The 236,447-nt window shown below is 43.4% G+C and overlaps 1 protein-coding gene across 1 annotated transcript; it reads right to left on the bottom strand.

The window, feature by feature from the left end:
• Nucleotides 1-42,795: 42,795 nt before the first annotated feature.
• TXLNB (taxilin beta) lies at nucleotides 42,796-165,474 on the bottom strand. Its single transcript, XM_066605488.1, has 10 exons — nucleotides 165,388-165,474; nucleotides 149,917-150,353; nucleotides 112,170-112,261; nucleotides 109,554-109,724; nucleotides 98,958-99,152; nucleotides 96,819-96,938; nucleotides 65,333-65,407; nucleotides 63,963-64,055; nucleotides 59,869-59,964; nucleotides 42,796-45,816 (listed from the first exon to the last, which is right to left on the bottom strand). The coding sequence occupies exons 2-10, from the start codon at nucleotides 150,344-150,346 to the stop codon at nucleotides 45,355-45,357; spliced, it is 1,734 nt and encodes a 577-aa protein (XP_066461585.1). The 5' UTR covers nucleotides 150,347-150,353; nucleotides 165,388-165,474; the 3' UTR covers nucleotides 42,796-45,354.
• Between the last annotated feature and the right edge of the window lie 70,973 nt (nucleotides 165,475-236,447).

The raw sequence follows: 236,447 nt of genomic DNA, 5'->3' as shown, positions 1-236,447 counted from the left end.
CCATTTAAAAAGTCGGGTCACTGTTTAAACACATTTGTACTGAAACCATTGTCTCTCAAAAAGTGTGCAGCAATTCTTCAGCACTCAAAGAAAAATTTAGATTCAAAAATAACTTTTACTACATTAAGATAAAAACAATGTGCAGGAATAAAACCTAAAAACAAGGACACTTTTTTTTTTTTTTTTTTACGCGTTTCAAGCCAACTTATCCTGGATCTTACTCATAGCAAAGATCCAAGGTTGTTACTTTCAAAATTAAGGCATCAGCTACTCCTCCAACTGATGCGTTATAGACACAAATCATGTTCAAATGCCTTAACCTTTCCATATCCACATATTATATATTGACTAGAGATGAGCGAGCATACTCGCTAAGGACAATTACTCGATCGAGCATTGTCCTTAGCGAGTACCTGCCTGCTCGGAAGAAAAGATTCGGCTTCCGGCGGCAGGCGGGAAGCGGCGGGGGAGAGCGGGGAGGAATGGAGGGGAGATCGCTCCCCCCTGCTCACTGCCGCAACTCACCTCCCACCCACGCTGACAGCCGAACCTTTTCTTCCGAGCGAGCAGGTACTCGCTAAGGACAATGCTCAATCGAGCAACTGTCCTTAGCGAGTATGCTCGCTCATCTTTAATATTGACACATGCGCACATTGCTTGCTGTAAACTAATGGTGTTTCTGCACATGAAGACAAAAATATCTCAACCCATTCCTATCTGCATGTTACATGTTAACCCATGTTCACACTACTGGCTCTTATTCAAAACAAAAATCCAAGGTGGTAATTTTTAAAAATTCAGGCAACAACCTCTCACACACAGGTCTATAATAGACATGAATCGTATTTAAATGCCTTAACCATTTCATATCCACGTATCATGAACATAATGCAATATAGTTGTTGCCTTTATTTTGAAAGTAGCACTCTTGGTTTTATGATTAGATGAGTAAGAGGCAGGATAACTTGGCTTGAAACATGTAAGAGGGTTATTCTTGTTTTGATATTTTTTGCTCCACATTGTTTTTATCTGTATGTGATTTTTAAAAGTTATTTATTTTTTAATCTAAATTATTTTTCTGAAGAATCGTTACACAATTTCAACAATTTTCGTCATTGTGGACTCAATGTCTGACGGGGCTGGTCATTGTATATCTTTTTTGCGTACGGTTACCATTGTACTTATCCTGGGCTACAGACTGTATTACAGTGTGGAGCTGCATTCACAACTTTTCTGGTTGTCATTGTAGTCAAATGAAGCCTTGTCAGACTTACACTGTATTTAACTGTTTAGCTGAGCTACACCTTATTGGAAGTAGGCCATACCAATATGATTCCATTCAAAAGAATAGAGTTCATATTCACATGAGTTCTATGCATCTCACAACACACGAAACTCGGTTGAGGTTCTTGGCCTTGTGAAACTGGCCTTAAGGCTGGGTTCAGACGGTGTGGATTTGCTGCGGTTTGCCGTTGCATATCCACACTGCGGAAAACTGCTGTGTTTGCAGTACAATACAGTACAAATGTGTTTGGCCAAAAAGCTGTTCTCATAGGGCAGAAGTTTTCTGCATTGCCGCAGCTGCGGCGTGGTTTTAGAATATGCAGCATGTCAATTCTTTTGGGTTTTTCACAGCGCTTTTTTGCTCATAGCCTCCATGGACACAGCAAAATCCGCACTGAAATACGCTGCAAAAGTAAAAAAGCGCTTGTCGATTTTCCGAGCCAAAAAAGCGGCCAAAATATGCTAGGAAATCCACAAGCCAAAAATAACCTTTGAAGCGGTTTTGCCGCAAAAGCGGTCCATCTGCAGCAAAATTGCAACGGAAAAACCGCTGCAAATCCGCCCCGTGTGAACCTAGCCTAAGACTAACTTTTATATTACAGGGAGGTCCAAAGCTATGGAGATGCCTGAATAACTGGAAAATGGTGGTTGGGAACACCATCCTGTGCATGGCATGTTATTAAGAGGAAGGGAGCAAATCCATTAGTAGTGGTGTCCAACATTGCGGCCATTTTGAAAGCGCGATCTTGAAGCCAAGCCAATATTTTCCAATGGGAAACGGTGCTCGTGATATATGTATCTCATCGAGAGTTTGATGAGAAATCAAAATCTGTGCTTAAATGCCATGTACCTTAATTCCTACCAAAGTTATTAACTATTTTTCCGTGACCTGGGGCATAACAAGGATCCACTACAGGATGAGCTCCCAGTCGAATTGCCAAGGCTATCCTGTTCTCCCAGTCACCTCAGCAGAAGTCCTTAAGATTCGCTGTTGCATATGCGCCACACTCTGACTTTTCAATGCATAATCTCACTGACATCACCCCACAGATAAAAGTCCAAGGGGGTGAGATCCAGCAAGATCCACTTCCCCAGAAATCGCTGATCCGAAAACTTGGGGTCATCATGCCCATAATGGGTGGTGGTGTGGGAGAAGGGGGCGGCATACAATGCTGCTGCAACAACATCGGGAATGCGCCATCTTTGTTGCACAGTGATACCTCATCACGTAAAAATTGCAGATACTCGGCAGCAGTAAGGTTTCCTTCGATGAAGAATGGGCCCACTATCTTCGTACCCCACACACCGAACCACACCATGACTTTCTCTGTGCCAACCATCTTGGAGAAAACTGCCCTGTTTGGGTTTGTGTCAGATCAGTAGTGAAGATTTTATTTACCTTTTACCTCTAGTTCATCACTGAACTATACTGTCTCTGTGAAATGTGGGTTCCATTGCAAGTGCTGTGACACCCATTCCGCAAATTCCACACGAGGATCGTCCTCATTGAGATGATGCAACAACTTGTACAGGTGCCATTTGTACTTGCCAGTATCTGCCCGATGATGGCTTGATTCTGCTCTTCTGTGACAGACGTGGAGTACTACACTGTGGGCTCTTGCAGAAGGAGACCACAACGGTGATTGTTGTTGCTTTTTCTGTGGCAGAACCTATTTGGCAACTGTGCCATAGTGGATAGGTAGTCTGCTAGAATGCCAACCATTGAAATCTGCTGCAATGACTCGGTGACTGCACTCCCCGGGAAGCAACAAATCTCTGCCCTCCCCTCATGTGTTAATCTCACAGCCATATCTTTGTCTGTAATAAAGAGAAAATTACTAAAATTTTTGGCAGAATAAAGGTAGGCCACATTTAATCACAGATTTGGATTAATCATCAAATTCTCTATCTGATAAGCTTGTTACATGCACCCCTTCCCATTTAAAAACATCGACTTGGTTTGAAGATCGTGGGTTTCAAAATGGCCACCGTGTTGAACATCTCCCTTCCGCCTTTCTCAAACACAGTTTTCCATTTATTCAGGTGTCTCCACACCTTTGAACCACCCTGTATTCTGCTTATTAGCGCCATAATATTTTGTTGACACAGTCCAATATTAATGCAGTTTTTAATGTATTTTTTTCAAAAAAAGTGAGAAGCTTATACAAAAGGAATACTAAAGGTAAGAGAGGAGAGTTTACTGTTGTATGTCTTCAATTTTTTGGATTCAGTCTCGGCTTTGGCTGGGAAATAATGCACAAAAAATTGCAGCTGTCAAAATAATTTTCCAATATGTCATAGATATATGTGAGAAGATCATTTTTGTTTGATCTCCAGAAAAAAGAATTCTTTAGAACACTTAAACTACTGGGTACTCGGAGATTCCTAGTATTAAAAATTTGACACAACGTTGTGAGTACAGTGATACTGATTTTGCTCAGATTAAGGCTGCCTGCACACGGGCGGAAATCCCGCGGCGGTATTTCCCGCGGGATTTCCGCCGCTGAAAGTCTGCATAGGAGTGCATTACAATACGCACTCCTATGCAGACGGCCGCGGTTTGGCCACGCGAAATCTCGCGCGGCAAACAAGCTGCAGCGTGTCCTATTTTTGTGCGGGGCTCGCACTCACCCGGCCGCCGGCTACGGGCTGCGCATGCTCCGGCTGCGTGGCAGCCGGCACATGAAAGAGCCGGGGCCGCCAGGCGCGGGTGAGTACGCGCTCGTCACTGCAGGCTCTCGGGTCGGGTCCCGCGGCGAGAATTCTCGCCGCCGGATCCGACCCGCTCGTCTGCAGGCGGCCTTAAGCTGGCTTTACATATGCCAAAAATGGTGTGTGATCTCCACAACAGCTTGTGCTGTGAAAATCACACATTTGCAGTACAAGCCATGTGGAAAAGATTTCTAAAATCTCTGAAAACATGGAGTGGAAAATTTCTGCAACGAATCCACAGCCTTTTTGAAAAAAGTTGCATATTCTAAATCTGCAGCATGCCTATTTACATTGCATATTTCAACCTTGCAATAAAAAAGCCAATGCCGCACTGACTACTGCAGTTTTCCAATGTATTTCTATTGAAGCCTATGGAAGCCGTCCAGATCCGCGGGAGACCTAAAATAAGAATAAACGTACCCACAGTGGACCGTGCAGATCTTCTCTTCTTCGCGACCGTATCTTCTTTCTTCGGCCCGGCGGATGTGCCTGGCGCATGCGCGCGGCGTGCCGTGCACATCCGGCGGCCGAAGAAAGAAGATCCGGCCGCGAAGAAGAGAAGATCTGCACGGTCCGCTGCGGGTACGTTTATTCTTATTTTCAGCCCTCATGTCCGCAGGGCAGGAGAATCCGTAGCGGGCCTGATTTTCTCCGTGGACATGAGGCCTTAGACTCTGCCTAGAATGTTACTTCCAGTCAGGTCTCCTACCCACAGCGATATCACTGTGTTTTTTAACGCTATTGTCAATGAGACTTTCTAATGTTAAAAAGGCATTGCAAGTTTGTGCTTTTTGGGGTTTTTTTTCTTGTTTTTTTTTGTGCGATGCGTTTTTAACATTAGAAAGTACAATTGCGTTAAACCACAGCGATATCGCAGCGTTAAAAAACCCGCAAGTGGGTAAGAGCCCTTGCTGAAATTACTAAGCAGTATATAAGGTGTCTTTATAGTCTCATGTATCTACAGTATGACTTAATGATAGAAGATTATTGTCTAGATTTTTCCTTAAAGTGACATTTTCATCTTCAATATTTACATCATATCCATAAAATGTAAAGATGGGAATATCACTTTAAAGGGACTCATAGGGTAAGGGGGGGTTGTTCAGCCCTATGATCTTCATAAGCTTGAAGGGCTTGTCCAGGTACTGGACAACCCCACTTCAAGAGGGCCTTCTGTATTAAAATACACTGAGCTATATACCTACCCCTTATCCAGTGCTGCAGCCCTGCTGTTATCCCGGCATTTGTTGTGACAGGAAATCAGGTGACCTGCACCGTCACCGTTCGCTCTCTTAGCTAGACTCCTCTTCCTGTCCAGCCGTTTTTCAGACATCTCCGCTTTATTTCGGTCGTTGCATTGGCTGCCCATGTATTACAGAACTCTATTTAAGCTCCTCACCCTCACTCATAGAGCTCTCCATGGCGCTACGCCACCATACATCACCTCCCTCCTGTCCATACGTCACCCAGCCCGCACACTGCGCTCTGCCAACATGCTCAGACTAGACGTCCCCCTTATACGAACCTCACATGCTCACCTCCAGGACTTCACCAGAGCAGCACCGACCCTATGGAATGCTTTACCACATAACATCCGAACAAAGACTCACCTCTTCAAAGAACCATACCAATTCCCCTGACTTTAGTCCGCCACGCTCAAACTACACCCATCATGTACACTCCCTATACCCCCACCCCATCCTGATTGAGCCCGCTCCCACCTCCCCCCCAATGCATCAAAAGCACTGCATTATAAGTTGGCGCTATACCAATTAAGATTATTATTCCTAGCATTGGCACTCACATCCTGAGAGCCATCATGCCAGAAGTTTAGAAACCTGACGATGCAGTTTCTAATTGTCTGCAGTAATCACTGGATTTCCTGTGACCTTATCTGTCACAGCAATCAACAGGAACACAACAGGGCTACAGTGCTGAACCCTGGCTTCAGGGGAGAGGTAAATCTAGTTCAATTTATTATTTTAATACATGGGAACATATTGAAGTGTGGTTGTTCAGTAATCGGACAACCCCTTTACTGAGCTATGGATTCCAAGGAGTTGGGGTGCTGAGTTTGGGGATGTCACTTACCTTCTTCACTGTTCCTTACCACTCTTTGTATATAGCTAGCTACTTATGCACACATGTATGATGACAGGACTAGTCTTCTTCATTATGAGTGAACACATAAGTTGTCCACTGTATACAAGGAGCAGTGGCTCAGCAAGCGGACAGCGAAGGAATGGGGAAGAAGAGGAGTATGCGACTGAGATTTCCAACACTCAGCACCCCAACTCCTATGAGTCCTTAACTTTAGTCCTTTTAAGGCTACTTTTAGATGAGCATATTTTTACTCCCGGTTTGGTCTATGTTGTACAGACCGTCATATGGAGCTACTGTAAATCTACGTATCTATTCACATGATCATATTTTTCACGACCATGTTTTAAAACGCAACATGTGCTACTTTTGCCCCTTTTTGCCTCCATATTTGCATTCATAGATATTATTTTCTTTTGGGCAAATATGAATCCGTATTTATCCAGTAGAAAATGTAAGCAAATACAGATGTAGATACAAATCGTACATTGATGAAATACTGCTGATATATGGTTGCAATATCATCCGTAACGCGTCCGTAATACGCTTATCAGAAACTGGCATCCTATCATTGCCTCAACTGCAGTCTTGTATTGCTGAAAGCATTTGCATCATCAAGAACTCTACTTTGGAGCTCAGAATTGGCGCAGTATAAAAGCAGGTCCCGTCTCGGCTTCAAGCACAGCCCAGCACTAGACTACTTATTGATTGTCTGTACACAGGTCTGAAACTGACGCTAAAGTTGACAGATTTCTTAATCTAAATTAATCCATTTGAAGTATCCAGATTTCTGCTTAAACATTTATAAAGCATTTACAGTAGCTTGATCTGATATTTAAAATCTGCATGCAGAGGCTACCAAGTAAGCAAAGTACTGTGCCTGCCATTCTTAGAGGGAGAGCCGAGCTTTTGAGTGTCAAATATAGAAGCTTTATAGAAAACTGCACCCTAGCTGGAAGAGCGCAACTCATCTACCCCTTTCCATGGCACTTGCTGAATAAGGATAGCAATCTGCAGAGCCATGCTCTCTTGCTTCTTCAGAAAATAGCCTGCAGACTTCTCTGTTCCGTTTTATAATGTAAGGGAACTATATTGCTAACATACTTGCTTTTTTGAATGAGAACTGTCAAAAAAAAGTAGTTACATTGATCTCTTAAATATAATGGCAACATACACTCTTGCGGACTGTTATCATAAAGTGGTGCTATACATTAAACTTCAGAAAAATACCTTCCAGTTTCTATTTCATGATAGGCATGCTCCTGTTGCATGAATAAAAGGTTTGGGGCTGCTTTTGGTTACTATACATGGTGCTTCAAAGATCAGTCTACATTGATACGCTGCATGAAAAGCAAAAAATAGACAATAAACGCCTTGAATATGTAACCATGCAAAAGTTGCGTCAGCCTTGACCCATGACTGGTAGTAATATTTAATGTTTTATTTCTACAAGTATATGAAAATGTCCTCTAAATGCTTTATTCATAGTAAAGCACTGATTTGCAACATCTTCTTCCACCAGGAGTCAGAAACTGCCCTTCAGGAGAAGGAGTGCGTCCCTCACTTTCATTGTAGATTGCAAAATAACAACTCTTCTGCACAATACTATGGTCAAATCTGGTTTTCGGGGGTTTGGCTGGGTGTCTCGAAATTAAAAATCATTCAAAAATGCATAGAGGGGATCTGTCCACTCCAATGAGCTCCATAGACTAAAGTGATCGGCTCAAAGTAGTTGAAATGCTAAATTGGGGAATGCGACTCTTATACTTAGCCTCCTTTTGTAGAGTCGCGGCTGCATACATTCCATGGACTACATAGGCGTGTGCATATGACTAGTTCTCATTCTGTGTGTGCCCCTATTTAGTCCATGGGATGCGTGCAGCCATGACTTTGCAAGGGTACAGCAGGGAAACGGTGAGGGAGAGTAAAGTATGAGAGTCACATCCTTATGAGCCCATAACTTTAGTTTATGGGGTTCATAGAAGGGGGCAGCTTCCCTTTAAAAGACTTGGAAAAGTACTCTGGGTGGTGATGTCATGTCCATTGAAATGTCACATGTCATAGCATCCGATTATTGTATTCTCCTGTGATATTGTGTCTACAGGGCCCTGACTTGTTCTCTTTCCAAAGATGTGACAACATTACCTGGAGGATAAATGATGGGGAAAGCAGCCAGTTACAGCAAAGGCTTTGTTCACATTTGCATCTTAGCTTGCATTTATAACAGCCACCCCAATGGATTGCTCAATTGATGGCCCCCGGTGACCTATAAAGGGAACATCAGAGTTTCTGTCATGTTAACCGTAATCTTTGGTGATGCATGTGATACTTATCTATTGATCATATTTGGTAGATTCTGTGATAGAGGCTGATAATGCAACCTCTCACACGGATGTGAACATAGCCTAAGTATATTTCAAAGATTTCTATTGTCCACCATCTAGTGCACCGAAGAGGATTTCCCCAAATCCACACAGATCTTAAAATAAACCCTTTGACCCAAGTGATTCTCGACAGCAATACTTCAGGGTAGATATGGTGGCATTATGTTTCAAGTAGAATTGTCCTTTTAACCTCCTTGAATTTGGTAGTTTGATGGGTGCAAAGAACAAGAGGCTGTAGTTCTGAAGGCTATCTGTCAAAAAACTAGCCTTGTTGCCCACAGCAACGTATAGTAGGGCAGGTTTCATTAAGAAATAAAAGCGGTGTTTTGTTGGTTGCTGCAGGCAACCCGTCTACTTTTCTGTTAGACAGTGTTGATAAATGAGGTAGTATGTTTAGCTGTTTTATTAGAATTTAAGTGCTTTATACAAGAGGTTCTGTATATAGGGCTCCCAAATGGGGATACCCTTTGTAGAGAACTACAGTAGCCTCTAGCTCCACTGAGCACAGAAGTGGACATTCATTAGTAACTCCACACTGTTCTTGTAATGCAATGCCCCCAATTGCAATTCATTGCTGCTTTTTATTTGGGAAAATAATTCAACCTTAGGCTACTTGCATACGGGCAATTAAAAAGTTGCACTCAAGATTTTTGGGCACAATGCGCATCGGACAGCACTCAGGCATCTCATCTATGTGCTTTCCAACGTGCTAAATACAGCTCATTGACGTGTGGTATCCTCATCCACAAATCGTACAGGAATAGGAAATACTGACATTTCTTTTTACTCCGACTATTAGTCTAAGTAAAAAAAAAAAAAGCCCGTATGAATACACCTAAACAAATGGTGCTATTTCTGTCTGATTTTTTTGGACCAGTTCTTTGGACCAAAAAACTACCCATGTGCAAGTACCCATATACTGCTTGAATGTTTATAAGTTGGAAGTAACAACTAGAAATGGTTCCTATAAAAGTAAAAACCTCCATATACAAAGTGAGAGCCACTCTTGCCACAATCCTGATATAGACACAAGCCCTAGTAGTCTCCACACAAATATAAAGTCGCTAAAGGCCCTATTCATGTGTCATATTTGACGCAGAAGTCTGTGCCGAAATCTGATGATGATCTACATCCCATGCATGTGAACTGGGTTGGGTTTTCCTTCACAATGCAACAAAAGTTTTTTTAGGTTTTATTTTTTGTGCCATCAAGGAACAAATCTGCCACAGAAATAAGAAACATTCTAATTATTTCAAGTGGGAATGCCAAAGATTAGCTCGACTGAATGACAATGGGGCTAATCCTTGTGCAGGTCTATTGTGCCCACACAGCAAGAAATCTGCAGCAAATCCACGTCAGAATTCCATGGATAAACCGTGGATTTCAGCCACGGAAATGAACGCCAAATTTTTGACGTGAACATAGCCCAAGGCTGCATTCACATGTTGCAGATTTCACCTCTTCATTTCAAGAGGGGAAGTCGGCACTGAAAATTAACAGTATAAATTGACATGCTGCAGATTTGAGATCTGTACATTCAGCTGCAGATTCCATGTGGATGTTTTTCTGCACCATATGGATGAGATTTGTTAAAATTTCATTCACATGGGTTGTGCTGTAAATGTCGTCAATTTTTCTATGTAGAAAGTCTACAGCATTTGCCCTATGTAGGAACATACCCTAAGCGTATACTCATATGGGACAGAAAGGCTGCAAAGTTTCTTTGTGGAAAGTCTACAGCATTTACAGCTAAAGCCATGTGGATGAGATTTGAAAAATCTCCACATTTGGGCATAAAAAAAAAATCCACATAATATCTGCAGTAGAATTTAACGAATGCGAATTTGAAATCTGTAAAAAGTTTGGCACGGTGTTTGCCAGTAGAGCAAAATGTGATTGTTCTCAGAGAAAGAAACGAAGTCATCTTGTAAATACTTTTACTAAAATCTCAGCGTCACAGAAGAATTTGGGAGTACGAGTTTATAACTATCTTTGACACTCTCAAGAACTGAATGAACTTGGGGGGGGGGGGGGTTTATTTGTATCAGTGGAGAATATGATAATGGTGGAGCAGAGATAGCACGCTGGCTTGGTGACCCCCTAACACCAATTTAGAAACCATAAAACTTTCACATCCCTTATCAGTGGATTAATTGAGTATTTACTCTCTGTTTTATCCTGTTCTGGTATTGTTTTAAGTTCAAATTAATCACACCATGTCAGTGTCTTTTTTTTATATGTATGTGTGTGTATACATATATATGTATGCCTCTTCGGAACTATTTAATTTAGCCTGAAGAAGAAACCCTAAGTAGGATCAAAACCTCTCTAACATCATAGGATACCTTTTAATGGCTAACAAAAATCTATCTCCAAGATTAGTTAGTTTCTCTTACTGAGAACAATCGCATTATAAATCTGTAGCATATGGCACGTTATGCTGTGGATTTTCAGAGTGGAATGCACTCTGAAATCTACGTGTTAGGGCAGCTTCACATGCGTTTAAGTGCAAAAACGCACGCGGTAGCGCGACTTTTTGTGCAGTGAAGGTCACGCTATAGTACGCATATCTAAGCATTTTACTGTTCTTTTTGAGCTATCGGGGACTGTTCACATCGTCCGGAATAGCATTTACAGTACAAGGCATGAGGAAGAGATTTCTAAAATTTCTGCAAGAAATCTGCTGCGTTTTTGAAAAATGCTGCGCAGTTTCTAAACCCGCATCAGGTCTATTTCTGCTGCAGATTTTAAAAAATTTGGCCAAATCTGCATCATTTAGGAGTGGTTTGGTTTCCACAGCAAATAGGTGCCCTAAGGCCGCTGTCACACGTGGCGGAAATGCTACAGAATTTCCACTAGCAGAATCACAGCAGGGATTTACACAGTATTTAGAGTTCAAGCCACCTGGAGGGAACTTTAAAAAATCTCCTCCTCAACGTGGTGTGGAAATTTTCTACAATGAATCTGCAGCATGACTATTTATAATGTGGAATTTAACACTTTCAATACAAATTAAATCCTGCAGCTGATTGCCAATTAAATACATAGTCAAATCTGCGCATTTGTCCACCAGGGACAGCTTTCTAGTGGTATTCCGTTGTGGAATGCCCATAGTATTTTCATAATGTGTGAAGCCGGCCTGCAAGTGCAGCATAAATTTTCTAAAGCTTGTGGTATTCCAACGGCCGGTAGATATCCACGTATTTCTGTAATAGTTACATCACCTATTTAATAGGACAGTAAATATATGAAGTGAAGCTGAATTTGTCACTTAACAGTCTGTTGTGTACAATAACTCTCTCACTTAGTTTACCTGGACCTGAACACATGAAAACAGGATTCCATATAAGGGCGCCTACCCACTTGCGTTGCCGATTTTCGCTCGTGAAAAACGCGGCGTTTTCCGCGCGTTTTTCGCGGCGTTTTTTGCAGCCCTCCATTGACAATCATGGGTGCATTAAGAGAAAAATAAGGAGACATATGCAACTGACAGTTCCTATGTGAAAAAACCCCACGAAACGGAAAAAAAACCCCAGATGGACAAGAACACATTCTATACTAATTGCTCTTGAGAAAAAACGCAAAACATCGCAGGAAAAAAAATCGCAAGTGGGTAGGCACCCTAAATGTGCAAAATGCACAGATTGAAGTCCATATAACTTTGCCGTATTGGTTCTCATGCATTTCGGTTTGCTTTGTGTGTCAGAAAAAAGGAGTCATTTTGCATATTGCAATACATTGCACTTTCAATAAAAACAAAATACAGAATTCACTCAGAAGCCAAACTTTGTGGTCTCCATTTTTATTGATTTTTTAAAAAAATTGTTACGACTGTATGCGGAAATATAAATATACATTGGTGTGAATGAGCCCATAGATTAGAGCTCGATCACATCAGTGTTGGAGGTCTCATTTGGATCTTCCGTCGCTGATTTCCGCTAGAAAACAGGATGACATAGGCCAGCAAGCTGCACTATTTCTTCCTGTAAATTCAAGCAAAATGCTGGACTGCTGACCAGATATCAAACGGAGCCCATTACAGTCATTTGGGGTCCATTCGTAACCATTCAGTTCTATCATTAGACAGATCCATTTGGCCAGGGGGGTGCTGTTTTCCTGCTCCCCAAACGGAAAAGGAAAATGGAACCCCTGAATGCTGAACGAGCCCTTAGCTTGTTAGAGTAGTTTTTAAGGAAAATTAAACACTAATGCCCTCTTAACTTTAGAATTAAGGCGTCTGACATTCCATGAAATCAGTTGAAGTTTATCAGCCATTGGGGAACAAGAGAATATATGAAAGGGTCACACCAGCACAAGGCACTCACATAACTTTATATGGACCGTTGCACTGTGGGTTTATTGCCCCTAATGGTCCTGGAGGGGAAAGGATGGGCCTCTCAACCCGGCGGCAACAACCTGTGTGTGGGCACTATCAAAGACGATGTCCCAATTTGAATGTATTTATGGCGGTATTGCACCATTAGCTAACCAAGAATCGAATTTAGCAGAGGAACGAAAGTTTATCCAAGTCACCCATGTAGGATAATAACTGGAGAATCTAATGCTGTCCCTAGCTCTCAGCTCTTCCATGTACCCAGTGTCATCCATGGCTTTTACCCACATTAAGCATGTAGTAGTCGTCATAGTGTTCCACGACTTTGGTATCACCTGTCTTACTGCCAGAAGAAAGAACCTAAGGAGTCCCCTCTTGATCGAAGCCAAAAGGCCTGGAATGGTAGAGAGGAGGGCGATCCCCGGGGAGAAAAGGACTTCCGCAGTGGTAAGGGCGTCGTATAATGTGTTTACCTTGTTCCAAAGATGAGATACCAGAGGGCAGGACCATCAGATGTGTAGCATCAACCCTAAGCCATTCGGGCATCTCCAGCTGTTGCTACTTACATTGGGGTACATCTTGGCTAAACGTGCCGGGGTGCGGTACCACCTAGAGAAAATTTTGTTGTTCAGTTCATGGTGCCTACCTGATATGGACATTTTATGGGTCATGACAAGGGATCTGGTCCAGTCGCTTTCCTCGAGATGTTGGCTCAAATCTCTCTCCCAGCTTCTCCTAAAACTCACCCCACCGTCTAGCGCCTCCCCGACTACCAATATGCCATAGACCGTGGAGATCTCCCCCCTCCGTTCAGGGGACATAGTGCACATCTCAAAAAGGGTGGACTGTCGCGTAACCTCTGAGGTCTGATCTTGTGAATAGATAAAATGGTTTAATTGTAAGTGTTGGAACCACGCACCGGCTAATGGCCCCCCTCACCTAACAGTGCTTTCAATGGCTTGATTCCACCCGCTGTTGTGACGTCTCTAATTCTAGGGACGGGGATCCCCAATTCTAGGGACGGGGATACCCAATGGGCAGTCTGGGTTACCCACCAGGGATGTCCAGGGACCGGGCACCGAAATCAAGCCTACTTTTACTGCAAAGCCATCCCATTGCTTCAAGACAGACCCTAGAAATGGAGAGAGCACACTCCCTCGGTGCCCAAAGCCCCCCCCTTAGCCAAAACACTCCCTGCACTTTAAAAGGGGCTGAATCTTGTTCAAGCTCAACCCATCATTTTGAAGATCTGAGCATTAAGTCAAGTATGCACTTGCTCAGTGCTGCTCCAGAGATCTCTCTCTCTCCCTCTCTCCCCCTGTGTTCCCCACCGCAACTCACCTGTCACCAGCGCCGGCCCCGAATCTTTAGAGACGAGCGGGGAGATACTTGGCTAAGGCACTACTCGCTCGAGTAGTGTGCCTTAGCGAGTATACTCGCTCATCTCTAATCGCCACCTCTCCCGGTCCCTCTTCAGTGAGGAGCAGAGGGGTCCGTGGTTAAGATTAAACAACCGCGCTGCGGAATAAGTTGGCGCTATACAAATAAAGTTTATTATTATTATTATTAATATATCATCTAGCTTGGCAGAAATATGGATGCCCAGGTATTTGATATGGTCCTCTCTCTCCTTTTCAAAGGGAATCGAGATTTTAGGTGGGCGACTTCCAAGAGGGGAAGGGTTATATTAAGGATTTCCGATTTTTTGATGTTTATTTTAAAATTGCTAAATTGGCTATATCTTTTGAATTCCTGCAGTATAGCTGGGAGACTTATTTGAGGGCTGGTCAAGTAAACGAGAAGGCCATCCGTGAATGACGCCAGCTTGTACTCTGAGTGTGGAGTCTGGAACCTTTTATGTCTGGGTTCCGCCTTATAGTGTTCCGCCTTTTTGGAGGGTGGCTTCTAAGAAGCCCCAATCCACCCTGTCAAATGCCTTTTCAGGGTCCACCAAAAGAAGGCATAGGGGAGTTCCTTCCTGTTGTGCCCGTCCAATCAGGGAAAGGGTCCGTATGGTGTTGTCTCGCACCTCACGGCCCAAGACAAACCCCACCTGATCCCCGTGGATCAGCCCTGGCACGATGGGTTGCAACCGGGAAGCAAAGATTTTAGTGTCCACATTTAAAAGGGAAATTGGCCGATAACTTCCACACTGCAGCGGGTCTTTACTAGGCTTAGAGATCAACATGATGATTGCCTGCAACACCTGGGGCGGAAATGGGCAAGTCCTGGGGATAGCATTGAAAGAACGGCAGAGTAAAGGAGCCAGCAGGTCCCCACAGGTCTTAAAAAAATCTAGGTGTAAAACCATCCGGGCCTGGGCTTTTACCAATTTTAAGCTTCTGAATTCCGCCCAGGATCTCCTGCTCCAAAATATCTACCTTGAGTGCCTCTGACTCCCCACTGGAGACGGGACCCGGACCATGGCCATCCAAGTAGGTCTGGGTCCCCAGACCCCTTATGACCTATTTGTCACCCCGAATATAGTAGAGCTCCCTGTAATATTTATGGAAACATTCCACTATCTCCGCGTTAGCATGTACTTTCTCCCCTTCGGAGGAGTTTAGTGCAAATATGTACGAGTGCGATTCTCGTGGGTTAAGCGACCTAGCTATCCAGGTGCTACATTTGTTTCCATACTCGTAATAACTTCCTCTCATTTTATGTCTTGCACATAGGGTGGCCTGGTCCATAATCGCTAGGATTTGATGACGCAATGGAGAGATTTATGTGCTCAGGATTGGGGTGGCACTTGATTTGTTTGATTTCTCTGCTAGATCTAGTTTTGTCAGTGGGTCCCTTAATTTACCTGCTCTCTCTTTCTTAAGCCTAGCCACATGTGAAATAAAAAATCCTCGCAGAACACATTTCAGGGCCTCCCATTTCATGGGTAGAGCCGTTTCATCTGTCCTATGTGTTTCTACGAAGTTTTCAATAGTCTGGCGTATCTCGTTTAAGCAGGAGGGATCTCCAAAAAGGTTTGCATCGTGGGTTTATCCTGAGAATTAACCTATTGTTGTGTCAGGGCTCGAACCCACAATCTCTTGTGTTCCAGTCAGCAGCTCTCTCCGCTAGGCTATCCAAGATTTGAACAGTTCTCTTGTTATAGAGACTTTCTGTAGACAGAAATGGCTACAATAAAAGCGCGTCTAGTGAAGGTTTTAAAGGCCTCCCAGATCATAGACTCAGATGCTGAAGTAGCATTGACCCCCCCCCCCCCAATAAGTCTCCGCCTCCTGGTCAGTATAGGTACCTCCTGTTGATCAAGCCATAGGGGATTGACTTTCCATTAAGGAAAATTCCCTCTTCCCTCTCAAATGGAGAACTAGCTGAAATGGCGAGTGATTGGAGATAGCCCGAGGCAAGTAAGAGATGTCACACACCAAGGGAAGACATTCCGGGGACCCAAAACAGATATATTCTAGAGAAACACTGCGACATTGAGTGGCAAGAGTATACAGTGGTAGTGGATGTCTTAAGCACCCTATCTCTTCCAACAGGTATGAGGAGGTCCATTTAGGTAATTGGGAACCCATCGAACTTGTCTAATGAAGACAGTCTTACACCAGGTCCATAAGCTGGTTTAAATTGCCATTTAACCCCTTCCCTCCCCATGACAAAAGGGTAATTCCCACAAAATGACCAACCCTTACGTCATAGGGATAGCATGAGATCATAGCAGATCTCACGCTATCCCACAGCGGGAGCCGACTGTCACTAGTAGCCGGCCTCCTGCTGCGACAGTGGGGGGCATCGGAGATGCGCCCCCTGCTGTGAACCCCTTCGCTGCTGCAATCTAAGTAGATCACGGCAGGGAAAGGGTTCACAGAGGGAGCGCGCTCCATCTGTAACCTTAGCCGACTCTCGCGATGTTATGGCAGAGAGCCTGGCTGGTTGCTATGGCAACAGGATGCAGATACCAGCGTCCTGTATTGCCATTGCTACGATCGCTGTAATAAGCGATAAGGCATGGCAGGAGAGAAGTCCTGCCATGCCTTATCGTAGCGATCATCAGTGCTGCAGTGTAAGTCCCTCATAGGGACACAGATGGTGTTTAAAAAAAAAGTCTAAATAATGTACGAAAAATAAAACTGTTTAAAAAAAAAACTTTTTTTATGATTTTTCTCATAGCATAAAAAAAATTAAAAAATCCCACGTATTTGGTATCATTGTGTCCATAAAGACCCGTACAATAAATCAAACACGCTTTTTATCCTGCACGGCAATAAAGCGTTTAAGAAAACGCTAAAAAACTGCATTTTGCCTCCGAAAAAACACAAAAGTGATAAAAAAACCATATGTACCCCAAAATGGGACCAATAAAAACTACAGATCGTCTTGCAAAAAATAAGCCCTCATAGAGCTCCGTCCATGGAAATATAAGAAAGTTATAGGACTTTGAATGCAGTGATTTTAGAAAAAAATAATTTTTTAAAAAAAAGGGTTTTTAGTGGAAAAGTGGGAAAGCCTAAAAAAAAAAAAAAAAAAAAAGGAATTTTGGTATCGTTGTAACCGTGCCGACCCGCAGAAAAAAATTTAGTGTGTCATTTATGCTGCATAACTAACACTTAAAAAAAAAAAAATCTATGGCAGAATTGATGCGTTTTCTCTCCCTATGATCATAAAAAAAATAATAAAAGTTCTACAATATTGTCTATGTACCCAAAAATGGTACAAATAAAAACTACAGTTCACCATGCAAAAAACAGGCCCTTATACAGCCGCTTCGACGGAAAAATAAAAAAGTTATGGCTTTTCAAAAATGGAGATGAAAAAATACCAAAAATCATTTGGTCCTCAACGCCAAAATTGGCCATGTCCTTAAGGGGTTACTGGTACAGGAGTACCACTTTAGCCATAATATCATGCAGTACTTGGATATCAGCTGGAGGTGGTATATAAACATTGACTATAGTAGAAGTTACCCATTAAAAAAAGGGTTGATATGTAATCCTTTAAAAGTGAATGGAATGGATTTAGCTACTAAGATAGCCTCTTGCATAACTAGAATATTGTGCATGGTAGGCCCAAGCCAACAAATGCTCATTTAAGTGCCATCACACTGGAGCCCTGCAAATGCGTTTCCTGACCCCGGCCCTGTTCGTGATTGCACTTCCTATATAAGCCTAGCCCTGCCACTCCTTCAGTGCATGATTATTGCTCCACCACCTTGATCAAGCTCCTCTTCCTACTGCTCATCTGCAATTGTACTGATACCTACTGCTGTTGACCTCTGGCATCCATTTGACTACGCTTCCGTCACATCCCATTGTACTGCATACTGATACCTGCTGCTGCTGACCTCTGGCTTCCATTTGACTACGCTTCTGTCTCATCCCATTGTGCTGAATTCCGTAACGTCCGGCTTCCTTGACAATTCTCCAGTGATCGGCGCAGCTACTACACCTGGACTCCAATACAACGCCAGTAAGACTTTACATACTGTAAACAAACCCCAACTTCCCTTCCCACTCTAGCCATCTAGCCCAAATAAGGATAAGTTTAAATCCTTGAATTTTTACAATCAAAAGGGAGTGCGAGCCCGCCAAGCAGCTCCGAGAAGACAGAAAAAAGACAATGAAAAGGACAGAAGAGAGAAGAAAAAGTGAGAGAACTCCCCTATGTCCAGAGCAGTATAACATATATAGACCCATATAAAGAGCCAAAAATCACGTATTATGCAGCCTGCTTAGTGGCTCAACATAGTACAGAGGCCTGTTTAGACATGATGGGGGGGATTCAGCATATTAAACTTTAGGTCGAAGTTTGACCTTGGGTTGACAGATCAGAAGCCTGGAGAGGAAGGGGAGAATAGGCAATGGGGAACAGTTACGTCAGTACAGTCATTAGATATACATGGGCCAGTCTCGACACTAGCATAGCATATAATCCGTTATATATCCAATGTCAAGGAGGGCCCACCTCCTCTTCACAGAAGAAAGCAAAAGAAAGTGATGGCATCAAAGAGCACCAGAAGTCTCTTCACCTGGCCAGTCCCATTTAGATATTTAGGAACAGTCAGGATTTGCGGGTGCTCCAGCCAAGCGATCACATCCTCCGGCCTATCAAAGAAATGAGCATGATTATCGCTAATCACTTTCAGGGATTATTGGTAGAGTATTTCACATCTTGAATTGAGATTCGTTAGGTGGGTGAGAAGTGCCAGGCCACAGCTCCTTAGTATTAGTGACCTTAATGTGATATTTGGATTTTCTTTTGGCCAACTATCACAGCGCCTAGGTGGTTAGAGCTCTAGGGGATATGGGTATGTGTGTATGGAATTGTTTGTGGCTGGACGTTTGTTTGTTTTTTTAATTAAATTAAAATTTTTAAACATAAATAATATCATTTACCATGGTTCAAGAGGTTAATATAATTTTGCGGAATGTGCGTGGTATGGGGAAAAGACTAAAGATATGCTGTTTTTTTCATTTATTCAACAATTTCAACCAGCTATTGTTTGTCTACTGGAAACACATTCAACAAATGACACTACACTTGCCTTACCGTTCTATTTGACCACATTCTTTTCATTCTGTGCACTCGAGTTATTTGCGTAGAGTAAATGTACGGATTCATAAGAATACCTCTTTTAAGTGTGAGTCATTTTTTATAGATTCTGTGGGGAGATTCGTTTGTCTTAAATGTATTATTGGTGGCAATATATATTTCCCTTCCGTATTCCAGAAAATGTATTAGGAAGGTGATGGAATTTGCAGCTATATCCCCTCCAATTTTAATGATTGTCTGGATCCCCGTTAGGATTGATTTAATAAAGGTCCTATAGTGGCTTCTCCTCCCCCAACTACTTTTGCATGTTTATTAATGGTATTCGCTTTAGACAATTTTTCTATATTGTAAAAAGGTATACACTTCCAAATTAAGTGTGAATTACAAAGAACTTTGTGAATATTTGGCTTGGGTGCACTTGCCAACTTTGGTGATCAGAGAGCGATATTAAAGGGCTCCTTTGACACTGAATGATTTAAGGGATGCAGTAGCAACACTTCCTAATGAAAAGTCGCCTGGGTTGGATGGTCTTCAAAATGAATTTTTTAAGTGCTGCCAGTATACACTTCTGCCATATTTATTGATGGTGTTTAATGATTTATTGCATGAAGGTATATTTCCACAATCAATGAGAGATGCTATGATTGTTTTAATTCCTAAACTGGTAAAGGGTTTGATTCTTCCTGGCTCCTATTGTCAAATATCTCTGTTAACCACTGATGTTAAAATATTGGCGAAGGTACTCGAGAATAGATTAGTTTTAGTAATGACTCATTTAATACATGAGATTAGTCTGGTTTCATGCCAAACAAATCAATTGCTATTAATTTAAGGAGATTATATCTGAATCTTCTGGCGGATCATCGAGTTTGTGGGAGCAGGGCTGTTTTTTTCACTCAATGCTGCCAAAGCTTTTGACAGTGTCAAATGGAACTATTTGTGGACAGCTCTTCATAGAATGGGTTTCGGTGAGAAATTTGTGGCATGGGTTAAACTGCTTTTTTCCATGCCAGGGGCAAAAGTGAGGGTAAATGGTCATATTTCTGGATGGATGATGTTGGAGAGGGGAACAAGGCAGGGATGTCCACTATCCCTCTTCTCTTTGTCTTGACAATCAAGCCCCAAGGAAATCACAAGATGTAGTTGAATTACAGTTTGGAGAAATTGAGGAACGTATCTCACTATATGCAGATGATCTGTTGTATACGAGGGATGTGAGTAGATCAATGAGTACTATTTTATGTCCATCTTTGATATACACTCATTGTCAAAAAATTAAGCACTTTGAAGGATTTGTCGTTTTGCTGCAAAACTCAGAATGCAGTTACATCTCAGGCATATATGCAAATGATTAGAGTTGTGGTATGATTAGATAAATGGTCTTGTCACCGAAAGACCTAAAAGTGCTTCCATCCTCAACCTATAAAAAGGCTCTCAAATGCTAATTGCCTGTCAACTGGGCTGTCTGACCATACTGTTAGGAGGTGTTGTCACCAGTGGATGCGTGAGGGCATGTATACTAAGTGATCTGGGCCCAGGACACCCTAGACAAACCAGTAGAGAGGATTGTTTGATCGTCCGACAAGCATGAGCAGCTCCAACTATTTTGTTGTCTGCCATGCAGAGACAGCTGGCACCATCATTACAAGCCCCTGTTGGAGTTAGAACTATTTCCAGGCACTTAGCTGAAGGATATTTGGTCTCACAGCGCCCATTATGTGAACTGCCTTTGACACCCACCCACCTTCACCTCCGTTTGCTGTAGTGTTGTGAATGACAAAACTGGACTGCTATGGAGTGGAACTGTGTTGTCTTAAGCAACAAATCCAGGTTTAGTTCCGGCACTGACGACAGCTATGTTTGTGGCTGGAGACCTAGGGGTAAGCGCCTCAAATCTGCCCCCACTGCTGGTGTGATGGTCTGGGGAAGGGGGCATTGCATATTGCAGTTGATCAATCCCAGAAGTGATAGAAAGCACAATGACAGCTCAATGATATGTTCAGGATATCTTGCAGCCACATGTATGGACTTTCATGGCAGGGCTTTCAAGAGGCATTTGCCAGCAGAGTTATGCTCAGCCGCAAGGGGGTCACAGGAATGTCTCCACAACACTGCCACACTTCCGTGGCTTGCCCAGTCACCAGATTTATTGCCAGTAAAACATGTATGGTACCATCTGGGATGTGAACTTCAACAGCCTATAAATTAGCACAAACTAGAGGGTACATTACAGTAACAGCAAATGTGGACCGATATACCACAGCATACCATATGGAAACTGTATGACTCCATGCCCACCCATATCAAATCTTGCATCAAAGCTAGAGGAGCCTCCTTTCAAGTGTTCCGTTTTCTGCAAAAATTATCCTTTTTCTCTGATATTATAAGCACTTGTATCAACATTAAAATTGCACATATAAAGTTTTATTCCATTATGACAACCTCTTCTAGGTGTTTTTTTTATAATGACTATATTTGATAAGATATCAGGTCTCACTATTAACTGAGAGAAATCTGTAATTCTTTCTTTAGATCCCTTGCCAGTGGACTATTCATTGGAACATACACAATTACAAATAGTGAAGGATTCAAATATTTGGGAGTTGTGGTATCTTCTAAGCCTCAAAACTTTATTTCTGCCAATCTGCTTCAATTGGTATGAAAGTTTGAGGATAAAGTCAAGGACTGGAATTGTCTCCCATTGGCAGGGAAAATCTTATCAAAATGGTTTTGCTGCCACAGCTCCTTTATATACTTCAACATTATCTGGTATTCCATCACAATATTTTTTTAGACTCCAATATTTAGGAGTTTATTAAGGAATAAGAAATCTACTAGAATTAAATTAGAGACCCTTCAAAGGGTCACTGCCTGGAGGGTTGGCAATTCTAAATGCTTGGATATATTTTCTAGCATTGAATTGCAACCGTTGAAGGGGTGAGGAGAAAGAAATGGGGTGGGGTTGAATGATAAAATGAGAAGTTGTAGCCCTCCCCCCTATAATTGTATGTAATATAGGGATGAAAGGAGGAAAAAAGGGATTATATCTGACTATTATGTTAATAATTAAATTCTGGAATAGATGTAAGCAGATTTTGCAACTAGATGGAATTACTACCCTGTTTCCCAAAAATAAGCCCTACCCTGATTTGGGGGGGGGGAGGAGTTTCGGTGAGGCTTGAAATATATAAACCCTACCCCAAAAATTAGCCATAGCTGCATTATATAAGAGAAACAAAAGTAATACATTACCTAGCAGGCTCATTCCACGGCCCTCCCGCTGAAAAATGGGAAGGAGATATAGGTGCTACTGTCGAGGGTGAATGGGCCGCAATGTTGTGTATGACTCCAATGATATTTCTATCCAAAAGTCAAGTAGTATCGCAGCTGTATTTAGTGCATAGAGTTATCGTACTCCATTAAAGTTGTTTAACATGGGTATTAGATTAAACTCAGACTGTCCATAAATGGTATAGGGATGGCGCAGATTAAATGCATATGGTCTGAGATTGTGTAAAATTGCATGAAATTTGGAATGGGATACTAGATATATTAAAAAAAATATATATCCTGTTAATTTTAGTCTTCATCCCAGGACTTGTATATTGGGTATTTTTAATGGGCATACTCTTTTGGGAATTCAGAGAGGATTGTATCAGACACTGAACCTGATTACTGCTCACCCCCAACAGTAGGAGATTTTGATGCAAAAATACAGCAACTAAAGGCATAATATCACCATCCCCATATAACACAGTCCCTCATGGGGGGGGGGACTATCCAGTTCGTAGTAGATGGAAACCAGCCTCACATATGTGGGAGCTTTGTCTTCATCCCGGCTTGAATCCATGTTGGTGTCGTCTGGGACCAAGTCCAGTGCAGGGAGGGAGACTCTCTCTTTTGCCATGCGCTGTGGGGTAGTTCGCCCTGGTGATCTTTCTGGTTGGTACACATCGATCGGTTCCTCTTCAGCACCAAGCATCAGGCCCTTTATGTCGTCTATACTTTTGCACTACTTCCCAGTATGGGGACAGTGCTACACATAGCAGTCAAACAATGGCACACACTGTTGCGTTCACCCCTCAATGCTGCTTGCAGAGTGCAGTTCCAGTTCACACTCTCAGTCCCTTTGCAGCTGTGTCTCTCTCAATACATTGAGCCACGGCTCTTAGCGCTCACATCGGGAGATCAATGGGGAAGGTAAGTATGCCACTTATATTTCTGGACTCAGCAAGCTACCTACTTTCAGCACATAAGCTTAGTTCATATGGCTAAATGTAGGTGACAAATTCACTTTAAGTAGTACTGCATAAAGAAACTATATAAATTTGGCATTGCCATAATCATACTGAACCACAGAAAAAAGATAAGATGTAATCACTGGCATCATGAACTCCATGAAAACACCCCACATCCAAATGGCACAATTGTGTTTTTTTCCCAGTTTTGAACCTATAAACTATATGCTACTTTAAATGGCACCACTGAAAAATACAACTCGTCCTGCAAAAAGCAAGTTCTCATATCACTATGTCATTTTTTGAAAGTGGGGAGAAAAAAATTAAAATGAAAAAAGCAAAAAGGGCTGCAGTGGGAAGGGGTTAATCTACAGCTTAGTTCTCAATAGCTGCTCCAAACCCAGAGACATACTTGAAACTATGCAATAATAATGCAGAAGAAGTGGCAGCATAAATGGTGAGATTTTGCAATAAAAAAGCTTAATTTATTCCATATTTTAAAAAGCTACGTTTCAGCCTATCATGGCCTTTTTCAAAAAGTTTGAAAAGGGCCATGGTAGGCCAAAACATAGCTTTTTTATGCCACTTCTTCTGCATTATTATTGGACTGTCTCTAAATAGTGGCTTTGCATGCTAACCACTTCGTCTTAACAGGATTTATTTGAGTGCCGTTGGCTTACATTTCTACATATCAGGATATACTTGAAACTATGGTGCCCATGGACTGAATATATTGAAGCGGCGTATGAGGTCAGATTCCATGTTGTATATGACTCCATCTGCTGCACTTTTCTTAACTAAAACATACTTTAAGGGCTTATTCAGACATGCGTATATCGGCCGTGTTTTCACGCCTAGCCGATATACGCTGTCCCTTTCCGCAGAGGGAGGTGGCGGGATGGGCCAGGAGCAGTGCACAGAGCTCCAGGCCCCTCTCTGCCCTCTCTCCGCCCCCTCTCCGCCCCCTCTCCACCCTTCACCACTGTTTGCAATAGGAGGGCCGTAATGGGGGCAGAGCTAAGTTCTGCCCCTCCCATTGCAAATAGTGGTGAAGGGCAGAGAAGGCGTGGGAGCTCTGCACTGCTCCTGGTTCATCCCCCTGCAGAGAGGGACAGCGTATATCAGCCGGGTGTGATGAGAGCATTTGCAAACGTCTGCTTTGGCTTCAAGAGACCAGTTCTTGGGGTTAGCACCCTTACGTGTTGTAGCTAATAGTGGAGCTGTTAAGAAAAATGAGGGAAGAACTGTTGGTAGCAGTTGGCGATTCCAAGAAGTGTTGAATAGCCTTCAGGAAGAGAGGCTTCGGCCAGGTTAAGACAGCAGACAGTTTTTCCGGTTCTAACAAAAATAATGCACCCGAGGAATGGCAGGCTAGTAAATAAACTATTTTTCTAGCTTGGCATGTAAGAAGTTCTGACATAAGTGCTGCAAAACAGTTTTCACATGCTTGTGATGAGACGTGAGGTCAGATGAAAATATCAATATATCCTCAACACACACAATGATGGTGATATATAAAAGGTCACAGAACACATCATTTACGAATTCTCGAAACACAGCAGGAGCATTGCATAGACCGAAAGGCATAACAAGGTATTCATAATGTTCAATTCTGATATTAAATACAGTTTTTTATTTGTCTCCCTCTTGCATTCTGATACGATTGAAGGCCCTGCAGAGATCTAATTTAGTGAAGACAATTACAACTTGAAATCTATTAAAGAATTGGAAGATAAGAGGTAATGGGTATTTTTCCTTTACTTTGACGGCGTTGAGACCTTTGCAATCTATATGCAACGGCCGAGCCAAGCACGCCAAAGTGAAGGAGACCACAAGGTTTGCAGAAGGGTTGTCACGGGTGGCTCTGTGGTCCCTGCCGACAGTGGCGCTAAAAGTGCTCTGCTCAGGGGTTGTGCAGCGACTCAAAGAATGTACCGTGGTATGCTTAACAGGAAGGCCTGTTTTGTCACGCGTGATGCCAGTACTCCAACTGGGACCCTCGCGATGGAATGCCGATGAAATAATTGAGACGAGTTTGGTAGCTTGTGGTAATATTCTGGGAGTATTCAGATTTACTAAGCTTATATTTGCAACAGTTAAAATACAATCTTCAAAAACGGTACTTGTTAATAGTGCAAGTGGATACAGCAGTATGCAGTGAATTGAACACATTGAATAATACAGCAATATTGATTTAAATAAGAACTGACTTCAACTCTCTCTTCTTTCCTTTCTCTGAAACTGATTTGTAAGACAATTTCCCCACTAGTTGCTGTAGCTGAAGGGATGATTAAGGTTTAACAAAGTATAGATGAAGCAAAGTGTAAGGTGGTCACTAGACTAATCCTGGCTTTGAATTCACCAGGTAGTTTTAGACTCACTGTTTTAGTGGAAGACCCACAGCGGAGAGGAGGAAGATCTTTTCCGAGGTCGATCACCAAGGGAGAGTTATGAGTCTTCGCTCAGCCTTGGGAAGCACGTGTTGATACTGCTTTCTCTCTTGTACGAGTACCGACCTCTCTCCTCCAACGACTGACAACAACCCTTCTCTTGCTAATCTTCCCCTAACTGCTCACTGCCTCCTCTTTTTATTTACTCTTCTCCTTCCTGCACCTTTTCTACTCCTCCCACTCTGCATAGGGACTAGTGTTGATACTTTCCCGCCCTTGTACTCTGCACCAGTGAATTTGAAGCTGACTGTCAGCCAGTAGGGCACCAGCTGACATAAGGGCAAAGCTTTAGGCTTAGAGGAGAAACAGGGTCTCTCCTTTGGATGGCACCTTCTATGTCCAAGGACGGCACATAGACAAGTGTAACAGGACAGGTGTTGCTGTGAGTGTTCTGTAGGATCTGCTGGGCCACTACATATACATGTATGAAGAGAAGGGAACCCAGCGCCAGCCAGTGAGGAGGATTTTTGGATAAAACCTGTTTCAGATTCTCCTTGATATACTCAGACAAGTACAAAGTGTATACGTGATCCCTAGAAGGTGATACACCTGTCAGGAAGTTAATAGGCCAGCCATATGTTCTGTGGGGTGGTAGTGTTTCAGCCTCATTTTTACTGAATACCTCAGCATAAATAGCATATTTTGGAAGTAGGCCTGGAAGCTGTAGAGGAACTTGTAGTTTTAGGACTGGAACAACCAAGTGTAAGTAATGAGTATAGTAATGAGTGCTCCAATGAGAAATTTGCCATGTATGCCAGTCATTGATTGATGAGTGCAGACGGAGCCAAGTAAGTCCCAACACTGTGTATATGAACCTGGGCAGAAATCTCTCTAATGTCATCAAGTTTGTCACCATTCCATTGGACCTACAAATTGGAATTCTACACAGACAGGAGCTCCCCATCCACAGAAGTGACAGAGACTGGCTTTGTGGGTAGCATTGGTATCCTGTGCTTGACCAACAGATCTTGACAGATTAAATTCCCGGGGAAGCAGGAACCCAAGTATGCCTCAATAGAGAAGTGCATGTCACAAAAGTTCAGAGAATTCAGTGTCGCCTAAAGCAGCCTAGATGGCAGAGTTTCCCTGGCTTAGATAGTGTCCATTTCCACCACAATACAAACGTAAATTTTGCATTCGCCTTCTCAGATCTTCGTCGGATGAAAGCTTGTTTCTTGCTACCTCCATAGGTTCTTTATCAGATGGAGCAGGAGGAGGCATGAAGTTGTCTGGAGAAACTGGAAGCCCAACCAATTTTCTTTCTCTTGCGGGTTACTTCATATAGAAGTTTGCTAAAGCATATATCAATTCTGGAGGCCAGAGAAATTAGGTCTTCCAGAGACAAAGGTAAGTCTCTGCCAGCTAGCTCATCTTTTATTCAGCCAGAGGGACCCTCACAGAAAGCTGCTTGAAGGTCTTCATCATTCCGCTCCAATTCTGCGTCTAAAGTACAGAATTGGATGACATACTGGCCAACAGTCTTGGAGCCCTGATGCAGATACTGGAATGCAGAGGCAGCTGAAGAAACACGGCCATGTTCCTCAAATACTGTGCGAAATGTTGACGCGAAGGTCAGCAAATCAAAGATCATGGAATACTTGGGCTCTCCTAATGAAGTTGCCCATGATAGTGCTTCACCACATAACAAAGCGATAATAAATGCTAACTTTGTGTGGTCAGATGGGAACTACGCAGGGTTCAGTTGTTCTGTACCAGGCACTGGTTCAGAAAACCTCGGCAGGACTTGGGATCTCCAAAAAAGCATTAAGGTAAAAGTAGCTCACAAGGAGATGTTGAAGAAGTTATCTGGATTACTTGTTTAGCTGCTTGAGTGGCGGCTTGAGTAGCAGACTGGGAATTTCACCGGAGGTCCAAATGTGTAATTTTGAAGAAATTTTGAAGAAGCTGAGTGACTATGCCTTGGAATGCGCAATCACATGCAGGTGGATCCAATGTGGTGGTTGTAGCACCAGTGGGAGCCATAGCCTAAGCAAAACTGTGGACATGCAAATGTGGATACACTTTGCCACACACCAATTTGACTTTGGGCTATTATTGGAAGTGGCACCACGGGAACCCCATTTTTCATCTTTGACCCTTCCAAGCACAATTTGGTCTTTTGCTGTGGGGTCCCCAAACTTTTACTTACAGAGAAAGTCTTGGTTGTGAACAGGGCAAGGGTACATTACCTGATGGTGTGAACAGTCTTGTTTGTATACCTAGCAGTGTTCAGGGCTCGCAGTACAACTTCAATAAAGATATCCAGGCAAAGGTCAGGGCAGGCAGCTGGTAAATAATGAAGTCCAATAACATAGCAAGGTGAGGAGCACAGAAGTCAGGATAGTCAGGAAAACAGGCAGTGGGCAGAACCAGAGAATAATGCAAACTGGGGCTTTGTCACAATGGATAGTAACCAATGGCTTAGGCATTCACCCTAGGGTGTGGATGCCTAATGTAGGAGGTGCAAGAACAGAATTGGAGGCGGCAGGTTTAGGGAATGCTCACAGGTTCTTTAAGAACCTAGCATGGTGGGCAGCACATGGAGGATGACCGTCCCAGTGACAGTTGAGCCGGAGAAACAGCGGCATGCCATGACAGTCCACGTCTGTTCAAGGCTGTTCGAATTGACACAAACAGGCTTTGCATTCAGACAGATTAGTTGCATTTGGCTACAGTTCTTGGCATCCTCTTTTGATAGCTTTCATCAACAAGTTGTTTACATTCACAGGATCTCTCATTGAATGTTTTTTTCTCCATCATATTATTCTTGGTATACTATTGCCACCGTTATATGCCAAATCCCACCAGGTTGGCAGTTTTTGACATCATGGGCCCTGTTAGTCCAGCACAGTTAACAATTCTTTATTCAAAGTTACTCAAATAGCTCATTTTTCACATTCTAATGTTGATTCACACTGAAATTGATCTACAGAAATCTTACTTGCTTGATTTCAAGCAAACATCTAATTTACATACAGGGAAGCTTCAAACATGAGAGTAAAGATGTTTGTAATAATATGTCCTTTCAGTGTATATACTGTACATAAAGCGGCATACATATATATCCATAGTTAGAAGCGGTACAGGCTGCAGTATATAGATTCATATAAACAAAATTAATATAGTAAAACTACAGACCCTTTACAGCAGTCATTGGAGCCCACCCTCTAAAACTCAAAAAAAGTTTTTGCCCGCTTCCCAATTTCTGTTTTGCTTATTTGCCATGCTTTAATGTTTCCTGTGGCCTCTTCCCTGCAACTCAGCCACATTCATAGGGGCACGGGCTGATGCTGCCCAGCTTCTCTTTCCATTGCATCCTGTGTTGAATCTCTTTGGGAGTGGAGGCAGTGTTAGAAATGGGATTACAACAATCAACCTGGGTGATCAGCATGGCCAGGTCACCCTAAGTGCAACCAGCAGCACCTACCTATAGGGCACCAAGGTGAAGAGCAGAGGCTATGAAGGATGAAGAAGTGATTGCCGGGACCAGAGGATAAATGGAGAAGGAGGAGAAGGAGGTAGAACTCATCCACAGCATCAACAAGTGAGGGCACACAGCTCATACACTAGGCAGTCATAGTATATAGGAGTGGGCAGCACAGCAGGTCATAGTATATATGAGGTGGGATACAGGGGGGTAAAATTGTAGTATATAAAAGTGGGATATGGTGGGTCATAATACATAAGTGTAGTACCCCAGAGTTGGAGTTCCACAGAACGTTTATAGCTACCTCGTGCGAAATGTACTTATATGTATTGGTCTTGAATAGTCACTAAGTGTTAACGTCTAGTGTCTTCTCTAACTAACACTGCATGACTATGCAGAATTTGCCCTAACCCACTCTGTTACTTGTCAGACACCCCTATCTAGGACTGGGATTGGGTAGAAGGATTCCCCTCAACTCAGGATTGGTTAGTGGTGAGAGTATAAAAGACAGGGTGTCGGTGGGGTTAGGAGAGAGAGAAAGAGGAGAGGAGTTCCTAGTCTAGTGCCATCCAGGCCCTGGCTGGAGAAGAGGAGCCCAGTCATGGATGAAGCCTAGACGTGGAGTCAGCAGTAGGGGGGTGCAGGAGGCCAGAGAGGAGTCTTTTTCAACTGTGTCAGAAGGAATCAGAGACAGGGCAGACCCCAGGGATGCCGGCAGGAACACAGACAATGCAACAGTGAGTTAACTTGTCTCTGCACAGTCAGTAGTCAGTGTGTCCACAATAGAGGCTGCACCATTCCCTCCATTCCACCACAAATAACCTCCAAGTACAGCGCCCACTCAACTCAGTCTTGTAACTCCATTCGTCAAGAGAGAATCCAGGAGTAAATGCACAACATTGCAAATGCCTAGGAAGTTGTTAGAGAAATTACTGTCTGCTAATTGAAACTGTGAACTTTGTACTCAGTCTGAAAGTTAAAGGGGTTGTCCCGCGCCGAAACGGGTTTTTTTTTTTTTCAATAGCCCCCCCGTTCGGCGCGAGACAAACCCGATGCAGGGGTTAAAAAAGAAAACGGGATAGTGCTTACCTGAATCCCCGCGCTCCGGTGACTTATTACTTACCTGGTGAAGATGGCCGCCGGGATCTTCTCCCTCGGTGGACCGCAGGTCTTCTGTGCGGTCCATTGCCGATTCCAGCCTCCTGATTGGCTGGAATCGGCACGTGACGGGGCGGAGCTACAAGGAGCCGCTCTCCGGCACGAGCGGCCCCATTCAGAAAAGAAGAAGACAGGACTGCGCAAGCGCGTCTAATCCGGCGATTAGACGCTGAAAATTAGACGGCACTATGGAGACGAGGACGCTAGCAACGGAACAGGTAAGTGAATAACTTCTGATAACTTCTGTATGGCTCATAATTAATGCACAATGTACATTACAAAGTGCATTAATATGGCCATACAGAAGTGTATAACCCCACTTGCTTTCGCGGGACAACCCCTTTAAGTAAACTGTGTGCCTTTGGTTTTACTAAAGCTCTTTGGACTTGTCTCTTGATTTCACTGTCGCAACAGATTCAAAGGCACTAGCATCACACTGAACTTACACTTATTACCAAGTGCACTCGTCCAGAGTTCTATTGCAATCCCACCTACTACACGAGCCACCGTTTTAGGCAGAGTAGCAACCACAGTGACAAGATCATAGTTAGCGCATCCACTTGAGTTATGCCTGCCAACTCCTGCTTGCTGCATAAGAGTGGGAGTATGGGAAGCATATTATATAGGAGTGAGGGAGATACGGGGTTCATAGTATATAGGAGGGGGTCATAGTCTCAGTATATTGGTAATATTCACTTACAGTATGGTGGTAATTTCAGAATTCCCATAGTGTTTTTTTTGTTATTGAGTAACAATATGGTGATATGTTTTTACTCAGTCATAGTGTGGTGGTCTTATTTTGTGGTGTTAGTTATGGTATGGTCTTGTTATTCAGTTATGATATAGTGCTTACTGCACAAACTGTATAGTTTGTTGTGCTAATATTTCCTATCGTGCTTTGAATTATTGGTGGGGAGACAAGAAGAAGCATGGGGGTTATGCTGGACTCATTAGGACAGCACACTTGTACTCTTGCTCAGTGGCTGATATACAAACAACACAATATTTTGGTGCATTTTAGTATTATAGCCCATGATAATCTGAAACCTCAGCCAACCACTATAACCTAAAGTAATGAATAGTGGAAGGGAATAGAGTTCAAATCTGTAATATCTATACCTACACCCCCTCTGACCATTAGTTGCGTGCTCATGTATGGCGAAAACTAGTCCTCTGCCTTATGTGTGCATGCTGAGTAGTCCACTTTATGCAGTGGATGGCAGGTTTACAGGATTGGCAGGGAGTGTAAGACTACATGTTCATCAAAGTAATTTAGATTGAAGTACAAAGGAGTTGTCTGGATGTCTCTAATAACACCTGGAAGACAGGTGATATGCAGACACAAGAGTGACAAATCTTAGAGGGTTTTCTCCCAGACCCTTTTATTTATTACTAGAGATGAGCGAGCACCAAAATGCTCGGGTGCTCGTTCCTCGGGACGAAAATTTCACGATGCTCGAGGGTTCGTTTCGAGTAACGAACCCCATTGAAGTCAATGGGCGACCCGAGCATTTTTGTATTCCGCCGATGCTCGCTAAGGTTTCCATTTGTGAAAATCTGGGCAATTCAAGAAAGTGATGGGAACGACACAGCAACGGATAGGGCAGGCGAGGGGCTACATGTTGGGCTGCATCTCAAGTTCCCAGGTCCCACTATTAAGCCACAATAGCGGCAAGAGTGGGCCCCCCCCCAACAATTTTTACTTCTGAAAAGCCCTCATTAGCAATGCATACCTTAGCTAAGCACCACACTACCTCCAACAAAGCACAATCACTGCCTGCATGACACTCCGCTGCCACTTCTCCTGGGTTACATGCTACCCAACCCCCCCCCCTCCGCACGACCCAGTGTCCACAGCGCACACCAAAGTGTCCCTGCGCAGCCTTCAGCTGCCCTCATGCCACACGCTGGCCTCATAGCCACACCACCCTTATGTCTATTTATAAGTGCGTCTGCCATGAGGAGGAACCGCAGGCACACACTGCAGAGGGTTGGCACGGCTAGGCAGTGACCCTCTTTAAAAGGGGCGGGGCGATAGCCCACAATGCTGTACAGAAGCAATGAGAAATCCAATCCTGTGCCACCGCCATCAGGAGCTGCACACGTGGGCATAGCAATGGGGAACCTATGTGCTACACACTATTCATTCTGTCAAGTTGTCTGCATGCCCCAGTCAGACCGGGGTTTTTTATAAATAGTCACAGGCAGGTACAACTCCGCAATGGGAATTCCGTGTGCACCCACAGCATGGGTGGCTCCCCGGAACCCACCAGCTGTACATAAATGTATCCCATTGCAGTGCCCTGGACAGCAGAGCTAATGTCAGATTAAATGCAGGTGGGCTTCGGCCCACACTGCATGCCCCAGTCAGACTGGGGTTCTTTAGAAGTGGACACATGCAGTTACAACTCCGTGTGGACCGACAGCATGGGTGGGTCCCAGGAAGCCACCGGCGGTACATAAATATATCCCATTGCAGTGCCCTGGACAGCAAAGCTAACGTCAGGTTTAATGCAGGTGGCCTTGGGCCCACACTGCATGCCCCAGTCAGACTGGGGTTCTTTAGAAGTGGACACATGCAGTTACAACTCCGTGTGGACCGACAGCATGGGTGGGTCCCAGGAAGCCACCGGCGGTACATAAATATATCCCATTGCAGTGCCCTGGACAGCAAAGCTAACGTCAGGTTTAATGCAGGTGGCCTTGGGCCCACACTGCATGCCCCAGTCAGACTGGGGTTCTTTAGAAGTGGACACATGCAGTTACAACTCCGTGTGGACCGACAGCATGGGTGGGTCCCAGGAAGCCACCGGCGGTACATAAATATATCCCATTGCAGTGCCCAGCACAGCTGAGGTAATGTCAGGTTTATTGCAGGTGGGCTAAAAATTACTAGGATTACACTGTAGGCGAGGGCCCAAAAAAATTGGTGTACCAACAGTACTAATGTACCTCAGAAAAATTGCCCATGCCCAACCAAGAGGGCAGGTGAAACCCATTAATCGCTTTGGTTAATGTGGCTTAATTTGTAACTAGGCCTGTAGGCAGCCCAGTTAAAATAAAAATTGGTTCAGGTGCAAGTTTCAACGCTTTAATGAGCATTGAAACGTATAAACATTGTTTACAAGAGTTATATGACTGAGCCTTGTGGGCCTAAGAAAAATTGCCCATTCGGCATGATTACGTGAGGTTTCAGGAGGAGGAGCAGGAGGAGGAGGATGAATATAACACACAGATTGATGAAGCTAAAAGGTCCTTGTTTTTGATGGTGATAGAGAACGATGCTTTCATCCGCGGGTGCAGCCTACGTATTGTTTAGGTATCGCTGCTGTCCGCTGGTGGAGAAGAGAAGTCTGGGGAAATCCAGGCTTTTTTCATCTTTATGAGTGTAAGCCTGTCGGCACTGTCGGTTGACAGGCGGGTATGCTTATCCGTGATGATTCCCCCAGCCGCACTAAACACCCTCTCTGACAAGACGCTAGCTGCAGGACAAGCAAGCACCTCCAGGGCATACAGCGCGAGTTCAGGCCACGTGTCCAGCTTCGACACCCAGTAGTTGTAGGGGGCAGAGGCGTCACGGAGGACGGTCGTGCGATCGGCTACGTACTCCCTCACCATCCTTTTACAGTGCTCCCGCCGACTCAGCCTTGACTGGGGAGCGGTGACACAGTCTTGCTGGGGAGCCATAAAGCTGGTAAAGGCCTTGGAGAGTGTTCCCCTGCCTGCGCTGTACATGCTGCCTGATCTCCGCGCCTCCCCTGCTACCTGGCCCTCGGAACTGCGCCTTCTGCCACTAGCGCTGTCGGATGGGAATTTTACCATCAGTTTGTCCGCCAGGGTCCTGTGGTATAGCATCACTCTCGAACCCCTTTCCTCTTCGGGTATGAGAGTGGAAAGGTTCTCTTTATACCGTGGGTCGAGCAGTGTGTACACCCAGTAATCCGTAGTGGCCAGAATGCGTGTAACGCGAGGGTCACGAGAAAGGCATCCTAACATGAAGTCAGCCATGTGTGCCAGGGTACCTGTACGCAACACATGGCTGTCCTCACTAGGAAGATCACTTTCAGGATCCTCCTCCTCCTCCTCCTCCTCCTCAGGCCATACACGCTGAAAGGATGACAGGCAAGCAGCATGGGTACCCTCAGCAGTGGGACAAGCTGTCTCTTCCCCCTCCTCATGCTCCTCCCCCTCCTCCTCCTCCTCCTCAACGCGCTGAGATATAGACAGGAGGGTGCTCTGACTATCCAGCGACATACTGTCTTCCCCCGCCTCCGTTTCCGAGCGCAAAGCGTCTGCCTTTATGCTTTGCAGGGAACTTCTCAAGAGGCATAGCAGAGGAATGGTGACGCTAATGATTGCAGCATCGCCGCTCACCATCTGGGTAGACTCCTCAAAGTTTCCAAGGACCTGGCAGATGTCTGCCAACCAGGCCCACTCTTCTGTAAAGAATTGAGGAGGCTGATTCACACTACGCCGCCCATGTTGGAGTTGGTATTCCACTATAGCTTTACGCTGCTCATAGAGCCTGGCCAACATGTGGAGCGTAGAGTTCCACCGTGTGGGCACGTCGCATAGCAGTCGGTGCACTGGCAGATTAAACCGATGTTGCAGGGTGCGCAGGGTGGCAGCGTCCGTGTTGGACTTGCGGAAATGTGCGCTGCGCCAGCGCACCTTTCCGAGCAGGTCTGACAAGTGGGGGTAGCTTTTCAGAAAGTGCTGAACCACCAAATTAAAGACGTGGGCCAGGCATGGCACGTGCGTGAGGCTGCCGAGCTGCAGAGCCGCCACCAGGTTACGGCCGTTGTCACACACGACCATGCCCGGTTGGAGGCTCAGCGGCAAAAGCCAGCGGTCGGTCTGCTCTGTCAGACCCTGCAGCAGTTCGTGGGCCGTGTGCCTCTTCTCTCCTAAGCTGAGTAGTTTCAGCACGGCCTGCTGATGCTTGGCCACCGCTGTGCTGCCACGCCGCGCGACACCAACTGCTGGTGACGTGCTGCTGCTGACACATCTTGATTGCGAGACAGAGGTTGCGTAGGAGGAGGAGGAGGAGGGTGGTTTAGTGGAGGAAGCATACACCGCCGCAGATACCAGCACCGAGCTGGGGCCCGCAATTCTGGGGGTGGGTAGGACGTTAGCGGTCCCAGACTCTGACTCGGTTCCAGCCTCCACTAAATTCACCCAATGTGCCGTCAGGGAGATATAGTGGCCCTGCCCGCCTGTGCTTGTCCACGTGTCCGTTGTTAAGTGGACCTTGGCAGTAACCGCGTTGGTGAGGGCGCGTACAATGTTGCGGGAGACGTGGTCGTGCAGGGCTGGGACGGCACATCGGGAAAAGTAATGGCGACTGGGAAACGAATAGCGCGGGGCCGCCACCGCCATCATGTTTTTGAAAGCCTCCGTTTCCACAAGCCTATACAGCAGCATCTCCAGGCTGATCAATTTGGCTATATGCACTTTTAACGCTTGAGCGTGCGGGTGCATGGCAGCGTACTTGCGCTTGCGCTCAAACACTTGCGCTAGCGACGGGTGGACGGTGCGCTGAGAGACATTGGTGGATGGGGCCGAGGACAGCGGAGGTGAGGGTGTGGGTGCAGGCCGGGAGACGGTCGTGCCTGTGTCCTGAGAGGGGGGTTGGTTCTCAGTGGCAAGTTGGGGCACAGGGGGAGAGGCAGTGGTGCAAATCGGAGGCGGTGAACGGCCTTCGTCCCACCTTGTGGGGTGCTTGGCCATCATATGCCTGCGCATGCTGGTGGTGGTGAGGCTGGTGGTGGCTCCCCGGCTGATCTTGGCGCGACAAAGGTTGCACACCACTGTTCGTCGGTCGTCTGCACTCTCAGTGAAAAACTGCCAGACCTTTGAGCACCTCGGCCTCTGCAGGGTGGCATGGCGCGAGGGGGCGCTTTGGGAAACAGTTGGTGGATTATTCGGTCTGGCCCTGCCTCTACCCCTGGCCACCGCACTGCCTCTTCCAACCTGCTCTGCTGCTGCCCTTGCCTTCCCCCTCTGAAGACCTGTCCTCAGTAGGCTTAGCAAACCATGTGGGGTCAGTCACCTCATCGTCCTGCTGCTCTTCCTCCGAATTCTCTGTGCGCTCCTCTCTCGGACTTACTGCAATTACTACTACCTGAGTGATAGACAACTGTGTCTCATCGTCGTCGTCCTCCTCACCCACTGAAAGCTCTTGAGACAGTTGCCGGAAGTCCCCAGCCTCATCCCTTAGACCCCGGGAACTTTCCAAAGGTTGGGCATCGGTCACGACAAACTCCTCCGGTGGGATAGGAACCATTGCTGCCCATTCTGGGCAGGGGCCCGAGAACAGTTCCTGGGAGTCTGTCTGCTCCTCAGAATGTGTCATTGTAATGGAGTGAGGAGGCTGGGAGGAAGGAGGAGCAGCAGCCAGAGGATTCAGAGTTGCAGCAGTGGACGGCGCAGAACTCTGGGTGGTCGATAGGTTGCTGGATGCACTTTCTGCCATCCACGACAGGACCTGCTCACACTGCTCATTTTCTAATAAAGGTCTACCGCGTGGACCCATTAATTGTGAGATTAATCTTGGGACGCCAGAAACGTGCCTCTCTCCTAATCCCGCAGCAGTCGGCTGCGATACACCTGGATCAGGAGCTCGGCCTGTGCCCACACCCTGACTTGGGCCTCTGCGTCCTCGCCCGCGTCCACGTCCTCTAGGCCTACCCCTACCCCTCAGCATGGTGTATTACCAGTAGTGCAGAAACAGAACGCTGTAATTAAATGTGCCGCTTATTGGCCTGTGGTTGGAGGCTGACTTCGCTTACGGAACGCACAGCAGAGCCAGGAAAGAATTTTGCGCAAGCCTGTAGTGAGACGTAGGTGCGTATGACTGAGATTGTGGAATTCACAGCGCAGAAGCAGTTAAGTGTCCAAAGGCCACTAGTAGGCCTTAAGTGTTTTGCTTCTATTTTTTTAAAGGCTGAGCTGAGACAGCAGACAGATACTGTAGGCAGCGTATATATGTATACTGTTTCCCTCTGGATGGGATGACGGCGGTGATGTAACGGGCAATGCAGAGCCAGGAAAGAATTTTGCGCAAGCCTGCTGTAACACTTAGCTGCGTATTAATTAGGACTACTACCCCCAGCAGAGACGCAGTACACTCAAGACGGTCACAGGCAGCACAAAGATAGTATTTTTCCCAAATTTGTTTAAAAAAGCCCACTGCCTATATAGACAGTATATCTCTTTCACCTTTCCCATTGTCCCTGCCTCACCACTACTGGCCCTATACTATGTAAAATTACTGCAGACTGAGGACGCAATGCTCTGCACGCCCGATATACAAAAAAAAACAAAACGCAACACTGCTCACAGCAGCCTTAACAGTACTGCACACGGTCAGATGTGGCCCTAAGAAGGACCGTTGGGGTTCTTCAAGCCTAAAATAACTCCTAATGCTCTCCCTATAGCAGCAGCAGCATCAGCAGCACTGTCCCTGATCTCTGTCAGAATGCATCTGTGGCGAGCCGCAGGCGGGGCAGATTTAAATACTCGGGTGACACCTGATCTCCCCAGCCACTCACTGCAGGGGGGTGGTATAGGGCTGGAACATCACAGGAGGAAGTTGTAATGCCTTCCATGTCTTTCTATTGGCCAGAAAAGCGCGCTAATGTCTCAGAGATGAAAGTGAAAGTAACCCGAACATCGCGTGGTACTCGTCTCGAGTAACGAGCATCTCGAACACGCTAATACTCGAACGAGTATCAAGCTCGGACGAGTACGTTCGCTCATCTCTATTTATTACATTATTCCAATCACTGAACGACCCTCAGGTGTTGGCCACCAATCAGAATATAAAATAACAAGTACGAGAGAAGTGAAACATGCATACATTATTGTAAGAGAGAAAGGAAGGATGCACACATTTGGTTCTAAATACAGTTCTGCTAGTGTATTCTATTGCACATGCCAGCTATTGATAGTAAACTGGCCCAAGGTCATATTCTGCTTGAACTAAGTATATTGTGCTGGCTAAGCAATGCATAAATAGCACACGATTAATCCTTAGTTATACTGCAAAACCTAACCATTATTTTTAACCCTTTAATTACTATTTCAAATTACACTTTTAAACTTAATGGGGGACATTTATTTAAGACCAGTGTTTTACATGCTGGTCTTAGATAAGTATCGACACAGTAAGATGTGCCAAATGTAATAAGAGGTTCAAGCCTGTTATTAATTTTAACACAGCCTGTGCTTGCCGTGCATCACTTTCGGAAATCTATGGCAGATCAAACCAGCTGTAGATTTGCACTATAATTTACGTCAGTGTTTTGCATAAATTATATTGAGTCTAACAGGTCACGACTGGCCATATACCTTCCCTTCAAGCCTGCTCACTTTTTACCTGCTCATGCTACTGGCCCACAGTGTTACAGTGTGCATAGTATGGCTTGACTCCTCCACCTATCTCCTGCTCACTGGAGCACTGAGAGTACAGTACATGCAGTGGAAAGCAAGAGACGGGAGGGTGGGGTGGAAAAGTTGCGTTATGCTTAGAGCACTGCTGTAAAGTTGGCCATTTGTTGGTCAGAGTTTTGAGTGCATGTTCTGAGGACTGCAGAGGGCACAGAGTGGGCAATATCAGAATATGGGAGTACAGAGGGGGATATGTTAAAATGTGGAGGCACAGAGGGGCCACAAATAGAATGTGGAGGCTCCGTGGAGACACTGTTAGTTTGAGGGGGCATTATATATTTATGGGGGCACAGTGAGGGCCTGGGATGGTGTTGTTAAGGTTATATAATACATCTGGTATATGATACCAGGCTAAAAGAAACTGGAATTTGTTTTCCTTGTCTAAAGAGTACACATAGCTTTTTTGCTGCTCACGACCATATCAATGACCACATTAATAGCAGGATCTTTCTACGCAGCCATGATTTCCATTTAATCATGTGAATTGAATGGTTCTGAAACCGTAGACTCAATAAGCATATAGAGTAAATAAGACTCTTCGGGAAAGGGGGTAGGAGATTAATTTGACATGTAAAGCCCTTTATCCCTAATAATGAATGGGTAGGAAGGAATATTGTGTATGAAGACTCATATCAAAGAGCAAAGGTGAACCAGTGGAGCCGTAATATCTCTATTTCTGTCTATTCATTTATGGTTCATGAGCTATATTGCAGAGATGAGAGGTATAATATTATTGCGTGAAGTCAGGTAAGGCAAGGTCTCCCTGCGGGGCCCTAGATGATAGGTCTGACTTGGGGATCTGGTACCTTTTTCAATTTCAGACTAAGGTTTAGAACTTAGTGGCTCGGAGGAAGGTTTTGGGTAAGTTAATCGGATGTGTTTCAAATTGAAAAAATATGTGGGGAGAATAGGCATTTCAATTGTAGCAATACATCCTAATATGGACAGGACACAGGGAGAGATTTTGGTAAGAGTGACCTAATATGCAAAGGGGGAAAGTTCGCTGAAAATGTGAAGTATAACATGGCATGATTTGAACTCTTTATAGGAAAGTATTCCTATAAGGTAGAAGGGAGGTGATTGAGCATATTTATGTGTAGGGCCTCTGTTTTACAAACATTAATCTTATCGCCTGAGAAATGACTATATAATTATCTAAACAGAAGTGGAGATTTGGGAATGAAATGAGTTGGTTAGTAAGGGGTTAATAGGACATTTGTACATAACAAAAGAGTTATTTTAAATGTTTGGTTGTGTAGAGGAATGCTGGATATACTGGGGCATGCACAGATGTGGGCAGTCAGAGTGCTCAACACTTAAGAAAAAAAGAAGGTGGGAGATTGGGCAGCCCAGTTGAGTTCCATTATGAATGGAGAATGGTTGGGAAAGGGCATGTGGGAGACTCACCAAAGAGCCAGCAGAGAGGCTTGTAAAAGTAAAGTTGAAAGCTAAAGTGTTCCAGGCTCCTAAATATGAAGGACCAGTTGAGGTGGATAAACACCTTTTCATTAGATGATACATCATTTCAGAGCTTGCTCTGTAGCTTAGTTTTACATCACTGTTTGCATTTGTCAACCACTGCCTTTGTGGGCGAAAAATGTCACTTGAGCATTTGATCATTAACCTGTCAAATAAGTGAAATTCTGAATTGGAATGGCAGAAATAAATGTTTCTTCCTGCAGAAACAACACAATACAGATGAATGGAAATGATTTTCAGTTGCACAAATCTTAGCAACAAATCTGCATGTAAATAAACCCTCATAGAGGAATGAAATAGTGTAACAAACTTGCCCTTACACACAGGTAGATGTCTTCATCTCTAGCCTATCACTAGATTACCCACACATTTCTTCTTTTTATTTATGCTAATCTATGTTGATCCAAATGTGCCATGTAGTGCTGCTGTGTATAAGTATGGACCATTTTTAACCCATATATGTAGGAATAGTCCACTTTGCGTTTGGAGCGATGTTTGAACTACACAGCGTACTACTTTAAATAGAATAATTTACACTCTTGAGTCAAAGCTGTCTTGATCTGGATTTTAAACAAGATTAGAATAAGTCCTTGGGTCTTCAGTTGTTGTAAGCATAGGAAGATTATGGTCTATTTTGGTCCTTTCTCCATTGTGCCATCAGTCGTCTTTATCCCGTTCAAGAGAAGGTCAAGACTTGTACATTGGTAGACATTTCATGTTGTACTGTATGTGTTGATAACACCTTTTTTTCTAAACTTAGGCCGCCTGCAGACGAGCGGGTCGGCTCCGGCAGCGAGAATTCTCGCCGCGCGATCCGACCCGAGCGCCTGCAGGGACGAGCGCGTACTCACCCGCGCCTGGCGGCCCCAGCTCTTTCATGTACCGGCTGCCGCGCAGCCGGCGCATGCGCAGACCGGAGCCGGCGGCCGGGTGAGTGCGTGCCCCGCAGAAAATTAGGACATGCCGCGGTTTGTTGAAATCTGTTGAAATCTCGCGCGGCCAAACCGCGGCCGTCTGCATAGGAGTGCGTATTTTAATGCACTCCTATGCAAACTTTCAGCGGCGGAAATCCCGCGGGAAATCCCGCGGCGGGATTTCCGCTCGTGTGCGGGCGGCCTAAGCCATTTGCTCTTTTGTAGATTGGTAAATTGTATTCTAGTAATGTAAAGGTCTCTCAATTCTTGTTAAATATCTATACAATATGTGCTGCCAACTTCTACCATTTTAAAACAGAAGTCGTGATAAAACCGTCTTCTGACATATCCTATAGGTATATTAGAAGGTTCAATTCAGTCATAACTATTTCAGACTCCTTCAACATCCCTTGAAATCTTCCAGAGGTAAAACATACTGCGAGGAAAAGAGAATCTGTGTGCTCTATAAAGTAAACTCATAGTTTTAGGCCTCATGTCCACGGGCAAAAGATGATTTTAAATCCGCAGCGGATCACCCGAACACGGATCCGCATCCCATAGGGATGCATTGACCACCCGCGGGTAGATAAATACCCGCGGATGGTCAATAAAAGTGAATAAAAAAAAATATGGAGCATGAAAAAAAATGGACATGCTCCATTTAGGTGCGGGTCTCCCACAGGGACGGCTCCCGCAGGCTTCTATTGAAGCCTATGGAAGCCGTCCGGATCCGCAGGAGACCTAAAATAAGAATAACTTACCCGCAGCGGACCGGGCAGGTCTTCTCTTCTTCACAGCCGGATCTTCTTTCTTCGGCCCGGCGGATGTGCCCGGTGCATGCGCGCGGCAGGCAGCCGGTGTGCCGAGTACACCCGCCAGCCGAAGAAAGAAGATCCGGCCGTGAAGAAGAGAAGACCTGCCCGGTCCGCTGCGGGTAAGTTTATTCTTATTTTCAGCCTCATGTCCGCGGGCAGGAGGGACCCACTACGGATTCTCCATGGAGAATCCGTAGCGGGCCTGATTTTGCCCGTAGACATGAGGCCTTAGAAAACAAGTAGGATTCAAGGTCACAGAGTCATGAGCACTTCCTTGCGTACAGTATATGCTATGGTGACCATAAGCTATCATTAGCCAAACATATGCCAAATGTATGATACTAGGCAGTGTTTTTTTAATCTGCATTAAAAAGCATAGCTAACTAATATACGGTGTTCCCACACAAAAGTTGTATACCATGTTTTAAAAAAAAAAAAAATCAACAGCATGCTAGTGCAACTATATAGGCTTGTATTTATATATTTTTAGCCCTGTGCATGCAAGACTCCATCTTAAAACAAAATAAAAAGTCTTTTTGTTATAAGGTATTCACGAAAACTTTTATTTTTGTTTTCCAATAAAAATCCACTTTTGGCTTTGTCACTGCAATAAAAGCCAAAACCAAACCATTTTAACAAAACTTGTCAAAAAGTGTGTTGACTTTGTTATTAGTATCAATAAATTACAAAAAGCATTAGTGTATCATGTCCTATTGTGTGAGCTGTGCTTATAGATGCCTGGCTCTTCTGGAATATCTGCAGGTAGTAAAAATTATTTGGATTTTCATCTGCCAATTATAACAACATATGTTAAAGCCTAAAGCAAGCCATATAAATGGGATAGAAGTTGGTCGAACCTATGAACTTTGATGGACTGATGATCTAATATATATAATGGTCTCCCAACTGTTTTCCGGTGGCAGCTGTCAAGGGAACAATGGATCCAGCAAGTTGAATTTCAACATGTCTAATCCTTTGTTTGCAGGGAATATAAACAGCTGCCAGCGGGGTCTCACACCATTGAAATAAACATATACACTTGGCTAAGCTAAGTGGGCATATTTTGGGTGGAGTAGGGAAAATTAGTTGTCAACCGAATAAGCATTGCATGTGTATGACCAGCTTAACTCCAATTTTACAGTGAGTTTTTGCTAAAAGTACTACAGCTCTTGTCCTATGCTAACCTTCTGCATTATTTTTTTCATCTCACCCTTTCTTCTCCCTACTGCCTGTCCTTCCAGCTTAAGGAGTGCTAGGAAACATCCTACTGTACATCTTTGCCTGTATTATGGCTGGTTCTCTGTGTTCATACGCTGTAGTATAACTGCCATTGACCACAGCTACTGATACTATTAAATGCATAGACAATGTTACTGACAGTTAAGAAGAAAGAATGGGAAGAAGCAGACAGAAGGATATGTGGAGGATGTTCAGCAGAATGTAGATATTTCATTATTATTAGAATTATTAAAAGTATAGTGCAATGATGCTTCCACATCTAACATAATTGGGCTATTTTACTATAAACTAGACTGTTAGATACAATCAGTGCAGTATATTCAAACATCTACACAATTTAACCAGACACCATTTAGCTTTCACTCCAATCTATTTCTTTAAACTGTCACTGCCATTAGGCATTATAAACAAGTGCATTTTATAGCCATATATTGTCAAATTAGTGAGTACAAATAGTTTCCACCTGCCTGGCATCCAGCTGAAAAGGACCTTTAAAGTGTTCATATCAATGCTGACTAGCTGAGGGAAACTGACAGCCTCAGTGATTCCTAACCAATGCCTTTCTCAGCTTCATACCAGGTATAGTATACAGCCGTCTTCTAGGTCTGACTCCCCTGTTAAAGTGCCTCTGTCACATGACAATGGCTCTTTAAACAGTATTTTTTATATTCAGGTGACTCCAACTTACTAGCTTGTAGCAGTTCAGTAAACTTTACCATATATAAAAGTTACTGTTGCCTTTAACTTTCGTTACAACTTGCTTTTCACTTGCCTTCTTGTGTGATGCAAAGGCAGCCTTATGTCACTACAAAAAGGGGCAGCACTGTCCCTGATGGCCTGAACGCCTGAAACTTTGGCACTCCTGCTCCCTGTCTTAGTGCCTAACAGAGGCGTAACTTGAAGCTCCCAGGCCCCGATGCAAAACTTGTAACAAGGCCCCCAACTATAATGCTTTACTCATAGTACTGGGTTCCCTATATGGAGAAGAGAGGCCTTATGGGCCCCCTAAGGCTCCTGGGCCCAGGTGCAACCGCATCCCCTGCATCCTCTATAGTTACGCCCCTGGTGCCTAAGCCAATGGGAAATCAGTTGTACGTGCCATAGCTACATTCCTGCATTTATTAAACTGTTTGGCAGTGGTATTTTTGGGCACTTTACAGTAATGCTACTTTGGCATGGTGTGGTCTCTTGTCCACTGTAACAGTATATTTGGGCAATAAATAGTGCACCATAAGGGTGTACCATCAATAAAAGTTGAGAGAATCCGACCTATGGCTTGCCCTGAAGAGAAGCTCAATATATAGATTTATGGGTAACATTCAAGACTGGAATAAATCAATGGAGGTAATGTATATTATAACATAAACAAGCCAATGTCAAGTGAAAATGGATCAACCCATTTAAATTGCCGGCTCTTTTAATATTGGAAATTTGTACAAAGCAGTGTGGAGAAATACTCTATGTATTGTATTATTAGAAACGGAGAGAGAAATCCTCAGGTAACCGACACAATGGCTTTTTAGGGTAGAACGACTCTTTCCATCACCCAATACATGGATCTATATAGTTATGTTACTAGCATAGATTTCTCTACTGTTCTGTATGTTCCAATGTTGTATAAAAGGTGACTCTACGACTTATTTATGCATTTACTCCAAAGGAAAACGTATCTTTGTTCTGTGTTAACATGAAAAATAGAAAAAGTCATCTTGGTATTTTCTCGATTATTCTTTGTTTGCGCCTTGTATTTAAAGGGATTGCTTGACATATATTTAAAGTGCTGATGAAGGTGCCAGCCACATAATGTTTCTAACACATCTAACACAAATTACTATCTTGGCATAGAGTGTAACGTTGAGCTTAGTCTATATCTTCCATATCATCCTTTGGTGTTACATGTGGTAATTTGGTTTTGCTAGGGTTTTGCTCTGTAGAATCGGAGCAGGCTGCATCTTGTAATGATTGTGCAGGATTTTCTCCTGTAGTGGCCAATTTGTCGGCATCTGATTGTAGACATTTTAGACTGCTTTCTTCTGGTTTCTCAACCAAAGTGTGGGTCACCATAAAAGCTGTTTCCAAATCTCTGATGATCTTTTCATCTATTACTGAAGACTCTGTGATCGCCTTTTCATCAGCAGCAGCCGTAGCAGAATCCAGGTCCTCGGTCGCTGTTTCTTCCTCCTGCTCCTCCTCATCTCGTGTCTTGGCATCTCTAATTCTTTTGTAAAGTTCAAGTCTTTCCTCCTGCAGTGCTCTGCAAAGCTTCTCCAGCCTCTCGATTTTTACAACAAAGCATTCATATTCTTTAGCTCTCATGGATTTCTGCAGGAAAATAGGGCAACAAGGAAAGGTAGAATTATTTTGTATGGTAAAATGACACATCCAACGCTAACGAGGACTGGTTACCGATGACTAGGTCTTACATACAAAACCTCACACTGACATGACTTGCCCTCATGTTTAAAGGGAATGTATCATTAAAACACGATGCATTGTTCAAATCAACTTTTTTAATTAATTTTTTTGAATGCTGGTGACTTTTTTTTCAACATAATTTTTCGTGAATTAATTTTTTTAAAGTCTTAATACCACAGGATGAGGCCTTAGTCACACGGGTGTTTTTTCGCGTGATTTGCGGATCGCATGACGGATGCGCATCCGCAAATCGCATGACTGGGGCCAAAGAAATCGCCCGAAAAATCTGCTCCTAGCCGCGTTTCATTAGAAACGGGCCGGAGCTGTCCAGCACATTGAATTCAATGGAGCCGGCAATACAGCCGGCTCCATTGAAAGCAATGGGCTGCCGGCGTGCGCGGGATGAATTGTCGGGAAGGACTTAAATATATAAGCCCTTCCCTGCAATTCATCCAGAAATGTGTAAAAATAAAAAAAATATATATACTCACCTTGTCCCAGCAGAGGGAGTTCAGTGCAGCCAGCCTGCAGTGGGTGTGAAGGGGGTGTGAGTCAGACCTGCCCCTGATTGGCTCAGCGCTGAGCCAATCAGAGGCAGGTCTCACTCACACCCATTCATGAATTCATAAAATGCTAGTATACTGTATAAGCTTTCACACCAGCAGCAATATATCCTCTGTAGAATATTTGGCCCTAACAACAGACTGCTTGTTATATATATACTAGCTGATATACCTGGTTTCGCCCGGGTTAATTTGGTACTGGTGTTAATCTGGTGTTCACACGGAAAATCTTATGAAGTCGTGGTTACTTTAGAGACACGGGGAAAAAATATGTTCACCATTTTGCATGGTTCTTTGCGTTATCCAGGAAACACCATGTGGAGGCAACCATGCAATGTTTCCTTTATATAAAATGACATCAGGAAGTGAGAGAATTAGATTACGTACGTAAAATTTGGACGCTAATTCTTTTGCACATAGAATTGAATAATCGAGTTGGGACCCATTAACTTTTCCTATTTATGACATAATCAATGCTCGTGCCAAATTTCAAGTGAGAGAATTTAGATTCCGTACATAAAATTTGGATGCTAATTCTTTTGTGCTTAGAATTGAATAATCGAGTTGGGACTGCTTTACTTTTCCTATTTTGGACATAATCTATGCTTGTGCCAAATTTCATGTTTTTACGACATCGGAAAGTTGGAGAATTAGTGGCGAGTCAGTCAGTGAGTTGGTCAGTGAGTCAGTGAGGGCTTTCGTCTTTATATATATAGATATAAAAGTGATGCAGCTTCTATGCCCTTTGCTCAACTGTAAAATGTCCGCTGGTTACACTGTGCCTATAAAATTGCCTGTCCCGCAACTTTCACCAAAAGCCGGTTCAGACTAACCTGATTCGATTTTGCAAAATCAGAGTGATATATTGTTTGGCCGATCAAGACGAGCAATACTATATACGATAAGAGCACTCAGCATTCACATGTGAGGTGAAAATGACACCTGATGCTGGAAGTCATATCACAACGTGTTGCCTCTGAAATTATGCCCATTATTTGTATGTTCCTTCGAAAGACCGCATATGTATTTGCTAAAGCAAGCAAATGAAGTGAATGAAAGTTTGAAAAAGCAAACACATGAAAGAAGGAACACCACAGAATCAATACGATCTCATGAAGGAATGCGGACAGGGGAGTAGGCAGTGGGACCCAAACGCAAAGGACACATTAAAAATCATTATACAAACAAAGCATATTAGTAAAAGGTTAGATTACATATATCATAGCTGTTATAACAAAATATTAACATAATTCTAGAAAGAAACAGACTACAAGTAGCAAAACAGTAATAACCACTCTTATTTAAAACATATATTAAAGCAATTAAAAAATGACATATATATATATATATATATATAAATCCTAATCTCATAATCCTAATCTAATAAAAAAACATATTCAGTCATGAGAAGATAGCATTTAGTTTTTCCTGAAAATACATACCTGATGAACAATTTCTACGGATCCTTTTCTTCTGGTTATATGGTGTATAAGACCTCCACTTATGAGAAGGACAACTTTTAAAATTCAAATAACTTTTCGTATCAGTATGTTTAAAATGGGTTTCTGTGTGTATTGCAAGCATATAAAAAAAACTGTAAGTCTAAAAACATAATCTCGGTACAATCAATATGGGAAGTAAAAGCCAGAGCCTAATTATCAGAATTAACCTCAGCAATAAAAATCATCAATTCATCCTGTGAACTCTTCCAAATCAATAATTGATCATCAATAAAATGCTTATAAAATACAATCTCTTTTCTGTTAAAAAAAACAAACATTTCAGACCCATAAACAGGTTTGCATGACTTGGTGATAATTCGGTACCCACGGCTGTACCTTTTAGTTGGAATAAAAAACGGATCCATTTAAAAATAAGTATAAAATCAATAGAATCCAAAATCCGATCCATGCTTAATATTACTGTATAGAGCCGTAAGGGTGGTCATTATTGTTGTTTGCTATTTGTAGACTGTTTCTCTCCACAATCATGTTAATACTTTGTTACTATTATAAAAGCTATGGTATATGTAATTTAACCTTTTTACTCTACTGTGTTTTTTAATGATTTTTCATGTGTTATTTGAATTTGGGTCCCACTGCTCACTGCCTTTTGTGCATTCCTTCGTTAGATCGTATTGATTCTTTGGTGCTCCTTCTTGCATGCGTTCTCTTTTTTAAACTTTCCTTCACTTAGTTTGTGTTTGCTTTAGCGAATAAATATGTGCTCTTTCAAAGGAACGCATGAATATGGCATCATTTCCAGGGCGACACATCATCATGTGACTTTCAGCATCAGTTGCTATTTTCACCTAACATGTGAATGGGGATATACTGTTTGTAAGCACATGTAAATGGTGCTCTATCATTGCCGTTATTGTATATACCCTTGATAGAGGGGGTTCTTATTGCCTGTACTCCCAAAACGCATTGGATGGAATAAATACCCTCCGCTTAGAATCCTGACTTTGGAGGCGACTACTTTTCGAGGATTAAGGGGACTTCTTCCCCCTATCCCTCTTGTGTAAGTAATTACAGGCAGTGTGTACTCCGGGGTGTGGAAACAGGGGTGCCAGCTCCCAGTGCTTCCTGTGACATAGAGTCCATTCAAGAGGAAAAGGACAACGAAGAGGAGGTGGAAGATAATGAGGTGCTTGATCCAACATGGACATGTAGGAAGAGTCATGATAACAGCTTGAAGTGGGAGGAGGAACAGGCGGACTTTGCGGGCAGCACCACACTGACAGGGAGTAGGGCTGTATCATCACCATCAGCTACTACTAGGCACAGCAGCACCAACATGAAGAACATCAAACCCATAGCTAGGTCTGCTCACAGGATTTGTGCAGCCTGGGCATTCTTTGAATGAGCTGGTGATGACAGAAGAGCGGTCATCTGTAAGATCTGTCGTAAGCGTCTAAAATGGGACAAGAACATAAATAACCTCAACACAACATGTATGAACAGCCACATGAACTCCCATCACGTGCTGCCTTGGAGAGTCCACATGGGCAAAGAGTCAGCCTCATCCTGCTCCCTCTTCCGCTGCTGTGGCTGCCATTTCCTCCATCTCCCTACGTGTTCTTGCAGTAACCTCTGAGGACAGAAAGGCAGTTTTGTGTAGGAGCAGCACACCTACTTCAGGCCTCTCCTTCAATTGACGATTGGGCTGCTGGCTTCGGGGCAAGGAGTGGGAAATGAAAAGCAGAACTTGAGCCACCACCATCACCACCACCTTCACTAACATTGACATCTATCCCATATTCCAGCGTTTCCCAGGTTAGCAGCAAACCCTCCATCTCCCAGCTATGGAAACATAAAAAAATATCACCCCAACCATCCATGAGCCCACAGCCTGAATGCAAGAATTGCACAGAGGCTTGCAATGGAAATGTTGTCCTTCAAGCTAGTAAACACGGGCACCTTCCACAATGCGATGCCTTATGCTAAGCCACAGTACCAGATGCCCAGACACCATTTCTTTGCCCTAAAAGCCATCCCTGCCCTGCACCGCCATGTGAGTGATAATGTGTCCCTGGTGCTGAAGAATGCAGGGGGCACCTGACCATGGACACGCAGTCCAGCAAGTATGGCCCAGTACATGACATAACCTTAACAGCACACTGGATCAGTGTCCTACAGCATGAAGCTGAAAGCGGTAGTCACATTTTAAGAGTTGAGGGACATTCATCCTTCTTTGTCCCCTCCTCACCCCCTTCCTCATTTTCTTCATATCACCTTTCAATACCCTCACATCAAAGACATGTATGTCATTTTCGCCTACTTTGAGGAAGCGACCAAAATTATGATTCATTAATCAGTATGACCATCCCTGCTGTCTGCTGCTGACACAGACGCTACAGGGTCTCAGGGACAATGCTGTCGTGTTCTCAGAGGAGAAGGAAGGGATACAAATCTCCCAACTGTCTGTCCAGTTTACCATTACTCAAGACCACAGGGAGGCTGACTTTGGGCAAGAAAGGGGGTGTCTTCTCCAATATGTTTCTCCACCTATGGTAGACATATAGCGAAAGAAGAAGAGGAGGGGGATAATATAGGACCAGTGACGGGAGGAGGCTACACAACATTCCTTCCATCAACCACTAACCTCAGCTACTCTATGTGGATAGCGGGACCAGCCAGGGGACACTCTTAAGCCTGACCCTGAGGAATCTGGGCCATCATACTTAGGCACTTTGAGGTCTATGAGTGCTTTTAAGTTACATAGCTACTAGGGATGAGTGAGTATACTCGCTAAAGCACTACTCGTTCGAGTGACGTGCTTTAGACGAGTATCTCCCTGCTCGTCCCTGAAGATTCGGGAGCCGCCGCAGCTGACAGGTGAGTTGCGGCGGGGGGCAGGGGAGAGCGGGCGAGAGAGAGGGAGAGAGAGATCTCCCCTCCGTTCCTCCCCGCTCTCCCCCGCCGCTCCCCGCTCCGCGGCGGCACCCGAATCTTCAGGGACGAGCAGGGACATACTCGTCTAAAGCACATTACTCGAACGAGTAGTGCTTTAGCGAGTATACTCGCTCATCCCTAATAGCTACTAATCAGATCATTGCATAGCCTAAATCAAAACATCAGATCATTATTGGGTACCCTCCTTGATCCCTGCAACAAGGCCAAAATGACAAATCTCATTCAGGCAGTGGAGAGGGACTTTAAAATGCAGCACTACCAGGACAGACAGTTAAGCAGCTTGAGCAGAGCATTTCCTTATGTCCATAGGCATGCATCCGCAATGAATTGCAGCTCTGTGGCTCATGGTGGTTGGACAGGAAGCTGCCGCCGCAGCAGCGCGACTACCGGTTGCAGGGTAAGTCTAACAGAGGTGTGGCATAGTTTTTTCAGCCCATCACAGCCTGCAGCAAAAGCACAGGATAGGATTCACAGTCACAGACAGCACTTACCTATGATAATCCAAAAGTATGTCAGCTTCTGCGTGGTAGAACTCAGATATGGTGTTGGCGTCTTTGACGTCTGGGTGTCTAAGCTGGATGAGTGGCCAGAGCTAACATAACATGCTTTAGAGGTGCTTGCCTTTCCCACTGCCAGTGTGCTATCAAAAAGGGTGTTCAGCACAGTTGTGGGCGTGATAACGGACAGACGCCTCCGCCTGTCCACAGACAATGTAGATTGCTTGACCTTTATAAAAATTAACAAGGCGTGGATTTCATCTGACTTCTGCACCTCCTTGGCAGATTCCACTAATTAGTTGGCATGCTGGCAATTTTTAGTCACATATGACTGAGAATAGATTTATATCAAAGACCACACTGCTCACTTTTTCCTGCTTTCACCATGTTTCCTCCTCCTATTTACCCACCAAAGTATGTGAATATGGAAATACTGAGCTACAACTCTCATGTGTCCATGAGGAGCACACTCTTTTCTCATGGTGCTGTTGCTGCTGCTGGTGGAGGTGGTGGAACTGCTGCTGCTCTCCTTCGGCTTGCGCCATATTTCCTCCTCCTTCTCTCAAAACAAAAATTTCTAAGGCACAAGAAACAGTTGTAGGTCTACAATTTTTGGGGGAGAAGGCCTGTGTTTGGCTGTTCTGTTTACATGGTAGAATTTGTCCTTTGCAAACTCTGACATTGCTTTTAAAATAAGCAGCACACCTGCTGTCTCCTTTGGTGTCATTTTTGGTAAAGGTGCTTTTACACGGAATGATTGTCATTTGGATTCCTGCGATCCAGCGAGAATCTGAGCTATTATCGTTCAGTGTAAATAGATCTACCGACTGAACAATGAACGTTGTTCACTTTTCGTTCGTTGTTCAGTTTCTGCCTGTCCCGCCTCCATTTAGTCGGCGATGCTCATTCCTCTTTTTTCCTGTACCCCTAAAATATGTTGAGTGGAATAAATACCCTCTGCTTACAAGCCTGACTCTGAAGGCAACTACTTTTTGGGGAATTTAGAGAAATTTACTCCCCTTCACCATTTGTGTAAGTAATCACTACTATTTATACTTATCACTTACACACATTTTACTTTACCATGGCTGATTGAGCACGCCTCTCTACTATATTTATGTTTTTGCCATTGGTCATGCTTCCTTTGCCGTGTTGGAGGTGGCTGCACATTGTCATGGGACTTGAGTGTGGTAGTGAAAAGCCTTAGAGGATTTGGGTGTGGTACCATCAGGAACCACACACCCAATGGATATTAAGTTTGTCTTACCCACCTCCCTATTCTGAAGCAGCATTTTGGGGGATATATTTCTAATTTCTATGTTCCCTATAAGATAAAATTGGGTTAAATAACATAAATATTAGGAAAAATGTGTTACCGTGTGGCGGTTGCTGGTCCTCCTGGGGCGGCGGTGTGCAGGGTCCCGCAATCGGGGTGCATCCCCTAGCTTGTTGTCCGGCTGCCGGGGCGCGGGTGCCTGGCCGGCATGGGCTACGCGGTGCTGGTGGCACGCGGCACCATGCGTGCATGCACCTGTGAGTGCAGCTGCCGTGCACGAGCTCCCTTTTATTATGCTCTGTTGGGAGTTGGCTGTCTCCCTTTCTCCGCCACTGGGCGGAGGCTTTTGTATAAAGGTCGGGCAGAGACTGGAAATCACTGCCTGTTATTGGTTTCTCTCAGTGTGCTAGCTAGTCTGCCTCGGTTGGTCTCCTGCTTCTGTCATCTTGTCTGCTATACTTTGCTCTTATCCGCCAGGTTTTTCCATCTGCCTCAGTTATGCTTAGTATTCTTTGTGTTGGTTATTTACATCTGCCTTTTCAGTCAGTATTCTACCCTTTCCATCCAGGTACACCAGTGTCCCTTTTTCGGTCCCTAGTGAAAGTAGGGATCGCTGCCCAGTTGCCCGCCTGGGGTTAGCCAGGAAAGGAGGCAAGTAGGCAGGGACAGGGGTTGTGGGTGAGATCTAGGGCACCTGGGCTGGCGTATCAAGGGTAGTATACCTTAACATAATAACTGGCCCTTAAAATTGCTCTCCAATGGAGGCGATGAGTACCCTCGCAAGTTAGTTGCAGGATTTAGTGGTCGTGATCCAAGACCTGTCTGGTCGTATGGCAGCCCAGGAGCAGCGGGAGTTAGTGCATGTTTCTACCGCCCCTTCTATTCCTGAGCCCAAGTGTCCGCTTCATGAGGTATTTTCAGGGAAGGGGAGCAAGTTTTTTGTTTTTCAGCAGGCATGTAAATTGTATTTTCAGATGCGGCCCCGCTCCTCCGGCTCAGAATCCCAGAAAGTTGGATTGATTTATGTCCTTACTTCTGGGTCCCCCCCAGACATGGACCTACTTCTTACCCGAGAGTTTGGCTTGTCTGCAGTCAGTTGATTTGTTTTTTCAGGAACTTGGAGGTATTTTTGATGAACCGGACCAGATCTCATGTCTCTACGTCAGGGGCATCAGTGGGTAGAGGACTATTGCTCTAAATTTAGACTGTATGCAGGTGAAACCTTTTGGAACAATAGCGCCCTTAAAGATGTGTTTTTGTTGGGTCTTTCTGACGCGGTCAAGGATCTATTCATTTCTCATCATGCTCCTGTGACACTCAATGATGTGATGGAATTGGCAGTCAAAGCTGACAGAAGGCTGAGATCTAGAAAAGAGGAACGTCAGGCCCATAAGGCTAGGGAATCCGGCAGACCCGCTCCCACTTCTCCCATGCCAACTTCTGGTGCCGAGCCTATGGAAGTGGATCACCTAAGTCCCAAGGAACGGCGACGGTTCCGGATGACTCATCGCCTCTGCCTCTATTGTGGGAAAGCCGGACATCGTGTAGCGACCTGTCCTCAGAAGCGTCTACTACATCAGTCTGAACCGGCGGAAAACTTCAGATCCTAGGCAATTTTTGGGAGGATCGCCTAGGATCACAGGTACTCCCTAAGTTGTTGGTGCCTTGTCAGATTGGCTTCCGGAATTTCACTCTGTCCGGTCAAGCTTTTATTGATTCGGGGGCTGATTAGTTTAAGTTTTGTCAGACCTCTGATGACTGAATTCTCAGCTTTAAAGATTCCCATATGCTTTACTAGTATTGATTCTACCCCTCTGTCTGCACGGGTTGTACAATGTAGGACTCCCATGTTACAGTTCAGTGTGGGTGTTCTCCATTCTGAGAATCTGTCGCTCTTGGTAATGGAAAGGATGTCAGTTGATGTAGTGCTTGGTATGCCCTGGTTGGCACTGCACAATCTCCAATTTGATTGGTCCACTTGGGAATTGACACATTGGGGGTTGTTCTGTCATAGTCACTTAGCTACTATATCCATGTGTTCAGCAGATACCATACTAATTCCTGAGTATTTGTCTGATTTTCATTATGTATTTTCCAAGAAACTGTCTGAGACTTTGCCTCCCCATAGGGAGTGGGACTGTGGTATTGATCCCCAACACTCCCCTCCCTAAGGGAGCCATTTTCAATTTGTCTGGGCGTGAGCATGAAGCCCTTAAGTCCTATATTTCGGAGTCTCTGGCCAAACGACATATCAGGCCATCCAGTTCCCCTACTGGGGCAGGTCTCTTCTTTGTAGAGAAGAAGGATGGGCCATTGAGGCCTTGTGTGGATTATCGGGCTTTGAATAAAATTACAGTGAAGAACCAGTGTTCCTTGCACCTGATTCCTGATTTATTGAATCAGGTGGTAGGGGCCCACTGGTTTTCCAAGTTGGACTTAAGAGGGGCTTACAATTTAATTTGCATCCGAAAAGGAGATGAGTGGAAGACCACGTTCAACACCTCGTTCGGACATTTTGAATGTCTAGTCATGCCCTTCGCACTTTGTAATGCCCCCGCTGTGTTCCAGGGATTTATGAACGCAGTCTTCCATGACTTCCAGGGGGTATTTTTGGTCATATATCTCGATGACATTCTGGTGTTCTCCCCAGACTGGGATTCACATGTGCGGCACCTGAGGCTGGTTCTGCGTGAGTACCAACTTTTTGTCAAGTTGGAGAAATGCATTTTTAGTACTAAACAAGTGTCTTTCCTTAGTTATGTAATTTCACCCACGGACATTCAAATGGAGTCTGATAAAGTGGCAGCAATCTCCCAATGGGTCAGACCAGATAACCTGAAAGCTCTCCAGCGGTTTTTAGGTTTTGCTAAATTTTACCATAGATTCATTAAGAATTATTCTGTTATTGCTCAACCCCTGACCGATCTTACCAAAAAGGGTGCCGACTTGGTAAGATGGTCGCCAGAGGCCCTAGAGGCTTTTAGTCATCTCAAAAGGGCATTTACTGCTGCCCCGGTGCTAGTACAGCCTGACGCGCGGCGACCATTCTTCATTGAGGTCGATGTATCCGAGGGGGGGGCAGGGGCTATATTGTCTCAGGAAGTCAGCGGGAGACCTGGGTATAGTCCATGTGCGCTCTTCTCGCGGAAGTTCAGTTCGGCAGAACGTAACTACGACGTGGGTAATCATGAGTTATTGGCAATTAAGTGGTCTCTAGAAGAGTGGCGTCACCATCTTGAGGGGGTAAGGCATCCCATTACTGTGTATACGGATCATAAAAACGTTGTTGTTTGCCAGGTTTAACCTCGTCATTACATATATTCCAGGGGAGAAGAACGTGAAGGCAGATGCCCTCTCACGGAGTTTCGGTTCGCCGGAAAGTGAGACAGTGGCTCCTGAGAATATCTTGGCACCTGGGGTGGTGATGGCAGCTGTAAAATCTGATCTTGTTCCTCATCTACAAGGTTGTCAGCAGGACGCTCCCTCGGGGGTGCCGGAGGGCAGATGGTTTGCGCCAGAGACCTTGCGTCTGAGAGTCATTGAAGAGTCTCACTCATCTGTTCTTCATCCGAGGGTTCAGGGGACTCTGGATCTTTGCACTACACACTACTGGTGGCAAGGCATGTCTTGGGGAGATCTGCGACTTTGTTAAGGGATGCTCTGTCTGTGCACGCAGTAAAAGTCGTCAGCGTCGTCCCGAGGGTCTCCTGAGACCGTTACCAGTGCCATCTCGTCTGCGGCCGCATTTATCGGTAGATTTTATCCCCAATCTGCCTGAGTCTTAGAAATTCACCACGATCCTGGTAGTTGTGGACCGTTTCTCAAAGATGGCACATTTTATGACATTAAAGAAGCTACCTTCTGCAATAGAATTTTCCAAGATTTTTGTAAAAGAAATAATTTGTCTACAGAGCATTGTGTCTGATCGCTGTGTTCAGTTTGTTGCGCAATTTTGGCAAGCCTTCTGTAGAAACCTGGGAATGCTGCTTTCCTTCTCGTCAGCATTCCACCCGCAAACTAATGGTCAGACAGAGCGGAAGAACCGGGATTTAGTGCAATATTTATGGTTGTTTGCTAGCGAAAAGGCTCATCAGTGGACAGAATTCCTGCAGTTGGCAGAGTTTGCGCTAAACAACCGTACTTGTTTTTCCACTGGGGTATCTCCATTCCTTTGCGTATATGGTAAGCATCCTCGCTTCCTTACAGCTATTTCTACTCCGTCTGCCTGTCCTGCAGCTGATGTCGCCACAGATGTGCTGCAGGGGGTATGGAAAGAAGTACAGAAGAACCTGGAAGCAACGGGGGCTCGTGTGCAGTTGCGTAGTGGGAGGAGTCTGTCAGGATCTGAACCTTACAGGATGGGACAGAAGGTATATTTGTCTTCTAGAAATCTCAAATTGAAGGTTCCGTCTTTGAAACTGGCGCCGCGTTACGTGGGTCCCTTTGTCATCACGCGTGTAGTAAATCCGCTTGCTTATGAACTTGATTTGCCAGCTACATGGAGGGTTCATAGGGTTTTTCATAAGTCATTATTGAAACCCTTTGTCCCTTCGGTGAGCCTCAGGATGGTGCCTGATAAGCATCAGACAGGGGGCTACACTGTAGGGAAATGGCTGTAATACACAGAGGCAACCTCCAGGGTTTGACAGGCAAGCAAGTGAAGGGAGCAGGCCTAGAAAAGTATGTTTTTGCCAGGTAACTGGAGGTATGGTGCCAGTATTTCTGGAACAGTCGCACTTCTTGGTTGTTTCCGAACCATGGTATCAAGATTTTACCATGACTGGTTGAACCTTTAACAGATATTGATAGAAGATCATAGAGTAGCAGGCGACATGTGGTTGATCCTGTAGGTGAGCATTGGGTGGCATGTATAGTATCTCAGCAGCAACATGCCACTCTGGACCAACTATCCAGCAGTACAACATTGGGGAAGTTAGACAATGTTCCACAATGACCAAGTGGTGTACCTTGTGTCTACTGGGGTTCAATATTCAAAGACCAACAAGGGTGCCCCTGGCGGCCCCACATCAGTGCCAACAACATAATATGTCAATGGACCTTGGACACAATGCAGAAGTTTGTTTAAAGTGACAAGTCCCATTTCCTGCTGAACCATGCAGATGGCCAGGTCTACATCTAATGTAAACAGCGTAAAGATGTATTCCATGGGTGCATTGTTGGAGTTTAACAGGCCGGTGGTGGTAATGTCATGGTCTAGGGAGCATTTTAATGGTATGGCTTAGGACAACTGGCCATCATATGACAATCCTTGAACGGTGAAAGCTACAAGGACCTGTTACCTGACCTTTTGCAACCATAACCTCTGGAAGTCTTCCCTGACCATAGTGCTATCATTCAACAGGACAATGTTAAGCTGTCATTGAGTTTTGATGACTAGGGAATGGTTGGAGCAGCATAACAATGAATTCTACACACTGCCTTAGCCCTCAAACTCACTGGACTGTAACCCCATTAACCATGTTTGTCATATGCTAGAAAGGGCTGTAAGATTTGCTCCTACTTATCCAGAAAATGTGCACCAACTGATGGAGCTGGTTCAGCAGGCTTGGGTTCAGTTGAGTATGGAGGATGTGTCCACTTTGTGAAATCTGTTCCCTAATGTCTGAAAGCTGTGATCACCCAAATGGGTGGACCAAGCTGCTATTGAGTAGGTATTCTTAATCCATTGATTGTTCAGTGTATAGAACCACTACCCTTTTATCTAACAGAGCCTTTAAAGCAAATCCTTGAACATCCTTTTTGTTATTTTTAAAGCTCTATACACATTGGTGTCACGGCTTATGCTCATATTGGAGTCTTGCCAACCAAATCTATTTTCAGTCAGATCCTGATGAGTCATGGATCCCATTGACTGAATATTTTGCTACAAGAAAATTGCTGCGGACTGTTTTATTCTTGCTGTCAAGAATATTTGAACCCCTAATGAAAGCCTAGAAATGATCATGTGAACAGAGCCTAAAGTAACTAGGTCCAAACTGAGTGCTAATTATTTTAATACTCTAAAGCCGCCTGCAGACGGCTGGGTCGGATCCGGCAGCAAGAATTCTCTTCGCGGGACCCGACCCGAGCGCATGCAGAGAGTAGTGCGTACTGACCCGTGCCCCGCAGCTCCGGATCTTTCATGTGCCGACTGCCGGGCAGCCGGCGCATGCGCAGACCGGAGCCGGCGGCCGGTGCGAGCCCGGCACAGAAATAGAACATGCTGCGGTTTGTTTGCCGCGCGAGATTTTGCGCGGACAAACTGCAGCTGTCTGCCTAGGATTGCGTTTGTTAACGCAATCCTATGGCAGCTTCCAGGGGCGGAAATTCCGCGGGAAATCTCGCCGCGGAATTTCTGCCCGTCTGCAGGTGGCCTAACACGGCCTTTGATGTGTTACATCTATGTCACAGATTTACAACATGACATTTTAATTAACAGCTGAATTACAAGGTGGAGTCTCAGAGTTCTGCTACGGATTTAGCCAATGTGGCAAATCTGTGTGCACCCCCCAATACTATTTCTGCACAGAAACTGCATAAAAAATTAACGGGTAAATTATTTTTACCCATACGATAGATAACACAGATTTTCATAGCATTCAATAGAACTCTAAAATACCTCGTTGTGCCCTGCTCTATTTAACGCTAATCAGACAAACAGCACTGGCAAATAAGAGTGCAGCTGTAGTGCATCAGTAGCCTAACGCTACCAATGCATCAAGGTTGACTCAGCCTTCCATCCTTCTGAGGTCGGTAAAATGAGAACCCAGCTTGGTGGGGGGTAATAAGTAAAAATTACCTGAAAGCGCTGCGGAATAAGTTGGCGCTATACAAATACCAAGATTTATTTATTTATGCGTTGTGGGAATTAGATAGTCTGAAGATTGTGTCTGCCAATCTTAGATGCTGAAAAACAGGATCTAGAACCAGCGGATAGATCGGAAGGACATTGGCAGAGAAGAATAATTGGTCCTGAGACAAGATTTTGTACAAGAGGTCTGCTTTATAGATAATAATTTTCTTTTAATTTCAGGTTTGCTTTTTTTCCCTAACTTCATTATGAAATGTACGGTACTTGTCAAGGTCAAGTAAAGTTTGCTCTGACAAGAGCTAAATAAATGAAACTGTCAGAACATAAAGGAAAAGCAAAAAGTAGCAATTCCCTGCACTGCCGGCCAGTGATGATTTGATAGAAAATCTCTCACCTCTTCAATCATGTCCAGCAGAGCTTTGTTACAATTTTCGAACCTCGTTTTCCAGGTGTTTGTGTCTTTTTCTAGCTTCCTTATCTTCTTTGTCATCTAGACATTCACAACACAAATTCCAGTTAGCACATCATCATAGAAACAAATACCTGGATGTTACAGAAATAAAATGAACAAGGCGTTGAAGAAAAAAATGTCAGAGTGCCGAAATGATCACTGGATTTTGACAAAGGTAATTACATTTTCTGTCGGCTCTTCATAGACAGAATTTATTACAGCGTTAATATTTTACCAGACTGTCTGCTCTTTGAGAGAAAAGATGATTTATTTTGCACTAAGAACAATATTTTTATAACTTCCAAAAGAAAGCTTTGTATACAACATGTTCCTCCATTCCGAATTTAGATGTGTGCCGCAGCATTTATTTCCAAGCCCTCACTATTAACCCTTTCCAATCCACTGTCTGACCTCTGAAGACATTATGATTTAAGGCTGTACAGCTCCAATATTGGAAGACATCCGTCGGGGTTCTCTTACTGTATATTGCCAGCCTCTCTGCTGTCGGAGCCTATCCAACGTGTCACCTCATGCAGTACTGGCCTTAGCCAGCATATAGCGCCGTTGTATAACGGCAGAAAAAGAGTAAGCCCCCTAGTAAAACCAGGATACAAATTGGATTGGAAAGGGTTAACCATTTTTTTTTATTACAGTATGTGGTTATGTGTGTTATCCCTTGACAGCTTCGACCATCCTTACTGCTTCTAGAATTCCCCCCAAACTATAACATCAAGGACTGTAGTGATCAAATGGGATTTGGAGCTTTCCTCCATTCACACTCTGCCTACAGCTCAGTTATTTATGATGGCTTATGGGAAATTTCCCCATAAATGAAATATCAGCTCTACGGACATGTGTGTTGTAGTAAGTACTTGTATTCCCCAGAAAATAATGTCTGAGCATCTTTTCTGAGAACTTTGCATTATGTGGTTATTTCTCAATAAATTGACAACTCATTCACCTTGTCAATGGGACATGTCCATACACAGTCTGACACTATGAGCACTCGGTGAACACTATCAGACTTTGTAGTCTCACCATAGTGGCAAGTGAAATGGAAACACCCAGTTGTCAATTTGTTTTTAGATTTCCATGAGGAATAACCGAGGAAAAGCACAATGTAGAGGTCTAAGAAAGGATATTACAGAATTGTTATTTCATGGGGAAGACATGTCAGGAGAGCCGACTGGTCCTTTATAAGAAATGAATCAATGTACTTTGGGTTGTTCTCTCCTGTTAAGGAGCAAAACATATTTTTTTATCCATTTTTACTTACACCTGTTTCTTGGTAAACAAATATGGTCCCACAGAAGATGTTTTTCATCTCAAACTCTTGAATTAATCTATTAATATGTAGCAAAAATCCACTTCTTCTGTATAATGGCATATCTGGGCAAAACTCATTCAGGATGCTAGGAGGTTTTGGTGGAAGCTGTAATGGTGGTTATATTGGTTATCACTAAGTGTTTGGATTAACAGATATAACCAAGAAAAAACTGTATGATGATGCTCTTGGCATAACCATTTAGACACTGTGTAGTAGTATCATTATTTGAATTTTGGGTAGTAGTATTATTTGCATAACAACAGATACCAGCAAGTTGGTAGTGGATATTCATGCTAACTCTGTCTTTTTTTTCATCTGTATGGTGTATGTTAATTATAAGTGAGCTATCAGGGAATGAAATATTTGGCATTGCATATGCTCCTCAGATTACTAGTCCTCAAGGAATTTTAAAAGTGAGATCTTTTACTATACAACAATCAGGCCAATCTCTAAAGATACAAATTATCCTATGAAAAATGTTGGGCTGTGGGATAAGCAAAAGATTAGGGAGTCAAAGTTTTTGTCTCTACAGGGTGAAGCAGTGTAATGTTTCCCTGTAATATGTCTATAGCAATTCCTTTTGCTTCACCAAACTGTCTCACTTAGCTAGCCTGTATCTACCATATATTTCCGTGGGGAGTGAATGTGCATGATGAGACTTTTCTGCTAAGAAAGGGGACCTGTCGGCTCCTGGTCCCTCAGCCCCAATCCAGTGATGTATCTATAGAGGTCATAGGAGTCGCATTTGCAACTGGGTCCCTAAGCCAGGGGGGCCCAAAGCTCCCCTTCACCACTGTTCTTGTGCTACTATGACTCCTCTTCACCCCTGTAACTCCTACTTCTGTTCCTCTGTCCAGAACAGCAGAGCAGACAGATCAATCTTCATAAGTAATTGCGCTGTGTTGGTTGGGGTATGTGGCACTGTGCACAGCATAGCTTGACTTCTCCTCTCATTTCCTATTGCATGGCACTTAAGCAGGGGTGGAATGGCCACCAGAAAAAATCCCAGAGGGCCAATTGGGTGCTGGGGCCAATGCAGAGGCAATTTTTTTTTTTTGGCTGTGAAAGTGGAAAAAAAGCTTTATATACTCAACTGTGTCTCTCCTACCACCTCCCAGCCTTTTTAGACTGCGCCACATGGGTCCCATGCTGCTTTCTGCAGGGGTCATTATTACTAAAAGGGGAACAGCAGGAGTATTATTACTAAAAGAGGGCCACAAGGAGCATTATTACTAAAAGGGGCGATGAGGGGCATTATTAATGAGTGAGGGCACTGAAAGTGGCACTTACTGTTTGGGACCTACAGGAAGTACAAGAATGGAATACTATTACTATGTGGGGCACATGGAATTATTACTGTCTGGGGCACCATGGATGGGGAGATTGTATAGAGTTGTAGAAAATGAAGCAGGTGGCTGTAAAATTAAGGAGTTAAAGATGTCTCTGTGTCAAATTCTGTAGAGACAAGTTGACCAGGAAAAAGCCATAATGGTGGTCTGGGATGGATGGAGAAGAAAATGAAAAGTGAACGACCCCAGCCAAAGGGGATATTACCAATGATTACTGGAGGTAACTGTACTGTAATCACTTATATGATCTGCAGAGCGCCTGTGTTCTGGTACTGTGAACTGGTATCTACCACTATATGAGAGTAACATTGGTCTTTGTATACGTTTTTTTTGGTAACAGTATAGAAGTATATTGTGGTCAGAGTCTGTGGGTATTATTTGTCTCTCATATATTGTTATTATTTGTAATAGCAATCTTTGTAGTGGTGTTTATTCAGTAATAGTATGGTGGTGTTAGTTACTATGTCATGGTAATATGTGATCATAATGTGCAGTTTAATTTGACTTTCATATACCGGTAGTGTTATTTTTTGTGTTGATCTTTATTCAGTAACAGTATGGTGGTTTTATAACATAACTATGTGGTGGCAATATGTTATCATGGTGTGGTGGTATTATTTGGCCCTTATGTATAGTGGGTCTTGTACAATTATAATATAGAGGTAATTACACGGGGGCATGATTACTGCAGTAATATCGTGTGTACATGTGTTTTTAACTTTAAAAAAAACTAAACCCTAAAGGTGGTTTTATTTTTTAACTCTGTACATTTTTAATAACCTTTAATTATATTTATTCAATTATTCAGTTCTATTAAGGTTATTACAATGCAATCATTTTGTCTTCTTATAATACTTTGGTGTGCTTAGTATAGCAAGGATTATTTTACTGTGAGTCTAAAACTGCAAAGCGATGTATTAAGCTCTGCTAAAGGCACTGCTTAATAGGCATAAAACAGTGGCATACCTGGAGGCCTTTCCTAGGCCTCTGACTGCAATGGCTACCCATTGGCATCCTGCGATTGCATTTGTGAGGGGTCAGTGGGGACACAGAGAGCACCTTCCATCTGTTTAACCTTCTAGAAGCCGTTGTATAAACGTCCGTTGTATAGGCTTAAAATAAGTCAGTCTATGATGTTCATTTACGGCATGGAGGCTTAATGGGTTAAAAATAGGCGGCATCTTAATGTATGCCTCCACTTCTAACATGTTCTGTGCTTCATAGAAAATCTGCTGCAGCGAGCTATGCATGCAACACAATTTTTTTGCCTTCCTCTGGATACACAAAGTGGGATGGAAACAGGCTGAACTAGATGGACATTGTCTTCTTTCAGCCTAACATACTATAATGAAAATATTCACCTTCTCCATTTCTTTTTTGAATGTTGTAAAAACCTCATTGCTTTTTGTCAGTGAACTCTGGAACTCATCAAATCTCTCAGAGTACAGTGTAATCTGCCAACAGAGAAAATGACAATAATTAGCAGGATTTTGACAAGTGACACTTTTGTATAACTGTGATTTCATTTTGAAACATTAATATGATAAATCAATGCACACAATAAAAATGCTCTAAGAATGTAACATTTTTCACAACATTGTTATGTCAAACATCGGTAAAACGTCTCCTATTTAGCTTTTTTAATAATCCCATACAATCTTTGAAAATGATAATTAACTTATCTGTTTAAGAGTGTTACTAGACATTCCATTTTATTCAGATTTCATGTTTTCCTGCCAACATAGAAAGGGATTTGTTTCCCACTTTGAGGGTAGTTATACTATACCATACTATTCCCTGTGGATGTAGCAATTAGAGCATAGTATAAACACAATCCTTGAAAGTAAAGGTATCACTAGTCATCCTTCTAAAAGTATGATGTGGCAGCTCCCGATGAGCTTGATATTTGTCTTACTAGAGGTCTTGTCTCTTTTGACTCAGCATAAGACTTGTCTTTAATTTTGAAAGCAAGCTGTGATTATCTTATGCTGTGAATGGTGGATCCCAATGACGTAACTATAGAGGATGCAGGAGATGTAGTTGCACCCGGGCCCAGGAGCCTTAGGGACCCATAAGGCCTCTCTTCTCGATATAGGGAGCCCAATACTATGAATAAAGCATTATAGTTGGAGGCCCTTTTACAGGTTTTGCATTGGGGCCCAGGAGCTTTACGTTACGCCTCTGGTGGATCCTATGTTAGGTACAGTACATCTAGGCATTATCTTTCATTGTAATTCTTCCTGTGATGATAATGAGATGACTGATGACTTTTGTCTAAAGGACAGGATGTATCAAGACTATTATAAAAAAGCCTAAAATCCTGCAGTTCTCTCACTGACCACTTAGGGTACTTTTACACAAGACTACTGTTATATGCTGAAGGAGGAAAGAGCATGCTAAAGGACTGCCTAGCTACATTCAGAGTAAACTGGCAATCTGTCATAGATGAAAGATTGCCTTGATTAATGCAATAAGTCATTTTCTGATTACACATTCCATTTAAAAACTCGGGTTAAAAAAGTTGTGCAGAATTGGAAAAACAAGGCTATTTTCTTTGAAAAGGTTGCTGCTCAGCCCTTCAATGGCTTTGCAATATTGGACACAACCCAAGGATTAGTATGGTGCTAGAACAAAGCAGTCATTGTTTTCTAATGCTGTAGAAGCCCTTTGAGTAATAATCAGTTGGTAGACGTAAAAATTGAATGGCATGGATTTTATTTTCCAAGTGTACCTGTGTTTTTAGTACAGTTTCTTGATCTTTCAACATCTTGGTCTGTAACTTCCATTCTGCAGCCTGAGTAAGCAACTGGAAAACATAAATGTGATTAAGGTAACAATTATTTGATACACTTAGCTCATTTAGCAATAGGAGTCAATAGGTGGAGAGAGTGAGTGGTTTTCTTTGCAAATGTTTCCCTTTAAAACTCTGTCCTACCCAATCACATCCATGGGGACCATTAATTCAAGATTCAAATTAGAGAAATGCTCTGTCATAGATTGAAAATAATGAACTGGGAGGAATTACAATAAATCCAGAAAGAAATTCTGACACTTGCTATGCAATACTATATAACTAAAGCTTTAATCACTATATCAATTAAGAGTTCTACAATATTCTTTGTGTTTCAGTTCTTTATAATTTTCGTGATAGTTGTAAGAGAATCAGAACGCTTTTTTCAACACATGCAGAGGCTGCGCGGTATATACAATAGAATCCCTCATAAAAGCATACATTTGCAAATCAAGGGCATCATTACTAGCATCAGGTGTGCTTGAGATAAAACACATCAAATACTTAAATGGCTAGGGTTTTGTTAACTTGCTAACATTTGACTGATAAGAAATATGACTAAGTTAAGAGAGTGTTCCAAAAGGTTTAGAGAAGAGATCATTGACTTACACAAACAAGAAAAAGGATGCAAAAAGTTAGCAAAGGCACTCAATGTTCCTAGAGATACAGTTGGAAGCATAGGTAGCAAATTCGAAGTTAAAGGAACATTGGTTACACTACTATGATGGGGCATAAAGAAGAAGCTATCACCAACTGACACTAGATTCCTGAAGGGATAAGTAGTCAAAAACTCTTGAGTGACTGCAAAAGACTTGCAGCAAAATTTGGTAGCAGCAGGCACTGAGGTTTCTATTTACATAGTAAAAGGTAAAGTCCCCTGGTGGAAGCACCAAGTCATGACTGATTGCTAGGGTGACGTCACAATGTGACATTTTCTAGGCAGACTGTTTTTGTGGGGCGGCTTGCCATTGTCTTCTCCAGTCATCTTTTTACCCCCCCCCCCCAGCAAGCTGGGTACTCATTTTACCGACCTCAGAATTATGGAAGGTTGAGTCAACATTGATCCGGCTACCTGAGCCACACAGGGATTGAACCTGCAACCTATAGGTCACGAACGAGGTGCATACTAAACCCTGAAGGTCTTCATGCTCAAACTCCAAGATGTATACCTCTACTGACCCAAAAACACAGGAAAAGTCAGCTCCAATATTCCCCAAACAATATAAATAAGCAACCAAAGTTTTGAATTTCTGTTACTGTGGACTGATTAAATAAAACTGTCGCTTTTTAGGCCTATGGATCAGCAGTATGTCTGAAAGAGGAAGAGTGAAGCATACGCTGAAAAGAACAACCTGCCTAGAGTGATGGCGGTGACTCGTTGATGCTCTGGGGCTGCTTTGCTTTCTCTGGCACTGGAAACCTGCCGCATGTGGAGGGCAAGATGGATTCAATCAAGTATCAGGACGTCCTAGGAGAAAACATCATATCTTCTAAGAGGATGCTGAAGCTTAGGCATCATTGGACCTTACAAAAAGCCAACGATCCCAAACATATCCTAATGCCCACCAAGGCTCGATTTCAGAAGAAGTACTGGAAATTTCTAGAATGACCATCACATTTACCTTATGAACCCAATAGAAAATCTTTGGTGGGTTTTGAAGAAGATGGTTGCAGCAAACAAACCCAAAAATATCAGTGTGCTGGAGGCCATTGACCTGAGGAATAGGCTAAGCTTCAGCATCCTCTTAGAAGATATGATCCTTCAGGAATGCTGTCAGAAGCTGGTGTTTGGCTATGCATTAAGTTTGCAGCAGTTCATCACAGCAAAAAGATGTCCTATTAAGTACTAAAGATGGTTCTAAAAAAAAGAGGTTGAATAATTCTGAGACTGCAGTAGTCATTAAAAGTGGCATTTTGTTTTGAATTTGGGTAACTTCTTGTTATATTAGTTGTGTTGAGCTATTTAAGCTGTTCTTGTTTCTTTTTTTGCAAACAGTTGAAAGTTTGCAAATTTTGCAAAAAAAAACTAATTTGCAATGGGGGTGAATAATTTTGATGTGTATCTGTAGCTACTCCTGATGAACAGTTGCAAAGTTTGTCTGGTAGTTTTTAACAATGGATGAGTTTATAGTTCAAGATTAGAGATGAGCGAACGCGTTCGTCCGAGCTTGATATTCGTGCGAATATTAGGGTGTTCGGGATGTTCGTTATTCGTGACGAACACCATGCGGTGTTCTGGTTACTTTCACTTCCTTCCCTGAGACGTTAGCGCGCTTTTCTGGCCAATTGAAAGACAGGGAAGGCATTACAACTTCCCCCTGCAACGTTTAAGCCCTATACCACCCCCCTGCTGTGAGTGGCTGGCGAGATCAGGTGTTCGCCTAATATAAAAGTCGGCCCCTCCCGCGGCTCGCCTCAGATGCGGTGTGAGTTAGATGAGGGACAGTGCTGTTTATACCGGAGCTGCTGTAGGGAAAGAATTGGTAGTTAGTGTAGGCTTCAAGACCCCCCAAAGGTCCTTATTAGGGCCACTGATAGCTGTGTGTTGGCTGCTGTTAGCAGTGGGATTTTTTTTTTTTTCTCAAAATCGCCTCTGCAGACCGTTGCACCTGGCATTAGGGACAGAAGTGCTGCATAGGCAGGGAGAGTGTTAGGAGTGAGTGTAGCCTTCAAGAACCTCAACGGTCCTTTCTAGGGCCATATTTATCCGTGTGCAGTACTGTCCAGGCTGCTGTTGGCTGTGCTGCATTTTTTTTGGGCTTCTCAAAATCGCCTCTGCAGAGCATTGCACCCTCCATTGATACTGCAGGGAAAGAATTGTATAGGCAGGGCCACAACACAGTTATTATTCATAGAATATACGCAGTGCTGCCTGTTGGTGGGAAAAAACTGAAAACAAATCTATTTGTCCAGCCTGTGTCCGTCCTTACGCCTGTGTAGACGTGTGAGCTGCGTGAAAAACATTGCTAAATCATACGCAGCCAGCTACGCTTTACTGCTGGGTTCGCCATTTGCTTTCCTTAATTGGGAAAAAAAAATACCTGCTCTCCAAGAGTTATAATAACTCTGCTACCCTCACGTTCTGTGACACATAAGCAGGGACACAGCGCAGTTATTAAACTTCGCAGGTTCATTGAATATACGCAGTGCTGCCTGTTGGTGGGAAAAAACTGAAAACAAATCTATTTGTCCAGCCTGTGTCCGTCCTTACGCCTGTGTAGACGTGTGAGCTGCGTGAAAAACATTGCTAAATCATACGCAGCCAGCTACGCTTTACTGCTGGGTTCGCCATTTGCTTTCCTTAATTGGGAAAAAAAAATACCTGCTCTCCAAGAGTTATAATAACTCTGCTACCCTCACGTTCTGTGACACATAAGCAGGGACACAGCGCAGTTATTAAACTTCGCAGGTTCATTGAATATACGCAGTGCTGCCTGTTGGTGGGAAAAAACTGAAAACAAATCTATTTGTCCAGCCTGTGTCCGTCCTTACGCCTGTGTAGACGTGTGAGCTGCGTGAAAAACATTGCTAAATCATACGCACCCAGCTACGCTTTACTGCTGGGTTCGCCATTTGCTTTCCTTAATTGGGAAAAAAAATACCTGCTCTCCAAGAGTTATAATAACTCTGCTACCCTCACGTTCTGTGACACATAAGCAGGGACACAGCGCAGTTATTAAACTTCGCAGGTTCATTGAATATACGCAGTGCTGCCTGTTGGTGGGAAAAAACTGAAAACAAATCTATTTGTCCAGCCTGTGTCCGTCCTTACGCCTGTGTAGACGTGTGAGCTGCGTGAAAAACATTGCTAAATCATACGCACCCAGCTACGCTTTACTGCTGGGTTCGCCATTTGCTTTCCTTAATTGGGAAAAAAAATACCTGCTCTCCAAGAGTTATAATAACTCTGCTACCCTCACGTTCTGTGACACATAAGCAGGGACACAGCGCAGTTATTAAACTTCGCAGGTTCATTGAATATACGCAGTGCTGCCTGTTGGTGGGAAAAAACTGAAAACAAATCTATTTGTCCAGCCTGTGTCCGTCCTTACGCCTGTGTAGACGTGTGAGCTGCGTGAAAAACATTGCTAAATCATACGCACCCAGCTACGCTTTACTGCTGGGTTCGCCATTTGCTTTCCTTAATTGGGAAAAAAAATACCTGCTCTCCAAGAGTTATAATAACTCTGCTACCCTCACGTTCTGTGACACATAAGCAGGGACACAGCGCAGTTATTAAACTTCGCAGGTTCATTGAATATACGCAGTGCTGCCTGTTGGTGGGAAAAAACTGAAAACAAATCTATTTGTCCAGCCTGTGTCCGTCCTTACGCCTGTGTAGACGTGTGAGCTGCGTGAAAAACATTGCTAAATCATACGCAGCCAGCTACGCTTTACTGCTGGGTTCGCCATTTGCTTTCCTTAATTGGGAAAAAAAAATACCTGCTCTCCAAGAGTTATAATAACTCTGCTACCCTCACGTTCTGTGACACATAAGCAGGGACACAGCGCAGTTATTAAACTTCGCAGGTTCATTGAATATACGCAGTGCTGCCTGTTGGTGGGAAAAAACTGAAAACAAATCTATTTGTCCAGCCTGTGTCCGTCCTTACGCCTGTGTAGACGTGTGAGCTGCGTGAAAAACATTGCTAAATCATACGCACCCAGCTACGCTTTACTGCTGGGTTCGCCATTTGCTTTCCTTAATTGGGAAAAAAAATACCTGCTCTCCAAGAGTTATAATAACTCTGCTACCCTCACGTTCTGTGACACATAAGCAGGGACACAGCACAGTTATTAAACTTAGATAATTCATTCACTAGAGGCAGTGGGGCCTTTCGTTTTCCAAAAAGGGCAAAAATTATATTTGGCCTGCAGTCTTGCGCCAATTTATTTCCTGCCTGGGAAATCTAATCACTGGTAATACAGCATGCTGAGGGGTAGGGGTAAGCCTAGAGGACGTGGACGTGGACGTGGCCGAGGACGCGGAGGGCCAAGTGAGGGTGTGGGCACAGGCCAAGCTCCTGATCCAGGTGTGTCGCAGCTGTCTGCTGCGCGATTAGGAGAGAGGCACGTTTCTGGCGTCCCCACATTCATCGCCCAATTAATGGGTCCACGCGGGAGACGGTTATTAGAAAATGAGCAGTGTGAGCAGGTCCTGTCCTGGATGGCAGAAAGTGCTTCGAGCAACCTATCGTCTACCCGCAGTTCTGCGCCGTCCACTGCTGCCAATCCGAATCCTCTGTCTGCTGCTCCTCCTTCCTCCCAGCCTCCTCAGTCCACTACAATGACACCTGCTCAGGAGCGGGAACACTCCCAGGAACTGTTCTCGGGCCCCTGCTTAGATTGGGCAGCAGCGGTTCCTCTCCCACCAGAGGAGTTTATCGTCACTGATGCCCAACCATTCGAAAGTTCCCGGGGTCCGGGGGAAGAGGCTGGGGACTTCCGCCAACTGTCTCAACAACTTTCTGTGGGTGAGGAGGACGATGACGATCAGACACAGTTGTCTTGCAGTGAGGTAGTAGTAAGGGCAGTAAGTCCCAGGGAGCAGCGCACAGAGGATTCGGAGGAAGAGCAGCAGGACGATGAGGTGACTGACCCCACCTGGTGTGCAACGCTTACTCAGGAGGACAGGTCTTCAGAGGGGGAGTCAAGGGCATCAGCAGGGCAGGTTGCAAGAGGCAGTGCGGTGGCCAGGGGTAGAGGCAGGGCCAGACCGAATAATCCACCAAGTGTTTCCCAAAGCGCCCCCTCGCGCCATGCCACCCTGCGTAGGCCGAGGTGCTCTAAGGTCTGGCAGTTTTTCACAGAGACGCCTGACGACCGACGAACAGTGGTGTGCAACCTTTGTCGCGCAAAGCTCAGCCGGGGAGCCAACACCAACAGCCTCACCACCACCACCATGCGCAGACATATGATGGCCAAGCACCCCGCAAGGTGGGACAAAGGCCGTTCACCGTCTCCGGTTTGCACCCCTGCCTCTCCCCCTGTGCCCCAACCTGCCACTGAGATGCAACCCCCCTCTCAGGACACAGGCACTACCGCCTCATGGCCTGCACCCACACCCTCATCTCCGCTGTCCTCGGCCCCATCCAGCAGTGTAGTTCAGCGCACCGTTCAGCCGTCGCTTGCGCAAGTGTTCGAGCGCAAGCGCAAGTACGCCGCCACGCACCCGCACGCTCAAACGTTAACCGTCCGCATCGCAAAATTCATCAGCCTTGAGATGCTGCCGTATAGGGTTGTGGAAACGGAGTCCTTCAAAAGTATCATGGAGGCGGCGGCCCCGCGCTACTCAGTTCCCAGTCGCCACTACTTTTCCCGATGTGCCGTCCCAGCCCTGCACGACCACGTCTCCCGCAACATTGTGCGCGCCCTCACCAACGCGGTTACTGCCACGGTCCACTTAACTACGGACACGTGGACAAGCACAGGCGGGCAGGGCCACTACATCTCCCTGACGGCACATTGGGTGAATTTAGTGGAGGCTGGGACAGAGTCAGAGCCTGGGACCGCTCACGTCCTACCCACCCCCAGAATTGCGGGCCCCAGCTCGGTGCTGGTATCTGCGGAGGTGTATGCTTCCTCCACTAAAGCACCCTCCTCCTCCTCCTCCTCCTCTGTCTCACAATCAAGATGTGTTAGCAGCAGCATGTCGCCAGCAGTCGGTGTCGCGCGGTGTGGCAGCACAGCGGCGGGCAAGCGTCAGCAGGCCGTGCTGAAACTACTCAGCTTAGGCGATAAGAGGCACACGGCCCACGAACTGCTGCAGGGTCTGACACAGCAGACCGACCGCTGGCTTGCGCCGCTGAGCCTCCAACCGGGCATGGTCGTGTGTGACAACGGCCGTAACCTGGTGGCGGCTCTGCAGCTTGGCAGCCTCACGCACGTGCCATGCCTGGCCCACGTCTTTAATTTGGTGGTTCAGCGGTTTCTGAAAAGCTACCCACGCTTGTCAGACCTGCTCGTAAAGGCGCGCCGGCTCTGCGCACATTTCCGCAAGTCCCACACGGACGCTGCCACCCTGCGCACCCTGCAACATCACTTTAAGCTGCCAGTGCACCGACTGCTGTGCGACGTGCCCACACGGTGGAACTCTACGCTCCACATGTTGGCCAGGCTCTATGAACAACGGAGAGCTATAGTCGAATACCAACTCCAACATGGGCGGCGCAGTGGGAGTCAGCCTCCTCAATTCCTTTCAGAAGAGTGGGCCTGGTTGGCAGACATCTGCCATGTCCTTGGTAATTTTGAGGAGTCTACCCAGGTGGTGAGCGGCGATGCTACAATCATTAGCGTCACCATTCCTCTGCTATGCATCTTGAGAAATTCCCTGCAAACCATAAAGGCAGCTGCTTTGCGCTCGGAAACGGGGGCGGGGGAAGACAGTATGCCGCTGGATAGTCAGGGCACCCTCCTGTCTATTTCTCAGCGCGTACAGGAGGAGGAGGAGGAGCATGAGGAGGATGAGGAGGAGGGGGAAGAGACAGCTTGGCCCGCTGCTGACGGTACACCGGCTGATTGCCTGTCATCCTTTCAGCGTGTATGGCCTGAGGAGGAGGAGGAGGAGGAGGAGGATCCTGAAAGTGATCTTCCTAGTGAAGACAGCCATGTGTTGCGTACAGGTACCCTGGCACACATGGCTGACTTCATGTTAGGATGCCTTTCTCGTGACCCTCGCGTTGCACGCATTCTGGCCACGACGGATTACTGGGTGTACACACTGCTCGATCCACGGTATAAGGAGAACCTGCCCACTCTGATTCCCGAAGAGGAAAGGGGTTCGAGAGTGTTGCTATACCACAGGACCCTTGCGGACAAGCTGATGGTAAAATTCCCAGCCGACAGCGCTAGTGGCAGAAGGCGCAGTTCCGAGGGCCATGTTGCAGGGGATGTGCGTAGATCGAGCAGCATGTACATCCCAGGCAGTGCAACAGTCTTTAAGGGCCTGGCCAGCTTTATGGCTCCCCACCAAGACTGTGTCACCGCTCCCCAGTCACGGCTGAGTCGGCGGGAGCACTGCAAAAGGATGGTGAGGGAGTACGTAGCGGATCGCACGACCATCCTTGGTGACGCCTCTGCCCCCTACAACTACTGGGTGTCGAAGCTGGACACGTGGCCTGAACTAGCCCTGTATGCCCTTGAGGTGCTTGCTTGTCCTGCGGCTAGCGTGTTGTCGGAGAGGGTGTTTAGTGCGGCTGGGGGAATCATCACAGATAAGCGTAGCCGCTTGTCAACCGACAGTGCCGACAGGCTAACACTCATCAAGATGAACAAAGGCTGGATTTCCCCAGACTTCTGTTCTCCACCAGCGGACAGCAGCGATACGTAAGCAATACGTAGGCTGCACCCGCGGATGGAAGCTACGTTCTCTCTCACCATCCAAAACGGGGACATTTCTGCTTCATCAATCTGTGTCTAATATTCCTCCTCCTCCTCCTCCTGCTCCACCTCCTGAAACCTCACGTAATCACGCTGAACGGGCAATTTTTCTTAGGGCCACAAGGCTCACTCAAATAATTTTTCAGAACAATTTTTATAAGTTTCAATGCGCTTAAAAGCATTGGAACTTTAACTTGAACCAATTTTTCGTTACACTGGGCTGCCTCCAGGCCTAGTTACCACTTAAGCCACATTAACCAAAGCGATTAATGGGTTTCACCTGCCCTCTTGGCTGGCCATGGCCAATTTTTGGGATGTACATTAGTACTGTTGATACAGCAATTTGTGTGGGCCCTCGCCTACAGTGTAATCAAATTAATTTTTAGCCCACCTGCATTACAGCTGACGTTACCTCAGCTGTGTTGGGCAATGCAATGGGATATTTTTGTGTACCGCCGGTGGGTTCCAGGGAGCCACCCATGCTGTAGGTGCACACTGAGTTTTTAATACATCTGTACACTTCTAAAGAACCCGTCTGACCGGGGCATGCAGTGTGGGCCGAAGCCCACCTGTATTACGCACGACATTACTACCTCAGCTGTGTTGGGCAATGCAATGGGATATTTCTATGTACCGCCGGTGGCTTCCTGGCACCCACCCAGGCAGTGGGTCCACAGGGAGTTAAACCTACATGTGTCCACTTGTAAAGAATCCCAGTCTGACTGGGGCATGCAGTGTGGGCCGAAGCACACCTGTATTACGCACGACATTACTACCTCAGCTGTGTTGGGCAATGCAATGGGATATTTCTATGTACCGCCGGTGGCTTCCTGGCACCCACCCAGGCAGTGGGTCCACAGGGAGTTAAACCTACATGTGTCCACTTGTAAAGAATCCCAGTCTGACTGGGGCATGCAGTGTGGGCCGAAGCCCACCTGTATTACGCACGACATTACTACCTCAGCTGTGTTGGGCAATGCAATGGGATATTTTTGTGTACCGCCGGTGGGTTCCAGGGAGCCACCCATGCTGTGGGTCGACAGGGACTTCACAATAGGGAGTTGTACCTGCCTGTGTCTATGAATTAAAAAGCCCGGTCTGACTGGGGCATGCAGACACCTTGACAGAATGAATAGTGTGTGGCACATAGGTTCCCCATTGCTATGCCCACGTGTGCAGCTCCAGATGGCGGTGGCACAGGATTCTATTTCTCATTGCTTCTGTACAGCATTGTGGGCTATCGCTCCGCCACTTTTAAAGAGGGTCGCTGCCTAGCCGTGCCAACCTCTGCAGTGTATGCCTGCGGTCCCTCGTCATGGCAGACGCAATTCTAAATAGACATGAGCGTGGTGTGGCATGAGGGCAGCTGAAGGCTGCGCAGGGACACTTTGGTGTGCGCTGTGGGGGGGAGGGGGTGCGGTTGGGCAGCATGTAACTCAGGAGAAGTGGCAGTGGAGTGTCATGCAGGCAGTGATTGTGCTTTGTTGGAGGTAGTGTGGTGCTTAGCAAAGGTATGCCATGCTAATGAGCGCTTTTCAGAAGTAAAAGTTGTTGGGAGGGGGGGGGGGCCCACTCTTGCCGCTATTGTGGCTTAATAGTGGGACCTGTGAACTTAGGATGCAGCCCAACATGTAGCCCCTCGCCTGCCCTATCCGTCACTGTGTCATTCCCATCACTTTCCTGAATTGCCCAGATTTTCACACATGAAAACCTTAGCGAGCATCGGCAAAATACAAAAATGTTCTGGTCGCCCATTGACTTCAATGGGGTTCGTTGTTCGAAACGAACCCTCGAGCATCACGGGAAGTTCGTTACGAATAACGAACACCCGAACATTTTGGTGTTCGCTCATCTCTATTCAAGATGTATAGCATTGTCTAGAATGGATACAATTATATTGACTTCTCAGCTGAGAGCGGGACTAACTACCATATGCACAGTGTCTGAATGTAAACAAAGCTGTTATTATTCCTTGCAGCAAATTATGGTGAGGAATGGAAACAAAGTGGCGATTTACTAAAACTGAAGTGTCCCTACCCCTTAAATCCTCAGTCCTGATTTGTCATCCCTATCCATATTTTCTAATTGCTTTGGCAATACTCATATCTGTTTTGTTCTGCCAATAATGCTTCTTTGAATCTTGACTGGTGGTTATATGCCAGTCTTTAACAGCAGTGCACTGGAGTAAGATGTGCCAAAGTTATTAAGAAGTGCATATGTGCTATTTTTTCATTATTTTTTTCCATTATTCTGTCAGGCTTTCTAGATTGTGTTGATGCAACTGTAATGTCTCCTTCTTCCTCTTTTTGTGCCTAACTTTCCATTTATTTTTGCCCTTTATTGGCATGTTTATTTTTGTATTCAGAAAAATGTTAATACACAAGTGAAAGTTAAAATGAAGTGCAAGCATCTTAATAAGTTTGGCACATTTTTGGCTGTCTGTGCGCCAGAAATTAAACTCTACTCTAGATATGAACTGCTAGAGTTTTAGTATAATTAATACCAATTTCTGGTCTACTTGATTGGCTGTGAAATTCCAATTCATTTTTCCAAGGTAGGTAAAGAAGCTTAAGGGCTCTTTCACATGCCCCAAAAACACGCATCTATTAGAACCAATGGGGTTGTTCAAATTCCTTCATCTAAATGTTCCTATAGGAGACCATTGGTTCCAATAGCCGTACGTTTTTTACGAGCTAGATTTTTGCGCGTGTAGCTCCCCGTGTGAAAGAGCCCTAAAAGTTATAAATCACATGTGGCATGCACCATAATTTGTGACTTTTTTTATGCCACAATTCTGGTGCACAGCCCTTGATAAATTCTATTATAAAGTCTATAAACTTAGAATACTTAGAAACTCATATAACTTTTTTCATTTATTAGGCAATAAATCTTTCCTAGCCTAATGCCTCATGTTCAGGGCCAGGCGGGTTCTGTGGGCGTGAGCCCTGCTGCGGGATCCCACCCTGCCCGCGGCATGAGGACATTCTGGACGTGTGCTGGTCATCCGGCGTTTCCTCCGTGCATGTGGGCAAACGCTTTCCTGCGGGACCTGGAGCAAACTCGGAATGACAGTTCCGGGTATGCCACAGATCGGACAGCTTCCATTGACTTCCCGCGGCAAAACTCATGAATTCATGAATGGGTGAGTGCTGTCTCTGATTGGCTGAGTGCAGGGACCAATCAGAGGCAGCTCTCAGTTGTCATTCAATAGCTGAGAGCTGCCTCTGATTGGTCACAGTGCTCAGCCAATCAAAGGCAGCCCATTCAGCAGCCAGGGATTTTAAATCCCCGCCTGCTAAATACTACTGAGAGCAGTGCAGGGAGAAGAGCCGGCTGGACGTGACTGAGCCTCGGCAGCTGAAAAAAGGTGAGAATTCTCTTTTTTAAATTTTATTTACCATTTCTTCTTGTTTTTCAGTAAAGGACTTATATTTAAAGCCCTTCCCTAAAAAACAATTTCAGGATGCCGGCAGCTGGATCCCCTACTACAGCTGTCATCTGTGACAGCTGTGGTAGGGAATTCTTTATTCCCTGCAGGGATGAAGAATTCATTTGTTGCATCTGTCACAGATGTGGAAGGTGCAGCAAGGAATTCTTTTTCCTCCTGGGGATGAAGGAAACATCTGCCGCATGCGGCAGATGTGTTCTTCCTCCCCGCAGGGACATGGCTGCGGTGGACAGATAAGTTTTTTTTTTACACTAAAATTATTGTTTTTCAGGGAAGGGTTTATGTTTAAAGCCCTTCCCTGAAAAACAATTACCGGGTGCCGGCAGCAGTATCCTCTACTGTAGCTGTCATGTGTGACAACTGCGGTAGGGAATTGAAAAATTCCTTTGCTGCATCTGTCACAGATGTGGCAGGTGCAGCAGGGAATTCTTTTTCCTCGCGGGGATGAAGGAAACATCTGCCGCATGCAGCAGATGTGTTCTTCATCCCTGCGGGGGTCACGGCAGCGGCAGAGAGGTAAGTTTATTTGTTTATTTTTTACACTAAAATGATCATTTTTTCAGGGAAGGGCTTATGTTTAAAGCCCTTCCCTGAAAAACATATCAGGGGTGACGGCAGACCATTGTTTTCAATGGAGCTGCCGGCAGCAGCCGTGGCTCCATTGAAAACATGTGGGGAGGAGAGGGTGAAATTTTTTCAAGCACCCGAGCACCGCATGTTGCTCGGCTCGAGTAACGAGTACATCGAGCAGGCTAATGCTCGAAAGAGCATCCAGCTCGGACGAGCATGCTCGCTCATCTCTAATAAGCACTGTTATGGTGCAGACAGCTTGTTATGGTTGTGTTTATGGGTGCATTGACTATCGTAATAGCTGTGATCAAGAAAGAAGTGTATTTCAAAACGCGTCTAAGTGTAGACATAGTGTTACATGATACCTACCATTTGTAATTTTATGGATTTTTTTGAAAACCTTCAGGCTAAACTGTGGTAAATACCACCTACTAATCAGATGAAGATAACATTGTGTTATGTATTTTGAAATTCATAGGTATATAATTTGATTTCTTTGCAAGCATAAAAGACAATGGCTAATATGTTGGAAACACAAAGCGCTGGAGTTTTTGTAAGAGAAGAATAGCAGAATATGCAACACTACTCATCTGTATTAAATACTGGAATCTAGGAGAAGCTAGGTAATTCTTTTTAATGGACACCCCTGTTGACCATCAGCATGTTTTGAGAATGGAAAGCTTAGCCATGTATGGTATTTTTAATATTAGTGTTAACCATAACCTGAAATTTCTTAACATACATTAGCTTTAGAAACTTACCTGGGGGCACAAAATAAACAGTGAAATGACTATTAGGCTGTTTTCACACAAGCACATTATGAGCACATAAATGTGTTTATAATACAGCCAACTGTCCCGACTAGAGATGAGCAAACTTTTGAAGAGTTTGGCTTGGCCAGTTTGCAGAATTTCGGAAAAAAGTTTGGTTCAGTCCAAATTAGTTCATACCAAATCAATAATAATGATTAGAGATGAGCGAACACCAAAATGTTCGGGTGTTCGTTATTCGGAACGAACTTCCCGTGATGCTCGAGGGTTCGTTTCGAACAACGAACCCCATTGAAGTCAATGGGCGACCAGAACATTTTTGTATTTCGCCGATGCTCGCTAAGGTTTTCATGTGTGAAAATCTGGGCAATTCAGGAAAGTGATGGGAATGACACAGTGACGGATAGGGCAGGCGAGGGGCTACATGGTGGGCTGCATCTCAAGTTCACAGGTCCCACTATTAAGCCACAATAGCGGCAAGAGTGCCCCCCCCCCACTGTCAGCATAAAGATCGTTCTCCTCTGCCACAGCTGTAACAGCTGTAGCAGAGAAGAACGATGTTTGCCCATTGAATTCAATGGAGCCAGCAAAACAACAGGTTCCACTGAATGCAATGGGCTGCCCGCGATCGCAGGATGAATGGTCGGAAAGGGGTTAAATATATAACCCCTTTCCTGCAATTCATCCAGAAATGTGTTACACTAAAAATATATACCGGCGTATAAGGCGACGGGGCGTATAAGACGACCCCCCAACTGTCACCTTATACGCCGGTAATACAGTGGAGCAAAGAATAAAAAGCATTACTCACTTTTTCAGATGATCTGCGGCGCTCCTGCAGGCTGTCGCTCCCTCCTAATCCACGGCAGAGTATTCCTTTCTGCACGAAAGGCTTGAAATCCCCGCCTCCAGAAACACAGCCAATCACAGCCAATGACAATGATGTCATTGAATGGCTGTGATTGGCTTGAAATCCCCGCCTCCAGAAACACAGCCAATCACAGCCATTCAATGACATCATTGTCATTGGCTGTGATTGGCTGAAGGCACATGTGTTTCTGGAGGCAGGGATTTAAAGCCTTTCGTGGAGAAAGGAATAGTCTGCCGGGAACCAGGAAGGAGCGACAGCCTGCAGGAGCGCCGCAGATCATCTGAAAAAGTGAGTAATGATTTTTATTCTTTGCTCCACTGTATTACCGGCGTATAAGGTGACAGTTGGGGGGTCGTCTTATACGCCCCGTCGCCTTATACGCCGGTATATATTTTTAGTGTAACACATTTCTGGATGAATTGCAGGAAAGGGGTTATATATTTAACCCCTTTCCGACCATTCATCCTGCGATCGCCGGCAGCCCATTGCATTCAGTGGAACATGCTGTATTGCTGGCTCCATTGAATTCAATGGGCAAACATCGTTCTTCTCTGCTACAGCTGTTACAGCTGTGCCAGAGAAGAAGGATTTCTCTTCTATATGTTCTCAATGGGGTCAGCGCTGCTGCCGCCGGCCCCATTGAGCGCATATAGAGAAGATTTATGGCCCTAAGAAGGACCGTTGGGGTTCTTGACACCTAAAATACTCCTAACACTCTCCCTATAGCAGCTCCAACACGATAGCGCTTTCCCTAAACTCATGTCAGAATGCATCCATAGCGAGCCGCGGGAGGGGCAGATTTCAATACTCGGGTGACACCTTATCTCCCCAGCCACTCACAGCAGGGGGGTGGTATAGGGCTTAAACGTTGCAGGGGGAAGTTGTAATGCCTTCCCTGTCTTTATATTGGCCAAAAAAAAGCGCTAACGTCTCAGGGAAGAAAGTTAAATTAACCAGAACACCGCATGGTGTTCGTTACGAATAACGAACATCCCGAACACCCTAATATTCGCACGAATATCAAGCTCGGACGAACGCGTTCGCCCATCTCTAATAATGATCCTGACCAGATGACAGCGTTTCCTCTTCTCCTATGGTTCAGCATCTAGTTCTGTTGCCTGGCAGTTTTTGGGACCTTGGTTCCACTCATGCAGTTTGTATGAGCTCCCTGTGTTTTATAATAATCCCATTTAACTCCATGTAAATGTTGTCCTTGGTCAAATTTTAACCTAGGACCCCAGCAAGGCAACAGTGCTAACCCCTGAGCCACCATGCTTTTCCTCCTCCTGAGTTATATAAATAAAGCACCACATGATCTAAAAGAAAACATGACTGTTCAGACCAGTTTGTATGTTCTCTGTGTTTGTGTGGGTTTCTTCTTTATAATAATCACCTTTATATAGTGCACACATTTATTGAAGAGGAAGGAGGAGGTGGATAAAGCATGGTGGCTCGACACTGTGATCCTAGATTGAAATTTGACTAAGGGCAACATCTGCATGGAATACACATGATTATGAAACATAGTAAATGGCAATGTGGACACATGCTGTAGTAACACCATGCAGATGTTGTCAGATTTGAACCTGGGACCCCAACACTGCAAGGCAACATGGCCACAGGAAAGAAGCAGGAGCCATTGCTGGTAAATGTTTAACCAGGATGTACCACCTGAGATTCGGGTTTGCCATGAACAGTACTTTTAATAAAGTTCGACCTGAAACAGGGTTTGACTAGTTAGGTTCGCTCAACACTAGTCCTGACCCAACCACGGGTATCCTGACCTTAACTCGTAGATTCCTATGATGCTCTGAGTTTGGATCAGGAGACCCATGGTTGGGCTGGGACACATGTCCATATTACGGGTCCATAAATCAACCTGTAATGAGCTTGTGTGTAATTGTAAAGCCAAATGTTAGCTGTAGAACACAGAAACTTATTACACACACAACAAATGTTTTTTTTTGTTGCGGTTTTCTTCACAGCAGCATTTTTTGAATCTATGGCATTATTTTTCAAAAGACAAAGTACCCCAAGTTTTTTCCCAGGCATTTCCCTATAGGGAATAAACTTTTGGAAATGTATGTGTGTTTAAAAAAAAAAAAAAAAACAGCCAAGAAATGACTTTAAAAATGCATAACATTTCTGGCTTTTTTAGGAGTTTCAAAAATAATAAAAAACTCCACAAAAAAACTCTCTGCATAAAGGAAGCCTTACAATTGCATGCTTGGAATTACTATGTAATGTCTTAGTTTTTGAAAGAATTGTATTTTTTATGCTTGGTTCAAAATGATATTATATGTAAATGTTGTAAGGTCTTTTAACGCCACGCAACTGTTCTGTTCAGCAAAGTTTAATGATCAGTGAATCCTCTATTCGCAGCAGTTTCAGTTTGACTTTTGATACCCTAGCTGTACGTTTTTGAAAATACTCAGAAGAAATGTCAACCTGTAACTTCTGAGATGTTTCTGACTTGTAGAGCATTTTATTCCAACCTTACAGTGAAGATAGCGGTGCTAGTAGATTCTGGAGATACCTGGTGCCCAGGATGTACTAGTGGAGGGGAAGGATGCAGATACAATTGAATGATATGAAGGGAAGAGCTTGATAAGGTTGAGATGTAGCTTTGGGGCTGGCCCTTAAAGACAATATTCTTGCTCCATCTTTCTTCTAATAATTCTTCTATTACTAGGATATATCCTAATGATAATTGTCTTGCTGCATGATGAAATTTACCCCAACAAAGCAATCAGGAACTCCCCCAGCATCCTTTCATTAGTTCTGTGCCTCCTGTTTTATGTACACCATAGATTGTCCCCTTTCTATGTTCAGGAGAAATTATGCTTAGTGAGATTGGGAAAACACTCTGCCTTGTGTGTTTTTATATAATCATTAGAGAACATAATTGTGACACAGTACCAACCACATAACCCTGACCACCCAGCCACAATGCTAGTACCATATTATACCCATAACAGTGCTAGCTACAATAGTTCTCCTTAAGGGCCCTTTCACATGGCCGTAGGCGTTTTATGTGCGCCTGCCGGTGCCATAAAGATGCATGAACGGGCACACAAATCTAACATCTGTGTGCCCGTTCAGAGAGCACAGCCTCAGCGCATATAAGCCGAGGCTGCAATGCCATTGGGCATAGGGAGACAGCTTAGCTGTCTCCCCCTTCCATCTCCCTCATCGGCTCACCTCCTCTCTCCTCCCCTCCAGCTGTTTTCAATTGGGGGGGGGCAAAGCTAAACGCCCGCCCCCTTCCCGCCCCTTGTCCGCAGCCAGCAGTGGAAAGGGATGGGGCAGAGCTAAGCTCCGTCCCTCCCAGTGCAAACAGCCGGAGGGGAGGAGAGAGGAAGAGATAATAGGGAAGAAATTTAGCAGTCAAGCTGCTAAACTCCCTCCTACCTCCCTTCTCCGGATGTTGTCATTGGCTCCCATAGGAGCCCATGCAGCGTCTGACGTATTCTGGCTGGATAGTTCCAAGACTATCATTTTGGCCTGGCGCTATATTGGCCTGGCTGGGCGCCTTTACGCCACGGGAATATGGCCATGTGATCTGAATTTAATGAATGGCTGAGCACTGCCTGTGATTAGCTGAGCGCTCAGCCAATCAGACCCAGCCCTTTCAGGAGGCGGGGATTTTAAATCCCCACCTGCTAAAAGAACTTCATTTCAGTGCGGGGGACCAAACGGCTAGACACTTCGAGCCCCGACAGCGGCGGAGAGGTGAGCATTTTTTTTTACAATACCTAGGTTTGATTTTTCAGGGAAGGCTTATATTTAAAGCCCTTCCCCCAAAATCATTGCAGGGGTTGCTGGTATCCCATTGCCTTCAATGGGCCGCCAGCAGCAGTCGCGGCCCCATTTAAAGTAATGGGTATGGATCCTTGTTCATGTGTGTTTTGACACGTGTGTATATGTGCAAATCCACACTCGTGTGAATGAGGCCTAAATGTGTTGCCATATTGCCTTCCAAAGTATCCCTATAACACTGCTGGCCACACTTCCCCCACAGTGTCCTATAATAGTTCTAGCTACAGTGTTCATCAAAGTGCCCCTATTATAACAGTGCCAGTCACAATACCTCCCACAGCCTTCCAAGACAGCACCAACCACGATACTCTTATAACAATGCCAGTCACACTGTGCCCTCTGATGCCCCAATAGAAAAGGTAGCCACATTACCCACTGCAATGCCCCATAAAAGTACTAGTCACAGTACCCACCAGAGTAGTCATTTAAAAGTCCCTGTTAAAATACTCCTTTAACAGTGATAATACCAATTCTTACCACAGTGCCCCCATCAAAGTGTCAGCCAATAACAGAGCTCTACCAAAAAATGTCCCACAGCTGTTAATTTTTGCATGGTGGCTGGTGCCTAGTGGTGGATCCTGTGACTGCAGCTTGGTAGATGATGTGCTGGAGAGTAATCAGCTTCGCTATCATTTGCACTGCTTATTCCCTTAAGGACATGGTTTTCAATTTATTGTACAGGTAATTATGGATATGATGATTCCAAATATGTGTTTTTTAAAAACTTTTTTAAAATACAAATAGGGAAAAGTGCACAAAAAAGTTTTCTTTTGTTGTTTTAACGTTTGCTTCCCCCCCCCCCCCCCATTTTTTATTTCTCTGTATGGGACTTGAACTATAACAGCTCTTATCGCTATGATAATGCATTGTAGGAATTCTCTACTGCAATGCCTTATTGCTTACAGTAGCAATCATAGGCAATGGCAAGCCAGGACGCCAATATGTGGCGTCCTGCTTAGCCCTACTCGATGTAATGACATTACAGAGGGATCACGGCATGTGGGGGGTTAACAGCGGGGATCCCTGTTCTTATCTATTCCCACTGTTGCAGTGGGAGGTTGGCTATCAGTATCAGACGGCTTCCACCATGGGATGGTGCCGGCTCAGCTTCTGTACCCGCGCCATCTACATGACATAAGTTTACGTCCTGTTGCGTTAAGTACCCCCAGACAGGATGTAAACTTATGCCCTGTAGCATTAGGGGATTCAATAGCGCTATATGGGACCATTTTAACTGCTGGAAGGAGCCGAAAATGGATGACAGAGCAGAAGTGATTTGAAGGCAAAAGTGCAGGTACTCTTCAAGCACAGGCGCTAAAAAAAAATGTCTTTTTCATATTTCTTATTCTAAACTTTTGCATGCTACTGTGTAGTTATTTTTGTTTCCTGTCTACATTTAACCTACTTAATGATAGAAACTAACATTCTCTCGTGTGAATTAAAAATACATTTATAGGCTATGAATATGTTTTTGAACGAATGGCCTTGGAGCGTTATATAGGAATTGTAATTTAATCTAAATGTGCTTAATCATCTAATAATCTACAGTCTTTTATGATGAAAGTGTGGAGCTGTACATACATCATTGTAACCACCAGGTGGCAGCAATAACTTGACAATCTCATTTTGGTAGTAAGACAATTTCCTATTGCACTGTTTTCTTGGCTGGGTTGCAGTAATAGAATGCTGATTGTAAAGACATGATTCATTTTAATAGTGAAAAATCTTTTGTTGGTAATTTTATTATGAATAACTCGTAAATGTAGCACTAATTGAATGTAGTTACAGCATACTTTTACAACATTTTTTCTGTTATTTTAACTAGGTCTTTGTATATTGGAGTAGTTTTGAAAAGACAAATAGAAGAACGTGCCAAAATAATGGAAGCATTTCTACATAGACTGAATAAACATTAATGGCTATGTACACCATTCTGCAATGCAGTAATTTTGCAATAGGTCTTTAAACATTTGTTGTAATTTTGTTTCTATAGCTCCAATGCTAACCTATGAGTTTCCTAGGTAACATACAGTGATCAAACTCTGTATAGTCTGATCCTTCAGTTATACCTTCTTCCATCATTGCCCTACTTCTTTACAATCTACTGACTGTATGTTAGCATAATGTTTGGAAACAGTTGATAGAAAGTATGTCTGCAAGGTCAGATTATACAGCATGTGCTTGTTATTTGCTACCATGGAGATGCACAGGTCTGCATAGAGCTGAAAACCCAAAATGATAGGACATTTTGAATTAGTTACTTTAAATTTCATTTAAGATGCATTTGGACAATAACAAAAAAATTGCGTAGGTGGATGGAGCTTTTTATACAATTTAATGGTCAATTGTTGGGCTGCAAATCCTACCAGATACAGTGATACACTATTTTCCCCCAAATTATTTTATTTTTGGGTTATTAAGGTATATATACACTAATGTGTAGATTAAAGTGAAAGTTTGTGACCACACTTCATCAACACTGGTGATTGCATGATGCAAGATACAATATATATAGTTGCCAAAAAAAGGAAGTTACCCCTTTGGAATTACCTAGATTTCTGCATTAATTACTAAACTAATAACATGCAAACCATTCTTGTCTTTTACTGATCACATTGGGTAAATATCCGCAGGCAGAGAGAAAAAGTAAGTGAAAATCTGTATTAATAACTTCTGCAAGAGATAATTGGGAAAAGGTGTTTTGGTTAAAGGGGTTTTCCAGAGAAATACTACTGATTGACCTATCCTCAGGATAGGTCATCAATAGTTGATCGGCTGGGGTCCATAGGTCTGGACCCGGAGCGATCAGCTGAGTGGGCGCATACTGTCAGCACTCCAAATACACAGAGGTCAAAGTGAAAGTTTCTGTGCTGACCTCTGTGTAGTGACCAGTGCTTGTAACTGCAGGCACAGCTTGCGTTGATATCAATGAGAGCCGTGCCTGCAGCTACAAGCACCGGCCAGTACACGGGAGGACAGCGCAAAGACTTCCACTCCAAATACACAGAGGTTGGAGCAGAAGCCTCGGCGGCGACCTCTGTATAGTGACTGGCGCTTGTAACTGTAGGCACAGCTCCCATTGATTTGAATCAGAGCCGTGAGTGCAGTTACAAGTGCTGGCCACTACACGGAGACACAGAGCTCAGTGCGGAGGCTTCTGCTCCGACCTCTGTGTATTTGAAGTGCTGACAGCATGCGGTCGGGGTTCCGAGCGACAGACCCCAGCCGATCAACTATTGATGACCTATCCTGATGATAGGTCATCAATAGTATTTTCCATGGAAAACCCCTTTAAGGAAGTGAGATTGGAAGTTTGGGTTTCACAGATGCTTTTTCCATTAAGTAAAAGCTCATAAAGCCTGTTTACTGATAAACCTGTGCTTTGCAAGACAGATTGGTTAGTGTAAACCATGCCTCAATGCAAGCAACTTTGAAAAGACCTCCGAAGTCGTGTTATAGAGACACATGGAGATGGAAAAGGCAAGAAGTATTGCTAAAGAGCTGCATATACATCAGTCCATGCATAGGCAAGTTATCTACAAATGGAGAAAATTCAGGACATCCTGTTAAGATCCTCCAAGAGCACCATGGATGATTCCCTAAGAGCAGGGAGAAAGAACCCAAGGGTAACAGCAAAAGATCTATAGAAAATTCTATAGACTGCAAAAACTTCTGTTCATGTGTCCACTATTAGAAAAACACAGAACAAGAATGGTGAGCATGGAAGGACACTATGATAGAGGCTGCTGCTGACCAAAGAACCATTATGGCCTGTCTCAGGTTTGCACAAAACCACCTGGACATTCTACAGTGCTTCTGAGAAAATGTTCCATGGACAGATGAGACAAAAGTGGAACCTTTTAGTACAAATGTACAACCCCATGCTTGGAGTTAAAGAAACAAAACATTGCACACCAAAACCTCAACTGTAAAGCAAGGTGTAGGGAGCATTGTGATTGGGGGCCGTTTTACTGCCTCAGGGCCTGGATGCTTTGTAATCACCGAGGGAACCATGAATTCTAAGGTTTAGCAAAACATTTTATAAGAGACTCTAAGCTGAAGATATGTGGGATGATACAACAAGACAGTGACCTAAAGCATACAAATAACATATTGGGTGTGTGGAGATAGATTAGATTAGATATTGAGTTGGTGTTGTAGTGTTCATTGTTCACATTAGTTGCCACTCAATTTAATATACAAGGTAGTCCAAAGGTATAGAGACACCCGAATAAATGGAAAACAGTGGTAGGGAACGTCATCCTGTGTGTGGCATGTTGCTAAAAGAGAGGAGGCAAATCTGCGAAGAGAGAGTTCAACATGACGGCCATTTTGAAAGCCACCATCTTGAAACCAAGTTGATATTTCAAATGAGAAGGGGTTCATATGACATGTATCTGAGCTTAAATGTGATATACTTTTATTCCTCCTAAAGTTATTATCAATGTTCTCTTTGTTACAGACACAAATATGTCTGCAAGATTAACATGGAAGGAGAGGACAGAGATTGTGTTGATCTCTGGGGAGTGAAGCATCGAATTTTTTTTTGCAGATTTCAACAGTCGGTACCCTAACATACCATCCATCCATCCTTGCACAGTTTGCAAGTTGCTTGCGAAATTTCAACAAACAGGTTCTGTGTTGGACTTGCCAAAAAGGGGACATAAGAAAACTGCCACAGACAAAGCAACAACAATGGCTGTGTTGGATCCATTTGCTGCATCATCTCAATCAGGACAATCCTCATCGCCACATTGAATTTGCAGAATGGGTGTCATAGCAATTGCAACAGGTCCCACATTTCACAGAGAGAAGTACTGTAGAGTGATGAAGCCAACTTCTACATGAATAGGGAGGTGAAAAAATAAAACCTTCTCAAGTGTTTCAACACTAACCCACACTGAACAGATTCACCAAGCTAGCTAGTGCAAAAAATGACTTAGTGTGGTGCAGTGTGTGGGATACGAAGATAGTGGGCTCATTCTTCATCGGCTGTAACTTTACTGTTTCCAAGTATCTTCAACTTGTGATGAGGTGTTCCCATCTCTGTGCAACAAATATGGCACATTTCCAGTGTTCTTCCGGCAAGATGGTGCCTCCCCACATAATGGATGTAATGTCTGGGGTTTTTTGAAACAGCGTTTTCTGGGCAAGTGGATTGGGCATTGTAGCCTGGTAGAGTGGCCGCAGCGCTCGCTGCATCTCACCAACTTTGGACTAATAGTTGGGGTAATGTCAAGTCCATGGTTTAGGCAGTGTAAATGTAGAGTGTGACGCACATGCAATTGCGGATCTTGGACACCTATGCAAGCATTTCTGCTGAGCAGTTTCTCTCAGTGCATTATGAATTGGAGAAGAGGATAGTCTTGATGATTTGAAACAATAGGGAGCACATCGAGCATATACTGTAGTGGATTGTTGTTGTATTCCTTGTCGCTGAAAAAGTGTTGATAACTTTGGTAGGAATAAAGATACATGAAATCTGAATTCCTTGTCAAATTCTCTATTAGATACATATGTCACATGCACCCTTTTCCATTTGAAAATATCGATTTGGTTCCAAGATGGCAACTTTCGAAATGGCCACCATATTGGACACCACCCCTCTCAGATTTTCTCCCTTCCCCTTAACAACATGCCACATACAAGATAGCATTTCCAAGCAATGTTTTCCATTTATTAAAGTGTCTCCATATCTTTGGACCACCCTGTATAAGGTCTGTTTTCAGGAAGCAAGGGCAAGAAACACATGCCAGGGGGACTTGCTGAACATAGGTTTGAGCTGTAGGCCCCCAAGAGTAGGCTCAAGCATCATCAGTTAGAGTCTGAGGGGAAGGTTTGATGCCAATTGAGAGAGCACGAGTGATCCATGTTAGGTGCTGGACTTGTGTGCCAATGGCTTATGAGTAATATAGACTAGAACCTGGTCAGCTAGAGAGTAATAGTGACCAGAAGTCAGGAGACATATTGTGGGTTTGTGCAAAGCTGAGGAGAGAAGTTGCCTTCCAAGTGGAAATGAGTCTCTGAGAGGGAAGCAAAATGGCTGGTTTGGAAAACAAGGCCCAGAGTACAGTTCATGGGATGGATAGTGAGCTAGAAAATTACTATTAGCAGTCTGAGAGCTGATAGAGTGGTGCCTCTATGTAGGAGGTGAGCATGCTAGTGTTCTATGAGGGTCACAGTATAGACAGAGATGGATGAGGTGAAATGTCAGCTCATGTTATTAACTGTGTAGAGTCTGTTGGAGCTATAGAAATAGTTGGCCCATTTTGGGAACCAGTGTTGGGGGCGAGGGGTGCTGTGCTCAAACCTAGGAGAGGCTGTTGTTAGGTCCTGATTGGTATTCATGGAGGTTCCCTGTCCTTGTGAGATAGCTACAGTATGAACTAGTGACCCTGCAAGGCTGAAAAGTGGTCTGGTAGTACAGTCCTGAACTAGACTAGACTGCGTGGAATACACATAGGAAGGGGAGGCATAGCAGAAGTCTTTGAGAGGGTAAGGGTTCTGGTGAGACAGCTGTCCTACTGTTGGTATGAGAGCGTGGTGAGAACCTGAGGTGTGGTTGGAATTGTTCTGTAGTGGGACGTGCTGATTGGATGTAAGGGTTCTTTTACATAGGACGATCTGTTGGGCAACAGATACTGGAAAATTTGTCCCAGCGATGATTGTTCCATACACAGGAACGAGCATCGCTGACTAAACGGAGGTGGAGAGGCCGGGGATCGTCATTGCAGCCCGCCCAACTCCATTCACAGTAAGTAGGCAGTTGTTCATTAGTGAATGATTGCCTTTTTACATGGAACGATATGTAGTTTAGTTTTCTGCATGCAGAAACTGAATGACCAATGAGAAGTCAGATTTGTATGCCGATCAGTCAGGGCCTGTATTTACACTGAACGATCAGTGGATCAGGGGAATCCGAATGATAATCATTCCGTGTAAAAGCTGCTTAACCTGATAAGGAGATTGAACAAAAAGAACAGCAACCGAAAGACAGAACCCTTGAGATGCAGGAAAATGTGACCAGAAGAGGGCGGCACTGAGAGCAAGCCCTGTAGTGGAGTAAGATTGACACTAAACATGTGGTGGGAGTTTAGAGCTTGGTATGAAATTTTGTGATGTTACATAGTCTGGGTGTGTCTCAGTGAGATGAAAAGAGGCCTTTCAAAGATCTCTGCACAATTGTTCTGGGATTTATTCATCAGTTTGTTTGTAACATTAAAGAAACTAAACTCATTAAATGAACTGAACTGAAACCAGCAAGATTATTGTGCCTCTTAAAAGTTGACCATAACACATTGATTGCCACTTGCAATTGTGCTTAGTAAAGTACACTATCACATTTTTGTTTGGTCTGTGATTGTCTTTATTCTTAAAGGTGTAGTATAGCAAGTTTAAAAAAAATAGCCTACGTGCCTTGCGCTGGTGTCCACCTCCCCACCCCCGAAAATCGGGGTAGGACTTATTTTCGGGGAAACCTGATAGTACATGTACATGGGACGACGGTCGTCTAAACAAGCGCACAAATGGAGAACATTTAGAAAGGCAGATCATCACTGAGAATCGCTCCCTTCTTGCTAACTTTTCACTCAGTGCTCCCATTCTATAGGAAGCACTGAGCGGGGAGCGTTTAGACACAGAGAGAAGTCAGCAGATCAGCAATGATTTTTATGCTGGTTGAAACTGAGCAAATGAACAGTAAATAAATAGTGCATGATGGCTTCGCATGTAGACGTAATGACTATCGTACATTTTCGTTAATTTCAACGAACATTGGAAATCAATAAAGCCTAAAGAAGACATTTATTAATACCCTGTTATATGGAAAAGCTATGACTGCACTAAAAAGAGCAGTGCAGACACAGCTGGAGCATCCTATTTAGCTATGCTGTTAGCTAGCGGAAGATGCATTTCTCAAGACCGTCTTCTTGAACAGTTGCTGCATAGTTGAAGACAAGTTTTGTATGAAGAGTGTACAGAATAGGCTACTAAAACCTATTGCAAAAATGCTTACAATCACCTATTCTGAACATAAAATAAAAGCACAGTGACTCTTTAATTGAAGTCATCAAATGAAAAAAAAATATTGCAAGAAGGGACATCTAAATAGATTCTTCTAAGGACTTGTTTCTGGAGCAACACCTTTTACAAAAACAATGCCTTATAAAAGTTTACTGCTTTTGCAAAATTGGATTCATTTAGCGGCTGAGGCCATTGTGCTCATCATTTGGAAACAGATTCTCATAAGGACATGTTCCTTGTTGCAATACTGTATTTTATTCATTTGTTGACTAAAGTTATTAGACATATTATATAGTTTTACATTATAGTTATTTTTAGCAATGCATGTACCTAGTCAGTTTAACTTGCCATGCCTTGCCGTGGGGGCGCCACAACAGTTTTTATTGCTGTGTCTTGTTGTTGTTTATTTGCTGTATGTCTCCCAAACCTAGACCTTTAATAGTTTTATTTTGGGGGGGGGGGGGGGGGGGGCAGGGAGGTTCACTATACTGTGTGTATGGTATTATACTAATTGGTTTTATTTTACATGTACTTATATTTTATAATTAGATTTTTGTGATGCAGGACATAAAATTTACTTTTTAAAAAGTATTTGTTTTAATCAAATTTCAAGCATTTAAATATCAGTATTTAGATCAAGATGTATTAGAGCATACCAAACTGTTCAGGTAACTGTTCAGAATAAACTGACATTTGTGTGTGCATGGGCAATCACACTGTATCTGGCCACTATATCACCAGTGTATGGTATTTTCCCCTCTGCAGGCTGCATTTCTTATTTTCAATTTTCTCTGAGCTGGCGGCTGGAGCCTAGCTGCTATGATGTTGTCTTTCCTACACTACACACACAAATAACAGCCACATGGAGGACACTTGAGGATTATTGAGCAGCATAGATGTGATTTCACTAGCTGCAAATCTGGCCAGCTTCACATGACCGGATTTTTATTGCGGAATCCACATATAGGAAACACAGCAATTTGCACACATTGAAAGGTATGTACTTTCGCTTTTTCCTTCACACTTGCAGACACAAATTGCATATTCCGCAAGTAGGGGAAAAGTCACAACATGATCAATTTTGCTGCTGACTCCGCGTGAACGGCCTCCATTGATGTCAATGAAGGCCGTCCGACCTGAAGCCCATACACAACTGACATTGCGAATGAGTCACAGGTAGCCGCGTCATTGCCTAGTGATGGCATGGGAAATGCAAAGATTCTTTAAAAAAAATCTGTACTATGCATGACCACCTGCAAGCCTCTGCGGTCATCTGCATAACAGATTTTGCAGGTATGCGGGGTCGCCTGCCGGTGTTACAGCCAGTTTCCACTGCGGTATCTGACCTGGTCGTGTGCAGCCAGCCTCTCTCTGTCACAGCTGTGTACGTTTCTGTCTTTTGTAGCTTACTCCTCTCCCCCTCCATAGATTTCTATTGACAGCATGAAACAACACCCTCTGCATTTCCTGTTAGCTGGCTTGCTATCTCTGTTACTAGAGATGGACTTCATCACCTTGAACAGCTAGTTTGAAGGAAGGAAGACACTTAAGGCCCTTTTACACACAACAATAATTATTGTTCAAAATTCGTTCAAAAGCCATCTTTTGAGCTATAATCATTGCACTTTGCATCCATCGCTGACTTTAGCTCAGCTTAATATCCGTTGTCCCTGATAAGAGGGACTGCACGCTGAGTTCTCTGCGAGCAGCGCTGATAACATTCAGCTGCTGTCCCGCTGGAGAACAATAGCGATCTATTTATAGTTCAAACGCATTTTATTTGGTCGTACAATCAATCAATAAGAACAGCTTCTTACACATAGTTATAGCAAAAAAGAATAAAAAAATCTTCATATAACCTTCACTATATGAGTATCGAGTCTTCCATATATAAAAGCATATCCAACAACAACAAAATAGTTTGAGGGTGTCCACGAATGGAAAGCCTCTCTGTGCAGGTATAAAATATGAGGACATAGAGTAGCGAGAAACAATCAAGAGTTCAAGAAAAAGATAAAGAAAAGTGAAAAAGAAAAAAAAAACAAGAATAAAAGAAGAAAAGCTCCTCCGTGTTCGGCAGGTCGGGCCGCCCGCCTCTGATTATATCATCTGTTGCTAGTTTCTTACTGATTTAAGGGTAAATTTCCCCTCTAAGGAGCCAGTCTGGAAGTTGACTGGAAGAACGTAGTGTTAGCCATATCGCCCAGGTTTCATAATACTTTTGAAATCTGTTGTCATCTGTAGCTGTGGTTTCTTCTAATTGTCTCAGCGTGTCCACAGCTTCCAACCAAAGTACTCTGGATGGGGTTGTTATTGATTTCCATAACCTCGCGATTACCAGTCTTATGGCCAGAATGAAAAATCTTAGTAATCCTTTTTTTGTACCTGAGATGGAACCCTGGAAAATCGACAGAAGTGCCAATTCAGGGGAGAAGGTGATCCCAGGATGCATCAGCGCGTTATAAAGTTTATTTACATTTGTCCATAGACTATGGATCAAAGGGCACGACCACCATATGTGAAGGAAAGTACCCTCCTCTACTAGGCATCTCCAGCATCTATCTGATTGCCGTGGATATATCTTGGCTAATTTAGATGGAACTCTATACCATTGAGAGATCAATTTGTAATTTGTTTCCTGAAGTTTGTTGGAAATAGATAGCTTATGTGTTAAAGTTAGAGCCTTCACCCAATCTCCTTCTGATATTGGGTGCCCAAACTCCCTTTTCCAGCGTGATTTAAACCCCATTTTATCGTCCTTTGTCTCCTCTGCTAGCAAGATGCGATATGAGCTAGAGATTTCAGCTTTAGGTGGATCAGTTGCCACACACAACTCCTGAAACCTGGTCAAAGGCCTACTCAGTTGTCCCATTGTGCCCAGGGAGCAGACATAACTACAGATTTGGAGGTTCTGAAACCATGCTCCGGCCCCCGGTCCCCTGGATTCCAAAATGCTTTGTAGTGCTTTTTATGTTCGCATTCTCCAGCAAATCTCTGATATGAGGTGTCATAACCCCCAATTTGGCCTGCAGAGAACCATCATCTGTTGGAATTGGTAGTCAGACCAATTGGTAGTTTAAATTTAGAGATCAGACCACCTGCTGTTCTCTAAATGCATGCAAATGAAGCTAGTTAGCTACTAATGGGCTGATTAGCCCATTAGTACCTAATGCAAAATGATCGCTCAAAACTGTCAGTTTCTGACTAATTTTGAGCGATCATCTGTGTGTGTAAATGGGGATTTAGTGGCCAGTACTTTAGAGGGATTTTTCAGCACAAAAATCATTTTAGGTAAATACAGAGATTTTGCACTTTTGCTAGTTACAACATTAGTGACTGCTTAAAGACCCTGAGAAATACACGTTTTAGGCTTATACACGCAGGTGTATTTTTCCTCAGTATTTTGTGATTCAAAGCCAGGAGCAGGTACAAAATACAGAAGAAATGCAATTCTTTCCATTATATTTTCCCTCTGTACGCTCTGCTCCTGGTTTTGGCTCACAAAATACTGATGAAAAATACACCCATGTGAATAGGCCTTTAAGGTGTGTCCAAACATTTGACAGGTATTATATCTTTATGGATCAAAAATGCAGATTTGTTGATTAGTATATACTAAATGTATATATAAAATATAGAGTAGTCAAGTAGATGTATTTGCACAGATGCAGGCAGTGTTTTGTAATTCATGGTCTTGAAAGGAGACAAAGAAATCCCATTAAATGACTATATTACAAAATGTTTTTGCATCAGAACATTTCTCAGTTGGCAAATATATCTAGAGAGATATTTTAAAGAAAGTATGTTTTCTTGGGATTTATTGTTATTGCGGTCAATAGATACAACTCTTGAGCTAAAAGAACATTATGTTTTAATAAGCATTTGGGTATGAATTGTAAAACTAAGCAATAATAAATAGAAGTTGCAGCTGCCAAGTAATAGAGAAAGACAGGAAAGTGGAACAGCTGCCTCCTTAATCAAATTGTTTAGGAAGAGTATATGGATAGCTGGTATAGACAGATGGCAATGCCTGAGGGATGTGTCTAGCTGGATAAAAATATGATGATCTTGAGCTGCTAGTGTTGCTATCTTCAATTACTAAATAGAAATAACCCACATATTTTATTCTATAAGAAAATCAGAATGCATATAGAGGTTAAGTTTGTAAAGATTTTAAAAGGCATTATAAGGTGGATGTACCATCTATCCCATAACAACAGTATCAGTAAGTCAACCATTTAGTGCCAGCAACACTTTCACCTAGTATATGGATACATGAAGTTAGAGTATGACCTCCTAAACTTAATGCCCAATGCACACGGGCGTATTTGCACTGCGGGATCTGGAGCATTGAAAAATGCATTTCCATGCCCACAAACGGAAATCAACTGCGATATTCCCCTCACGGGGTGGAAATCGCAGCATGTCCTACTCTAGTGTCCTACTCGGAAAGGCTCGCACTATCCATTGCATCGCCGGCCCGGCGGCTCTGCACTGAGCATTTGCGGCTGTGCGCCAGCTGGCACATCCGCAGAGCAGAAAGAAGACTGTAACAAACATGATCAAGGTTATACATAACTATGAGGCACACCATGCAGCTGCAATGAGACCCCAGGAGAGAGGGAGATTAGCCCTGGTTGATGACATTTCGTTTGTAAGGTCAGGTTCACACAAATGTATTTTGTGTGCATTTATGCATCCATAACATTGACGAGTATCCTGGCTCGACCAATGGGCTGATTGACCCAAACTCAGAACATCATAGTTTTCTCTGATGCGCTGAGTCTGGGTCAGTAGACCCGCAGTCAAGCTGTCAGGACTCGAACCAGGAACCTCTTGCACTATCCAGCCTGTGGACAGTTCCTCTGCATGACTCTCAGTCTTGTTCCCTGATCCCAGTTATCTAGCTCTTGTCTCCTGGTCCTGACTCCACCTCTGTTCTTGATTGTACTTCCTATAAAAACCTGGCCTTGCCACTCCCTCAGAGCATTTGATCCAGCTTCTCTTCTGCATACTATTGCTACAAGACCTCCCGATACCAACTTTTCGCTTCCCTCCTGACTACGTTACCTGTTTCATCCATTTGTACTGCAAACCTAGACCTCATGTTGCTGACTTCTGGCTTCCCTCCTGACTATGTTCCATCTGTACTGCAACCGGAGACTCCCTGATAATGACTCCTGGCTATCCTGGAGTGACAGGCATGGCTACTACACCCATGGCTCCTATCCAGCGCTGGTAAGACGCTACACTGGTGGAAATACTAATTCATAAATACATTGCAAAATAAGTTGGCGCTATACAAATAAAGATTATTATTATTATCTGTGAAACTGATCTTAATCAGAAGAGAAAACCTGTACATGACTTCCCTTTCTACAGGAACTCGATTGATAGCAGACAAAATGGAATTGGCCCAAGGTCATGGCAAAATGGTTTAGGGGGAACAAATTTTAGGCCTTTTTATCTTGTTGGTAAAACTTGGAACTATAATAGGAGGCCCATTTTGATCTATAGATAGATTGACAAGACACTGACAACACTTACAAATTCTTTCTCCCGCGTATGTTTTGCCTCAGCTTCTTTCATCACCTCTTGGGCCTGCTCCAGCCTGGCATCCACTAGCTTCTGCTGGAGGTCTTTCTGTTTAAACATTTGATCCAGGTGCTGCAAAAATTCAGAAAAACTTATGAGATAATGATTATACAAAAAATTCCATTATGCAAACATTTTGCAGGAAAACCAGACTTGTCTTAATATAGTCTGGGGTGTAGTATCTGATGAGGGGGAGGGGCTTATGGCACCATTGAATTGTAACATGCTTCCTTGTCGTGAAGTTTGCAGATCCCGTGGGACAAGGTACAACCTGGCTAGAGATCTGGGTGATGCAGGGTCAAGTATTCGGAGTCCTAAGTGGCAACACATGAAGAAAAAAATTGACAGATGGCAGTAAGTGCAGACACCAGTCTGCACCAATCTTCAACTATTGGACATCAGTCACCTAATTATGTTGCCCTATGTAAAGAGCGCTTTCCTAGCCTCCCCTGCCCTCAGTGGTGATTGCCATGCTGCTGTATATAGACTGATACACAGCAGCCTGTCAATGCCTGTTGGGAAAGTAGGTTAGAGAGCACTCTGCCCATGAATACAGCAAACTCCATTGTATTCTTTGTTCATTTTCATTAGCCAAGCTTCACACAATTTTCTTGTGCCATTTGGCTAATAAAAGACCAGTCTCCATAATTTGCTGCTCCTGACATAAGGCAGTATATATAGATCTCATTTAAGCAGAGACTGAGAAAGTGGATGGAAAACCCAAAACAAAATTTGGGCTACTACTCAATTAATCCATTAAGGGGTTATTCCAAAATTTACTGTTTTCCCTTATCCACAGGATAGGGGATAACTTTATGATCAGTGAGGGTCTCACTTTTGAGACCCTTACTGGTCCAGAAAATGGGGGTCCTTTGTCCCCACTCCCCATCACTGCAGGCTCACTGCACCCCTCGCAATGAGGAGAAGATTGAATGGAGCTGCAGACATGCATGCACAGTACTGCTCCACTCACTTTCAATGAGCCTGACGGAGATAGCTGAGGTACAATGTCCTTCAGCCACACTGAAATAAATGTAATGGTGGCTGTGTTTGCTCAGCCATCTCTCCATCAATATGATGTCACTGCAGGTAGGAGAACCATCCCTGTAATGATGAAAAGAGGGGAAACGGGACTCCCATTCTCAGCAATAAAGTTATCCCTTATCTTATAATGTTGATTTAGGGATAACCCCTTTGATAATTAGCTTTAAAGGCAAAAAAATATCTTGATATATTCGAATAGTTATTAATTGGCCATCATATGTGATCAGTTGGGGTCTAACCCCAGGGAACCTGAAGAATAGCCAAGGTTAAGAGTCACATAACTGCTTTCACAGACACCGCAGGGTGTCAGTACATGTGGCCGTCTCTGGTACTGCAGCAATGTTCACTTGCAGCTCAGAACCCCTTCATTCTGCTGACTGGTGGGTATCTTGAGGGTCAGACCTCCACTGATCACACAATGATGGCCAATCCTAAGAATCGGACATCAATGTGTATTCCTGGAAAATCCCTTTAATTCTTAAGATATAGAAACATTTTCAAATACAAAAGCTGAATTGTTGACACATCTGTACTAATAAATTTTCTATTACAGCTCAGAAGAAAAACAGCCATAAAACATCTAGCAATCCAATGCAGATGGCAATCTATCAAACTGTCTTTGGATTTACAATTATGGCTGACAAGTTATTTGGTATGCTAATAGCACTACAGGATCACTAAAATCCTGGATTATTTCCATATGCAAAGAACATTTCTGAAATGCGATAAATAAAAGTAATGTCTAACAAATGACATCCATAGGGTAATATACATAAACAATTATTTAACAATCTTGTAATATATCAATAGTGGACTGTGTTCGTCGAGTCAGTTACATTCAGTTTATATTCATCATATGGAAGCCATTTATTTCTATTACACATCTAACAGTGTTTGGCATAATTGTATAGTGCACCTGTTGTGATCATAAATCCAGCAATATCAATATAAAACTCCATGTGGACTGTAAAGCTTTTTATTGCCTCCCTTTACAGGTTTGCTTGTTTTCAATGAAGATTGACAGCTAGGGCAGCTGTTCCACCTTACCTCTTCTCTGACTTCATATTGGCCAACGATGCTCTTGAGTTTCTCTGCCAGCTCGGCATTTTCCTGGCACAGTTTAGTGTTTCTGTCACTCTGCTGCTCTATCTGACTCTGGATATCTGCCAGTGTTATCTGGAAATGGTTAGTGATTTCTTTCCGTTTTTCTTCTTCTTCTCGAGCTCGTTGAATGGTCTCCTCCTAAAAGCAACATTTCCCAATAATATCACTTGCAGGAAAGTATTTAGATTTAATTGGATGTTATTATATGGTACTGAATATTTACATTTGGTCATTAAAATGTAGTTTACACCCTTAGACACCAATTTACTTGCTTGCAAATATGTCTGAAACTTCTACTTACATCAATGATTGCTATTTATGTATGTGCTTGTGTATGTAGTTATACTAGCAGGCTGTTTATTTGTTTTGCCCTTTGATATGGGATATAACCTTTCTCTGGTTACAGCTGAGGTACGTTATATCTCAAAGAAACAGACTTGTTTTATATAACGAGGAAACATACTAGAAAAATAAACATTTTGTAATAAAATGTCAGAGTGCTTTCACATCCCCAGGTGTATTACCTTTGTAGAACCTTTTCCTTCAATGCTCAGTTGTTTGTGCTGAAGACCTCTCTTTCTTCCTAATTCATGAAGTTACTATCATTGTCTACTGATGTAGTGGAAATGCATCCCAGTCACTGTTCCCTGATTCTACAAGACTTCTAGTTCACGCCACACTTTCCCTTCTTCCCTTTCAGATCACTCCTGTAGTCACATGCCTTATAGGTCTCCTCATTCACTTACTGTCTAGGTGCTCTCCCTAAGGAGAAAAGACACCCGTCCTGACCAATATCACAGGCCTCTCGTTAGCCAAGCCAAAAATCTACTGCACACTGATGAGGGGCAAACACCGCGAAACAGCTGTCTGTGCATGGATTCTGGCTTGGCTTTCAATTCCCAGTCATTGTTACAAGGCTTGTATAAAGAGTCTAGCATTAACTTGCAGGAATGCTGCCTTCTAGTAGGTGGCGCTGCGAAAGTATTGTTCTATCTTCCTTATTCTCACATAACACAAACTACCTTCATGAATCAATTCTGTAAAGCAGGACTTTGTTAGCTAGTAGATTCTCTCTATAGACACACAGACAATTTGTGATTACTTGTTTGTGTAAAATACTGGAAACTAACAGTATTAAAATCTAAAGTGTATTAATATATATTTAAAATATCGGAAGATACATCTCCATTGGTATCATTATAGTATACAAAGACAGAAAATAGCTTTATTTACAATTATGTTTCAATCAGCATAACACAGTCACAGTCAACATTACTCAATCCCCATTGCACATGAGGTTTATTTGCCAAATTTGCAAGCTTTCAGCTGTATGCAATAAAACAATCAAACCAACAGCTCAACACAACTAGTATAAAAAGTGGTTTCTCCTCATTCAACATAAAATGACACTTTTAATGACTATACACTTAGTAGAACACTTTTTTGATGTTATGATCTGCTGCGAATATGATGCATAGCCAGTAGGGATGAGCGAACGTGTCCGTTACGGACACATCCGCACCCGGACACCGGCTTTGCCGAACACTGCAGTGTTCGCGCGTAAGTGTCCGGGTGCCGCCGGGGGGCGGGGAGATGCGCGGCGGCGCGGGCGGCAGTAGCGGGGAACAGGGGGGAGCCCTCTCTCTCTCCCTCTCCCCCCCACTCCCCGCCGCACCCCCCCGCGCTGCCACGGCGGCCCCCGAACTTTTTCGCCCGAACACTGAAGTGTTCGCAAAGTTCGGTGTTCGGGCGAAAAAGGGGCGGAGCCGAACGTGTTCGCTCATCTCTAATAGCCAGACATCAGCTGACAGCGTTCCAAAGGAATCCTAGCCCTTTCTTCATGGGCAATGTCCTCCAGTTTACTAATATTATTGGGTTTGCATTCTGCAACCACTTGCTTTAAATCCCACCAAATATTTTCTATGGGGTTCAAGTCCGGCAACTGTCATGACTACTCCAGAGTCTTCCAGAACTTCTTCTGAAAGCAAGCCTTGGTGGAGTCTGAGGTATTCTTGGGATCATTGTCCTGTTGGAAGCTCCAATGATGCCCAAGCTTCAGGTTCCTCTCAGATGGCATGATGCTTTCTCCTAGGATTTCCTAATACTTGATTGAGTGCATCTTGCCCTCCACATGCTGCTGGTTTCCAGTGCCAGAGGAAGCAAAGCAACCCCAGAGTGTCACCGAGCCACCACCATGCTTCACCGTAGGCTGAGTGTTCTTTTCAGCATATGTTTCATTCTCACTCTCCCAGATATACTGCCTGAAAGCTCCCATTTTTTTTCACAGTCTACAGAACAGAATGCAAAACCTTCTATGTCTTATTTACATGGTTTAGAGCATATTAGGGCCAATTTTCTTGTGCTTTTGGGTCAGTAGAGGTGGATATCTTGGATTTTGGGCATGAAGACCTTTGGTGTTTAGTATGTGCTTTACTGTGCAAATGGAAAACTTAGTACCTGCTGCCACCTAATCTTGTTGCAGGTTTTTTTTACAGTCCATTTAGGGTTTTTCTTAGGAATCTGGTGTCAGCGAGTGATGGCTTCCTCTTTCTGCTATATCTAGGTAGCATAGCCAGTGTTCCTTTAACTTTGAATTTGCAATTTTGCTACCAGTTGTATCACTATGAACATTCAGTGCCTTTGCTATCTTTTTGCATCCTTTTTATTGTTTGTGCAAGACAATCATCTCTTTTCTTAACTTCCTGGACGACTGTCTAGACCTAGTTATATTTCTAACATGCAGTCAAACATCACAGTCAACAAAGCAGTAGCTAGTTCAGCCATTTGATGTGTTTTATCTCAAGCACACCTGATGCAACTAATAAAGCCCATCATTAGTTGCCTCAGGTGAGCTTGAGACAACACATGATTTGCAAATGTGTAGCTTTATGAGGGATTCTGTTAAGGGGATTGGATACTTCTGAGACTGCAGAAGTCATTGAAAGTGGCATTTTGTTTTGAATTTGGAGAAACCACTTGTTATATTAAAGGTGTTGAATTATTTAAGTTGTTGTATTGTTATTTGCAAACAGCTGAAAGTTTGTAAATTTGGCAAATAAACCTAATTTGCAATGGGGGTTGAATAATTTTGATTGCAAATTTGAAGCATGAAATATGGTTCACTAGTCAAATCACTTATGTTTACTTGTACAGATAACTCAAAAAAATGAACACCAAAAAAATTCCCTCCATACATCAGAAGTTAAGTGAGGCAGATACTGAGCAGGACGCCTTTTGCACATCACGTGACTTCAACATACTCCATTGATTTCAATAGAAGGTGGAGCTGCGAGGAACAGGGAGGCTTATCAAGCAATGCGTTGTAAAGTGACCTCAGATGCCAATTTCAGCCCAAGCCACTGCCCAAGATGCAGTCTGCATGTCTGTATTTATAGTGGGATATAAATAATGAATCTTTATTTATATATTGCATGCATATTATGCAGCACTTTTCAAGTCAAAAATGCGTTGCATCGCATCTGTAAAATTTCGATACTCTCACGCCAGTTTCATGCACGCTAGAGAATTGGAAGTGTTTCTCATTAATTTCAATGAGAGACCTTGCATCGCACTCGCATGCACATCATACAGCATGCGAGAGCCGTGCGATGCATTAAAGGTCCTATTGAAATCAATGGGTGATGTGTTCCAAGGAGTGCGAAGAGATAGGACAAGGCTTGATTTTTTTCCTGCACTGCATCGCTCATGTATATGATTCCAAAAGAATGGGGGTCATATTTGCGTGTCCCGCAATGCACAAATCTCGCATGATTCATCCATATGAAAGTGACCTTAGGCCTTTCTATTTTCATACAACCAGTAAATCTGGTTAATTCCAGTACAGAAATGTGTTGAAAGGACAGGGTGAGTCAGGGTATGCTTAGGGAATGCTCCCTGCATAGGACTGACCATCCTATTTGTCAAGCAAAAGCAAGTTGGTGGAGTGGTTAGGGACATTAAGGGTCCTGGAATTATAAAATCTATACAAGTGAACGTAATTGATTTGACCAGTGAGCCATATCTTGTGCTTTATTATGCTGATTGAAGGATCTTAATCAATATGGCTATTTTTTCTGTCTTTTGTATGGTAAAGTGATACCAAAGTATTATATATATATATATATCTTGCCAAGTTGGGAATACCTCTTTAAGCCTCCTATAATAATGAAAGGAATAAAGCGCCATAAAGATCAGCTATGTCAAGTCATGGCATATTAATAGCTTCCACTGAATTGTATTGCAGTGGATAAGAAAATGATCAAAGCCAGAAATCAGTTTCCATCTATTTTTGAACCATTTTTAAACAGAAACCTGGAGTCACAAATATGAATGTATTTTTCTGGGTAATATTTCTGGGTAATTTGTTACTATCATTTAAATTCTTGTTTGTCATCGGCTTCCGATTTGTTTTCTTAAATTGTGACTGATAGGAAAATACATGAAAATAGATACGAATGTCATTTGTTTTCCTGTCAAAATCCATTAGTACGCAACAAAAAGATCTGTGAAACTATTGCTGAATGTCACAACAATGCGAAGTGGTGTAATTGCTTAATGTACTCAGTATATAAAACATAATGTCAATTCTTTAAAATTGCAAATATAAAGAATTCCAGGAAGGTAACTGAAGTGCTTTGCAAGTGTATGTGTGTAAGAATAAACTGCAAGCTACATGGGTACAAGTTCAAACAACCTGTTTGTTGAATATGTTTTTTTGACCCAAGTTAACAATCAGATCCTAAAGAATTTAAGAGTTAGCTAAAGAAAACTTTATACATCTCTCACTATCTGATTCTGATCCTGCCGTGGCCTAAAAGATTATGTACTGCAACTGCACTGTGTAAAACCTGACATATACTAAGCTTTCTTTCTATAGTACTGGAGCATATATTGGGTCTATATAAATGATGGGAAACAAGAATACTAAGAGAGAAGTACTGTAAGGGTATTTTCATTGCATTATCCGCGGCGTTAATCCGGCCGTGGGGAACGCAGTGTAAGCTTTCCATAGCGTTGCTATAGAAAGCGCTTCCCCACTGTCCATGAGCAGAGAATCATAACAATTCTCCGCTGTCAGCCTATCTGGCAGATAGGCTGACAGCGGAGATCCATCTTCCGGCTCCTGCTCCCGGGCGGTGACTCCAGCAACGGAGATCCGCCACGGGATATCGCAATGCCCGTGGACAGGCAAAGGAAACAAAGGAGGCAGCAAGAAATAAAAAAAGAATGAAACAAGAAGGCAAATATAGTTATATTTACCCTTCAGAGCATTTATGTATAAAGGAATTTAGCCTTCCACAAATACAAGTCTGTTACAGTAATCCTTAAATTACAGTGGCCTCAGGTCACAAAATATCATTCACAAGCCATCATAACTTGAAAGTCAACTTACAATGTACTCAGGGTCTTTCTAGAGATGGGAAAGGTAGTTATTTACTCTATCACCAGCTCACGAGGATGTGATTGTTCTCAGTCAGAGAAACCAAGTAATCTTGTAGATATGATAACTTTTAATGGATAACAAAAATACATGATGTTATAGTGAGCTTTCGAACCTACTCAGGGTTCTTCCTCGGGCTTATCTCTGCATAGGTTTGAAAGCTCGCTATAACATCATGTATTTTTGTTAGCCATTAAAAGGTATCATATCTACAAGATTACTTGGTTTCTCTTGCTGAGAAAAATACTATTTTGCTCTACTGGCTAACATGGTACCAAACCTTTTCAGCTCATCAGGGAAACAGCAATTAAGCTCTCCACTCCCCTAGACCTTTAGGGAAGCAGCTATTACCCTCTCAGTTACTCTAGTCTGCATTAACCTCTTTAATGCCCTACACCACCAGGGAAGCAGCTGTTAACTTCTTCACTATCCTAGACCACTAGGAAAGCAGTCATTAAATGGTCACTCACTTTTCAAACAACTTGTGCTTTTATAATAACCAATGTGCTAACTCGCAAAACTCCTATTTACTTTATTGACCTAAGGTGACATTTTTCTGCTGAAAATCCCTCTAAAGTGCTGGCCACTATGGGTCTCCCTTCCTCCCAGCTTGCTGCCCACTGCCTGCTGTCAAGTATGTCACTGGAGAAAGGAGGGTAGCAGTACAGGATGGGGAGGAAGGGGATGAGACATCATGCTCATTGATGTGTATAGGGAACAGAAGGAAGTGAGGATAAGGAGGAGAGAAGGATAGACTTGCACAGACACTGTCTGCAGCAATAGCAAGTGACTGTTTACTCTTTTTATCTATGGAAATTGCATCTCCACTGCTCGGTACTGCAGTAGTGTCATCTATGATGATATCATGTTTGTGTGTGTGTTATGGACAGAAACCCAAATCTGCAGTTCTCTAGTCTATAGAAAAAGACACAGCAGCCAGGATCTTCTCAATAGTTATCAGAGAATTGAACATCAGATCTACACCCTACAGAAGGGGGAAATAGGGAAAATACAGAATACAAGTCATATAATAGCCAGAAATAGTATTATTCCCCATGTACACACATGACAACTAATTCTGAAAAATCATCCGAGAAGTTGGGTGAACTTTTACATTTTCACTATACTAAGACCATTAACAAAGTAGGCACTAAACTCACCACTACCCTAAACCACCAGAGCTGTTGTTATTAAAGTAATGCTCTGGTTTTGGGCCTACATCTTATCTTGGGACCAGAAAGGACAGTTATATTTCCTGCTGTTGGTCTTCGGTGCTGATGCCCTTCTCTGATCTGCTGCTTCCAGGTTCCATTTTCAGCTATCCAAGATAAGCAACACAATCTTCAGACTACTATACCTAAGCCCCTCAGTGCATTGGCAGAGTTAGACTACCAATACACAATACATGCCCTCTGATTGGCTAGAGATACTCACATGATCAGTGCTAGCCAATCAGACAAAAATGCACAGCTTGCATTAGGCATCTAGGAAAATAGAAGTGGCCATCTTGGACAGCTGAAAGCAGGACCCTGAGGGGGTTTATCTAAAGGATATCAGCATAGAAGAACGACCCTCCCCTATCACTTTAACTATTTCAAAGGTATAAGTCCACACCATGTTTAGGAGATCCACTTTCCCATATGTCTTTTTTTAATTAAACATAGGAATAGATCTTTGTACGAGAGAGAAAAGAAGCATGCTATAACATGTTTTTGGGAATGTTTCTCTGATTACTTGTACTTTGGTCTACTCCTAGATGGTGTGAAATTAGCCTTATTTATGCTTATTCAACATGGGCTGAGTTCTCAGACCAGCGTCGTGAGTGCCACTCGATACACATCAAACCAAACTTGTTTAATTTGTTTTACTCTAGCCAAAAATCAGCTCATGGGGAGGAGTGATAGCTAATGCGATTGTTCATCCTCATGGGCCGGTGATTGTTCATCCTCATGGGCCGGTGACTGTTCATCCTCATGGGCCGGTGACTGTTCATCCTCATGGGCCGGCTGTACATCTCCCTGTTCACATGGGAGATGTATTGCTGATCAGAAAAATCTTTTTGTACTCGCATAAATGAGCAGATCAGTCGATGAATGAGCATTGGCTTGTTCCTTGGCTGATTGCTGGTCCCTTTATACAGTCCCATTGTCATGTGAATGAGCGTTTTGAGAAACGCTAGGGCTCAGCGATCAGCCTGTGTAAAAGGCATTATTAATGGTATTGATGGGTCAATAAAGTTAAAAAAGAAGAGCAAAAAGAAGAGCAAGCACACCACAAACGTTTTGATGCAAATAAAACTTGTTTCACTTTATTTTTGTTTCAGGGATATTTTACTGTTAGAAGGGAATTTAAAAGGGGTTTTCGTGACTCTATAAAAAAACTACGGAGCATATTAGCACATGTACTGAGATTTTATTAGCACATGAACTTTTTTTTAATCTATTCAAACTCTGTGCTAGTGCACGTGAGTTCAAAAAATAAAACAAAGCGAGAAGCTATGTCCTGCCCTATCTTTTTGACACATAGGAAAACTATGTGCCAGAAAGATAGGGCAAGTCCTATCCTTTCTCGCGCATACGGTGGTATTAACACACGAGAATCCTACTAGTAAAAACGAAACCATTGAAATTTATGGTTGTGTTTCATCTCGGTTTGCGGCCATAAGTTTCACACTCGCAAGATGAAACAAAATCAAGCCCATGTGTTTAAGACCTCACTCCAATGGCATTCCTCCAGCGCTAGAGCTCTGGTGCCCGCTACTTGCAATCCAGAAGAAGATGGCCGCACATTTTGAAAGTGATCCCTCAGCCAATTGCAGGCTTCAGCAGTGATTGCTCAAGAATGAAAAGCATGTGACCACAGGCCGGCTTCTGGGTTCTGAGCAGTGGGCATCGGGGTTCCAGTGCTGGACAGGGCACTGCTGGAGCATGGGAGTATGATTTTTTATTTTTTTTATTTTATACTGGTACATTTCTAAACCACTTCAAAAAATGTTCTCAGTCCTGGAAAACCCTCTTAACTGTAGCAACATTTTGGACATTTTGTCCTTCGGGCTATGTAATGTGTTTTATAGCTTAATATATGAGTAGCACTGTACCTTGGATACATATTGTATAGTTTGCAAAGCCAGGAAAAATGGCAACATATCAAAAAGACTTTTGAATCACCCTGGATTACGAGAGGACAAGGGAGGAATAAAGTGTAGGCTGAGTGCGACCGAAGTTTTATTTGTATCAAAAAGTCAGTAGTGCCGTCCTCATCTTCTTGCTCTTCCATGATTGAAGTTCAAAGGCTGTAATGACCTGAAATTGCACACAGCAGTCTGACTGTCAAATAGACAGGTGTAACCATTGGTGTACAAAAAAAGGCAAAGTAACTGCCCTGAAAGTAATCCATGCAGTACATACTGCTCTATACTGTACTGGCTTCTACGTGTGCTACATGTACTGTGCTGATTATTATCTGTACTACTATATAGTTTGTGATCTGAATGAATAGAAAGCAATTTTTTGTAATCCGGTTCATCAGAATCCCAGAGGATAACTTTGTGTCCAAACTTTGCATGGACAAACACCACGTTGGCTGTTGATCATTGACTATATGAAAGGGAGAAGAGGAAATTCCAGCAGACATGCTAGGACTAAGATCTGTGTAGTAGACTTGAGACATATAAGCATCCCCTATAGATATTTCTACTGTTGTATTTTTAAAGAAATGGAATAAAGCCTGAAGATTTTATCTTTATTGTGAAGACTAGTTCTGGAAATTCCTCTTCTCTTGTTTCATGTGTAGCATGAAGAATTGGCTATCCTGAATGTGTTTAGTGTGACCTACCAGAGCTCCTCATGCCTGTAGATACTGGAGAGGACGATCTTGCCCATATTAAATACAGCTTATGACTGAGCAAGATACATTTCTGTGCCTCTCTTCTGTTTGCACAATTTAAACTGGGTTCGCACTACGCTCAGCTTACCTCCTGAGGTTCCACCCCAGGCTTTAAAAAGTGTGACTCGGGCCTGAACCCCTAGGATGGAATTATAGACTTTCATCAGTCAAATGGAGACCAATAAGGTCTCCAACTGACAAGGTTTCTGTTCATTTTCATTATATTTGGAGGATAGAATAGTGTAGATTGACCATAGACAGGCACCATTCTGCTTTCACAGAACTTCATAACCTTACACATGCTCTCTACTTGTACTACATGACCTTTATTTATCTCTATTTATCTATACCTGGACTGCTATCTACTGGTACTACATGTATTATACTGTATAATTATACTTATAGTACATGATTAGTTCTGTTCTCTACCCTACTGCATTCCATCTGTATTGCATGTAATGTACTGATCTCTCCCTGTCTTCAATTATCCCCAACAGGTCACGATTTGAGGAAATTCTGTTGAGAGAACACCTGTGGCAATTCCTGAGACACTAAGAATTATTGTACACCACCTGTACAATACTAAGGAAATCCTGAAGATGTGACCTGCGGGGGTACCTGAGGACTGGGGTTGAGAAACATTACATAGTAACATAATATGTTAGGCTGATGGGAGACAATGTCCATCTAGTTCAGCCTGTTTCCACCCCACCTTGTTGATCCAGAGGAAGGCAAAAAACCCCCAAAGAGGCAGAAGCCAATTTAGACCATTTAGGGGAAAAAATTCCTTCCGACACCCTATCCTCCAACACAGAAAGTGATTCATCGGCTTTCAGCATCACGTTATGTATTTTATATTAAAAAGACTTGTATCTCTATTGGTGTGATTAAGTGTCTTTAACTGATTTTTTTCTTATTTTAGGTTGACATTTTAGAGGCTTTAGGGCCAATTACCATTTTTTTCCCCAGAAAGTTATCATCTTAAATTGGAATATTTTCAGGTTGCAATGGTTGTCCTAAAATGAATTAATGTAATTTGAGAGAATGCTTTGTTTGCTATAGATTAATAATGTACTTTGTAAAAATATATATTAAATAAAATGCAATTAAATGAATGAACGCCATTAAAATGTGCCCACAATAAGTTTGACATAAGGAATTCAAACTGCTGTCCAATCTGCTATCAGCTGTGTACATGTAATAAAGTAATATACCTTAAGTGTTTTGTTGTGTCTCTGCAGCTCCCGACACAGGCTCTCCAGTTTGCTTCGCGCAAGGATAGCTTTATTATGATCACTTTGTAGTTGGTCTTTTTCTTTTATAAGTTGAATTTGGCGTTTTTGCATCTGCTTCATCTGCTTTTGCTCTGTACGATGCTCTTCAAGCTTGCATAAAACAAAAAGCACCAATAATACCATGTTATATGAACACAAATAACAGATAATTGCTGTAAATATGCTAGATCAACACTAGATATATTGGGGCAGATTATGGTTTGTTTCAAAAATGCACTCGGATTTTGCTTTCCTGCTTCATTTGGGGAGCAGGATAGGTGAATCACCGCGGCTTAATCGCTCCGTTTCAGAATAGAACCAAACAGCGCCGAACAGACCCCATTGGCTATAATGGGGTCCGTTCAGTTTCCGCTCAGGTGCCAGGAAGAAAAAGCGTTACATGCAGGAGGTTCCAACGCAGATGCAAAACCAGCCTTATTAAGGCATTTCATAAATTGTTCTTAATCAGGAGCCTCATGGAGGAAGATGCGTCAAATGTATTAAGAGGGGCGAGTCTCACAATACATATGAAGTGGAGCATCTTGGACTGTCTATGTGCTGCAATGAAATCTACACTAGCTCATAACTGGAGTAGATTTCTGCTATAATTTATACCACTTTCTAGGACGAATTATAGTAGACCTATTGGGCCACAAGCAGAGATGTTCCTTCCCACTAAGCCCAAAAGTTTTACAAAGGTGCTGAAGGTGGCAGAAAATTAAAAATAGTGGCAAATTTTTTGCACCATTATGGCTTGCACCAAAAACTGCAACTATTACATACCAGAAAACTGGCACATTAAATATGATACAGTTGATTCAGTCCCTAATGTCTCAGTAATTACTACAATACTAATTGATGGGATTTTAATCAACCATCATAATTCATTAGTATAAGTGAATATGTAAAACTGTGTGCTATCTTTGTGGAAACTGACATTTTCTTCACTTTCAAGTAGCCTGTTAATGGTTAGAAAGCTTCTCAGTCACAAAAAAAAACTATTGGTATCTAGTATAAAACAATAAGTACAAGACAGGGAGGAGGGGGATGCAGCTACAGCTCACTAAGGGCTCATGCCCATGAGCATAGGCGTAAAATGCTGTGGGTTTCCCCACACCATTTGTGGATTTGGCCACTGCAGATGTAGGGATCTTTCCCATGAGCGTAGGTGCTTTTACGTGCGCCCACCGGCACCGTGAGAACACATTAACAGGCACACAAATCTAAAGTTTGTGTACCCATTCAGACGGCACGGGCCCCAGCGCATATACGCTGAGGCCGCAATGCCATTTCCTCCCCTTCCCTCTCCCTCGCCGGCTCACCTCCTGTCTCCTTTCCTCCAGTTATTTGCAATAGGAGTGGGTGGGATAGGGGCGAAGCTAAGCACCTGGCCCTTGTCTGCAGTCAGCAATAGGAGGGAGCATTCCACCCCTTCCCATTGCAAACAGCCGGAGGGGAAGAGAGAGGAGGAGAAAAGGGGGAAGAAGTTTAGCAGTCACGCTGATAAACTCCCTCCCACCTTCCTTCTCCGGCCGCTGTCATTGGCTCCCATAGCAGTCTATGCAGCGGCAGACGTATTCTGTCCAGAAAGACAGTTCAAGAACTATCTTTCTTACCCGACGTAAAAGCGCCCGGCGCTATTTTGGCTGGCTGGGTGCTTTTACGCTGTGGGAAAACGCTCATATGATCTGTTGCATTGGAATCCAATGCATTAGATGGGAGCGTATGTTGGCCGGCCATGAAAACGGCGGCCGACATACGCTCCTGTGAATAAGCCCTTGCAGCGCAATTACTGTGGGTTTTCTGTTGCTGAATGCCTGCAGTGATCACGCAGTGTGTGAAAGCATCCAAAAGGATTAGCGCACGTCTCTATATACCACCACAGAAGGCGTGGGTTCCATTTTTGCTTTTAACTTTGGGTTTCTTTATGGAAATAATACAGACATAATTAGGATCATCCTTAAAAAATGTGTGGAAAAAATGGATGAGATCAATAATGGTAGCCAAATGCTTGTGCCTAAAATATGTCAGCACTTCTAAAATTCCACATGCTGAAAATAATATTGTCCTTTGCAGACAGGTTTTTATAAAAATGTGCCTGAAATACTCGGCTTTCCTAATATCTCTTTGCTTCAATATTTCTCAACTGTGCCATAAAGTACTTCTTGTATGAATTCTTTATTCGAACCCTTAAGCTTTATACATTAATATTCAATGGAGTTAGAACTTAAATACAAAAATATTTAAATGACTCTAAAGTGTGTGCAGTAGCCATATGGATAGCTCCCTTATAAAACCAATTATTAGTAAAAACATAACTCAATTGAGACAGTAAGCAAGTACATAACACCTAATGCTTGTCTTATCTCATATGCAATTCATTTGGAAAATATCTCTGCCATTCACAGTTTTAGAATCACAGTTGTTGATTTGCAATCATTACACATGCATATGGAGTAATAAATTGTGACTTAATTACTTTATTGTTCTCATTAACAGAAGAACACATGCCTGGGTTGCATTGTAATACACATCCCACATTTATGTGATACCAACCAGTTCTGCATACTTCTTTGTCAAGGATTCCAGCTTCTCCTCGGGTGTGCTCAGCTTGCTTAAGCTCTGGAGTAGGAGAGCAGCTTCTTTACCTTAAAGTAAAAGGACAGTATAGAATAAATGCAATATATAAGTGCTACAATATGTATACTTGCAATCAAAATTCTTCAACTCTATTTGTAAATCCAAACCAGTGTATAATTACTGCAATGAATGAGTACAGTATTAGTGCAGAATAAGTACAGTTATTTAAAAACCAGATTAGTAATTAGAAACTAGTACTTTATTGACAGCTGAACCTAAATTCTACTCATCATTAATTTGGTACATACATAGAAATTGAGTATAGTGATCTCTAGTGTTGGGAATAAGGGAGGAGGCATCTCAGACTGAGGGACTGATTTTAGCTGGCGTACTATGCGCATAATCCCTGTTCCCAGTCTACTATTACTGATTTAGCACGATTACCAGTCAATCCCTGCCTTTGTTAGTCCCCACTAGCTACGGTGCCATTTTTGGTGTACTAGACACAACCTATTAGGTTCAGTGTCATTCCTAGTACACCAGACACAACCTATTTTTCGCTTTGGTGTCATTTTTTAGTACACCAGACACAATGGAACATTAGGTGGTTCTGGGGGGTTTAGAGGACGCATTCCTCTAACCAACGACTTAAACCAGACACCTAGGTTTTATGTGGTCAAGATATGTGTTTGTCTCTTTAAAGTCTGGTTAATTTGATTTTATATCTAGTTATTAATAAAAGGTAATTTTTAATAGACGGAAAAAGGATCTATACAGTGAAAGGTCTTGATCATTATAAATCGTGATTCTTCTACTACAGTGAAGAGCTATTTGTGAATTAGGTTTAATTTACAAACTTTCAGCTGTTTGCAAAAAAACAAAACAAACAGGAGCAATGTAAATAAGTCTACAGTACTAATATAACAAGCAGTTTCTCCACATTCAACACAAAATGTCACTTTTAAGGACTGCAGTCTCAGAATTCTTCATCCCCTTCATGACTTCTTTAGTATTTAGTAGAGCACCTTTTGCTGTTATGAACTGCTGCTGGAAAAGTACTATATAACCAGACACCAGCTTTGAATAGTGTTCTTGAGGCATCTTAGCCCATTTCCCATGGCCATTGGCCTCCAAGTCACTAATATTCTTGTATTTGAGTTCTGCAGCCACCTTCTTCAAATCTTACCAAATCAAACCTAATTTGCAAATTTCACGCTTCTATGACACCAGAAAGCTACATTAAATAGGGGTGCACTTACTTTTGCAATTAGCTTGAATAATCTAGTTGTGAGCCCTTTACTTTTGCTATTTAGGACCTAAAGAATGGTCGTGACAAATTTCATGTTTGTACAACACCGGGAAGTTAGAGAATTAGTGGTGAGTCAGTGAGTCAGTCAGTCAGTCAGTGACGGCATTCACCTTTATATATACATAGATAACACAGGAACCAACATTGACAGTAGGTGATGGTCACAGCTCTCCTCCTCCTCCTCCCTGTACAAAGACCTCAGCACAAGTTATAGAGAATGAGTAGAACACTCTCCTATTGAAGTCAATGGGTCTCCTCTAGTCTATTATATCTACCACCATGAGGCTGCTTTAAAGCGTATATCTAAATGTTGTTATCTGCAGCTCTCACGCAAGGTGGCTGTTCCATAGTAATATACCAATAATAGCATAACAAAATCTACAAATAGAAAATAAGAACACATTAGAAAAATGTTTCACTATTTTATTTTAATCAGAAAAAAGTGATACTTTTGTTTCTAAGCCATATGGCAAAATATACAATTTTAGAAGTGATGTGCATTTTAGCATGCAATACATAGCTGTTGAATAGCTTAAAATCACTAGGCTTATTCGCTTACTCATATGTTATAGCAGATCCTAATAGGCTGATTTGGTATAGGTAATTATTTAACAGTCTATAGGTAAGAAGGGCTGGAAATAATTGCGGTTTTGTACAGACGATCGAAGCTTTTCTGCCAGGTATAGAAAAGTATCATCTTCTAGCTCAAAGGATACAATTCCCACTAGAGAATCAGCAAGCTTGACATCAGCCATTGTCAGACGTCCCTTATCTGTATATGCTATGTGGATGTCAGAAGAGAAGCAAAGGTGGTTTCATTTGTATTCCATCAGTATGATGATATGTCCAGTGAGGAAGAAGAGATACATCCAGCTTGAATGTTCTGAAGGCAGTTTGCATTTTGTCTTCTGTATTTTGTGATGTAGTCTGCATGTAATGTAACATATTTTTATACATTCATTACTGAAAAACGTTTCATTCTTGTGAGCCGCATTTACACTGACAAATGATTTGGGGGCTTGAAAAATATGCAATCTTACTTTTGAATGTAAGTAATTGCAGCAATGTACTTTTATAGGAAAAGTTGAGCAACAAGCATTACATTTCAGGGATTGTTTCATCTTATTCTAGTTGTTCTGCTGTATTATATGCTATGTTATATGGATGGTTATTAATTACACCACTCATGTCACCTGCACCTCAAATACATCTCCAAAATCTGCCCTATTCTTATGGTACAAACTGCAGAAACATGTTTAGTTTTCTTGTTTAAACTATTGTAATGCCCTTCCTCTTAAAATCTATCTGGAATGCAGCAGGCAGACTCATCTCTCTGTTCAAATGCTACACCAATGCCCCTACCCTCTGCCAGTCACCTCACTGGCTGCCTATCCACAATAGAACACACTTTAAAGGGAACCTGTCACATCCCCACAGCACCATAAGCTAAGTCATTGTACTGTTAGGGGACGTGACAGAGAGCCGGGTGCTGTATTTTTTATACTCACTTGCTCCCGCGATCCAGCGATGCCCCTCACTGAAGTTGGTGTGCAGCACGAAAATCTGGCCCTTTTTAGAGTCCAGAGACATCAGGGGTGAGGGGAAATGCAGTATCTTATGAAATCAGCTGCAGAATTTGCCACTGAATTTCCCGCTGCAGAAATTCTGCAGCATTTCTTTTATGTATAAACATACCGTTTAAGTCATCAGTGTCATTCATACAGCTTTGCACAGTGCTGCACCTCCCTGTATCTCCTCTCTCCTTTCTGTCTACCACCCTACCTGTGATCTCCATTCTGCTAATGATCTCTGAATAACAGCCTCCATAATCTGAACCTTTAAATCCTGTCTCCAAAGCTTTTCCCAAGATGCACCAGTTCTCTGGAATATGCTGCTCCAGACATATAAATTAATCAACAATATTAACACTATTAAGCATGACCTAAAAACACATCTCTTTATGGAGGCCTATCATATTCCTATCTATCTAACTTATTCAAGTGTCTTCTACAGTCTCCTTCAGAACTGGATACTGTCATCCAACACTATCGCCCACCCTCCATGCACTCAAAGACACTTCCTATCTGTACATACACACATACTGGCTAGTGATCAGCACATACAGCTTTATGTATACTACTCTATTCATAGAAAAGATGGCTGGACCATTGTACAGAACAAACACTTTTATCTCGTATGTCATCCCTATTTGAGCAGAGCCCTTGTCCCTATTGTTCAAATTGTTTATTAGTTTAACTCTGTATGTAATGTCTGATTTTGTCTGGTCTTGCATAATGATGAGCGTTTAGCAGAATAATTGTTTTGTGTCAGTATTGGGCCAATTTCACGAACATCATTGTGAATTGGGATGGCCGATTCTGACTCACATTAACGTCAATCAGAGTAAAAATCAGGTTCACTAATTTGCCTTCCAGAAGGTCTCCAATGAAGCCAAAGCCCCCCAAATTGCATGGGAGTACAGCCAGACACCTGGAGAACACTGTGCTTTCCCAAAAATTGGTCAAAATAGTGTACAGTGGTGTAGGGGTCAATCGTACGTGTTGTGTCACTGAAAACAAGAGAAGGCCCACATAGGGTCTCCTAAATCAAAAATTGCTCCAAGGAATACAACAGGTGTGCTGCTTGTTTTAAAAATAATGTGATAAATTTACAAGGGCACATTATGCTAGGTGAACATAACACTCAAGCAAGGGCCTGCTTTAAGGAACAGCTCTACAGCTACCAAAAAGTTTGCCATGCAAGATAGCAGGTGTGGTGCTTGTTTTAAAAGCAATGTCATAAAGTTTTCAAAGGACAAATTCTACTAGGTGAACAGAACAGCCAGACACGGACCTACTCCAAGGAAGAGCTGTAGAACTACAGCAATTCCTTGTGCTTTCGAAAATTTTTGTTTAGGAACAAGGACTTCCAGCAGGTTGGGCCCATTATGACACATGATCTGGTCTGTCTTCAGCTTGTGCAGGATCAGCAATGTGTCAGCCTGGGCCCACAGAGCTGTCAAACATTCTTTGGCCATATGGTTGGGCTTCCGTAGACATATAAGTTTTAGGACAGCATTTTGGCATTTACCACATGCATTGCTGTATGGAGGCTGGAGTTTGTCACATAAGGATATCTGTGCTAATGTGGAGGGTATTGAAAGGTAGTATAAAGAAATGAAGAAAGAGAAGGAGAAGGATGGGGGCTAGGAGTAGAGAGACAACGACGAATGTCTCCCAACTATTGGGGTACTATGAAATGTGGCCTTATGCCCCACCTATAGGACATTGACCCAGTGTGCTGTTAAGGATACGTACGAGCCTGGCCATGACCCTCGTAATGCCCCTGGCCATGTTTGCAGGACCACATGTCTGTGATCAGGTGCACAGTGCCATTCTTCAATGCAAGGGTCATGTTATCACTCACATGGCGGTGCAGGGCAGGGACAGCTTTTTGGGCCAAGAAATGGTGGCTGGTATTATGGGTTAGCACAGTGGAAGGTGTCTGTGTCCATTAAACTGAAAGACAGCATTTCAATTGAAGGAAGCCATGCAATGCTTGTGTTCAGGATCTGTGCTCGTGGATGGTTGACGTAACATATATTTTTTTATACCTTCTCATAGCTGGGGGTTGGAGGGCTGGCTGCTAAACTTGGACACGTTGGAATATGGGGTAGATGTCAATGTCAGTGAAGGTGGTGGGGATGGTGGTTCTGACTTACCCAATTTGATTTTGCAAAAATTTTGCCTAGCCAATCAAGAAGAGCACAGAATCATTTACCCTCTTATTTGTACAATGCGCAACATATTGTTGCTATGGAAATAAGGATTATTCTTTATAACTATATGTAATAATAGATTTCCCTTGTAATAACTGCTGTACAAGAAATATTCAGCGATCAGCAACTTTGTTGGGCAAAATCAATACCTTTGTTGTTTTTATTAAATGGGTTGTGTGTGATGTGACAAATCCTCTATTAACTTAAAAAAGTTAACTGAAATTATAAATCTGATTTTTTTTTTTCGTATCAACTATCAGCTTTAGTCAATAATTGACACAGAATGCTGGACTTGTAAATTACATGGTGTTAAAATGTGCACATTCACCTTAATTCACAATGGTGGTTACACGTTACACCTTAGTAAATTCCAAGCATTGCAGAAATAATCCTCAGTACTTATAAATACAGAGTTAATGCATGTTTGAACATTTTTTCACGAATGATATAGATTGAGAGTAACTGCCTATCAGAGAAATATATCTAATGAAATGATTGTGCTGTAGGTAATAAAACACATTGCAGATAAGACAATTTATTTCACAAGTATATAAAACTATAGCTTTTCTTTGTCTTCTTCAAAATAAAAAAGTAAGTCCTCAGAGTAAGAAAAGTTTTAGAGTTTTTTTTTTTAGAAAAAGTATATTGCGGCTGAAAGCTTCTGTCACAGTCGGCTCTGGCCACCTGAAGTAGGCCCAGGAGGGAGGACGGGAAAGAAGAGGAGACCAATGTTTGCCAATGCCAGTCAGAAGAACACAGCAGTGCTTCTGCTGAGGTTCCCCTTCAACAGCCAGAGCTATGGTTGGGGAGACAGTAGGAAGCGCATAATGCCATGTCGAGGTACTCCGGGTGGTGTCATTTCTGTGTATTCTCAGCAAGGCTGAAAAAGGCAGTACCGCCCCCAGTGATAATGCAAGCGTGATGCTCAGGCACATACATCTGCAATTGTTGCTGGAAATGTTACTGACTGCAAATACTGTACATCGCAAGGCTGCATGTAAAAAATGGGACAATATTGACTACTTAGCGGGGCGATTGTGTGGAAAGCACAGAACATTCTGATTGCTTTACAAAGAAATCTTGTGATACAGCAAACAAACACTCAGAATTTGCTTGCTCGTCTCCTTTTGTAACCCTGGTGAGAAATGTTATTGATACAACTATAGTTGTATTTGCCCGTTCTCATGGGACTTACAATATCCTATCCCACTATTTAACTGAGAAGGGTAAGCATTGCCCTACTTTGTATGTTTCACCTGCATTATTTGCCTCTTCGAATGTTATTATGAAGTCTATTTCAACACAAGCTGGCAGTGTGGATATGCAAACTGATATAAAAAATGAACTTAATCATCATGATGTTTTTCTTACTGTTACTAAAAGCAATTGTCACGTCTGTGTCACACAAGAGCACCACGCCAGCACAGATGCAGGATGGCATCCACACAAGCGCAAGAAGCACACACGATGCAATACTAACACAGACTACACCACGCCAGGCAAAGATAGATGGAGAAACCTGTCCCTTACAACTCAAGGAAATAGGGCACCCCTGTCTAAAAGCAGGGTAGGTGTCCTGGTAAGGACGGCCCTACAGTCTTCACCCAGGATCTGACTATTCCTGGTAAGGTACCTGGAGAGATGCACAAAACACTAAAAAGTAACTGTGTAAAGACTAAAAAACAGCAAAAGGAAAGAAAACCAGCACTTAACTGACAGTGGAAGCCATTACCCTAGGATAAAGGCTCCATCCTGCTCCATCTACACATCTAACTGAACTGAATCAACATCAAGGTAGGAGATTCCTGGGTACTGCTCCTTAGTTTGCAAGGTAAATGGACTGTGATATTGGGTCTTTTGACCATTATTATTATGTCTAGGGGATTAGGGTCCTGGGGGATATGTGGGATATGTATTTTGGGTTGGATATGGTGCGTTTTTTAAAATTTTTCTATGGCCCTTTTCTATTTTCTCTTCCTCCTCCTCCTCCTCCTCCTCCAGTATGCAATGCAACCTGCATCTCAAATTATGTGTAAGGCCTCCGTCACACAGGCATTTTTGTACATCATTTAGTGCTGCGTTTTCAGGGCTGCGCTAAACTCTGTATAACGCATGCATTCATTTCAATAGGGCTGCTCACACAAGGCTGAAAACGCAGCATCTTCAATGCTGCGCTTTGACAGCGTTGCATGTTCTACTTTTGGATATTTTCAGCCCTGCGTCGCCCATTGAAATGCATGGGCAGCGGTTTCAGCACTACTGAAAACGCGGCAAAACTTGATGCCTCGTTTTTGGCAGTACTAACCGCACACCGATTTTCGGGGTGAAGACTTACAATATAAGCCCTACCCTTAAAATCAGTCCTAGCTACACTAGATAGAAAAAAAAATCAATACTCACCTAGCAGCTGCCGTTCGGGTCCCGGCCCCTGGTCTCTGCCACTGCTTCGGTCTTCTCCTGCACTGACAGATCTATTGCTGTAAGCGAGGTTTGAGAACCCTGCCTCCAGCAATAGATTGCTGTGATTGGTTCTCGGCGCTGGTTCAATGCCCAATCACAGGCATTCATTGACTGTCTCAGCCAATCAGATTCGGCAAGCTCTGATTGGCTGAGACAGTCAATGAATGGCAGTGATTTGGCATCGAGCCAGCCCCGAGAACCAATCACAGCAATCTATTGCTGGAGGCGGGGTTCTCAAACTTCCCTTACAGCAATAGATCATCTGTCAGTGCAGAGGAAGCCTGGAGCAGCGCCAAAGATCAGTGGCTAGTACCTGGATGGCAGGTGCTATGTGGCAATGAATATCATTTACCATGGTTCAGGAGGTTTGGGGATGAGTCTAAAAGATATATTGTTTTTTCACGTATTCAACAATTTCTATTAGAGACTCATTTAACATTCTTGCTTCACCATTCTCTTTGGGCACATTTTTTTCATTCTCTGTACTCGATTTATTCACGTGGAGCAAGTGTACTGATTCATAAAACTATTCCTTTTAGATGTGAGTCCTCCCTTATAGATTCCGAGGGAGATTTGTTTGTCTTACATGTACTACTGCACATAATGAACATGTTTCCCTTTAGGCAGATGATTTGTTGTTGTATACAGGAGATGTGAGTAAATCTTTGGATTCTGTTATGTCCATGCTTGATATATTTGGTAGGATGTCAGGGTTTACTATTAATTAGGGGAAATCAATTATTCTTTCTTTAAACCTTTTGCAGGTAGATTTTCTGTAGGAGCATTCATAATTACAAATATTTGGTAATTATCATATCTTCAAGACTTCAGGAATTTATTTCTGCTAACTTGCTTCCATTTTACTCCTTTAAAGGGGTTGTCCCGCGCCGAAACGTTTTTTTTTTTTTTTCAACAGCCCCCCCGTTCGGCGCGAGACAAACCCGATGCAGGGACTTTAAAAAAAAAACGCACAGCGCTTACCTGAATCCCTGCGCTCCGGTGACTTCTTACTTACCCGGTGAAGATGGCCGCCGGGATCTTCTCCCTCGGTGGACCGCAGGGCTTCTGTGTGGTCCATTGCCGATTCCAGCCTCCTGATTGGCTGGAATCGGCACGTGACGGGGCGGAGCTACACGGAGCCGCTCTCCGGCACGAGCAGCCCCATTGAGAAAAGAAGAAGACCGGACTGCGCAAGCGCGTCTAATCCGGCGATTAGACGCTGAAAATTAGACGGCACCATGGAGACGAGGACGCTAGCAACGGAACAGGTAAGTGAATAATTTCTGATAACTTCTGTATGGCTCATAATTAATGCACAATGTACATTACAAAGTGCATTAATATGGCCATACAGAAGTGTATAGACCCACTTGCTTTCGCGGGACAACCCCTTTAAATGTGCGCTCTGGAATTGCCAGTCAACATGTAATAAACTCCCTACCATCCACGACTTTTTTACTGCTAAATCTCTAAATCTACTAGCTCTTACAGAAACGTGAATACAGCAGTCTGACATGGCCTTCCCTGCTGCACTGTCTTACAATGGCCTGCAGTTCTCCCACACCCCGAGACCAGATGACAGGCGGCGTGAAGGAGTAGGTGCTCTTCTCTCCCTGAAATGTACCTACCAGGTCATCCCCCCTGTACCCTCACTCACTTTTCCATCATTTGAGGTACATACGCCACGGCTTTTCCGTCTGCTGTCCATGCAAGTAGCAGTTATCTACCGCCCCCCAGGTACTCCTCATCTGTCTTTGGACCACTTTGCTGCCTGGCTCTTCCATTTCCTATCCTGTGAACTTTCAACTCTCATCTTAGATGATTTTTAACATCCCCACTAATGACCCTATCTCTCCATCTGCCTCTCAGCTTCTATCGCTCCCTCCTCTCTTGGTCTCTCTCAACTTACAACCTCTCCCACTCACAGGGATGGCAACACTCTTGATCTGGTCTTTCTCCATCTCTGCTCTGCTTCCAACTTTACTAACTCCCCTCTTCTGCTCTTGGACCATAACCTCCTCTTTTTCTCTGTCACGCTCCCTAACATCTCTCTAGACCCACCTACCTACAGTATTTACAAGAACCTTAAGACCATTCACACCCAGGACTTTGCTGAGTCCGTACAGTCCTCTCTGTCTCCTATCTCTCTCCTCTCCTGCCCCAGCCTGGCTGCCGCTCACTACAACACTGCTCTCAAACGTGCCCTTGATGAAGCGGCGCCTCCCATGACCTGAGCCATCCAATGTAGAACGTGGCAAACCTGTCTCACTCCTCAAACACGTTTCATCCAGCGGTGCTCTAGAAGTGCTGAACGGCTGTGGAGGAATTCGCAAATGTCCGCGGACTTTCTCCACTACAAATTCATGCTCAGAACCTACAACCTCGCCCTAAACCACACCAAACAAGTCTACTTCACCTCTCTCGTCTCTTCACTATCGCACAACCCTAAACGGCTCTTAGATACTTTTCACTCGCTTCTCAGCCCTAAACCGCAGCCCCCGGTGACAGATCTTGGTGCCGAAGAGCTGGGTGCCTACTTCAAAAAGAAAATTGATGACATCCATCAGGAAATAACTTCCAAATCCCAGACTAGCCTTCACCCTAGTCTTTTCAGCACTGCATCTAGCTCCTGCTCACTATGTGTACTCAGACTAACGACAGAAGAAGAAGTCTCCAAATAGCTTTCCTCTCGCCCCACCACCTGCGCTAGCGACACTTCCCCCTCACACCTCCTCCGATCCCACTCCCTAGTGGTCATCTCCCATCTCACCACTATATTCAACCTCTCTCTGACCTCTGGCATCTTTCCCTCTTCTTTCAAACACGCCATCCTATCCTCACTGCTAAAGAAGCCGACTCTTGACGCAACTGATGCTGCCAACTACGGACCCATCTGTAATCTCCCCTTCATCTCCAAACTACTAGAACACCTGGTTTACTCCTGCCTTGTAATCTATCAGAGAACTCTCTCCTAGACCCCCTACACTCTGGCTTCCGAACCCAACACACGACAGAAACTGCCCTTACAAGCGTATCAAACGACCTCCTGACAGCCAAATTGAGGGGAGATTACTCCCTACTGATCCTCCTTGACCACTCCTCAGCATTTGACACTGTTGACCACAAACTCCTCTTCAGTATGCTTCACTCCATTGGCCTAAAGGACACTGCTCCCTCCTGGTTTTCCTCCTACCTATCTGATCGCTCATTCAGCATCTCCCCAAAAGGGATATTACAGTCTGTGGATCACAAAGGAGGAATTATATATTTTATTGTGGACATAATGGGGAGATTTTTACTGTGTGGGGGCATTATTACTTTGTGGGCCTAAAATGGGGCACTAGTGCTATGGGCAGGAAACTAAAAGGCGGGAGTAGAAGCAGGATGGGGAGATTTGGCAGAAATGAAATAGCTGGAAGAAGTCTTTATGGTGGCTATGGACACAGATAAAGACAGAAAGGGAAAGTGAACAATAGCAACCAGAGAAGATGACCTCTGTGATCATTGGTGGTAAATGCCCTGTAATCACTATCACTGCATAGAGCTGCTATCTATTATTTGATGACTGCGTTATTTATAGGTGTAAAATTGTTGAGCCACTGTATTGAAGCCTCCCGTGTTATAAAAGTTGTCTTATGGATATGTTATCCATCTATCTGTGTTCACAATCAGTCTCACGCAGACGTCCCCTGAAATCAATTCCTTTGGTAGGCCCTAGACACTGATGCACTTATCTTACACTAGACTGGCAGTTGGGGAGGAAAGGTTGAAAGAGCAGGGAAACATACATACTGTAGCTGGAGTTTGTGTGAGCTTTCCAATGGTTTTGAGTAGTTTGTCACAGGAGCTCAGTGCTGGGGCTCACAAGCACAGGAGCTGTGAGAAGTGTCTGGGGGGAGGAGCAACATCGCCTACCAAGCTAATCTGCATAACAGAATAAACACCCCCTCAAATCCAGAGCATAAACAATAACAAAGGGCTCTCCAAGATCACAGGTGCATGGGAAAATAGATTTTTTTCACTTCAATGTGCTCATCAGGTGTGCTGAGATAGGGGGTAATTTTTTGGTAGTGTTTTTTTTTTTCAATTAACTTGGAAAACTCCTTCAATTTGCATTAATAAAAATAAAGTACAGCAATTAAAGACGCTTTTGCCTTTGAAATTCCTTATCAATAGTGGAACCCCAATTTATATGGGTACAATGTTATATCCGTATACAATATTAATGTTTAATATATTTTTATTGTCTTCTTTCCTTCTATTCTTCTTCATTGAGCAGAATATGTAATTATTGCATATGAAGATGTGTGGATATCTTTGTCCCTTTACTGTTTGCTTATTACTTTTGTTATAATTCAATAAATACTTCGAAACTAAATAATGATAAATAAGTCATGAAACTAAGTTTTGTGTATAAGATGAAAGGCGAAAAAGTGATGACTTCTGTCACTTCCTAAGTCATCACCCTTCCATTTTCATCTTATATACAACACTTACTTCTATGACTCTGGTTTATCGTTATTTAAATGCTTCACTTTTTCTCTCAGCGCTTCTTTTGTTATCCTGCCTTTTTTTCAAATGCAAGTTTATCACACCATGTCTTTGCTCTTTTTTGTGAGCTTCTCTGAAATAAAAAATGTATGGGGTGGAGCTTGAAGACATGTCTTGTGAGGACCTGACTAATCATGTTGCTCAAAAGTGAGGTCACATGACAGGAAGGCCAATCAACTATCAGCATATAGAGGAAGCTGGTAAAGCATATATTTTTAATTGGCCTGGAATGAATATTTATGAAGAGCAATTTCAGTTAAGAAGCCGATGAAACTGAGAATGATCACATACAGAGCTATTCCAAAAAAGAACCCATATAGTGTAGAATTATGTATTATACTATTTAAAATTGATGTATGCAAAAACAGCATTTTAATGACGGATACCTTTTAATATATGAGCAGTGAAGGGGATATTAACGCAGAAAACAAGTTCATATGTTTATTTGACTAAAAGAATAAATGTTAAATTCAATCCACGTTTTGTATCTTAGTATAATGCATCAATAATCATTTGTAATGTGTGTTAGACTTGGACATGCCCATTTTGGAAAACATGCACACTTATGCCATGCTCTAGTTCTGCATGAATGAAATCAATTATTCCACTTACTGTGACATATCGAAGAATACACTGCTCTAACTATTTAGCTTCACAGAAGAAAAGAAGAAAAAGCCTTATTACCATACCCATGGAAACCATGAATTTGGGTAATCCATGGATTCATTTGCAAATCTAATGAGCAGGCATAAAAAAGACTCACATCTGCTGAATATGTGCTAGAAATGTTTATAACTTGAGTCTTCATAATGGGCTATGATTATCAAGCATAAAAAAAGATTCCAAAAAAAATGCAAGGAGGTCTCTAGACAAAACACACTGACAGAGATTAACTCTACATTCCAAAGCTTCTGTTTCAAAACCTCATATTTGGTTCCTCTCTAAATTTATATAAAACTTCATTGGAAAACAAAAAAGTGGAATTTAATAATTGTGTATCGTGAAATGATAATGTTAGAATAGGTTCTTTTCTATATGTTTAATCGACCTGTAGTGAAACAAAGTCAAATTATCACGAAGAATTAAAGACCTTTCTTAAAACTTTAAAGAAAGCAAATTGATGATTGGAATAATGCAGTAAGCATTAAAAATAATATGAAATGCAATATTTATAAGATTTGTATTAAATCTAGATATAACAGCAAATAAGAGGAACGGATAAGGAGTATAGATGAGCGAGCGCCAAAATGCTCGGGTGCTCGTTACTCGAGTCGAACTTTTCGCAATGCTCAAGGGTTCGTTTCGAGTAACGAACCCCATTGAAGTCAATGGGCGACCCGAGCATTTTTGTATATCGCCGATGCTCGCTAAGGTTTTCATTTGTGAAAATCTGCAAAACCCAATAAAGTGCTGGAAACGACACAGAAACGGATAGGGCAGGCAAGGGGCAACATGCTGGGCTGCATTTCAGGTTCCCAGGTCCCACTATTCAGCCACAATAGCGGCAAGAGTGGCCCCCCCCTACCAATTTTTACTTCGGACAAACCCTCATTAGCAAGGCACACCTTAGCTAAGCACCACACTACCTCCAACAAAGCACAATCACTGCCTGCGGGACACACCCCTGCCTCTTCTCTTGGGTTACATGCTGCCCAACCCCCCCGCACGACCAAGTGTCCACAGCGCACACCAAAGTGTCCCTGCGCAGCCTTCAGCTGCCCTCATGCCACACGCTGGCCTCACAGCCACACCACACTCATGTCCATTTATAAGTGCGTCTGCAATGAGGAGGAACCGCAGGTACACACTGCAGAGGGTTGGCAGGGCCAGGTAGCGACCCTCTTTAAAAGGGGCGGGGTGATAGCCCACAATGCTGTACAGAAGCAATGAGAACTCCAATCCTGTGCCACCTCCATCAGGAGCTGCAAACATGGGCATAGCAATGGGGAATCCATGTGCCACACAGTATTCATTCTGTCAAGGTGTCGCATAGCTCAATCCACACTGCAAGGGGAAAGCCGTCAGCGCTCTGCCCTCTACCCAAGTCAGTCAGTGCCTTTGTGCCAGACAGGTCAAACACCGCGATGGGAACTAAGTTTGCACCAACAGCATAGGGGGGGTCCTAGGAAGCCCAAGACATGAACAAAAAATTGATCTGAGCAGCCAAACATGGCAGACTTGCACCGCGCCCACGACATAGGCCTTGGCCCACAGCTTCAGCAATCCTAGGCAGGAAGCGGACTCTCACTGCACCAAGGACATAGGCCTCTGCACAAACCCTCAGCAATCGCGTGCCTACAGCGGACTCCTATGCTAGCGTAGCTGTGCACGTCTCATTAGCGCTGTATTGCTCCTGTAGTTTGTCCCAATGCAGTGCCCCGGATAGTAGAGCTAACGTCAGATTAAATACAGGTGGGCTTCGGCCCACACTGCATGCCCCAGTCAGACTGGGGTTTTTTATAAGTAGACACAGGCAGGTACAACTCCGTGTGGACCGACAGCATGGGTGGGTCCCTGGAAGCCATCGGCGGTACATAAATAAATCCCATTGCAGTGCCCAGCACAGCTGAGGTAACGTGAGGTTTAATGCAGGTGGGCTTTGGCCCACACTGCATGCCCCAGTCTGACCGGGGTTTTTAATACATAGACACTGGCAGGTACAAATCCCTAATGTGAAGTCCCTGTGGACCCACAGCATAGGTGGCTCCCTGGAACCCACTGGCGGTACATAAATAAATCCCATTGCAGTGCCCTGCTCAGCAGAGCTAATGTCACATACAATACAGGTGTGCTTTGGCCCACAGTGCATGCCCCAGTCAGACTGGTAATATGTACCTTAACAGTAACCGCGTTGGTGGGAATGTGGTGGCGACTGCGGACCTAGTAGCGCGGTTTTATTTAGTTCGTTTTCGGAATGTGGCCAGGATTAAGTGGGCCGTGGCGGGGGGATGGTGGGGGGGCTCTCTTGTTGTGTCGGTAAAGGTGAAATTCTTGGACTGCCACCAGACGGACCAATGCAAAGGTATTTGCCAAGAATGTTTTCATTGTTGGAGGAGGAGGGGGATGTTTTTGAGGCACTACGTGTCCTCTCCACGTATCCGTGGTTATATGCACCTTAACAGTAACCGCGTTGGTGGAAAATGGCCTCGCCACCATCATGTCTTTGGGAAGCCTCTGTTTCCACACCCCAGTCACAAAGCATTAGCAGCGGTATAGGCAGAGCCCAGAATTAGTAACATTTCAGCGGTAGCATTAGGGACAGGCCCCAGTAACATATCACTAGCAGCATTATAGGGGGAGCACAGTATTAGTTCCATTTCAGTAATAGTAGCAGTAAAGACAGGCCCCAGTAACAATTCCGAAGCAGCAGTATAGGGGGAGCACAGTCTTAGTTCCATTTCAGTAGTAGTAGCAGTCAAGACAGGCCCCAGTAACAATTCCGAAGCAGCAGTATAGGGGGAGCACTGTCTTAGTTCCATTTCAGTAATAGTAGCAGTCAAGACAGGCCCCAGTAACAATTCCGAAGCAGCAGTATAGGGGGAGCACAGTATTAGTTCCATTTCAGTAGTAGTAGCAGTCAAGACAGGCCCCAGTAACAATTCCGAAGCAGCAGTATAGGGGGAGCACAGTCTTAGTTCCATTTCAGTAATAGTAGCAGTCCAGACAGGCCCCAGTAACAATTCCGAAGCAGCAGTATAGGGAGAGAACAGTATTAGCTCCATTTCAGTAGTAGTAGCAGTCAAGACAGGCCCCAGTAACAATTCCGAAGCAGCAGTATAGGGGGAGCACAGTCTTAGTTCCATTTCAGTAATAGTAGCAGTCAAGACAGGCCCCAGTAACAATTCCGAAGCAGCAGTATAGGGGGAGCACAGTATTAGTTCCATTTCAGTAGTAGTAGCAGTCAAGACAGGCCACAGTAGCATTCCCGTTGCAGCAGTTTAGGGAGATAATAGTCTCTTTCACATTTCAGTAGTTGCAGTATAGACAAGGCCCCATTTACATTTATGTAGCAAAAGTGTAGGCCAACCCCACACACCTTGCTGTACCATGAGTGCAGGCGAAGCCCATAAAAATTACTAGGATTACACTGTAGGCGATGGCCCCAAAAAATTGGTGTACCAACAGTACTAATGTACCTCAAAAAAATTGCCCATGCCCAACGAAGAGGGCAGGTGAAACCCATTAATCGCTTTGGTTAATGTGGCTTAATTTGTAACTAGGCCTGGAGGCAGCCCAGTTAAAATAAAAATTGGTTCAGGTGCAAGTTTCAACGCTTTAATGAGAATTGAAACGTATAAACATTGTTTACAAAAGTCATATGACTGAGCCTTGTGGGCCTAAGAAAAATTGCCCGTTCGGCGTGATTACGTGAGGTTTCAGGAGGAGGAGCAGGAGGAGGAGGATGAATATAATACACAGATTGATGAAGCTAAAAGGTCCCCGTTTTTTATGGTGATAGAGAACGATGCTTCCATCCGCGGGTGCAGTCTACGTATTGTTTAGGTACCGCTGCTGTCCGCTGGTGGAGAAGAGAAGTCTGGGGAAATCCAGGCTTTGTTCATCTTTATGATTGTAAGCCTGTCGGCACTGTCAGTTGACAGGCGGGTACGCTTTTCCGTGATGATTCCCCCAGCCGCACTAAACACCCTCTCTGACAAGACGCTAGCCGCAGGACAAGCAAGCACCTCCAGGGCATACAGCGCGAGTTCAGGCCACGTGTCCAGCTTCGACACCCAGTAGTTGTAGGGAGCAGAGGCGTCACGGAGGACGGTCGTGCGATTGGCTACGTACTCCCTCACCATCCTTTTACAGTGCTCTCGCCGACTCAGCCTTGACTGGGGAGCGGTGACACAGTCTTGCTGGGGAGCCATAAAGCTGGCAAAGGCCTTGGAGAGTGTTCCCTGCCTGCGCTGTACATGCTGCCTGATCTGGCCCTCGGAACTGCGCCTTCTGCCACTAGCGCTGTCGGATGGGAATTTTACCATCAGTTTGTCCGCCAGGGTCCTGTGGTATAGCATCACTCTCGAACCCCTTTCCTCTTCGGGTATGAGAGTGGAAAGGTTCTCCTTATACCGTGGGTCGAGCAGTGTGTACACCCAGTAATCCGTAGTGGCCAGAATGTGTGTAACACGAGGGTCACGAGAAAGGCATCTTAACATGAAGTCTGCCATGTGTGCCAGTGTACCTGTACGCAACACATGGCTGTCCTCACTAGGAAGATCACTTTCAGGATCCTCCTCCTCCTCCTCCTCCTCCTCAGGCCATACACGCTGAAAGGATGACAGGCAAGCAGCATGGGTACCCTCAGCAGTGGGCCAAGCTGTCTCTTCCCCCTCCTCCTCATGCTTCTCCACCTCCTCCTCCTCCTCCTCCTCCTCCTCAGCGCGCTGAGATATAGACATGAGGGTGCTCTGACTATCCAGCGACATACTGTCTTCCCCCGCCTCCGTTTCCGAGCGCAAAGCGTCTGCCTTTATGCTTTGCAGGGAACTTCTCAAGAGGCATAGCAGAGGAATGGTGACGCTAATGATTGCAGCATCCCCGCTCACCATCTGGGTAGACTCCTCAAAGTTTCCAAGGACCTGGCAGATGTCTGCCAACCAGGCCCACTCTTCTGTAAAGAATTGAGGAGGCTGACTCCCACTACGCCTCCCATGTTGGAGTTGGTATTCCACTATAGCTCTACGCTGCTCATAGAGCCTGGCCAACATGTGGAGCGTAGAGTTCCACCGTGTGGGCACGTCGCACAGCAGTCGGTGCACTGGCAGATTAAACCGATGTTGCAGGGTCCGCAGGGTGGCAGCGTCCGTGTTGGACTTGCGGAAATGTGCGCTGAGCCGGCGCACCTTTCCAAGCAGGTCTGACAAGCGTGGGTAGCTGAACCATCAAATTAAAGACGTGGGCCAGGCATGGCACGTGCATGAGGCTGCCGAGCTGCAAAGCCGCCACCAGGTTACGGCCATTGTCACACACGACCGTGCCCGGTTGGAGGCTCAGCGGCGAAAGCCAGCGGTCGATCTGCTCTGTCAAACCCTGCAGTAGTTCATTGGCCGTGTGCCTCTTCTCTCCTAAGCTGAGTAGTTTCAGCACGGCCTGCTGGCGCTTGCCCACCACTGTACTGCCACCCCGCGCGACACCGACTGGTGGCGACGTGCTGCTGCTGACACATCTTGATTGCGAGACAGAGGTTGCGTAGGAGGAGGAGGAGGGTGGTTTAGTGGAGAAAACATACACCGCCGCAGATACCACCACCGAGCTGGGGCCCGCAATTCTGGGGGTGGGTAGGACGTGAGCGGTCCCAGACTCTGACTCGGTCCCAGCCTCCACTAAATTCACCCAATGTGCCGTCAGGGAGATATAGTGGCCCTGCCCGCCTGTGCTTGTCCACGTGTCCGTTGTTAAGTGGACCTTGGCAGTAACCGCATTGGTGAGGGCGCGTACAATGTTGCGGGAGACGTGGTCATGCAGGGCTGGGACGGCACATCGGGAAAAGTAGTGGCGACTGGGAACCGAGTAGCGCGGGGCCGCCGCCGCCATCATGTTTTTGAAAGCCTCCGTTTCCACGCATTTCCAGGCTGATCAATTTGGCTATGTGCACGTTTAATGCTTGAGCGTGCGGGTGCATGGCGGCGTACTTGCGCTTGCTCTCAAACAGTTGCGCTAGCGACGGCTGGATGCTGCGCTGAGAGACATTGCTGGATGGGGCCGAGGACAGCGGAGGTGAGCGTGTGGGTGCAGGCCGGGAGACGGTCGTGCCTGTGTCCTGAGAGTGGGGTTGGATCTCAGTGGCAGGTTGGGGCACAGGGGGAGAGGCAGTGGTGCAAACCGGAGGCGGGGAACGGCCTTCATCCCACCTTGTGGGGTGCTTGGCCATCATATGCCTGCGCATGCTGGTGGTGGTGAGGCTGGTGGTGGTGGCTCCCCGGCTGATCTTGTCGCGACAAACCTTGCACACCACAGTTCATCAGTCGTCTGCACTCTCAGTGAAAAGCTACCACACCTTTGAGCACCTCGGCCTCTGCAGGGTGGCATGGCGCGAGGGGGAGCTTTGGGAAACAGTTGGTGGATTATTCGGTCTGGCCCTGCCTCTACTCCTGGCCACCCCACTGCCTCTTCCAACCTGTGCTGTGGCTACAATTGCCTCCCCCTCTGAAGACCGGTCCACAGTTGGCTTATCACACCAGGTGGGGTCAGTCACCTCATCGTCCAGCGGCTCTTCCTCCGAATCCTCTGTGCGCTCCTCCCTGGGACTTACTGCCCTTACTACTACCTCACTGATAGACAACTGTGTCTCATTGTCATCGTCCTCCTCACCCACTGAAAGCTCTTGAGACAGTTGCCGAAAGTCCCCAGCCTCATCCCCCGGAACCCGGGAACTTTCCAAAGGTTGGGCATCGGTTACGATAAACTCCTCTGGTGGGAGAGGAACGATTGCTGCCCAATCTGGGCAGGGGCCCGAGAACAGTTCCTGGGAGTCTGCCTGCTCCTCAAAATGTGTCATTTTCATGGAGTGAGGAGGCTGGGAGGAAGGAGGAGCAGCAGCCAGAGGATTCAGAGTTGCAGCTGTGGACAGCTTAGAAGACTGTGTGGTCGATAGATTGCTGGATGCACTTTCTAACATCCACGACAGGACCTGCTCACACTGCTCATTTTCTAATAAAGGTCTACCGCGTGGACCCATTAATTGTGAGATGAATCTGGGGACCCCAGAAACTTGCCTCTCTCCTAATCCCGCAGCAGTCGGCTGCGATACACCTGGACCAGGAGCTCGGCCTGTGCCCACACCCTGACTTGGGCCTCTGTGTCCTTGCCCCCGTCCACGTCCTCTAGGCCTACCCCTACCCCTCAGCATGGTGTTTTTTACGAGATTAGCAGAAACAGAACGCTGTAATTAAATGTGCCGCTTATTGGCCTGTGGTTGGAGGCTGACTTCGCGTACGTAACACACTGCAGAGGCAGGTAACAATTATGCGCAAGGCTGGGTATTAATTCAACAACTACTACCCCCAGCAGAGACGCAGTAAACTGAAGGCAGTGACAGGCAGGCCTAATATTGTATTTTTGTGGAAGTTTTTGTGAACAACCACAGTGCCTGTGATATAGTCTGTATTTCGATTTCCCTGTTGGAGGCTGACTTCGCGTACGTAGCGCACTGCAGAGGCAGGCAACAATTATGCACAAGGCTGCGTATTAATTCAACAACTACTACCCCCAGCAGAGACGCAGTAAACTGAAGGCAGTGACAGGCAGGCCTAATATTGTATTTTTGAACTTTTTGGGAAAAAGCCCACTGCCTATATAGACAGTATATCTCTTTCACCTTTCCCACTATCCTGCCTCACCAGTACTGCCCCTATACTGAGTAAAATGACTGCAGACTGAGAACGCTATGGTCTGCACGCCCGATATACAAAAAAAAAAAAAATTGTGCAACACTGCTAAAAGCAGCCTCAACAGTACTTCACACGGTCAGATGTGGCCCTAAGAAGGACCGTTGGGGTTCTTGAAGACTAAAATAACAGCTAACACTCTCCCTATAGCAGCAGCAGCATCAGCAGCACTTTCCCTGATCTCTGTCAGAATGCATCTGTGGCGAGCCGCGGGCGGGGCAGATTTAAATACTCGGGTGTCATCTGATCTCCCCAGCCACTCACTGCAGGGGGGTGGTATAGGGCTGGAACATCACAGGAGGAAGTTGTAATGCCTTCCCTGTCTTTCTATTGGCCAGAAAAGCGCGCAAATTTCTCAGAGATGAAAGTGAAAGTAACTCAAACATCGCGTGGTGCTCGTCTCGAGTAACGAGCATCTCGAACACCCTAATACTCGAATGAGTATCAAGCTCGGACGAGTACGCTCGCTCATTTCTAATAAGGAGCGATTCACATAACACTGTATGAAACTGATACATTGCACTCTGTTTAACTCACATACAAATATCTTGATCCTATGATGCTGGGTGGTTAGGGTTGGAACAATAGTATTTGATCTTTCACACGGGGCGGAATAAGTCAGCGCGGATATTTCTGCGTCACGATGTTATCCCTATAGGGCTTGATCTCCGCACCTGTTCAAATGTGTGCGTCTTTATTTCAAAACTGCAACTTAACCCCTTAGTGACCAAGCCTGTTTGCGCCTTAATGACCAGGCCAAATTTTGCAAATCTGACATGTGTCACTTTAATATTGAAAAACACCAGAAAGGTTTTGCATATCCAAGCGATTCTGACATTGTTTTTTCGCCACATGTTGTACTTAATTTAGGCGGAAAAAATAGACCGATAGAATTTGTGTTTATTTATTAAAAGCGCCAAAATTGGGAAAATTTTGAAAAAATCGTCATTTTTTCACATTTCCAACTGCAATATCTTAAATATGTGCAAACATAATATAGAAATTTTTGCTAAGATTTATATTTCCACCCGTTTACTTTATTTTGGGCGCACATTGGAAAGACTTTCATTTTTTATTAACCATTTAGGAGACGTACAAATTTAACATTACTTTTTAGCATTTTGAGAAACACTTTGTTTTCCTGCACCAAGCCAAGATTGGAAAGGCTCATGAGTGTCAGAATAATAGATACCCCCACAAATTACCCCATTTTAAAAACTACACTCCTTAGTGTATTCACTGAGGGGTGTCATGAGTATTTTGACCCCACTGTTTTTTTTCAAGAATTAATTCAATTTAGAGGAGAAAAAGTAAAATTTCATATTTTTGCAAATCTATCATTTTAAAGACATATTTTTTTCGTATAGTTTACATGAAAATGAGGATTTACACCCCAAAATGGATACCCCTGTTTCTCCCGTGTTCAGAAATATACCCATTGTGGCCCTCATATTATATCTGAGTCCACAACGGGGCCCAAAACGAAAGGAGTAGTCAGTGTCTTTCAGAACAGAAATTTTGCTTGAAGTCCTTTTAGGCCCCATTGCCCACTTGTAGAGTTCTTGAGCGCCCAAAACCATAGAAAACACCCACAAATGACCCCATTTTGAAAACTAGACCCCTTAAGGAATTTATCTAGGTGTGTACTGCATATTTTGACCCCACAGTTTTTGAATGAATTTAAGCCAAGCAAAAGGAAAAAATTAGGATTTTCGTTTTTTTGGCAATTCTGTCATTTTAAAAACAGCTTTTTATGTACAGCACACATATGAAGGAAGACTTGCACCCAAAAATGGATACCCTTGTTTGTCCCATGTTCAGAAACATACGCATTGTGGCCCTAATCTTATGTCTGGATGCACAACAGGGCCCAAAATGAAAGGAGTAGTCAGTGGCTTTCAGAACATAGATTTTGCTTGAAGTCCTTTTAGGACCCATTGCCCACTTGTAGAGTTCTTGAGTGCACCAAACCATAGAGAACCCCCACAAATTTATCTAGGGGTTTACTGTGTATTCTGTCCCCACAGTTTTTGAATAAATTCAAGCAAAGCAAAAGGAAAAAATTAGGATTTTCGTTTTTTTGGCAATTCTGTCATTTTAAAAACAGCTTTTTATGTACAGCACACATATGAAGGAAGACTTGCACACCAAAATGGATACCCCTATTTGTGGTGTTTTCAGAAATATACCCCTTGTGGCCCTAATCTTATGTCCGCATGCACAACGGGGCCCAAAATGAAAGGAGTAATCGGTAGCTTTCAGAACATAGATTTTGCTTGAAGTCCATTTAGGCCCCATTGCCCACTTGTAGAGTTCTTGAGCGCCCAAAACCATAGAGAACCGCCACAAGTGACCCCATTTTGAAAACTAGACCCTTTACGAATTTATCTAGGGGTGTACTGTGTATTTTAACCCTACAATTTTTGAATAGATCTAAGCAAAGCAGTAAGAAAAAATTACGATTTTCATTTTTTGGGCTATTGCGTCAATTTAAAAATAGGTTTTTTTGTACAGCACACATATAAATGACGACTTTCACCCAAAAACGGATACCCCTATTTGTCCCGTGTTCAGAAACATACCCATTGTGGCCCTAATAGACTTACAGGACACATGGCTAGGCCTACAATAAAAAGGGATACCCGTTGGATTTCAGGGTGCAACTGAATAAATTCCAGGCCCCATTGCCCACTTATTGAGCCATTGAGTGGCCAAAACTATAAAGAACCCCCACAAATGACCCCATTTGAAAACTAGACCCCTTAACAAATTCATCTAGGGGTGCACTGCGTATTTTGACCCCACAGTATTTGAATGAATCTAAGCAAAGCAGAAGGAAAAAGTACCGATTTTCAATTTTTTTGGCAATTTTTTAAATTTAAAAAGATTTTTTTTGTACAGTGTACATAGGAATGAAGACTTTCACCCCAAAATGGATACGCCCACTTGTCCCATGTTCAGAAACATACCCATTGTGACCCTAAGTTACTTACAGGACCCATGGCAAGGCCTATAAAGGAGGGAACACCCGTTGGATTTCCGGGCACAACTGAATAAATCACAGGCTCCATTGCTTATTTGTACGGAATAAAAATTGACTCCCTAAAAATTCCCCTCCCCCACACACTCCGCGCCCTTTTTGGCATTCGCAAATCTTAGATAAAAGTAATAATGTGAACTGTGTGGTATTTCCGAAGACAGGGGTAATTACGGAGGCTGGAATGGGCCCATGGGGCAATAAAACCGGGTATCCCCCTCCTCTCATGCTTTTTGGGGGTCATTTCTTGACCTCAGTGGCGGGTATGGGGTGTAAAAAATGGCGTTCCGTGAGTCTCCGTAAGCTTGATGAGGTGCGGCGGTCTCACATAGAAGGCACTCAACAAGCTGCTCCTGGAACTGCAGGAAGGCGAGCGTTCCCGGGGCTTCTTGTAAATTACGTATTACAGGTAGCGGTCTGAATAGCGCCGGGCTCACGCAGCCGTAGGCGGAATCTGCTTGCGGAGGCCCGCAGCGGTTCTCATCTGTGAGCCCGGCTGTGACCCTGCGTACGGCCGCATAATGTACTGCGCATAACTGCCTACTCACACAGGCGGTCATGCGCAGTACCTTTTTTTTGTTTGCATTTCCCGCACCGTCGCTTAGCGATGGCACAGGTACCCGCAGCCCGTATGCAACGTAGTTGCGTATGGGCTGCGGGTATATCCGCGACCATAGAGCACAATGGGCTCTATGCTGCGGATATCCGCGGTAAAATAGAACCTGCTGCGTTCTCTTTTCTGCGAGTGGATTACACAATTCCGACCCACTAATGTGAGCGGAATTGTGTAATCCAATGCGATTGATCTGCGTATTACTGCGGATCAGACGCATGCAGAATCCGTAATTCCCATCCAGTCATGTGAGACCGGCCAAAGGTAGATCTCTACCTTTTTATCATGTGACCGGGGACCGCTGAACGAGGCCACCGGTCACTACTCCAGGCTCTCGGCGACCGTTGGTCGCTGGGAGAAAGGAGATTTTAATTTTCCTGGGCTCCCCGACTCCTGCGCATGTGTCCGGTGTTTTGCCGGCGGTCGCATGTGCAGAATCCGGGTAAGTTCACGGATAAGGATCGCGTCGGGGTGCAAATACGGAGGCCTTCGGTAAAAAGTTTCATCTCCTTTCACCGATCGCATCGGTGAGGGGAGATGAAACTTCAAATTTTAAAAAAAACTTTTACGTGATCGCCATTTTCTATTGTATAACGGCGAACACATGACCAGGAACCGCTCACCGCAGCTCCCCTTGAAATCTCCAGGCTCTTGGCTGTGTTTTGTAGCCAGGAGCAGGGAGATTTTCAATTATCCTGGCAATCCACAGCTTTTGCGTATACGTCCGCCATTTTGGCGACGGGCGTGTGCGCAGAAGCTGGGGTAAGGTCTGCGGATAAATCTGGGGGCCTTATGTGCGTACTTTCATCCTCCCTCACGGATATGATCCGTGAGGGGAGATGAAACGTACGCTTTTTAAACTTTTTAAAAACTTTTAAAAACTTTTTAAACTTTTTTTTTTTTTACTTTTTCACACTTTTTATTTTACTTTACATGATCACTGTCATCCATTGGATGACAGTGATCATGTCCCCAGTGACATCCCTCTGCTCTTGGCTACACATGGCAGCCAGGAACAGAGGGATTTTGAATTTCCCGGGGCTCGAGCTTCTCTGTGCACGCGCCCGATGTCAATCATCGGGCGCGCATGCGCAGAGGGGGACTTCGGGTCCCGGACCATCGGGACATCGCAGAGGACCAGGGGTGAGTATTTTCACCTCCCCTCATGGATCCGATCCATGAGGGGAGGTGAAATTAGCACTTTTTTTTACTTTTAAAACTTTTTTGTGATCGCCGCTATCCAATGGATAGCAGTCCCCGGTAACACCTCCTGGTTCCCGGCAACCTTCAGGAGCTGGGAGCCAGGAGGTTTTGAATTTGCCGAGGGCTCCCAGGCTTCTGCGCATGTGCGTGACGTAATCGTCTGGCGCGCATGCGCAGAAGGCCGCCGGCGGGTCCGGGAGGACCAGATCTCCGGGGGACACCGCCGACAAGCCAGGTGAGAATTTTCAGCTGTGCTGATGGATCCGATCCATCAGGGCAGCTGAATATATATCTTTTGGGGCACTTTTATTTACTTTTTTGCGATCGGCGCAATGCCGGGGGGGGGGGGGGGGGTCCCCGCAGCCCGGGATGACAGCTCCATGCTGTCGGCTACCTGCGGACACCGACAGCATGGAGCTGTCACGTCCAGAGCCCGAGGGGCTTTATTCTCTGCAGGACACATGTTTTTACGTCCTCAGAGAATAAAGCCCACTTCGGGAGGACGTAAAAAGACTATGGGCTGGTCGTTAAGGGGTTAAATTCCACGGCAGAAAAGCATTCTGCAGCAGAATTAAGGACATTGAACTAAATTGTTGTTGCAGATTTCTAACATACAGGAGATGTAATTCTGCAATTAAAGTCTGCATAATAAAACGCAAGAAATCCCGCAAGACGTTTCTGAAAATACATTCCATAGTTAAAAACGCAACAAAATCCGCATTTGCACTTTGTCCTGTGGACAACTCCGGCCACTGTGAAAGGTCAATTAGGCAGTCAATACCCCATTAATCCACCCAATTATTCACTATTGTAAGATATAACTGTTGTTATAGAAATAATTATAAAAACTCCTAAAGTCAGGCAAAATATTAACCTGTTAAAGACCGCAATAGCCTTTTACTGACCTCACTAATAGGCTTTAAATCTGCACATACATTTTTTTTAAGGCAGTGGCTTGGCTGACTACTGACAACCAGAATCTTGCTCTAACAGCCAGTAGTGGAGAAACCTCAGATCCTGGAAATTTAACCCCTTACATACTGCAATCAATAGTAACTGCAGCATGTAAGCAGATGACAGTAAGAGGGGCTCTTTTTGCCACACATCATCACCCCGCAATGCAATCGCAAAGTGTGTGTTTTGGGTCATAGTAATTAATTTGTACAGTGCACTGTATACAGATTAAGTGCCAATACACATACACTGTATTATCTGTGTAATGCACTGTAACTCAATTATCTACAAACACAGCACCCCTCCGCACCTCCAAAGGGCTCTGGTACATGTTTGTTGTATATTAGTCCAATGTCAATAAACAATCATATGATGCAGACAAACATTGTGTTATTCGTTTTGCAGTTCAGACGAATCACACACAATATTAAAGTCCTTACTAGCTCCCACAAGATGTTTCAGAATATAGCCGCATCATCAGGGTAAAGGTGGTCAGGTGCTGGTATACAAATGCAGCAAATTTTTACTTAATCACGATAGTACGGTGCAGAAAGTTATCTTGTTCTAGCCCATTAAAAAGCTATTGTTTACTTATTTTTATACAACAGCTATTGTAAAGCAATTAACGTGTAAATAAACCACGCTGATAACACAGCAGACCGTGATATCACATTGCATAAAAAATCAAGCTAAAGAAAAGTCCATCTGTATGGCAAAACATGTTGACAGGGTTAGCCACAACTTGTATCTTTTAATCAAGTATAAAAGCTTGCCCTCAGTGTTAGAAAATCATTCAATAAAATGACACTGCTTTCCATACCCCCAATTCAAGACACTAAAGGATATAGCATCAAATAAGTATCAGTCTTGCAAAAAGAAGCACACTAAATTAAATCAAACAGGTAAAGGAAACCTGCTTGTTAAGACCCTATTGTTCCAAAAAATCAACCTATAAGTACACCTACATTCTTTATGAAGGATGAGTCTATCGAGTTCCCCGCCTTATAGAGAGAAACACCAACTCAATCACATGAAACAAATCTTACAGGAGATACAACAAATGCCTTTGTCAAGCATCTTTCATCACAGTCATCCTTTGTTCAAGCCTCTTTTGGTACTTCTAAGGAGGGTGTTTCTAGAAGTAGGTCCCCCTCCTTTTATAGTAAGTGTTTTTCTTTCAATATATAAGTATCTTATGAGCGCAGGTATTTTTCATTTACTACATTGGAACATTTATCCTGCACTTCATCTCCTTTTTCCTTCTATTGAATTAGTATGTTTTTTATAGTTTTTACCCTTGTATGTGCCAGGCAGGCTCTGTTCCAGTTATCGCCTTTTCGTCTAACCCTCTACCAAATGTACAATGTGATACCGTAGATTTTTTCTCCATCCAAAGGGGAAGAGGCATCACATCTACAATATCCCTATCTGCTTGGAAGGTGTTCCAGGATCTCTGTAGAATCTCCTTCACCCAATCACTGGCATTGTCGAATGTGCCAGCCTTGTGAACTTTGCTGTTGCTTTAATTTCTTCCTTGGAGATAAAAACTGGGTAAAGTTTTCAGTGCATGATGCTATGTTTATTGTAATATTCTTTCTGGGTATTCCTTCCCCTGCATCTGTCCATGAAGTTCTGTAGAGACACATTTGAACTGCCCTAGGCTTCAGCAATTGTATCTAAGCCTGAGGTTCTGCCCTTTGATAATCTCTTTCTTTAAAGCAGTTGGGTGGTAAGTAACTTGTCCATAGCAAAAACTGCAGTTTCTTTATGAAAAATAGCCAAATCTGTCATCCCAATCTTCCTGATTTTTATATCCAGGAATTTACGGGAATACTGCTGGACCTCAGAGATCTGACTTAGGCCCAGGTGGTTATTATTCATAATCTCCATGAATTCCATGGAATGTGGCTCAGTGTCACCCCAAAGTATCAATGCACTTCGCCAATAAGATGATGGATGAGGGATATTGTTTCATCTACTCCGTAAAAGCCTAGTCTGTCCTCCCACTAGCCCAGGTACAAATTTGTTTATGATGGATAGTGGAAGTATAAGGCCTCATGTCCACGGGCAAAATAGGATTTAAAATCTGCAGCGGATCACCCGCATGCGGATTCGCATCCCATAGGGATGCATTGACTACCCGCAGGTAGATAAATACCCGCAGATGATCAATAAAATGGAATAAAAAAAAAAATGGAGCATGAAAAAAAACATGACATGCTCCATTTTCGTGCCGGTCTCCCGCAGGCTTCTATTGAAGCCTATGGAAGCCTTCCGGTTCCGCGGGAGACCTAAAATAAGAATAACTTACCTGCAGCGGATCGGGCAGTTCTTCTCTTCTTCACGGCCGGATCTCCTTACTTTGGCCGGGCGGATGTGGACGGCACTTGCGCGCGGCATGCAGCCGGCGTGCCGAGCACATCTGCCGACTGAAGAAAGAAGATCTGGCCGTGAAGAAGAGAAGATCTGCCCGGTCCGCTGCGGGTAAGTTAATTCTTATTTTAAGCGCTCATGTCCGCGGGGCAGGAGGGACCCGCTGCGGATTCTCCATGAATAATCCGTAGCGGGCCTGATTTTCCCCGTGGACATGAGGCCTAAGCCACAAGAAGAAACGACTAGATGGACTATATACTCTTTTTTCTGCTGTCAATCTTCTATTGTTCCATTCAGTCAGCAGATTTCCTTCCATAAGTATTCGTTCTCCACCACCAATTTGACAAAGAGATCAATGTTGTGGTTGTCATCCACTGTGTGTGTGGGAAGGGTTGTGCTCTTCTTCTGTAAATCTGTAAAAGTGTCCCCCTCCACCCATTGTGCTTTGCTACACTATCACATTACTATCAATCAGCTAAATTACGGAAGATCAGCTTTGTTGATTTTCAATTCTAAGTATTACCTTGGATAACGAGGTTTAAAAAGGTTAATCCACCTTTAAGGTGTCTTCAGCTCTAAAAAATTGATGAGCTATCCTCAAGTTTAAGTTAGCAATAACTGATTGATGGGTTCTGCTGTTCGGGACCCCTGCTGATCAGCCATTTGCAAGGCTGCTGTCACTGAATACAAGGCAGGAAACTTATAGCTTTGTACATTGTACAGTGCCCGGCATGATATTGCAGGCACAGCTCCCATTCTCTTCAATGGGAGCTGTGCCTGCAATAATATGCCAGGCCACTGCATATCTGCGCCCTTCTCTGAACCCACACCAATCAGCTATTGATAACCTATCCTGAGGATAAGTCATCAATTTTTTTAGAGTTGGAAAACTCCTCTAACTTCCTGTCAAGGAAATAATTTTCCTTAAAGAGAACCTATAACTAGGAACTCGAATTACATTTCATTTAAAAAAATCAATCAATTCCTGACCACGAAAATGACAAGATTAATAAATTGGAGGCAATAAAAAAATCTTGTGTTAGTTAGCCAATGTCTTAAAGGAAGTCAGGCAGGCACTTTCAGATTTGCCTGATCTCCCAGCATCTCCTGTGACGTCTCTACTCTTAGAAGGTGAGATCTCTCTGGTTTTTGCTGAAACTACATTATTTTCTGTATTAATAATACAGTTATCAATTGAGAACTGTTGTAATAAAGGTGAGCTTTTTAAATTGTTTTTAATGAGTCCTATTTACTGAAATTGTCATTTGGGGGGGACAATTGATTTTTGTTTGAATAAAAGGAAAATCAAGTTCCTAGTGATAGTTTAAACCATTCAAATGGGTTAATTAGAGAGGACTAGTCATGTCCTCTGGCAAGTGGGAAGGGCTACATATATTTAAAGCCAGCTGCTTAGTCATCCATCTGCTGTTTTGTATTCCAGTTTTCTATCTCGCCCCCAGTATATAGCGCTGCAGCCCACTGCAGTCCCGGTGATAACTGTGACACACAGTTTACAAGGGACATCACAACAATCACCAGGATTTCAGCGGGCTGCAGCGCTGGATGCAGCTCATAGTTGGCCCATGTAAAAGAACCCTAAGCCTCCATAGGAGAGCTATTTTTGTTGTCATCATAAATTAGCTGATAACAAAGTGCAGCCAGCACACTAGACATCAGGGCTGAATGACACAGTTTGCTTGTTTGCTCGGGTGTTCAGTGTAAAGATAAGAAATAAATCCATATATTTATTTTTTACAATATCGTTCTTTCATTCAGTTCACTGTACCATGAATGAGAATTACTGAATGATTGGTGTTTAATAAGCCACAATGATTTAAAGGCTCGTACAAAATGAATGATAACCAAACTAATTATCGTTCAATCGTTTGCCGTGTTTACACTAAATTATTATTGTTCAAATTCGAATGACACAGCGATTTTTAATAATTTTTTTTAATGATAGTCGTTCCGTGTAAAAGTTCCCTATGCTATCAGTCCATCAGTATTAGTGTAGTATGTCTCCACCGAAGGTATGGGTTGGCCAGGCTCAGCTACAGGCAACACCCAAAAGCTCCCAATTGGCTCCCGCATACAGACCTTCCCAGATTCCATGAGCTGACACGCCCACATGCCTACATGGAGCAGCCACAAGGAGTGCTTTGACCCGTGATGTGTGCAAGTGCAGCCATCATCCCGCTGCAGTGCTCTGCTCCATACTGTCCGCGTGTTCATCTGCCATCCCCTCAGTGCTTTGCTCCATGCTGTCCGCCCATGCAGCCGCCGTTCCCCCGTAGTGCTCTGCTCTATGCTATCCGTGAGGAGTCACAGATGCGAGGTGACCCCGAGCCATAGCCGGGTGCTGCTATCCTGGAGGGAAGTGAGGCCCCAGCGGGAGAGGGACAGCAGCGCCAGAAATAGTACAAGAGGAAAGCATCACCCTGCACTGGCAGCGGCTTTAATTTCTGCTTTATAACATGTTTGTGTACTTAGAGAAGGAAAAAAAGATGACAAACCTGGAATATACAAGGGGGGAGGGAGGATTAGTGTAGACTGTCTCCACTCAGGAGCTTTTGTCAGCTTTGGACGTGACCTGGTCATTACCTGTAGGTCAGCCCGACCAACCCAAACTTTCGGTGGCGACATACTACACTAATACCCAGTCCATGACATTATTGGATCTCCAATTAAGACTAAAGGTCATTTTACATAGGACAATTATCGGGGCTAAACATTCCTAAGACTAGGTAGAAGGTAGAGCGATCACCCAATGAAGAAGCAAGCATGCTTAATAATTGGCTGATTATGTAATTTATGTGAGCATAAAAATGTGTAAACCACATGTAAACCAGGAGATGTGCAGCCAATCAATGACTGCTGTATGGGGATGAACAATCGTGTTAACTATCAGCTGTCCCAGTAAGGCTCAGGTCCACAACCGTGTTTTCACAGAGTATTACGCGTGCATTTTATGGACATGTGATACGTGGTGAATGGAGTCAATGAAAGTCAATCGATTTTCATTGGTTCATGGACACCAGCGTGTAGACACTGCATATCGATATGCAAGAGAAATAAATCGCAGCATTCTCTATACATTTGTATATGCTGTCCATATGCAATACATTGTCAGTGTTTTTAATATGCATCCTCGCTCTAAAATAGAACAGGGAATTTGAAAAAAAGAGTCACTCTGTGCATGTCTGTGTGCATGTGCCAGTAGAATGTATGGCTGCAAAATGGTTAAAAGTCTGTGGGGAGACCCACAGTGTTTTACACATATGCTCAAGGGCATAAGCCTTAAAGCAAATAATGTGCCCATGTACACAGAGGGAATGAGCACTGACCAGTGTGCTCATTTTCGGTCAGCGGTTGTTAGCATAATCTGCCCATGTATAGGGACCTTTACATTGCAGTTCCTATATACAGTGATACGTAAAAGATGCATAAGACAAACTGCGCAAAATGTTTCATTAAAGCTATTGCAAAAATGATTGTCAATCAAAATAAAAGCATTTAAAATTCAAAAGATTGCCACTCTGAAGGTGTCTATAGCCTTTAACAAACTGAAACTGCCAGAGAGACTTGTAGAGCTGCTGCTGAAACATTTAGCTCAGAGAGCATCGCCTAGTCCAGTGGTTCTTAACCTGGGCACTATTGCCCCCTGGGGGGCATTTTTACTTCTCAAGGAGTGGTGGAACGAAAAGGTATGGCAGGGGGGGCGTTGGAACATAACGGGAATGGTAGGGGGGCATTCTGTGTTTGCTTTGCTGATTTTGTTTTTTCTTCTAGTAACTACATTTTTCAAAAATTAGTAGTGATACCTCGGTTTTCATTGATCATCCGTCTGAAAACAATTGGTGAAATCCAAAACCAAGGCAATTATTTCCATATGAATCACTTACATGTAATGAGAGTTGCATGCAGCGTGTGCGCCTCTATCATATAATGTATGACTTTTATAACCCCAGATCAATCACACTTCATTACACTGGATAACCTACAGCACAACCTAATCCTTTTTGAAGGAAGCTATAAAGCCTTCGAGACTGAGTGATCACCTTGCAAAAATGCATTCAGACAATTTGTATTTGTATTTTTCCAAAGTTTAAAGTCAAAGTTTGAGAATCGCAGCACTGTAGGCAAGCTATTTGGAAAATCTGCTATGCTGACAAAGGCCTCCTTGCTTCCTCCTTGTCTCTTCATTAATAGCGCAATGTGGCAAATCACATACTATTGGGGAAACACTTGTGGTACCCGCAGTTAAAGAGATTACCAATACTATGCTGGGGCCAAACGCATGTGCCATGGTGAAATCGATTCCTTTGATTAATGACACAGTTTTTAAGAAGAAGAAAATCCTGGCAGCATGTAAAGATGCTATATAAAATGTACTCTTTATTCTCCCATCACACAGAGACACCAACATTTTGGCCGTGAGTTTAGCAACCATATTGACAACATGATCATATATGATAAATTACATATGCCCAATAATTAGTGTCAGACAATTGCAGTAAAGTGGTAATCAGAGTCCACCCACTGCCACAAGTGCTGCAAATTATGTGTGTCCATTTAAATGTAGACAACCCATGATAAGTATCTGGAGGTCACCATCTCTTCCCTCATCTCATACAGCTCCAGCATGTGTTCAAATTGCCACGCAGAAGCAAAACATCATAGAATGAATAGCCCTGTCACTGCTGGAGTACATCCTCATGAACAATTACTTTGTGTTTGGGGGGGTGTACTCCCATCAGCGGCAGGGCACAACGATGGTGTCCAATATGGTGGCCAGTTATGCCAAAATCTATGTGCGTGATTTCAAGGAGAGGTTCGTCTATGTATCTGCTTTCAGACCTTTTATTAGATGCTGGTGGTGATACATAAACGATATTTTTGTTTTGTAGGATGGGACCCTTGCTGAGCTTGAGGGGTTCCATGCCTTTCTGAATTTTATTTATCCAGAACTCCAATTTACACTGTCTCATTCGACTTGAGATGCAGTTTTTGGATGTTTTGGTGAAGAAAAAGGGTACATTGGTACAGACAGATTTTTTCGTCAAGGCAACTGATAGCAACAGCCTTTTGCTGTGTGACTGTATCATCCAAGGTCAATGAAAAAAATCTCAATTGTTACGCGTTAGACGTATCACACATGATGATAACATAGATCAGATGCTCCGTTAAATGTGTGATAAATTTGAAAAGAGGGGTTATCCGAAACAATTGATTATGGATGCAGAGGCCAGGGTCAAATCCTTGACCCAGAGTGGCCTCTTGAGACCTAATGCTAAACAAAAAGACCTGATAAGAATTCCGTTTGTTTCTACCTTTGGTAATGCCAGCCATTACTGAAAGAAAGCTGTTTGGAGGTTCCAGAGTTTAAAAGTGCTCCAATAATGGCATACAGAAGGGGTAAGACTATTGGAGATAGGGTGGTCCATTCATTCTATAATACAAAAACTCAGATACAGTCCACACTGGCACCGGTCAAAAGAGGGAGCTTCCCCTGCCTGTGGGGCTCCTGGTGCAGGGAGACCGGTTTTCCCACCCATTACGGGGCAATATGTACCACATTCAGGGGTGCTATACTTGTGCTTCATCATTCATGATCTACCTCATCACCTGTTCGTGTGGTCTAGGCTATGTGGATAAGACCACCATGGAGGTGCGGTTGCGAATGGTGGAGCACAAGAGCACCTTTAGGACTGGGAATGTGGAGGTACCGATTTCCAGACATTTTGTGGAAAAAACCCCACACAATTAGCCAGTTTAGGTACAGAGTGATCGATCAAGTCCCGGTATTGCCAAGGGGTGGGGATCGATGTGCACTTCTGAAAAAACGTGAGCTTAAATGGATTTATAAACTAGATACGATGCATCCCAATGGGTTAAACCTCGAATATGCCTAAGTGTCACATGTTTAATCTGTACTATCAGACATGTCAGAGTAGGGTAGGATATATTTTTTACCGGTTTTATCACATATGTATGTGTGTTTTCTATGTTTTACTGTTGCGTGTATTATGGTACTGGATTTATGTATATTCATCTATGTCTGTTGTTTATTTACAGATGTGTGTGCCGGGAGGTTCCATCATCTCTTTTTCCCTCAGGAACCTTGAAAAATTATATACAGAGTGGATAAATAATATACACAGACATGAATTTATTATACTTTGTTCATTTTCATTGGACATATGTGTGATAATAAAATACGACTGCATCATTCTTGGCTTGTTTGTTATCGATGCTCTCGCCACTTATACTTTACCTACATAATATATGGTCTAGAACATGATGTGATGATTCACTGTGCAGGTCTGAATGGCTAAGCCTATTGGGATCCCTCAGAGTGTGAGAGAATGATTTCTCCATCACTAAATCTACAATCCACTTGGGATTACTGTATTGGTAATCATCAACCTGGGGTTGGAAAGGGTTAGAAAAATCCCTGTGTATTCTCACCTGTCCTACAGTCCCCTCCCCAGCCTGACATGGCTGATAACAGAGAATAACAAACTGTGCTCACCTGTTCTACAGTCCCCTCCCTCACCCTGACATGGCTGTTAACAGAGAGTAATAGATTATACTTGCCTCTCCTACAGTCTCCTCCCCCAGCCTGACATCGGTGATAACAGGGAGTAATAGACTGTACTCACCTGTCCTACAGTTACCTCCCCCCAGCATGACATGGCAGATAACTAAGAGTAATAGACTGTACTCACCTCTCCTAGAGTCACCTTCCCCAACCTGACATGGCTGATAACAGGGAGCAATAGCCTGTACTCACCTCTCCTACAGTCACCTTCCCTAGCCTGACATGGCTGATAACACAGAGTAATAAACTATATCCACCTGTCTTACAGTCACCTGCCCAGCATGACATGGCTGATAAGAGGAAAAGTATATGTAGATATGGGACATACTAAATAGAGTATATTGGGCTGTATGATGGGTTTGTTTGGCCACACATTGAATCATGTATCTAAATGCCTGGTGATCTTGGGTGATTAGTTATCTCTACAGGCCACAATTGGTGTAGGAGAAGGGACCTAATCGGTTTTTCATATGTGTGGGTCACAGTTCCGGTGCATACATTATTGCCAAGAATTGATGAAGTATGTGGCTATTCATTCTATGGTGTTTTGCTTCTGCGTTGCGGTTTGAACACGTGCTGGAGCTGTATGAGATAAGGGAAGAGATGGTGACCTCCAGGTACTTATCATGGGTTGTCTATATTTTAATGGACACACATAATTTGCAGCACTTGTGGCAGTGGGTGGGTTCTGATTACCACTTCACTGCAATTGGTTGACATTATTGGGCATATGTGATTTACTATATATGATCATGTTGTCAATATGGTTGCTAAGCTCGAGAAAGCCCTCATGGCTGAAACGTTGCTGTCTCTGTGTGATGGGAGAATAAAGAGTACATTTTATATAGCACCTCTACATTGTGCCAGGATTTTCTTCTACATTACATGGACTTCTGTGGGTTGCGGTTTGGACTCTTATCTGGCTGTTGTATTTGGTTGCCCTACGCAGATTGGGTTTTTCTGGTGCTGCTGACACACTTTGTTATTTTTGGTTCAAATAAATTTTTATGCAATACAGATCTGACACGTTATGGTATTTCTTCAATCGTTGCTCAAAATGGAAAATAGACTTGTAGGTAAACTATGAGAACGAGAAGAGGAAAAGAAGGAGAACAGTTTGTTATTTTACCGTTTGAAGAAGAATTGACTAGATGGCTGCTGATGCGGAAGAAACGCTTTTGGACATGTTAGAGAGCACAGAATTTGTAATGCAAATTGACAAGTCAACGGTTAGAGACAATGAAGCATTGCTGTTAGCTTACGTTTGTTTCATTAATTGGAATGAAGAGGTAGTGGAGGAACTGTTGTTTACCAGAAATGTAACCACCGACACAAAAGGCTCCTCTATATACAAAAGAGTGGAAGAATTTTACAAGAAAAAAAACATCCCTTTAACAAATGTACTTGCTTGTGCAACCAACGGAGCTCCAACAGTGATTGGCCGATATCGCAGATTTATAGCCCATTTAAAATCTGCTATACCTGGCATAATAGCAGTCCACTGTGTGATCCATTGGCAGCACCTTGTTGCTTAACATTTATTTGAGAGATTGCATGATTCTCTCCGCTATGTAATTAATGCTGTTAACAAGATAAAAGAGCACTCCTTGAGCATGTTTCTATTGAATGATAGTTAAATATGGTATCTTGCTTCCCCCAAAAATATCTTCTGCAATAAAACCTATTTATTATTGTATCCACAATTAACCTGTTTTTAAGTATTTAGCACCTACATTTTAGCATCTAAAATTTAGCTGACTAAAATACTTCTCTGGTAATTTTTAGAGACAGGCTTTCACAATCAAAGCTAATCTGTTAAACACTATCAAACTTTCCAAAAAAAAGTATTCAGTATTTTAATTTGTACTTTTAACTTTGTAGACAAGGTTTGATTGGGTTTAAACTAGTAAGGCCTCTTGTCCATGAGGAAATTATATTTAGCAAATCCGCGCAGTTCTTCCGCATGTGAAAAACGTAAATCTGCATCCCATAGGAAAGCATTGACCATCCGTGCTTAATTAAATAGCTGCAAATGGTATTTTAAGTGATCTGCGGATTTCACGTGTGGTAAAAAAAACACAGCATGCTCCATTAAAACGCAGATCACGTGTGCAGGAACTCATAGAGCCCATATCTCAATTGATCTCCCGCATGAAAAAAAAGACAATTATCGTGCATCCGCAACAGAAATCCGTGCAGGCCTGATTTTCCCTGTGGACATGAGGCCTAAGGCTTGGGGGCGCTGGCCACCATCCCAATACATAAAGGGTACGTTACAATATGTTATAATTATATGTGGCTCTTGTGCTAAATTAGCGTAGAGACCTCTGCTTAAAACATATATTCCATATGAATTCCGTGAATTGTTTGTTTACACAGTATTGCATTGGCAGTTTTCCTAATGCATTCTTGGTTAGAATCAATAGAAAATATTGCTGAAAATGTATCACATACCTAAGCCTTTCAGCATTTTCTTATCCAGTTTTTGGTCTTTATTTGAAGCAGATTCTTTGGCGGATGAGACATCTGATGAAGAAGCTGCTTCTTTTGGCTCCTCTGCATTTGCATCCTCCGCATCTCCAGCATCATTCAATTGTTCTTCCTTGATTGGTAAACCAGCATTTTGAGTCTCAACACTCGCAGATTCAGAAGAAGCATAAGTCTGAATTATGTCTTCCAACTGCTTGCTCAACTCCTCTGAAATGTCATGCTCAGTTGGTGCAAACATATCATCTTTAATTGGTTGCAGATCAGTTACTTTTGGTGACACTTCATCAAGCGCTGATAAGCCATTTTGATCAGGGGACACTGGGTTATCCTTTACTGAAAGCTGATTATCAAGTTTATCATGGTTGTTCTCATTGTTGTCATTGTTGTTCTGCATATTGTACCTGAAGAACAGAGAGAATATAATAGTATTCAGTTTACACCAAATGATCATCAGATATTATTGACATCACTCAATGCCAGGCAGTAGCTGTACAGTCTGTAAAGTCACATTTGTGGTCACTTATTAAATATGGGGTGCAGTTTTGGCTGCCACACTGCAGAAACTACACAGGATATTTGAAGAAGGTTGAAGACAAACAGTGGGAGTGACACAGGGCATCTATCTTGAAAAAAAAAATTAAAATTAAGATTTTCCTGAAAAGCAAAGTTGACTAAAGTTGGCCAGAAACACGAAGATTTCGTGACATTATGCCAAATTTTTTAAACCACATTTACATGAACCCCAATGTATTTTTTTCAATCATTAGTAAACAAATGCTTCATTTCTAATGATGATAAAGGTTTGCAGCAATAGAGCAGATTTCTGTAACCGAAAAGTAGAATGAACATAACAAATATCGTTAAGGCAACCCCTTGGCTGTGGGACAAAATTTGGGCCTGGGACTGGAGTGGGGTGGTTTTTATATTGCCTGGCGTACTCCTTTATTCCCATAAAGCCACTAATCTTCCCATTACTAGGGACCTGTACCAGTTATCCAACATAGCCACATCGCTTCTTTAACCATGGTGTGTGCTTCGGATGGTCTTAGAAGCAGAACACCAATCTTGGGTCACTAAGCCAGCGGATCGGCAGCTGTAGGGCAACAGGGCACTAGGTGATTAACCCACTTTTCCCTCTCAACCCAGGGCAAAATCTTTAATGATCCAATGATCATATGGAATTCAGTGGTAATTGTTACTTCTAAAGTCAGCTTGAAAATTACATGGATGACCAATTGATTTCAATGGGTATCTTGTAATGCTTTAATTCTAGTCCTGCATTGTTGCAGGAGAAATAAACTCTTAAGGACCACTTTCTCTGGATAACAGCTGAATGCAGAAGCCAGAAGGCAGGATGCCAGGATTGTGTTACTTAATCCAACTGAAAGCCAATCCAAACTGTTTATCTGTTTGCATAATTTATTTTATTGAATGTCCATGAGCAAGCAATACATTGGAGATACCACGCAATGCATCAGATTTACTAATACTGTCTAAGAGTTAGTGCAAACTTAAGGCCTTTTAACATGGGCCTCCCTCTAAGGCAAAACTCACTCCCCACACTGCCAGGACCTTGCTCCAGGCAGCCAATCAGTAGCTTGTGGGCATACACTTGCCGGATACAGACCATCACTAGGTCTCCATCCATACTTTTGGTGGATATAAGATACAATAGTACCCACAGGGGGTTGGAGTGGAAGTGTAGTGGCCAGTATTTGTAATTGCAGATACAGCTCTCTCTGAAATCAGTGGGAGCTGTGACTACAATTACAAGTGCTGGCCACTACACAGGGGCTGAAGCAACCACTTCTGCTTTGAACCCCATGTATCGCCGTGCTGATATTGGGCACCTGCTCAGGTGATTGTCCAGGTTCCCGAGCGGTGGACCCCAGCCGATCAACTATTGTTGACCTTTCCTGAGGATGGGTCATCAATAGTACATGAAAATTGACTGCATATATGTATTCCCTTAAACGCTAATTTTATTGATATTTACTAAAATACCATTAAGCAAACATTATACACATACATATCGAAATAAATGATGCATGTGACAAATGTATATAAAATGCATAGGCACAGCAAATGCGACGATACCACAGATACAAAAAAAGGAAAGAAAACCACCAATTACTCATGGTTTGATGACAAGAATACTAATGGCAGGGGCATTAAATAACATTAATAATATATTCTTCCTACATCTTCATTGGAAGAGGTGTGCCCAGAAGTTTTAATAGACAGTAACAACTCTTCTCTAAACTCTACACTACAAGCACCCTGCCTGACTGTGGGGTGACCGTTCTAAAAAGGAAGTCCCAAATCCAAACTACTCACATGTCCGTCACCTATGAAATGCTTAAAGGGGTTGTCTCGCGAAAGCAAGTGGGGTTAAGCACTTCTGTATGGCCATATTAATGCACTTTGTAATATACATCGTGCATTAAATATGAGCCATACAGAAGTTATTCACTTACCTGCTCCGTTGCTGGCGTCCCCGTTGCCATGGCTCCGTCTAACTTCGGTGTCTTCTTGCTTTTTTAGACGCGCTTGCGCAGATCTATCTTCTCCATTCGGCTCGTCTCGGCATCACCGGCATTTTGGCTCCGCCCCCTTGTACGCGTCATCGCGAAGCTCCGCCCCCGTCACATGTGCCGATTCCAGCCTCTGATTGGCTGGAATCGGCACAAGTGACGGGGGCGGAGCTTCGCGATGACGCGTACAAGGGGGCGGAGCCAAAATGCCGGTGATGCCGAGACGAGCCGAATGGAGAAGATAGATCTGCGCAAGCGCGTCTAAAAAAGCAAGAAGACACCGAAGTTAGACGGAGCCATGGCAACGGGGACGGCAGCAACGGAGCAGGTAAGTGAATAACTTCTGTTCGGCTCATATTTAATGCACGATGTATATTACAAAGTGCATTAATATGGCCATACAGAAGTGCTTAACCCCACTTGCTTTCGCGAGACAACCCCTTTAATGCGTTTCCTCTAGTTAAACATAGTGGAGGCCTTTAGTATCTTAGGATGTAATTCATCTGGACCTTGAGACTTGTATTTATTTACGTTAGCTAAGTGTTCCCTCACCATCTCTCTACTTATAGACAGCCTGCATTTATTATTCCCCCAATAGCACAGGGAAGATCAGTTAATGTTCCATCTACTTTCTGAGAGAAAACAGATACAAAATAGGAATTTAAAAGTTCTGCCTTTTCAACATCGTTATTAAACAATTCACCATTTTCATCTTGTAAGCATCCAATAGCTTCTTTGACTTTTCTTTTACTTTTGACATACCCCCCAAATCCTTTTTATTGTTTTGGCCTCTGTTGCAAGTCTCAATTCATTATTAGCTTTAGCTTACCTGACACTTGTCCTACAGTTTCTGCAGACTGCATTAAATTCTTCTTTAGATATTCCTCCCTCTTTCCATTTGATAAACATATTTTTCTTCATTTTTAACCTGTGTGCAAGTTCTGTGTTCATCCATCCTGGTTTCTTTAAATGCTTCCCGTTCTTGCTTCTTTTAGGGATTGTTAACGATTTCAGAATCTCATTTCGCAATATTTCCCAACCTTCTTGGACATTTCTGTCCTTAAGAACATCCAACCATTGGATTCTTCCTACCCTCTTTCTGAGTTCATTAAAATCTGCCTTTCTGAAATCCAACCTTGAGGTCTGAGTTTTCTCAGGTCTTCCTCCTCATTTTTATCCAAAATTCAAGGATAGCATGATCACTGCCTCCTAAGGTCTGAGCCACCCTTACTTCCTCAAAATCATGACTGTTAGCCATAAAAGTAACTCCCATAATGTTTTTCATTCTTTTTATCCCTATCTCCCCTACTTGAACTAGCTGAGTCCATAACTGACACCATGAATGTAATCTCATGTTATGTCTGTGAAGGCACCAATATGGGATACCAGTGGGCATGGGCAGCATGAGAATTAGACCCAGATATCCCCTATAATGAAATAGGGTTGCCATTGCCGCTGTCTGCAATGGGAGGGAGTGGGGCGGGGTGGAGCTGAGCTCTGCCCCCTCCCATCGCTTGCTGCGATCAAGGGGAGGGTGGAGGGAGCCTAGCTCTGCCCCTGTCCCGCCCCCTCCCATTGCAAACGACCGGAGGGGAGGAGAGAGAAGGTGAGCTGGTGAGGGTGAGGGAAGGTGGAATGCCTCCCCAGGCCCCATGGCAGTGCGGCTTCGGCGTATATGCCCTGGGCCCTTTGCCGTTCAGGCATTTTTACGACACCGGCAGGTGCATGTAAAACGCCTACGGTTGTGTAAATGGGCCCTAAGTAGTACTATTGAAAAATACAACTCACACATGCATTCAGAAAATCCAGCTAAAAATCGTGGCATTTTTACTGCCATTTTGACCAACGTTTTGGAAAACATGTTAGTGTTTGACAGTGCTTTTTAATACACACCATCATTGTGATGGGTGAAGAGGTACATTAAAACGCATGAAAATAAAATGGACCGAGCTCAAAAATCACAACGTTAGAAATACCGCATTTGAGCGCACATCTGCAAGCCCCCATTGAAATTAATGGGAGCATTGTACCGCAGCTAGCGCGGTGCTCAGGACTGGAACAGTTAATGGGGGAAAAAACATCAATTTTTTCAATTTTATTTCAGTTTCTTCTAAAAATGCAGCAGAGAGACAGGAAATGAGTCTTAATGTGAAAGCACAACCTCATTTACGGAATTCTAGAGAATCCCTCACTGCTATATTAGTCCACCAGTAATCGCGAAGCAGGGGGCCTTTCTCCCTCCTCTACAAATGAAAAGGCTGAAAACTACAGCAGAAATTGACATGCTATGGATGTAAAAATCTGCCTTGCAGGTCACTATCCATGTGGAAATTTTCTGCATATGAGACTGAGATTTATTAAAGATTTATTATTCTGCTGCGGATTTCTATGTGAGCAAATCCGCACAGAAGATCCGCAGCATTTTAGTCCCGTGTGCATGTACTCGAAAAGTTCTCTAATTCTTTCAAACTCAAGTGACCAAGAGATCCAAGATTCTTCTTCTTTTACATGTATATATTTAGAACACATTGTGACTGCACTTCCAATTTGGGAAACCAGCATCATGGGAGACTACAACAGCTGCCCTAAGCTCTACATAGGGGTGTCTATTTCCAACACAACACAAAAAGGTGAATGAGACCTTTGTAGTATCTAGCTGTATTTGAGATATCCATGAGATAAAGGTCCTTTCTTCACTGTATTACTGCTAAATATGATATATGGTTATGTACTGCAATCATATAATATTGTGTACAGTATATGCGTATGGTATAACATACCTCCTACTGCAAGGCTGCAGGTATGTGCATTTATACAGGCAACAGATCTCTAATGTCAATCATTTATAGTACGGAGTACATTATTCCTTCTGCTACACATCTCAACTGCTGTTTTATTTTTAAGAAAATACCCAAAAATGCAGGTTTTAAGTCTTCAAAATGAAATGTATTTATAAATACAAGAGTGTGATAGGCAAATGGTGAAGCAGGCTTTACTGCATTGCTAATGAAAACTACTTTAAATACTTTTTATTTGTAATTGCATGCTTTAAGTGCAGGAAGAGCAAATAGTTGACATCAACAAATTCTCAACGTGTCCTCTTCATTCTGGCACTCAGCAACAATTCATTTATCCGGCATCAATTGTTGTAACTGCATCCATTATTCTTTGATGCAAGGGAGTTGATGTTGTTCACAGTTGTAGTATCTCCTTTATCATCCCCTAAATGTAAAACTCAAGTGGTGGGGGGGAAAGTATATGGCAGCTGTTTACTTATTTATGTATTTAAGTGCTGCGGAATAAGTTGGCCCTATACAAATAAAGATTATCATTTTTTTCGTTATTATGCTTATTACATAATTAAATTTTCTAGTTATTTATTGGTCTATGCTTATCAGTCTTTTTCTTTAGTCCTTTTGTCTATGCTCTTGCGCTAATTCTATTTTTCTTCAGTTTTATATCTGCTATCAGCTGCCCTGCACGATTGTATATAGGCTTTGCCCTACATTAAGTTAATGCTGGGAACTCCCGCACACATGCGTGTGTGCCAGCCACTATGACAATCGCATCTGCATTGACACGCTATAGTTTATTTTATATGGGAAGATTGACAGGGCGTCTAACATTTCAAAGGTTTTTGTATTTGTCTTAGGGCTTCTTCACATAGGCGTATGCACAATTATACTCAATGCTATTCTGTGCAAGTTTGAAAAATAAAGTGGGAGGATAGGTCCTGCCCTATCTTTCTTGCCCATACTATTAATGGGTGAAACTCCCACTAGTGAAAATGAAGCCATTGAAATTAATGGTTTTGTTTTGTCCAATTATGCGGCAGTCATTTTCACGGCCACATAATGGGACTAAATCATGCCCATCAGATTGAACCCTTAATTGTATCAAGTTCCTCCTGGTTGCTGGATCATGTGAGTATACGCCGAGCCCAGGATACCGTCGGGCAGGGTAGAGAGTTTAGATCTGCTAAACTCCCTCCCCCTTCCCATCCCTCTCCGCCCCTTGCTGGCTATCAGCAAAGGGAGGGGGCAGTGTGCTAATCTCCTGCCCTGTCCCGCCCCCTCCCTTTGCCAACAGCCAGCAAGGGGCGGTGATGGGGAGGGAGTTTAGCAGAGCCTCTGTTAAACTCCCTCCCACCTCCCTATTTCAGCAACTCCCATAAGCTCCCATAGAAGTCTATGGGACCGGCTGCCGTATTCCGTCCGGAAGACAGTTCCAGAACTATATTTTCCAGCTGGCATAAAAAAATGGCCGACCAAAATGCTCAGCGTATCTTTTATGGACGACTGTTTTTACGCCTCTGAAAATTGGTCCATTTGAACTGATGCATTGGAATCCAATGCATAAGATGTTTGTGTCTATCGGCCGACTGTAAAAACGCAGCCGAAATAAGCTTGTGTGTATAAGCCTTGAGCTTCACCCACCACCCCATATGAAGCCTGTTCTTTTTCTTTATCTACATTTACATGCACTTTGCTAATCATTTACGTATTGCTTGCTTAGTGGATAATACTTGTACTGCTTTTTGGTATGGAGTACTATTGATTATGTTTTTGGTTATATGCACTTTGCATTATTTATTGGGTATACAGATTAATTTAATATTACCTTACTTGTAAATTTATTTGGAGTAGCTTACCTTATGGATTGCAAGTTATTGTATGCATTAATTTATTTTAACCATATGAATTTATTGGCTTAATAGACTTATATTATATATTACATGTGAAATCCAACACTTCATTGATATTAGGTGTTTAATGGAGTTTTTGTGCACTTAGATTTAGTATAGGTGGAGGGATTTCTATTTTGGTGTGATTTTTTACCATGTGACAAAACAGTAGGGAAGAGAAACAATTTAGAGAAAGTTGCATGTAATTTATTGGAGATTAAATAATCAAAGCTGAAATGCTGGTTTTCTCAGCCATGAATTTTAATTTGCTTGTTTTAATTATGTTTTTATTTTATTTAGTTTACATCTTGTAAACACTTATTAGATAGAGTAAACTCTGCACTTACACCATCACAATATACAGTATGTTGTTACCTAGTTTACTATATTATATGTTTACCTATGACTTTGATTTTGAGCCGTCAGATATTTAATTAGGCGGAATACATCATTATGTGAGCACTTGCTTGCCTCTTCGTGTTGACTGTAAGTGAACAAGGGAGAGGTTGTTTTTTTCCATGTGGTTAGGAATCAAATCTGCTAAAGGAAGATATTTATAGCTGAGTCTATAAAGGCTTTTCTATGTGTAATCTAAAGCCAGCCAGCTACAATGATACAGGTATATTATATTTATCTTTTGCAATACATTTAGATGTATGTAGAATATTTTCTAAAATTCTTGACCATTTTCAAGATTGCTGCCTGCTACTAATGCAAATGTACAGAATTATCACTGATCATTTGCTACAATAGTGTAACATCTATGCTAAATATATCAGCAACACAAATCTCTTTCCTGTCTTGGTATATTATTACAATGTATCATTCTAAGGTAGTTTAACCCAAATAGAATTGCCGGACTTGGATACATTGTAGCAAATCCTCAGCTGTCAAAAGTATGACAGTACAGCTTTTCAGCCTCTGGATGGTAACAAAAATGTTCCCATAGCAAACAAATCTTCAAAATGGAGAGTAATTGAAACATAGAGTATGTTGGAAAGTTACAAAACCTTTTAGCAGATGATGACTTAGGTCAAATTCACGCAATGTTCAGTGATATATTCGGATGGTTAATATCTGGATACCACTACTTAAATCTGCAGGTCCCCACACTGCTCAAAGCAACACAAAGCAGCATTAAAATATAGATTACAATGGAAATTAATGGCATCTATATGCAGCAGGTAGAATATTATGCAAACAAAATGCCAAAGAATCAGCTCATCGTTCTGTAGCAGAATGTATGCCCTATGGAAAGCTGAGTGCTAGGAGAAATAGACTGGCCTGGTGACCAGGAAATAGATGCAACTCTCCAGCAACAATGATGACCGTTAAAGGGGCACAAACTTCTGCTCATTTACTAGCTTGTGTTAGTTTCATCATTTCTGTAATATGCTTGCATTAAAAATGCAAGGATATCCTGTTTTTACTGAGCTGTGATAAACTGTGATGAAATAAAACTGCAAGCCTTATATTCCTAGGAGAGTGTGGGATTTTCATACTTCCATTCTACACAATGCATTAATAAAAGGCCTGGAAAACTTCAGTGTATTAAACTAAAGGATAGAGAAAACTCTACCTAGAAAATTGTGTGTACAACTCGGCTTATACAATTAATTTGAAATTTAGTCTCATTTACACATTTGTCACTGTTAGGGTTCTTTTACACGAACATAGCTATTTGTGTCACAGTCACAGAGCGACTGAAAATCGCATGAACGGGAGCACAAATCTGCTATTTGTGCACCCATTCTGACGGCTCGGGTCAGAACATATACGCTGAGCCCGGATTGCCATCGGGCAGGGGGGGAAACAGTTTATCTCTGATAAACTGCCTCCCCCTTTCCGCCCCCTTGCCGGCTCTCATCAAGGGAAGGGGGCGGGACGGGGAAGGAACTAGTGTGCTAAGCTCCCGACCCTTATAAGCTGCCAGGGGGCGGGATAGGGTGGGAGCTTAGCAACTAGCTCCCGCCCCGTCCCACCCCTTTTCATTGCAAACAGCCGGCAAGGGGCAGAGAGAAGGGGGAGAGAGTTTAGCAGACACGCTGTTAAACTCCCTCCCACCTCCCTTCTCTGGCAGCTACCATAGGCTCCTATAGGAGTCTATGGGAGCCGCCACCATATTCTGGCCAGGAAGATAGTCCCTGAACTATCTTTCCTGGCCGACGTAAAAGCGCCCGGCCGAAATGCGTTCTTATTCACTATCTTGGCTGACTGGACACTTTTACGCTACTGGACGACGCCCATCTGAACTGATACATTGTAAACCAATGCATAAGATGGGCAGCGTATATTGGCCAGGTGTGAAAACGCGTCCAATATATGCTCGTGTGAATGAAACCTTATTGTACTGTTTCGGTCAAGGAAGCAAATGCATGTCCACAACAGGACTTTCTGGCTACTGCAGATATCAGTTCCCCGGAACTGCAGATTTTCAGCTTTTAAACCCTTTTTGAGGGATATAAACTTTGCTGCTTACAAGTTGCTTATTCAGAATAACTGCTATTTGGAGTCAAACAAACCAAGGTGGATACCAGCAAGTTAAAGTGTAAATCAAATCCAAGGGTATTCACAAACAGAGTCAAGGACGGATCAGGTCACATGCCAGGAGGACTATGGGAGCTAAGATGGCAGGCAAAATGGTAATCAGGCAATTAAAGGTCAAAACTAGGAATAAGGATCGATCAGGAATACAGGACAAACAGGTAAATCTGGTTAGGTAGAGAATGAAAATAGGCAGGAACAGATGATACAGGTATATAGATAAACAGAAACAAGCAATCAAACTATCAGGAGATCAGAGTTTAGAGCACAAACACCAGTAAAACTCTACATGAGGGATTTCCAACTTGGGTACTGCGGGATACACTCAGCTACTATTAAATGGGTTTTTCAGGCAATGCTGCTGGAATATGCTGGGGTCGGAGTGGAAGCGTTCCTCTGATCTCTATGTAGTGGCCGATGCTCATAATTGCAAGCACAGCTCCCATTGAAATCAATGGGACTCTAGCCTGCAATTACAAGTACAGTTCCTGGTCGGTGCTGCCTGGAAAACCGCCTTATGCAGGGTCCACATAGTATGGATAGTATCTATCCATACTGTGTGGACCATAAGGCTAGGTCAATAATGGAGGGTACACACATTGGCTTTCAGGGCACAACTGAATAAATTTCAGGCTCCACTGTACACTTGTGCGGAAAAAAAAAAAATTGATCCCTAAAAAGAACCCCACCCTCCATTTCTGGCATTCCCTAAATTTTAGATAAAAGTAATTATGTAAAACTGTGTGGTATGTCTAAAAACAGGGATAATTACACAGGTCTGGTTGGGATGGGCATTTGAGGCAAAAAATGGGTATCCCTCCTCCTCCTCTCATGCTTTGCTGCAAACCTGACACTTTTTGGGGGGTATTTCTTGACCTTAGTGGCTGGGATGGGGTGTAAAAAGTGGCGCTCTGTGAGACTATGCATCTCTTCAGACTCGTAAGCTTGCTGAGGTGCGATGATCTGAAACAAAAAGCGCTCAACAAGATGCTCTTCGAACTGCAGAAAAGTGAGCATTCCTGGGGACGTTTTGTAAATTACATAGGTATTACAGGTAGTAATCTGAATAAGGTAGATTGCTACATTTTTACACCATTGCTTACCGGGCTTTCCGGGAACTGCTTCAGGCTCTCAGCTGCCTCTGGTAGCCAGGAGCAGGGAGATTTAAAATTTCCAGGGCCCCCTTCCCCGGCTTCTGCACATGCGCCCACAATTTTGCCATAAGCCAGGGAAAGGTCCGTGAACGAAGATGTAACTTTAAAGGGGTTGTCCCGCGCCGAAACGGGTTTTTTTTTTTTTCAACCCCACCCCCCCCGTTCGGCGCGAGACAACCCCGATGCAGGGACTTAAAATAAAAACCGCTCAGCGCTTACCTGAATCCCCGCGCTCCGGTGACTTCTATACTTACCGGTGAAGATGGCCGCCGGGATCTTCTTCCTCCGTGGACCGCAGCTCTTCTGTGCGGTCCATTGCCGATTCCAGCCTCCTGATTGGCTGGAATCGGCACGTGACGGGGCGGAGCTACACGGAGCCCCATTCAGAAAAGCAGAAGACCCGGACTGCGCAAGCGCGTCTAATTTGGCCATTCGACCATTTTAGACGGCGAAAATTAGACGGCAACCATGGAGACGAGGACGCCAGCAGCGGAGCAGGTAAGTGAAAAACTTTTGATAACTTCTGTATGGCTCATAATTAATGCACAATGTACATTACAAAGTGCATTAATATGGCCATACAGAAGTGTATAGACCCACTTGCTGCCGCGGGACAACCCCTTTAAGTTTTTAAACTTTTTTTTACATGATCTCCGTTATCCATTAAATAACAGCAATCATGTGACCAGGGACTGCACACAGCGGCCATCGGTGACAGACCCAAACTATCTGCCACCTCCATTAGCCAACTGCAGGGTGCTATCATACATCCTGACCGTGCAGCTTTATTCTACATGGGCGACGTGTTTTCACGGCCCTATAGAATAAAGCCCAGACACCCAGGAGTTGAAAACACGTATGGGTGGTCACTAAAGGGTTAACTAATAGGGATGAGCGAGTATACTCGCTAAGGCACTACTTGTTCGAGTAATGTGCTTTAGACGAGTATCTCCCTGCTCGTCCCTGAAGATTCGGGGGCCGCAGCGGGGCGGGAAGCTGCGGGGGAGAGCGGGAGGAGCGGAGGGGAGATCTCTCTCTCCCTCTCTCCCGCCCGCCGCAACTCACCTGTCAGCTGCGGCGGCTCCCGAATCTTCAGAGACGAGCAGGGAGATACTCGTCTAAAGCACATTACTCGAGCGAGTAGTGCTTTAGCGAGTATACTCGCTCATCCCTATTAACTAAACTTTAGTTGAAACAACAAGCCATTCATTTTGTCAATATGCTTTGCATAGAAGAAAAGAAATGGTGTATTCATATGAATGTAATCATAACTATCACTGCAGACTATAATATTTTATTCGCTGAATCGGTAAAAAGCTCTAATTAGGACCTGACAAGTGTAATTTTTACATATTCAAATATCAGACACTACATCATAAACAGTTTTCCCAGTCAGTCTTGAGCAATTGTAAGCTCGGCTAATGTTAGCGAGTGTATTCCTGTGTTCTATCCTCTACAGCCTTTTAGCCACATGACACCTGTTGTTCACGCTGAAGTTATTTTAGGCAATACTTAAAAAGACTGTCACAATCTCTTTGCACCCCCTCCAAGGGCAGCACAAGGCAGTGCCTGTAGCACTGATTACAGTGATATGTCTGCGGTATACATCTGTGCAGTAGTTTGGGAGAAACTTGCCTTTTATCAGTAGAAGCAAATGCATAGTGGACTACTTAAAGGGGTTGTCTCGCGAAATCAAGTGGGGTTATACACTTCTGTATGGCCATATTAATGCACTTTGTAATATACATCGTGCATTAAATATGAGCCATACAGAAGTTATTCACTTACCTGCTCCATTGCTAGCGTCCTCGTCTCCATGGTGCCGTCTAAATTCGCTGGCAGCTTGCTTTTTTAGACGCGCTTGCGCAGTCCGGTCTTCTCCTTTCAGCACGAGCCGCTTCAGTGTGCTCCCCGCTACAGCTCTTCTGCGCATGCGCAGACGAGCTGTCACTGCTCGGGAGCGCGCTGGAGCGGCCATTCTGTACCATCCTCTGTTAGAGGAAGGTGCAGAGCCGCTCAGCTGTCCCGAGAAGCCGCCCAGCTGTCCCGCCGTCCTACCGTCCTGCCGCCCTGCCGCCCAGGTAAGTGATGGGCCGGGTGGGCTGCTGCTGTGCCGGGGGGGGGGGGGGCTGCGCCGGGGGGGCTGTCGCTGTGCCGGGGGGGCTGCCGCTGTGATGGGGGGGCTGTCGCTGTGATGGGGGGGGCTGCCGCTGTGATGGGGGGGCTGTCGCTGTGCCGGGGGGGCTATCGCTGTGATGGGGGGGCTGTCGCTGTGATGGGGGGGGCTGCCGCTGTGATGGGGGGGCTGTCGCTGTGCCGGGGGGGCTGCCGCTGTGATGGGGGGGCTGTAGCTGTGATGGGGGGGCTGTTGCTGTGTCGGGGGGGCTGCCGCTGTGATGGGGGGGCTGTCGCTGTGTCGGGGGGGGGGGGGGGGGGCTGCGCCGGTTGCCTGCTGCCTGGCGGTGGGTGACTGTGTGCCGTGGTCGGCCGCGTTCAATCCAGGGGTCCGGTCGGCGGCTGCGGGGCGTCTGGTTGTCAGGGAGACACAGCTGGTAGCGTCTCGGGAGCGCGCACGTCGGGCTACAGCAAGCGACGGGAAAAAAGCCGGCGGCCATCTTGGGAAAATTTTTATAAGTTGCTGAAACGCTGGAACTGTAAGTACAAACCAGCTAGAAAAGTCATTTACAGGGGGGCTTAGTAATGTATGCTTAATTAGGGGGACTGGGCAAAAAAAAAAATTCACTGCTTCCTCGAGACAACCCCTTTAATGCAGTCCTGGATATTGATGAGCTGCAGCTAGCAACACCCACCCCGCCCTCCAGCCAATGATTGGGTATATAGAGAGACCTGCCAATCATTGGCTATAGGGCAAGGTGGGTGTGGCTAGCCTGCAGCTCATAAATATGCAGGACTAGTTCTTTGTATGGCTGCTACTAAATAAGTGCAAGTTAGGCTCCTTTCAAAAGGCATGATTTTGCTTGCATGCAGGCAAGTTTTTCTACATATGAGAAAGATAGAGCAGGACCTATCATCTCGCTTTTTTTTCAAACTCGTGCACTCTAGAGCGGAGTGCACCCATCTGTTTAAGCCCTTATCCATATCGCGGGCTCATAAAATGCTCATGTAAAACTGGCCTAAGGGCTTTTTCAGAAGAGCGTACATATGAAATATATTACATAGTGAATAGAGCCCATTGATTTCAATAGGTATGTTCACAGCTTCACTTTTGGTCATGTGAAAAAAAGCAAGTCTTATCTTTGTACATATTACGCACTGAAATAGCCCATTGAAATCAAAGGCCTTGCATTAAAAAGGCAGTAAACCTGCGTATTCACGCACTAAAGCAATGCGATTTTGTGTTTTTTTTTTTAAGGTGCGTAAATATGCTGCATATTTAGGGCAAAAACACATGGGTCATGTGCTAATGCAATCACCGTAATGGAGAATATTAGCGCATAAACCATTTTTTTTCCTCTTGACTATTCAAACGTTGCGCTTCTGCGCGTGAATTTGAAAAAAATAAGTGGACAGATATGTCCTGCCCTGTCTTTCTCGCACATAGTATTAACCACGTGCAATTAACCTAGGATAAGTTCTATCTTTTCTTGCATACAGTAATATCATGCGTAATCCCGCTAGTGGAAACGAAACCATCTATCACATTTTGCGGCCGTGATTTTCACAGTCGCATACCAGGGCTCCCATCTGTCTAAGCCTATAAGCACATAAAAAGTGCCAATAGGCAGAAACAGGCAGGAAATCAGCCTATCTTGGTCTGTGAGTACACTGCATAGATATCGGTGCAGATCTGCAGCAGATCTTATCCTTTTAATTGATGTCAAATGGAAGGAGTGAAATCTATTACAGATCTGTACCAAAATCTGCAGCAAATCAGCAATGAAAATGGAAATTTGAGTGTTGCAGCCATAATATGAACAATAAGGTGTGCCAGTATTATAGTGACTTGAAACTGTCCTTAGACACATAACCTTGAATATTCATTTTTACATTGGCATCATCTATAAAGCAATGTATATAAAACTGTTGTTTCAAATAGTAGATAGTAAAATCTAGATAGCTATATCCTTATTTTACTGATTTAATAAATGAATTACTGGTTGTAACTGTCATGGCAACATAGTATGTTAGGCTGAAGGGAGACAATGTCCATCTACTTCAGCCTGTTTCAACCCCCTTGTTGGTCCAGAGGAAGGGAAAAAAAACAACGAGCCAATTTAGCTCATTTGAAGGTAAAAAATGACTTCCCACCTCCATAATGGCAGTCAGAATAATCCCTGGATCAACGTTTGAGTTCCTACCTGACTCCAAGACCTGGATCAACAACCCCACTGGTCACCTAATGTTTATATCCTCTAATATCATATCCTTTAGTGAGTATGACATGATTATTCAGAAAGAATCTTTTATTTCATATATAGTAACAAGTATGTCAGCTATATACAAAAAAAACAATATGAAATTGGAAATTGAATTCTGGAAATGATCAAAAAAGACTCACCAGAAGAGTATACAAGAAGAGCAGAAAGACAGGACTTGTTAAGACCAGAGGTAAACTAGAGAGAGGCCCAGAGACAACTGGAGCTAGGGGCTGGACAGTAAGAGGAAAGTTATGGAGGAGGGGGGTATAACAGATGATACTGTGTAAGAAGCATACTAGATGCCAAATTTAGAAGAGTCCATTTAGCAGCTGATAGCGGAGAGAAAGAGCATGAAGAGAGAATACCTAGGCATTAACCCTTACTGAATTATATTGCATGTTGGAAATTATCACAAGTACATGCGCTGTATATTATATAATAATTATACTTGTATAATTTAGATTTAACACTTCTACATGGTGAAAATAGTTTACAAGAGAGTTGTTTTTCCTTTTATTCAAGTGGTAGCACATAGGTTACAAAAATATGCCCTGATAAGCATATACCATATAAACAGGAGCAGACAGAGCAGAAGAGTAGCAGATAGACCCCTTGCTCTTCAAAAGATCATCATAGCAATTCAGCAGTAATAATACTACTAGTAATATTCTTTATTTATATAGTGCCAATATATTCCACAGCGCTTTACAGAACCATAAATCAAACCCCCCCAACTCGCACCAAAGGAATCCAAGAGGGAGAACAGATAATGAATAGAGATAAGCGAGCACGCTTAGTAAGATCAGTTACTCGAGCGAGCCTCGCTCATCTTGAGTAACTGCCTTCTCCTCTGAGCATGCTCGGGGGGCATCGGGGAGAGTGAGAGATCTCTCTCTCTCCCCCCCGCTACCCCAGCCACCCGCCGCTCACCCCCGCCGCCCCCCTTCCCCGAGCACGCTCGGAGGAGAAAGCAGTTACTCCAGTTGAGCGAGGCTCACTCGAATAACTGACCTTGCAGAGCGTGCTTGCTCATCTCTAATAATGAAACAATGATATATATTGATGGAGTGACCCTGAGCTTGCCCTAAACAGCCCTAACCTATATGTCCCTAATATACGGAGTGTTTGCCCTGCAAAAGGCGGCCCTGTACTTTGATTTCATATTGAACCCTAAATTAGTTGGCCAAAAAAGTGCTTAGTGTTCAATTGATGGCAAACTCAGTCAAAATTCCCCTACTGCTTAAGGCCTTAGTCAGACGGGCGTTTTTTCGCGCGATTTGCGGATCGCATGACGGATGCGCATCCGCAAATCGCGTGACCGGTGCCCGAAAATCGCCCGAAAATCTGCTCCAGCCACGTTTCATTAGAAACGGGCCAGAGCTGTCCAGCGCATTGCATTCAATGGAGCCGGCAATACAGCGGCTCCATTGAAAGCAATGCGCTGCGGGCGAGTGTGGGATGAATTGTCGGGAAGGGCTTAAATATATAAGCCCTTCTATGCAATTCATCCAGAAAGGTGTTAAAATAAAAAAAATATACATACTCACCTGCTCCCGGCAGCCGGAGTTCCGCACGGCCGGCCTGCAGTGGGTGTGAGTCAGACTCAGCGCTGAGCCAATCAGGGGGCAGGTCTGACTCACACCCCCTTCACACCCACTGCAGGCCGGCCGCGCGGAACTCCGGCTGCCGGGAGCAGGTGAGTATGTATATTTTTCTTATTTTAACACTTTTCTGGATGAATTGCAGGGAAGGGCTTATATATTTAAGCCCTTCCCGACAATTCATCCCGCGCATGCCGGCAGCCCATTGCTTTCAATGGAGCCGCTGTATTGCCGGCTCCATTGAATTCAATGGGCAAACATCGTTCTTCTCTGCCACAGCTGTTACAGCTGTGGCAGAGAAGAATGATTTGTCTTCTATATGTTCTCAATGGGGTCGGCGCTGCTGCCGCCGGCCCCATTGAGAGCATATAGAGAAGAGAACAGGAATCGCAGATCGCAGATAGGTGCGATCTGCGATTTCTGTTCTATAATTTATCGGACGAGCGCATAAAAAGCGCTCATGTGTCCGATACTATTGCAAAGCAATGGTTTTAAAAAATCGCCGGACGCATGAGCATGCGCAAATCGCGCAAAAAACGCCCGTCTGACTAAGGCCTAATACTAAATATTAAAGTGCTGATTGCATCAATATGAATATTACACTTGTGAAAGAGTGGCCTAGGAGTGATGTTTATTTTAATTGCACTATTATGGTTCTTGTTGCTAGTTTACATCCGTGCACATTGCCCTTATGTTTCAATCTATATATATAAAATTGAATGTATGTCTGTCTGCGTGCGTGCGTGCGTGCGTGTTTGTCCTTTATGCGCTACTACACCATTCATCCGATCGCCATGAAACTTTGGGAAGTTGTTGAGTACACTCCTGGGAAGATTATAGGCATAGTACAAATATCCTACGATAAATGGCGCGCGAGCGTCGTCGAAAGTTACGACCCCCCCCCCACGTAGATCGAATAAGTAAGCCACCTGCTATTGTGATGTCATCACTGATGTCATCAACATCGGACGCCCTTGAACATGCCCCAACATGTTCTATAAAGCTGCATTGTGATGTCATTAAGGCTCTATTATGACACGTACAGCTTGGAACCACTAGAGCACGCCAGCCAATTACCATTGGAGTTGGAAGTGGGTAAACAAGTACTAGGATATCTTCCTAAGAAGCCACAGCAGCCGGATAAATTGGATGTTCCACCCAACGGCTATTTTATTCAGCCCGCAAGGGGGAAGCAGCGGCCTACAAAATCTCATTCAGGTAGGTAGGTTCAGTTCTTGGAGGTTGGGGAATGCTTATGGGCAAGGCCTTATGTCTCATCCCAACTCGATTATTCAATTCTAAGCGCAAAAGAATTAGCGTCCAAATTTTATGTACGGAATTTAATTCTCTCATTTCCCAATGTCATAGAAACTTGAAATTTGGCACGAGCATTGATTATGTCATAAATAGGAAAAGTTAATGGGTCCCAACTCAATTATTCAATTCAAAGCGCCAAAGAATTAGCGTTCAAATTTTACGTACAGAATCTAATTCTCTCATTTCCTGATGTCATAGATAGATAGATAGACTGTATGCAATAACCCAGATAGATAGATAGATAGATAGATAGATAGACTGTATGCAATAACCCAGATAAATAGATAGATAGATAGATAGATAGATAGATAGATAGATAGATAGATAGACTGTACGCAATAACCCAGATAGATAGATAGATAGATAGATAGATAGATAGACAGACTGTATGCAATAACCCTGATAGATAGATAGATAGATAGATAGATAGATAGATATAGATAGATAGATAGACAGACTGTATGCAATAACCCTGATAGATAGATAGATAGATAGATAGATAGATAGATATAGATAGATAGATAGATAGATAGATACACAGACTGTATGCAATAACCCAGATAGATAGATAGATACACAGACTGTATGCAATAACCCAGATAGATAGATAGATAGACAGACTGTATGCAATGACACGTACAGCTTGGAACCATAAATACTAGAGCACGCCAGCCATTTACAGTCAGTCTCCATTGGAGTTGGAAGTGGGCAAACAAGTACTAGGCTATCTTCCCAAGAAGCCACAGCAGCCGGATAAATTGGATGTTCCACACAACGGCTATTTTATTCAGCCTGCAAGGGGGAAGCAGCGGCCTACAAAACCTCAGTGGTCGCTGCTGCCGTCATCTATATATATAAAACTAGCGTACCCGTCGCGCGTTGCTGCGAAGACAGACAGACATACATACATTCGTTTTTATATATCTAGATGACGGCAGCAGCGACCACTGAGGTTTTGTAGGCCGCTGCTTCCCCCTTGCAGGCTGAATAAAATAGGCGTTGTGTGGAACATCCAATTTATCCGGCTGCTGTGGCTTCTTGGGAAGATAGCCTAGTACTTGTTTGCCCACTTCCAACTCCAATGGAGACTGACTGTAAATGGCTGGCGTGCTCTAGTATTTATGGTTCCAAGCTGTACGTGTCATTGCATACAGTCTGTCTATCTATCTATCTATCTGGGTTATTGCATACAGTCTGTGTATCTATCTATCTATCTGGGTTATTGCATACAGTCTGTGTATCTATCTATCTATCTATCTATCTATCTATCTATCTATCTATCTATCTATCTATCTATCTATCTATCTATATCTATCTATCTATCTATCAGGGTTATTGCATACAGTCTGTCTATCTATCTATCTATATCTATCTATCTATCTATCTATCTATCAGGGTTATTGCATACAGTCTGTCTATCTATCTATCTATCTATCTATCTATCTGGGTTATTGCGTACAGTCTATCTATCTATCTATCTATCTATCTATCTATCTATCTATTTATCTGGGTTATTGCATACAGTCTATCTATCTATCTATCTATCTATCTGGGTTATTGCATACAGTCTATCTATCTATCTATGACATCAGGAAATGAGAGAATTAGATTCTGTACGTAAAATTTGAACGCTAATTCTTTGGCGCTTTGAATTGAATAATTGAGTTGGGACCCATTAACTTTTCCTATTTATGACATAATCAATGCTCGTGCCAAATTTCAAGTTTCTATGACATTGGGAAATGAGAGAATTAAATTCCGTACATAAAATTTGGACGCTAATTCTTTTGCGCTTAGAATTGAATAATCGAGTTGGGATGAGACATAAGGCCTTGCCCATAAGCATTCCCCAACCTCCAAGAACTGAACCTACCTACCTGAATGAGATTTTGTAGGCCGCTGCTTCCCCCTTGCGGGCTGAATAAAATAGCCGTTGGGTGGAACATCCAATTTATCCGGCTGCTGTGGCTTCTTAGGAAGATATCCTAGTACTTGTTTACCCACTTCCAACTCCAATGGTAATTGGCTGGCGTGCTCTAGTGGTTCCAAGCTGTACGTGTCATAATAGAGCCTTAATGACATCACAATGCAGCTTTATAGAACATGTTGGGGCATGTTCAAGGGCGTCCGATGTTGATGACATCAGTGATGACATCACAATAGCAGGTGGCTTACTTATTCGATCTACGTGGGGGGGGGGGGGGGTCGTAACTTTCGACGACGCTCGCGCGCCATTTATCGTAGGATATTTGTACTATGCCTATAATCTTCCCAGGAGTGTACTCAACAACTTCCCAAAGTTTCATGGCGATCGGATGAATGGTGTAGTAGCGCATAAAGGACAAACACGCACGCACGCACGCACGCACGCAGACAGACATACATTCAATTTTATATATATAGATTGAATGTATGTCTGTCTGCGTGCGTGCGTGCGTGCGTGCGTGTTTGTCCTTTATGCGCTACTACACCATTCATCCGATCGCCATGAAACTTTGGGAAGTTGTTGAGTACACTCCTGGGAAGATTATAGGCATAGTACAAATATCCTACGATAAATGGCGCGCGAGCGTCGTCGAAAGTTACGACCCCCCCCCCACGTAGATCGAATAAGTAAGCCACCTGCTATTGTGATGTCATCACTGATGTCATCAACATCGGACGCCCTTGAACATGCCCCAACATGTTCTATAAAGCTGCATTGTGATGTCATTAAGGCTCTATTATGACACGTACAGCTTGGAACCACTAGAGCACGCCAGCCAATTACCATTGGAGTTGGAAGTGGGTAAACAAGTACTAGGATATCTTCCTAAGAAGCCACAGCAGCCGGATAAATTGGATGTTCCACCCAACGGCTATTTTATTCAGCCCGCAAGGGGGAAGCAGCGGCCTACAAAATCTCATTCAGGTAGGTAGGTTCAGTTCTTGGAGGTTGGGGAATGCTTATGGGCAAGGCCTTATGTCTCATCCCAACTCGATTATTCAATTCTAAGCGCAAAAGAATTAGCGTCCAAATTTTATGTACGGAATTTAATTCTCTCATTTCCCAATGTCATAGAAACTTGAAATTTGGCACGAGCATTGATTATGTCATAAATAGGAAAAGTTAATGGGTCCCAACTCAATTATTCAATTCAAAGCGCCAAAGAATTAGCGTTCAAATTTTACGTACAGAATCTAATTCTCTCATTTCCTGATGTCATAGATAGATAGATAGACTGTATGCAATAACCCAGATAGATAGATAGATAGATAGACTGTATGCAATAACCCAGATAAATAGATAGATAGATAGATAGATAGATAGATAGATAGATAGATAGATAGACTGTACGCAATAACCCAGATAGATAGATAGATAGATAGATAGACAGACTGTATGCAATAACCCTGATAGATAGATAGATAGATAGATAGATATAGATAGATAGATAGACAGACTGTATGCAATAACCCAGATAGATAGATAGATAGATAGATAGATAGATAGATAGATAGATATAGATAGATAGATAGATAGATAGATAGATAGATAGATACACAGACTGTATGCAATAACCCAGATAGATAGATAGATACACAGACTGTATGCAATAACCCAGATAGATAGATAGATAGACAGACTGTATGCAATGACACGTACAGCTTGGAACCATAAATACTAGAGCACGCCAGCCATTTACAGTCAGTCTCCATTGGAGTTGGAAGTGGGCAAACAAGTACTAGGCTATCTTCCCAAGAAGCCACAGCAGCCGGATAAATTGGATGTTCCACACAACGGCTATTTTATTCAGCCTGCAAGGGGGAAGCAGCGGCCTACAAAACCTCAGTGGTCGCTGCTGCCGTCATCTAGATATATAAAAACGAATGTATGTATGTCTGTCTGTCTTCGCAACAACGCGCGACGGGTACGCTAGTTGTACATAAAAATATCCCAGAATAATATATTTTAAAGAGGTGAAATGCAATAATTTGCTAGGAAATTATAAAAATAGCTAAGTGTAAAGCAATATTATGACTTCTTATTACTGATCTCCAGAAAATGTTTGTATCAAGATATCTGACATTCCTAAAATTTGAACTTTATTTCGCAAATATACTTTTTAATTGTCCGATCTTAAAAACTTATATGTATACTGCATGTTTCCTTCTGACATATAGAGAAGGATGATCAAATTGAAATGGAGTATATTTCTGTAATACTTTTATTCACTTTTTAAAAATTGTCAAAAAAGACTGACAGCGGAGCTCTGTGATAAGATGAAGTGATAATTGACAGGTGCCTATTATAGATAAAGCTTCTGATAAACTCTACAGGATAGAAAAATGAGGTGAATTTCATTAGAGAACAAAAAGGTACGTTTTTATTATAGCATGGATGAATACCAGGGCTGAAGCGCCATTCTGATAAGATCCCTCAGTGTCACCACACTTTTCTGTATTGGCTCTTGGACAATGGACATTTAGTTCTTGATAATGAGCAAGTATGATAATGTTCACGTGGCAGAATTCAGCCATGAATTACGCCTCTGAAAAATGCATCAAAATCCACGTTTCTGATGTGTTTTTTGGCGTGGAAATATATGGGCAAAATTTGCATGCAGATTTCCAACACGGAAAAAAGTGTTTCCACGTCAAGAAGTGACATGTCAGTTCTTGCCTTAGAGACCTGCGGAAATGCAGAAAACCGTGGTTTTGTGAGGCGGAATTCGTTTAGGGTAAGTTGACATGTTGCAGAATGTCCATTGCGGATTCTGGTGCAGATCCACATCAAAATCTACACATCGCATTGGATTTTCTTTCTAATTTTGGTGCGAATAAAGAGGATTTATCTGTAAATATATCAAACCACTGGTAACACATTGAAAACAAAAAGCTGAGATTGAGTTCTCCTAGAAAACATTAAAAAAAATGATGAGCAGAATCTACTTTATTGGTAAGGCTTCAAAAGTAAAGCAATTCTTTCTTCTACTCACATGACAGAGGAAGTGCATTACATCCTCCCCAGGCTCCTAGTCAGTGTTGTCTCCCCAAGTCTGAGGCTTTTCTTACATTTGATGACTCCTAATCCATAAAGTAATGTAATCTAAGGCTTTGCTAGAACAGATCAACAACTGGTAATATGTGAGGAGAAGAAAGAATTGTTTCGCTTTACAAGCCTTGCTGAATGCAGTCAGTTCTCCATTCTTCTGTTTTGTTTATGTCCTAATACAGAACCTATCCAAGGGGGACCAGAAAGGATTGTAGCAGACTGGCTATAGGCTTTAGCAAATGGACGTTTTTATGTGTGGAAATACGCTTGCGCAAATCATAGACAATGGAACCAACCAATTTCAATGGTTTCCCTAACATTCGGCGTTTTTGAACACAAATTTTACGCATGCAAAAAAATCTGCAACATGCTCTATTTTTGTGTGCATTTGTGCACCCAAGGCACCATAGTAGTCTATTGGGGTGTGCAAATGTACACCTGATCCACATGAAATTGCGCACTTAGCTGCATGATTTCGCAGAGTAATTCAATAGCACCGGAGGCTAATTAGGCTGCCCAGCTTGTTAAATCATGGTGCAGATGTGTCCCGTTCCAATATGAATGGTCCGGGCAGTGCAGAAAAGTACAGTAAGATGCGCTAGTCAATGATACCGCTCCCTTCACAGCAGAATTATGTCATGCTATAGCAAGCGTATCTACGCCTACTCTAAGGTTAGAAATCTAGAAAATTGGTGAATGGTAGGTCTGTACCATTCACAGAGTATAAGTAGGAAACTGTTCCAGAGAGTGAATTAATTCATGGGTTAATGGCTGTTCCAAAGTGCTCCCGACTTTTGTTTTCCCTATTCATGGCATCCAATTCCAAGTTAAAGGAGTTGGAATTTGAGTGAGCATCTGGGATCATAATGGCAAAATATTTACCCCTTGAGGACGCGAACCCTTTTTTTTTCTAGTTTATTTCCGCAAAACATCACCTATCTTATTTATCCATCAATATAGATGTCTGGTGGCTTACTTGTTTGTGAGACGGGTTGTATTTTTCAATGGTACTATTTAATGTACCATATAATGTACTAATAAACTAAAGAAGGCCTCTGGCTGACATAGCAACCAAACAGCACCCATGATGAGATTGAGGGGAAAGGGAGCATTCGGGATCCCCACACTCTGATTAGGGCATTTAAATGCCGCTGTTGGAATTGACTGCAGCATTTAAATTCTTCAGACCTTACCGTAGTAGAGGTTTTGTGACTCATTTAAATGTATTTGCCCTTGCTAGTTTGGATTGACCTCTGCTACTGACCTCTGGACTGATGATGACCATTCTTCTGATTCTTGCTGAGACTTATAGCTCTATAGATCTGTCCCCTGGTTTATTTATTGGACTGCTTATTCTCGCTACTTCTGGTACCTCTACTGACCTCACAATCCCGATATCTGCTAGTTGACTCGTCTTTTACTGTATCTCTGCTTCTATGAGTACTGCCAATGCTGCTCTGGTTGACACAAACCTAGTAATTCCCTTTGGATAGGTCCACACCTCTGTGAGAAGTTTCAAAGGTGAAGCCCAGATAATCTCTTACAACCTGTGAGCAGATTATCCAACGCTAGTTGGATTGCTGGAACAAGTCCACAGTTTACCAGTCACAAAGTACAAGGTGAGTCCGAGCCATGTTATGACAGTTTTTTGGTTGTATGTTTATTATCCTTTTTGGTTCCCCTGTTGTTGTTAAAGGGCCATTGGGGTCGTAAGTTAAAATTCCCCTAGGTGGGTTGTCTTTTCCTGGCATGGTCAATCTAGTTGCGAGGGGTTTTACATATTTCTACCCCTAATCTCAGAAGTTGCTAATTATTCTTTTTTTATGAGCGAAGTTAGTCTAGTCCTTTTCCCCTTGGAGCTGCAATCCGAATCAAGCTAAGTAGTTTATGTTTTGTTTATATCTTAGTATTGTTTTTGCCTCTGCTCCTACTGCCATTAGTTATTACCACCTGTTTTTTGATGTTCCCTGTTTCCATTTAGGTAAAGTGCAGGTGGCCCCTAGGTTACAGCATGGAGCTGTCCCTATCTGGGCAATCACCCCACTTTAGGCAGTGGTATTTTGTAGAATCATACGATGGTAGAGTTGGAAGGGACCGCCGGGGTCACCTGGTCCAACCCCCTGCTCAGTTCAGGATTCACTAAATATTCCCAGACAGACATTTGTCCAGCCTTCGTTTGAAGACTTCCATTGAAGAACTCATCACATCCTCTGGTAACCTGTTCCACTTATTGATCACCCTCACTGTCAGAAAGTGTTTTCTAATTTGTGTCTCCTCCCTTTCAGTTTCACCCCATTGCTTCTAGTATTTCCTTGTACAGATGAGAATAGGGCAGACCCCTTTGTACTGTGACAGCCCTTCAGATATTTGTAGACAGCTATTAAGTCTCCTCTCAGGCTTCTTTTTTGCAAGCTAAACATTCCCAGATCCTTTAACCGTTCCTCATAGGACATGACTTGTAGACCACTCACCATCTTAGTAACTCTTCTCTGAACTTTCTCCAGTTTGTCTGTCTTTTTTAAAGTGGGGTGCCCAGAACTGGACACAGAATTCTAGATGAAGGCTAACCGAGGAAGATTAGAGGGGGATAATTATCTCACATGATCTAGACTCTATGTTTCTCTTAATACATCCCATAATTGTGTTTGCCTTTTTGGCTGCTGCCATTGTTGACTCATGTTCAATCTGTGATCTATTAGTATACCCAAGTCTTTTTTGCATGTGCTGCTGCTTAGCTCCCAATCTGTATGTGCTTTCTTCATTTTTCTTGCCCAGATGACTTTGCATTTCTCCTTGTTAAATACCATTCTGTTAGCCGCTGCCCACTGTTCAAGCTTTTCTAGATCTTTTTGAATACTCTCTCTCTCTTCCCTCGTGTTAGCTATCCCTCCCAGCTTTGTGTCATCGGCAAATTTGGTCAGTTTCCCATCAATTCCTTCCTCTAGATCATTTATAAAAATGTTGAACAACACTGGGCCTAGGACAGAGCCTTGTGGTACCCCACGTACATTTTTCCACTTGGATGTGCAGCCATTTATGACCACTCTTTCCTACCTCCCTTTGGCTGGTAGTGTAGTGTCCCAGAACAACATCCTTGTATCCTCCATAATTGTCATACATAATTGTCTTATGTGGATGCACTGTGCAATGCTGTCATGTCTATTTTCTGTATGTGTGTTGCACAGCTGCAGCATCTGAAGGGTTAACTCCCTGAAAATCCTTGCCTGTCAGCTCTGTCTGCATGCTGAATGTATCTTTCCTACTGTGTCATGTGGTACAAGTGAGGTTATAAATGTCAGTGTCTGAGAGTGGGAAGAGGTCTTCTTCTTTCTGTGTTAGAGCAGGGTTCCATCTTACCTACTACTGGGAGCTAATACAGAGCCGCATGGAAGCACCATCAGCTTCTATGTTGGCGAAGATGGAGGAAAAGGAACGACTACCCATAGCGCATGTAGAGTTGATGAAATAGGAGTGAGCCCAGTCCCGAGAAAGAGAGAACGCACAACCCCCAACATCCTACTTCCCACAAACCAGGTACCCGTTTACACTATAGGCATTTAATTTTCCTGTGTGGCTGTCCGCAAATAGGATCACCACACAGAGGTACGTGATTTTGACACCCAGGCAGAGAATGTGCGGGGTGCATCTAGTTTAAGCCTTCTTCTAATTGATTTCTTGCCAGAGAATATGTGGAGAGCTTCTTGTCTTTTTACCTCCTCCGGAGTATATTTCATGTCCAGGACCAGTGACATATAGATAACTTGGACTATAGGGCCGTATTGTTCCTGTGTATTTTTCCTCTCAGCCTCTGAGCTTCTGCCTGTAACTGCTGCCGTGAATGATACCTGTTATTACCTGTATGCAAAGTTTATTTAAGTAAAGTGTTACCAGGCCTCAACCGTTCCTGAGGATCCGAGGTACGATACACTTGTGGGTGTGGGAACGGTGGCGTCACAATGTGATATACATATATACTTTCATAATCATTCCCCCTGTGTTACCACTCGGTTACACTGTGACAAGGACTATATACCCACAGTGTTCATTTCTCCGTGACACTGCTACATTTGGTGTCTCTAATGGGGCACCACAGTCGGGCTAGATTCCCCATGTTTTCCTCTTGTTTATGTTTGGTGTTGGTTTTAGTGTTTTATGTAGGATTTTCTGGAGTTTATTTGACCCTTGTAAACACTATCTTGCATCCGTGCTAAGCGTAGTATGTGAATTCTAAGCATGGACATGAATCTGAATAGCGTAACAGATGTGACGTATGTTCCAGTTTCTTACGAGAAATGAAGGCACATATAAATACCAAGGAAATGAAAGATGTGAAATAAAGAGCTTTAAGGTATTATGTGCTGCATCAATCTGCAAGACCCCCTCTAAGAGAGGTGGAAAAGAGTTTGAAAAGGGTATGTGGAATGATAATGACAAAAGTTGTCTTTGACTTTGTTAGGTATTTGGTGGACTTTTATATATTGCTAAATTTGATTCCACTGGGATTAAGAATAAATTATAAGCCAATGTTTGTAGATAAGTAATATGTAAATTTGAATGCCTGTTAAAAAGCAATAATGGGATTATTTATTGGGAAAGAGAGTTTATGGTTTAAAGCTTTCTCAGGGATTATAGAGTGCAAAGTAAATGCAGAAAAAGGAGAATATTGAAATTGTTGTGGGAAGCAGCGATAGAATATTCAAAGAAAAATATTGAATAAGTTTCAAAGCATTCTGAGTAACTATGAAAATAATATGAGTGTGTGATTGGGAAGAAGTAAATGGAGCAATAGACGTCATGGGCAATATAAAAAGAGAGGTATAGTTGAAGGATGATAATCTAGAAATGAAAAGCGATCGAAGAAAGGAAATGTTAAATTTGCTCCCTAAATTTAAAAAGTGGCTATCGATCAAAATGGGAATAGTGAAGTGTTTAATCTGAACTTGATAAAAGGTTCATTAAATAGAAAAGATATTAAATAATCTGAAATATAATAGCAAGGGTGGTAAAAGACATAATAAGAGTAATGATATGAATGTTTACATCACTATAGCTTTTTATCATAGTAACTATAAGAGAAATATGCTTGGAGATGCCAGAGAGAAACCCTATTTCTATCAGCGAAGAGAGGACATGGAAAATAGGAAATTGGTTATAAATAAGGATATCGTTTAACTTGAGTGAAATCATGGAAAGTCAGAAGAATTTAATTAAATTGAAGAGGGAGAGCAATTAGAAATAGAGGATCTGGCAGAAATTTTGGCCCATAATGCTCCTTTAAGAGAGCCTGCCAAAAAGTCTATCAGAATCGAGAGTGAAGAAATTATTGAACTCCCAAAATACAATGGAAATCTTGAAAAAGTAAGAAAGGGAGAGATTGATTTTATCATTAAGAACTGTCAAAATTATAATCCCAATAGTAAAAAGACCAAAAACGCAAATTTTAGAAGAGCTGAGGGAGGGGGGAATCTTTATCTGAAGATGATATATCCCGGGAAGAGTTGGAAGTGTTAAAAGGTCTTTCTTTTTGCTCTTCTTCAAAGATTAATTTATTTGAAGTATTCTTAGATTTAAATGAATTTATTAGAAAACTTATGCTCAGAAGGCATTATTGCCAAGTGGAATGTAAAGGGAAGTCTCCACTTTCTTTTACTGATAAAAATGTAGGGGTTGGATATTTGGACCCTGAAAGTCTAGCAAAAATCCGTAAGAGGTTGGTGACTACAGCATGTAGAAAAAAATCTGATTTTTATCTTATCGGAAGCAAGGGTAATTTTATTGCAACGTTTTATGAGATAATTCTGTAAGAACTGAGAGAGTTAGATTAGGATAATAGAACTGAGCAGATAAAGAGGGGGTGTAATTATAGATACTTTTGAATTTTATTTTAAAATATAACTGTTGTATATTTAATGAAAAATTTTATCTGCAACACAGGTACTGAGATCGGTACGAAATGTGCACCTGTTTTTGCAAATTTATGTATAGTGGCAATCAAGATGGAATATACAGGGTTGTTACAAATGATCTTTCCGATTTGAAACACTCATAATGCACTTTTAATGACACTCGGATACATAAATTTGATAGCAATGGAAACAGAAACTCAAAAAGTTTTGTTGTACAAAATGTAAAAATGTTTTCCACATCAGAGGTGTTTCAGAAAACACTCCCCTGTCTTTGGTAGCCATTTTGTCTACTATCGCCCTAGCGATGACTACAGTAGACTAAAACTCATTTAGCAAAACTGTCTGACAGTCAGACTGTCCATGTTGCCCATAGCAGCCAATTACAATGCAGTTTTCACTTTACCTTAGCAACTTGAGAAATGTAAGCTGTACTGTGATTGGCTGCTAAGGGCAACAAGTACCATCTTATTGAATGAAACTTTTTGAGTTTCTATTTCCATTGATATCAAATGTATGTATCTGAGTGTCAAAAAATGTGAGTTATGAGTGTTTCAAATTGGGAAGATCATTTGTAATAACCATGTGCATACATGAGAATCAGAGGTTCCTACCCTACATATATTTTTATTCACACTTTCTAGATGATATAATCTTAATGTGGCAAGACCTGACAGCACTAATATAGTAACATAGTGTGTAAAACTGAAAAAAAGATATGTCCATCTAGTTCAGCCTATTAGCTTTTCCCACCAATGTTTATCCTGAGGAAGGCAAAAAGAAAAAACCTTGAGGAGTTTTAGAGGGAAAAATATTACTTCCTGACTTCAATCTGGTAATCATAATAGCTCCTGGGATCAACAATCCTTCTGAGGTAATAAGTGACTATAACATGTAATATTGTAACCCTCAAGAAAAGCGTCCAGGCCCCTCCTGAACTGAGTTTGCTATCACCATGTGCTCAAGCAGAGAGTTCCATAGTCTCACTGCTCTTGCAGTAAAGAACCCTCCTCTATGATGGTGTGGAAATCTTATTTCCTCTAGATGTGGAAGATGCCCCCTTTTTACAGTCATACTCCTGGGTAACAATTATACATAGTTATTAGAATGACCCTCAGCTGTCTTTTTTCTAAAGTGAATAAACCCAATTTTGATAACCTCATTGGGTATTGTAGTCAGCCCACTCCATTTATTAATTTTGTTGCCTGGGTCTGACATGTCCTTCTTGAGTACCAGTGTTCACAACTGTACACAATATTCCATGTGTGGACTGACCAGTAATTTTTAAAGAGAAAGAACAATGTTCTCATCATGTTCCCCTATATCTCTTTCGATACACCCATGATCCTATTTGCCTTGGAAGCAGCTGCCTGACACTGTTTGTTCCAGTTAAGTTTGCAGTTAACTAAAATCCCCAAGTCCTTTTCCATGTCAGTGTTTCCCAGTGGTTTCCTATTTAGTGTGTAATGGTGACATGTATTTCCTATGCCCATGTGCCTAACCTTACATTTATCAGTGTTAAACCTTATTTGAGACTTTTCTGTCAGTTTATCCAGGTTCATTTACAACCACATTCTATCCTCCATTGTGTTAATTACTTTACAGTTTTGTATCATCGGCAAATATTGATATTTACTGTACAATCCATCCCCAACGTCATTAATAAATATATTAAAAAGAATAGGGCCCAATACTGACCTCTATAGTACCCCACTAGTAACAGTGACCCAATCAGAATATGTACCATTTAAGGAGTTCTGTTAGCAAAACCCCTTTTTTAACACTACCCTGCATCCCTAACTAATCTAACCTGTTGAAAGAAAACAGTTAAAAAAACAAAGTAAACTTACCTAATCCAATTATATTTCTTCTCTCCCTTGTTTACCTTCCCTGTGAGGGGTCATCTCGCATTGGCTCCTGCACACTGACACTGACCTGGGCGCGTCTAACCTCTGACGTCCTCGGAGAGTCACCAGCAAGTGCGCAAGCGCGCTGGGAAGGGGGACGCATGCACACTCGCCGTCGACTCTCCGAGGACTTCAGAGGTTAGATGCAGCGAGACCAATCAGTGGGCGACACATCAGGCGTCGACCACTGACCCAGGTGGCAGTACTTGCCATCCAGCAGTGGTCGAAGCAATGGTGGAGGCTGGAACTTTGCCAGCTTCTGCCCTGCGATAGAAAGGCTGCAGAAGGGACTGGAGAAGAGCAGCAGCTTCCTGGTGAACGGCCCGGTAGGGCACCCTCTGCTTTCTATCACTGAGACAGTTACTTACCCACTTACACACATTCTCACCCAGACCAAACTCTCATTTTATATACAAACCTTTTATGTGGCACAGTATCAAACGCTTTGGAAAAGTCCAGATACACAAGATCCAATGACTCTCCCGAGTCTAGTCTAGAACACTTACCTTCTTATAGAAGCTGATCAGATTGGTTTAACAGAAGTGACCCCTCATAAACCCATGCTGAGTTATACAGTTATTCTCATTGAGGTACTCCAGCATAGCATTTTAAAAAATCAAGCAATTAACAATATGGGAAGGTTTTTAGAAAATGGAGTGTGTGTATATATATATGACCTGAGGAAATGTATATGTGTTAAGATAACAAATAAGAAAAAGGAAATATGCTGTAATGTTACAAAAAAAGAAATATAAAATGAAACATCTTCTAAATTGCTCAATCGAATTTGTCTTTTATGTGCTGCAGTGCCACTATGGCTCTCAGTACATGGGAGGGATCACTCTAGCTCTCAAGAAGAGAATGAATAAGCATGGATTTAAAAGATCACTAACTGTTCAAATAACTTAGGCTTACATGATAGCCACTGGGATAACTAGCAAAAATGCTATTTAATTTATTTACCAAAAAAAGTATTTTGTGATGAAAAATAATTTTAAAGTGCTGGCCTTGGGGACTACCTTCCTCCTAGCCTGCTGTTGATTACATTAGGCAACTCGATTTTTGTGTTTAAGAAAAGTTTATTTGTTCCTGTTTAAGCTTATTTTAAAATATTATGGAAACATTTCGAAAAAAGTTTGCTTTTGTGGTCAAGAAATCGATAATTAAAAATATGTGATTTAGAATTTCGAATGTTTAAAGGAGATACACAATGAGGGCTCACTCATATGGGCGCATCCATGTGCCGATGCGTTCGTGTTACTGCATGAAGAAGATGGCCGCACTGCAGGTGCGGACGACTCTCCGCAGCGCCGGAAGAAAGAACACATGACCGGCAATGGAGCCGGTCATGTGCTCTTTCTTCTCGGTGGTGCGGAGAGTCTTATCCTGCAGGAACACGTTGCCCGGATGCGCCCATGTGACTGAGCCCAGAGAAAGAAATTACTTACAATCATGAGCCAAAGTCATTATACAATGCAGAGTATGTCCATACAGATCAAAATTGTTGAAAATGTCTGGTTCTTTTCAATTGTGTACTTAGTCACTTTCACATACCAGCTCCCAGATGTAGTCGCCCATCATATTCTCGTTGTATTGTCCTTGATAGCGACGCTCAAACTGTTGTATATCTTGGTGGAACCTTTCACCTTGTTCCTCGGAGTATGCTCCCATGTACAGCTTGAATTTATGTAGATGAGAATCCAGGATATGAACCTTGAGTGATATCCTGCAGCCCATAGTGTTGTATTTCTTCATCATCATTTACACCAACTCCACATAGTTGTCTGCTTTGTGATTTCCCAAGAACCCCTGAACCATGACAACAAAACTGTTCCAAGCTGCTTTCTGTACCTCTGTGAGCAGGTCAGGAAATTTTGCACATTCTATGATCCTCTTGATCTGTGGTCCCACAAAGATGCCAGCTTTACTTTGGCCTCAGTCAGCTTCGGGAAGAAGTTTTGTAAATGTTTCATCACTGTAGTTTCCTTATCTAGAGCTATGACAAACTGTTTCATAAGTCCGCGTTTTATGTGAAGAGGTGGCATTAGAATCATCTTAGGGTCTACTGGGGGTTCCCACTTGACGTTGCTTCATCCAACAGTGAAGTTAATACATTCAGGCCAGTCTCATCGATGGTAGTGTTCAGTTTTGGCTCTGCTATTCCAAAGACAAAGATAGCAATTAAACTTTATGAAACCACCTTGAAAAACCATTAGGAAAGCAACCATCTTGAAGTCTCCAACTACCTTCCAACCATACTGATTGTACTTCAGAACTTGCAATAGGAATTTGACCCTACTGTACTCCTCCTTGAGATGTGCAGTGTGAGCCACTGGAAGGAATGAATGAAAAGAACCAGACATTTTCATTAATTTTGAACTGTATGGACATACTCTGCATTGCATAATGACTTTGGCTCATGATTGTAAGTAATTTCTTTTCTCATTGTGTATGTCCGTGAAACATTCGAAATTCAAAATCATATATTTTTAATTACCGATATCCTTACCACAAAAGCAAGCTTTTTTCAAAATGAAAGTTACTTTCCATTATATTTTACAATAAGCTAACAGGAATAAATAAACTTTTCCTAGCCACAAAAATCACATTTTTGTTGCATAGTGTTATGATGATGTTATGTATCTTTGTGTGTGTTCTAATCTCTAATTTTCAGTATTTTTCTCATATGTCATAATACGGAGCTTTAATCTAGGGACACTGAAAAGGATTGTAGAAGACTGACTATAAGGCTAGGGATCTGGAAAATTGGCAAGTGGTAGGTCTCTACCACTCACAGAGTGTAAGTAGAAAACTGTTCCAGAGAATAAATTACTTTAAAGGTTTAACTGCTATATGTGTTCAAAATCGTTTCAGATAGTTTGTTTTTTCTCTATGACCAAGTTCTCTATCACCTGACCTCAACCCAATTAGGCATGCACTTCGCTTGCTGAAGATATAACTGAATGCAAAAAAATCCACAAGCAGCAACTTAAGGCAGCTTCTGTAAAGGCAAGGCAAAACAGCTAAAGCGGAAAAATTCTGCATTTAGTTATGTCAATGTCTTCCAGACTTTAGGCAGTTAATAATTGCCAATTATTTGAATCTAACGATTAAAATTAGTCTTTCATTCATAATTATATTTGTTTGCTCAATTATTTTTGAGCCTGAAAAAATTAATGAATTATGTAAAAAGTAGTTGGAATCCCTAAAAAGTTACTGCATTCAGACAAGTGTAGGCGCAACTACATTCACTGGCTCTGAGTGTAGTTGTGTCTGGATGAAGGAAATTTCTTCCCCTTCATCTGCTTTTGACAACTCTGCGCAGGAGTTTGAAAAAAGCTGTAGGAATTTTTAGCCCCATTGGAGGACTAGATTATATGGTCTTCTGTTGACTCATCTAATACACTGTAATATTTCTACATTGTAGTGTATTATGTCTGTCAGTGTGATGCTGACAGGCATCCTATTAGGTCGTTCCTCTGGGGGGGCCTAATATGTTCAGGGAGATGGGATCTGGGATCCACATTAGGTCTCTGTCTGCCAATGATAACCCATTGGTATAACATGCTCACTGGGGAAAGGGGGTGGGGTGTGACTGTATGGACCATCCCTCTTTTAGACTCCTTAAATATTGCGGTCACTATTGACCACATCATCTAAAATGTTAAGGCCCATTTAGACACAACAATTATCAGTCAAAAGATGTCTTTTGAGCGACTTTTGAACGATAATTGTTGTGTTATTTACAGCGGAAGATGATCGCTCAATCGTTGAGTGATCACCTTGCGCTCCGAGCGGAGGATGCAGAAGACAAGCAGGGTGTTCCTGCTTGTTTTCTGCATCCAGCTGTTCTCTGCACGGAGCGCCCGGCTGTTATACAGCCGCGCGCTCCTAGCGGAGGATGCAGAAAGCAAGCTGGGTGTCCCCGATTGTCTTCTGCATCCAGCTGCTCTCTACTTGGTGCGTCCAGCTGTTATACTGCCAAGCTCTCCAAGCGGGGTATGGAGAACAGAGCTGGACCTCTATGTTCTTCATACCCAGCCTGTCATCCGGGAGCGGGATACAGCTGTAATAATAGTATCAACTGTATCCCGCTGTGAATCCCTGAAAAGGCTCATTGTTGTCTTTCAGCACGCTGAAAGACGATGATGAGCGACGGGAGAATGGAAACTGCACGATGTCAGTGCAGTTACACACAACGATTATCGCTCAAAAGACGGCTTTTGAGCGATAATCATTGTGTCTAAATGGGCCTTTACATGGCCATTATCTAAATCATTTCTGATCCAAGCTGATTCAGCAGGAGCCCAGCCGTTAGTTGAAGCCAGGCACAACTCATGCCTGCACAATCACAATGATACATGTATGGCATTCTGCAGGTTATGTACTTTACTGACTCAAAATACCACAAGAATCAAGTATGCTATTACATTTGCTCAGTGTGATCCGGTTGATAATATTTGTTGAGATCCTGTTATTCTCAATGGGAATACCCTAAGGCAGTAGTATTGAGATGTGCAAATAACTGGTCCTGTTCAATTGGGTGCATTGTTTAAATGACAACACTGCAACTAGGTGATTCCAGAACAAATCACCTAAGAGGTAACACCTGACCATCTCCAATTTTTATGAAACTTTGCACATTTGTTTATAACTAGCATGTATATATCAGGTCATGGGGTCATGAAATTCCGCAGGTCAACGAGAACCATATTTTTTCATATTTTCATATTTAGGAAGCCATTGAGTGTACGAAGATGTGCAAGGTGTCATTGTCTTCATAATAATATGTAGATTACTAACATATTTTTACCAACACTTTAATTCCAGTTGGGGTCGTAAGGAATTGCCATGTAAAATTAGGACCTGCACACCGTATTTTTCATACTATAAGACACACCTGGCCTTAGGATGAACTCAGGCTTTAGTCAACAGAAAATAGGAAAAAATATTTCACACTAATGTCAATAACTTGTTCTGATTATTGTCAGTTTTTTGGTGCTGTAGGATAGCAAGGGGCTTAATATTTTATTATAATAGTAGCATAGTATTATAATCTGTAATAATAAAGAGGATCAGAGGGGCACAACAACACACTTGTTTGAATGAATTCTATGTATTTCTTCAACGTTTCGACCTGTGTGAGGTCTTTGTCAAGCTCAATTACATATCACATATACAAGCAATAAATAGTAATAAATATTCAAGTAACGGTGATCAAGACCTGAGAAGGTTGAAACGTGTCCTCAGGACGGTTGTATTTTTCTTGTTATTATGGGCACATACTGAATAAATAGAAGAAAGCTTTTATCTCTATGCATCCAAGCTCCTATCATTTAAATGCACATGTGTCAATAAATAGTAACACATATGGGTATCCATGTCAGACAGAACCCCCCCCCCCCCCTCATACCTTAAAAGTGATACGCCATCCAGGACGGACCACAGGTGTGTAGATCATGTTGCCCCGCTTGTTCAAGCCGGCATAATTGATTAATAGCATAGGCTGTCAGCTGTCTGTACACGATGGAACGGTCTGACATCAGCCTTCATTGTATCTCCCTCTGATTTATGTTATCTAGTGCATGTATCATAGAGTACACCAACCTGTGTACCACCATGATATAAGCTGGACCTCTACAACATCATCCAGAACCCCGGCGCATGCACATACCATACAGTGATCCGTTGCAATGGCAACCGCTGTAACGTTTCATTCCACTCGAACCAAGTAAATTACTGCAGCACCCTGGGGCTACAGTGTATGCGCCATTGTGAATCTCCTAGGGCTCAGTCGAGATGTAGTCCTAGGGTACAAACCCATTATTGCATACTGCTTACAACCAAGCCTTTATAGTGTATAGTATTTAATCTTATCTCACAAATAACACCTTATAGTTAGATGCCCGCTAACATAGTTCGTAAAGTACTGATGGAGATACGCAGTCTAGACCAAATCTGTTGTGCCATATATACTCCCAAGGTCTAAAAACTCAATCAGAGTATAACCTATAGTATCATGTTACATCACTATAGCATATATGTTGTCATCACTCGCAATGATTACATCATCAACCTCCAATCAGAGTAACATATGCATAAAACTTAGTGGTCCTGCAAATCTGATTTTATTATAATCATATTCAATCTATAACAGTATTAGGTGAACAAAGCCACCAATAAGATAATTAGTACAATAAATGATGGAAATCCAATAGTGCTGACATTTACTCAGTGTACAGTGACAGCCATTTCCATTCAACATGTGCTTGATAATTAATCTTGGGCAACACTCTACATCTGTAGGTCTTCCTCCTTTAGGCCCCCTGTCCACGGCCGTTGCGGAATATCGCCAGCGATATTCCGCCACGGGGGAGGAGGGGGGTCCACTCTCAGTTCTCTGCGGTGAACCTATCTGACAGATAGGCTCACCGCAGAGAATTACGGCAAATCGCGGCATGCAGCAATTTAGATCCCGCAAGCGGAGAATCACTATGATTCTCCGCTCGTGGACACGGTAGCTGCACTTTCCATAGCAAAGCTATGGAAAGCGTATACTGCGTTACCAGCGGCCGGATTATCACCGTGGGTAACGCAATGAACAAACGCCCATGGACAGGCAGTCTTATTTAAATTTCAATGGTTCTCTTGGACCACATACTGGTATATATATATCATCCTGTACCCTTACTTGTGCCATCTCTGTGCACTAAGAGTTCATTGTCAGACTGGACACCTGCATTCCTCACATATTGTAGCAGTAATGTCCTCTATCCACTTACTCTCCATTCACTTGCTCATCACCTCTCAATGAGTAAACCCCTCCTCAGTATTGCTTCAGCTCCACTAACTGCACATAATTAACCCTTTAATGACATAGGACGTAAATTTGAAAGGAAGGGAATTGAGAGTCGATCCCACTCCTTACAATGTGGGTGTCAGCTGTTTCTTACAGCTGATAGTGTTACCATGCAGGGCGGCGCTGGGTCCTTCGGCCGGCACGCACCGCTCCGATGTCGGCTCCGGCATCCCGGAGCTCTGCCGTCGGGGCTCTCCCGGCGGCGTGGGGCAGCCAGCGTGTGGCGGCGTGGGCGTGTCTGCCCGTAGGGTGCCGCCCGCTCTCCCCCACCTTCCTTATGCACAGGGGGAGAGTCGGCTCCTCCCACTCTCCGCCCCCGGGCGGAGGCTTGAAGTTAAAAGGCTGGCAGTGACCTGAGCTGACTGCCAGTTATTGGTTCTGCTAGCCTCTAGTCAGGTCGGTTCCAGTCTGCCCTAGTTGCTTGTCAGTATCCTTTCTTTTGCCTGTGAGCTCCACCTCCAGCCTTGATTTTCCTAGTAAGTTTTGTTGGTCTATTACACCTGCCTCTTCTGTCGGCACTCTGTCCCCCGTTAGTTAGTTCCATCGTGGTAGTCGCCAGGTCCCTAGCCAGTACAGGGACCGCCGCCCAGTTGTCCGCCTGGGGTTAGCCAGGGCCGAGGCAAGTAGGCAGGGACAGTGGGGTGCGGGAAGTTCAGGGCACCCCACCTGGCGCTCGGGGGGCAGAGTGCCGTAACAGATAGCTGCTGGCAACAGCTGTAATTAGAATAAATGCTGATTGTAGCTGTTAACCCTTTAAATGACACTGTCAGTTTTAACAGCAGCATTTGAATCCCAAAGCAAAGTTTGAGGGTTCTGTGAGGTGATGTTCATTTGCCACACTAGTCTGGGGCTTTCTGAAGGTTCAAAGCGCTGCAATAGCTGATTATCTAGAATGCAGATCACAGTTTAATATAATACTATGGTATTACATAATGCTACATCAGACATCAAATGATCGCAAGTTCACGTCCCCTGTAGGAACTAAAAAAAGTTAAAAATTAGTTTTAAAACTTTTATTAGTTATTTTTTAAAAAAAGAAGTAAAGGTTTGAAAAAAAAAAACAAAAAACTTTTCCCATATTTATAATAAAAAAAATCAAGCCAAAAAGGAGCAAAAACATATTGGGTATCATTGTGTCAAGCTTTTACAAAGGAGCAAAGATTCTACAGTGAATAAAAGCGAAGCGGGCCGGAGATCACTTTAGACTAGGTTCTCCAGGCAGAGCCTTCCAGGATACACCGGGGTCAATGGGACTCCAGCCTGCAATTATAAGCACCCAACCAGAACTGCAGGCCTATAAGGATGCTGCCAGCCAGAGGCCAATAGGAGCGTTGACTTTATACTACTGGGGCCAATATAAAGTACATTGTTACTATTGGGGCCACTATGGGAGATACTGTTACAACTGGAGCAATTATGGGGTTCACTTATTATTGTGGCTACTTTGGGGGCCACTATCACTAATGGGGCAAAAATGGGGGTCACTGTTATTACCTGGGCTACTAAGGGGGTTACTGTTAGGGCTGCATATTTGTGCGACCAAAAATTGCTTACATTCACGTTTTAGGCAGCCCTAGTGTGTTTTTATATGTGCAGATACAATGGGTATTTGCACATGCAAAAATGAACGCAGACATGCTCATTAAAATAACGTGCAAATATGCAGTGAATATGTAGGTTTCCTGTGTATTCAATGCGTACTTGTGCCCCACCCATTCACTTCAATGGCCAATTATTTTGTGTAATATGCATTAAACCATGTCATGCCACCTTTTTTTCACGCAATTGCCCATCGCCTGAAAAAAACAGCCTCATTTGGATGAACCCATTGCAATCAATGGGTTCTATTCACTGCATATTACACAAATATACTCATGTGAACAAGCCCTTACTATACAATTACAATCGGCCCTTTGAAGGCAACCATAAGGCTGATGAGTTTGACACCCCTGGATTACAACATCAGTAATAGCTACTTTCTTTGTTTCTATCGGCCTGGACTGAATTTTGCTTTTCAATCATTAGGCAAGATGCTTAGAGATGAGCGAACGTGCTCGGCCCCGCCCCTTTTTCGCCCGAATACCGCGATTTCCGAGTACTTCCGTACTCGGGCGAAAAAATTCGGGGGGCGCCGTGGCGGCACGGGGGGTAGCAGTGGGGAGTGAGGGGGAGAGGGAGAGAGAGAGGGCTCCCCCCTGTTCCCCGCTGCTACCCCCCGCACCGCCACGCCTCTCCCCGCCCCCCGGAGCCCCCCGAATCTTTTCACCCAAGTACTGAAGTACTCGAAAATGGCGGTACTCGGGTGCGTAAGTACTCGAAACGAGTACGTTCGCTCATCTCTAATTTAGATGCTTTAAAATCATGAACTATTTTATCTACACATTTTGAATATTGTGTAGCTTGTTCAAGAAAAATTACTAAAATATTTTTACATTAGAATTATAATTAGAGATGAGCGAACGTACTCGCTAAGGCCGATTTCGCAATCGAGCACCGCGATTTTCGAGTACTTCACTACTCGGGTGAAAAGATTCGGGGGCCGCCAGGGGGCGTGGCGTGGCTTGGTGGAGCGGGGGGTAGCAGCACAGAACAGGGGGGAGCTCTCTCTCTCTCCCTCTCCCCCCCACTCCCCTCTGCAACCCCCCACTCACCCACGGCGCCCCCCGAATCTTTTCACCCGAGTAGTGAAGTACTCGAAAATCGCGGTGCTTGATTGCGAAATCGGCCTTACTGAGTACGTTTGCTCATCTCTAATTATAATGTAACAACAATTCTCAATATCTTGCAGCAACATCTTCTACTGGGCACCATTTATGTGTGAACTCATTCACCAAAGTGGTTGCAAATTTCCATATGCCCCCATGTAGTATATAAAGTATATGAAACTTTCCTCACCTCCTTATAACCTCCTAAGCCATTGTCCAGATCAATACAAAAATATAAACATAATTGGGTTACCATGTATATTTCCTGTTGACAGGTTTTCCCTTTACTTGGCAATTGTCAGCACAATCAAAATATATCATAAAAATAAAAGATCAACATATACTTAAAAAAACAGTTTCCAACCCTTAGTTAAGTGGCTTAATGAATGTATGTATGCTTGTATAGTGTTAAGATGGTGCTCTAATTATACCTATTATTAAACAATTATCATGTTTACCAAGATACTAAATAAATTATAGCTGTTCGCTGCCATCTAGTGTTTGGCTGTATTTTTTTTATTGTCGGTCAGTTTGTAAATTGATGTCAATATTCTGACCTGGTCAGTTTTAAAGTGGTATTCTGGGCACAGACTAACATTTTAAAATCTAATATACATAATCACAATAAGTCATCGTGTAATAGTTTCACTGTACCTGATCAAGCGAACATAGTAACATAGTATTGTAGACTGAAAAAAAGACTTATGTCCATCCAGTTTAGCCTATTCCCCCACCAAAGTTGGTTCAGAGGAAGACAAAAAACTCAAATGAGGTAGAAACCAAATTTCCTCCTTTTCGGAAAAAAATTCCTTTCCAACTCTAAGTCTGGCAATCGGAATAATCCCTGGATCAACAAATCAGTGACTATAACATGTAATATTGTTACAGTCATTAAAGTTGTTCAGGCCCCTCATGAACTCTTTTAGTGAATTCACCATCACCACGTCCTGAGGCAGAAAGTTCCATAGTCTCATTGCTCTTACAGTAAAGAACAAACTTCTATGTCAGTATAGAAACCTTCTCTCCTCTAGACGCAGTGGATGCCCCCTTGTTACAGTCACAGTCCTGGGTATAAATAGATCATGAGAGATCATAGTTATTAGGTCGCCCTCATTTGTCTCTTTTCTAAGCTAAAAAACCCCAATTTGAGAACCTCTCTGGGTACAGTAGTACACCCAGGGGTGTAACTATAGCGGATGAAAAGGATGCAGTTGCACCCAGACTCACAAGCCATAGGGGGCCCATTTGGCTTCTCTTTTCCACATAGTGAGCCCAGTACTATGACTAAAGCATTATAGTTGGGGGCCCTGTTACATATTTTGCATTGGGGCCCAGAAGCTTCAAGTTACGCCTCTGAGTACACGTATTCAATTTATTAATTTTGTTGCACGCATTTGAACCCATTCAAGCTCTGATATGTCTTTCTTGAATACTGGTGCCCCAAACTGGATACAATATTCCATGCATGGTATGATGACATACTTGTAAAGAGAAAGAACAATGTTTTCGTCACGTGCCCCTAGGACTTCTTTTGAGCACTCCATGATCTTATATGCCTTAGCAGCAGCTGTCTGACATTGGTTGCTTAAAATAAGTTTACATAGTAACATAATAGCATAGTATGCTAGCCTGAAAAAGACACATGTCAATCTAGGTCAGCCTATTATCCCCCCAATGTTGATCCAGAGGAAGATCCAGTCTAGAACCTACCTCCTTGAAGAAGCTGATTAGTTTGGTTTTACAGGAGCGACCCCTCATAAACCCATGCCGATATGCATTTAATTTCTTTATTTTCCATCTATGTCATGTGAACTTCCATCTGAAAAATATCTCTACTTTCTCTGCCATCATGTATGTAGTTGCTACTTCCTCCCCTGTCCATAGCCTCTAATATCCTGTAAGCAGTACATGATGGGAGGACAGGAGCGGAAGCACTGTGCTGTATTGCTCATGAGCAATTTAGAGTGCCAGAAGGTCCTGTCTGCTGGCTTCAGCAGGTTTCTCTGGCACTTTGAGGCTGGGTTCACACAGGGAGGATTTGCCGTAGAAATTCTATCTGGAATTTCACTGCGGCAAATCAGCCTGCGGACGCTAATCCCGGGATTAGCCAGTCATGTGGACGAGATTAGTCAAAAATCTCGTCAACACAAGACAGCCAATCCATCACGGCAAAGTTGGCACTGCGGCGCGTATTCACCGGCCGCAGCATGTCTATTTTTTTCCCCGTTGCGAACATGCTGCTTTTTAACGGAAAAGCATGCAGCCAAGCCGCTCCAAAACCCACGGCAAGGTGCTGCAGATTTTGAAGTAGTGCTTTCCTGGTGGAAATCTCTGTGGCAAAAAAACGCAAGATTTCCTCCGGGAATACGTCCTGTATGACCCCAGCCTGAGAGGAAGGTTAGTGCTAGTAAGTTGTAGGGCTGATTGTCTAGGGGTAGCACCAAATGACCCTGGAGGTCCCTTCCAAGTCTACTATTCTATGATTCTATTTGGACCTGTGAGCTGTGGGCGGAGCTATAGTGCTGGCCAGTAAACAAGCTCTATGCATGCTGGGAGTTGTAGGTAACAGTCTTTTGTGTTTACTGCAGAGGTGATGCATGTAAATACAGCAGCAGTTCGGTGGCTACATGGGATGAAGAAGAGGGTCCAGAGTGGCAGTTAAAAGGTACAGGTTGCCACTACCTAGCCATACCTCCTAGATTTCAGCATTTTCAGAATATCCATCTGGTGCTTTAAGTTATAGATGGTATAAATATTCTCACAATGATCACATATAGTAGTGATAGCTAAAATCCATACAAGATACAGTAATACACATGTCAAATTATACTGTGTATATGTCTTAGAAATAAAGTCTGATTTCTCAGAATTTCTATTTATGGAAAGTAGAAAGCAACATTGTTCATTGTAACAACTTATACATGTTGAAAATATAGAGAAATGTTATTTGTATTGGTTTATTATAATACATTAGAATATCCTTTTTGTCTTTTATTAGCTTTTTTTTGTAACTCAGAAAAATCATAGTATTTTTCACATTGACTAAAATTCACACATAGTTCACTGCTTACCAAAAAAGCACAGATGTATGTAAAGAGCAGAGTCCTTATTTTCCTCGGTTACAGGAGAGAAAAGTAGAAAGTCATTTTTACCCATCAGCAGAAATCATTACCTATCATTACCATCAAGAATCATATGAAGCGTTGCAGGCTAATTGACATTGGTATGATAGGATTTGCTGAACCTAAAATGAACAATCGTTAGGAAAGTGTAAGTCACATTTTTAAGCTTTTATAGCATTTGATTTTTTTATTTATATAATAACATTTTCAGTTCAACCTTGTGTCAGGTCATGGGACACATAGGATGTGTAGCTGGAATTCGATAAAATGTCTCTTACATTTAGCAGAGACAAAAATCATTGAGGAAATTACAATAAATGCAATTGAAATCTTAATACTGTGAACATGCCCATATTACTAAAACGGTAACTATATTGTTGGAATGTAAAAAGATAGAAATTAGAGATGAGCGAGCATACTCGCTAAAGACAATTACTCGATCGAGCATTGTCCTTAGCGAGTATCTCCCCGCTCGGAAGAAAAGGTTCGGCTGCCAGCGCGGGTGACAGGTGAGTTGCGGCAATGAGCATGTGGGAGCGGGGGGAGAGAGGAAGAGAGAGATCTCCCCTCCATTCCTTCCCGCTTTCCCCCGCAGCTCCCCGCCCGCCGCCGGCAGCCGAATCTTTTCTTCCGAGCGGGCAGGTACTCGCTAAGGACAATGCTCAATTGAGTAATTGTCCTTAGCGAGTATGGTCGCTCATCTCTAATATAAATGGACAGTAACTACGTAATCATACATTGAAAGCATATACTTCTTTCACAGATGAAAAAGAAATTACAAATATCAATATTATTGCCCAATATATATTAACAGAAAGTTAATGTCTGATTTTGAACATGACGTATGTTTTCCAAACCAGCTTTATGTTGGATGGTGCCCTGTGCAATACCTTCTGTTAGCCCTTATATGGAGTACTGTCATACAGTATACAAAAAGCCACACATTATCCAGACTAATTAGGAAGCTCATACACTACAGTTCCTACATAACAATTCTATATTGCTGCTAACACCGCTGTAAAAATGATACACTATACAGGACCTAAGTAGCAGTGGACAAGTAACATCCCTATACATACGAAGTAATCCCATAATAGTGTAATACAATGCCTAAATATTCTGATATACAATTACTTTTAAGATCCATTTTTGGCTTGGTAGCCAGGTCTTTGGTGACATCCCATATGCCTGGCAGATGCACCTAGGCCAGCCCTGTCTGGGGTGAAATAAAAGGAAAATCTACTTATACCATGCGAAATTAATATTATATACTATCCTGCCAAACGTAATCGGACACCTGGCAAGAATCAAAAGTAGTATTTATTTACATATGTTACTACTTAGTGGGGCAACCTCTGGTCTTAATGATAATCGGATACTTTCCATGGCATACTTTCTACTAATGTGGGTCAGGAGCAGTGTCGTATCTTCTTAAGGAGAGCACCCAAAAAATGTGTGGAGACACCTAGGGGGTGAGTGGGTCGGGGGATGGCATAGTCTCTCCCAAAGAACAGCATCCAAAAGGTTGTTGACAGCTAGAAGGTGAGTGAGAAGACTTATAAGGTCATGCAAGCTCCTCTGGGTAATTTATGCAAATAAGGAAGACGGAATAAAAACTCTGCAGCGCCACCTATCTGGATGGCAGCATTCCTTCAAATCAATGTGACTTTTTAACAAGTCTTAACAATTATTGTGTTTCTGGCTTGGTTTCCTATTCCCAATCATTGTTGTATAGCAAGGGTTGCATCCTGCAACTGAAATCTGCAGCATAAATAGACATGCTGGAGATTTAGAAAAGGCTGCAGATTCATTTCAGAAGATTTCAGAAATTTCCTCCACATGGCTTGTACTGTAAATGTTGTGGAATTTCCACAACGTTTCCACCAGCAGAAATTCTGAGGCATTTGCAGCCTGTATGAAGAGAGCCTTAGGCCGCCTGCAGCCAGGCGGGTTGGATCCGGCGGCAAGGACTCTCGCCGTGGGACCCGACCCGAGCGCCTGCAGGGACCACCGCGTACTCACCCGCGCCCCCGCAGCTCCGGCTCTTTCATGTGCCGGCTGCCGGGCAGCCGGCGCATGCGCAGATCGGAGCCGGCGCCGGGTGAGTGACGTTTCTGTGCGGGGCTCGAAATAGGACATGCCGCGGTTTGTTTGCCGCGCGAGATTTCGCGCGGCTAAACCGCGGCCGTCTGCATAGGATTGCGTTTGATAACGCAATCCTATGCAGGCTTCCCGCCGCGGAATTTCCGCCCTTGTGCAGGGGGCCTTAAGCTTGAGTACTGCTTGGATCTGCATTTGTTTTGCTACAAGAGGACCTTTGAACCAAAAGTAAGGCATGCGCCTTCATCCTAGATTAATTTTATTTCTATTCTTCTGATTTCTTGCACTGGATTAGAAAAATAGTCTTGCATAAGATACAACACCAGACAGCCCATGAACAAGATGCTTCTTTGGAAAAAAGTTCCTAAACTTTTTAGGGGACCTGTGGAGTGTAACCTAACTTTCCCTACATGCAGTAGATATAGTTTAAAACTGAGAACTAAGGTGGAAATAAGTAGATCATTGAAGGCTGTGGTATGTTCTAAAAAAGGGGCTTTGTCCTTCCTGGATGAGTATCTTTTTGTACTTTATAACATCGCTGCAGAGGATAATCTATTTAGTTACAATTCAACAAAAAGTTGTTGTACAAAACATAATCATTGAATATATGTATTTTTATAAATATAACTGTAGAGAAAATGGAATTGCATATGCTTTCAGCTAAAGTAATGCAGATTTCATTTGTTATCCTCTCTTTCCTGATGACCTCTAAAAGACCTTTCATATATCTGCCCTGAATTCTATCACACACTTATGTCTGGTAATAGGACAAATTAATGGTGATTGCTGACCAACTGATTGGGGATCAATGGCCTAAAACATAATGAACACATATGTTTGGTCGCTAGTTAACCTACATTATTACATATCCGAAATGACTCACCGTGGTAGAATAGTCTTTCTTGCGTGATAACTCTTCTCTTTGTCGTCAGTAAACAGCTCATTTTGCTTTATGCATTTTAAATTACATCTATGGCTTCACATGGGATTTTCTATTCTACATGTTGAAGCTCATGCGCTAATTAGCATGTCACTTGTAAGTGGAAAAGAAAATGAATATGTCCAATTTGGCCAGTTTTCCCAGTAATAATAATAATGCAGAGTGATTCAAGGATGAATGAACTTGATTAACCCAGAAAACACTTTGTTTTGCCACATATAACGCATATTACAGGAACATTAGGTACTGCTTAGTAGAAAAATTATGTTATCTCCAATACATTTGTTTCATATTAGTACTTAATGCACTCAATGACATCCATCAGAAAATTGAAGTATATAGCGGGAAGAAGGAAGTTGTCCCTGAGAAGCATTTATGTTATTCACCCTGATTTCTAAGGACAGGTAATCCCGTGTACACAGTCAGTTAATAGAGATGGTTTTATAGCAGTGCTTAGAACGTCTTTGATATGTCATCTGCCTATGTAGGCAATTACTGTAAGTTGTATAGTGTCCAACCTCAGCTTGATTTTATTCTGTTTTTGGCAACATTTATTAGCCACTTGAGATTCAGCTATTCTTTGCACCGCAGAATAACTACAGCTACCGGTCCTGTACGGGACACAACCCCACCAGCATAGCAACTGAAATGCCTAACAGAAAGGGGGTACAATGAGGGGATTGCGGTCGTAAATAAATGCTGAACCCCTCAGTAATTGTGCACCACTGTCATTAGAAAGCAGGTAGTGTTGAATGTATTCTTTGGATTGCCCCACTCATGATACTGTAAGGCAATACAGCAAGGTTGTCTAACTGCGTTCCCATTGCACTTCTCACTACTACTGACAGATGTAACAAAATGCCTTAGATGCAGGATACAACAGGAAGAAATTTGCTGTGTGACAATGTTGCATTTAATGCTTATTTTAAGGCTTAAAGGGGTTGTCTCGCGGCAGCAAGTGGGGTTATACACTTCTGTATGGCCATATTAATGCACTTTGCAATATACATCGTGCGTTAAATATGAGCCATACAGAAGTTATTCACTTACCTGCTCCGTTGCTAGCGTCCCCGTCTCCATGGATCCGTCTAATTTCGCTTTCTTCTGGCGTTTTTAGACGCGCTTGCGCTGTGCCGTCTTCTTCCTGGTGAATGGGGCCGCTCGTGCCGGAGAGCTGGTCATCGTAGCTCCGCCCCATCACGTGTGCCGATTCCAGCCAATCAGGAGGCTGGAATCGGCAATGGACCGCACAGAGCCCACGGTGCACCATGGGAAAGGACCCGCGGTGCATCGTGGGTGAAGATCCCGGTGGCCATCTTGGTGAAGGAAGAAGTAGGAAGAAGGAAGACATCGCAGAGCGGGGATTCGGGTAAGTAATATGTATTTTTTTTTTAACACATCCATTGGGGTTGTCCTGCGCCGAACGGGGGGCCTATGGAAAAAAAAACAACCCCGTTTCGGTGTGAGACAACCCCTTTAACGTTCTCCTCATTGACCGGGAGAAGGGGCTTTGACTCCAAAAGGGAGTAGTGGGCATCTATCAAAATATATAAAAAGTGAACAGAAAACACCTTTAACCCTTTCCAATCCAATTTGTATCCTGGTTTTCCTAGGGGGCTTACTCTTTTTCTGCTGTAATGCAACGGCGCTATATGCTGGCTAAAGCCAGTACTGCATGAGGTGACACATTGGATAGGCTCCGACAGCAGAGAGGCTGGCAATATACAGTAAGAGAACCCTTAGAGACAGCATAACCTAACACAACACGCTATTTTGAAAACAGGGTAGCGTGTTGTGCTACGCACTTTCTGAAGCTCCCATTCACTTTAATGAGAGCTGCGGAAGCAGTGCTGGGCTGAAACGCTCGGCTGTTTTTGTAGATACATGCTGGGTGGCCGGTGACTATAGCAAGGGTTTCCTGAGATGCTAAAGCCAAGAGTGCATGTTTAAGGACAGGTCAGGGGAGATAGATGAGACGTATCTTATGTGTATGGTCAGCCTTAAGGGCCTCTGACATGGACTAATTTTTGTGTAAAAAAAAATCATATGCAAAGGTCCCCAATCATTGTCCAGTGTAAACAAGTGCAGTGAATGCATGATCAGCAGGAATTCATTTGTCACTGATCACATTTTTTGTGATAACCTAAAAATTATCACGTTGTTCTCCACCGTCGTGCTCAAATTCTAAGTAGAGTAAAATGAAAAATAAAAAACTGAAATTCCGCCATCTTTGGGTGCGTCTTGTTTCTGCGGCGCACAAACTGCAACAAAAATAACCTGATAACTTTATTCTATGGGTCAGTACGATTACTACCATACCAAACTTATATAGGTTTTTTTTTGGTGTACCTTTTGGAACATGCATTCTTAGGCTAACTTTACACGGGTGAGTGCAATATCAGGCTGTGATTCATGAAACGCTCGCAAACATGTGATTTCCACGCAGACATATTTAGGAGGATTGCGAAATCTCTCCCATTGCTTTCAATGGAAAAGCCTCGCATCGCACCGTGTGCACCTAGCACGCGGTGCAATGCTGCCGCTGGTCCTATTAAAAACAATGGGAGATCTGATGCGAGGGCATGCCCGAAGATAGGACGTGCCATTCATGTGTAAGACCCCATTCCAAAGAATAGGGTTCATATCCGTGCAAGATTTATGCATCTTGCAACGCACGAATCTTGCAGAATTTTCTAGCCCATGTGAGGATACTGCATATTGACATGCGCTGTTTTTGTCCGAGGATCTGTGATTTTTCTTACTCGGACTAACATGTCCATGTGTATGCATCCATTCAAAGGAATAGGTCCTATTTCTGTCCAATAGCGATATTCCGTCGCGGCTGTGGATAGGCGACCTAAATCTTCCCCAAAATAATTTTTGTTGGGGGGGTGGGGGGACACCTAGGGTTTCCTTATTATTTAAAATCAGAGTTGATATTAATTAATTTTGCAGGTCTTTTCTTCAGAGAAAATGGTCAGAAATAGGAAAAATACAGTCGTAATTTTCCCCGTTCTATTTTTAAAGGCAGTTTGTTCAATGCACCGGACAGGGGCTGTTAATTACAGCCACAGCAGCAGCTTAGAAGAAGCATGAAGCCTGTGATTGCTGCTGGAATGGGGACTATAAATATATGGCAACTCTGCAAACTGGCACACTGCTAACTACCATATATGTCCATGAGGTAGTCGGGAAGGGGTTAGAGAAGTTGATCCACCTGATTGATTAATCCTAGCTGATTCATTGTAGCTGATAAATGACTACAACGAACAATTCAGCACTGATGTCATGTTCCATAGAGGAAATATAGGACAGGTTCATACCTGTACAAGGAAAAATCTTAGCTCTTCTTGAAGTCTATAAACTCTTATGGTAGCCTATAATCTAAATGATCTCTTACTCTGTGATGTCAGTGGGTTTTTCTGTGTAAAATCATGAAGCAGTGTCAAGAATACAGGCCAGGATATTCATGTGCTGAGTACTCTCATGCAAACATTAGCTGCCTACAAGGCATGTAATGTTACTGAGAACATTCTTGTTGCGTTGGCTCAGTCAACCTGAAATAGATTCCTCTAGACTGTAATCCGTTATACAAAGGAACAAATCTGGTGTCTATTATTATATTATGCTCTTATAATATCATAACTGCTGTATTTTAATATGTTTTTTGTTCAGCACGGTTGCTTGACATCAGATAAATCACATTTATATAATTGCACATATGTTTCTGTGTGCATTGATGGCTCCATTTATTTTAGAATCCACTGGGGGGTGCACATGCATCAAACATTTCACGTCCAATGTGTTTGCCGCTGAGGCTCCTTACCAGAAATAGATTATTGAATAAATATTTTGTTTTATAAGAGCTGGCCTTTACTGTTGACAGCAATTTATATCACTATATGGCTTCCAGGGCAGTAAAAGTCACTAAGGCTCAATGCACAGAGCTGCTAAGTGCTAGCATATAGCCCATAAACAGGACTGATCAGGTAACAGCACATGTAATCTTCAGACCTTTATGTAGTATTATTCTCAGGGTTTATATCATACACTTCATCAGAAGCCTGGCCATGTCACACAATGATTAATTATTACTATCCTTTTCCCCGCACGTGCACTGTGGATTATGCTGACAGGCTTTCATGAATGACTTGCAGCCCTGCAAATAATATATTGGAGCTTTCTATTGACTGAGCTTTAGAAAATCAAACTGTGCCAAGGAAAAAAAAAGGCAGGCTTCAGGATAAAGTAAAAGAGACCTTGAGCAATGAGATAGTCAATGTTGATTTAATATATCAATTTTTATACATATATTGTGACTCCTGGGATTTATATTGATCTACCATAGCTTAGAGTACTAAGTGTACATGAAGTCCTATCATTAATTTCAGCATTCAATATAGCTAAAAAAATAAAAGAAACAATATGGAAAAGCTTCCCATGTCCTTGATAACAATTTAGCAAAGGGAAACAGTGTCAATCTATAAGTATAGTTTCCTTCATAATTTAAAGTGGTTGACCAAGCTAATGACACCCTTGTCACCCTTGGTATAAAATAACAAATTAGCATTTACTCACCTCTCCCTCCTCCGGTCTCCATACATTACTTTGCCTGCTGAGCCCATCTACAAACAAGCAGCCAATGACAGCGCTCAGCGATCCTGGCCGAGTGCCGTCATTGGCTGCTACAGTAGATTTATGGGACATGACAATTGCCTGTCAACAGATAGCGGAGATCAGAGCCAGTGGTAGATGAATAGGGGTGCAGGGAAAGGTGAGCAGCTACCACTTTGTTATTTTATACCATGAGGGACCTGCTAACAGGGCTTTCCCTTAACTCAGACAACCCCTTTAATGTTATGGCTGGACGTTAATGGAATAATTTTTCCAGATCTGGCAGGTCATGTCCATTAGATTACTTCACTAAATATATATATCAAGCTCAGTCTCTTGAGCATTTCCTTAACTATGACATCAATCTCTAGTGAATTATTTACATCCCATTTATGTGTTCTTTGCTTCCTAGTAACTCTAGGACCTTATGTATTCAATCCAACAAATGTAAGCAGGATTGCATAAAGTACATAAAATAAAGGTATTGCCAGTATCCTAACCACAAACCAGGTTAGATATGCAATCCATAAATACACAGTACTTCCAGAAGATATTCAATTTTATCATATGTTTATTCATCCCCATGCAACGTTTCAGCCATCACACTCAGAATCGTAGAGTATTCATAAGAAAGCCACTGCTAAGATTGCAAAAAAGATAAAATAAAGACTTGCCTGAGCCAAGCAACACCCCCAGTGGACTAACGAAAGTGGAAGAAGGTCTTATGGAGTGATGAATCAAAATTTGACATCTTTGGTAAATCATGCAGGGTTTTTGTGTGCCATTGAGTAGGTGAAAGGATGGTTTCTGAGTGTATGACACCAACTTTTGAATATAGAGGAAGAAACATGATGGTCTGGAGCACTTTTGCTGGATCCAGCATTAGCAACTTGCATAGGGTGACTGGCATACTGGACAAAAAGGGCTACCACAGCATTTTGATACTTCATGCAATACCCTCTGGTGTATACATGGTTGGTCAGTGCTTCATATTACAGCAAGACAATGACCAAAAACGTACTTCTAGGTTATGTTAGAATTACGTAAGAAGACAAGAAGAAGCCGCGAGACTTCAAACAATGGAATGGCCGGCACAGTGTCCAGACTTAAAACCCATTGAGCTTATTTGGGATGAATTGGATAGAAGGGTGAAAGCAAAGCAACCTACAAGTGCAGCACGTTTGTGGGAACTTCTGCAACAATGTTGGAAAAAAATTCTTGACACTATCTGAATGCAATTGTAGAAAGAATGCCTCGATTGTGTAAAGCTGGTATGTCAGGCAGAGGTGAATACTTTAAAGAGTCAAAAATGTAGATTCAGTTTGGTGAAACAAAGTAAATCCATTACGTTTATTCGTCTTAACTTGATTATTTGTTCTATGCTTTCATTTTAAAGTACATTTGAGACATTAAACTTTGTAAATAGCAATAAAACCTTGAAAAACTAAAGTGTTCCAAAACTTTTAAACGGTAGTACGTTTTATATATATTGTGGCAAGTGGGGGCTACTTGCCCGGGATCTCACGCTTACTTTCCCCTGCTCAGGGGTGGCAGCATCGCAATGACATCCAGAAACACAAGGTAAAGTCCAAATGCTGGTTCCTCCAGCATTTATTTCAGCATAGCATAGCAAACGTATGCAGTATACACATGCAGTCCAGCATATCCTATGCAACGTTGCATTGTTGTAGATCACAGTGCACACAGCATCAGTTATTTGAACGTAACAGCAATGCATACCGCTTCTTTCAGCATACCTTCCAGGAAGGTGACTTCACCCCAACAGGCGACTAGCAAGGGGCCGACTACCCCCTATCCGCTCCGTGTTTAAGCTTCCTCACAGAACAGCACCAGGTCTACATAGACTTGAGGGCCTTATGCCCCACAGGCCACTATAGACCTAAGCTCCACAGGCTTGTGAGGGAGGGGAAATTTAACCTGTGCAGCTGCACCTTTACAGGTGTGGGTCAACTAAACCAAACTCAGTAACTGCACTCAGATATATATCAAGATCAGCTGTTTGCTATGGGTGTGAGGTGCTGTTTGTGCTGGGTCAAGCATTCTTAAAGGGGCTCTGTCTGATTTCACAACCCTTTTCATTTCACTTCATCAAGCTGATTTTTCCTCTCTTCTATAGCCCTGTTCCCTTGATGTTCTAATAATAATACTTACTATATAGTTTAAAAAACGAAAAATATCCCGCGCCTTGAAAGAAACCAATCTTTTTTTATTTTGTTTTAAACAAAATAAAAAAAGATTGGTTTCTTTCAAGGCGCGGGATATTTTTCGTTTTTTAAACTTTATCATCCAAACCAGACCGTGACTGCAAACACGGTGAAAGGATTTCCCCGGACGCCGCTCCAAAAGAACAGACGGAGAAGCAAGAAACCTGCTGAAGGCAAACGTGGACAACAGGTGCAGAGGGGTTATTTCCTTACCATCGGATTAACCCTTCTGGCACCGGGTAAGTCCACTCTTTCTCTTTTTTTCTTTTTTAAGCTATAAAAGCACTTAAAATTGCTAGTGAGGCGCATTCTAAAGCATATTTTCTACTTACTATATAGTGCTATACACTGGTACTGATAGTGGTCATGGTGTGGTGGTATTTTTAGTAATAAAGATCATTATTATCACGTTCAGACAGGTTGTGGGGGAATTTACCTACCTGTAGTTTAATAAGTCTGGTGCTGGTTTTGGATATGTTTCTACATCTTCTGGCTCAGTGGGTGTGGTATTAGGTGTGACATGCTTAGTCGCACCTGTGGGTTATTACTACGGCTATTTAACCTGGCCTGATACTGAGCTGAACTGCAGTTGATTTTCAGTCTCTGTCTGGCTGAGCTAGCATTCAGAGCCTTGGTCCTGGAGCATTCAGTTACCGTCTGCATCTCAAGCTAAGTATTGCGCTTGTTTTCATTTCTAGCTTTGGTTATCTTATGTTTTCCCTTTCCAACGTAGGGTCAACTAGGGGCCGAGGTATGCGGTAAGGGCCGTCCTTATCGGGGCAATCGTCCTGCATTCAGACAGGGCCCTTCCCTGTTTTCGGTTGTATAGGGACAGTGTTTCCCATATGTTCTATCCCTGTTCTGTTATTTGTTCATTTGCATTTGTGGGAGATTTGTGGGTGACAGATCCAGCATGTCCTGGTTCAATGTAACACTACCCGAACGCAACCCAAATATGGGCTGGCTGGAAAGGATTTGGACAGGGGAACGTACATATGTGCTGAACGCCATAACGAAGTGAACCGCAAATGGGACTCGCGAGCAAACATCCAACAATGACTGACAACCACCAAAACACTTAACTAGAATACCAAAATGCATAAGCAGATGGAATAGCTAAAGTACGTTTGAGGTATAAGTTCATATTTTGGACAAGATACTTAAGCTCACAAGCTCATGACAAGAGTCTTCGTTGTCTTGTGAGTCCCTACTTTAACAGGAAAACTCAAACCCCAGGAGTCCTGCCTGCAAGCGGGATGATCGTCCCAATAGGGATGACTTCACACTGGAATCTAGCGCCCTGGCTCGCCCTAGATGGTAAGAGACAGGACACTGATCACAGGCGACAATAGACAAGGGACATACACCCTGAACAAGTAGCTGTTCACACCTATCTGGTCACCTACACAGACACTGCACATGTTGCTGTTCACACCAACAAATGACAGAAACCTAACACAGAACTGTCATGCATATTGATATTAAACAATAGCTAGTGCAAGTGCCCTCACACCAAGGGGAAAGGACATCATACACCGAACTCACGTAAAGGGAACCATGTTAGGCATCACCCACCTGACAACACACATGACATCGGATGTCTGGAGGCTAAACCTGTCAAAGGGGGAATACAGGTGTCCAGACCATCCTCAGGGAAGGTGGGAGAAACACTTCAGAATAACATCATGGATAACACTGAGCTCTGAGTGGGAGTGAGATATGATGGATAAATGACCAGCACCCTATAGTAAGAGGGGCTCATATTCATATGCAGCAGACCAGGGGTGATTGGCTGGCTGAAGAACTCCAAACTATCAGCCAGACAAATCAACCAGACCTGCAGCAGTGTGCTCCTGGAATCCCACATAGGCACAAATCCCAGCATCATAAACATAACAAGTATATAGCCTGTTTTGTTCAGAGACAGTATAGAGGTAATATTTAATCACTACAGTAGTAATAGTTAGTTCTAGTATTTGTTAGCTAGAATTTCTTTTATAAAACTCTAGCAACATCTCTTGAAGTGCTAGTGTTTAGCGCCACCTCTTCAATCTTGAAAGGTTCCGGTGTTGTTAATGCAGTTTTTTAGTATTTGAGGCCCTGTTTGTAATTTTGCCCAGGGCTACACTTTCTCTAAAACCAGCCCTGCTACCATTGGGGCTATTTTCAAGTTTTGATTCTTGGTCATTGTTGGCCACATCTATGGATCACTTAGCCTCATGGTGATCTGATTCTTTTCAGGTGGTAAAATTCAAATTTTAAAAGTTCAAGTTTCACAAATGCAGACTGAATGAAAGACTTTCCTTTCCCCGACATTTGACGTCTACTGTTTAAAATTCTGCCAGATGCTCTACTCTCTAACAGAATGCTCACATGCGTCCTAGAGGCTTACATCTGCGTAATGTGCCCATGCATATTAGCTCAAAGTTGGCCAACCCACCAATATCAGCAGTACTGACCAGTAATCTAATAAGGGCACCTTGACTGTGCCAAGAGAGTGGATGTTGAGAGAAAGAAGGATAAGCATGCTGGACTTTCTTGCATGAGATAAGCTGCTGCCAGGAAAGTTTAGTGGGAGCTTATTCCCCTCTGTACATGTGAGGGGACCCTGGTATTTGTTTCAAGGTTTCCCTGGTGATCTGGGATGGTGCTGGTAGTGCCGATGTTGCAGGGATAGCTCACATGGGGTCAGGAGCCAACACGTATAGTTTTAATAACAAACTTTAATAAAACATAAAAAAGATAAACAGTTTAACTCCTGTTTCAGAGTAACTCATGACCATGCAGCAACTGGCTATTACAGAGTATTTGTGTCAGTGGTACTCTGTTAGCAGTCCAGTACCCGTATATTGTTTTTTTTTCAAAAACCTTACCCAGTAAGCAGGATTTTAATCTCAGTCCTCTTTTCCCATTTAACAGGCTTCTTAAAAGACCTCACCTGATCCATAGTAATGTAGTCGTTGGCAGCTCAGTATCATATTAACTTTGTTGGGCAGAAGGATGGAAGGGATAAAGGAGGCAAAAGTCCCTCCAAAACTTGTATTCAGATCAGCCTTTATCAAAAAGAAATCAAAGTACTATCGACCACTTGTCCGTGAGTGAGTTACATGCTCTGCCCCTGATCACATGATGGTGATGTCATCACAGGTCCTAAAGCATAAAACATGCAGAGCCTGACAGCAGCTGTTTACTCACTGGACCTGTGATGATGTCACCATCATGTAATCAGTCACTTGGGCTCTGAGCTCCGCCCCTGCTCACATGAGAGTGATGACATCACAGGCCCTTACCTTTATTAAAAACCTGCAGAGCCAGGCAGCAGCCGGGTACTTACAAATCATGTGATCAGTCACCTGTGTGGGAAGAGTCAGGGTCACATGATCAGAGTGTGCAGGACACTCTGATCACATGATCAGAGTGTGCTGGTTTTGATCCTTGTTATATGGGATGAAGAATGTATGTAGCAGTACTGTGTGTGTGATGTATGTGTGTAGCAGAGTGTAGGTACGTACGTACGTGACGTACGTGTGTATGTGTGTAGCAGAGCTGTGTGTGTGTGACGCGTGCGCATAGCAGAACCGCATGTGTGTGATTCACATGCATAGCAGAGCCTCGTGTGTGTGATGCGTGCATGTAGCAGAACTCTGTGTGTGGCACTTGTGCGTAGCAGAGCTGTGTATGTGTGAAGCGTGCGTGTAGCAGAGCCACGTGTGTGTGACGCACGTGTAGCAGAGCTGTGTGTGTGTTTGATGCGCATGTAGCAGAGCTGTGTGTGTTTGACAGATGCATAACAGCTGTGTGTGTGTGACATGTGCGTTGCAGAGCTGTGTGTGTAACATGCGCATAGCAGAGCAATCTATTATTTATCAAACACCCTAGAGGTGCAATCACGGTGACATCATTACAGTTCCTAATCCAGCAAGTCCTAAAACAGCAGTCATGTGCTTACAACTCCAATCTCTTTCACTATATTATATTTGTAAGTGGCACATTGTGCCACCAGAAACACTGATTCTATAATTTCCTAATAATAACTAGTGTATATCCTGTTCAGGAGCTCACATCCTTAGGGCTAATCCTGTGCACTGCAGTTTCTCTCACAGCAGAGAGTATCCCTTGCTTCTCACTCCACAGCATGGCTGCACAGGAAGTATCCCGACTTCCCTACACTGCAGCATAGCTGCACATACACAGAAGAGCATCTGATGCTCCTCACACTGCAGCTTATCTACACAGACTATTTCCTGTCACTTCTTCCTGCTCAGAGAGAAGCTCCTCATTCTCTCCCCTCTTTCAAGTCATAGTAGTGTACAAATCACTAACACAGCTGAACATCAAATGAACAATAAACAGTCAGCAACAACCATACCCAACTTAAACACATTAAAACAAACACATGCTTGGTTGAGCCAAGCATTCAAGTTTATGGGGATTTTGATAATAATAGCTAACGGCCAAAGGAGCATGTGCCTTAGTTGGGCCTGTGGCTGTAGAACCTGTGAATTCCTTTCATTGGGAGAGATCCTTATATTGTCGCCTAATATATTTATACTTAGTTGGTAGCCCCTTAACTGTCTTTTTTCTGGGGTAAATACTCCCAATTTGATAGCCTTTCTGGGTATTCCAGTCCTTGCATTCCGTTTATCAATTTAGTTGTCCGTTTTTGAAGCACTGCAATGATTTTCCTGAGTACTGATGTCCATAATTGTACACAGTATTCCATGTGAGGCCTGACAAGTGCCTTATATAGTGGAAGAATATTGTTCTTGTCCCTCGCCCCTTTATCTTTTTTAATGCACCCCAAAACTTTATTTTCCTTTGCAGCAGCTGACTGGCATTGATTGCTCCAGTTAAGTTTACAGTCAACTAGTACCCCCAGGTCTTTTTCCATATCACTTTTCATTAGCAGTACCCAATCCGTTTCTCCTGTCCATGTGCATAACCTTACATTTATCAATGTTGAACTTCATTTGCCATTTTTTTATCCAAGCCCCCAGTTTATCTAGGTCCATTTGCAGTCGTACATTGTCCTCCACTGCATTAATTATCCTGTATAATTTTCTATCAACTACACATATTAATATTTTACTGTGCAGTCCATCAGGTCATTGCTAAATATATTGAACAGAATGGGGCCCAATACTGAACCCTGTGGCACCCCACTAGCAACGGTGGCCAAATCAGAGCACAAATCATTAATTACCACCCTCTGCTTTCTATCTCTGAGCCAGTTCTTTACCCAGGTACACACATTTTCCCCCAGATCGAGCTGTCTCATTTTATATATTAACCTATTATGTGATACAGTGTCAATTGCTTTAGAAAAATCCAGATATACGAGATCAATAGACTTTCCCAGGTACAGCCTAGAACTTACTTTGTTGTAAAACCTGATCAGGTTGGTTTGACATGATCAACCCCTCATGAACCCATGCTAATCAGGAGTTACATCGTTGTTTTCCTTGAGGTATTCCAGGATTGCATCTCCCAGAAACCCCTCACATATTTTTCCAATTATTGAAGTGAGACTTACCAGCTTGTAGTTACCAGACTCTCTTCTTGATCCTTTTTGTATATTGAAACCACATTGGCAATGCGCCAATCCAGTGGTACAACCTTGGTCTCAATAGAGTCCCTAAATCTAAGAAATAGTAGTCTGTCTATCATGTTACTTAACTCCCTTAGAACCCTTGGGTGTATTCCATCTGGGTCCAGCCATTTGTCAATTTTAATCTTTTTTAGCTGGCTCTGCACTTCCTCCAGCCTTAAGCAGGTGATATTTAGTGTTGGGTTCATTTTATCCCCTTGCATCTTGTGTGACATTTCTTTTTTTTTCATGAATATACTTGAGAAAAAACTATTTAAAAGATTAGCCTTCCCCTTTCTTCTATATTATTTGTTAAAGGGCCAGTGCTTTCAGTGCAAATCATTTTACCTGTTTATATAATTAAAAAATAGTTAAGGATTATTTTTGCTTTCTTTAGCAATCAGTCTCTCAGTCTCCTCCTTTGCAGTTTTTATATTTTCCTTATATATTAAGTTTTTTTTCCCATTATGTTCCTCACTGCCTTCTTGTTTTAGTAATTTAAAAGCTTTCTTTTTTTCACTTATTGCCTGCCCTATAGTCTTGTTGAGCCACATTGGTTTCCTTCTATTCGTAGTTTGTTTATTTTTGAAGGGTATGGACTGCTCACATGAGGTATTTAAGATGTTTTTAAACATCTCTAATTTGTTGCCTGTACAGTTTTTTTGAGGACATTGTCCCTTTTAATGCTGCTGAGAGTAATTCTGAGCTGATCAAATTTTCTTTACTAAAGTTCAGTTTTCTTGTCGCTCCCTGATAAAGCTTCCTGTTGAATGACAAATGCAAATTAATTATATTGTGAGCACTATTTCCCAAGTGTCCCTCAACCTGTATCCCCATGATTCTGTCCGGTCTGTTGGTTAATAATAAGTCCAAAATGGCCTCCCCTCTAGTTGGTTCCCGTACAAGATGCATAAGATAGTTATCTTTAATTGTTCTCAAGAACTTATTGCCCTTGTGAGTTTTGCAGGTTTCATCTTCCTATAGTATATCCAGATAATTAAATTCTCCCATAATAATTACTTCATTGCGGTCTGACACCTCTTCCATTTGTCTTATTAATAGGTTTATCAGTTTCTTCTATTATTAGTGGCCTATAGAAAACCCCTATCAGAAATGTATTTGTCTTAGCTTCCTGTATTTTTACCCATAGAGATTCCCTGTGTTCACCTTTTACACCTATATCTTCTCGTAGACTCTGCATCAACTAGGATTTAATACACAGATATACCCCTCCCCCTTTCTTGTTTCCCCGATCCCTTCTGAATAGGTTGTAGCCCTGTAAATTCACCGCTCAGTTGCATTTATCATCAAGCCATGTTTCTGTTGTTCCTACTAGATCTTAGTTTTCTTCAGACATTTTAGCTTCAAGCTCACCCACTTTACTGGTCAGACTTCTTGCATTTGTTGCTATACAGTTTATACAGTTGTGGTTATTCTTTGCATTCATTATGCTACTTATGGCCCTATTAGCTGCTCTGTCAGTTTTGAACTTTAAAACCCCCCATTCCCGCTTGACCCCTATTTCCATTCCTTAATCCCTGAACTCTGTCTACACTATCATTCCCCCTATGACACCATAGATCCAGATACGAATGTCACGAGGTAGTTGATGCAACACAAGTTGCAGGAAAACAATGCAGACTATGGAGTACAAACAAATTTAGACAATATGACAAGGGTTGTTTGCACCTTAATGACCAGGCCAAATTTTGGAAATCTGACAGGTGTCACTTTAACATAGAACAGTGATGGCGAACCTTTTAGAGACCAAGTACCCAAACTGCAACCCAAAACCCACTTATTTATCTCAAAGTGCCAACATGTCAGGGGGCAGGGCTTATCACGATGTATGAATTTACCCCTGTTGTTCTAAAAAAGACAGGGCCGCTTCAAAATAGACAGCGTGTAGATTTTGACTGCTTCTTGGATGCGGAAATGCTGCAGAATGTCCTCAGCGGAAATTTCTGTGGAACTTTCTGCAGCATTTCCGCATCCAAAAAGCAGTCAAAATTTGCAACCTTTCTTTTTTGAAACAGCCCTGCCCATTTCCGCCACATGTAAACATACCCCAGCGGTAATATTGACCCTCCCCCCCAGCGACCCCAGCAATAATAGTGACCCCCCCAGTGGCCCCAGCGATAATAGTGACCCCCCCAGCGGACCCAGCGGAAATATTGACCTCCCTAGTGGTAATAGTGACACTTCACAGTGGCCCCCAGTTTAATAGTGACACCCCACAGTGTCCCCGAGTAGTAATAGTGACACCCCACAGCGGCCCCCATTAGTAATAGTGACACCCCATGGCGGCCCCCAGTAGTAATAGTAACACCCCGCAGTGGCCCCCAGTGTAATGGTGACACCCCACAGCGTTCCCCCAGTAAAATGGTGACACCCCACAGTATTCCCCCAGTTTAATGGTGACACCCCACGGCATTCCCCCAGTATAATGGTGACACCCCACAGCATTCCCCCAGTAAAATGGTGACAGCCCACAGTGGCCCCCAGTATAATGGTGACACTCCACAGCATTCCCCCAGTAAAATGGTGACAGCCCACAGTGGCCCCCAGTATAATGGTGACACCCCACAGTGGCCCCCAGTAGTAATAATGACACCCCACAGTGGCCCCCAGTAGTAATAGTGACACCCCACAGTGGCCCCCAGCAGTAATAGTGACATCCCACAGTGGCCCCCAGTGTAATAGTGACATCCCACAGTGGCCCCCAGTAGTAATAGTGAAACCCCACAGCAGCCCCAGTAGTAATAGTGACACCCCACAGCAGCCCCCAGTATAATGGTGACACCCCACAGCATCCCCCAGTATAATGGTGACACCCACAGCATTCCCCCAATATTTTGTGACACCCCACAGCGGTTCCCAGTGTAATGGTGACACCCTACAGCATTTTCCCAGTATAATGGTGACACCCCACAGTGTTCCCCCAGTTTAATGGTGACACCTCGCAGCATCCCCCAGTATAATGGTGATATCCCACAACATTTCCCCAGTATAATGGTGACACCTCACAGTGGCCCCCAGTATAATGGTGACACCCCACAGTGGCCCCCAGTAGTAATAATGACACCCCACAGTGGCTCCCAGTAGTAACCATGACACCCCACAGTGGCCCCCAGTGTAATAGTAACATCCCACAGTGGCCCCCAGTAGTAATAGTGACACCCCACAGCAGCCCCCAATGTAATAGTACCATCCCTCAGTGGCCCCCAGTGTAATAGAGACATACCACAGTGGCCCCCAGTAGTAATAGTGACACCGCACAGTGGCTCCCAGGAGTTATAGTGACAACTCACAGTGGCCCCCAGTAGTAATAGTGACACCCTACAGTGGCCCCCAGTAGTTATAGTGACACCCCACAGCGCCCCCCAGTATAATAGTGACATCCCACAGCGGCCCCCATTAACCCCCCCGAGACCTACATACTTACCCCTCCTCGTGGAAGCTCTGCTCCTCCTCTGCTCGGCGTTGCTGCTCAGCGATGATCCCGGTGCAAACTCTGACGTCAGTGTCAGTGTGCTGCCGGATGCCTCCAGGCCCTGCTCTCACGGAACCTAAGAGGAGACGTCAGAGAGGGGGGAGGAGGATCCTGGCAGCACACTGACGGCACAGTGTGCGCCGGGATCAGCATCGCTAGCAGCGCAGTGAGTGAATGCTGGCAGGGGAGCGGTGGACCCTGCCAGTATTCACTAAAGTGGTGAGCCGCTGATAGCGGCGCGTGTCAGCTGGGAGGGCTCTGCATGCCGCCTCTGGCATGCGTGCCATAGGTTCGCCACCACTGACATAGAATAACTCCATAAATGTTTTGCATATGATAGTAATTCTGACATTGTTTTTTCGTCATTTATATTATACTTCATTTAGGTGGAAAAATAGACCATTAGAATTTATGTATATTTTTTAAAAGCTCCAAATTTGGGAACATTTTGAAAGATTTTTAGAATGATCGAAACCCTAACAAATGAACCCATTTTAAAAAACACACCCCTTAATGTGTTCATCGAGGGGTCCAATGAGTATTTTGACCCCACATTTTTTTTTCTGGAGTTAATGCAATTTATAGGAGAAAAAACTAAATTTCATATATTTGCAAATTTGTCATTTTAGGGCTCAGTCAGATGGGCGTTTTAACGTGCAATTTTTTTGTGCGCAGAACGCAAATGCACAAAAATTTGCATGACCGAAGCGGGCGGCATGCAGAAAAAAACGACTTGGCCGCTTTTTGGCACATAAAGTGCGCTGCCCGCTATCCCCTGCTGTGGCTGTGACAGCTGTAGCAGGGGATTCCTTGGATGTGAAACCCTTGGATGCTGTCACATCCAGGGGTTTCACCTTTGGTCAATGAGGCCGGCGGTAGCAGCTAAGTGCTGCCTCTGATTGCAGAGGCAGCTGCAGATAGGTGAGTATATATATTTTATAATTTTTTTACACATTTTAGGGCTGATTTTTCAGGGAAGGGCTTATATTTAAAGCCCTTCCCCCGAAAATTACTGCAAGGCTTGCCGGCAGCCCATTTCTTTCAATGGAGCTGGCTGTAGCACCGGCTCCATCGAATTCAAAGTGCCAGCTGTGCCAGCTGTGAAACATGACACTATAAACTCCTTAAAAAAATAGACACAAGCTTCAATGATTGATCAAGTCTCAGGACTGTTGTAGTACTCCTTTAAATTTAGAATCAGCAATAAAGGTACTGGGATCTGAGTTGCCTCAAAAGTCCAAATTAATTAACGAAGATTATCAGAAAAAGAACAAGAGACATCAACTGTGTGAAGTCACCACTGTGCTCTTTCTGACCAGCCCAGCCTAGTGTTAACTTTATAGTGCAAAGCAGGAGAAAGAAGGGTATAGTGTCTAGTCATAGTGGAACAATTCCCTAAGCGCAGTAATTCATACAAAGTCTAACATAGATGAATAAAGAAATAATGTGATGTGTTGATTACATTATCTTAGTAAAAGAATGCAGATCCAATGACTAAATATAGTTTTCAGGAAACGCTGCTTTTATGAGCTTCAAACGAAGCTATATATTAACCTTTGAATAACAGGTGTAACACAGAATACTTAATACTTTCCCGGGACTGAAGAACAATTTCCATTAACAAGCATTATTTTACAGAGAATTGTTTATTTGTAACAGCGATTTCACACATTTTTTAAATTTTGGCTGTGAAATGCAAAACAATGTAAGTGAATGAAGTTTAAACAAAGCCAGTTTACCCACACCAGAAAATTTCTGCAGTGGAAGATAGTGATGCTGTAGATTTTCAGATCTGTTGAATGCTCTGTTGTGGAAAAGCGACAAGATTTTCACAGTGGATTTAATTCATTATGATGCAGTGAGTGACACATAAACGCCTGCCAGCTATTCCAGCGACTTGAACTGTCAGGGAATAGAGGCGGAGAGCACTGAAGATCAATTCCGGCTGCTCACCTCCATTCACAGAGAACAGGAGTAATTCAAATAACTGTAGAAGTTGCACATTACTCATTTTGTTAGATTTGATGCAGATTTCTTATCAAAATTGGGGTAAAATCTAACACTCAGCATTCCATGGTTGTGAGTGGGGTTTTCACAACCTTGTTAATATGTTGTGGAGAATTTTCATGTGGATTTTTGGCTGTTTTAGTCCTTTCCAATCCACTGTCTGAAGTCTGAAGACATTCTGATTGAAGGCTGTACAGCTCTGATGTCGAAAGACGTCCAGCAGGGTATTCTTACTGTATATTACTGCCCACTCTGTTGTCGAGGGCCTCTCCAGCATGTCCCATACCGCAGTACTGGCTCTAGCCAGCAGACGGCGCCATTGTATAATAGCAGAAAGAGAAAGCCCCCTAGGAAACCCTGAATCCAAAATTGGATTGCAAAGGGTTAAAACTAGAGATGAGCGAACGTACTCGTCCGAGCTTGATACTCGTTCGAGTATTAGCGTGTTCGAGATGCTCGTTACTCGGGACGAGTACCACGCGATGTTCGAGTTACTTTCACTTTCATCTCTGAGACGTTAGTGCGCTTTTCTGGCCAATAGAAAGACAGGGAAGGCATTACAACTTCCCTCTGCGACGTTCAAGCCCTATACCACCCCCCTGCAGTGAGTGGCTGGCGAGATCAGGTGTCACCCGAGTATATAAATCGGCCCCTCCCGCGGCTCGCCACAGATGCGTTCTGACAGAGATCAGGGACAGTGCTGCTGGTGCCGGAGCTGCTATAGGGAGAGTGTTAGGAGTATTTTAGGCTTCAAGAACCCCAACAGTCCTTCTTAGGGCCACATCTGACCGTGTGCAGTAGTGTGGAGGCTGCTTTTTGCAGTGTTGCACTTTTTTTTTTTTTGTATATCGGCCGTGCAGAGCATTGCGCCCTGCAGTAATTATACATAGTCCAGGGCCAGTAGTGGTGGTGAGGCAGGGACAGAAGACATATTTATTGAATATAGGCAGTGGGCCTTTCCAAAAACATTTGGGAAAAAAAATCTATTTGGGCTGCCTGTGACTGTCCTCAGTGTACTGGGTCTGTGCTGGGGGTAGTTGTCCTCCTAATTCATACGCAGCCAGCTAAGTGTTACAGCAGGCTGGCGCAAAATTATTTCCTGGCTCTGCTGTGCGTTCCGTAAGCGAAGTCAGCCTCCAACCACAGGCAAATAAGCGGCACATTTAATTACAGCGTTCTGTTTCTGCACTACTGGTAATACACCATGCTGAGGGGTAGGGGTAGGCCTAGAGGACGTGGACGCGGGCGAGGACGCGGAGGCCCAAGTCAGGGTGTGGGCACAGGCCGAGCTCCTGATCCAGGTGTATTGCAGCCGACTGCTGCGGGATTAGGAGAGAGGCACGTTTCTGGCATCCCCACATTCATCTCACAATTAATGGGTCCACGCGGTAGACCTTTATTAGAAAATGAGCAGTGTGAGCAGGTCCTGTCGTGGATGGCAGAAAGTGCATCCAGCAATCTATCGAACACCCAGAGTTCTGCGCCGTCCACTGCTGCAACTCTGAATCCTCTGGCTGCTGCTCCTCCTTCCTCCCAGCCTCCTCACTCCATGAAAATGACACATTCTGAGGAGCAGGCAGACTCCCAGGAACTGTTCCCGGGCCCCTGCCTAGAATGGGCAGCAAGGGTTCCGAATCCTCTCCCACTGGAGGAGTTTGTCGTGACCGATGCCCAACCTTTTGAAAGTTCCCGGGGTCCAGGGGATGAGGCTGGGGACTTCCGGCAACTGTCTCAAGACCTTTCAGTGGGTGAGGAGGACGATGACGATGAGACACAGTTGTCTATCAGTGAGGTAGTAGTAAGGGCAGTAAGTCCGAGGGAGGAGCGCACAGAGGATTCGGAGGAAGAGCAGCAGGACGATGAGGTGACTGACCCCACCTGGTTTGCTACGCCTACTGAGGACAGGTCTTCAGAGGGGGAGGCAAGGGCAGCAGCAGGGCAGGTTGCAAGAGGCAGTGCGGTGTCCAGGGGTAGAGGCAGGGCCAGACCGAATAATCCACCAACTGTTTCCCAAAGCGTCCCCTCGCGCCATGCCTCCCTGCAGAGGCCGAGGTGCTCAAAGGTCTGGCAGTTTTTCACTGAGAGTGCAGACGACCGACGAACAGTGGTGTGCAAGCTGTGTCGCGCCAAGATCAGCCGGGGAGCCACCACCAACAGCCTCACCACCACCAGCATGCGCAGACATATGATGGCCAAGCACCACACAAGGTGGGTCGAAGGCCGTTCACCGCCTCCGGTTTGCACCGCTGCCTCTCCCCCTGTGCCCCAACTTGCCACTGAGATCCAACCCCCCTCTCAGGGCACAGGCACTACCGTCTCCTGGCCTGCACCCACACCCTCACCTCCGCTGTCCTCGGCCCCATCCACCAATGTCTGTCAGCGCACCATCCAGCCGTCGCTAGCGCAAGTGTTGGAGTGCAAGCGCAAGTACGCCGCCACGCACCCGCATGCTCAAGCGTTAAACGTGCACATAGCCAAATTTATCAGCCTGGAGATGCTGCCGTATAGGGTTGTGGAAACGGAGGCTTTCAAAAACATGATGGCGGCGGCGGACCCGCGCTACTCAGTTCCCAGTCGCCACTACTTTTCCCGATGTGCCGTCCCAGCCCTGCACGACCACGTCTCCCGCAACATTGTACGCGCCCTCACCAACGCGGTTACTGCCAAGGTTCACTTAACAACGGACACGTGAACAAGCACAGGCGGGCAGGGCCACTATATCTCCCTGACGGCACATTGGGTGAATTTAGTGGAGGCTGGGACAGAGTCAGGGCCTGGGACCGCTCACGTCCTACCCACCACCCGAATTGCGGGCCCCAGTTCGGTGGTGGTATCTGCGGCGGTGTATGCTTCCTCCACTAAACCACCCTCCTCCTACGCAACCTCTGTCTCGCAATCAAGATGTGTCAGTAGCAGCACGTCGCCAGCAGTCGGTGTCGCGCGGCACGGCAGCACAGCGGTGGGCAAGCGTCAGCAGGCCGTGTTGAAACTACTCAGCTTAGGAGATAAGAGGCACACGGCCCACGAACTGCTGCAGGGTTTGACAGAGCAGACCGACCGCTGGCTTGCGCCGCTGAGCCTCCAACCGGGCATGGTCGTGTGTGACAACGGCCGTAACCTGGTGGCGGCTCTGCAGCTCGGCAGCCTCACGCACCTGCCATGCCTGGCCCATGTCTTTAATTTGGTGGTTCAGCGCTTTCTGAAAAGCTACCCACGCTTGTCAGACCTGCTCGGAAAGGTACGCCGGCTCTGCGCACATTTCCGCAAGTCCCACACGGACGCTGCCACCCTGCGCACCCTGCAACATCGGTTTCATCTGCCAGTGCACCGACTGCTGTGCGACGTGCCCACACGGTGGAACTCTACGCTCCACATGTTGGCCAGGCTCTATGAGCAGCGTAGAGCTATAGTGGAATACCAACTCCAACATGGGCGGCGCAGTGGGAGTCTGCCTCCTCAATTCTTTACAGAAGAGTGGGCCTGGTTGGCAGACATCTGCCAGGTCCTTGGAAACTTTGAGGAGTCTACCCAGATGGTGAGTGGCGATGCTGCAATCATTAGCGTCACCATTCCTCTGCTATGCCTCTTGAGAAGTTCCCTGCAAAGCATAAAGGCAGACGCTTTGCGCTTGGAAGCAGAGCCGGGGGAAGACAGTATGTCGCTGGATAGTCAGAGCACCCTCCTGTCTATATCTCAGCGCGTTGAGGAGGAGGAGGAGGAGCATGAGGAGGATGAGGAGGAGGGGGAAGAGACAGCTTGGCCCACTGCTGAGGGTACCCATGCTGCTTGCCTGCCATCCTTTCAGCGTGTATGGCCTGAGGAGGAGGAGGAGGAGGATCCTAAAAAGTGATCTTCCTAGTGAGGACAGCCATGTGTTGCGTACAGGTACCCTGGCACACATGGCTGACTTCATGTTAGGATGCCTTTCTCGTGACCCTTGCGTTACACGCATTCTGGCCACTACGGATTACTGGGTGTACACACTGCTCGACCCACGGTATAAGGAGAACCTTTCCACTCTCATACCCGAAGAGGAAAGGGGTTCGAGAGTGATGCTATACCACAGGACCCTGGCGGACAAACTGATGGTAAAATTCCCATCCGACAGCGCTAGTGGCCGAAGGCGCAGTTCCGAGGGCCAGGTAGTAGGGGAGGCGCAGAGATCAGGCAGCATGTACAGCACAGGCAGGGGAACACTCTCTAAGGCCTTTGACAGCTTTCTGGCTCCCCAGCAAGACTGTGTCACCGCTCCCCAGTCAAGGCTGAGTCGGCGGGAGCACTGTAAAAGGATGGTGAGGGAGTACGTAGCCGATCGCACGACCGTCCTCGGTGACGCCTCTGCCCCCTACAACTACTGGGTGTTGAAGCTGGACACGTGGCCTGAACTCGCGCTGTATGCCCTGGAGGTGCTTGCTTGTCCTGCGGCTAGCGTCTTGTCAGAGAGGGTGTTTAGTGCGGCTGGGGGAATCATCACAGATAAGCGTACCCGCCTGTCAACCGACAGTGCCGACAGGCTTACACTCATCAAGATGAACAAAGCCTGGATTTCCCCAGACTTCTGTTCTCCACCAGCGGACAGCAGCGATACCTAAACAATACGCAGGCTGCACCCACGGATGGAAGCATTGTTCTCTATCACGATCAAAAACGTGGACCTTTTAGCTTCACTAATCTGTGTATAATATTCATCCTCCTCCTCCTGCTCCTCCTCCTGAAACCTGACGTAATCACGCCGAACGGGCAATTTTTGTTAGGCCCACAAGGCTCAGTCATATAATTTTTGTAAACAATTTTTATATGTTTCAATGTTCATTAAAGCATTGAAACTTTCACCTGAACCAATTTTTATTTTAACTGGGCTGCCTCCAGGCCTAGTTACAAATTAAGCCACATTAACCAAAGCGATTAATGGGTTTCACCTGCCCTCTTGGTTGGGCATGGGCAATTTTTCTGAGGTACATTAGTACTGTTGGTACACCAATTTTTTGGGGCCCTCGCCTACAGTGTAATCCAACTAATTTTTTGCCCACCTGCATTACAGCTGACGTTACATCAGCTGTGCTGGGCACTGCAATGGGATATATTTATGTACCGCCGGTGGCTTCCTGGCACCCACCCATGCTGTCGGTCCACACGGAGTTGTAACTACATGTGTCCACTTCTAAAGAACCCCAATCTGACTGGGGCATGCAGTTTGGGCCGAAGCCCACCTGCATTTAATCTGACGTTAGCTCTGCTGTCCAGGGCACTGCAATGGGATACATTTATGTACAGCGGGTGGGTTCCAGGGAGCCACCCATGCTGTGGGTGCACACGGAATTCCCATTGCGGAGTTGGGGATTCCCAGTTGTACCTGCCTGTGACTATTTATAAAAAACCGCGGTCTGACTGGGGCATGCAGACACCTTGACAGAATGAATAGTGTGTGGCACATAGGTTCCCCATTGCTATGCCCACGTGTGCAGCTCCTGATGGCGGTAGCACAGGATTATATTTCTCATTACTTCTGTACAGCATTGTGGGCTGTCGCCCCGCCCCTTTTAAAGAGGGTCGCTGCCTAGCCGTGCCAACCCTCTGCAGTGTGTGCCTGCGGTTCCTCCTCATGGCACACGCACTTATAAATAGACATGAGTGTGGCGTGACATGAGGGCAGCTGAAGGCTGCGCAGGTACAATTTGGTGTGCGCTGTGGACACTGGGTCATGCAGGGGGGGGGGGGTTGGGCAGCATGTAACCCAGGAGAAGTGGCAGCGGAGTGTCATGCAGGCAGTGATTGTGCTTTGTTGGAGGTAGTGTGGTGCTTAGCAAAGGTATGCATTGCTAATGAGGGCTTTTCAGAAGTAAAAATTGTTGGGAGGGGGGGGCCACTCTTGCCGCTATTGTGGCTTAATAGTGGGACCTGGGAACTTGAGATGCAGCCCAACATGTAGCCCCTCGCCTGCCCTATCCGTTGCTGTGTCGTTCCCATCACTTTCTTGAATTGCCCAGATTTTCACAAATGAAAACCTTAGCGAGCATCGGCGATATACAAAAATGCTCGGGTCGCCCATTGACTTCAATGGGGTTCGTTACTCGAAACGAACCCTCGAGCATCGCGATAATTTCGTCCCGAGTAACGAGCACCCGAGCATTTTGGTGCTCGCTCATCTCTAGTTAAAACATATTGTCAGGGGGATAAGTATGAAGCTTAATTTGCACAGAAAAGCCGAGGAATAAAGCCCATTTACACGCAACGATTATGGCTCAAAATTCGTTCAAACAACCTCAAATGAACGATAATTGTTGCGTGTAAATGCTACCTTCATGCACTTTTTGTCTGAACAATGATTTTAAGGTGAATTTAAAATCCATCGTTCAGCCGCAGAGAGATAAAGTATCTCTCAACAGACCGCATGCTGAGTTCTCAGCAGAACTCAAAGATTACATTTTATTCTGTTGACAACCCTGAGGAGAACAATGCAGCTGAGTGCAGAGCGCAGCCCACATGCTGGGCTCTGCAAACAGCTCATGGAGGCCCATTTACATGCAAATGAAGCTGATAAAGTGTTAATGGACATTAGTGTCCATTAACACTTTATGCAAAATGAACGCTAAAACTTTTAATCTTTCAATTGTTTAAAAGATTATATCTTTGCATGTAAATGGGCCTTAGTCCAACTGAATGACACATTTGTGCATGTGCAGCAGCAATTTGAGTATGTCTTGGATTTCTGCCACAGATCCTGTGTGCAACATTTTACATGCTTAATTTTAAAAAAAATTGCTAATAAAATCATCATGACAGTTAATTTTTAAGTATTTCTGCAAAGTAATTCCAAGGAATCCACAGCGCGCTTTCCCACCCAAAATAAATAATAGCTGGGGAGTGTGCGGGTGCAGGGAAATTGAATTTGAAAGGGTTAAAATTAACTCCTTTGCACTCCATGATGTATGCCACAAGGAGGAGGGGGTTAAAATGAAATTCTGTATATTTATGGCATGTGGATGGTGCAAGCTAAGGAACTGGGCATATGCCATCCCTGCAGTAGCCAGCAAAACATACTCAATGTTAACAAGGCCTAAGGCTTCTTTTAAACTAATATGCTTGTGTAGTTTTATAAGAAATAAAAAATGAAAAATCAAATAGTCTTAAAAAATGCCATACTCAGAACTCGTTGCGATTTAAAGAAAAAAGTTTTCTTGCACAAATAATAACAGCAAACACCAGTGTAAAAATATGTGCTTTTTAAAAAAGGCTGACACCTGCCAAACACATATTGTAATACACACTGAGGAAAGAAACAATTTGCTGGGTTAAGTTAGACCATTTCCCTTTAAGAATAACAGGAATTGAATAAGCATCTCAAAAACTCCATTCTAACCTGCTTAATAGAGAAGAGATGAGCTTGCAGCTTCTTCATTCTAACCACTCCATTCTAGCCTGCTGTATAGCGACCAGACTAGATTGCTGACTCCAGAGGAAGGATCCTTCTAACATCTCCAGTTTAGTAGATAAGAGGATGGACTGAAGGGGTTAGAAGGACGTCCTCATTCTGGAGTCAATGATCTATCATGCTGTGACATGTCTAAACTTTCAGCACTGGAAATTTTGTTTCTAATAGTTTATTAATATCTAGAGATGAGCGAGCACCAAAATGCTCGGGTGCTCGTTACTCGAGTCGAACTTTCAGTAATGCTCGAGAGTTCGTTTCGAGTAACGAACCCCATTGAAGTCAATGGGCGACTCGAGCATTTTTGTATATCGCCGATGCTCGCTAAGGTTTTCATTTGTGAAAACCTGGGAAATTCAAGAAAGTGATGGGAACGACACAGAAACGGATAGGGCAGGCGAGGGGCTACATGTTGGGCTGCATCTCAAGTTCCCAGGTCCCACTATAAAGCCACAATAGTGGCAAGAGTGAGACCCCCCCCCACACTGTCAGCATAAAGATCGTTCTCCTCTGCCACAGCTGTAACAGCTGTGGCAGAGAAGAACGATGTTAGCCCATTGAATTCAATGGAGCCGGCAATACAGCTGGCTCCATTGAAAGCAATGGGCTGCCGGCGATCGCGGGATGAATTGTCGGGAAGGGCTTAAATATATAAGCCCTTCCCTGCAATTCATCCAGAAATGTGTAAAAATTAAAAAAAAATATACTCACCTTGTCCCGGCAGAACGATATTAGCCCATTGAATTCAATGGAGCCGACAATACAGCTGGCTCCATTGAAAGCAATGGGCTGCCGGCGATCGCGGGATGAATTGTCAGGAAGGGGTTAAATATATAAGCCCTTCCCTGCAATTCATCCAGAAATGTGTAAAAATAAAAAATATATATATACTCACCTGGTCCCGGCAGACGGAGTTCAGCGCGGCCAGCGGCAGTCCTCCTGAACTGCTCTGAACAGCTGTGAGTAGTATTCATGAATTTATGAATGCGTGAGTGACTGCTGCCTCTCATCTGATTGGTCCCGCTGAGCCAATCAGAGGCAGCAGTCACACACCCATTCATAAATTCATGAATGGGTGTGTGAGTAGAATTTGCCTCTGATTGGTCAGGCTGTGACCAATTAGAGGCAGCTCATTCAGCAGGCGGGGATTTTAAATCCCCGGCTGCTGAATACTACTCACAGCTGTTCAGAGCAGTTCAGGAGGACTGCCGCTGGCCGCGCTGAACTACGTCTGCCGGGACCAGGTGAGTATATATATATTTTTTATTTTTACACATTTCTGGATGAATTGCAGGGAAGGGCTTATATATTTAACCCCTTCCTGACAATTCATCCCGCGATCGCCGGCAGCCCATTGCTTTTAATGGAGCCAGCTGTATTGCCGGCTTCATTGAATTCAATGGGCTAACATCGTTCTGCCGGGACAAGGTGAGTATATATATATATTTTTTTTTTTTACACATTTCTGGATGAATTGCAGGGAAGGGCTTATATATTTAAGCCCTTCCTGACAATTCATCCCACGCTCGCCGACAGGCTATTGCTTTCAATGGAACCGGCTGTATTGCGGCTCCATTGAATTCAATGGTCAGTGCTCGTTTAATCGAGACGAGTACCGCGTGGTGCTCGTCTCGAGTAACGAGCATCTCGAGCACCCTAATACTCGAACGAGCATCAAGCTCGGACGAGTATGCTCGCTCATCTCTATTAATATCCATATAAGACAGTTTTCCTACTTGAAGATATCTAATAAGACAGCTCAACCAGAAGCTATTACACTGAACAGGCTAGATCATGGACTTTAGAAGAAGACCACTCCATTCTAGACTGCTCTACACTAAAAAGACTAGATTACTAACTCTAGAGGTGAAATTTCCTTCAACTCACCCCGTTCTAGACTGCTAAGTAGTAAACAGCCTAGATTCCAGATTTCAAAGAGAAGACCTCCTCTTACCGACTCTACTCTACACTGCTTTACACTGAACTTCAGAATTTATGAATTATGAATTTCAGAGGGAGAACTTTCTTTAGCCCACTCTACTTGACTTGACCATGAGGAAACGGCTGCCTGTGTTACTGGGAATGGCCTCTGCCACCTCAGGGCCTTTGATGCTGCTGGCTCTCTCCACAGACACTTTTGATACATCGCTAATCCTTCTCTATATGGCCAAAATGGCCACCAACACGTCACCTGGGGGCTGAGTTTAGCTGTCATACACAGTCCCAACACAGAGCTAGTCCTAGTGACTTCCCAAACTTCAATGATGTCACAATCATATGACCACTGTCTCTGAAGGTCCTTCTACCCATGTCTAGGCAGGCATATCAAAAGAGATTTAACCCCTTACATTCCTCCCTTACAATTGCACAGATCTGCGCAGCAGGCATATTGCTGTTATCAGTGTGACCGTCACTACCCTGTGTTGCCCTCAGAGAGGGGTGCAAAAACATGGTGACAGAGTCTCTTTTAAGGTGTTTTCCAGGACTAAGATATTGATGACCGATCTTGAGTATAGGTCATCAATATCAGATGGGTTTGGCTGTGCCTTCGGGGCTCCCACAGTCAGCTGTTTAGTGAGCCTGTGGCGCTTAAAAGAGTGCCACAGCCTCTTCTCAGGCATATGGCATCACGTTCATTAGTCACATGGCCTGAGTTAATGGGATTAAACTGCTCGCCAGGCACAGCCGCTAAACAATGTACGGTGATATGCCTGGTGTGCACTCAAGTGGCTGCAGCGCTCATCGTGGGGGTTCTGAGAGGCAGACCTGATTGAAATTGATGACATATCTTGACCTTAGGTAGCTTTACACGAGACGACTGTTGGGCACTTAAGCACCTGACAGTCGTTCTAATGTCTTATTGCTCCTGTACTTTCACACATAAACGATAATCATTCAATGAATGGAGGCACCGGCTGCCCGCCCGCCTGCATTTACAGTTAACAGGCAGTCATTCAAAGATGGACTTCCTGTTTACACTGAACAGGACTTGCTCACTAGTAGCTTCATTTCAGTTAGCTGAAACAAAGCGACTAGTGACTACTAAGCATTTTTTTACTTCGTACCCTGTAGGGTCCCGTGGATACACGGGAGAAGTAAAGCTGAAAATCGCTCTTTTTTAAGTCTCAAAAAACCCTTTAATGATCAAAAAAAGTCTTATAGGACATGGTTTACAATTTGATCTGTAAATAAAATCATTATGTGCACATATAAAAGCGTTGGGTCAGTCAAATCTACTGAGAAGCTGTTTAATGAGACAATTATCTCTGTTCTGAACAAAGCCCGTTATTTGATATTAGCCAAGTAGCTGGTGGGAATTGTGTCTGGATTCCCATACAATACACTGGGACTGCAGTGAGCTCAGACATAATTGCAGTTATTATACTTGTGCCTGGCACCATATGCACTTATAAGGAAATGTCGCACTGGTGTAACATTACTAACATCTGGATACCATGAGTGCCTGCAAAAGAGAAAATTTGCAAGTGGGAGGATAAGGCTGGAGATTGGCAGGGCCTCATTACTTAACTATGTTTACCCTGTCACAGACAACTCTCTCTCACAGGTTAATTGTGTAGCAATACAATAGATTTGCAAATCAGTGGGAAGACTGATCTGTTCAACATGTTTTTGGATGCAAATTCTATATTTGTGTTCTAAAGAATTTTAAAAGAAGTTTGAACCTACAAACAAAGAGTCAGTCCTAGTTTTCTATTCTACTGATGTATGGTGGCAATGTGTACCTTCATGCTCATGTATATTCATACCTGATGCTCATCAGATTTCTGTGCAATATGGTAATATTCCACCTCTGCTTTCCAAAAAAACTACCAATGAAACTAAAATTATATATATATATATATATATATATATATATATATATATATATATATATATATATATATATATATATATATATATATATATATATATTGCTTTAGAGGGATATACCAGAGACTTAATTTTTTTTCAAGTCTTCCCCCATACTCTTGATAGGTGAAAACTTATAGATTGGTGGGGGTCTGACCTCTTAGACCCCACTGATCCTGACAATGGGGTACAGTTACTTTCTGATAAAATGGACCAGAGGTTGTGCAGGTGCACCGCCACTTCATTTATTTCAATCAGGGCACTGGGGAATGCTGAGGACTTGGACTGCAAGACCTCCACACGGTTCCCTTGCAGACCAACTGGACCCCAGTTCTCTGGATCTGTGGGGTTCCAGCAGTCAGACCCCAACCAATCTATCAGTTTTCACTTATCCAGTGGATGGGTAAAAACATGAAAAAAGGCCCATTTACACGCAAAGATAATCTTTTAAATGATAGAAAGATTGAAAGTTTCAGCGATCGTTTTGCATAATGCCCATTAGTACTTTATCAGCTTCATTTGTGTATAAATGAGCCTCCAGGAGCTACTTGTAGTACTCAGCAGGTGGTCTGAGCTCTGCAATCAGCTCCTTTGTTCTCGCACGGGCTGTCACATGAATACAATGTAATCAGCCACTCCAGTGGAGAACACAGCATGAGGTCTGTGTTATCTACTCTGCAGCTGAATGATGGATTTTAAGCTGCTTTAAAATCATTGTTCAGCTGAAGAGCAAACAATGGTAGCATATGTACACAACAATTATCACTTATATGCCACTGTTTTAACTAATTTTGAGTGATAATCGTTGCGTTTAAATAGGCCGTAAGTCTCCTGAACACCCCTTTGAAGTCTATGGGGTTCACAGAGATAGCAGAGCTTAACTATCAATCCCATAGATATTGAGGGGAATGGCAGGCTGGGAACCCCTGTTCCAGGTGGGGGTCCCAGCAATCATGCATTTATCTTGTGGAGAGGGGATCAATGGTTTTTGCAGGATAACCCCTTTCAAAAAAAAGTGTGGCTTGAGCAGTTAGAATCAACTCAAGCTGAAGATTTCCATTGAATTACTCTGAAGAATCAATGAAGAATGTTGTTGTTGCTGTTGTTAGTCCATGTTTTTCAGTTTTGCACTGCTTCTTTCAGCTGTGTGATATCCATGCCAGTATCAGCTTTGACAGCATCAAACTGTAGAATAGAAGGCTGCAGAATGATACCAATGAAGAATAGAATTTTTAAAGTTTCATTCATCTCTAAAGCCAGACTTACAAATAAAAGTTCTGGCAGTGGTTTATGTCCTGATAGAACAAAGTATCAGGTATGGTGAAATCCAACATGCCTGAACCTCATTTACATCATCTGCTAACAGTAGGGAGTCCCTTATACACATTAGAATGTCATCAGATTCCCGTTAGCAATCTAATCTGTATGGGCAGCTGTATACAACCTCCTGCCTGAATGACTGCCAGTGATTAGCTGATTGTTTGGTATACCAGCAGCTGTGATTGCCAGTGGAACCACTCAGCAATGCTGCAGGGGAAATTAGACATTACATGTCACTCATTGAGGCCAATCATAGCAGTGACATAGTAACGTAGTAAGTAGGGCTAAAAAAAAAAGACATATGTCCAGCCAGCTCAACCCATACCTTTCAATGCTGCCCCCAAAACACCTCCAAGTAGAAGGTATTTTTCTCATTTGGGGGAAAAAAAATTCCTGAATCCAAAGCTGGCAATCAGAATAAATTTTTGGATCATTTTTTCATTCTGACTAATATATAAAGAGCCCAGAGAGATAATTTTACCTTTTTTACATACAGTAATAAGATGCATTAGAAAACATTGCACATAGAGGATAACCCTTCTAAGAAACTAAACCTATAGATACTCTCCTTATTCTTTCTAATGGATTCTTCTCTAGTTTTGCATTTTGCTAGTGTCCTAGTCACTACTGGTAAATAAGGGAGATGGAATAAATCCTCCACAGTGCCAACTACTGAAAGGCAGCATTCCTTCGAGTCAAAGTGGGACTTTTTATACAAGTCTTGCTACAATGACTGGGAATCAAAAGCAAAGCCAGACCCCATGTACATACAGCTGTTTCCGGGTTATTGCCCATCATCAGTGTACAGTAGGAGTCTGGCTTTTGCTAGTGAGAGGCCAGGGACAGGGGTCAGAAACGCTGTTTTCTCCTTAGGGAGAGCAACTATATACTATAAATAAGTGAGGAGACTCAAATGGCCACGCACGCTCCTCTGGGTAATATGCAAATAAGGGACACTGTTGATGGGCAATAACCCGGAAACAGCTGTATGTACATGGGGTCTGGCTTTGCTTTTGATTCCCAGTCATTGTAGCAAGACTTGTATAAAAAGTCCCACTTTGACTCGAAGGAATGCTGCCTTTCAGTAGGTGGCACTGTGGAGGATTTATTCCATCTCCCTTATTTGCATATTACCCAGAGGAGCGTGCGTGGCCATTTGAGTCTCCTCACTTATTTATAGTATATAGTTGCTCTCCCTAAGGAGAAAAGAGCGTTTCTGACCCCAGTCACTACTGGTAGCATGAGGCAGACTTGCAGCCCAGTCAGGTTGCACAGGTAGTCTAGCTCCTCCAGGATCGTATATCCATACAATTGGTCACAAGGTTTGCTGTGTCTCCCAGCACAGCCTCAAGAGCATGGAGCAGGACACAGGTTGTTCTGGACAGGACCACAGAAGGACATCAACCTAGCATCAGGATTGGTATTTTCTCTTTTGTGTGAGGAGGAACAGGAGAAGCACTTCCAGAGCCCTACAAAATGATCTTCAGTGGGCTACAGTATGCATGCTTCTATCTAAACTGTTAGAAACAGACTCCATGAGGGACTGATGTCTTATAGTGGGACCTGAGCTAACAGCGCAGCACTGAACAGCTTAATTGGCATTCGCCAGAGTATACTAAAATTAGCATGTGGCCACAGTGTGTAGGCAGTTCAGGGATGATTAAGGCATTGATGCTATTGACTGGTCTTTATGTTCCCCAGATCTGAATCCAATGGAGAACCTCTGAGGCATCCTGTATCAAGAAAGTCAATGCCTCCAACTAGTGCCACAAACACCCCAGAAACTCACTGATGCCCTGTTCCATGTCTGGGAAGAGATCCCACAGGACACCATCTGTTATCTCATCTGTTGCATGCCCAAATATTGTTGGGAGTGCATGCAGCCACATGGGGTTATACACTGAATCATATTATGAGCTGCCATGATGAAATTCAGAAAAATTAATTTTCTGGGTGATTTGGAATCCAGCCTTCAATTAGATGATGATTTTGGTTTCCACTTACCATTGATACGACATTTTGTTCCCAATGAATTACTCAATTTATATTAGTAAAGATTTTCAACTTGGATCTTTCATTCATTGACATTTGATGTGTGATTTAAGTGTTCACTTAATTTTTTTGAACAGTGTACTAAGTGCAAAAACAATATGTAGAATGTAATAAAGCTAAAATTGTTTTAAGCATATATAACATCATGGGAATTGTACTAACCATTCAAACCATGTAATCAACATATACACACAAAGCAATAAGAATGAGGTCAGCAATTATATTTAAGCTATTAAACTGCTTCTAGATTTACTGCTATCTAATTCTATAATAATATTCTCATTGCTATTTAGTACATGTGTTTATCTTGTGAATCTGATAATACTCTCCAATGGGATTCACTGTTACTAATTGAATACTAAAAGATTCACTTACAAAGCATTACAATTTCCCTAACACTATGACCACAAGACAGAACAAAAAACACATATATAGGATTTGTATATTCTCCTATTTTTAATGAAATAGAAGTACAAGTGTTGCCTAAAAAGAAAAACCTAATTACATTTTTTGTTATAATAACTTTAATCAGAATGAAAGTTTCTCCCCCTCTATGGCAAGGAAAAAGCCATAATTACTTTACAATGTTTTCTCATTTTGTTCTAGAACAAATGAAGACCTCATGATTAAACCTCTTACTACATATAAGTGCTCCATACTTGAAATGAGAAATGTGTTTTTTCAGATTGGTATATACTTATGGACACAAAGCAGTGTAGAGTATACTAAAATATTAATATACACAATTGTATTACCAATCAGCTATTTCGTTTCAACTCCTTTGGACTGTAGAGTTCAGATAAAGCTTCATTTTAGTTATTGATATTGCTGAGCAATTATAGGAGCGCTGTCCTATGGGTATATTCACATGCAGCGGTCAAATCAGTTTTCATGTAATGCATTTTTTACAAAATCACAGCAAAACACTGTAGCCTTATAATCTGTTATCAAGAAACCCCACACATAACTATTTCATGCTGCAAATACTGGATAGCAGTGATGGTTATTGTAAAAAAAAAAGTGGGCAAAATCATGAGCTTTAAAAAAGTTACATTTCTATTACAAATCACATAGATTAAATGGAAGTTTACTAGAAACTCATTTCCATCCTACACAAAAATCTATAATATGTATAAGTAACCAGCTCAGATAAACCAATGCCCTGGTAATGAACTACCATTTCACTTGATTATCTATAAAGCTAGTAAAACAAATTTTTGATAAATGAAACATTTGCACAACAGTTTAAATAGAGATGGACTTATGTAACTTATAAGACTTGCAAGGAAACTCATGGACTTATAAAACTTTTAAGTAATATGCAATCTTTATTAAACATAATTCTTTACAGTATGGGGATTTAAAAATTACATTTTATTTATATACATCAAAACATAAATAATTATCAGAAAAGACATGATAACTAAAGATGAGCGAGCACCAAAATGCTCGGGTGCTCGTTACTCGAGTCACACTTTTCATGATGCTCAAGGGTTCGTTTCGAGTAACGAACCCCATTGAAGTCAATGGGCGACCCGAGCATTTTTGTATATCGCCGATGCTCGCTAAGGTTTTCATTTGTGAAAATCTGCAAAACCCAAGAAAGTGCTGGAAACGACACAGAAACGGATAGGGCAGGTGAGGGGAAACATGCTGGGCTGCATTTCAGGTTCCCAGGTCCCACTATTCAGCCACAATAGCGGCAAGAGTGGGCCCCCCCTACCAATTTTTACTTCGGACAAACCCTCATTAGCAAGGCACACCTTAGCTAAGCACCACACTACCTCCAACAAAGCACAAGCACTGCCTGCGGGACACACCCCTGCCTCTTCTCTTGGGTTACATGCTGCCCAACCCCCCCTTCCCGCACGACCCAGTGTCCACAGCGCACACCAAAGTGTCCCTGCGCAGCCTTCAGCTGCCCTCATGCCACACGCTGGCCTCACAGCCACACCACCCACACTGCATGCCCCAGTCTGACCGGGGTTTTTAATACATAGACACTGGCAGGTACAAATCCCTAATGTGAAGTCCCTGTGGACCCACAGCATGGGTGGCTCCCTGGAACCCACCGGCGGTACATAAATAAATCCCATTGCAGTGCCCTGCTCAGCAGAGCTAACGTCACATACAATACAGGTGTGCTTCGGCCCACAGTGCATGCCCCAGTCAGACTGGTAATATGTACCTTAACAGTAACCGCGTTGGTGGGAATGTGGTGGCGACTGCGGACCTAGTAGTGCGGTTTTATTTAGTAGGTTTTCGGAATGTGCCCAGGATTAAGTGGGCCGTGGCGGGGGGATGGTGGGGGGGCTCTCTTGTTGTGTCGGTAAAGGTGAAATTCTTGGACTGCCACCAGACGGACAAATGCAAAGGCATTTGCCAAGAATGTTTTCATTGTTGGAGGAGGAGGGGGATGTTTTAGAGGCACTATGTGTCCTCTCCACGTGTCCATGCTTATATGCACCTTAACAGTAACCGCGTTGGTGGGAAATGGCCTCGCCACCATCATGTCTTTGGGAAGCCTCTGTTTCCACACCCCAGAGACATAGCATTAGCAGCGGTATAGGCAGAGCCCAGAATTAGTAACATTTCAGCGGTAGCATTAGGGACAGGCCCCAGTAACATATCACTAGCAGCAGTATAGGGGGAGCACAGTATTAGTTCCATTTCAGTAGTAGTAGCAGTCCAGACAGGCCCCAGTAACAATTCCGAAGCAGCAGTATAGGGGGAGCACAGTCTTAGGTCCATTTCAGTAATAGTAGCAGTCAAGACAGGCCCCAGTAACAATTCCGAAGCAGCAGTATAGGGGGAGCACAGTATTAGTTCCATTTCAGTAGTAGTAGCAGTCAAGACAGGCCACAGTAACATTCCCGTTGCAGCAGTTTAGGGAGATAACAGTTTCTTTCACATTTCAGTAGTTGCAGTATAGACAAGGCCCCCATTTACATTTATGTAGCAAAAGTGTAGGCCAACCCCACACACCTTGCTGTAGCATGAGTGCAGGCGAAGCCCATAAAAATTACTAGGATTACACTGTAGGCGAGCGCCCAAAAAAATTGGTGTACCAACAGTACTAATGTACCTCAGAAAAATTGCCCATGCCCAACCAAGAGGGCAGGTGAAACCCATTAATCGCTTTAGTTAATGTGGCTTAATTTGTAACTAGGCCTGTAGGCAGCCCAGTTAAAATAAAAATTGGTTCAGGTGCAAGTTTCAACGCTTTAATGAGAATTGAAACGTATAAACATTGTTTTACCCCTACCCCTCAGCATGGTGTATTACGAGATTAGCAGAAACAGAACGCTGTAATTAAATGTGCAGCTTATTGGCCTGTGGTTGGAGGCTGACTTCGCGTACGTAACGCACCTCATATTGTATTTTTTTTTAACTTTTTGGGAAAAAGCCCACTGCCTGTGATATACACTGTATTTCGATTTCCCTGTTGGAGGCTGACTTCGCGTACGTAACGCACTGCAGAGGCAGGAAACAATTATGCGCAAGGCTGGGTATTAATTCACCAACTACTACCCCCAGCAGAGACGCAGTAATCTGAAGGCTGTGACAGGCAGGCCAAATACAGTATTTTTTGGAAGTTTTTGGGAAAAAGCCCACTGCCTGTGATATACACTGTATTTCGATTTCCCTGTTGGAGGCTGACTTCGCGTACGTAACGCACTGCAGAGGCAGGCAACAATTTTGCGCAAGACTGGGTATTAATTCAACAACTACTACCCCCAGCAGAGACGCAGTAAACTGAAGGCAGTGACAGGCAGGCCAAATACAGTATTTTTTGGAAGTTTTTGGGAAAAAGCCCACTGCCTATATAGCCAGTATACCTCTTTCCCTGCCTCACCAGTACTGCCCGTATATTCTGTAAAATGACTGCAGACTGAGGACGCTATGGTCTGCACGCCCGATATACAAAAAATAAATTGTGCAACAGTGCTAAAAGCAGCCTCAACAGTACTGCACACGGTCAGATGTGGCCCTAAGAAGGACCGTTGGGGTTCTTGAAGACTTAAATAACACCTAACACTCTCCCTATAGCAGCAGCAGCATCAGCAGCACGGTCCCTGATCTATGTCAGCATGCATCTGTGGTGAGCCGCGGGCGGGGCAGATTTAAATACTCAGCTGCAGGGGGGTGGTATAGGGCTGGAACGTCACAGGAGGAAGTTATAATGCCTTCACTGTCTTTCTATTGGCCAGAAAAGCGCGCAAATTTCTCAGAGATGAAAGTGAAAGTAACTCGAACATCGCGTGGTACTCGTCTCGAGTAACGAGCATCTCAAACACCCTAATACTCGAACGAGCATCAAGCTCGGACGAGTATGCTCACTCATCCCTAATGATAACCCTTCTGAACAGGTGATATATTCAAACATCACTTAGGAACCTTAGCCGGCTCAAATACAGTATAAACTTTTAAAGTGCTGTAGGTCAAACCTTACAAAGGGTAGATACGTCTATTGATTAGTACATTAAACAGTGGATGAAGCATGTAAGTGCTGATAGCTTATTTAAGGCTTACAGGGAAGAATGGCCATCCTGTCAGCTCCAATGTGCATTTTCTGTGGATGTACGGTAGATTTTCTACTCGGTAGTTTTTTGTTGTTAGGTTTATTTGGATGATTCTATTTGTAGGATACAAATACTGTTAAATGTATGAACGCATGTTTAGTTTAGTTCATAGTGCCATAAAAAGGGATTCCAACTGCTAAAATTGATACCAGTTCAATAGCATGTGTCATAAATGTCTCATGTACTGGGACTCTGAGGCCGAACTCACACGAGTGGGTCGTATTCTGCATGCGAGAGGCCCGCAGCGGAATCCTAGCTATGAGCCTGGCCGCAGACCCTGTGTACGGCACTAACCTTTATTGCGGATGGCCATGGAGGCTCGAAGATGGTCGTGCGCTGTGCAGAGTTTTATTTTGTTTGTATTTCCCGCGCTGTTGCTTAGCAATGACGCGGGTACCCACAGCACATATGCAATAGAGATGATCGAGTATACTCGCTAAGGCACATTACTCGAGCGAGTAGTGCCTTAGCCGAGTATCTCCCCGCTCGTCTCTAAAGATTCGGGGCCGGCGCCGGTCACAGGTGAGTTGCGGCGGGGAGCAGGGGGGAGCGGGGGGAGAGAGGGAGAGAGAGATCTCCCCTCCGTTCCTCCCCGCTCTCCTCCGCCGCTCCCCGCCCCCCGCCGGCCCCCGAATCTTTAGAGACGAGCGGGGAGATACTCGGCTAAGGCACTACTCGCTCGAGTAATGTGCCTTAGCAAGTATACTCGCTCATCTGTAATATGCAATGTTAATTGCATATGGGCTGTGTGTCAGATGCCTTCATTGACATCAATGGAGGCCACCGTACAGATTCCGCTGTAAAATAGAGCATGCTGCGATTTTCAATTTCTATCTGGGTGTGTGAAGGAAAAATCAAATATACATGCCTTTCAATGCCTGCGTTTTACCGTGGAAGGTCCGCACGGACGTCAGTCATGAAATCCGCCATTCAAATCTAGTCGTGTGAGACTGGCCTAAGATACACCATTGCCTAGCCTAAGCCTTATAGCATTTCTTCTTTACTACAAAGATCTCAACTACTCACTGTGGGTAGTATTGCAGCCACAAGTTTGCATGATCTAGAGACTCAGTTACAGCAAATATGGATCAATATGTCACAGGATACCATTGGGAACCTGTATTCCTCCATGCCTGCCTGTATCACATCTCTTATCCAAGCTAGAGGTGGTACAACAGGGTACTAGAGCCTCCATGCCCACCCATATAACATCTTGTATCCAAGCTAGAGGTGGTACAACAGGGTACTAGAGCCTCCATGCCTGCCCATATCACATCTTGTATCCAAGCTAGAGACGGTAGAACAGGGTACTAGAGCCTCTATACCAGTCCGGATAATATCTTGTATTCAAGCTAGAGGAGACCCAACAGGGTACTAGAGCCTCTATGCCCACCTGTATCACATCTTACATCCAAGCTAGAGGCGGTACAACAGGGTACTAGAGCCTCCATGCCCACCTGTATCACATCTTACATCCAAGCTAGAGGAGACCCAACAGGGTACTAGAGCCTCCATGCCCACCTGTATCACATCTTACATCCAAGCTAGAGGCGGTACAACAGGGTACTAGAGCCTCCATGCCCACCTGTATCACATCTTACATCCAAGCTAGAGGAGACCCAACAGGGTACTAGAGCCTCCATGCCCACCTGTATCACATCTTACATCCAAGCTAGAGGCGGTACAACAGGGTACTAGAGCCTACCTTCAAGTATTGAGTTTTCTGCAATAAATTATTCTTTTGCTTTGTTATTGTAATCACTTAGGGCTTAAACACATGAACGTACTTTAGCCCCTTCCAGTGGCTGTGATAATCATGGCCACATAACGGGACAAAACAAAACCACTGATTTCAAATTAATTCAGTGGTTTCATTTTCACTATCGGAATTCTCGCCCATGTATTGTATGGGAGAAAAAAGATAGGACTTGCCCTATTTTTACCATACATAGTATTAACTATGTGCGGGAAAGATAGGGCAGGACCTATCTTCCAGCTATTTTTTTCAAACTCCTGCACTACGGCACGGAGTTTGAATGGCCGTCGAGGAATAAAAAAAACTCGTTCATGCACAACTATGCTCCATACTGGTGAGTGTAGTTGCGCATTTGACTGTCTGAACCCGCCCTTGCTTATATGATCATTACAATGACACATAGAAAGTATCATTCCATTCCGACAACTTCTTCTAGGTGATGGATTTTTTTTGACAATTAGTGTATGTTCCAGATAGGTTTGCATGTTATATGATAATTATTACAAAGATTCATTCTTTTTTCATTGATCGAACAGCATAAAAGGATCAATGATAAATAAGCGTTAATTTGGAGACTTAGGCAAAAAAGTGACAAAATACTGATCAATATAAGGTTATGCACATGGACAGGAAAAATACATGTTACCAGTAGGGCGTTTTTAGACAAATGTATTTGCGGAGGCATTTAGGTACTTGAAAATGTCGCCCGTAGAATGCTACAAAGCAATGCCTTTGATTTCAGTAAACTTGTTCAGCCAAAAGTGTTTTTGCCACG

The sequence above is a fragment of the Eleutherodactylus coqui genome, chromosome 1, assembly GCF_035609145.1.
Source record: "Eleutherodactylus coqui strain aEleCoq1 chromosome 1, aEleCoq1.hap1, whole genome shotgun sequence".
NCBI lineage: Eukaryota > Metazoa > Chordata > Amphibia > Anura > Eleutherodactylidae > Eleutherodactylus > Eleutherodactylus coqui.
This window is presented reverse-complemented; position numbering and strand designations above follow the sequence as displayed.

Bases quoted from the DNA above. Each gene is read 5' to 3' on its own strand.
- TXLNB (XM_066605488.1), bottom strand. From the start codon at position 150,346: ATGCAGAACAACAATGACAACAATGAGAACAACCATGATAAACTTGAT. The intron at 112,262-149,916 runs GTATGTGATACA...TTTTACTTTAAG, and splicing joins GAAAATGCTGAAAGGCTTAG to GTAAAGAAGCTGCTCTCCTA. The intron at 96,939-98,957 runs GTAAGGTGGAAC...GAATTTTTGCAG, and splicing joins AATATGAAGTCAGAGAAGAG to CACCTGGATCAAATGTTTAA.